The 284,294-nt window shown below is 45.0% G+C and overlaps 9 protein-coding genes across 14 annotated transcripts; 5 read left to right on the forward strand and 4 right to left on the reverse strand.

Annotated features, from left to right (window-relative positions):
• Nucleotides 1–6,796: 6,796 nt before the first annotated feature.
• LSM3 (LSM3 homolog, U6 small nuclear RNA and mRNA degradation associated) lies at nucleotides 6,797–10,271 on the reverse strand. Its single transcript, XM_057417553.1, has 4 exons — nucleotides 10,187–10,271; nucleotides 9,236–9,346; nucleotides 7,520–7,615; nucleotides 6,797–7,208 (listed from the first exon to the last, which is right to left on the reverse strand). The coding sequence occupies exons 1-4, from the start codon at nucleotides 10,205–10,207 to the stop codon at nucleotides 7,128–7,130; spliced, it is 309 nt and encodes a 102-aa protein (XP_057273536.1). The 5' UTR covers nucleotides 10,208–10,271; the 3' UTR covers nucleotides 6,797–7,127.
• A 1,514-nt stretch (nucleotides 10,272–11,785) lies between these two features.
• On the forward strand, nucleotides 11,786–20,188 carry XPC (XPC complex subunit, DNA damage recognition and repair factor). The gene is made up of 14 exons (XM_057417535.1): nucleotides 11,786–11,936; nucleotides 12,326–12,440; nucleotides 13,102–13,186; nucleotides 13,628–13,785; nucleotides 13,967–14,087; nucleotides 14,600–14,689; nucleotides 15,103–16,023; nucleotides 16,546–16,706; nucleotides 16,884–16,965; nucleotides 17,390–17,524; nucleotides 17,992–18,161; nucleotides 18,337–18,430; nucleotides 19,087–19,176; nucleotides 19,678–20,188. The coding sequence occupies exons 3-14, from the start codon at nucleotides 13,142–13,144 to the stop codon at nucleotides 19,888–19,890; spliced, it is 2,280 nt and encodes a 759-aa protein (XP_057273518.1). The 5' UTR covers nucleotides 11,786–11,936; nucleotides 12,326–12,440; nucleotides 13,102–13,141; the 3' UTR covers nucleotides 19,891–20,188.
• Nucleotides 20,189–22,164: 1,976 nt separating this feature from the next.
• On the reverse strand, nucleotides 22,165–30,320 carry TMEM43 (transmembrane protein 43). Its single transcript, XM_057417551.1, has 12 exons — nucleotides 30,195–30,320; nucleotides 29,325–29,474; nucleotides 28,932–29,066; nucleotides 28,137–28,231; nucleotides 27,435–27,484; nucleotides 26,185–26,254; nucleotides 24,830–24,900; nucleotides 24,543–24,664; nucleotides 23,878–23,952; nucleotides 23,697–23,798; nucleotides 23,426–23,543; nucleotides 22,165–22,524 (listed from the first exon to the last, which is right to left on the reverse strand). The coding sequence occupies exons 1-12, from the start codon at nucleotides 30,204–30,206 to the stop codon at nucleotides 22,322–22,324; spliced, it is 1,203 nt and encodes a 400-aa protein (XP_057273534.1). The 5' UTR covers nucleotides 30,207–30,320; the 3' UTR covers nucleotides 22,165–22,321.
• Nucleotides 30,321–30,418: 98 nt separating this feature from the next.
• On the forward strand, nucleotides 30,419–38,554 carry CHCHD4 (coiled-coil-helix-coiled-coil-helix domain containing 4). The gene is made up of 3 exons (XM_057417552.1): nucleotides 30,419–30,651; nucleotides 32,542–32,640; nucleotides 38,068–38,554. The coding sequence occupies exons 1-3, from the start codon at nucleotides 30,630–30,632 to the stop codon at nucleotides 38,361–38,363; spliced, it is 417 nt and encodes a 138-aa protein (XP_057273535.1). The 5' UTR covers nucleotides 30,419–30,629; the 3' UTR covers nucleotides 38,364–38,554.
• Nucleotides 38,555–46,429: 7,875 nt separating this feature from the next.
• LOC130603654 (netrin-4-like) lies at nucleotides 46,430–89,521 on the reverse strand. The gene is made up of 10 exons (XM_057417537.1): nucleotides 88,308–89,521; nucleotides 81,289–81,830; nucleotides 69,858–70,121; nucleotides 58,842–58,968; nucleotides 58,139–58,327; nucleotides 50,919–51,132; nucleotides 50,207–50,343; nucleotides 48,894–48,962; nucleotides 47,649–47,819; nucleotides 46,430–47,009 (listed from the first exon to the last, which is right to left on the reverse strand). The coding sequence occupies exons 1-10, from the start codon at nucleotides 88,372–88,374 to the stop codon at nucleotides 46,873–46,875; spliced, it is 1,917 nt and encodes a 638-aa protein (XP_057273520.1). The 5' UTR covers nucleotides 88,375–89,521; the 3' UTR covers nucleotides 46,430–46,872.
• A 2,048-nt stretch (nucleotides 89,522–91,569) lies between these two features.
• Nucleotides 91,570–127,344, forward strand: UROC1 (urocanate hydratase 1). The gene is made up of 20 exons (XM_057417536.1): nucleotides 91,570–91,831; nucleotides 98,148–98,278; nucleotides 100,702–100,795; nucleotides 101,854–101,913; nucleotides 104,163–104,291; nucleotides 104,951–105,012; nucleotides 106,026–106,092; nucleotides 106,680–106,823; nucleotides 110,059–110,147; nucleotides 110,682–110,744; nucleotides 111,372–111,551; nucleotides 111,864–111,961; nucleotides 112,745–112,817; nucleotides 113,650–113,771; nucleotides 115,984–116,054; nucleotides 117,007–117,105; nucleotides 118,251–118,350; nucleotides 120,907–120,988; nucleotides 125,771–125,870; nucleotides 127,125–127,344. Exons 1-20 carry the CDS (start codon nucleotides 91,706–91,708, stop codon nucleotides 127,263–127,265), a joined length of 2,031 nt encoding a protein of 676 aa, XP_057273519.1. The 5' UTR covers nucleotides 91,570–91,705; the 3' UTR covers nucleotides 127,266–127,344.
• A 2,104-nt stretch (nucleotides 127,345–129,448) lies between these two features.
• Nucleotides 129,449–138,844, forward strand: ZXDC (ZXD family zinc finger C). 3 transcript variants are annotated; one of them, XM_057417533.1, is made up of 10 exons: nucleotides 129,450–130,615; nucleotides 131,350–131,502; nucleotides 131,998–132,076; nucleotides 132,190–132,320; nucleotides 132,956–133,126; nucleotides 133,975–134,660; nucleotides 135,160–135,244; nucleotides 136,841–137,010; nucleotides 137,612–137,713; nucleotides 138,728–138,844. In XM_057417533.1, exons 1-10 carry the CDS (start codon nucleotides 129,538–129,540, stop codon nucleotides 138,812–138,814), a joined length of 2,742 nt encoding a protein of 913 aa, XP_057273516.1. In that variant the 5' UTR covers nucleotides 129,450–129,537; the 3' UTR covers nucleotides 138,815–138,844. The 3 variants fall into 3 exon arrangements, with proteins under 3 accessions (XP_057273517.1, XP_057273516.1, XP_057273515.1); XM_057417532.1 differs by having other exon boundaries at nucleotides 129,451–130,615; nucleotides 136,838–137,010; XM_057417534.1 differs by lacking the exon at nucleotides 137,612–137,713 and having other exon boundaries at nucleotides 129,449–130,615; nucleotides 136,838–137,010.
• A 2,648-nt stretch (nucleotides 138,845–141,492) lies between these two features.
• On the reverse strand, nucleotides 141,493–152,505 carry CFAP100 (cilia and flagella associated protein 100). The gene is made up of 15 exons (XM_057417750.1): nucleotides 152,344–152,505; nucleotides 151,866–151,957; nucleotides 151,564–151,670; nucleotides 150,065–150,257; nucleotides 149,395–149,462; nucleotides 148,531–148,694; nucleotides 147,858–147,941; nucleotides 147,164–147,339; nucleotides 146,935–147,085; nucleotides 146,038–146,086; nucleotides 145,549–145,700; nucleotides 144,602–144,737; nucleotides 143,961–144,163; nucleotides 142,436–142,529; nucleotides 141,493–141,606 (listed from the first exon to the last, which is right to left on the reverse strand). The coding sequence occupies exons 1-15, from the start codon at nucleotides 152,403–152,405 to the stop codon at nucleotides 141,493–141,495; spliced, it is 1,845 nt and encodes a 614-aa protein (XP_057273733.1). The 5' UTR covers nucleotides 152,406–152,505.
• Nucleotides 152,506–161,253: 8,748 nt separating this feature from the next.
• KLF15 (KLF transcription factor 15) lies at nucleotides 161,254–185,813 on the forward strand. Of its 4 annotated transcripts, XM_057417548.1 has the most exons (4): nucleotides 161,254–161,370; nucleotides 161,587–161,703; nucleotides 176,613–177,723; nucleotides 183,753–185,813. In XM_057417548.1, exons 3-4 carry the CDS (start codon nucleotides 176,678–176,680, stop codon nucleotides 183,919–183,921), a joined length of 1,215 nt encoding a protein of 404 aa, XP_057273531.1. In that variant the 5' UTR covers nucleotides 161,254–161,370; nucleotides 161,587–161,703; nucleotides 176,613–176,677; the 3' UTR covers nucleotides 183,922–185,813. The 4 variants fall into 4 exon arrangements, with proteins under 4 accessions (XP_057273531.1, XP_057273530.1, XP_057273533.1 ...); XM_057417547.1 differs by lacking the exons at nucleotides 161,254–161,370; nucleotides 161,587–161,703 and adding an exon at nucleotides 172,526–172,625; XM_057417550.1 differs by lacking the exons at nucleotides 161,254–161,370; nucleotides 161,587–161,703 and adding an exon at nucleotides 175,158–175,553.
• Nucleotides 185,814–284,294: the final 98,481 nt, after the last annotated feature.

The raw sequence follows: 284,294 nt of genomic DNA on the forward strand, positions 1-284,294 counted from the left end.
TTGATGATCTTAAGGTCCTTTCCAACCCTAACTATTCTAGGATTCCAACGTTACTTTAAGCAGCAGCTTAATGAACATTTTTCCCCAGTTGCAGTGCTGACTTAAGCAGCTCCTGTTCCCTGAGTTGACCAGGGAACTGATGTGGGTTAAAGCTACACATCTCCTACCTGTGTCAGCTCCCCAGGCTTCTCACACACTGCAAACAATTCCTGCTTAGGCCCTCAAGCACTTTATCACCAAGCACTGAAAAATTCCCTCTCATCCATCACACACACTTGCACCCATCAACTCTCACACAGGACTAGAGAACTCAAGCAGTGCTGTAATGGCAGGTTCCAAGAATGTGAAAGCTGCATTCATACAGCACTGCTGGGTTAGGGAATGAATGCAGGACAGGTAACTTCTAAAAACTTAAGACTGAATTGTGAGAAAGCCTCCATTAGCTAGCACTGAGATTAGAGCCTTTGCCTTATGGACAGGACCATGTTCATACAGAAACAACTCTGAGTATTTGAATTACACCAACAGGCAGCAATAACAACTGGAAGGTTTGGTATAAAACATTATGAGCTGTGTCAGTTTAACTACAGTGCGTTCTCCTGGGTTGCAGCAGAGCTTTGGATCTCACCCCTTTTATAAGCAGCACCTCAGTCAACAAGAATTTAGCTTGGAGGAATGCATTACAAATGTAAAACAAATCAAATTAGCTCTCAGATGTTATCTGGCGATATCTCATTTCTGCCTCAGACTTCAGCTAACCACTGGAATGCAACATCTGGGCAGTTGGGGGAGGCAACTGTTTTACTAAGAAGTACTAAATATAGGTGCTACAGGACAAATTACAGCACAGTGCTTCACCACAGCACCTACAGCACAGGGTGAACTAGTAACGGCTTTCACACTGCAGCAAATTAAGTCTCTGTAGCCTGTGTCACCTTTACAGCGTGAAAAGGCAACTTCATCAGAGCAATTATATGCTAAGGAGGAGTGATGAAGTTACAGTCATCTGGTACAGGGGTTATTTAAAGAAATCAAGATTTGAAGCACCATTGACTTGTTTCTAATTTATTCCCTGCCACTGAAATGTGAAGGCTCTGGAAGAATTCAGTAACGCATTCGATTATGACAACCATAGGTTTTATACTCAATATTCTACATAAATTTAGAGCAGGATCCTTTCTTCTTTTTGAAAGGAGAAAGGTTGCTCTCATCAAAGTTCTTTGTGGTTTGCACAGAATAGGTTGGGGAATGGACTATGTGACTTCCTCAGTCAAAACTGTACACAGTGTTTCATCCTGTTCAGTGTGAAGTGGCAGGTTCCAGTGACATACACACTGGATGCAATGTTTTCCATAGAACTGGAGGCTTTACTGCCCAACAGTTCAGTGGATTCAAGAACAGCAAATGAAGATTGGCTATAGCAGAAGTGCCACAACTGAGTTCTATGAGGTGGTGATCAGACTAAAGCATCTCCTAGGTGAGATGATGGGCTTTGAGTGACATGAACCAACAGCCTATGATCAAAGAGCATCATCGTGTGTAGCCAGCACAGACACATAAAGCACAGGTCTTTATCACACAATTAGTAAACAGTTCTAAAAACCTTGAGCAATTTTTAGCATCAAAACCAAAGAGAAACTTTGGATTACAAATGGATTACAAATCCATCAATTGCCTCAGGTATTATTTTATGATTTAAATAGGTAAGAGATTAGGCTGAAATATCTGGGACTACACCAATTTTATGTTGCCACCTGAATACCTTATCTTTGCAAGTAAGAAAATTTCTCTTTGCCATTTCAGGCTTATGCTATCCCTTACTTCCAGAATACAGAAACATGTAAGACTAAGGAACATTCTACATAATCTAGATAAAACAACATCCTTCTAATTCACAAAACATAAAGTCATAGAACAGTTAGGGTGGGAACGACCTTAAGATCATGAAGTTCCAACCCCCCTGCCATGGGCAGGGACACCTCACACTAAACCATGGCACCCAAGGCTCTGTCCAACCTGGCCTTCAACACTGCCAGGGATGGAGAATTCACAACCTCCCTGGGCAACCCATTCCAGTGCCTCACCACCCTTACAGTACAGAACTTCTTCCTTATATCCAGTCTAAACTTCCCCTGTTTAAGTTTGAACCCGTTACCCCTTGTCCTATCACTCCAGTCCCTAATGAAGAGTCCCTCCCCAGCATCCCTATAGGCCCCCTTCAGATACTGGAAGGCTGCTATGAGGTCTCCACGTAGCCTTCTCTTCTCCAGGCTGAACAGCCCCAACTTCCTCAGCCTGTCTTCATACAGGAGGTGCTCCAGTCCCTGATCATCCTCGTGGCCTCCTCTGGACTTGTTCCAACAGTTCCATGTCCTTTTTATGTTGAGGACACCAGAACTGCACACAATACTCCAGGTAAGGTCTCACAAGAGCAGAGTAAAGGGGCAGGATCACCTCCTTCGCCCTGCTGGTCACACTCCTTTTGATGCAGCCCAGGATACGGTTGGCTTTCTGGGCTGCACGTGCACACTGAAGCTGGCTCATGTTCATTTTCTCATCGACCAGCACCCCCAAGTCCTTCTCCGCAGGGCTGCTCTGAATCTCTTCTCTGCCCAACCTGTAGCTGTGCCTGGGATTGCTCTGACAAATGAAACAACATCCTTCTAATTCACAAAACACGCTTACATTGGAATGTTCTGATCTCTTCTGGAGATTTTCATAGGCATCTTGAGTGAGCAAATCTCCATGTTTATCATGCACCACACAGAGGAAACCACTGCTAACCCCCCCCACACCCCATCATAACCCAAAGGGCTCTGCAGTGGTTTCTGCAATGCTTTGTCCCCTATGCAGGCAGTCAGCACGCCTCGTCCCTTATTCTTGCAGGCAGTCACATCATAAACCAATCAAACACCATTGTAAAACTAAATAGGCTTTTTGGCCTAAGTTTCCAAAATTTGGGAGTAGGCCTCTCTTCCATTCAAACTAATTTGGGTAACAATGAAAAAATTCACTCATAAACAGGGGTTCTGACTACATCTTTTTCCGTCAGTGGTTCTTGCTTTCCGCTCCAACCCACATCATCTGCTCTCTTCCTTCCACCCATTCTTCCCCCCCACCCCCCCCAAAAAAAAAGGCTGGCTTGGACACTGTGCTTCAATTTGCTGTAGAACTTTCTATTTTGCTTTCCCATTCTTTTTGTTTAGTATATGAAAGCAGCTTCCTGTTTAGAAACATGGGAGTCCTACACCCTCAGTAATGATGTATTCAGCCCATCAATAATCTTGGCATCAGTGTCTTAAACCTTAATAAAGCCTGATGGGATTTTCCGTACATGTCATCATCAGCCCCCAAAACAATGCACTGTGTTTGTCATCTTGCACTGAGTCAGCTCCCTTCCATGTGCTACAGCTCTAGTAAGAATCCTAAGGGCTTGCAAACTTCCTTCTCTTCAATATTTTGTATTATAGATTTCCAATGCCTACAGAACAAGAACAGAAGCACCAAGAGGAGACAGTGTTGTTGCAGCACACCCAACATGATCTGCCTTTCTAACCGTAAGCCACTGCAGCAGTCTGCATTGCTCCCATTGCTCAGGTATTATAACCTATTGCCCAAATCCTGGCCTTATTGTGTGCTGGGGAATAGGAATGGAACACACAACATAACCTCCACTCGACTTCAATAAACCATTTCCCCAAATCCTACCCTGCACTGGGCACTGGTGAAGCTGCACCTCAAAGCCTGTGTTCAGTTCTGTGCCCCTCATGACAGAGACATTGAGGTGCTGGGAGTGGGGCCAGAGAAGGCAATGGAGCTGGTGCAGGGCCTGGAGCACAAGTGTGATGCGGAACAGCTGAGGGACCTGGGGGGGGGGGGTTTAGTCTGGAGAAGAGAAGGCTTGGGGGTGACCTTATCACTCCCTACAACTGCCTGACAGGAGGATGGAGCCAGGAGGGGCTGGGCTCTGCTCCCAAGGAACAAGGGATGGGGCAAGAGGAAACGGCCTCAAGCTGCACCAGGGGAGGTTTAGATGGAGCTGAGGAACAATTCCTTCCCCAAAGGGTGCTCAGGCATTGGAACAGGATGCCCAGGGCAGGGCTGCAGTCACTGTCCCTGCAAGTGTTCACACACCGTGGAGACAAGGCCCTCAGTGCCATGGGTTAGGGATGGCCTTGGCAGCGCTCGGGAATGGTTGGACTTGATGATATTGAAGGGCTTTTCCAATCAAGTTGATTCTATGACTGTCTTGTTCAAATACACAGACTGGATCAAAATCTGCTTCTGTGGATTCAAGAACAGGCAGCAGCTTTGGGGACATCAAATAAAGTGAATTATCTGCCACTTCAGGAGTTTAACGCACGTAAGTGCAGGCTTTCCCCCTACTGAAATTTAACTGCAGTTAACATCAGCAAAGTTATTGGACAGCCATCTAACTACCACTTGAATGAGTAGATGCAGGAGCAGCCTCATACACCACACACAACGATGTGCTGCTCTTCCCCAAGCTGTGCTGAGCAGCAGAGTGGTTAACCACAGTTTATTCTATACACTGTGATTCCTCAGCTGATGCTACCAGCCAAGCTCTAGCCTGGAGTTGACGCATCTTAAAACCTGCCAATGCAAGGCACACATACTGCTTTACTTTAACTCTTCTGGGGGCTTGGTCTGTGCCTCCATAAGCATCAAAACATATTTGGATCTTTTTTTCCTGGGTGAGCAGCAGAGTTAATTTAGAACTGTCAGCAAGTGCCACCCTAATTAAAACCAAATGAGTAATTGTGCAACTACAGGGCCGGTTGACACAGGCTGCATCCATCAGGCAGGCAAAGCCAACCGAGCTTGAACTGGAGGAAATGCAGCACCATCTAGTGTCCTATGTGAGTTAGAGATTCAAATCAATTCTGCAGTGAGTCCACAAAGTAATTCCATAGGTAGGTGGACACTCAAAAGCAGCAGGACACCAGCGGTCCAACTGTAACAGCACTTCTGAAATAGGGAACTGCACGATAATCTTGTTAAAGAGCTGCTGCGAGTAGAGGAGCTGCTTAAAGACAAGAAATTAAGACACAACTCTACCACCTATCAAAAAGATGCAGTCCAAAAGCTAAGAACTACCAGAAGGCTGCTATCTGCAATAAGGTACTAGAAATAAAAGGGCAAGCTTCAAGAAGCTGAGTAATACTAAAACCACACCAGGAACAGGAGTCTTCACCAATGGCTAGAACAGCCAACAGATGATCAGAGAATAGAAAGAACAGAAAGAAAGACAAGACTGCAGAAAAGCTTTTTAAGTTATTATTGGGTTTTTAATCCACATTCAGCAGAGAGGAGCTCAATGTGGCTCCCACTCTGGAGAGCTTGTTTCAAACTGTACAGTCAAAGATGCTACTGGACATTTCAGCAACATAGTAATAGATCTTTATAATCAGCCAGTAAATACCCAAGAAATCAATGAGACAAGAACTGAACAACCACCATGCGTAACCTCTCACTTAAAACTTCAAAAGAAGGTGGTGATGAATGAGACAACTGAACAATTGTACAAGGATTCAGGTGAACTGACCTCTTTCAACTACGCTGATACACTGTAATACAGAAATACCAGACACAGATCAATGTGTTATGCTGGCAAATATGGCTCAAGTGAAAGTAATATTGACCTCGCATCTCTCTCAGAGAACCCAACAAGTGTTACTAACGTTTGTTCTAGAATTCATCAAGGCAGAAGTTCCTGATGTGCCAATACTTCGTGTATCATGTCAGGCCTCCACTACAAAAATTATATTGTACAAAAAGGAACAGAGCAGCTTTCATCAAAAATGAAAGCATGAAGTATATGCTCATCACCTGAGTGTATATATTTTACTGCCAAAAAAGTTAGTATTCCTTTCAGAATGATTTAGCTTGGAGCTTACCAGGGCAGATCTTGCATTCCTTACCTCTGTCATAAGCTGTGGACTAAGTTATGGATGCTTTAACTGTAAAAGAAAGTGCCAGAACAAACTGCTTCTGCTAACCCTGCAGAGCGTGCCTAATAAACTTTAGGTACTTAGGTTCTCAAGTCACAAGTTAAGCTCCACAGGAAGTGATACAGCATAGACCTACATCTTATACACCTTTCACATATAGTTACTAAAACATTTCATAGCTCAAGTGCCTCCCTCTGCCCACCCCCCATCCCTCCCCCCATACAAGAAGAATAAATTGCAAACAGGTCCTAAGGAAGTGTATCAGTATATTCAGGGTTGTAGCACACCTTCACTTACAGGTAACTAATAAGCATCTTAAGCAATGATGCAGAGTTTAATGTAGTCAAGAACTGAAAGAGGCTATAGGCACTGGGAAATGAATGTATGCAGCAGGCAGCTCAACAGCACATTAGGCAGCAACTTCAGTCTCAACTTACGGCCTTGTGAACCATAGTTCTTTTAACAAAGCCACGATAGAAACATCTGAAAACACTGTAAAGAAGCCCATCTTCTTTACATACATAAAGTGGAAGATGCATATATACATATATATACACACACATACACTATTTCCCTTCTACAAGAGTAAGCATGAAGAACTCAAACACAGAAAAGCCATCAATTATACTGTTGATCTAGGTACTATCACCCCCACCCCCCAAATATCAATCTGCCAGACTCAGGTATTAATAAGGACAGAAATTACACCACACATAAAGTTACTATTTTCTCAGGAGGTGAGCCTACATACTACAATTTAACATAGCACTAGCTCTACAGAACCACCTAACAACGTGTTCGACAAAAACGTGACAAGTCAAATGTGAAAGAGACATCAAATTTATTTAAAACAAAAAATTCAGACAGTGCTATTAAAGAGTAAAAGAAAATGAAGGCTTCTTTTACTGAAATGACATAGCAGGCAATTTACAGCACTTACATCAGTTCTGAGAGAATCAGGTTGGGTTTACACTGCTTCAATCAACTACATCTACTTCCCACAGGACAAACCGGGTCCCCTTCCCTCCCCTTCCCAAAAGAACAGCCCAAACCAGCCTATGAAAAACACATACAGAATTTTGAGACACATGATCGAAACACGAACCATTGTCCAAAAGCCTGAAACTTCCCAACAAGGTTAAATCCTCTGTTGCTTCAACCAACCCTCAACGGGGGAGCTACAAGCACAACGCCGTCACCTCTGACAAAGAGCATCGGAATATTCCTTTTGGTAGACTATGAAGAAGGAAAGAAAAATTTACATTTACAAAACTGTAGTTTACACAACATCTCCTAAGCATCTGACCAAACACAATCCTAACAGAACACCAGAAACAACTCCAATACATACAAGCTCAAATGTACAACGTCCTGGCATGCTGAAGCAATCAATACAACACCAAGCCATTGATTACCCTTTGTACTTTCATGACAATTTGCCCCAAACTCCTGTGGGTTCATCAAATAGTCAGCAATAAACTATAACAACATAACTGATTGTGTTTATCCCCATAGAAAGCTTTTTAAAAAGTACACCAAGTCCTTACCTTATAGATCTCTTCATAGGTTTCTTCATCAATCTCTATTGTAGTTACAGTTTCTTCCACATCGCCCAAGATCATATTTAAGTGCTGATCATATGCCTGTAGGAATGAAGGTAGTTTATCACTTCTTTCAGGATTCAAACAGAAGCTTATTAAAATAAGGATTCCAGCAAGACTTTCAGACATAATTAGTTTAGTCTGATTTTGACCAAAATATGCCACTATATATATATTAAAACAAAGTAATATCAATTATAGTTGTATTTCAAAACAAATAACAAATACAGTACTCTGGAGCTTACAAAAAAAGGAAGACGCATTTCATAGAATCATAGACTCATAGAATAGTTAAGGTTGGAAAGGACCTTAAGATCATCCTGTTCCAACCCCCCTGTCATGGGCAGGGACACCTCACACTAAACCAGGTCACCCAAGGCTTCGTCCAACCTGGCCTTGAACACTGCCAGGGATGAAGCATTCACAACTTCCCTGGGCAACCCATTCCAGTGCCTCACCACCCTTACAGTACAGAACTTCTTCCTTATATCCAATCTAAACTTCCCCTGTTTAAGTTTTAACCCATTACCCCTTGTCCCGTCACTACAGTCCCTAATGAAGAGTCCCTCCCCAGCATCCCTATAGGCCCGCTTCAGGTACTGGAAGGCTGCTCTGAGGTCTCCACACAGCCTTCTCTTCTCCAGGCTGAAGAGCCCCAACCTTCTCAGCCTGTCTTCATACGGGAGGTGCTCCAGTCCCCTGTTACTGAAACACTCCTCAAGGAAATAGCTCTGAAGCATTCACATACAGAACACACACAAGAACAGAGACAGACATACTTCATTACTATTAAACCAGCTACACATTCTCTGCTACCAGTCCAGCCTCCTGGAATTGAATGCCTGGGGTCAACTTAAAGGCCATGAAAGCTGTAATTCATACAGCTCTCCAAAGATTTAAAACAAGCACGTGTTTCAAAAACCTTACAAAAGCATGTTGCAAACTACACATTTGCCTCATGGATGTCTCCTCATCTTTGCAGTCCCAAAGGAGCTGAAGGCCAGTTAACATAGGGGCAACTCTTCCCCAACACGGTAGAGCACTTGGGAAGGATGACTGACAATAGAAATAAAGATTCTGTCTCATCAAGAAACATATAACTCTCAGAAGAAAGCACTTACACAAATGAGACCTGCAGAGAATCCAGCTGAGCACATATCCCATCATAGCCTCATAGGGTGTGCCACGAGGTACTCGTTTGATAATGATAATCTCACCCTTAATTCAGTCTTAAAGAGACCTCAGGGTACTTCACAAGAGGCCTGCAGCATTATTGCTTATTTCAAGCACAGAAATGGAACCCAAAAGCAGTGGAATTAATTGTTTGGTATCATTCAGGAGACAAGAAAACCCAAAATACTCTAAAGCAGCATTTAACAGCAGTCAGAGCACTGAACAGATTAGATTTTTCCACCAATCACATTTTACCTTTGATAAAAGAAAGGGCTCAACCCTTGTTGCTAAAGTGATCTCTAACTTACCTTCTGCAACCACGTCCACGCTTTTAACCACGAGATACAATTACTTACTTTCTTAAATGGACTTTTTAAGCCATCAACCAAGTATTACAGGCAAGCCTGTGTAATAGTCTATTGTGCATGAAAAAAGGCTGCCCAGTGTTTCACTGAATAAGCACGGCAGTGTTCTGAAAGTTCTACTTACATGTAGCCTGCCTCTAAGCTCTCTGTCATTCCTCATTTTGACATAGATTCGCTCATCGAGACTGAGCCTGATGAGATCAAGCGGCTCCTCTACAGTATTGGTTGTTTGTTGCTAAAAAAAAGCAAATATAAAAGGTTATTGGCACAGAAGAAGCCGCTGGTTGCAAGACACAGAAAACAAACAGGGAAGAACATGGATATATTCCAAATCATTCCTTCGCACTCCATTGGAAGCGAGTGCAGCTGATAGTAGCACTCTATGGGTGTTCACCAGCCTGAGCAAAGGACTTCAGTTTAGTTTTAGGATCACATCTAAGATGTGTGAACACCTCTGTGCATACCCCATGGCACACTGCTTATTCCCTTCTCAGTGAGGCGGAGCCAAGGGTGTTTTAGAATCATGAATGGTTTGGGTTGGAAGGGACCTTAAAGCTCCTCCAGCTCTGCCAAGGGCAGAGACACCTTCCACTAGAGCACCTTGCTCCAAGCCCCTGTGTCCAACCTGGCCTTGAGCACTGCCAGGAATGGGGCAGCCACAGCTTCTCTGGGCATCCTGTGCCAGTGCCTCAGCACCCTCACAGGGAAGAGCTTCTGCCTAAGAGCTCATCTCAGTCTCCCCTCTGGCAGGTTAAAGCCATTCCCCTTGGCCTGTCCCTACAGGCCCTGATGAAGAAGCATCCCTGCAGTATCCCAATACCGGTCCTCCATTTCCCTCCTCCGGGGGTGCCCCCTCTCCTGACCACCCGGGCGGCGGCGCAAGGACCGAGACCAGGAAACACGCTCATTTCACACCGAAAGCGCTCCCGCAAAGGGCTGCGCCTCACAAAGGCGGCCCAAGCTGGGGCCTCCGGCGGGAGGTACCCCCAACCCCGGCTAACCCAACCCCGGCTACCCCCACCCCTAGCCGCGGAGGCCTCCCCATGCCGGCGGAGGGAAGCCGAGCCCCCCTCACCTGATCCACCTCATCCGCCATCTTTCAAACCGCCTCCCGCGCTCTCCCGCGAGACTTTATGGCCCTTCCCCTCCGCCGGGGCCGGAGCCGGAGCCGTTGGGGCGGACCGAGGGGCGGTGGGAGCCCGGCGGGGCCGCTGCGGAGGGGACGGGTATGGCCAGGAAGCGCAAAGCTTCGCCTCGACCGGCGGCTGCCGGCGGCAAGAGGCGGTCCGGGGGGCTGCGGGCACCGCGGGGGGATCCGGAGGAGGAGGAGGAAGAGGAGGAGGAAGAGGAAGGTGAGTGCGGGAGGAGGGCCGGGCCGGGAGCTGCGCCATAGCCGGGGCATGGTGCCCTCCGGGCCTCTGGTGCTGCGGGAGGTCAGGGAGTAACTGGTGTCAGTGCAGGGGAAGGGCCGTTACCTGAGGCTGCAGGCGTGGGGTCCTGCGGTCACCGGGTTGGCACCCAGAAATGGGGGGGTAAATCCGTGTGTGAAGGGCAGGATTGTTGGAATCTCTATGGACTTTGGACAGGTTCCCCATCCCTGGCGGTGTTCAAGGCCAGGTTGGACACAGGGGCTTGGAGCAAGCTGCTCTAGTGGAAGGGGTCCCTGCCCGTGGCAGGGGTTGGAACTGGATGGGTTTTAAGGTCCCTTCCAACCCAAACCAGTCTGGGGTTCTGTGATTCTTGTGCATTACCTTATTATGAGTATATGCGTTAAACAGATCTTGTTCAATTCTTACTTCTTTATACAGGGTCAGTGACAGGCTCATCATTGAGAGTGCTCACTTTCTTCCCTAATGAAGTCCGTGGAGGTTTTGTTTCCGATTGCCATGCAGATGAGACTTCATCCTTTAATACAGCCTTCCTTCCTTCCTTCTGTCCCATGTAGATGATTTTGAAGAGAAAAAGCCCAGAGTAAAGAAGAACAACTCCAAAGCTCCAGCTAAGAAGAAGAAAGAAGAGTGTGATACTGGAGTTTCTAACTCAACAAGTAACTCTGCAAAACAAAAAGGGGCAAAATCACCGAAAAAAGAAGATAAGAAGACCCCCAGAAATAAAGAGAATCATAACACAGAGGAAACATTCAGGCAAGTGCAAGTTTGCTTCTCATTCAAGTCTACAGGAGCTTTCTCTTCATGTTACTTGCTTAGAGCCTGGTGCTGCATATGTGCTTGTGAGCAGTTTGTTTTAGCCCGCCAGTCCCATTTGTTTCACACAGCTGAACAGAAGTACTCTCTTATTCAAATATGGGAGCCTTTTCAAATGTACGGGTTTAAATGCAAAGTTTTACTGCATTCAGTATAGTCTTAACGTGGAACTAGGAAGACATTGTGGAATCCGGCATGACTAGAAATGCTGGCATGAGATTTGGGGTTAAAATGATAAGCAGAAATCTTTAAACATATCATTCTCTAGTGATTTTTTTGAAGCCAAATATAATATCATCATGGTCTTACAGAGAATGTACCTGTATTTAATTGTCAGATAACGTGTTGATTATCTGACACTGAGTTGAGTATCTGTTGAGTATCTGAGCTACTGAGGCAGAGGTCATGCTTCATTTATTTCCCTATTTCTCTGTTTTTCTCAAGTAAAAAAGCACCACCGTTTCCTGATCTTAAGTCTTTATGATAACTTTAACAGTGACTCCCTGAAGCCCCCTCCAGAGGAGATAAAGCTGAAGAGAGAATCTCCTGTTAAAAAAGAGGCGGATGAAGACAATACTGATGATGATGATGAAAGTGAAGATGAATGGGAAGACGTGGAAGGTAACGATTACATGTTTATTCATTTTAAGGAGTTAATGTTGTTATACACTTCTTTTCCTGTAAGTTGATTTTGGAACCGTTTCTCATTTGGATTCAGGTAAATTTATCTACTCTGTATACCTAAAGTATGTTCCATGTGCATATCTGTATCTTTAAAAGCTCATATCTTACAATGCTTTTAGAATGGTTCCGGAGCAGAAAAAAGCCAGACAGCTACTGACCTGATGGTAGTGCCTTGAATTTGTTGGCTTCTGTTAAGCTTATGCTACCATTCACAAGGCATTTTCTCAGCTGTTTGTGTGTCTTGTGAGCAGCTAAGAAGGAGTTTGAAGATTCAAAACTGTGACATCCTAGTAGGACATGAACCCAACTGAGCTTTATGTTTGCAGAACTCCAGGAACCTGCCACGGATAACTTAGAAGCTGCTGTTCTTCCACTGCTGCCAAGCAACCCTGTTGAGATAGAGATTGAAACCCCAGAGCTGCTGAAGAAAAGAGAGAGGAGGTAAGAACAGGGAAGACGGTGGAGGGCCATTAAAGGATGTAGTTAACAATATGCTAAGTCTTGACTGTCACTGACTTTCTGTGTTCTGGGTGGACATCCCCACTTTGTGCAGATAGTGTTGAGTTGGAATGGTGCAAGGTCATGGATGGAGAGTGGTTTTCACACTGGCAATGCCAGAAATCTTCAGTGGCAGTTGGTGGGAATGGAGGCATTTCAGCTTCCTTGAAAATCAAGTGTGTAACTTCATTGTGCTTTAATATCTACATTCCCAAAGCAGGGACAGCTGTAGCTCTCTTCAAGGAGAGCTGTGGGTGAATGGCACTGTTTTACTGAGGTGTGAATAGGTGGTCAAATGAAAGCCCTCAGCACCTGGAGCATTACACCAAGGAATTAAAAGTTTAGTATTGACCCCTCAAAAACTAACTGGTAGAGTTTAGGCCATCTGCATATGCTAAATCTCTTCATAGTCAGGTACGTAGAGTTCACAGTTTATTAGTCACATGCATCCTGCATTCACATATCCAGTAACTGAACTTCTGTTAAGTGTGCACAGAAGATTCTCTGGGATGGGTTCCCTTTGTGAACTGATTCAGTTTAGGAATCTAGGAAGGCAGGTCCATAGAAAAACCACAACCTCCATTTCTTTTGCGATCTGATGCAGAGAAAAGAGGAAAGCTGAGTTTGAGATCTATCTTCGGAGAATGATGAAGCGTTTCAGCAAGGAGGTTCGTGAGGACACACATAAGGTATTGGTCACAGAGAACAATGGCTGAGAAAAATATGAGCATAAAGATGTCTGAACTGATTTGTAATGAAGAAGAAACTAATTTTGATGAAGTAATGTGGGGCCTGTAGTCCTCTCTGCTCATTAGACTTCTCCTAAACTGTAAGTTAGAAACATCAGTGACTACATTATAAAACTAACTCAAAGCAGGTATGTATATCTCCACTGAGCATGTATCTGCTCATTCTGTTGGTGTTAAACTGTCAGTCCTGTAGAGCTGGAAACAGAAATAGGGACTCCAAAGCTTTACTGTCTTGTGATGGTGATCTGAAGACAGCCTATGTCCACCCTGGGAGGCTTCATTGTTGCCTGTGTCTGTTAAAAGGAGCAGTAAAGCCTTCTTTATTTTTACCATGCAAAGAAAACCTCTTGTGAACTCACTTTAGAAACTTTTTTCTCTCAGGTTCACCTCCTGTGTTTATTAGCAAATGGTTTCTACAGAAACAGGATCTGCAGCCAGCCAGAGCTTCATGCCATTGGCCTGTCCATCATCCCCACCCGCTTCACTAAAGTGCCTGCAGGCCAAGTGGACCTTCAGTACCTTTCCAACTTGGTGATATGGTAAACCTCTCTCTTGTGCTCTCACATAAAATGTAGAACCAGGCTTCAGGGAGAAGGGTACTTGTAGCTACTAATGTTCAGTGATTTTTCTGCTGTTAAGGACAAGGGAAGGAAAGGATAAACTATGAAGTTTAAGAAGAGTCACAAATGCTGGACAATAATGAGGTGTCCCTTATTTCAGGTTTGTTGGAACCTTCACTATCAACGACGAGCTTTCCAATGAAAAAGGAGAGTCCCTTCAGTCGACCTTGGAGAGGCGCTTTGCCATCTATGCTGCACGGGATGAAGAAGAGTTGGTGCATGTAAGTGACTGGGCACTGGTTGCTGAGTTTGGATGCTTGATGAGCACTGTCAGGGAAGACACAAAGTGGTGGTTGAGGAATGGATTTGGAGAAAACAAATTGGTGACTTAGGTGATTGTTGGCTTTTTCTTGTTGTTGTATTTTTATCTGGAGTTAAAGTACTTAACCTGTGATTAAAGTATTCAATTTGAACTGTGCCCGACTGGATTTGGGAGACTTACTGCTGCTGCTCCAGCAGGATGGGTGATTTACCCTCTTTAGGAGTTTGTTCCTCATCAGTGAGTTAACAGCAATATCCCTGTCACAGCAGTGACATAAATAAGATTGTGCAATGCTTAAAGACTGTAGCAGCTGAGCTACCTACACATCATGTCGGTGTACACAGCACCGGGTAAAAGGTAGGAATGGAAAAGATTTGTGACAGAACTCAGATTGTAAAGGAGTTTCAAGAGGGTTTTTTATTAATACACCTTGAAAAGGGGTTAAAACATGCTTTGTTTTCTCTTTTGCAGATATTTTTAATCATTCTGCGAGCCCTGCAGCTGCTGTGTCGCCTTGTGCTGTCTCTTCAGCCTGTTCCTCTCAAGGAGGCAAAAGCAAAGGTAGTTTTTATTGGGTGTGCGGAAGAGGGAATAGGCCATGGCTTTAGAGAGTAGACTGGAAAAACTTTCTGGCTGTTGCAGCCTCAATTGAATCACTGCATGAACTAGAGGTGACCATGGTCTGTCTCTAGTGCAGAACACACAGACCCTAAATTTTTAGGTTTCTCCTTAAAAACCCACCCATTTTGTGTGTTTCAGCAAAGACTTTAGTCTTCAGTGGCTTTAAATGTCTTTAAAACTTAGACAGCAAACACTTGCTGCTCTCTTCAGCCATTTGCCTGAAGTTTTCAAGTCCCTGAGACATGCAGACTGACCACCCTTTGGTCTGCATGCACCTTGTGCTGATTTCAGTCTATATTTTAACATCTTAACCATAAGAAAGTGGTAAAAGTAACCTTGACTGTTCCTTGCAGGGGAAAAGCTCATTCACGAAGCAGCCTCTCAGCAGTACCTCTCAGGGGCAGAAGAGCTCTGCCATAACACCCAAAGCTGCAGCAAAAAAATGCCTCTGCAAGAAGGCCAAGCAAGAAGAGAAATCCTCAGAGGGTGAAGAAGACAACAAGGAACCAGACAAACCCAAAACTGCTCAGCCCAAAAGGCCACACAAGTCGCAGCTGACTGCAGGCAGGGAATCTGGTAATGGGCAGAGCAGTTTAGTGGAAAAAGATGTTCCAGTCAGGCCCAAGAACAGTCGGCGGAGACGAGTGGCTTCCAAAGTGTGTTACAAAGAGGAGAGTGGCAGTGATGAGGGCAGTGAGTCGGACTTCGAGGTTTCAGAGGAGGAGAGTGATCTCTCTGATGAGGATTTTGAAGCTGTCTCTAAAAGGCAGAAGAGCTCAATGGGCTCCCAGAAGTCAAAGGTAACAGCTACAAAAAGCCCCAAAGTTGAGACTTCCCAATGGAGGATATCTCAGAATTCATCTGGAGCTGAGCCTAGGCCAGCAAAAAGTCCAGCTCCAGCCTTGGCTTCTGCACCAAAAAAGAGGAACAAAATCATTTCTAGTGATGAGGATGATGGGCAGGAGGCAAGGAAGGCAACGGGCACAGACCAGTGGCTGGAGGTGTTCCTTGAGCCTGAGGACAAGTGGGTGTGCGTAGACTGTGTTCGTGGCAACGTTGGCCAGCCCCAGTTGTGCTTCATGCATGCCACAAAGCCACTTTCCTACGTCCTGGGATTTGACAATGATGGGAGCGTGAGGGATGTGACACAAAGGTATGATCCGGTGTGGATGACGGCAACAAGGAAGAGCCGTGTGGACCCTGCGTGGTGGGAAGACACGCTGCAACCATATAGAAGCCCCTATGTGCAAAGAGATGAGAAGGAGGAAAATGAGGTAAATGGCAAGAGGTTACTCAGGACATTTAGTGCCAGGAGTCCAGTCCTTGGATTCTCATTTAGGCCAAAAGCATTAGGAACCTTTCCATGAGGAAGAAAGTTTGTGTTTGGGCTTGAAAGGTTCCAATTGAGCATGTTTTAAAGGGACTATAGATCAGATTAAAGATAGTAAAGATAAATTAGAAAGTAAAAAGAGTAAAGATGGATTAAAGTAATATCAATTGGTGGCTCTTTAGATAAATTTGCATAACAAAAATACTGGACAGTCCATGCTGGAAACTTACTCGTGGTTTCTGTACAGTTCAGCATTACCCTTCTCACAGAGAGTCCTTAAAATACATAGATCTGGGTACATATCTAAGTACCTATTTGCAACAAGAATGCTTTGGTGTGTGGCTGCATCTGATTAAGTTTCTGGTGGTTTTTCTTTCCTTACTATACTATAATCATTCTTCTTTTCTTACAAAGGGTGGTGCAGGACAGGTGTGAAATCACTCTTTCTTTTGTACCATTCCTACAGTTTCAAGTTAAGCTTCAGGATCAACCTCTACCAACAGCAATTGGAGAGTATAAAAACCATCCTCTCTATGCGCTGAAGAGGCACCTCCTGAAATACCAGGCGATCTATCCTGAGTCAGCTGCTATCCTGGGGTACTGCAGGGGAGAGGCTGTCTACTCCAGGTGAGTAGTGCAGTATCAGCAGTAGTCTAAGGCCACCTGCATAGACAAGGAGAGGCATTTAGCTGCTCAGACAGCATTTGTGTATCGCTTAGATACACCTTTTCCACTATACCTAACGTGATAACAGTTTAGAGAGACTTCAAAACTCTTATGGTCCCTTCCTTCTGGCCTTTATAGGGACTGTGTACACACGCTGCACTCCAAGGACACTTGGTTGAAGCAAGCTCGTGTGGTGAGGATCGGAGAAGTGCCTTACAAGGTAAGAGGGTTTGACTTCCTCTGCCCTCTAAAGTTCAGGCTGTGGTTTGGGTTTTGCCTTCTCTCTGTCAGCAGATGTATTATTTCTCACTTGCATGGCTTGTGGTGTCTGTACTGGGAATCTGTGCCTCTAGTCCCTATATACCAGAAGCACAGGTGTCTCTTCTTCCCCCCCCAAGGGTATTGAGCAGAGTTGTGTACTTTCCATCTTCAAAGGCATCTTAGAGTTCTGTCTGAACTGCACAATCTGGCTCCCTTTGGCATACAGGCGCCATGGGTTACCACTTACAAGCAATGGACACTGACGCTAGGAAACGGGCATTTCTTCCCTCGCAGAGCCTTCTCCTTTGATGTCCTAGGGAAGTCTGAAGTCACCGGCAGCTTGTTGTTGCAGTATTACAGGCTTGGTCATTGTACTTGTGCAGATGGTGAAGGGATTTTCCAACCAGGCCCGGAAGGCACGTCTCGCAGAGCCTGCAAACCAGGACAAGGAGGACCTGGCGCTGTTTGGCCGCTGGCAGACAGAGGAGTTTCAGCCGCCTGTAGCAGTGGATGGAAAGGTAGCTGGGAAGGCAGCTGGTAAAGGCAGTGTTTTTATGGAGCTAGGGGCTTTATTTTTCCCGAAGTTGCATGTTTCAGAGGTGAAATCACCGTCAATAACCTCTGGATTCAGGATTAAGAGTTCAGAGGTTACTGCACCCACGAGGAAATGGTTACAACTTCACTGAGGACCTTCCCCAGTCCAAGTAATGAGTGCTTGCAGTGCAGGCTGCCAACTTCCTCATTTCATTGATCTAAGTGTCCTATCCCATGTTTGTTGTGCTGATTCTCTGCATTGCAGCCTGAGTAGCAAGGCCTAGGCAGAGAACATAGCTGGGAGATAACCATGCAGGTGAAATCAAGGCTTGTGCCTTGTCATGTGAATACTAATTGAGTGCTGGAGTGAAACATAGCAGGTCAGCAGGAAGGAAGAGTCCCTGTGCTGCAGCAGGGACTCTCACCATTTCTCTTTGATTTTCAATGACAGGTTCCTCGGAATGAATACGGAAATGTTTATCTCTTCCTGCCATCCATGTTACCCATTGGCTGTGTGCAGCTGAAGCTCCCAAATCTGAACAGAGTGGCCCGGAAGCTGGACATTGACTGTGCTCAGGCCATCACTGGATTTGATTTTCACGGTGGCTACTCGCACCCAGTGTATGTAAAGCTGCTTTGTTGCACTTGACAGATCTTGCTGTCCTGCACAAGTTGTATACACTGTGTTAAGGAGTACATCTGATGGGTTACACTGATGAGACAGTTCTGGTCAGCAAGCATTTGGTCCCTTTCTGTTTCCTTCTAGTAACTGACGCAGTTGTGTTTTCCTTCCTAGCACTGATGGCTACGTTGTCTGTGAGGAGTTTAAAGAGGTGCTCATTGCTGCCTGGGAGAACGAACAAGCAGAAATAGAAAGGAAGGAGCAAGAGGTGAGAATTACTTCTGCAGTTTCCCTATTTATTAAGTAAATTTAATTGAAACTGTGGACCATTAAGGGTGGGCTCACAGCAGGAAGCATGGAGCTCTGCGACCATGAGGGTCCTATCTACATCTCCCCTCTGGCAGGTTAAAGCCATTCCCCTTGTCCTGTCCCTACAGGCCCTTGTCCAAAGCCCCTTTCCAGCTTTCCTGTAGCCCCTTTTGGCGCTGGAGCTGCTCTGAGGTTTCCCCTTCAGGAGCCTTCTCTTCTCCAGGCTGAACCATCCCAGCTCTCTCAGCCTGGCTCCAGAGCAGAGCTGCTCCAGCCCTCACAGCATTTCCATGGCCTCCTTTGGTCTTGCTCCAACAATTTTGTTCCAAACTGAGGGATACACACAAGAGTTTACAGTTTTGGAGGTGGCTCTGTTGTATTTTACAGTCAGGGAGCATGTTAGAAAGTGGCAGCATGTGTTCAGCAGATAACTGGACACCAACACATTTTACTGTTAAGAATCCTGCCAGCCTGTAATCTTGTAATGTGAGACATGTAAGTTGATGTGGGTTTTTTTTTAATGGCAGTTTCACATCTTCAAAGTTCCATTTTCTGTGGGTGTAAATACATTGAAACTTACAGTACTAAATTTCTCTCCATAACAAACCCATATAGAAGCGTGAGAAGAGAGCTCTTGGGAACTGGAAGCTGCTGATAAAAGGACTTCTTATCAGAGAGAGACTGAAGAAACGCTACTCCTTCAAGGTACCTGCAGTTCTAGTAGTGATTTCTTTTTCAGGGTGGTATTTCAGAGAGTCATGGAATCACAGAGTGGTTTGGATTGGAAGGGAACTTTAAGCTCATCTAGTTCCAACCCCAGGGGATGGTGGAAGCCACGCTATAGCGGTGGAGGTGACACATGCTCCATAGGTAAATGCATGAGATGGAGACGGCCCAGCCCCACAGAGGGCTGATGATGTAGTGTCTACAAGAGCTCACCAGAGTCAGCTAGAACTAACTCCTCTGAGTTTTGCTTTAGGCTGTCACCCAGCTGAGCAGCACCACTACAAAAACACCAGCTGTTCCCTACCTTTTTTACAGGCTGTCTCCCATAAAAGACTCTCCTGAAGAGTTTTCAGTCTCTCTTCATTTGTTGCCTGTTTTCTCGCAGCTGTGTGGGCAGTTTGATTATGTGCTTGCTTTGCTGTGGGCAGTTACAAGTGGTTTCTAGAGCAATTTCTTGATTTTCATGCCTGTCTCTTCCAGACTGAACCCTCCGCACCAGCGACAGAGAAAGGAGCAGGATTCTCTTCTGAGGAAGGAGGAGGGCCGAGCTCAGAGCCTGCAGCAGGGAATGTGGATCTCTTCTGGCCCCAGAATCGCCAGTTGGAGTTGAAAAAGGAAGGGAAGACAACCAGAAAGAGCAAGCGAGAAAGGAAAGGGGAGGAAGCCCATTTGTTCCCTTTTGAGAAACTGTGAGCAGAACAGGGTTTACTTTGCTGTCTCCAGATTGCAGGAACAAGTCACAACAGGTATCCTTTACCAGTCACTCTCCCTAGGAGAGCTAAGCCCTTTCACTTATGTTTCTGAGCTGCCAGGGACCAGCCTCACTCAGTATCCAGAGCTGCTTTTGCTGTCACAGGTAATGAGATCCATCCTTTTATCCTTGGACGTGGATGTGCAGTGGTACCTTCTGAGATCAGTTTATGCTGTCAGGGTTTTCTGCTCTCTTCTACATCACTTGGCACTAATAACTCACTTTTCCGAGGCATTCTTCCATTAGCACTGACTTTTCCCACTTTTTTCCTTCCCATTCTTTCCTGCTTGCTCAGGACAACAGCATGTGGCTGCTGTTTCAGTCTGCAGCAAGCTGGCCACAGAACTACTGAAACCTCATTTGATTTGTACCTCACCTAAGCTCTGGTCAAGCTGCCTCATCACACAAGGAGCAGTACCTCCCCTGAGGTGTAACATGCAGTCAGGAGTTGGAGGAATGTGGGAGTTTATTTCCAAAGGAATCCCTTTTGTTTGTGAAACACAGGTTTGGCTTCTCAGCCTGCATCTTCCTTTGCTTTCAGATATAGTCTGCATTAGAAGGGAGAAGCCCTCTCCTCAGTTCAAACTTAAGTTTCAGTATGTCTTAATACATGCATGTATGCAAATATATATATACATGTATACAGATGTATACATATATATACACATATATTCAAATTACTTCAGCTATCAAGACCACGTGGGTACATTCTGAGGCAAAACCTGTAAAAGTGGCCAAGTGTCATTAGCAGAAACAAAACTCTACAACCAGAGAGGTTGTGTAACTGTTACCCAGTCCCTCACCATTTAAAAGCTGTTGGGAGGTATGTTACATCTGCACCTGCAGTAGAAATGCTCATCTATCTGTTGTAGTTATACATAAGTTACACTGACACTGTCTCTTCGGAAATAGAGGGGAATAGTCTAGTCATTGCTGGGCACTGGCACAGAGTAAAGGTGGACATGCAAGAAGATGGCTTATGTTCAGAAAAAAAAAAGCTTTATTTTTGTACTGTTGTTGTAGAATGAAATAAAACGTGGAAAAAGAGTGTGTGGTCCATGACACCTCCCCTGCAGGCAGCTCATCCTGCAGGGAACAGCTCTTGCCCTGCAAGCCATAGGCAGGGACCCCTTCCAACTAGAGCAGCTTGCTCCAAGCCCCTGTGTCCAACCTGGCCTTGAACACTGCCAGGGATGGGGCAGCCACAGCTTCTCTGGGCACCCTGTGCCAGTGCCTCAGCACCCTCACAGGGAAGAGCTTCTGCCTAAGAGCTCATCTCAGTCTCCCCTCTGGCAGGTTAAAGCCATTCCCCTCATCCTGTCCCTACAGGCCCTTGGCAAAAGTAAATGAAGATATTATTTTTGCATCGGACACAAGGCGACATCCCTTTAACGTGATACAAACACAGAAGTTCAAAATAAGGTTAATTATATGAAATCTAATCAGGCACAACTGTTTTCATGGTTTAATTTCATGGAGTATGTTCATTGCCATTACTGAGTGAAATTCAAGAAAGAAACAATACACACAGCAAAAACCCCCAAATATAAAGAATATACATTCAATTATAAAAGTTACTTTTGTTTCAAGGCAGCAGGCTTGATTTCTGGAGGTTGGTGACCTCTGAGTACCCCTTAAGTAAGTGCAACTGGAAGGTCCATTTTTGATGTAATTACGCAATGGTGTAAGTCCATTCTTCCATTTTGGATGCTTAACCAAGACCAACTTGGAGATACATAAAAACCTGAGGGAAATCAATGCTTTGGGCCAAATCTGCGCTGCCTCAGGGCACATGCACCTGACTGCTTGTTGTTGCAAGTCACTCTGAAAACCCCCAGTCCAAAAGTGTACGTTTTACATGAGCATCATGTGAAACTTAAGTTGTGGTTCCCCTTTGAACACACACACACACCTCCTAATGCATCAGCCAAAGCAGCGTATGTGACTGTGCAGAGAATAGGCTGCAGAGGTTAGTCACAGGCACATATGTATTTCCTAAGGAGATCTGATCACCTCCATAGGATGAAGCTGGTGCTTGCTCCATGACACACAAGGTGCCTCACCTGTCACTGAGGACTTGCCAGTGCTCAAATCAGGAGCTAGTGAGCCATAAGAGGTACAATCTGCTGGGTTTGCTGATCAACACAGACACTCCAAAATGCCTTTTTTCCCCTAAAAAGTCAATGTCACTGACTTCTGCAAACACCAGCAGAGTCCCATTTTCATGAGTAACGTGTAGCAAGCCCCTGCCCAGAGCTGCCCAAACGCTTCTGGCCTGGGATGTGCTGTGAGTGTGCTGCAGTAACCAGGACAGGAACGCACTGGAGGAGTTTCTTAACAGGGACCCAGCGCCCAACCCCGAGCAGCTCCTCCTCACTGCTGCTTCTTTGGTGGGACACGAGATCTTGCCACCACAATGGGCACTACAGAGAGCAGCCCGATGAGCAGAGCCCAGAGGGGCCGGTAGAAGAGCCAACCCACAGAGATGGTCAGGAGCGACAGCGAACTGGCCACGCAGAAGGCAAACGCCTTTAATCCAATGTTAACCAGATCTCTCACAACAGGAAACCAGTCCACTGCAGAAAGAATTAAACCAGGGATTAAGGAGTTGATAAATCATGGTTTAACAGGAAATCACGTTTAGGATTTGCTCACTATTGCAATCGGAAGGCGGACTCCAATTACTTATCAAGAGCACTGGGTAAGGCATTGCAGTAGAGCATCTTCAAGGCATTTGATAACTAAAGCAAGAGCTAAATATAAAAGGCAATGGAATTCTCATCTCCTCAGACAGGAAGCAATCCCAAATTAAGTCAGAAGACATGTCCAAGGTTTGAGAGGCAGAGCAGCCTGACAGCCTTGCAGCTGTGGAACAAGTCTAGAGCAACTGATACATAACACGAAACAAACTGGTTTCTGGCAACAATAATCTTGCAGTAGCATGTCTATGGATAATAGGGGAAAAAAACAGCTCACAGATACAAAGCAAATGTTAGCTTTGATGTCTGGAGTTTATACAAGTTTGAGGCACCATCTGCTTTTCTGTGTTTTTATTCCAAGATCTTCCTATGTTAGAAAGATAAAAGCTTTCCTTGCTGTTTGTTCACAGTAGTGTAAAATAACCAGACACACAGACATGGTGCTGTACAACCACCAAGACCTCTTGGGGGACCACCTGTGTGTGGGTTTAGAGAGTAACTGGATTGCAGCACCTTGGACTTGGAAGAACCAGCCCAACACATGCTTCACCCTGGTTTTGGTGAGCACCGGGCTGGGGGCTCCCAAGACTGGCAATGTTTTAATGTTCACAAAGCAGCCATCCAGTTCTGGGATCCTGTCTCCCTGCAATTGCCTACTGCAGCTTTCAGATCCAATCCAGTCTGAGTCCAGACCAGATTCCTTCTGCCCTCCAAAGTAATTAACTGCACATCTGAGCAATTAATCAAAATCATTTTACCTTTCTGTAAAGCAGCTTACCCAAAGTGTAGAAGATTCGGGTCATGAGGCTAATGCCCACAAACATCGCCAGCCAGCCTGCTCCACGCAGCACCCAGGTTTTCATGGTGTTCCCCTGGTGCTCCCTCTGAAACACTTCCTGAAAGGAAACACCATCACATGCAGCCTCTTCCTCCATTCCTCTCCACATCCTCCTGATTCCAGTGCATTAGGCGCAAATCAGAGCTGGCAGCGCTGCTTCTGTACTACCATCTCCAATCTCAGCCCCTCACTACTCCAGTGTGTGTCTCACCTCCACAGTGAGGTCCCCAGGGTACAGGATCTGCAGGACATCTCCAGACTTGGTATGATATGGCACCAGCTGATCTCCTCGCTGGCGAGCGACCACAGTCACCTGTGAGAAAGGGAGAACATTTACTGGTTACTGAGCTGGGAACAGAGTCTGTGAAATACAGGAACAGCTCAGGACTCACCTTCTCAGCAGAGCCCAAATGGGGGTCATCTCCACTCAGACCTGCATAGAAGAACGAGACACGAAGATCTCCCACCTACAGACAGAACAGTGGAAGTCAAGAGGGATTTCTTTACAAAGGAGAATCACAGGAAAGATACCCCTGCATGGGAACACCCTTTCTGCATCAGTTCCTATTTCAAGCCAGAGGATACCCAGCATGATTTCCAAGCTGCACTTTTTTTCAGGCCTAGGCCATAGCCAAAACAGGGCAGCTCAAATGGTGCTTTGCAACACCCCCTTTGATTTAGCTGCAGAAGCACATTAACATCAGCAAGACCCTTTGTTCATCCCTTGTCATGTTACTTCTTGGCAGAGGAGGGAAGGCAGCACTCATGTCATTGTACTCCATTCAGTACAGCAAGGCAGAGTTAAAACTCACCTCCCAGCACCATCCTGTGTGTTTCCATTTAAAAGCATGGCAGACTCAAGAAAACAGAAGACAAAAGCAGCCTCAGAAGCTTTCTGCAAGCAAAGCACTTGTGCTGAAAGGGACAGTACTAAGGGTGTTATCTCTATGATGGTCTGCACTCTGTTTTCTACGAATTTAAACAGGAATGGGACATGCCCCAGCTTTCTTTTTCACTTAAGAGCAATCACTGCTTTGGTTTATCTTTCCCATCTTACTTCTGGTCGCCTGGGGTTGTCACTGTGGTAAAAGTAATCTCCTCCGCGGGTAACATCAGCATGAGGATCCTCGAGGTGTGACAAGCTCAGCTGCTTGAAGTCATCGATTTTATCCACAAGACCTAAGCAGAATAAGGAACCAAGCTCAGGTCCAGTGTCTAACTTGGAACAGGCAATTTTCTGGCTGGCTTCTTCACTGTCACTTGAAATCATCATCACTGTTGAAAGAACCAAAGTCCACTGCTGATGCAACAGCAGACCCAGAGCCAACACAAAGCAATCCTTACCCTTGGAAAGAACAAAGCTGCCAACTTGGACGTTAGGAGAAACAGCAGTGAAAGACTCCACAGCCATGGCACTGAGGAATAGAGAGAAACCCTGATTAGTCCTGGAGTTATGATCAAGCTCTTCATCTGCAGTATGTAATACACAGCAGATAAAAGGTACTACATCAAACATCAGGAGAAACTCAGAGCTGAATGGCTGTAATGATGTGAAAACAAAATCATCAAGAAACTGTGTCCAGATTTCACAGTGTTGGAGCCATTAAAATAACTTAAGACAAGACATGACTGTCTCACCCCCCAGCCCAACCTTCCAGTCACACTGCGGGATTGCACTAGGAAGCTTCTCTATGGTGCTATAGAGGTTTTGAGCAATGAGGATTTAATCACGTTCCTAGACGAGTTCCTGCAACATTTAACTACGCCCATAAATGCATTTTATTTCTAGCCTGAATTTATTTAGCTTCTCCTGTCAACTGCTAGATCTTACCTGCTAAATCAAGAAACCTACATCACAAACCTTCTCCATATACAGGTACTTTTACATCACAGCCAAGTTAATAACATTCCAGACTCAAGATTCCTTTACTTACAGTCTTCATTCTCACCAGCAGTACTATCGGAATCTCCTTGGCAGGAGACCAGAGACTTTATTTTTACAAATGTCTAAGTTGCATGGAGGGAAGAAAGACACACAGCACACACTTAAAATAGAGTCTCATCCATGCAAGGCATGAACTCTTAAAGTTCAGCAGGTCTGCACACACCGCACGGTCTCATGAGGGGATCCACCACAGTTACACTGAGTCTCCTTGGTCCGTACCAAGCTAAAACTTGGCATTAAAATGGCACATTGTAGTGTAATTACAATGTTAGTTGTAGTGTAACTACAGTGTTTCAGATGAGAGCTATATGAAACAAGTTATATACGGGAGATTGCCACAAATAAGCTGATGAGTTCATGCATGCCAGCTTAGAGAAAGCAGGATGAAGTGGCGTGACAAGCTCCTGGGATGCCTCCTGTTCTAACCCTCCACTTGTAATAGAATTAGTGACAGACTGCACTAACAGACAATAAAAGTCAGAAGGAACCCATTCAAGTTTTCCCACATGAAGACTACATAGTCCAGAGGTATTGTAATAGTAGCCTGATGTCCAGCCATTGCATAGCTTAATTCTGGTTCCACCAGGCAGCTTTGAACTGCTCCCCAATTTCTCTATCCTTTAGGTCTCCCAACTAGCAAAAGACTAACAGCTTCCATCTACTTCACTCTGTCATGAAGATGGGTCATTTAGCTTTCAACTTTGACCAGATACAAGGACAGAACCCAGAAGGACTGTGCCAGGCAGTAACTTACCTGGGGTTTTTGTGCCCAATTTCTCGATCAAAGTTCCTGCTGTTCACAACTTCCGACTTCCACTCAGTGTCTAAAGAAAATAACATGACAGCTGAGGAACAGGCAGGAAGAATTTACACACAGGTCCTAGTTACTGAAGACACCTCTCAATCAACTTAATCAGTTCCAAGTTATACTTCTAGTATTCACATCAAGGTCTGTATATGATAGTCTGTACTGATACTTAAATCCATCCTCCCAGCATATTAACAAGGCATTGCAGGACTTGGGGGAAAAAAACGAAAAAGGATTTGAGGGATAAATTTGTAACTCAATTTTCCAAAGCCTGAGAAAGGGTGAGAGTAAATGTGTTTTGCCAACACCCAAATCAGTAATTAAATATTTACTTGACAATAAATTAATATTCCCCAAGGTGAGTCTGTTCTGCCCATGATGCCCACTGCTAAGCAACCTCCTTGTCATTATTTCAACCCACAAGCTCCCTCATTCCTCTTCTTCCCAATCTCCTGTTTTTCACAGCTCCTTATGTATGTCCATGCTTCACTGGAGCTGGGGTATTTTTATGATCACACCCAGAAACTGCTGCACACCCACGTTACACGTCCATCTGTTTTCAGCAGAGATAAATGAAGCACAGAGACCAAACTCCAGATACTTGATGACTCAGAGGGTTTTTCTGCCACTGGGTAGATCAGAATAATCCCCTCAGTTCTGCTCCTGCCAAAAAAGCTTTTGGCAAAGGCCACAGTACACATCAGAAAGTGCTGGTGGTTTTCATTAGCTGGTATCAACACCTGAACACATTCTCAACAGGCTGTCTTACAGACTGGAGCTGCACTGCTCTTCCCTTCTCCTCTGCTCACACCACATACATGCCCAATTACTCCACTTCTGATGAGTGCTCTCAGGAGTAGCTTTGAACACATTACCACCTCTGCCCATCTCCTGACACTGAGAACCTTACAGGCCCTATCTCTGGAGCATCCTGCTCCTGGATGCTGCTCTGAACCTCAAAGAGTTCCAAGACTTGGATTTTCTGTAGTAGCTGTTTATTAACAGCACACCTCCTTTCACATACAGTTACCTCCAGAAGGGTCATTTGTTTAGGAAACAGAACTTTTGCTTATTTCTTCACATTCCTTTCTTTCCCAACAAGAAAATAGAGGGTTTACAACAGAAGTCAAAATCCACACACATAAAAGTTCAAAGTTACATATAAAAGAAAAGGGACCTTCCGTTGCTAGACTTACTGTATGAATACTTTGTCTCTTTCTTAATCTCACCGTTCTCTTCATATTCCCTGGAGAGAAACGGGATGGAATGATTACCAGAACACACACCCCTGCTCAGGGCAGAACACATTACCAGAACACACACCCCTGCTCAGGGCAGAACACACTTTACAAATGGAACACAGACATCTCACTGACAATGCAAACTTGTCTTTGCAAGTAAACTAAGTCTCTAAACTATTCTGAAGACACAGATTCTCAATACAAGGACAATACTACACACAAATGCTGAACAGCCACAACCCTTTTACTCCCATGTTGCCAAGTAGGTGCTGACTAGATAGATGGGAACAACCAGTATTAAAGACAGTGAGATAAGCTGACCTAAATTAACAAGTCTTTTACAGAAGCTGCACCAGAAGCATGTTAAAACAGAGAAGTGATTTTTCACACTTTTACACGTCTAACAGGCTTTTTTGTATGATATAAAAGACAAGTGGAACATGAATTCTGTGGACTCAGACCTACTTAATAGCTAATTGTCAGAGGAATTATTATTAACAACAGAAATGTTTTCCCTCCTCTGCTTGAAACTATGAACAGAATTCTCCTGCCATAAGGAGCTGGGGTTAATTGAGTGGGGGGAGAGAAAAAAAATGTGATGGGATCCTGTTAACACAACAGCTTCATAAATAACTTTTAAAGGTTACTGTCACTTACTTGGACTCTTCATATTCTACCCACTGGTACATTTCTACGTTACGCTTAAGTTTGACAGCCTGGATGGAGAGCCCATAGCTGGGATCAAACAAAGGCTGTGCAAAAAGAAGAGAAAGCACAGGTCAGTATAAATGCTGTGCCTCACAAACTGTACTGTACTATCAAACCCATTTCCATACCTCAGTGTACATAGGACTATGTTACACACAGCTGAATGCAGTGGAACTGTTATGAAAGACAAACAGGACCATCTCTTTTTAGCACCGATAAATCTGAGCTAAAGAACCATCATCAAATATTATTGCCACAGTGAAAAATAAAGTCTGAAATGCTGACGGGATGCAGACTTAAGTGTTTAAATCAGGGAGAGGTTTTATTTTGCTGGAAGCTACTGTGCTGTGTCACCTTTTGCAACATAGGCTGCCCACAGAGAATGTCCTCACTACTGAAAAGACAGAACTTGCAGAGTCTCTGTACTGGAAGAGCCTGAAGACTTCACAGTACCATGAATACACAACAGGTTCCCTATACAAAAGGGAATTCAAATGATCCCCCAAAGGCAGTGGGAAGGTAAACACAGCTTTAGAGGTGGCACACAGCTTTAGAGGGAGACCAAGGCTGTAGAGCATCTCCCTGATTCCAGGCCAAGAAGCAACACCAACAACACTTAAAGAGAGAAGCTACGTGTCTTCTCCTGGCTATTAAACATCATTTTAATTGGTAATTAATTGGAAAAATAATTTCCTTCCCTCCAAGCTTGAAATACTCACATATTCAGGATATTATCTTATTTACCTTAGATGTACTCAGATCACCCACTAAGTGCACCAGTCTCCCTTCATTCTGCTGAGACACACTGTGGATGCTGTCAAGAGGGATCACAAGCGAAAGCCCCTCATCAAGAGATTTGGCTGTCCTCAAAGCTCGGCCCTGCAACCCAGGAAAGCAAAATCAAGCTGTGGAGAACCAACGGCACAGCAGTACTTTGTGACAAAGGCTGGCAGACAAGTGATCTGAAGGCCACAGCAGATGTTTCTATATCCTTCTTCAAGGCATGCCCTTAAAACACACTTGAATGAAGCTGTAACATGACCATTTTAGTAAGCTTGTAAATACAATACTAGTTGAATGGCACCTCAGCTGTGACGTTTTGAAGCTGTGTACAAGCACTGACCATATGTCACTTACTTCATTGGTAAAAAGAAGGTAGAAAGCCAGAAGAAACGTCACAAGTCCCATCAACATGCCTCCAGAAGTCTCGCTCAGTCTCTCCAGGAACCCTGGTTTGGACTCACTTGTGATTTTAACATGTTCTTTTCTGCTGCCTGTGTCAGAGAACTGGTGGAGACAAACCAAAAATGCAATATTGGTGTGAAAGGGAAGGCATCCGGTTGCAAAATAACTCTTTTAGCTTGGGTAATGGTGCTGCTCTACAGAGTAGCACCTCCTGTCTTGGACCAAAACCTTCTTAAATTCCTCATCACACTTTTAACGCCAGAAAAGCAGTCACTATCTAAAATTGAAGCCTGATGGAAAAACAACAACTTCTGTTATAGCGGTTCAACATGTTCCTTCAAGCTCCCATCAGTCCTGTCTCCGGGTTCCCTATTTGGTGCCCACACCCTGCATTCGGGCCATGACAACGTGAGTAATAGTCCTAAATTCCAGGGCAGCTAAAACACAGCTATAAATAACAAGTTACATTTTACCTCACCAGTGGAAAAACGCCTTCATGCTTTAAAATATTTGCTTCCTGGGTAACAAAAAGAGAGAGCTGAAAACACCACTGTTAATGCTGTCCTAGCCAGTGCCACGTTAAAGCATGCAAGCCCGAGGGGGGCTACCTGTATCTACGTTGGCTGTGGGGAGCACCTAAGATGCAACTTCAGGTTAGCGCACGTAGACAAGAGAGGAGGCGAGGCTTTTGCTCATCCCAAGGTGCCAAGCGGGATGTGGCAGCGGCCCCTCCGCTGCACAGGGCCCCCGGCCCCCACAGACCACCTCAACGGGCCAGTGCGGGGAACCACCACACACCGGACCGCTCCGAGCAGCACTTACATTCCTCGACATGTTGGACCTCTTGGTCTCGCCGGGTATCACCTCAGAGAAGCCGCAAGAGCCGCGCACCGAGAGCCGCCCGCAACCGCGCCCTCCTTATTCTCACCGCCGAGCCGAGCCGAGCCGCAATGCATGCCGGGGCATGTAGTCCCGCCGAGCAGCCGCGGGGCATGCTGGGAGATGTAGTCCAGCGCCACAGCCCGGCCTCCCGAGTAGCTGCGCTCACTCCGCGCCGGCTCTGGGGCCGCGGTCGGCAGGAGGTGCGTCAGCGGCCGCCGGCGGGCAGGGAGGGTGCTTCCGGAGGCGGGAGGTCATAGCGTGGAGCAGCGCGCCGCTGCCCCTTGCTGTGGCTTTCAGTGGTAGCGGAGGGAGCGGTGGAGGCCGGCGGGACGAGTCTGCGTGCGCGCTGCGGGGAAGGTACCGCCCGGCTCCGCCATGTCCTACTGCAGGCAAGAAGGTGCGCCCGGGTGTCCTCCCAATGTCACACTGCAGGGACGGGACAGGCCGGGCGGGCTCACCCTCAGGCGGCCCGGGGGAAGGTGGGCGCGACGCGGTTTCACCTCAGCCCTCGAAGGGAAGGCACAGCCTGAGGGAGGAGAAGGCGCGAAAGCGCCAGTGTGTGGCGGAGGGGGAGCCGCTTCGCCTCGCCTTGCCTCGCCTCGCCTGCCCCGTCCGACCTTTCTCCTCAGGGCAGGCGGGAAGCCGCGGCGGTTGCCCGTGAGGCGGGAGCGCTGAGGGTCACCGCTGCCCCGCGGGCCGGCCCGTGTCCCGGTTGCGGTTCCTCACACCGGCCCTGCGGAGAAGGTGCGGCCCAGCAGCGGGTGTTGAAACATCCCCGGCGAGTGGCCGGAGCTGGGTGCGGTGCGCCTCTGGGCTTCGGTTTTAGCTCGGCAGCTTTGCGGTGCGGTGACTCCGTGTCCCGGAGCACCCTCCCCTAGGGCTGGGTTTCCGTCAGCTGGAGTGGCCAAAGGTGGTTTTTTACCTCTTCAGGGAGAACGCGGTAGATGGACAGGATGGGCAGAATGCGAACGTTGTGTTTCTGTATTGTACAAGGTATTGTACTGCATAGGTGGTGGTAGTTAAGAGGCTTGACCACTTCATAACCTGTGGGATGCTCACCCCCGTTAAGCAATGTAAAGTGACTGAATGTGAAGTTTCAATCTGTAAAAAAGCCGTTCTATACTTCTAAAGGCCGTTTTTTCGTTTATGAACTTTGATACGTCGAATGCCATTATAGACTGTGGTGAGGAAGTCGTAACCTATGGGCCCGTTTGCTTTGTTGTTAACTTGCTTATTTTAACATCTTGGATCTTTACAAGGTCTGTAAGTTGTCTACAAAGCTCAGTGAAAGGGTTTAGAGTTTGTATATTTCTAGTTCCTTCTACATAAGAAATGCGTGAACGTTTTACATTAACTGTACAATGCAGAACTGACAGGAAACTGCTCTGTTAAAAGAGGTTTAGATTTGTCTGCTTCTCTGACATATTTAAACGGGAAGTTACTGAACATCAGCTGGTTGAGGTTGCATTGAGGGGCAAAAAAGACTCTAGTTTCTAACATGCCAAGTCATTGTTGTGGCTTTATGAACTTGGAGAACAGAATGAAGTTCTTGGGGAACTTGCCATTTACTTTCCACTCCATGAATACTGGATTATGCGTTCAGAAGAGTTTCATCTGGCTGTTGTTTTCTGCTTGTATCTGCCTCAGAGTGCTTATAGTTATTAGAGAACTCTACTCAGGTTTCCAGCCAAGCCTCCCCCGCTGCACACTACAGAGCTTTGTTAAATCAAGAGTGGCACAGAAGCAGGAAGATGCTGTCTTGGGTTTCTGTCCTTTGTAATGTTCACAACACCTTTCACTATAGTTGATTCCACACCGTTATGATGCTTTTCAGTATTTTAAGTTAGATATTTCCTGTAAAATATTACACCAGTATTTAATGTAGAGCACTATTATCAATAAGTATCCTATGGAACACTTTAGTGTAGTTTTTCTTTCCCTTTTCTTTTTCCTTTCCCCTTCATCTGGGTTAGTGCTGGTAATGGAGTAGTTTGAGTTTGTTTTGAAATAGCTTTTTAGCTTCACAGTTCAATGAACTGCACTGTGATCTGCAGCCATTACAGTGTGTTGCTGTGAAAGCTGAAGCTTTAGAAGAGTAGAATGTCAGCTGTGTATGAACCAACAGCTGTTCTAATTGAAGGTGAAAAATACAACAGGATTAATTCACTGTTAACGTTAATGCATCACGCTGAGTATCTCATTACCTTTTGGTGTTCAGCAGCTTTGTAAATGACTCCTCCCGCATCATCTTTCCCTGAACTCTTACCTGTTGTCTCCCATATGGCAGGAAAAGACAGAATCATATTTGCTACCAAGGAGGACCATGAGACACCGAGCAGTGCTGAGCTGGTTGCAGATGACCCAGATGACCCTTATGAAGAACAAGGTCAGTAGTAAGCAGAAGCATGGAAGTAAGAAGTGATACATCACATATATACTACCAGTCTTAACGAAAGAAAGCCAACCTTGTAGGAAGCAGGAACAAATCATTCATTTTTAAAAACAGAGGGCAGCTGGTTATTCAATAGATAAATACCCAAACTGTTAGCAGTTTTAACTTCCAAATTAACATCACAAATGACATGTTTTACTTATGGTGGTGTGTTTTTCCCTAGCTTTTAATAATCTTTCAAAGTAGTCTGTTCAAATGTGTCAATGAATGCCTGATAGTTTTGGTTACTAGCCAGAGGTACCCAGAAAAACACTTTTCCTTCCCTTCTTTTATTAGTGAAGTTACAGCTTAACCAGTGAAAATGATGGTTGTGTTTTTCACTTTCTAAGTAAGGAAATACAGCTTTTAGAGGTGCTGAAGTAAGTTGCATACCACTGTCATTGATGTGAGTTGCATACCACTGTCATTGATGTGAGTTGCATACCACTGTCATTGATGTGAGTTGCCTGTGTGCAGCTGGAATTGCCTGATTTGGTGATCTGTCAATATCCAATTTAATATAAGTTATAGCTGAAATTAGAGCTGACTAATCCTGTACTATACTAGTAGCAATGTAATCAATAATTCATAGTAATATCTTTCAATGGCATATGACAGGTAAGTTCAAATTACTCTGTTTTTAACTGTAGCCATCTTGAAAAGATGTAAGTTAAAGTTTTCAGTGAAGATTGCAGTTCTGTGAAGTAAATCTAACTGGCTGTTGGAGATTTAGGAGAGAGGAATGTTTCTGAGGTCAAGACTTGTAATGTTCTGATTGCACAGAACATTTTTGGTTGCTTCTAATGGATAAACGAAATAATCTTCCTATCATGATGATTAAATAAACTTTGCCCCAAGTTAATGAATTGTCATGAACATCTGTGAATTGGGTTATTTTCTAGATGCTGTTATTGCTTACAGGTCTTTAGCCTCTTTACTTTGTGTGAAGACCTTTAGAGGGCAGTGTTCAAGCACAATTCAGCAGCTGGCGCACACAAGATCATTTTGTTAGTAGTTTAATTTGAACCATATCCTCCTATGTCATTAAAATAACTTTTTTTCATACATAGGTTTGTGTTGAAATGATTTAGCATTTAGCTGCCTCTCTTGGCTACATTGCAACTGTATGTAGTCAGTAAGTGACTTCTTTTTATGATGATATATAAAAGTTTTGCTTGTCAGCAGTGATGAGTCCATTCAGTTTTATAGTGATCCAGATGAGAACAATGAGAGAATTTCAGAAAGGTCTTTCAAAACTGCAGTTTAGTATCTATCAGGAATTTTTCTACTGTGTATTGTCAGGTAGATTGTTTAACTGGCAAAGACCCAACACCCAAACTGCCTCTTTGGTGGAAACAGTTTATACTTTGGGATTTGTCCTTATTTTCCCCATGGGAATGGGTCTTCATCGCCTAAGGATTTCAAATGGAGACTTCTACAGGCAATAAAATCTGTGTGGCACTTATATCTGTTACTGCCTTGACCAGGGTGGAAGGTGAAACAGACAAGTCATTTGTACAAAGTAGTTCACCCTTAGGTAGAAAGCAGTGTCTAAGGAGAGCTCACTTTTAAGAGCATTTTTCCTAGCAGTTTGCTACATGGAAGAGTTAGCTGCTGATGCAGGCAAATGTAAAATCCATTAGTGGACTGTTGAGTGAAGAGTTAACAGCCTCTAATGATCAGATGGTGGAATTAAATTCCCCCTGTTCCTTTTCTGCGGCCTGTGGCTTTCTGTTTCCTTTGGAAAAACTGGAGACTGTTTGCAAATAAAGCAAAGGAAGATGCTTTTTCTGAATATCACATCTGGAGAGCAAACGCTTGGATACTTTACCATTCAGTGAGCTGTTAAGTCACCTTTTGTGGTGTACAGCTAAACAAAGTAGCTTCCTGTTTAGTGAAGTAAATTCATGTATGCAGTCTGTATTGTGGTTGTTTAAAGTTCACTTGTCTTCTCCCTTATAATCATTCATGGTCTTTGGCAGTAATTATTCTGTTAGTAGAAGGTGTCTCTCTAGCAACAGCATGTGAATGGATATTAGTCCTATAACTAAGCATCTATTTTTGACACTGCCTTCTAAGAGGAAAGGGAAGGGTGCCCATCTCAGGTTCACCTACTATAAAGGCTTGGAATGTGAACATAGAAAACTGTTCTCTTGCTACCTCTAAAGGGGGGATTGTCTTCCTTCTGTCTCACACCCCACCCGTTTGCTCCAAATTATTTTCTTTGTACATATACCTTAAGTATATAGTCTTGTGCCATGTATTTTGTTAAGAAACTAGTCTTAAGTTAAAAGAGCCACTTCCTCCTCTTTTAAATGTCATATTAATTGATTCCTCTTACGTGTATTTTGCTGGATGTGTAAAAGCCATGGTGAAGAGGGGAGGTGGTGGGGGTTTTCCTAGCAATCTTGTATTTACTGCATGTTAGATCACTTGCTTCCTAAATTATGAAGCAGGGAAGAAAACAGAAAGCCAGAAGCTAGTTATGTCAGGGACACCTTGCAGTGACAATGTGTGTCTGTATGATTTAAAATGAGAAGCTCTGTAGAAGCTGGCAGGTTTTTGGTTTTGTTTTTTCTCCTTAGCATTTGGTGAGTTACTGCCATGTTTTAAGGATTATCTGCAAACTTCTTATTCGAATGGTCTCAGGCTACAGTGCATCAGATCAAATCAGAAATAATTGACATATCACAGAGTGTTGCATTTAGTGGGTGTGAAATTTGTGGGCAGGAAGGACATATGGGCAAAACGCTTTGGAATACATTGAGGTGCAGAAGTTCATGTGATTTTTATCCAAAAGCAAATGGGAAGGGCTCTGCTTCCCATATTAAAAAATAAATATTGCTTTATTTGCACATAAAGCAATGTGCAGGCTTTTCTGATTTAACTTCTGCTTTGATTAGAAGAGTTGGTTTACAGTCTTCAACTTCTGTGGCCTAATTAACTCTGACTCTTTTCATCTTTTCTGCTGTGCTATACACAGACCAGTAATATCTGAGGAAGAACAGTTTTATTGTATAGATGTTTTATATCTACATTAATAGATACCTATAGATGTTTTTTATATTTATTCTATAGTATTGTTTTATAATACAACTAAAACTTTTATGTGAGGTTTTGAGTTTTTTATAGGGACCTTCTTCATACTTAAGATAAATGCATAGTTTGGGTTTTTTGGCTAGTTTTCATTTTGCTTCAGGCATTAATAGATAAGTCTTTGAGCAGTCTGCTTTAGTTAGCAGATGACTTGTGAAAACTTCTGCTCTGTTTCCTTTGGAAGAAAATAAACTTGTGTAGTATTTTTATTTTTTTTTTTTTTTATTTCTATCAGCTAGGACATTGATAGAACAAAACAAGTTTTGAGATTTTGGTAGGCAAAAACATCAAAAGAAGTGAAGCCACATGGAATGGGAATGCCGACAAAGTTAGCATTCCATATTGCAGTGTGTCTCGGAGTTCATTGTATGTGCCTCTTAACAGCTGTGGCTGATGGAAACAAGAATTCATTTGCAGTAATTTGAAATAGAATTTTCACTGTAAAGCTTGTTTCTGGTCTCTTGTGCTGCACATGGAAAACTTTAAATGTTAAAGGGCTCTAGTTTTCATTGAGATCTTTGCTCCCATCAGTTAAATAACTTATTTTATTAGTCTTCCATGAAGAAGGAAGTCGTGAGCCTTTTGCATGGGAAGTAATTTTTATTATTAGACACATGATAGGAGAGTTGGCTAAAAGTGCTTGTGGAATTGCATTATAAACACAGGTTGTTGCTGTCCTCTCCCTTCTCTGTGTTTCCACACTTGTTCCTGGCATCTTATTTTGCAGACAGTTTTGAAACCGTTTCCCCAAAGGACTGATGAAGCAAAGCCTTAATTCTTTTAAGAAAGAACCTGATGAATGGTCAGATGTACAGGATTCTTTATGACTGATGATGTCTCTTTCAGTCCTGCTTCCTGTGTGTCATCTTAGATTGTGCATCCTTGGCAGATGAACTTGTTATTGGGATGTTTGTCACAAAACAGGGAAGAAACTTCCTCAGAACAACAGTGGGATTTCATTACAGCAAGTACAAAGACAAGTGTTGACATAAATGCAGCTGTTTCTGCCTTCATCTGTGGTATTAACAGATCCCAGGAGCTAAGAGAGATGAAGTGTGATGTCCGCAATTGATGCTAATGCAAGTCTTCATCTGCTGTGATGTGAACAGGGGTTTTGCCATTGAAGTGTGCTTGCTGCTGTATTTACCAATGAGGAAATGCTTGTCTTACTCATCTGTGGTTTTGTTTTGCTTTTTTTTTAAAGCATGGTTTCTAAAACTGATGCTATTTCTGTGATCAAATAGGTGCAAATCAATGTCATGTGATATACAGGAATGTATTGTTTATGGCATAACTCTTACATTGTTGTTAATTCACAAGCTTAGAAGGCAGTTCTGGTTCCAAAAGTAACAATATATTTGAAGAAAATTATTTTACATGTAACTCCATTGCTGTGGTGTCTTCAGGAGCATCTCACAACTCCTCATGTATTTTTTTTCTTTCTGAAGTATTAGAAAAATGGCTGTTTAAAATGACAAAAGTTAAAATGCATGAGGAGGAATATAGGAATCAAGTTTACCAAGCAAGCTGTATTTCTTAAACATTGGATGACCAACATCTTTCTGCTTTATGTCATCCTTTATGTCAGGATGGCATAAAGGAATCTGGCACCAGCCATCCATCTCCCTCTCCTCAGTAGTCCTGCTTTTCCTCCAGGCCACTGAAGATGCCGTATACACTGTACTAGGGACATCTCTGTACAGTGTTTTTTACAGATCTATCTTGCCAAATAAAGCATGATCTATCAAAAAATGGCAGTGTTACTGTAGTTGACTAAATCATGCTATGGAGGCTGTTACTTTCAGTATTGAAAAGGAGACTGATCAACACTGAAGCTGTGGGTTAGTATTCTAAAGTTCATTTAAAACAAGAAAACCACATCCTTGATTTAAAAGAATTCTACTCTTAATACTGGAATTAATTTCATATAACTTGTATGACATGATTTTAAGGCTTGCTTGTTCCCCTGGCAGAGTCTGGCAAGTGGATGGTCTTGACTTCAATCTGTTTTGAAGTTTACTTAGAATATTCTCAGTGATTGTAGTCCAGGGAGAAAGACTGAACTCAGGCATGGATATAGAACTGACCTCACTGGTGCCCAGTAAAGGATCATGCAGATGAGAGGTAGAAAGCCTGGCCAGGAAGTGGAAGGTGTTTAGCACCTTTGAAGCTACAGAACTAATAGGGCATTGTGAGTACTTCCACTTACACCTGTATTTTAGCAGCTTTCACTGAATGAAGTCCATTTTTGGAAGGAGCTTTAACTTCTCTCTCTTGTTTGTTCAGGATTGATACTGCCCAATGGAGATATCAATTGGAATTGCCCGTGTCTGGGTGGAATGGCTAGTGGTCCCTGTGGGGAACAGTTCAAGTCAGCCTTCTCTTGTTTCCACTACAGCACAGAAGAAATAAAGGGATCAGACTGTGTGGACCAATTCCGTGCCATGCAGGAATGCATGCAAAAATACCCAGATCTTTACCCTCAAGAGGATGAAACCGAGGAGAAGGAGAAGTCAAGCAAAGATTTGGAAGCTGCTTCTATGGAGGCTGCTGCTGCCAAAGAGGAGAAGGGATCTAGCTAATGAAGATGCAAGGAGGCTGTTGTCTCCATTTCTCATTTTCAGAGACATGGACTTTTGCAGTATGTCTGTCTTCTGAGTCGCCAAGAAATGTCTCACCATTGTCTTAGACACTGTATCATAGTAAATAATTTATTGCTGAAGGAGAAATCTCAGTGGTACAGTCTTGCAAATAAATACTGCAAAAACAAGTATGTGTGTGTACTGTGTAACTTACTATCACACAGTTAATACCTATCACACAGTTAATACCTTAACACCTTCTTTAACCCTCAAGTTTTCCTTGAGTTTTGACTTGAATAATGTCTAAATATATCGCTTTCAACTGAAATTCCACTAGCACACCAGGTCTGTTTTCATTTCAGTATGTCTTGATCCATAGCTGCTCTTTTTAATGTTTTCTATTAATACGAGTGGCATTAAAGGATTGATTTTTTTTTTTTTTTTTTCTTAAAGAGTTTTGGGTTTTGCCAGAATGATACAGAAAATTGAAAACTGCCTAAATCCAGTTTGTAAAATAACTGCAAATGGTTTTAGTAGACTTTGATTGCATTTTCCTACTGGCATCAGGTAAGGATGCCAGAACAAGGATGTTGAAATGCATCTCTCCTTTAATTTCATTTCCTAATTGTGATGGGTTTTACATATTTAACAATGGTGTGTTGAGCAACCATTGCTAAAGACGGATGGAAAGATGTTGATCACTGGCTTTATTTTCGCTCTGAAAGCACCGGTTGTTGGGTTCCTGTAGTTAGCATCTGCTCCTTTGGTGTATAGATAAGCTCTTGTAAAATATGATGAGAATACAATGGAAAGGTTACCTGGTGTAATGATCTCAAAACAGATACTGTGACTGAAGTGCATATTAAAAAGCAAATACTTTTTACCTTCACTGAAAGCTCCTGTGTCTTTGTGGTGTGTTTCTTTAACACTGCTTGGGTTTGAAATAACTCTTCTGCATTGTAAGCAGGCTTTGAATCAGTTTGTGGGTTGTGAAACACGGTTGCTTCAGCTTGTCAGGTTTTCATTCTTGTTCCATTCTTTTCTCCCCAGCCTGGGTCAGGAAGGTATGAAAAATAGAATTTTCAGGACCTGTAGACTGGATCATGAACTAGCACTACAGAGGGCCTGAAAAGCAATTAAAATACTTGAAAATTACTTTAAAGGTGTAAATAACCGAATGATAATTCGCTATAGTTTAATACTTGTGGGTAAGGGAATGCTACCTTGTTCTTTCCTAATAAAATGTAGGCTGTGAGAATTGTATTACGGAACAAATCAGCTTCACTAACTTCACTGCATGCTGGCTGGTTGGTTTGGTTGTTTTTTTTCTCTTTCATGTGCTGCTTAACTTAACCAAAGCATAGAGTTGTAATGACAATAATGCAGGCCAATAAGTCTAGTAATGTTTGAACACTTGCCTGTCTCTGGGCAGCAGTCTTGGGTGCTCAGCAACATTGCTTCCATATAATATTTTGGTATCTTGCTTGCACAAGTTATTTCAGTGTTAGTGATGATGTTTCTGAATATTTGAGGGGAATTCCTGTTACAGTGTGTTTGAGCTGTTCATATCTCAGTGCAGCTGCTGGAGCCTCAAAAAAACCTGTAGGAAATTAAGTGGCTGACAGCTACTCAGATCCAAGTACATGGAGAACAGGTACTCTCAGCACCTCTATGCTTTTAAGAGAGAAAAGTGTGACACAGCTTCTCAGTGTGACTCTTTCAGGTGTTGGAAGGCAAATGCCAAGTTAACCTGAGTAAATGAGCACAAAAGTAGCAGAGATAAGAGATAAACCTTGGCACTCAGGCAATTGGACCATGAAAACAGAATCTTAAGCAATCAGATAAACACTGGGCACCAAATAAAAACACATCACTTGCACCCAAGCTTTTGGCTGTTCAAATGGAAATGGTGTTTGTGAAGGGATGCTCTGTTCTAAGAACTGTTTGCCTCCTACTTTTTCCTGCTGTGCTTTTCTTTCCCACGTTGCCTCCTATGCTCTGCAGCTTTGGGATTTAGCCTCTATTTCTAGCATCTGTAGGAAACAAAATGCAAGAATCCTGGTCCCCAGTAGCTCAGAACCTGACCCTAATACTGCCAGAGAGAACCTGGTGCATATAATGTAACATATTTGAAGGTGTGTTTAGGATGGAGTTGCTTCTTTCTGATTCTGCTGAAGGTCACCTGTTGGGTAAATAGGGAATATGTGTAAGGGCTTTACCTCAGAAATTGCAAACCAGTAAGTACCGTGTTTGAGGTGTTAGAAAGGAAGTCCCCACCATTAAAATCTTTAAATAGTAATGTAGATGTGCTTGACATGGAATTAGGGCTGTATGTTGAGAGACGAGTCCAGTCCCTTATGTTTTCTGATTTAGTGCTTACAGTGCACTTCCTGCCATGGAATTTGTATTTTGCTGCATTAAAGTCAAATGCAGTCAGACTTCCTTCTGGAGTTGAAGTTCATGACAACCATGTAGTATAGCTTGCGCTTCAGTAGAAGCATAGGAATTAGAATGTAGCTCAACAGTAAAAAGAGGTGGGTTTAGTTGAATTTGTCCTACAGACTTTCATCATTGCTCCTAAAACACTGCCTTGTTCAGTATTACTTGGAAAACCGAAGTATTGCAAGTTTTAATCAAGTCTTCAGTTGTTGGACTTGCTGCAACTCTGGAGTTGATGCAGCGGTGAAAGAAGCTCTGGTTTTGACAGCTGGGTAGGACTGTCCTCACCTGGCTAGAATCCCTGTGTGATGCAGGCCACAAATTCATCTGTGCTTCTAATAACTTCTTTGTTAGGATGGAGTTGCTCCTGCAGTCAACTCAAACTTGACTCTGCGGAGCATGTGTTGCGTCTTCTGATGCAGGTAAACATTGCCTATAAAACTTGTTTCTTTTAACGTAAAATATATGTGAAAATATAGTTAACTACTGAAAGTGGTTAAAATTAGATGAAGTTACATTTCAGAATGTGTTTAAAAGTTACTGATTTCTGCTTTTCTCTGCAGTACAGCCTACCTGCATTTCAAAGACCTAACCTGTGCTTAGTAACTTTCCTAGAGATAGGACCTTGCTTCAGGTGTGAGAATGACCTTTTATTTTTCCTTCTTCCCTGCAGCAGGAATGATGTACACAACAGTGTCTGGAGGGTGATGCTTATCTTGCAGTTCATTCTCAGGATCATTAGATCTGGGGATCTGGCAGGGCTATGTTGGAAACAAGATCTATATCCTCTGCAGTCCTCACTGAGCACGTCCTTGTTAAACCTCAGTGATGTTGCCAGTTCATCTGAGGCACTTATCTGATCACACGTCAATGAATCTCTTTGAGGAGAGTTGTTACCTCAATAGGTAGAGCCTATTTTCTTATTCCTAGGCAAGAGAAAAAAGGATATTATTTGCTTCTTGGACTCTTGTTTTACTTCTCATTAAAATTCTAGTTGGTGTGGGACAGTGTAGAGAAGCTACCAGCACTTTGTCATTTATTCTCAGCCAGCTCTAGTCACTGGACATGACTTCATTTGATTGCACAGCACCAGCCTGCAGTTGTTTTTCAACTCCTTTTAACCCCTCTAGAACTGATGTTCTGGTAGTGACGCTGAGAACTTGAGAGAGTGGTGACTGCATAGGGTAGGATGATGAGAACTCTAGTTCAGGACATAGGGGATCATTAGATGAGCATGGGAGAAGCAGCAGGATGCATCTCTCAAATACAGTGAATTCCATGTTCTTGGCATAAGCTATAGCCAGCAGCCAGGGCCTGACTGGAGGGGTGATCTCTAAACCAAGAGGAAATATTGTTGTTCTTGAGGGGCTTTTTCCAAATAGCTTATTACTCGTGGGTGTTGCTGTATGTGTGAGCAGAGAGCTCGTGAGCTGTCACAGCCAGAACAAAGAGCACAGGAAGCTCTGAGGTGATTGCACATTGCAGATTAACCCAGATGTGGCACAGTGCTGTGCAGGGTTCGTGGACACAGGGTTTGTTGTATGGGGTGTGATTTATTTGTTGATTGTTTCTGGATGTGGCAAGTTCCTCATCCCTCCTAAGGAGGTGAAAGCATCTCCTCCTAATGTGCTCGTTCCCTTTGTAGGGTGCTCTATGGGAGAGGAGCTGTATGATTTCTACATCTGTGGTTTCTAACCTTTTCCTTACTGTTACGAGAGTGTTGCTTCTTCCACACTGTTCTTTTGTTTTCTCTTTTGTTCCCTTCTCAGTTCTAGCCTTGCTGCCTTTTCCCCTAGAGCCAGTCACATCAGAGTACGGAGACTGACATGAGCACACTTCTATCTACCTAAGTCCTGAGCATTTATACGTAGGGCATCTTCTGCCTGCTTGTCACATGTTCCTATTTTCATGACACAATTCTTGCATCACCTCTGTGTAAAGGAGTAGTTTTAGGACCTGTTAAGTGCTTTTTAGACCTCATTAGGTCTCAAATCAGTAAAACTTCATGTGTATATTTCTTATGGGACTTAAGCACCTACATGTAAGACTGCAGGACTGGGTTTTGATCAGTTACTGAATTAACATGCCAGCTACATCAATTAAACATGTATCCTGGTTGCCTTATTAGCTAAATGCTTTTCTCCGTTTGCCTGACGGTGCTAACACCGTTGAAGGAAAAACCTGCTGTTTGGAATGTTGGTAGTTTAGTAACTTAAAAAGAATTAATGTGTATGTGATTTGAGTGGTTTAAAAGCTTAAAGATAGATCCCAAACCTCACATCAGGATAAGTGTCTGAGTATTTTTAATGGAAGTTTCAAGTACAGAAAAAGTGCTACAACACATAACAACAGGGGCCTGGGGATGAGCATCTTGTGAGTTACCTCGATTAGAGAAAGCTTACATCAAGCAGCATGGAGAAACTGAGCCACATGGTAAATGCTGCAGAGAAAACTTCCTCTTCATATCAGGGAGCCACGCTCAGAAGAGCAGTGCACAAAGGTTGTGTGTAAGTATGTTTTCCTCCTTAGCTGCTTGCCAAGAGCAGAGCTGGAGAAGCATTCATGGATGCACGTGCTCCAGAGAGCTGCTTTGACCTCCAGCACTCCTGGATTTGCTGCTATCTGTGGAAAGTTACACATGCTTCTGCTTCAATCACCAGTGCTATTACAAATTATCCACAGCTTTTCAAACTCCTTTTTATTTGTGGATAAAGGCTTTTATTTCATCCTTATGCAGAATTGGCTACTGTTTGGTATGTGATTGCTACCGCCTGTGAGGCACCTTGTCTATTTGGATGCTATAGGCATGTTCATGTGTCCAATTTAAAGACAGGTCTCACTTTAGATGTACTCAAAGAAGATGTTCAGCCACTTCTGTATTGGGCAAATACATCCTTCTCTCCATGTTAGTATTCTCTGCATTATTGTACCACCCAAGACACACAGTCACAATGGGGATCACAAGGTGTATGATGTTGTACTCAGGCCTACAAAACAATTTGGGGTTTGGTACAGGAATACTGTATTGTCTATGGCAGTTCTTTTAATTAGCTATGCATAGACTTGTTTGCTTGTCCTGAGGAATACATAACAGCTTCTACTAGGAAGACAGTTCTCACCTTGCACTGTCTCATGCTCATCTTTATTTCAGGTACCAGTACTCAAGATAATAACTTCTTTCCTTCCCAAAGTCTCATGGTGATGAATTTCAACTTTCCCATCTCTTCTTTAATCAATAGCTCTTGTAGCTTGATCTAGGCAGTTAATTTCTGTTCAGATACTTACTTTCAGCCAGGCTACCTGGATTATAGCACTGCAGAACAAACAGATTGCACATGGTGGCTGGAACTTTTATTCTTTCATTTGCCTTCTCTGTGAACTCAGAGAAGATGATGTGAACCTGATCAGCAGAAACAATGATATTGATAAACCAACTTGCTCTGTTGGCTTATCCAAATGTGCTTTCATTTCTCACTTTTGAATTAAATTCCATGTTTATAGAATACCCACGACTCTGTAGAGCAAAACCATTCAACACCAGCTAAGTAGCTGGAACAAGATGTGCTGTGTTTCTGACTAATGGAGTGAAGGTGACTGAGCTATACAGGTACCAGCAAGTAAACTAGAGATTCAAAATAATGGGAAATTAGGAGAAAAAATTAGCTGAATTTCTTATCTCTAAAGCATGTGTATGCATCACCTACTGCCATGATACCTGAAATGTGTGATATATTGGCAACTATCTTCTTTGCATCCAGCAGTGCTTGCAGTTGGTAGTCACTGATCACTGTGTTACAGAAGGCCCCAAAAGAACACACCAGGGTATCAATATCTTGTTCCCAACAGCATTTCCCCTAGCAGGAGCTAGAAATGCTTGTAAATTACCATGTAAAAAATAACTTTTCACCCACATTAAGGATCTGTGCAGATGTTTGCCCTCCCCACAAAATCACCAAGCTGGCACAAAGAGTGGAATATGGGAGTTTGCTTTAATGTGGTACTGACTATAAACCAAAATGGAGTATGAGCATCATTAAATAAGATCCCCTGCAGGTAGAATGGCCTCTGTTGAAAAGCGTGTTCCTTAGCTTCATTCTAAACCTACACTTAGTTTTTATTTATTCTTGGAGGCCCTTTAGAACAGACTGTAAATTCACGTACACATCTTTATTGAGATTTGAAAGAGAACTGCTCAGTCTTTGTGGCGAGATGATTTCTGGAGACATTAAAGGAAGCAGTTGCTACGCTCTTACCTTCTGTAAGCTGACACTGCAAATTAAACCAAATTCCTTGGTTAAAAAGTGGTTTATTGCATTAATTTAATGGCTTCTGGAGATGCCACAGTGTTGGATACCACTTGAGGTAACAACAAATAAATAATGAAGTGAAAGAGGGAAAGTCATGGCAATGGAGGAGGGGAGAAGTTGGAGGAAAGGGGGAGGCAGAAACACTGTTTATGCACTGCTGGGGAAAAAGTAGGGTGTTTATTCTGTAAGTATCTGCCTGTCATCCATTCCCAAATGATCTGACTGGTTTCTGCTGTTCAACCAGTCTGAAAACAGCAACAAATGGCAGGAAAGCAGCTGGTGATAAAGAGAACAAACCAATGGCCTATGCTGTCAACTGGGACCGCAATCATTCTGCATTAGTATTAGCTTTCTTTAGGTACTCCATGTGCCAGTCAGACAGTGCTGGATGAAGATAGCAGATACCTCCTGAGAGTGTTATAGACATGGAGTAGGAATAGCAGAAGTAGCTGGTGTACATGCTGCTTCTCTGGAACCCCCTTCAAAGAATAGACTGACTCACAGTTTCTGCTTTATTTGAAGAGGGAATGTGCTCCAATCAGCTTCATTTATCGTGAGTCCTTCAACAGGGAATGCAGGTCTTAAACTACACTTACCTCAAAACACTGTGTTAGGGAATGATTCAAGATGCTACCTCTTCGTGACTATAGGGTAAAATCGAGTTAGAAAGGATGCTCTTGCAGAACAGAACTATTTTTACCTAGAGTGCAGATGTTATCACTCCTGTGCTTCTGCAGAGGGAAAAATAATCCTCAGGTACAATGGGAAGCCAAGCTTCGGTATCTTAATCCGATATAAAGCAGAATGAAAGCACTAAGTGCAATCAAATGCCAGTGGTCTCGAGCACAGTTTGAACAGGCAGGATGCTCTCACAGAGCTCCCTCCTTTGATGCACAGTCCAGTTACCTCCTCCTGCTTCAGCCTTGCAGCTTTTGTAGTGTCACAATCCCAACATTAGAGCAGCTGCTATTTCCTCACGTGTTTTGGCTCTTTCCTAGTATTAAGGCTTTTCACTGTGAAACCTTAATGGTGTTACAAACTAAAGCACTACAGCAAAGAGCAAAATGACTTCGGAGAGTAAGGGTTGGATTTGGAATCAAGTTTGAGCCAAGTTTAGTTTCTGCAGCAGCCCTAAGCATTGATGATAGCAGTATACATCTATGCAGGCCCTTGTCCCAAGAGAAATCATGTGTTAGTGTGTTCCTGTTCAGCAATGGGATAATATTGCCTCCTGGGAAACAACCTGTTCTATTGGCATAATTGCAGTCTGGTGTTACAGCAATCTGAGCTCTCTATTATTTGATGTGCTGTTTAATATCATTCCACTGGTAAAGCTGAAAGAAACTGCTGCCTTGTAAGTGGTTACTTACAAGGAAAACTACACCCAAGAGCTGAACGCATTGTGTAAGCAGCTTATACACATTAACACCAGACTCTGACCTGAAGTATGGTAATACTAATCCATATCTTTAGTTTTGCCTTGTGAAATGATTCTCCAGATATGTGGAACCAGGCTTAAATTAGGAACTGACTTCTAGCCTATGTACGATGCTGTAGTTAATGTTGTATGATTAGGCTGTGCCTTTGTGGGAAAAGGAGTCACATCCCAAGTTTCCTATGTGTGTGAAAGGAGAAAAGATGGCAAGTCTGCTTCCATCACCTCAGCTAGGAGCATCCTGAATGGAAACGCATGAGCTAACTACACCTTTCACTGCAGTGTTACTAAGAGGCAAAGTTCAGCTCCGCAACTCCTGAAGCAGAAATTATTTGCATCCAGTTCGGAGAATATCTGATACTTGTTTTCCCAAATGTGCTTTCCAGGGTTTCACCAGGCTGTTCATGTTCACAAGGAGTTTGCTGGTCCTAGAGTCCTCCTGGCCTGCTATGAGATAGTCAGTACCTAGTTGAAAAAGATGAAAAGGGAGAAAAAACTTCAGTCAATACTAAATAGAAGAAAACAGAACTAAATACAGAATTACTCCATTTCATAAGGATCTGGCCTCTTTTTTGAGGCCCTACTACCTACATCTTACAGTTATAACCTAAGAAGTCTGGCTCACTGTTTTCACATATAATACAGAATATATAATACATCTGTTCAAATGGAATTTTGCTACTCATCATACCTGTACAAGCCAAGAGTAATACTACTGAAGCACATGGAGTTACAGTGGCTTAAAACAAAGGCCAGACAGATCAGACTCAAACCTGGGCATCTGTACATGGAGGTGTTGAATCTGTAAATGATACAGGCCACTGGAACTATGTCAATGTGTAGTTGTAACTCCTGAGCATAAATCATCTGACAACACTGAGCCTGTGTGGACAGGAGTCAGTACTGACAATATGCACATCAAAGTGTGCATGCACATGAGATGGCACATACATAACCTGGATGAAGCGGGCTAAGCTGTTATTGCAAGAAGGGCAGCAATAGGGAAGGTTGAATTGAGGAATGTAGCCATAGCTCATGCTCGCAATGAATTACCACCACAGTTTAGAAGGGATGGAAATTAGCTGGTAAGCATTTTGTCCTTACCAGGGTTGAGAATGGGACATGTACATCCCCTGTTGGTCCAGGATTCTGGGTAAATGCTTCTGTTGCTCCGAGCGATTTTCACTTTGCCTGATTTCAGGACCTTCTTCACCTTCACAACAACTTCTGCGTGGGTCCCTTTGTCATGAGCCGAAAGGATTCTTGCTTTTATCACTGCCAGAAAACATACCAAGATAGAGACCAACAATAAATTCTGGTTTATGCTGCTAAAAGGTGGAACATTAACACCTTGAAAGAAGACATGAAAAAATCACTGCAGCTGCATTGCAGTGCTTGTCCACTTCAGTCATGGTTCTTCTAAATAGAGTTGGAGCAGAAAAGCTAGATTTTTCTGTTGAAGTAGTTAACTGATCCTTTCAGTATGTTATTCAGCAACTACTTTTTAATGGGCTGATGTCAAACACTTGGAAATCATAGAAAAACCCTTGTATGTGCACATAGGAAGAGTGCAAAAAGCAGATCAGCAGGTAACAGCCTGCTTTTAAGTGCACTGATTCCAGGCTTTATATTTTGCAGTTAGGAACCTTCTGCTGGGCTTTAACACTGGCCTCTCAAAAACTTCATCCTGTGGGAAGGGACTGTCTGCTCTGCAGGAAGGAAGTCAGGAAGCTTCCCATCAGGCTGCTTGCATGTCACATGGCTGCAATTCCATACAACAAACCCGGAAAAGCATTCTTGTTTTGTGGCCCAGCATCTGGTTGCTGTGATAAATTTCTGTGCCTTTAATTTAAGAGGATCCCATAGCTTTTGGCAGGGTAATCTCATCTAGATTAACCCCACAGGTGGGCTGCACTGTGTCATGGCACAAACACATCAAACCTTTGGATGCTAGAGCTTTCCTTTCTTGCTTCATGTGATGGCATGAACTAGGTGATCATAAAACACACTCTTAAATACATTCTTGGTATACAAGCATGGCCATTTGAACCTGCATAACCAGTGCAAAACCAATGGTGGTTTAGATAGAAGGTTTTTATCATTCATTCTTGATGTAGAGTTCCAATTCTAGCACTGCTGCTGCTGTGGAGAGGGAAAGTGACTGGGTGGAAAGGAGCCTGGTTCAGTTCTGATCAGAAGTCGGACATGTCAAAAAAGGTAGAAGAAATCCTACCTCTTATTTCCTGCCTTAGCCCCTTCTCTCATTTTTCATAGCTATCAGCTAATAACATGCATAGGGAGAACACAGTGAAATTATCATGCCTTGAGGACATGTTACTACTCACTTACCATAAGCGTATTTCATTTGGCAGAAGTCAGAGACGCTTCCAAGCACCTTTTCTTTACAAACACACTTTTCTAGCAGTGGGACCATGGAATGCAGAGGGTTGAGGAAGAGCCAGGACATGAGAGAGAAAAGCAAATGGTACTCGGTTAGAAAGTTATATGGATATAGCTCCTATAGTCTGGATGGACATTAAAAGTACTCTCGAGAGTGAGCTCAGTTGTTCGCAAGTTGGTTTCCTGTTAGATGATGCAATGATTGTTCTGGAATCTGATAGGTACTGTTGAGCAAAATGCGGCCCTCATGGGGTCTACTGTACAGTTAATAAACTGATACTAATAAAGAGATCTGTAAGAATCAGATCCAGTTGTAAAACAGAGGTATACCCCAAGGGTGGTGCATTTCAATGGTGGCTAGCATCATCTTTTTACAAATAGCATTTGAAGTTCAGCAGCAAAAAGAGAGTATTTTTCCACACAACCTTACTCGTGACTTACCAGTTTCCAAACCCAAAGCTGAATAGTAAAGTTGGGTTGGAAAATAGCAGTGTTGCAGCCCAGAAAGCCAACTGTATCCCGAGCTGCATCAAAAGGAGCGTGACCAGCAGGGCGAAGGAGGTGATCCTGCCCCTCTGCTCTGCTCTTGTGAGACCTCACCTGGAGCATTGTGTGCAGTTCTGGTGTCCTCAACATAAAAAGGACATGGAACTGTTGGAACAAGTCCAGAGAAGGGCCACGAGGATGATCAGGGGACTGGAGCACCTCCTGTATGAAGACAGGCTGAGAAAGTTGGGGCTGTTCAGCCTGGAGAGGAGAAGGCTGCGTGGAGACCTCAGAGCAGCCTTCCAGTATCTGAAGGGGGCCTATAGGGATGCTGGGGAGGGACTCTTCATTAGGGACTGTAGTGGTAGGACAAGGGGTAACGGGTTCAAACTTAAACAGGGGAAGTTTAGATTGGATATAAGGAAGAAGTTCTTTACTGTAAGGGTGGTGAGGCACTAGAATGGGTTGCTCAGGGAAGCTGTGAATGCTCCATCCCTGGCAGTGTTGAAGGCCAGGTTGGACAGAGCCTTGGGTGACATGGTTTAGTGTGAGGTGTCCCTGCCCATGGCAAGGGGGGTGGAACTGGACGATCTTAAGGTCCTTTCCAACCCTAACTATTCTATGATTCTGTGATAACCTCCATAGTTCAGATTATCAAATGTTGTCAGATGGGGACAGACAAGCTAGAGGCGAGTGGAGGAATTTAAGTCAGGATGGAAAGGAGAAAGAACTAGCACTGAGTGAAGTTACTAAAGGTTCTGGACTCTGGGCTGTACCTGGATGCCTCAGCGCAGAAAACCCCTGCTCATGGTCATTCCATCTCCACTCCTCTTCGCTCTCATTGGCCGGTGTTTGCACCAGGTCAGGGATTCGGCCCCCGATGGGGATGTTAAAGAATGGCTCATTGTCATAGCTGGGGGGACACATAAACCAGAAGACATGATTAGGTCACAGGATGGATAAGAAGCCCCTGTTTGCTGCACGTGGCTGTATTCAAACAGATGAGCTTGCTTTCTTCATGTTGAGAGTGCAAATGAGAGCAAGACTTCATGCCATACAGAGATATCACAGATCTAGCAGGTTATTTAGGCCTTACCACTACTGGCTGAGCATTTTTAAAAGTATGTATTATGCCTGTTTAGCTTCTGTTTTGCTTCTTTTTACTGAATAAAGTAACTCAATGTTAGTCATTAGGAACTGAGGATACTTGCAGGGCCCATAAAACTGCAGTCAGTCTAAAACCATTATAGCTTAAAGCCATGTATTTCCATGGAGTTGCCTGTTATTACTGCAAGAAGTCATCATTTCAAGATTGCTTTGGATAATATGAAGGACTTAAAAGTGCCAAATGGAATCTAAGAAACCTTTTGTGATTTACAGCCCTTTTCAAATGATTGTACCCCCTCCATTGCTGCGGTGTTTCAGCTAATCTTTGTTTCACTTCACAGAACCCCATCTCAACATGAACCCAAAGAAGGGCTTCTTTACCCATCGAAGCAGTTCCCGGTGTGCTGGTCGCAGTCTCTGGCGCAGTCACAAGGGCGGCAGCCGTGTTCTCCAAAGCCCCAGTAGCCCATGAGGCACCTATCGCACTTGGGACCCGCCACTCCTGGTTTGCAGTAGCAGAATCCTGTTTTGGGGTGGCATCGCCAGCTCCTGTTGAAGGTTGCGTTGGCTGAACCCATCGGCTGGCAAGCACAGGCTGTGGAGACAGGGTGAGAGCTGACTGAGATTGCATGCCATGGGGACATCTTTGCAAGGCTGATAAACTCATGCCTTCTTCCTTATCATAGATAGAGTTGGAAAGGACCTTAAAGTTCATCCAGTCCCAAACTCTTGCCACGGGCAGGGACACCTTCCACTAGAGCAGCTTGCTCCAAGCCCCTGTGTCCAATCTGGCCTTGAACACTGCCAGGGATGGGGCAGCCACAGCTTCTCTGGGCACCCTGTGCCAGCGCCTCAGCACCCTCACAGGGAAGAGCTTCTGCCTCAGAGCTCATCTCAGTCTCCCCTCTGGCAGGTTAAAGCAATTCCCCTCATCCTGTCCCTACAGGCCTTTAGCAAAAGCCCTCCTCCAGCTTTGTTGTTGGCCCCCATTAGATATTGAAGACTGTTATAAGGTCTCCCCTGAGCCTTCTCCTCAGTCAGAACTGTAAACATTGCATTGTCAGCCTACATTTGCATTGTATTTTTCTTTCTAACTCATTAAGCACAGCAAAACAAGTACCACAGGGACCCATTTATGTGCAAAGATCACTTCTTCCCTACTGCACAAACCTTGACCATCCAGGGTTTTAAAGGAGGAGCAAGAAGCCTCCCCTGTGTGTTTGTTCTTAAAGGGGTTTGCAAGTGATTCACTTTCAGTGTTTTACAGAAAGATTCAGAAGCATGGATGAGGTAAAGAATGACAGCTGTTGCCTTTTCTGTGAACAGAGAGGTCACAAAACTGCTGTTTAGAGTATAACATTATCTATCCATACATACAGCCATCACCACTGGCTCCTAATTTAGGATTCATTTTTAATGAGGGAACCATAAATCCAAATACATGCATTTAAAATATATTTTCTAATACAGAAAAAAAGTTAATTTGATTAAAATAAGAACTGAGCTGAACTCCAGCCATTAGATTTCAGGTCCTTTCTGTATTAACAGAGCATCATGCCCTAGCTTTTGCTTGTAGCAGAGGCTGGAAAGGAAACACAGCACTGCTTCATCCATCTGGATGAGGGCAGAAAGAAAAATCTTGTGGCTAAGACCTGCTTTGACAGAGCTTTTCAGTTAAATGTTGGGCACCCAAAGTGTTTGAATAGCTTGAAACAGAGGCCAGCCTTTTGGATGCTTATCTGAACCAAACATGAGCTCCAAAGCTTTTCAAGTTTGACCATCATTGCTTCTAATCAAACTACTTTTCTTCATGAGCTCACAGATAAGAGACCAAATGAACACTGATTCCACACACATCATTTTCCAAAGGGAAGGGGCAAGTGTATGACTAATAAAAGCATTAAGTGTAGCAGGGACAGATTCATCTGCAAACTCACAGTTGATGCTCAGGAAAACACCCTTTGAAAATAGCACAAGAAAAAGGGTGAGCAGTTTTGTTTCAAGGGCATTTCTCTGATGATCTGCTTCCTACACAGGCATTTTTTCATCATGCCCTGTGCTCTTTATGCCAATATGTTTAATACTATTAGTACACTCTGCTGTAGACAGCTCTCAGCCCCTTGTTTTCAAGGGACACTGCCGCAATAGCCTAAGGGCAGAAAACAAGCGTGCTGTCATGGGCAATGTACTCTCCACAATGAGCTGCTTGGCGGATGGCAGTAGCTCGCCTGTTTGCCACAGAGCAGCCTTCACTTTGGGAGCAAACCCAGGCACTTTGCTCTCCCTTCTGGAGGGCAGGTGAGGGTAAAGTGCTCGCTAACACTGACAGTTTCAAAGGCAAGTTGCTGCTTAACTTGAACTCTTTTTTGCCCACGTTTTTGCAGGGCTGACTGTGTCACCCTAAAAGGCAAGACAGCAAGGCATCCAAAACCATGGATGTCATATATTTGGGAGTAAGGAGGGACAATGTTTCCTATACTGCGTATCAGTCTGAGCCACAAGAAGAGGTTGCCAACATCTGGGTTGGCTTGAATCCAGGTTTGTTTTCACTGTAATATCTCTATATGTAGGATTTGTCTGTGGAGTTTTCACCTTAAATGTCTTCTATTTCTGCATCTTCTGGGTCTGCCTTTATTCCCATCTTATTTCTGGTTTTCAGGTTTCATCAGTTAAGGGCACAGAACAGATAGGCAAATCAGCAGCATCATTGGGCTACCTATCACCAACGGAGACTACACCCTGATTCAGGAAGATGAGAACTTCTCCCATTCTATTCCTAAGGGAATAAAAAACACCTTGCAGGACAGTGACTGACAGCATTGGCAGAAGCTGAGGAGGAGGTAGGAATAAAAAAGCCTTTCTATTAATTATGGAGCTACAGTTCAAGAAAACTAATGCTCCTGAATGAACAATGGGGCATATTCCCCAGTTAGAAACTGGGACAGCCCCTGGTAGATCAGAGAGCAAGCTGAATCAATAAACGCACACCACTTCCAGATGAGTTATACAAGTGGCTTGCAAACGCTTTGCCCAGTCTGTGTTTGTTTAGCATTTCAGCTCGGGTGTGTACATTGTCTGGCTTCCAGAGCATTAGAGCCAAAATCCCAGTTGCGCAGCTAAGGTAACTCCCAAAATAAGAGCCCACATGTCACATGCTGAAGGGGCAGCTGCTGCTGACTGGGTTTTATCTGTTTAACAGTATCAGATTTGCAGATAAACCTCACAAAGAAGCACAAAAGGAAGTCTCCAAAACCTCACTCCTTTACATTTCCCAATATTTGACAATGCAGCATCTTTCCTTGCTGATTTTTGCTGCTTTACTCTTGGCAAACCCTAGGTTTTCTTTCCATCTGCCTCCCTAGCTAACAAAACACCAGCCAACACGACAATGGCCTTGTTTGTCAAAGGCATCATCAATTATGTTAGGGACGGTGTGCAGACAGTTCTGGCTCAGAGCTGGCTGGTTTATTTGGGTTCTTCCCTTGACAGCAGCACAATGAACAATTTCATCATTGTACTTTAACGCTGGCCATCAGGCACGAAGCATCACAAAGCATCCTCTTGCCTTTTAGTCTCACTCCTACACTAATTTTGTTTGGTCAGAAACTACTGTAGAAAAGGAGACAAGGAATAACAAAAAATGAATAATTCATACAGCAGCTTCCACTCAAGTCCCCAGTAAAACTGCCTGCCCTCAGCACAGCTGTCTTCCCCCTGTCAGTAGACACAGATGTTAAATATAATATGGGTTAACACAGTATGGTTCAAACCTATAGGAAAATAGCAAGTGCTCCAAGTAATTCAATGGACTTCAAGGTTTCTGTCTGATAATACTGTAGAAGATATAGCTAGAAGTAGACTATTTTATGAGGAACAGGCAAAATGATAAACCAAGCCTTTTGAATGTGAAATATATACACATGCATCTTTGGAGCATATGACCAAACCCAGGCAGTCTGTAAAGCATGTCAGATGTGGGGATTGACTCAGCCAATGTTGTTTCTTAACTGAAGGAAATAAGATAGACAGCTGTGTGTGTGGTCAGGGCTGATTAAGGACGACTTTGAACCAAGACGTGATCAGGCCTTTGTGATACTACAATTAGAAGTTCAACCTCGCCTGCTCAGGAGTAAAAGGATGAGAAGCAGAGCTTTCCACAGGGGGTGTGTGCATCTGGGGGCATTTTAATTTGCAACCCTTGTGCTTAGAGTAAAGCTTGTTTTCCTGGAGACCCTTTTTAACGGCTCTACATGCCTGCATTGCTTTTTTAAGCTAAGCAAAGGGTGAGTACAAAAGATGGTGCCATTTCAGAAGGATCCTTTAAGCCTCCAAATAAGCCACAGGAAAGAGCCAAGGAAAGGCAGCTTTTCTAGCCATTGGTTAGGAAATGATTAGGCTTCAGAGTCAAAGCTCTCATACAAGTCTGTATCCAAACTACTTAATCCTGTGTTGTCACCCCCAATAACAGGCAGGTGTGTGCCTTGCTCTGGGGCTCTGATGCTTTCCTTTTAATACAGATCTAACCAGTGTCAAACCAAGGCTCTGCACACAACCGGGCTCATTCAGTCCCCTAGGACCAGGGGAAGCAAAGGACCAGAGGCAAGCTACCTCTGCAGACAAAAGTGAATAGCAGATTCACTCTTATGTCAAATTTCAACACGTGTATTTTCTTTCCCCCTCTCCCAAGGGAATGTCTTTGGAGAGTGAGCAAAGGGTGGTTTGGATAGAGCCAGGACATCCAATTGTTATACAACCCTCTTTTCCTAGCAGTGATTAAGAGAGAATGCTGTTCATTATGATGACTAATGCTTAAAGACTCTATCTGGGCCTGGGCAGTGCCCTGTTAACTTTCTGTGAGCCCGAGGGGGATGTCACAGCTGAACCTGGACTTCGCTCTGGATGGCAGAGCACTCTTCAAGCGTGCTTTCTCAAAGGGATTAGCACAGCATTTCATTCAGCTTTTCCATCACATTGCCTTTCTCAGCTCAGCATCTACTGTACACAAGGGTCAAGTTTTGATCTCCCATTGAGGGCTTTATTTCCCCCTCTGAGTTCAGAATAGGAAGCTGAGGACCAGGTTGCTCTCAACATAATCAGCCATTCAGTCTGCTGTTTGCAGTTTATTACTGCTTTTCACCACTTACCCAGTGGGTGGTTTTCATTTGGTGTTGTTAGCCTGGCACTGTTAGCGTGGTTTTCTCAAAGAGAGAGGATGCCTTGGAATTACTACATGTAAACCCCCACAAACACGCTAATCCACAAGTGGCAGCTCTTCTATGTGTGATCAGTTGGCTGAGGTATGAGAAAAATGAACCTGCAACCAAAAGGACGGAGAAGAGGGTCTCTATCTTGCATCCTGTGAGAGGCTTAATATCAGCTCTAAGCATAAGAAGCTGATGATGGACCTGGAGGCGAAATCTTCCCTCTATCAAGCCAAGTCTTCTAACCAAATCAATTCTGCCTGTCTCTGTTGGTGTTTCTGGTTTTGCTGACACTGATAACCAAAGCGGTGAAACAATCCCTCTAAACTCCCTGCAGCAGTGCATGATAATGTGAGGTGAATACTGCCTGCAAACCACATAGGGAAGTCTTTGGGGATCAGTTCTTTTATCATACAGAGCATTACCCTGTTAATTAGTCAAACATTGTGGGAATCCTCCTTCTCACCTGAAATAAAACAGGAAAGGTACAGCCTAACCACCCACCTGTCCCAGGTTTCTCTGTACATATATCTGCAGTGTGCCTTCTATTTCCACACAGGTACAAGCATCTTTCACACATCAGTCTGCTGCAATAGCTGAGGCTTTCTAGAGTGAACTGCCAATACCCTTGTATTACAATACGGCAAGCATCCTCACATGCCATTACATGCTGAATCAAGCCCATTAGATTCATCTCAATCAACAGAAACTCTAGTGCAGGCTCATGGTCCAGAATGCTCTTAAATCGAGGAGGAGAAACAGGTATCCTCTAAAGGGCAATGCAGCTCATCTAAGGCATCTACCATAGACTGCTAAAGGTCCCACTGTTTCTCCACTGATTGTACAGCTAGAAAAGACCACCACTTTCAGGTGGCTAAAGCAGGATGGCAGCTATCTGGACCAGAGCATGCAAGTCAGAGTGGGAACAATTGCATTTGGGGAACTTCTTCTGGCAGCAGCATATTCCCAGGTGACAAGAACATTATTGTGCTGGACTGGCGCAGCAGGAATAAAGCTCTTTCAACAAGGTACATCTCTGAACAGTTTCTTTTGCAGAGTATTGGCAGGGGGTACCGAGAAGCCTGTAACCAGAGCAGACAAAAGAGGCAGAGGTAGAGTCAAGGTCTGATTTCACCCAGGCAGGCTGTTCTAGGGTTTCCACACAGATAGCCTGGCTTCCAGACAGTGTTTTTCCTCTTTGATGCTCTCCAGCACTCCTTGACTTCAGTGTTAATCTAATATTACACAACATGTTGGTTACTACACCATCACCTGCTGTTAAATACAAGACTGCAAACACAGATTCTTCCAGGTGCTGTGAGACTGAAAACTAGTCTTCTGGCACAATAATTTACACCCATTACAACATTTCCCTGTAGTGAATCTGCTCAGAGTAGAAACAGGATTAGAAATGGGCCACAGAACACAGTTGTAGGGAGAGGAGTGTTTGTATCCTGAGTGTTTAAGAGGTATCTTGATGAAGAGCAGAGGGTCAGGAAAGCTTCAAAAGCACATGATACCAGTGGGTATGAGAATAGGTGATGGAGGATGAAGTTCTCTGTGCTGACAAATGATGTTTGAGCTGTAGGGAAGGAAAGCTACCCAAAGGGAGAAATTAAATGATTTGTATTGGAAATAGCAACCTCCCAAATAGATACCATATGGAATCAGATGTGTGAAGCCTGACAGGATACTCAGGAAATGTTTACAGTAAGTAAGGGATATTTGGGTGGTGTTCCAGACTGCCTGGGTGCAAACTACCTTGATCCAGAGGTTGTACACCCTCTGTGTACAACCATTAGTGCCTCTGTACTTCAGTTACTTCCACAGACATCCTGCTGAGGTGTTAATGAGTTAATTCATTTGGGCAGAGCACCCCATAATACCCCAAATTACCTCTGTAGAATCCAGAGGTAAGTCTGGGTGAGCCCTCATCTGTTTGTTCCCAGGTGGATATGCATGGCCCCATGTTTCTAACCCCTCCTGCAGCCAGTCTTATAGGTATTTGTGCACACAGATGTTGCACAATCAAATGGAATTTACCAGCAGCTTATACATAAGCACACAGTCTCAGGAGATGCAGAAAGAGCTAAACAACATGTGCATGTACCTTTCCCCAGGATGCAATGCGTCTGGATGTAGTTCTAATGTAATTGCATTGCAGTGTAGTTGCAATACAACTGCAGCAGTTATCACAAAAGAAATACGTGATACCAGGGCGAGAAATAGACACAGAAACCCAAGAAGTTATCTTTTGATCAGAAAACTGGAATTTAGGTAAGGATTACAAAGCAAAGGCAGCAATACTCATAAGCTACTTCTATAGGAGTTACTGATTTCTTTCTTTTAATGGTTTTTCCACCATTCATGTGTCTTCACCACACATAACAAGTCACTTACGTTTGCAGACCTCTGCAGAGGACATGGGCTTCCCTCTGTCGCGGTAATAGCCCGGTTTGCACCTTTGGCACCGATGTCCCTCTGTGTTGTGCTTGCAGTTGTCACAGACCCCACCACTGCGCTTCCCCGAGGCCAGCCACACGCTCAGGTCAAAGTGGCAGCTGTCAGCATGGTTGTGACAGCGACACTCTGGGGGGAAACAGGAGGATGTACTTCAGGCTGATGTGATAGACACAGCAATACCATTCAAACAGGAGCATTTTCCTATTGTGAATCATGGAGGAAATACTGGAATGTAACGTACTTCACCTGCCTGCAATCCTTGCTTTTCCTAAACACTAGGAAGTGGGATACAGAGCAACAGTCCCAGCAGGGTCTGAGAAGCTGGGTTGTTGTGAGCTGTGTGGTGTTCTTACAGTGAGACTAATCTGTGGTATTATAAGCCCTGCAAAAAACCCTGGAATGCTAAAACACGAACAGATGTAGCTGCATGAAGAACAGACTTCTGCCTTGTAAATTCCACTTCCCAATAGCCCCAGTGGGTCAGGTGCAGTAAAACAACATTCAGGCTGAAGTTTTCCATCAATGACCAGCACTTATACCATTTCTATAATAGCAACTTTAGTGTAAAAGGCAGAACTCTGTTAGGCAGCTTTGCCTGCTCATCCTGAAAACCTGGATCAGTAAACTCCTTCCCACTTACTTCTGCATTCATTCGGTGCCCCTGTTTTGCCATCTCCTGGCTTCCAAGGCTGATCGTTGTATAGTGGTGCACATTTCTCACAGTGGTCTCCTGCAGTGTTGTGTCTACACACACACTTCCCATGGACCTGGCAGGGGAAAGAGAGCAGAGTCACAAAAACACCCGAGCAGAACAAACCCAGTAAAATTCTGGGCCGTGTAACCAAGAGCACAGTGATTCATAGAATAGTTAGGGTTAGAAAGGACCTTAAGATCATCCAGTTCCAACCCCCCTGCCATGGGCAGGGACACCTCACACTAAACCATGGCACCCAAGGCTCTGTCCAACCTGGCCTTGAACACCACCAGGGATAGAGCATTCACAACCCATTCCAGTGCCTCACCACCCTTACAGTAAAGAACTTCTTCCTTATATCCAATCTAAACTTCCCCTGTTTAAGTTTGAACCCGTTACCCCTTGTCCTACCACTACAGTCCCTAATGAAGAGTCCTTCCCCAACACCCCTATAGCTCCCCTTCAGATACTGGAAGGCTGCTATGAGGTCTTCACGCAGCCTTCTCTTCTCCAGGCTGAACAGCCCCAACTTTCTCAGCCTGTCTTCATACAGGAGGTGCTCCAGTCCCCTGGTCGTCCTCGTGGCCTCCTCTGGACTTGTTCCAACAGTTCCATGTCCTTTTTATGTTGAGGACACCAGAACTGCACACAATACTCCAAGTGAGGTCTCACAAGAGCAGAGTAGAGGGGCAGGATCACCGCCTTCACCCTGCTGGTCACGCTCCTTTTGATGCGGCCCAGGATACAGTTGGCTTTCTGGACTGCAAGCACACACTGCTGGCTCATGTTAAGTTTCTCATTGACCAATACCCCCAATACTGTAATACCAAGCCACATCCAATAAGTGCTTTACAGGAGGGTATTTATGTTGGGGGGTTGTATTTTATTTCTTTGATTAAGAGATAGGAGCTCAGTATCTGTTTGCAATGCCTCAGAGAAAGGGTTTCCTGGAGAAATTGAGGAAATATGCAGCATAAGGAGAGGAAAAAAGGGAAGGGTGGTACCATAGGCCATGTTCTGCGCTCATCACAAGAGAAGTTGCCAATCACTGGTATTTCACCTGCAAGGAGGTACTTGTTCTACAGCAGGAACTTCATGGATCCCTCTGCCTCATGTGCTGCAGAGGATTCCAAGCTCAGCACCCTCTGCCCTAGCTCTGGCCTGCTGCACATTACACAGAAAGCAGAGGCTGAAATTTCATTTTGACTGAATGGAATCCTCTAATCTCACCATCAATGTGCATTGCATTTCTCCATAGCCTTTCCTGAAAAACAGACTCCCCATTTACAGTTTCCCCTCTCCCACTGTGGCAGGTAGCTTGGGATCAAGACACAGTCAAAAGAGCAGTTGCATGGATGCTCTCCCCTGCCCCCAGGCTCATCTCCCTGCAGCAGTTCCCTCTCCGCTCCCCTGGTTCCTAATCCTCCCAGACCAGATATGTCACACAGCTCGCACAGGGGCCAGCCTGCAGCTGAGGCCACCATCCCTCCACAGCCAGCTGGCAGCTCTCAGCTCTGCTGCAGCACAGAGCCGTTGGTTGCCTCCTCACGGAACACTGAGCACAGGCTTCAGGGTAGGCATTTGTCAGAGCTCAGCACTGCTGAGCCTCAGGAGGATACAGCATGTAGCACATTGTGTGGTGCCTCTCCAGGCCTTGGTACAAGAGGGTCATCCACATCCAAAGTGCTAAATAGGATGGCAAATTAGAGATAAACCCAAAAACACTAACAAGGAGAAGAATAAGTACTTCTCCCTGCTTGGTTTTCGCTCTTCAGGCTTTTAAGTTCCCTCCTGTAGACCCAGTGACTGCTTTTCAGAAGCCATAGAACAGAGAGAAGGGCCAGGAGTCGGAAGAGATAAAGTGAGCCTCACCCAGGTCCATAGCTTTCATGTCCCCAAACTTCAGACTCTACTTGAACTTTACAGCTCATTCCAAAATGGATCACAACCAAAGTCTCAGATCCTGTTGATTCTTAGGACTAAAGTGTATTTCAGTGGAAGATTTGCAAGTTGGTTCACTGGTCTTTTAGAGATAGACACCCAAACTGTGCATTCACCGTGTTAAGAACACATGAAAGAAATGGAATTGTACAGTTGGGAAACGGCAGCATTAAACCATGCAGTCTCAATTTAGCTTTCATGCCATGATCAAATATTCATTATTCCACAGGAGCCCGTGCTTACAGTGCAGGGCACAGATGGTGTGAATGCTCAGGATCAGTTATTCAGAAAGCAAACAGGAAAAGTCAGTGAGAAAGGAAGAGTCCAGCCAGTAAATGCCTTAGTTTGTTACCACTGGTTTCTTGCAAACTGTAGTTTGTGGAGGCTATCTAGTAATGGCATGTTGTGAGGCATAAAGGAGGCTTCCTGCCTGTGATCCCTGCTATTGAACAGTATCCCAGATACATGTGGAAGGATGACTGGCTTAGACAAAAGGATTGAAAAGCCAAGCAGCCAGCAGATAGGAGAGCTCTGAGCAGGCAGACATCAGTAGTGGAGCAGGAACTTTAGAAAGTGTTTGGTCTGAGGACTTACCTTTGCCTTATTCTTAAACCTGTGCAAAAGAAGGGAATTGGGTATTGGGGCAAAGGGAAAGGATAATGGAAGAGAAAGCACATCTGTAGATTGGTATCTCGGACAGCATTCATAGGTGAAGACAGCTAAGGAGAAGAGTGCAACATGATATGATAATAAAATACAGAACAGAGATGGGGATGAGAAGAGAGCAAGCAGTTCAAGTAGAACACACACAAGAAAGTGATTCATGGAGGTAAGCAGCCATTGCAGAAAGACTGGTTAATGCAACAGAAAGTGAGCTTTGGAAGAGACCTGTTACACTTGAGCATGAGGTGAAATACGGATAGGTGAGGTGGCTGCAAGTTGTAAGACAAACTGTTCTGTTAGAGAGGAAGAGATAGGAGAGGCAGCCAGAGACTGAAGTCCAGGGAGGAACAAGAATGAAATATAGGAAGCTGTCAGATAAAGTAGGAAATGGGATATCTGCTTAGGGAAGGGAGAATGTGAGAGTCGCCCTGGACACCAACACAAAGACAGCAGGCATGTCCCTGACTTGCTATTAACTGCTGGAGTCCACATCTCTCACAAAAATGGGGCCAAATCCCAAGAGGATTATGCTCTCTACCAAATGTAAGACCTCAAGATGAGCTGGAGCTCATTGGAACACAAAGCCGATCTTTGATAGAGAAATAAAATACAGAAGTACAGATTCAGGGGAGTAACACTGATAGCTTTCTATGCCTTGGAAAGCAGAGGCAGCCCCAGAACAGCAAGGGATGTACCAGGGTAATTCAGGAGCAGCAAGAGACAGGCCCAGAAACAGACTCACAGCATGGTTTAAAAGTTCACCCAGGAAGCAGAACAAGAAACAAGCTACAACACATGCAAAGGGGTCCACCAGGAGCAAAGCGGTCCACCAGGAGCAAAGCTACCTACAGCATAGGCCCAAGGTCCATCCAGGAGGCAGAGGCAGGAATGCAGACCATCACATCTACAGCAGAGCTCAAACAGGGAGTGATAGCCCAGGGCTGAGCTTAAATAGAGCCCCTGGCCAATGGACAGAGAGGATGGGTAAGAGACCCAGGTGGGGCTGGTCAGGGCTGTTACAGTCCTTTTAGTGCCTTCAGGACCCTGATAATAGTACTTTGATTGCCACTGGATTAATGTCATTGGAAGCGTTAGGATGTCTGATTCCTAGGAGGCATCTGAGGGATAAACACTTCAGCTTTCTAGATTTGCAGCTAGCAATCCAGGTGAAGGAGCTTGAAAGCAAAGGGTGAGGAATAGAGGCTTGCATGAGATCCATGCCATCAGCTACAAAACCCAGTGTTCTGCTAAAGGCTAATTGGTTTATGACACTGATTTATATAAATACATGTATTGGTACCGCAGGAGATTGAGATGTGGGAGACTTCTGGTTTACATCTCCCATATTTCACTTTATCCTCAGTGTTCAATATGTGATGGTACATCACTCAACAGACACTGATCCTTAGCTACAAAGGTATTTAGGCCTATAGCAATATTTAGGTACAGCAACTATGTTCTCAGGCTGTAGTTTCGTCATGTAAAGTCTTTGGGGCGATCTTGATTTGAGACATTTCTGCTTTTCTTAATATTTTCTATGCTATCACCTGCATCATGCCCTGAGTCATATGTGAGCTGGGCTGTGAAGCTAAACCATGTTAAAACAAAAGCTAAAACTGCTTTTTTTTATCCTTGGCAAGAGTATCTTTAATCTGGATTAGCTCCCTCATCTGCCTCACAGTACAGTCATGCTGTTACAAGTCGGGTATTGCTGCCAAAGGCTTTGATTTGTACATCTACCACCTGAGCAGCTTTGAATCGGGACATAAAAGAGGTTATAGGGATATTAATGCCAGGAGGATCAGTTCCAATGACATAGCTTGACCTGCTGTACTAAGCCATGAATTTCATCCAGTGGTTCCTTCATAGAGCTCAGTAACTTGTGGTTTATTTATGGCAAATAGCATAGAACCATATTCATGCTTTCATGCAGTGGGTCCAAGAAGTGACATGATACTTGTTCACCTTTGACTGCACAGAGTTGCTTCACCTGAATCCTGGTTTGAAGCTAAGAGAGGCAGTGGAAGCTTTTCCATCTGCTTGCCCTGCAATGTGGTTAGTGTTTTAAGCTTTATTCAGCTCTGTACGATACCTGACACCTCGTGCTTTCCCTCTGCCCAGGTAGTTTCTTTCACCTTTGGTCCTTTCAGTACATGTTGTGGTTGTTGCTCTTTCTCCTGGCTTATTCTCAGTCTGGTTTAGGGCTTTTTTTCCTAATGAATGAAGGGCACATTTGGAAGCCTTCCAGAGCAGAGCAACTGTTGCTGATTCAGAGAAAATGTTTGTCTTTGGGCTCTGGATTCACTTTGTGATATTGCCAGAGAAATTTGGGATACGGCAGTTGGCAGTGACATCAGAGGCTGGTCCCATACCTGCTTTTAGTAAAACCACTCTTTCTGGGTCATTTTGAGTGCTTAAATACAAAGCAGTGCCTGCTGGTTCTCTTAGGGTTCACATGGTCTCTCTGAATGCAGAGCTGTACCCATGCACATTTATAATCAATCCTTCCACATCAGGTTCTGAAGAGACCACATTTGACTTTGAAGAGGCCAAGTTCAATTTTTCCGTTAACTTTTCCATATTCACAAGGACCTAAAAGGATGGGAGGCTTGGGAGCAAGTCCCAGGTTACAGTGCCTGCTATGGGTAGATTAACAGTTGGAATTCCTAATCAGGAGTAGAAAAGAAGCCATTCTTTTCCTATATAAGTTACTGGTTTCTGGGGTAAGGTCTAAGAAGTGAATGTGTCTAAAACCACGTACACATATGGGTGTTTTCTGAGGGACCTGAATTTCTGGCTCCTACTTGGTCACTTTGGTAAATGAAGTTTGAGGGAACTTGGCAAGGATGAGTGGAGCTGGGACACTTGTGGCAAGGCCACCTGAGCCCATACAGGTTTTGGTCTCCATAGCAGTGAGTGAATGGGCTGCTGCTGGTTCCAAAATCACTAAATAGGTGACAGTGAAGGAAAAGCAGTGATAGTGTTTAGCTGAACATTAACATTGGCACCACTAAAACCTTTTTGAACAGTAACAAAAGAACAGGATAAATAGACTGGAAGAGGTATAAAATCCGTGCTTCATGTGAGCGGCTGTAACTCAGCCTGTAACCGTGTCAAGGCACAGCGCCATCCTCGGTCTGAATTCACCTCCATCAGCCTTTACACACATACCTGCCTATGCCTTAGCTCACATTTTTTCTGCTTCCTTGTTTTCTATCTGAACGCTAGCTTGATTTTTATCCACTTTTGGGCTAAGCTCTTATTTTTACCTACAGTGCCAATAACTCCATTATCAAACTGCATACAAGTAACTGCTGTCCCCCTTAAATACAGCCCCCGAGTTACAGCAGGAGCTGACTCTTAGTGTCTTAAGAATGAAGGAAGCACAAAGGGGAGCGAGGGTCAATATTTAACAGGTAAATGCCTGAATCACAGCATAATGAGCAAATCTCACTTAAAATCTCCTTGGCACAAGTGAGTTTGGTCTTGTTCAAGGTTTTGTTCCTGATGCCACTGAACTACCTTTGCTGTAGAAAGACCCAGATTTAGTTTTCAGGGCAGAAACTCTAGGTTCTGATATAGAAACAAGGATCTGGGGGGTTACAGGGCAGGCATTATGGGTTACCACACTGTGGACATGACCTGTTCATTCAACAGGCAAATAATACTGTCGTTTACTTTGTAGTAAGTCTGGCTAACCCCAGCAACTGCCTCAGGTTCTACTGGTTAATCCACAGTGGCTCGCGGGGGGGGGGATTGAAAATCCACTCCCAAAGTGGGCCTGTGGGCTCTTCTCTGTTTTTTTGCCTCCATATGGATTGAGCTTGGCAGCGCTCATCGCTCCCATTCAAGTGAAATTATGTTGAGTAATGGAATAGATGAAGCCAAGGGAAAAATGGGGTTTTGCAACTTCTCTGCAGATGGCTGCAGCCTGGGGAGCGTGGAGGGGCAGAGCTGGAAAAGGGTCAGGACCAGCCAAATTTATAAGGAATTTATAAGGAATAAGGAAGGAAAAGGCAAGAAAGTCCATGATTTAGCAGAAAACTTGTGCACGGCAAGGGAAGGATTCTAAATGCCCGAAGGCTCCAAAGCCAATATGGAATTTCTTTATAATCCTGTGCAAAATTGCTTCGTATTTTGTATGTACCAAAGCATTAAAGTGCAAACTCCAGGTGCCCACAAGGTACAACCCTGGAAAGACTTGCTTAAATTCCTGGAAGATTTATTGAGGATGCTTGAATTGGCTGAAAAGCCTTGAAAAGCCTTGGTAACAGACTGAAAGCTTTTGTTCTAGTAGCACATAGGTGAGCTGAGGACAGAAGCAACATAGCAATCTGTTCAGTCCCAAGGGAGCTTAAAGCAGAAGGACTTGATGTATGAGGCCAAACCCAGCATCCCCTATGACTATCACATCACAGCAACTTCCTAGTGTTGGTGGCTGTGTCAAATTCAACTCAGACACAGAACAGTATTCACTGCATGGAGCTTAAATGAAAGAACCTCAGAAACAGGCTGTGCTATGGGACATCAGAGAGGTATTGGTAGCAAGGGGTGCCTGATAGCTATGAGGTGAATCAATTACTTCTCTTAGACACACAGAGACTCTTGTAGCTTTCGTATGAAACACAGTCCTTAAAAGAACTAGAAGGCTTAATTTACCAACCCTAAAATATATTTACAAGTGTTTCCAATCAAATGTGTCTACTGGAAAGGTTATTATTGTTCTTTCACAGAGATGAAAGTAGCAAAGAACATCGCTTAAGTGATTAAACCAACAAAAACTGGTATTAAGGAGAGCAGTTAAGCAATAAAATCCAGATACATTGAAATAGCTCCCCCAGAGCCATTGCTTTTAAGAAAAGCTGTTTAAAGGTTAATAATGTCAGATAGGAAATTGTTTGCTACCACATCCCACGGAATAAGAGGCAGTTTCCTACAAGTAAGATGAGTCTCTGCATGGGTGGATCTACACCAAGCCCTGGTTCAGGAAAGCTTTTAGGCATGTGTTTAAATACCACTCCTCAATAGGCATGTTTTTCTGATTTGGACTTCAGTCGTAAAGCCAATTCCACAACAATACTAAAATGTAGAGAGAACTTGTTGCCTTTATAATTGCTGAATTCCTGCTGAGTGAACCACGACGTGGATCGTACCATCAAAACTGTGGTTATGCGCTAAACCATAGAGACTCAAAGCATCACGTTGGTGGCATGAATGCCAGATGCTCTGGCTGCAAACCACAGGCTCCTGGTGGAGATTATGGAGAACCTGCATAGATATCGAACACACTGATGGATTTCAGAAGAGGGTAGGAGTGCAATGGAAAAGCAGGGGATGGGCACTACTAAATCACCCTGGAATGGTCCCTGGGACCACTTTAGACCTAACATTACCTGAACCTTACCTGAATGTCAATTCAGAGGTGGAGGAACTACTGCTTACAAGTGTCCTGCTGTTCCAGCTGGAATGGCTGGAATGCAAAGTGCTGATTCTGCAGGGAGGGGAGGACAATCCAGCTGACTTCACTGTCATTTTGAGTCACAGTTCTGAAGCACATCTCACCCTAGGAAACTAGGAACTCACTGCAACTGTCCATAAAAGTTAAAGAGAGCCATTTCATGATGTTCCCCATCAGCTTCTTTGTCATCTCTGAACACAAAGATCTGAAGCTTCCTCACTGACCTGCATGTTCCTGCAAGGATTCCTGTGACATACTTTGATCCACTATGGGTAGAAAAAGTGTCAGCAACACCACTGTCTTCATGTAGTTCATATAATTCTTGACTATTTTTGCTTCATAATTTGTATCATTTTATAGAATCATAGAACAATTAGGGTTGGAAAGGACCTTAAGATCATCAAGTTCCACCCCCCCTGCCATGGGCAGGGACACCTCACACTAAACCATGGCACCCAAGGCTCTGTCCAACCTGGCCTTGAACACTGCCAGGGATGGAGCATTCATAGCTTCCCTGGGCAACCCATTCCAGTGCCTCACCACCCTTACATAAAGAACTTCTTCCTTATATCCAATCTAAACTTCCCCTGTTTAAGTTTGAACCCATTACCCCTTGTCCTATCACTCCAGTCCCTAATGAAGGGTCCCTCCTCAGCATCCTTATAGCCCCCCTTCAGATACTGGAAGGCTGCTATGAGGTCTCCATGCAGCCTTCTCTTCTCCAGGCTGAACAGCCCCAACTTTCTCAGCCTCTCCCCATACAGGAGGTGCTCCAGTCCCCTGATCATCCTCGTGGCCTCCTCTTGTATGTTTTCAGATCATTATAGGAAGAGCTTGAAATCCTTATTGAGTTTTAATTCTGGGGGAAGTATCAGCACAGGGATCTGTTTCTAGAATTTACTCTGACATGATCTTTACGTATTTAACATTCATGGCACTACTGACATAGTTGATGCGCACAGAGTAATGCTTTCTTAAACAAAACCTCCTCTTTGAGTTGCCAGCTGCAAGAGAGCAGCTCCTGCATCTCTGAGTGCCGGACATCACACAAACTGGCACAGCCTGGATCAGATAATGTGGAAACTGAGCTGGGGATTATCAGCAGAACTGCACAAGGTATCTGAAGAGGAGGTAACATTTGCGAGGGATACGACAGCCAAGTCACCTACAAAACTCCTGTGGAAAACCAAGCTTTACCTTATGTAATCTCCATTTTGCCAAACAAGGAATTGACTTAGGGCCAGATCCTGCGCCCTTTGAAGTAAGTGGAAAACTTTCCATTTGCTTCAGTGGGGAGGATCAGACCCACAGGGAGTCAAGTTTGTGCCTGTAAACAGGATAAAGAAGCAAAAGAAACATCCGAGGCCACTTGTAAGAGTTTCCTGGCAGGGTAGGTACCAATAACTACCAAGTAAAAAGCCCCTAATGCTTTACACAAACCCATTTTAATCCACATTTGCTTTCTTCTGTCATTACTTGCTTCTCATGGACCAGAAAGAGGATTGTGAAATGTCTGGCAAACAGCAAGGACTTTGGTCTGAATTTTGGGTTGTGTCCATGGGGTGCTTTCTGCTTTGTAACCTCTGCTCTGGAAGCACCCCTTGATGCACCTAAAAAGTGTCATCAAAGCAGATGGCAGACCTGAGAGCTCTTACTTCATTGGAGCTTAATAAAGAAATAACTCACTATAGAATAACACATAACAGGAAGGCTTTTCTCACTTTTCTCATTGCTGCACTGAATCTCTGCTTAGGCAAAGACTTGCTGATAGATGGGCCTTGCATACGATGTGATGCATCCACCCTCTTGCCTCCTGGGACATGAGTCACTCATGAAGTGCAATTCATCACAACTATTTCACCCTCTGCCCCATGAAGTCATTTGTGGCACAGAAGGATTCTATTCCCTTGTGACTGGTGGGGGGAAAAAACCAGTCATAGTTTACAATGGTTATGCCAGTAATATACACAATATTGTGTTTTCCTCCTCTGAGGGACAGTGTTTGTTCTTCTCCCAGCTGCATTCATTTAACATGTTATTCAGCTATTTGGTTTCACTATGTGTATATTTTACAGTTTGCAGCAGGGAGAATGAACTCTTTAAACAGCTTTTCTCCCCACAGTTATGTAATAAATGAGTCTGTATTTGTATGTATAGTTAACTGAATCTGATCATATCATCTAGTGCTAGAATGCTGTAGCTGAATCAGATTTATACCGCAGATGGAACTGATGCAGAAATGACCTTGCAAGCATTGTGAGACTCATACAGTCCTAATTATCTTCCAGTATCTACCTCTGAACCTAGAAAAGTTGAAAGGAAGACAACGAATACACATTCCAAAGGAGAATAAACCAAAATGTCAGGGGTACCATATATACAGAAATCAGCTGAGGTTGCATTTCTGGAGTCTATTGCATCACAGTGCACCAGCAACTAAAGTTCTAAGGGTTATTTTGGTTTTCAAAACCCATCACAGAGACAGATAGATTTATGGAACCAGTGGAGCTATTGACTAGTTTAAAGTGGCTGTCATGTATGTATGAAGATAGGCTGAGAAAGCTGGGGCTGTTCAGCCTGGGGAAGAAAAGGCTGCATGGAGACCTCGGAGCAGCCTTCCAGGATCTGAAGGGGGGCTATAGGGATACTGGGGAGGGACTCTTCATTAGGGACTGTAGTGATAGGACAAGGGGTAACGGGTTCAAACTTAAACAGGGGAAGTTTAGATTGGATATAAGGAAGAAGTTCTTTACTGTGAGGGTGGTGAGGCACCAGGGGGGTGTCCCAGGGAGGATTTAGACAGGCTTAGGAAGGCTTGGACAGCATCACACACAAATGTAGGCTGAGAGAGCACAAGCAGTGTTTGTGCTAACACTAGTAAGTGAATGTCTAGAACTCACCATGTTCTCCATGACCCCCGTCCTGTTGGCAAGCTCGCATTCCTCTGCATGCCCATTGCAGAAGCAGCTTCCCCGGATGATCAGGTCATAAATAGCATAGTGGGCAAATCTCTGGGGTTTCTCCACCAATCCCAAGCTGTGGCAGGGACATTCCTGTCTTTTCAACAGAAGGAGGCGGAGGTTGGTGAGTTTCAGGAGATCTTGAGCCTCAGGACTGTAGGGGTCTTCAATCTTGTTAGCCGGACTTAAGGCACGATAGATCACCTGGAAGACAGAAGATACACATCCAAGAATAGATGTAGGACGCTGCATACGCAGCAAACATCCTAAGGTGATGCTCAGTAATAGTCCCTATTTAGAAGACTCTGCATAAGCCATTGGGGACTGTGACTGATCCCAGAACATCACAGCAAGTGATTGTCTACCTGCTTTCACTCCTGTGAGATAGGAAGTGCCTGTCTCACAGGAGTGAGATAACTAAGGAGTTTTATCTAAGTGAGATAAGGAGTTTAAGCATCTCTCCGTGGGTTACTGAGCCCAGTCACTTCTTGCTGTTCAGCGACTAGAGAGCTGGTTGCATTCATACACAGGATTAGATGTCCCCTATCGTGTCCATTCTGACTCCAAATTGAGAGCTATTTTCTCCTTTGGTTGAGTTTAAACACCACAGCAGAGGGGCTTGGCCTCAGGGTTCTTTGGCCTTGCTTTAGAAGTGGTGACAGTGCCTGTCTGACTGACTCCAGAAGTGGAGTGAAAGCTTTTTTGTTTCCATAGGGATTCCCTCTTTCTCTCCCTGTGTTTTCCTTTTCCTTTCTTTCTAGTGAACTGACCAGGATTCTTGCAGCATATAAAATACTTGTGCTCCTTTTTGCTTGCAGGAGCCAGAAAAGAGCTTGTGGGACATGTCTGGAAGAGTGTTCTGTTGTGTGTTGATGGCACATAGGGAGATAAACCCCCTTAAACGAACAGAATCAGCTGCCAGGCTTCACTCAGAACTATACCAGGCGTACACCAGGCAGTACCACAGCAAAGCAGTGGTACATTTCCCACCTGCCCACTGCATTTTCTGCTTGGTTTCTTCTTTTTCCTTGTAACCCCCTTCTCTTACACTGTCAGCTACTTACAAAGCTGCAAACAGGCCTGTTGGTGAGACCAGAGGTGCCTGTGTTTCCCTGTTTGGCAGAGCTGTGGGCAGATTGCCCTGGCTGTGCAATGCAGGTGCCTACATTCCCCTGAGCAATGAAGCCGTGACAAAACAGCCCTGGCCTTTCCACCTCAATGTCTACATTCCCCCAGTCAATGGAACCATGAGCAAATGGCCCATTCTGCTTTGCCCAGGTGCCCAGCATTCCTTTTACTGATGGATTCACGGGACAAAGCCCCAGTCTCCCCTTCCCAGTTCTCCAGGTCTCATCTTTCTAGTGGAAACCAGTTTTATGAACCCTGTTTCCTTCTTCCCAGTCCTCTGTGGACCACACAGAGGTGGAGGGACTTCCCAGAGTCCTGAGGACCTGGTGTGTACAGACACACACATCTTCCTAATTGTGGTCCATTAATCAAAGACCAAGGCAGTGAACTGGATAGAATTGTTCTGCAGAGCTCAGACATCTCAAAGCAGGATTAAAAACTAACTACTGGGATTATAATGGTTAAAAAATCCTTGTGAAACTGTTTTAAATTAGTATAAAACAGAGAAACCAAGGGTAAAGCAGTCTGTTAGGTCACTGGGCTGTAGAAGTTTTATTGTCATACTTAGCTTTCTTGTCCATGGCTTCTCAATACATGTGCTTAGTAAAAATGGTATCTCCTTTCAGGATAGCTCCCTGGAGGATACCTACAGCCCACTGGCTCGAGAGCATAAATGCAAGAGGTACTTTGCTGCAGGACAAGACATCTGACCAAAGGCAATCAATATGTCCTTAGCTTCTGCAAGATCTGCACTGCTCCTGCAGTGACCTCCTCAAACAAGGCTGGGCAAGAGGCTTAATGTCTCTATGGATCTCCTCACAGGAGACAGGAAGGGTGAATGAGGTGAAGAGGCTGGGCCTGTCAGAAAGAAAGGACTAGATAATAGCCAAAGAGTTTCTTTTTACTCTTTCTGGCATTATACTTCTTGATTACAATAGTCTTCCATTGTGCTCTGTTAGCTGAGGAGGACATCTTGTGTATTGTATTGTACTACAAGAAACCTATTTAGTGCACAGTATGGTGAGTTAAAAGAGATAGATTCATGTTCTGGGATCTCCAGTCAATTATCCATCCTCCCCATGCTTTAATGGCATCTATATCGCACCAAGTTCTTTAGGCAGAAGAGCAGCTGTTGGGTGCTCTTCTCTCAGCAGAGAGCCATTTGCTACATGAAGCTGGATCGGGTTTTGTTTCTTTGCTTGAAGGCTTGGAAGAAGGTCAGGTTCCCTGTGGGTTCATTGTCTTGCAAATATTTTCATTGCTGGCCTTGCATCTCTTGAGGAGAGTTGCTTTGGCATTTTCTATATCCCCTTAGAGCTCCAGATGTTATTTGTGAGTAGAGATGTTAATAACTCGGATGTCCCATAGGGAATGTGGCATCCTTTTAAGAATAAAACCAGTATTCTGTTCCAGTTGAGGTACAGGAGTTTGTATGATTAATTCATGACACATTTCCATCTGGAATAAGCTCAGTGGTGAGATTGGATTTGCTTGTCCTTCTCTCTCCCAAGGCAAGACTTGTTAAGTGTTACAGATCTGATTTGGGTGACATAACACCAGTGGAGTCTTTTGGGAGTGGCGTTTCTATGTTCTTGGATTCAACAGCCGCTAAGGAATTAACCTTCCTTAACTTTGTAATGATCAAAGATATTGAGGATTTACTTAAACAAAGACATTTTATATCAGCAGAGACAAAGCAGGTATGTTGTGCCAATACCAGTGGGTTTAGGTGAGCTGCATTTTGACCACAGGTATCACAGCTTTATTTCCTATCTAAATCAGTTTAGCATTATTTCGTATGGGCATAAAACTGGGAAATGGAATTTCCCTCTCTCTTTGTTTCTGGAGGACATGTTCTCCTTGAAATATTGGTGGTTAAAACCCTTGAGCACAAGGAAGAGTATAATGTAATCACCATCTCTTCGCTCAGTTTTAATACTGGTTTCTTCTCACATTAAAGTGCCAACCATCAGATCTTCCTTAATATATGTGTTCCCTACTGGCAGGAACAATATGTCACAATCCATAAGTTGTATTTATTAGTCTACTGTGTGAACTGATCCAAGTAATTGTAGAGTGGGAGGAATGTTTAAACCAAACCTGATATCTCATCTTACATGCCTTGAATTATTTTTCCATAAATGCATAATTTACCTAAAAAACCAACCCAAACCAAACCATGAAACTTCATTTCTGTACTAAAAAGCCATGATTCTATTTTAAATGAATGTATTTGGGGTTATGGTTCCCTAAGAATATGTGAATCCTAAATTAGGAGACAGATTGGTGGTGGTTGTATGGATGGGTTGATGATTTTGTATGGTACAGGGGAGAATTTCATTTCTGTAAAAGAGGAAGAGATGTCACTGGGAGCAAAACACTGAGTTGGGAATGCAACTATGTGGTCAAATCCAAATTGTTCCTTGTTGTTTATGTTTCTGAAGCCTATGGAGCAGATTCCTTCTGTACAGACTGATGTTTGACTTTTGCAGAAAGGCAGAAATAGGATTCATTTTTCATTTCCCAGACATAACCATCCAAATGTACAGTTTTCCATTATATTCATGTAAAAGACATGAAGAGACTGCAATGAATAAAAAAGTGCTTTCTCAATGAAGGTACAAGCTCTCAAAAGAGCTTCCCATGATGTTGACTGTAAAGCTATTTCTCATCTGATGAAATCTCCATCTGCTGTCAAGCTCTGTTCTTTCTTTTCTGTAACAGACTGCTCTGAATGTCCCAGTCCTTTCTCTAAACATCAGAGTGCAGCTTTCATACAAGTAGCACGTGCACAGAGCAGAGAAATGATGCTGACCAGGTCTTCTAAAGGACACCTTAGAAACCTTTCTGCTTCACTTGAATTGGGTGGAAGTGGAAAGTGTTCAGCACCTCTATAGTCTCACCCCTTTGTGGAAATACACCCTAGATCCTGAGTTCCCCTTATAATCAGGAGCTGCCACCGGAGCTAAACGCTGAGTAGGACATTCACGCTTATCTGCATATCTGCTATCAAGCGCATATTTGTCATTCTCAAAGTCAATCAGCTCGCCTCAAAAAGATGGGCACTGCCCTGTCCTCTCCTGACCTTTCTGAGAGCAAGGAAGTCTGGAGAACGCTGCCAGCGTGCAGAGCTGAAAAGGTTGCCAGTGTTAGAGGCCTGGTTTTGCTGTACACAACTTGGCACAGCTTCACATGGGGTGATGTTTTATCGCCAATCAAGAGAGCATCTTCATTCCGGAGACAAGGTCTCAGACTTTTGGTTTCTTGCCATCTGCTTTGCTTCACCGTTCCTGATGCAGATAATTCTGTTTTCTTAACCTGATCTTCCAGCCAGTATGAGTCAGAAAAGATGTGGACACAGCAAAGGTTCCCCCTTGCAAGCTCATAGCCTAAGGTCAAAGAATCTGAGTCATAACTGGCGGGCAGTGCCAATGTATGGCCTACTACAAAAGAAGATCCTGTGCAGAACAAGCATTTGATATTACAAACCATCCTTAAGCTATGCTGATCGTGTTGCACACAATCAGGTTAACGAGGTCAGAAATGTCTGTGTGCTTATTCTAGGCCCAACAGAAGGAAGCTGCAATAAAAACTCTCATCAGCCCTAAATCCGCTTCATTAAGAGATTTTCATGTGAGTTGATTTTGTTCTTCAAAGAATAGTCAACAATTGTCTCAGATTTTTTTCCTGCCCAGTGGCAAATATCCTCTGGTTTATTTGATGGAGCCCCTTGGCTAAAACTAATTCTTCTATCTTGTGGTACAGTAGTCTTCACTAAGTAGTCTTCTTCCTGTTTGGAAATACTGTTGGAGCACAAAGAAAGTCTAACTATTCCCTTAGCTATTAGAAGGCCCATTCTGATGGCTCATGGAATAGTGGTTTTTAGTCAGGATCCTCTGCTTTTCTGTCCTCCCAGAGAATAAAACTTAGAACCCAGTATAGAGTATGATCGCTTCTTAATGAAATATTTGTGCATTTGATTATTTAAATTGACCTGGGTAGACTCAGCTACTACCAAGACAGTGGCATCTTGAATTCATTCTTTTTCCCAAAACAGAGAGGGTCAATATCCCTTCAATTTGCATTTGCTTTGAGGTTATTCCAGTAATCCAGTCCGTGTGGCATTAATATTAGTATTTAGGCATTGCTACCGATATGATGATGGGGAAAGACAGGCAGACAAATCTGAAGAGCCATGCAGTCTTTTTCTCTTCCTCAAAGTGTATTCTCTAGGTTCAGCCTATCCATAGATGTAAATGTCTAGATCTATGTAAAAAGGCAAGGTTGCATGGAGAAGCAGTATCTTCTATCAAGTCAGGGAGTGTAATTGGAGTACTGACTATTGGGTACAAAACCCTTCAGCTTGTAGTCTGTGTATAGAGAATGGACAAAATTCCTTTCATTCTACATAGCTCCCACTCACAAAGTGCAGTGTCCTTTGTCACTATGAGGAATTATACTTGCTCTGTAATGGCAAAGGGTGGCACGAGGAGTTCTGTGATGCAGACAGCCCGGCTGGGAGCTGGACTGAGCACGAGGAGACTCATTTCACTCCATCTGCTGAATTGTCAGGGAAAGGTAAAACAACCCATCACTGTCAGTGTCAACCAATGTCAGCCAAGCTGTGTTCTCATGGGAAACCATCCGTTTCTTGTAAGTGGAGCCACTTGTCTCTCTAGGTCTTGTCTGAAATCTCACACATGAGCAGACTTCACTATGTGTATAGGCTCACCATGACAGTGATGTGTGGACAAGTGTGGAGCAAACAGTTCTGTATTCTTTTGCCCGGAGTTTGACAATTACAGCAATGAATCTCTAAGATTTATGGCATTTTAGACAAGAACTTTTTCACAGCTGGGACTTTGAATAAGTAATGGCTGCAGCTCCACTGAGGTTTGATATAACAGGGTGAGAAGAAACACTTGATATCTGCTGCCTTTTATGTTCAGGAAATACAGAAGCAATGCTCAAAATCCAAATGGCTCTGAAACGGCCCATCACAAACCAGGTCAAAGTAGGACACTTGGTGCCCCCTTGAAGTTCTTTTGCCAGGGATGGGAATGCTGCACTAGTGTCAGTTCACATTCCCTTCAGAGACAAATCCTTGAGCCTCTTAATTCTTCCTCCAGGGAAGCAGGGCCTGGCAGTGCTGTCTGCTTGTTTACACTGCTGGTGTTAACTGCTTCCTCTCAACTTGCCTCTGCATTCTGTCTCCTCTACAGTTCAAGTTAGAGCAAACGCTGAACAGACGGCCCTAGTCATAACATTCGGGCACTTACCTTCACTAGTGACTAATCCCTCCTGGAATCCCTCCCGTCTGGCACTCGGAATAACCCGAGTATCATACAACTTAGAGAAGCCAGTCCTGATGACTGTTGGACAAATCACTGCAGTGCAAGACCCTGCCCTTGCATTTTAGCTACTAGGAATTCACCCTTGTGATGTGCTGAGCATGTTCCTTTTCAGTGACCCCATTGCCGTATGAGATCAGACCTTGAAGAAGCCACTGAAGCCTAATGGTGACCTCTTGAATTATTGATGTTGCCACTTAATGAGGTATGTGTGTGTGTGTGCGGGGGATCCTCCTTTGTTTATCAGAAGGTTTGGCATGGATACAGGAAAAGAGGAGCCTGAGAAAAGAGCAAAAAATGTAGGTCCTTGGAACAGGATCACATACACTCCACAGAGCCCTGGCCCTGGCCTGGTTTGGTGTCTGTGTGCAGTGGCCCCTCGCTGCCAGAACTTGCTCAAGGAGTCCTTGTAGACAGAGAAAGGCAGCAGAGGTCTTCAGGGCCAGTGCAGAGGAAGAAGCCTTCCATAAGGTTGACTGTGGCTTCTGTCTGAGCAACTTGGTGGCTCCTGAAGCAGACAGAAGTGCATCCATCCCATCACAACACTTCTTGATCTGGCATTCACAGAGAGTATTTCAAAGAGTGATTAAAAGTCTTTTAGCTACAAAGCGAGTCCACTCATCTCTGACAAAAGGCACTGCTGGGGACTTCTGTCCCTAAAGAGGTCACCACAGGATACAAAACGGAGGATGAGCAGGTCTTCTGTGCAAGGCACACTTAACATGTTACCATAGAAACCAGTTCCTTAATTCAGGCATACACAATTCTTCCAGCCCCCAGTGAATTCCAGTAATGGGTTTATTATATCACACTTCAATGGTGTCATCTGTCACGCAGACACTCACATAAATGAACCAGCCTTTGATTCAAAACTCCCTTCCAGTAGCCAGACCCAGTAGGGAAAGGGTCTCCTCTTGGGTCTGGTGGTTATAAGCAGGTCAGTGTGCTACCCTACTTTGCATGCTAATGTCTTCCTTCCATGCAAACATCTTCTTCAGTGGAGGAGAACATTTGTTTTCATTTCCTGATACTCCAGTTTATTAAACACATGCTCCTAATCTCTCAGTTCCTTGCCTGCATGTGCTGTCAGGATGCAGGTTGAAACATTTTGCTCCCAGTTTCCCCCATATGATGCTTAAGCTGTAAGTCACACTAATGTCTGATGCAATGTTGTTGTCATTTCTCCTTTTGTTTGGGCCAGAGGCTTGATTTGCATTCGCTGATCTGAAGGCTCATTTTAGGCTCCTTAAGTATATAGCATAGTTGTTTTAGATCAGAAAGCCAGATGGACAAGTAGGTAAGAAAGTTCTGTGTTGATGCCTATAGATGCACTTACAGTAGATTAACAGATCTTAAAAAGGTGGGGTTGGTTTGAGTTCCTGATGTTATGTTGAAGGTTGGTGTACTGAAGATGATGAGCATAGGATCTCTCTCATGAAGACAGGTTGAGAGAGATGGGCTTGTTCAGCCTGGAGAAGAGAAGGCTCCAGGGGGGAATCTAGGATCTCAGAAAGATTTTAGCTGCAGAAGTATTCTGGATCTCAGCAGGAGTAAGGGATTTAGTAAGTGCTGGAGTAAAAGAAGACTGAAATAGAGACATGAGGAAGTTATCTCCTTGCATTTCTACAGGACTTGTTCCCCAATGCATGACACCTTCTGTCTTAACTGTACCTTATCTGGATGGAATGGAGATGTGTGACCCTGTCAGAGGTGAAAGAGAAGGGATAATCTACAAGGGATATATACCTTAACTTAGTGATACATTATGTTCTGTTGTGACGTTTTCACACCACTCACCCAGATGTCTTTTGCTTCCATTCTAGTCTCCTAAAAATTCCTTTTCTGCCAAGTTTTCCATCATGATCCCAGAAAAAGCCTCTTTCAGTGGTCTCGGAGGACCACCAGCATGTGCTGCCTCAGGAAGATGCATCTGAGTTTATAGCTGCATGTAAGCTGCTGCAACGCTACCACCTTCTCCTTTCACACCTACATTCTCACTTCTGGAAGCCAGTTCCCCTGAAATCTTGTTTCATGATGTGTCCAACATGGGTTTTAAACCAAAGTGTTCTTAGTAACCATCTCTTTTTTGATTCCTTTTGTGCCCTGTTAAAAGGAATTTGTGCCACTTCTCTAAATGAATAGGACAATGCTCAAGAAAAACCTGAGTGGCATTGAGTGGAAATTGCTCCAGCCCCCTCAGCAGAGAATACTGGCACTTATCTCAGGGCATTAATGACCATTTAATTTGGAATGGGTTTGGTCATTTCAGAAATGCTGTGAGCTTGTGATGTGACCTCCTCAGCAATCCAGGGCTCAGCCAGGATCAGTAATTGGGTAGGTTGGAGTGGAGATGGGAAAGAATCATAGAATAGTTAGGGTTGGAAAGGACCTTAAGATCATCCAGTTCCAACCCCCCTGCTATGGGCAGGGACACCTCACACTAAACCATGGCACCCAAGGCTCTGTCCAACCTGGCCTTGAACACCACCACGGATGGAGCATTCACAGCTTCCCTGGGCAACCCAGAAGCAGAGAACACTGCAGAAAGTAATGGTGGAGATTCATTCAGCTTCCTTCCAAGTCAGTTGTTAGTCAGTGCTTGAAGGGATGCTCTGGGGCATTTGTGACATCTCCAAAATAAGGTGGAAAGTGACAGTTCTGAGATACATGAGCAAAGCTCCTGTGAGACTTGTAGTGACAGTAGCAGTGTCAGGCAAACCTGATCAGGTACCACTTTAAATAACTATGCTCTGCCTTCATTTATTTTCATTCACAAAAGGATCTGCTGTGTCCCATTGCTGACCTGAAAAGCCCAATGCCTTTGCACCCTTACCATAGTGGCATGTTATGGATTCATTAAGAGGCCTCTGTAAAGTCTATCCAGAACTTCAGAATGCTTTTGGGTTGATGTGCTGTGGAAACAATATTTGTCTTGTTCTCTGTTAAGCTGCTTCCTGTGTGCTCCTCTCTGGAAGAAATGACCTCTATGTATTCAATTCATGTAACATTTGATGAAAGTATTTGGGATCTGCAAGGGTGACCTGTAAATATGTGACTGTTCTTACTAGTGTTTTCTAACATCTACTACCTCGGTGTTGATTGATTTAAGCATACACATATTCATTGCGCAGTAGCTGCTGCCCAAGTTGACAGAATCATTTTGACACTTGTTATCACAAAGGCTTGTGTTGAATGAATGTTTTATTATTTGATTTTCTGCCATGCACTTCTCAGATTTGTTGTAGCAGCAGCACATGGTCTTGATGATATTCCCCAAGGTAAAGTAAGCACAAAAGCCAACATAGCACAGGGCAAAAGGGGATACTGTACTAGAGAAGAGAGAGTTGTTTTGTATGTAAGGCCAAGGCATTTGCCTCAGACTTTGTGTTCTGTTCCTTACTCAAGCAGAATTGTCCTGCTTCACCTTTCTGTGCTCTTCTTCCCTATCTGTGAAACAGCAACAGGACCCTGTGATGGTGCTGGAGATAGTTAAATGGATCTTGCAAAGTACTTCATGTTTTAGATTGGAAGGCATACAAGAGTGGGAATTGTATTAGTTCCCTAGATTCTGTATTGATGTGGCAAACTGTAATCTCTCTGCAGAAGACATTTGGATATATGTGGCTAAATGTATCATAACTGACCAGCAGAATTGCTACTCCAGGAACAAGGCAGTTCAGTAGTCTGATCTGCCCCAGATTTCTAGTACGTAGAGATGGTTCCTGGCCTGTTGCACAAAGAGGAGCTCAGTCCTCAGTGCTGTTTCCCTGTGTCAGGTATAGTACACTAGTTTATTTCTCAAGTGCATTTGGAAGTGCGCTGCTGAAGCCCCTGTGGGTTTTGAAGTCCATCTGGATCATTCATCTCACACCTGAGCTTAGTGTGCAGCAAAGTATTACTGCCAAACCTGCATGATCACTTCCAGACGGGGAGACCAAGAGGGTTGGGACTTCTCTGAGGAAGAGAGAGGGAAGTGAAAGGACTTCAGCTTCTGTTGTGGTTATAGGAATCTCTCATAATTTCCTTTTGTGCCTTTATGTCTGCTCTTTTCCCACTGAAATAGTGAAACCTGGCTGCTCACTTCCACTTCCTGTTCCTGGATCCTTTGGCTTAATACAGAGTGGTCGCCCCCAGCAAGAAATTTGCACTAAATTTAGGGGAAGGATGCATTTAAAAGTCAGTCAATCATCCAGAACTTTTTAGATGGAGAAGAAAAGGAGTGACCATGTAGGTGTTAGTGAGTTTGTCCTATGATCTTCAAATATTTGCTACTGTGCCTTCTTGAAAGTCTGTTTTATTTGTATTAAACATCCAAATGCCATAACTTTGTCTGTGGCCACACTCAGAGAGTTGTGGTCAATGTCTCAGTGTCCCAGTGGAAGCCCATGACAAGCCGTGCTCCTCAGGGGTTGGTATTGGAACCGGTGCTGTTCAGCTTGGTCTAGTTCAGGATGTCCCTGCTCATTGCAGGTGGGTTGGACTAGATGACCTTTGAAGGTCCCTTCCAGCCCGAACTATTCTATGATCCTATGATTCTATGACCATGCAGCTCATGTCATCCTAAAGCAGGAAAACAGTTTGGATAGATCAGACTCTATGTGTATTTCCCTACATCTATTTGGTTGGAATTCTAGCTCAGTTCCTGGCATCTGCAATGTAAAATTCGGCAGTGTGCAACTCCCATAAAAGAAATTCCTTATAGCGTTTCTATTAATTTTCATTGATATATAATTCTTCTTCTTACCCTTCATTTTCTAACACAAAGCTTTTGGGGATGGGTGACCTTTCTTCATTTATATGCATGGCATCTCTTTGAGTACATGCTCTCTGATTTTCAGCCAGTCATTAGCTGTTTGACATTAAACTCAGTCCAAACCTCAGTTACTACTTACCTCTCCTCTGGTGCAGGGCATTGCATCTGAATACCTGGATGTGCACATGGAGCCCTCCTCAATCAGATCATCCTGGAGTCCAAAAGTCGCTGTACAGTTGACAGAGAAATACTTGTATGGCCTCCAAGTCTGCCCATAGTCCTGGGATCTTTCCAACACCATTGCAGCTGGGCGAGGTGACTTGAACACAGCAATGACATGGGTCAGGTAGAATTCTGTTTCAAAGTCCAGTCTGATTTCTTCCCTGTGTACCCCTTGGGCAGACTGCCACCAGGAGATGGGGTTTGCAAAGAAATCATCCGTCATGTCAGCAGGGAGATGGGAGTTATCAGGCTGGTTGGCATTACACTTGGTGCAGCGAGGCTGCCCACAGCCATGGGTGACCTGATGGAGGAGATTCTGGTCTGGGTAGAAGCAGTAGAGCTCTGTGCTGTTCTGGCCACACGTGGTGAGGGTGACCGGTGTCCTCCCTGTTGCCAGGTTTCCCACTGGAGGGTTGCAGGACCGACCATTGCAGCGGAAGGCTCGGGGCCTGGTGGGGTCTGAAACACAAGGCAAAGAAACACAGCAAGGAGAGTTTCTCACACAGTTCTCAGGCTGTAACATAGGTGACCATACAAATGACTGGCATCTTCGTTTGGGGAGTGATGTACTTCTAAGGAGAGCTACTTCATCTTTTCACACAAAGTTGGGAAGGAATTTCTTAGTAAATCTAGTCCTTGGATTTGGTCCTAACTCAGAAACTGAGGTCTTTAGAAAATTCATGCTCGTGGTGCTTCGCTTTGTTACGTCTGTTGAAAATGCAGTTGTGTCCATCTAAATTTGATGGCTAAACATGAATTTAATGTTTAACCACAGAAATCTTGTGTTTTCTTACTTTCACTCCTGTAAAGCTCTATAACAAGTCTATATACAAGTCCAGAGGAGAGCCACAAGGATGATCAGGGGACTGGAGCACCTCCTGTATGAAGACAGGCTGAGAAAGTTGGGGCTGTTCAGCCTGGAGAAGAGAAGGCTGCGTGGAGACCTCATGGCAGCCTTCCAGTATCTGAAGGGGGCCTATAGGGATGCTGGGGAGGGACTCTTCATTAGGGACTGGAGTGACAGGACAAGGGGTAATGGGTTAAAACAAACAGGGAAAGTTTAGATTGAATATAAGGAAGAAGTTCTTTACTGTAAGGGTGGTGAGGCACTGTATTGGGCTGCCCAGGGAAGTTGTGAATGCTCCATCCCTGGTGGTGTTGAAGGCCAGGTTGGACAGAGCCTTGGGTGCCATGGTTTAGTGTGAGGTGTCCCTGCCCATGGCAGGGGGTTGGAACTGGATGATCTTAAGGTCCTTTCCAACCCTAACTATTCTAGGATTCTATGATTCTAACTGAGGCTGAATCTATTCAATGCATTTATTTTCATTGTTACCAGAAAGCAAAGTCAAACTGTTCTACACATTGTAGATACATTAAAGAGACTATTGCTGGCCAGCTCATTATGGACACTAATTACACATACAAACACAGAAAGAATGCATGTATTTCTGCAGTGACTCATTACTGGCATAATTTTGAAAGGAAGTTGAGTTTCTGCTGCTCCTATTGAGATCAGCTGGAGCTGTTAATGCTTAGAAGAGTTTAAAACCAAGTCTCTTGTTCAAATACCTTGACATGGACAGAAAGTGACAATATTGTTTGTCAAATTTCCAAAGAGTGGCAAATTTGGGGGTATCTTCCATGTGTACAACTGCTTCTGAATTAAAAAGGACAGGAATAACTACAAAGTCTTAATACTGTTTGGAAATCAATAGTGTCTTTAACTGGCATTAAAGAGCATTCCAAAACCTTACCATGCTGGTGAAAACTGCGTTTCTAATGACGTACGACGTCCTCTTTGCAACTTAAGAGTCTAGAAGGAGTTAAAGAGTGACCTTGCAAGGTCATAAATCTAATCCAAGGGGTCACAAGTCAGATGGCTGGATGGAAGTCCTACAGGAAATGACCCTTCCAATGAAACCTAGGATGACCGTAAACCCTGGGTAATCCAGGAGCAGTTCAGAGGTCGGCTATTAGTTCAACAGTCTAGGTCAACATTTCAGATCCCTCCTTGGTTTTTATTCAGCCTTTCCCCAAGCAAAATAGGTTTTAAGGTGAAGTTATGTCAAAGAAAAAAAAGACTCTAATTCAGCCCTATAAAAATACTCAAATTGTAAATGTAGTTGGTTGAAACTGATGTCCCTCTTTCCAAAGGGAATGTTTAAGGTGAAAACTAGTGTGTAACATGCAAGGTTTTGCCTCTGAGTTGTTTCTGTCCTTAGTTCCTTCATGGCATTTCTGCCCAGGCCATAAGAGAAAGGTCAGACATGGGTATTGGTTTGGAAAACACCTCGTGCATTTTGCTTCCCAGGATTAGGATGCAAAACAAAGTTGCTGTATGCCTATTGGATCCTATTGATCAAGGGAGTATACTGTCTTAGCTTACCTGGAGCATAAGGTAGTCTTAAGCCTCAGATAGCAAGAAATCAGATCATCCAAAAATGCCCTTGACTACTCTTAGGAGCAGGTGGAAGCCACCTTCAAAGGAACTTGGACTTAGTGTGTGTGCCTTGCAGACACTAAGCAGCAGCCGCAAGGAAAGAGAAGGTGTCTGGAGACACAGTAGTAGTGGTTTCCTGCTGGTGGAGGTTGTCTTCCACCAGTGGTTGGAATGGGCTGGCCAAGATGTTTTCTAGTATCCCAGTGAAGTCCTAGGTGACTGGAAGACTGCAGCAGTGCCTGAATTACATGTGCTCCTATAGTCCTCGCATCAGAGGAATGAAAGCTGCTCCTCCTCAGTCCCACCGCTGCCTGTGCCAGCACAGTGATGGATTTTCATGACACAGGATTTGCCGCAGAAGTCAGCTGGAGAGGAAAGGAGATTGGGATGTTTGGCTCTATCAGTTCTGTTCTTGGCTCCCCAGCTTCAACTCAGCAGGTGGTAATGGAGATCCTCCAGCCAGCCCTCACACCATCCTCACTGCTTAATGACCATTTCAATGTATTATCTTTCTCATTATGAACTTCTTACTCCATCCGAGCCTGGTACAGGTACAGGGGAACACCAGGAGCTGCAGAGATTTTATCTGGGAGGTTCCTTGCAATTTCTCTGAGGCTTTTTGTCCTGAGAAAGGACTCAGGTTTTCAGGTCAGCAAAACCACAATGAGCCTTGAGAATGTCTTTGCAAGTGGCATTTAGGTTCGTGTTCGTGTTCGTGTCCAAGCTGTTTGGTAAAAGTTACTGGAAATAAGGAAATCACAGAAATTTCTGTGTTTAAAGTAGATTGGATTTTAGCTGATATTGCTCAGTGCTGCAGAAAGATGTCATCTTTGCCTCCAGACAATTTAATGGGACTGATCTTATAACTGAACTTGGAACAAGCATTAGCTCAAAGAGTCAGGTTGCTTAGTTTTGATTAAGAATGCATTCATATTGCAAGTGCTATTGGATTATGGATAAATATAACATATAATTAAAAGGAAGTCCATCTCTGCTGATGCATCACACTACTGAAGCTTTTCTGAAGGAAATGGGATGCAGCAGTTCTGAATTCAAGGACTTACGTAGGGGAAGCTTTGCAGACAAGGATGTCAAAGTAAAAAAGGAAACTTATTAAAGGGAATGGCTGCTTTTGATATTTCTCATAAATGGGCTATTATTCTGGTATCGAGTTTTTCAGCTGGTTTGTCTGAACCTGGAAAGGGAGAAAACCATGGTTGTTCTCTTGCATAAGAGTCACAAGAAGGTTGATTTCCTCCGCCAGCTAATGCAGCAATATCAATAAACAGTTCCTGTCTGAACTGCTGTGTCATTAGCAAAATGGGAGAAGAACAAAGTGCAAATGAGCAGGAGGGAGTTGGAAGACAAAATCTGCAGTCGATTAAAAGCTTTGTGTTTAAAGAAATCAATTGGCAGGACATTGCTTGGCCACAGGGATGCTGCAGCCTGTCCATCACTCACCGATTCTGGGGAAACAACATGAAATGTGGAATCTGGACAGTGAGGAAAGACTGCTGCAGGACAGAAACAGCAGCAGGAGAACAAACAACTCACCCCAAGTGCCAGGAGGACTCACTGAATAATTCATAAAGAACTAAACACTTCGATTGTGCATGGGCACTATATGTTATTATGGAGTTGATGAGTTTTTACTCCATAGAGGCTGGGTTTGCTCAATAGAGAATGGTTTTACTCCATAGAGTTTGGCTACGGTATGATTAATTTATTTGCCTGTTTTCTGGTTCCTCAGAGCTGTGCCATAAAGTGACAGGTCAATGGCACATGCCCAGCACGTGTTGTAACAACAGCATTACCCAATGGTTAGGGAATCCTACAGCTGAAGGGAGGTCACACTACTGATATTCCTGAGATGCCATCTCAAACAGACATCTCTTACTCACCTTGGAATGGAATGGAACATTGTAGACATGAATTAAAAACAGGTTCTGGGGTTTTTTAAGGCTTTTTTTCACCCTCCATTGGACACTTGACATTAGAAAGGTCATATGGTCACTCAAAGCCTGCGGAGGTGACTGGAGAGCTGCCTTTTGTGAGTGATTTTAATTGGAATTTCTATTTCTTTTCGTATCAAATTTATGACTGTGTGTGTCCAAGTCTCCTATGGTGAGACAGGAGAGTGAATTTCACAGTTCTGTGCAACATGTGAACACTAAAACCTTTGTGTATCTTCTGCTATGGTTTTGATGGAGCACTTTGTGCATGTTATGTCCAACCTGGATTTCTCTTGTTCTGTATCAGTTTAGCTTTTTCCTTAATAACCAAAAACTTCAGATGTTCTTTTGAAGCCAAGCACCCTGGGGACAGGAGTGGCACAAGTTTTTATTAGTCAAACCTAGAACTTCACCCCTTAATGCTGTTACAACAGAAGTGCCATGCAGCCCTTTGTTATCTGGGGCCAACATGCAATAAGTTTGGCAAGTCTTCATCCATTTATGAGTAGCCTGATGTATTTCTGCACTAAAATAGCCGTAATAACTGGAGCTACAGAGCCAGCCTTCATAAATACCCCAGAGGTGAAGTTCTGAATATGCTACAAACCCAATCTGCTTCCATGGCCCAGGGCATGGACAGAATAAGACCCCAGGTCTGGGCTCTCATCCACTGTGTCCAGTTGCAGTTTGCCTGCCACATCCTTTCTGGAGTAACAATGGGCTTCAACACCTACAACTTCATTTACAGAGGAGCTGAATAACCTGAGCCCAGAGGAAACCTTTCTTAACAACTGTCCCAATATGCAAGAGACCACTGCAGAGGGAGGGGAGCAGCGCTAGGGAAAGATCACCCAAGTGTCACATCTCACAATATAAAACCTAAGTGACTCCTCCAGCCTAACCACTAAGGGGTTTTATTTTCCTTTGGCATTCCAGTTAAAGATGCAAGCAGCCAATCTTAACAATCCAGACTGACTTCTCTGCACAGAGACAGCAGAAGGCAAATATTGTGTTCCCCACAAATATTATACTTCATGTATTCCCCACACAGCTGCCCCATCAATATGTTTTGCTTTTGATCAGGAGGGATCAACTATAGGGCTGAAAAATGAGTTTACTGTATGGGCTAATAATATAGGTACGAAACACACCTCACTGTACATGTCTTTGCTCAGGAAAAGGCTGAGACTTCCAAATCGTTTTACATAGATGGGCACTGTCCAGACTAACCATAGTCTGAGCAGTACTGACCCTGCCTGTAAGAGGACCTACAGAGGTTCAAGGTTAATTCAAGATTTTAATACTGCTTCAATAATAATAATAATAATAGTAATAATAATAATAGAATAGAATGAGCAGGTAACCCTTGTGTTTTCACAGGTTGACGGCTTGTAAAACCTTTTGACCCAGCAGCATATAATCATTTGAAGTGACATTGAATCCTTAACATCATCACCTTCAGTATCCAATTATGTTGCTGTTATTCCCTATGTCCCACACTGTTACACTCAGAGCATGTTTAGCTCCATGCAGAACTCCCACCCTCCCCTCAAATTCACTTCCCAAGCAGTCAGCTGCAGGCTGCATCTCCTTGCAGATTCATTTTCACCTTTGAATTGGCTGCAGAGCAGATTTAGGCTGGTTTGTAAGAGGCTGCCTTCTGCAACAGCATCAGCAGCTTCACCGCCAGCTCCCCAACCTTCCTGTGCTGTGTGTCAACAGATGTATCCTACAGGGAGAGTCCCAGACTGGGAAAACAGGGAATGCCCAAGATGAGACACTGAAAGGACTAAGGTACATGTCCTCCCTCCACTCATTCCCTGGCATGTTGTGATAGACAGGCTTTTTCCCAACTGAGTCATGGGATAATGTGACAGGATTATAAATGTATGAAAATACCTTAAATCCATCCCTTAAACAGCACAGGTAGTGTGGGGAATGGACTCAGTCCTAATCCGTTTTTAATCTAATGCTAATTTAATCTTGTCCACTGCATGTTAACTATGAAATCAGGGAATACACTGAATGAATGGGCTGGCTTGGATAAACAGTAATTCCTAAACAGTGTCTCTGACTTTTAATGATGCACAACGGAGTTAACAGAGAATAATTCCGATTCCTCCAGTGCTGCTGTCCAAGGATGTTGTTGGTTCACCCTTGTCCTGCCTAGGAAGGCAATGTTTCATCCTCAAAACATGTACCCAGCACATCTCAATCCATCTCCCTCTCTCTCTTTTTCTGTTACTTTCATTCACAAAAATAACACTTTTTTCTTGTAAGGATGTATGAAACTGTACATCCTAAGCCTTTGGGAAGAGACTGAGCTATAAAGCTGTGTATTGCAAGGGGTAAGAAGCATATATATATATATATATATATATATATATATATATATACTGACCAACCCAGATTCCTTGTAAAAATCCAACCTAAAGATGTTAACATCATTTCTTTTAGCCAACAGCTCTGATTTCTATTCCCCTTCCCTTCACTCAACTTAGGATAAATTGTTTCAGAATGGCAATATTGATGTATTTCACTTACCTGCTTCCCCATGGCCAGATATAACATATTCCAAGAACACAATCAGCATGATGCCTTGATGCTGCATGGCTGTCAGCAGAATAGCTGTCCTCAGTGAAGCAAAAGAGAGCTGCAATAACCTACAGGTTTGGTGCTTGCATGGCTTTTCTGTGCTTGCTTGCTTTCTCTCTGCTCACCTTCCCCTCAGTGCAGGGGTCAAGGCTGCTGCCTCATTCTTCTTGGTCTTGTTTGGGTCCAGAGCTGTTTGTTGTGTGTGTGTGTAGGGGGGGGGGGGGGTCCTCAGGACTCAGATGCCTTCTGGGTGTCACCCATTCATTGCTTCCAATAAATAAGGATTCTGGGTGTCTTCACCCCTCTCCATGCAGCGGGCTGGGGACGTTCACATCCCTGAGCGCCTCAGCGAGCTCCGTTCTGTCCGGTCCTTGGCGAGTGGATGGATGCTATTTGGAAACTTTCATTTCTGCTCCTTGCTTTCGGAGGAGCTTGGTTTTGGTTCTGGCTCTGGCTCTGCCTCGGCTCCCCTTGGCGACCTTCCCCAGCGGCTGATGGTGGCGCTGGGGTCCGGGCAGCGCGTCCTTAGCAGGGTATCCCCGGACCTTCTCTCCCTTTGCTCCCTGCAGCGGAGGGTCATAGAAGAGAGGAGCTGGCTTTTCTCCCTGAGGGATGATGAGAAGCAAGTGCTTTCTTGGCTCTTCTCTCTCTTGTCTTGTGTTTTGGTTTGGTTTATCTTGTATCACTTCCCTCCTGCCTCCGCTGTCACGGAAGCCACTTCTCCCCCACCTCCAAGGGATTTGCTTCACACAGCGAGCGCCAGGGAGTCGAAAACGCAGCCAAGGGCAGCCCGCCGGGGCCGGGGCCAGTGCCCGGGAGGTCCCGGCTGCCGCTGCCGCCGGAGTGCGGCTCTCCCCAGCCTTGGGGGCTGCGGAGGGCACAAGGGCAGGGGAGGAGATGCGATGCCCAGCGCCAGGAGAGAGGGGAGAAAGGGAAGAGGGGGGACGCTGGGAATCCTTCCTCCCTCCTGCTCCAGCAGCGCTTGGGCTGGGGGTCCTTCCTCCCGACGGTGCCTGGTTATCTTCAAGTTTTGGCCGTGCCTCCCTTCAGCTTTTAGCGCATCTCTCAGTCCTAACTGGGCAGCTCTCCTCTCTGGTCCTGTCTGGCTGCAGAGGGGATTATTCTAACATGTGATCTTCTTCCTGCTCTTTATATGTGCTTGGGGGGGGCGGGGGGGGGTATCGGGAGGAGGAGGAGGATGGGTCGGTTCCGCACCTCCTCGTCGGCTGCTCTGGTCCTTGCCGTGCTCAGATGCAGGCGTCGTGTTCCAGACGCATCTTCCTCTCCAGGAGCCGGTGTCTGTCCCTCTGCCTGTGCCTGTGTGTGCAGGGCGGGGGCACCGCGCTGCCTGCCCGGCCGGTGCCCGCTGTCCCTGCAGCACCCTCTGCCCGCCCGCCCGGAGCACGACACCCGCCCTGCTCCGGGCACTGCCCGGAGCATCCCCCTTCAGGTACCAAAAGGCAGCCCCGGTGCATGGGGAGAGCAGGGGGGATGTCTTTAGGGTTCATAGGTGCACAAAGGAGCACACGAGCAGGGTTTCTTTCCATCATCACAGACCTGAGCTGGGACAAATCTGGCAGTGAGGGGACCTGGGGCTTTCCAGAGAAGCTGGGGTGTCTGCTGGAGCATCATCACTGGCACACCAAACACCGGGCATGTCCCTGGAGTTGGATGTACTCGGGAGGCTCCAGCATGCAGCAAACGGGGTGAAAGTGCTCAGCCCCAGAAATCATTTATTTCAGTGAGCTCCTACACCCCCCTCCAGCTTCATTCTCTCTATCTTCACTTTTCACACCGTTCAATTCTGGGTGTCACAGAAGGAAGCAGGTCTGATGGGAGTGGAGAGGCAAACAAGGTTATTCTTGTGCTCGTGTGTGTGCAGGGATTTGGAGGACGTGGGTCATAAAGAATAATGACATTTATTTCCCTTTGGGGTGGAAATGTTCACATAAGGCAGGGTTATTTAGCTCAGTTTTGGGGCAGATTTTCTGACTTTACCTTCCTTTTGTATGTTTTTAATGCGAAAGCCCACCAGAAATTCTTTAAATATGAAGAATTCTTCTCCCTCTCCTTTTTGTCTTTGCCTTTTGTTTGAAAGCAGCTAAATCAGTGTATAAACACCAACCAAAACTCTCCTGCCATGAATGACAGGTAGCATCCTTCAGAGGTTTGCATCTGCTGCACACTCAGCTCCCCTGGGATGCTCCTAGTTCTTTCAACCCCAGCATCTTCAGTGGGAGCTGGGGATGTGCAGCATGTCCCAGAGCTGAAGGCGATGTGACATTAATGAGATGCTGTCATTTAATAACTGAGCTTTGTTGTCACCGCTTGTTGATCGCTGCCTTTGTGGGGAAATGCAGTGGGGTTTTATTCCCAGGTTTTAGGCTCATTCCTAAGTGAAGTGTCTCTCCCAGTCAATTTCACCAGGCTTAAACTGTGGCACTTGAGAGAGTCGCCTGGCCAAGAGCTGTAGTTCCATGGATGTAATAAAGTTCAAGAAGCTCCTGTGTTATTAAACAGCTCAAGATGGACAGCAGAATTCACGTTGCACTGTAAGTGGGAAATCAAAGTGAAGGATATTCAGTTAGTTGTGATGTCTCAGTGGCAGTACCCTATGGCTTTCTAGTTGTTGTTGACTGTAGGATATAAAAGTAACTTAGACCTGAGAACCTGAATTTGTCCTCCCAATTATTGCCTGCATTGAGAAAACCACTAGTTCCAATGGGTGCATTTCCAGTTTAATAAAGTCCATTTGTGCCTAGAAGCTAAGAGGAGCTAACACCTAAGGGCTGTCAATGATAACTGCTGTTATTTAGAAGATGAGCTGGTGACATCTGAGGAACAGCCCATACCTAGAGGTGTCAAACATGGGATGCCCATCTCAGCTGAACAGTGTGCATGAACAGTGATGTGATCAATAGTTAGTTAGTTCCTAAAGCATGGAAATGTAAATGCCCGATCCTTGAGGTCTCAGGCAAGGTTCCTGCTCCAGACCAGGACTCTCACTAGGACACTGGGGCAATGAGACGATTTGGAAGGTGGCTGAGTTTGCTCTAGTGGCTTAGTGACAAAGCACCCAGGGACTCAGCAGCAAAACTGTGAATCATTCATTTTGGGGGAGGAGGGAAGAGCCAATGGCATGGAGCGGAGGGGAGAGGAGGGTCACCTCTGCCACCTGCCCCTGTGCTTCAAGAGCTGTTTGCAGAAGCCAAAGGACAGGCTGTCCTCTTCTGATCACCTGGAGTGGAGGGATCTGCATCCCTTAACATCCTGCTTGCCTGCACCTTCCTATTCCTTGCACCTCTTCTGTTTGCCTTGCCTTTCCTCCTTGTATTTACTCAGCAGCCATGAGCAGCCTGAAAGAAATCTGTCGTGGCCTTCCTCTATACCCTTTGCCTGAAAACAGAGGTCGGAGGAAAGGAATACCCCATGCGCCTGTGAGAACCCCTAATCTCACTTCTCAGGAGAAAAAGGTAACATGGGCTTTCACTGGGCCTCACTTCAGATAAATGCAGCTCAGAGCAACGGATCTGATTGCCTCAAATGCTATTCTGAGCCTGGGCTTCGTGGGAAATATGTTTCCTTGGTATTATAATTCCAGTGGGTAATGGGATGAAGTACTGGAAGCTCTTCTGCTTGCTTGCTTTCTTCCTCCCCAAGAGATAACCAGGTTGGACGGGGCTTGGAGCAACTTGCTCTAGTGGAAGGTGTCCTTGCCCATGGCAGGGGGTTGGAACTGGATGAGCTTTAAGGTCCCTTCCAACCCAAACCATTCTATGTTTCCATGATTCTATGGTATGAGGGAGATTTGCTGCACAACAGCTTCCATGCCTTTAAATGGCTAAACAAGAGGCACTAGATTTCAACAATGTCAATCCAGCGTTGTTCTAGAAGATGAAATTATGAGTGCTGTTGCAAAACCACTTCATATGTATGGGAGTGAAAGTTATCTGAATAAAAGATCCAAAGATACTTTATTTTATCCAGTAGCCCGAGAATCCTGGAATTTAGGGAAGTTTGTAGGGAGCTGAGTTAATTATTTGTCCTTAGTTGTGTAATTCTTTTCCAGCCTCTTTTTGTTTGAATAGCCTACGCACACACTAAAGTAATCATTGCATTATTCCAGGCTAGAGATTTAGAACATAATCAGCAGCAGAACATAATGGTCAATGGGTGGAGATCCATAGGAATCTGTGGGAGAGAGGATAAGGTGGGATCCTTAGTTTGAAAGTCTGTGCTTCATCACATGTAGCATCACTTGGAGTGTGACATTCTGGTCAGAGCAACAGAAGTTCCTTCCCCCTAACAAGCTGCACACAACTCCTTTGCCTTCGTGGGAGTTCCCCACTGGCATCAGCTGCCAAATTCCTTCAAAGTCCACTTCCACAAGCTGAGGAGAGCCTAGAAAAAGGGTGGAAAGAGGATCAGCTGGTTGATATCTAAAGAGGATTTACGTCAGTATCAGGAGCATTCATGGCTGAAGCATCCTGTCTGTGCCTGAGACAGCTCACACACATGGAACTGTGGCTACCAAGTGTGCAGAAGAAGGCTGTGGTGATGGCTCTGAAGATAAAGCAGCGGGGAGTGAGCTCCATGGCACGTCAGAACATTGCCAAACATCTCCATTTTATTCCTTGCCTTTGCTAAATCATTTTTCCCCTGCTGTAGCATGGAGGAGTCAGTGTTGCAGGACAGGGGATGATATCTCTCCAAAGGATGCCAAGCCTTACTCTTTACCTGGGGAGAGAAACGTAATGACAAAAGTCCTCAATCCTTGTACAGAAACTGGAATAGTTTTCTGCCTCCTTTAAGTGCTGCAGGACAGCAATAGGCTGATTTTCTGGCCCCAATCTACTGTCTAACATCCTATCCTCATCTCTCCCTATTACCTACCACATGTGATAAGAAGTTATGCTAGCTGGGTTTTTATTAGACTGTTAGAGATTTAAAAGCTTCCTTTCTGCTTTGTTTTACTCTGAATCCTCCACCTTAAACTCTTGACAGAGTCAGAGGCTCAGCTGGTATTTATTTGATATCTGAAAGGTCAAATCTCTCTTTTTAAGAGCTGTTCTGCGCTTAGAAAGCATGTAGACAGAAAGGTTGTCTGACTGTGAGCTGGTTTTTAAGTCTTGAGACAGGCTTCCAGATTTTGTTGACAGCGTGTAATGCTGAGCATATTGTGAGGCTTATCTGTATGTGTGACACTGTTTTCTGACTGAAGTACTCAGAACTCTGACAGAAATGAAGTTAATGATAATGAATCTACTGACTTCCTCAGGATTTGTCCCTCTTTTCACATGCCTTCAATCCAGTTTTACAATAACAACCCTTAGGACTGCCAATGCTTTATTTTCTTGGACCTCCTTTTGTGGTTATAATAGAAACCCTGGGAGATTTATAAAGCTCTGTGTGCTTTGGATCTTGTTGAAGAAGTATATAATTCTTCCTATCATACCAACTTCAATCTTTTTGGATAAATCAAACCATTTCTCAGAACTGATTCTCTTTCTGTGTTTCCTGAGTTCTCTTCTTTGTCTATAGACTGGAACAGCTGCATCCTCCCTCTTTCCCTCCACAGCTCTTCTGTTTCTCAGCATCTGTATCTTACTGTAAATACACTACAAAGAAACTGCCCTTAAAATCGTATGCATGGAGTGTCCTTTGCAGAACAAGGATGCTGCATCCTCAGTAATCAATGATATTCAATTGAACGTGCCCTTCTTAGTGTTGCTCAGCATCAGAAAACAGTGGCACACCTTCATCCACACAGTGATTCCCTTATGTATCTTAGAGCTACATTATGCTGCAGTCTTCCTGCTGCCCCAGCATCATCATCGTCACCTGTGTATCTGTCACAGGGCCCTAAGGTCAGTCATGGGCCTTGATGGCCTTGATGAGCCTCACCTGAAATCTCCACCCATGCCCTCTGTGAACAGGTTTAAGGGCTCTATTTAAGCTCAGGCCTGGGCTCTCACTCCTACTCGTGGTGGAAATGTGTCTGTCTGTAGTTCTGTCACTGGAGTATCTCTGTACCCAGCCATGGACCACATTGATCTGGTCTCTACCTGTGAGCTGTCCTGCCAGGCTTTGAGCACTGTCTCTCTGTGGTGACCATCACCAGACCTAGTCCCGACTTGCACTTCTACCTTGGCCGCCTACCTGCACATCACCATGATCTTGCCTGATGACTTGGACTCTTGGTGGCTGCCATCCCTGGGTTGCCCAGCTCATCTCTGCAGGTACTGTGAGGCTGGACCCTGGCTGGTGAGGTGTCTGTGCTGCTGGCTCTGTTATTCTGCTTGCTCCCTTTTTCCTTCAGGAACAACTGGACTTTGCTTCATGACATCCTAGTGCGAAGAGCTGCAACCAGAGCCTATGAAGTCACATAGCACCTGAAGTGCTTCAATGTTCTGGAAAAGCAGCTGGACACTTGACCTTAATGGTTGCTTTACACATCCCAAAATAAGGCTGCTTTTAAGTTTCTATGTGGATTGGGAAGGCCAATTTGTTGGCTCCTGTTTTGGAACATCTGGATGATAAAGAACTCGGGAAGCTTTTTCACAGCCTGCAAAGTATTTATAGTAATGGTCAGTCAGACATCGCTATGTTTACTTCCTGAGCTGACCTAAACTGGGACCTATCAGGAAGAATAATACATGAAACAACAATCTTGCTTTTACAGTTGCTGCTTACAGAATAGTGCCACCAAATACTCTGGGCCTGGATATCATCAGGCAGAAGATGATGGGTGGGAGACAAGCAACCTCCCTGGGATAAGAGGGGCAGAACTAAGAATGAGGCTGTTGTAGAGTTCAGCTATTTGCTTTGTCTCCTCATGCTTACCTTTTCCCTTTGAGCCTGCAAATCTCAGTATTTGAGTCTCTTGGGATTCTTCAGTTGGAAGTCCTGATGATGCTGTTATAAAATGGAAATGAATGGTATTCCTTCTGAAGAGGCCCTGGCTCCTCAGCGAACACCAATTAGGGAGGAGGCTGGTATGCTTGATTCCTCGAGAGACTCACCCAACAAAGATATTTACAGCTGATTGATTGGAGCAGGATTTCATGGGTTCTGTTGACATTGACAGGTCTGAATCTTGATTGAATAGCAGCAGGATCATGTTTTACTCTGTCAATGCTAGTGAGTACACAAAAAGACACCCTAATAGTGACTAGAGCTTAAGCATGAGTCAAAGAGTAGATCCAGCTGGCACATCTAAGAAGAAGACTTTGCATGTAATGCTTGCACTGCACTGGATAGGTTAGAATACTGTTTTATATGGAGCTGTAATGAAATGTAAGAAATGATGACCTTGTATTGCCTGTCCACAAAAGCAGTGATCAGCCTGTTTGAATTTGCTCCTTGAGTGCCTTTCTTAGGTTATTCAGTTTGACTCCATAATGAATATGCAAGATTCTTCCTGATGCACATGGCAATTGCCCTTTCATAAAGCAGCCAGGCTCTATCTAAGCAATTTTCAGTGCCCAGCTCTCCTATTGAGAGGTTGTTTCAGAGCCTCTTATATTTAAATTAGTCTAATTTCAGGACTACATTTATAGGTAATTCACAGCTATTTATTCCTCTTCAGCATTTTCCTGATGCTCCTTCCTGCTTTGACACTTATCCTGCAGTGAGACAACAATCAAATGTCACCTTTGTTCAGTTCAGCTAAACAAGCTGCAGTCTTGGTCCTCTTTTACAGGATCCCTATTGTCTGCCCAACCAAGGTGCCCTTCGCACCCTTCATGTCACATCCAAGTTCATGTTTCATTAATGTTTGCATCATCAAAATTCAAGCTTCTGCTGGTGCGTAGCACTAATAGCATAGAGGCTCAGGCTGAGAAAATTCATTTGGAAACCCAAACAGATTTTACTTGCTTGTATTTTTAGGGCAAAGAAGAATATTTGCCCATTAGTTTCATTATAACTACAAATGTATCGATCAAAGCCTGCGTGATCTTTGCTGGGCTGGAAGCAAAACACTTATCCTGGTAGCTCTCATATGCAGCCAAAATGCCAAATTCAGCAATGTTTTCCCTCTTGGCTGTGTTGTTGTAAGGGGTGTGGGTGGTTTTATTCGTGCTTTAGGAACTCCTTAGATTGAGAACTCACTGTGGTTGTTTGCCTCTGAGATTGACTTTGAAAATCCCCACGTATTTTGTCATGATGTGGATATAGCTGGGAGTTTTGTGTTCATTAATAACATGCCCTTGAAAAGTGACTGCTTATCTAACTGGAGAAGAGTAAGGTGGTGGTTGAAATGGTGTTTGTATTTGATTAGCTGGTAAATAGGGTTTTCCCCCTTGTCATTCCCTGCATGGAAGGGCAAATGTAATTTGGAGGGGTTTTACAGGTCAGGTCTCAGCTGGTGCACATCAGTATAGCTTCACTGATGTGAAAGGGTCTGACCCAGACCTGTTCAGCAGCAAGTGTGCCAACAAAACCCTCTTTTAGTATGAGGCATTTTGAGACTTAAATATTGTTCTTTCAGTTGCTCTAAGGTGTGTGAGACCAGCATGCTCAAATGAAGGAGCTGGAGAGCTCTAACTGTATGAACCGGCCCATAGTCATGTTGAATTAGGAGTTGTATTACTGAGCTGAGGGCTTTAGAGAGCTTTTCAGGACTTCTTACCAAGATAAATGTTGATGATACCTGGACTGGATGGTTCTTGATGCCTTTGTTTAGATACCTGTGCTACAGCCAACCCCTTCACTTCATCCCGAAAGCACTTGTTCCATAACTCTTTGAAATGCCACCAAAATGTATCACAAACATGGGGTATCCTTGCTATAACAGCCCTCTCCAAAACTATGTTTTCCTGATGGTTTTATAGACTGTTATTGGATTTGAAAGCAAGTGTGATCCCTTTCTACCCTTTCTACAGCTATTAAATCAGCCTAATAAAGATGTGGAATTCCATATGACTTGTAGATCTCAACTAAAAGTCATTTGGATAGTATCACCACTTGTCAGGGAACTTATGAAGTCTTTTAGCATCTTTGCATGAAATTGGCTTTTCAAAGATTACAGGATCTTTATTCTCATTATGGTTTTAATCAAATGGGACATGGAATACAGATACATGACTGTTACTAAAGATAGTGATTTATTTATGGCTCCTTTCATCCAAAAGGACATACTGTACTTTGCAAACCATGGGTAATGTCTTTGAAGACAACAGAGTGTAAGCCACGTAGCATCATCTGCAGAATTTAATTCAGTGCCTATTAATCATGTAAGCTAATTTGGAAGTGATACATGTAGCATCAGTAACATAATGTATTGCAGAGGGTGGGGGTTTATGTAGTGAATCTTTAATAAGACTTAGCCCAAGAACATCTTCATCTGGGAGTATGTCACATAACTCAGGGCTGAGTTCCCTCTTTTGAAGGTCTTCAGTGTCTGTAGGAGTTCAGAGTCCCAGTCTAAGGAATTCTGAATGCTTTCCTTGGTAGTTCAGTGCCCCCTAGCACTGTGAGAGGGAAGACATCCATGTCTGACACTGGGATTGAGCACTATTGAGCAGATCAAGGTCTCTCCATGCAGATTTGGGATGGGGAGGGTTACATGTGTTCAGGAATTGAATCTACAAGGGAAGATGCAGGTAGAAAAACTTCAATAGGAAAGCAGGAATGGAGCTCCTCTGGTGTAAGCTTGGCCTTTAAAATCGTCTCATCCTTGTGATAGCTTAGGCAAGCTTCCAGTTGAGTCTGGCTAAGGTTCAGGGCCACCTTCTTACCTCCATTTCTCTTTTCCCTCGTTTTTTTGTCTCTGGGTGTTTTTGGCAGCTGGCTTTGCGCAATGCCTTGCGTTATTTCCCACCTGAAATACAAAAGAAGCTGGCCCTGGAATTTGCTGAGGAGCTCCGGCTGTATGGCCACATCTATATGTACAGGTTCTTCCCAGAGATCGAGATGAGGTAAGGACTGGATAACTCGCACTGTATTTGGCTGATAACCACCTTTCACCTGTGGAACTGCCCTTTAGATAGTGGCATTGCTGTGTCCTAACTTACCTCTTGTAGAACTCATGTCATAACATACCAATGAAGTGCTTCATCTGAATAAATCGGATGCTCCGTGTATCATTAGATACAGTGGTTTCATTTCCAGTGAGGGATACTGCATGTTTTGGGGTGCTCTTCTGTAAAGCTGTGTAACACTTATCCTTCATCCTCCCACTTTCATCCTCATGAATCCCATGGCACTAGTAGGTAGACAGTGTGCACCTTTCTGGATAGGCTGGGCCAGGACTAGGACAGTCTCACTGCTAGAAAGCTCAGCACCACTCAATGGAAAGGTTTGTGCAAGGTTGTGTGCTTGATAATGCTGGCTTTATCATACACAGAGATCCCAGATGCTCTGCCCCATGGCAGGTCTTAGTTTCTAAAGGCCAGTCATTATGCAGAGACCTCTGATTGCAACCTGGACAGAAAACTTGAGGTGCTGCAAGTCAAGTCTCAGCTGAACCAAGAGGTAAGACCAGATGAGTGAATGGGGTTGGGCCTGCTGTGAGTGGCTGGTTGTTTCCCAGTCTGACAAAGAAGGTTTTCTGGGCTTAATAGGAAGACAGTACATCTTTCCATCATTGGAACCTGTATCTGACCCTGGTTTGTAATGTGCTGTGCCTGTTGATCTTGGAGCATCACTTCATTCTGGGGCTGATGGGGCTAATGTTTGTGAAGCAGAACAGTTTCAGAGAGGGCTGCCAGGGGCTAGCTGCGTTTTTCAGACTGATGGATTCCTTTTTGCATCCAGCAGGCGCCTGGTTAATGTCTACACAGGAATCTGAATAAAGCAAGGGACCAGAAAGCACTCTGATTTCCACAGACATCTGTGCTGCCCATACTAGCCTGGGGTCAGCTGCTGTAGAATTCAGCTAAGGGGAAGACAACTGGAAGACTGTTTGAAAGATATTGCAGAGCTGGACTTCAGAGGACCCTAGTCCTGACCAGGGCACCTTCCAAGTAGGCTTCATGAGGCAGTCCACCAGCTGGTTTCCATCACTGGCATCAGTGACTATTTAATAGCTTCATTTCACTGATCACTCTATTAGATTCTTACAGTCTCAGATTAAGACAAAGCGTTTTGTTCTCTGTAGCCTAGTAGTTTTTGTTGTGTCCCAGGGAGCAGAGTCCAACTTGGTTCTGTTCCATTTAACAGCCATGTTCCCATACCAGCACACTCAACTGATATCTAAACTTTGGGCATCTTACGCTCTGCACAACATTATGTGGAAATCCCTTCTCTTGATGCATTGGTATCATTCCATAGAAATCCTGTTGTTTTATCACATCAAGCTAAGAAAAGCAGCAAATGCTAATAAAGTACTATGGAAAAACTCCAATGCATTCCCTGCTGATTTGGCAAAGACTACAAGGTATTTGGTTTAGTATCCTGATGTACAAAGCAAGGATAAAGTGCATCCGATCATGGGGGGAGCCTGTTTACTAAATGTGTAGAATATATATTTCAGAACCTTTCTAGCATAGCTGTCTTCCCTGTACAAACCAAGTGTCCAGCTGCTGAAGATTGATGGCCCAATAAAAGGGAGATCATTTAGAAACCATGTTAAGTGATCCTGTCTGCCTTTAGGAATTCCAGCATCTCTAATGGTGGTGCTGCTTACAGAAAGGAAAGAGCAAAACTCTTCAATGGTTATACTGCCTTTTAGTATTGTGCCTTAGGGGCTGCAGCATAGTTGTACTGGGACCTAGGCAAACACAGCAAAGGAATTGTCCCTGCCCTTAAGGGTGACAGTATAAATCTAGGATAGAGGTTTTAGAGCAGTTTGTTATGGCAGATGGTGCAGGAGAAGATAGCAGTGAGATGATTGCGGCAGTTGGCATTGAACCACGCTAGTGGTAGGAAACCTGACTCAGGATACCTTTGTGAGGGTTTCCTCTATCTCACCTCTCCACTGCCTGCATGAAATACATCTTATTCAATAAAAAGGCCTGTTTTTCTCCAAACTGTTTCAGGTTTTGAGAGCTGCTTTGGGACTGAAATTCAAGCTGAGTGTCTTAGATAGGATCTTAAATAACAAGAGCTGCTGAGCCTGAAGGCAGCTTCCACTGATGCTGTTTTCCTTGGTGTGGCAGGATATAGCTGCTTGGCCTGGTAACGGCATTAGAGAGGCCAGTTCCAGCCTCCCCAGAATAATCCAGTTTAAAGCAATGAGAGCTCTTGGCCACCATATGTGCCAGTTGTGATTAACTGATTCAGTAAATAAGCTGAATGCAGGTATTTTCTTTGCTTGTTTAACCTGACTCACTGTGGGGTCTGTGGTTGTGGTCGCCCTCATGAATCAGTGTCTCTCCTTAATTTTTGCCTCCTGTTTCAGAGCGTACCCCATAGGAGAATACCCTTGCAAGACCAAATCAGCTGCTGCCATTATGTTGATGATCATGAATAATCTGGATCCCTCAGTGGCTCAGGTAAGGTACAGTGAAAATAAACTGGATTCATAGGGCAGCAGATCTGCAAGTGACTGTTCTGTGCTCTCATATAAAACCTGAACAATTTAGGCATATAGGATGCCATTAATCCTTGCGCAGGTGATTCTTCTTCCATGGACTGAATAGGATTTTAGTTGTTCCTGGGTGTTTTGTTAGTTCTGTGCCCCAAGGTCCATGCCAGCCCCTGTACATGGAGAGCTGGCTGCTGTGTGTTGACTAGGCACGTAAAGTGTGGTACCTAATGGGTGATGTGCTAGAACGTCCATTTCTGTGAGTCTGCAAGGGGCTAAAGCTGCTTCTATACTTGTGGTTGTGTGTTGATTCCTGGGCTTTGGAATCTTTTGTATTAAGTTCTTTAGTTTCCTGTTGTGTGCAGTTCTGAATCCTACACAGGGGGTCCTGGTCCTAACACAGACCTCTTGGGCATCCTACACCACCAGTAAGGCTCACTCCAGCTTCCACTATAGATGGGAGCTTCGTTGCTACCTGTAGCAAGTAGAGCTCAGCTCTTAGTACATTGCTGCTACTCCAAATTACATTGAAAAATCGGTGCTGATGCTCTCTGCTTTGAAAGCTCATCCCTCAAGCACAGATTGACTGGAGGATTACAGGACCAGAGGACATCTTTCCCAGCACTACCCAATGTAATGCACAGAGGCATGCAACTACGCCCCTCTGCCCTGCTGCTCATAGACTCTTCCAGCTGTAAATGCCAGTGGCAACCAATCTATAAGCTCACTCTGTCCCTCTAAAGGAGCTTACTGGGATGTCTGATATGGAAATGGCAACCAAGGAACCACGTTGTGGCATTCCGCAGCCAAAATACCACCGTAACAATAACAAACGCCTCATTTTGAAAAGGAATTTTCTTTCTTTTCCTTAGATAATCACTTTAATAATAATATTTTCTGATTTCAGGAATTTAGAGTTGCTACAATAAGCCCTAGAAAAGATTTATTACTGAGATTAGAAAACCAGCTTGGAGACACAGCAAAATGCTCCAGAAAAGTGCTTGCCTTATAAATTGTCTTTTCCAGTTTCCTCAGGAGCTTGTCACTTACGGAGGGAACGGGCAGGTCTTCAGCAACTGGGCCCAGGTAGGACGTTGCTGCTTGTGCAGCTCATTTCATGAAGCCAGTTTCACCCTCCCCCATGCACATTCTGCTTAGGCAGTTCGTGATAATTCTTGGCAGTCGTTGTCTCAAAACACTCCAAAACATCCTGTCTGGATAGAGGAATGCTCCCTTATGAACTGCATAGACAGGGAGAGCTTTATTTAGTAAGGAGAGCACAGACAGCCCAACAGAAATACTAACCATACTACCATAAACAGACCAAGCTGTGTACAATGATGTAAAGACCAGCTCTTTCTCTGATGTATTTGTATGTGCCTGTGTATTTAACACAGATAAATTTGGAGTCAAAATGAATTCTGTGTAATAAAAAAGTGTATCTTTTGCTTATTTCTGGTGCTTTTGGGGTACTTCTCACAGCAAGTAATGGAATTAAAAGGCTTTGATTTAGGAAAATGCAACCCTGAGTCATGCTTCAGTTTCCTGACCTGATAAATGGGAGTTAAATGGAAGTCTTGGGCAGTTTTTGAGGCAAAACCATTCTGAGTTGTTAAAAGAATGGTACCATGGCAATACACATCATTTCTTCATCCTGTGTATTGATTAGTAAATGCCAGTTAACTGATGCCTGTTAACTACTTGAGTTTTACAGCATTTCTCGCCTGAGCAGTGCCAGCAGTTTATATAGCAGCCTTTATTGGACTGACATCCCCTATGCAGATGCTGGGCTACAAGGTGAAGTAGCAACACTGCCCAAGTCTGAAATACTCTTTTCCCTTGCTCTCATCCAAGCCAGAGCCATGACCTGCAGTTGTTTTGCAGCAGAACAAACAAAACCTTTTTGTTTTTGCTTACTTAGAGTAGCAATCACATGAATGATTCAGTTATGACAGAACATTTTGTTCTGTTTGTGGCTTGAAAACATCCTTTTTTTTGCAAATCATTGCAAAATTCCTAATGAAAAGGTTGAGATTGGTTTCTATCGCCTGTTTATATCCTCCAGGCCTCCCTTCTGAATAACTCTGAAGGAATGAACCAAGCCCAGAGTTAACTTTACAAGCCTGCAACAAGAACTGTTCTTTAAGCTAGGAAAGGCTTTTGCTTCCTCCTTACTTGTTGCGCCTTTCAATGCGAAATGATTGCTCTTATAGCTTCTGGTTGTATTACAGTGTGTTCCCAGCCTGCCAAAGAATGGGCAGTTCAGCTGGTTACCTGTCCTGCCATAGGACCAGACTTTGAGTATTCAATGTATTTCATGAAACAAAACCATCTATAAAGCAAGAGAGTAAATCTGGTAACTCCTTCCTGTTCACCTGAACTTGCTCTTTGGGGTTAGAAGGGACTGGCTTCAAATCTGTACTGATTTAAATTGGAGCAAAGGCACAACCACAGAGGTTAAGTGCCCATGACAAGTGGTTCTGTTTGTTTGTCACTGATACTGCTGTCTCTTTCATCAGCGGTTCCTTCATTAACTCAAAACTTTGTGTCCCCTCATAAAACTCTGGTTTCAAGCTGCCATTCCAGTATTACATGGGAAAGCTCCTCTCAGGCCAACCTGTCCCATCCTAAAAGTCCTGTGGAATATAATGGGCTCTGTGACCACAATGGATGTGAATTAATTCTATAGGCAGCTTAGATGATCAAACCCTACTTTTTGGCATACATCAAGAGTAACTATTGAATTATGCAGAGCTGAGATGCATTTATGTGTACACTCATGAGTGCCCCAAGGACTTTCTTTGCTCTCCATCATGAAAGCTGATTTGTTTTTTTTTAGAAGAAAAAATGATTTCTTGTTTTAGTACACATTGTAGTATCTATTTGTTGAAAACACGAGAAGCACTAGAAGGTGCTGAATTACCCATTTCAGGTTAGGCTTAACAATATGCATGGGTATTTTAATCACCTATAAGGAAAACGTTGCAGCTTGGCTTTGGAAAGATAGCCAGTAAAGTGCCAGATCCAAATGGTTAACCTCAGGATAAAATTAGAATAGCTTTAAAAATGAAGGATTTCTGGGGTTTATACAGGAGAAATGATTCTGGAGCTCATTCAGACTTCTGCTTGCTGGTGATTTATGTTTCCTGCTGAGTGATATCTCTTAATGCAGTTCATTAAAAAGCAAGAATGTGTTGAGAGCTCTGGCTGTTATTCCATATGTGAATGCACCTCATTATCTCTATATCTGTCTTCATAATCAAAGTTTAGCAGCTTCACAAAGAAACATGAATGTAAGATGCAGATTCCCTCACTTTCCTCACCTTCCCTTCCAGTTCTGGTTGGTAATGCACTATTTGTCAGAGATGACTGAAGAGCAAACACTAGTGATGTACAGCGGGCATCCTTTGGGACTCTTTCCCAGCCATCGCTATGGTCCTCGATTAATCATTACTAATGGCATGGTAGGTATTAGCATCTTGTTTTCTCTTTGTCCTCCTCTTCTGTTGAGTTTAAGTGTTGGAATTAAAATGTTATTTATGCTACCTGAGCTTACACACAGGAGAATCTGGGGTCCAAATTCTGCAGCATTTATTCCAGTAGTTGTTCTCACCTCATGTGTGCTGATCTGCAGTGATGGAGGGAACAATTCTCTCCTTATTAGACAACTCCTGTTCTGACTGAGCCCAAACTATACATGTTCTTGACCAAAACACTTCATCTAGGCTCAGTTTGGAAGATTTAAAAGCCTTCAGTAGGCAAACAGACGATTCTTAATCAGGTGCTCAGGTATCTGGACTGCTTTGCTTGAAAGCCAAGCTGGACAAGTGAATATGATGTTCTTTGCCAGTCTTCTGGGCTATTCAATATCTATCTCCCTGCAGGCTAGTTTTGTGGCTACAGAACGGCTTTGCTTGAATTTGCATGACAGTCACAGTGCCAGAAAGACCAGACATCTTGTTTTCTAGTAGTAGAATACATAGAATAACCCACCTGAATTACTTCTCCTGTTTTCAGTGTCTTTCTATGTGCGTGACCATAGCCAAAGAAATGTAAGCTGTTAAAAATACCTGCTTAAATCTCTAATTTGCTAATGTGGGTTTTCTTTTGACTGTTTTCTTAGGTCATTCCCAACTATTCCTCCAGAGATGAATATGAGAAGTTGTTTGCTTTGGGGGTAACAATGTAAGAAGATATCTCACTATTCAAATAGATCAAATCCTTAACTAAAATGTAATTCAGGCATCAAGCAGTGGCTGCTTAAAATTTCTAATGCAGTTGGATTTCAACAGGGCATAAAGCCCTGATGCTGCAAAGCATTAATGCTCTCTTAAGTGAAATTACATAGGAGTTCGAGTTATCTTCAGCCATGTTTATAAGGCTGTAATTGAGGTCTGCTGGAAATTAGCCTTAGCTTTATGTGTGAGACTTGGCTGAATTACAGCCTGAAGCCTTCATCATACCCTTCTTGTAGCACTGGCTAGTTCCACTTTGCAGTGGTTGTCTTGCAGTCTACAGAAGAGACAAGTTCTGAAACATTCCTTCACACTGAGAGAAAGCTTTGAAGTAGAAAGTTAGGTCTTATATATATACATATATATATGCATATAATTATTATTACCCCCTTTTTTACTGCTGATCTAGCTGATGAGCACATGATTATTATTCTGTTGTGTACCATAGGGAGAATAAATTAAAACCACTAGAGAGCTGCATGTGTACAGATAAGGAAGCTGGAAGAAAACAAAGGATGCAAATAGAGAATATTCATTGCCACTTTCCTGAGAATTTCATAGCAATGTGGGCAATTGTTTTGGGCTAACGACCTCAAAAGTGGCTATGTGACTCGCTGAATGCCACTGAAAACCAGTGGCATAAAGATGCCAACAAGGTGAAAAGGAGTATCCTTGTCTTCTAGCCACTATGCTAAATGCCAAGTCAAGTTTACACACAGTTTTTTGATCCAGGAGTTTTGAACTCAATTTAAGGAGTTAAATGCTCCTCCAAAACCACATTAATGCTAATCAAGAAACTCAATTACATTGCAATTTGATACTGGCAGTTATTTAACAACAAATCAAGGCAGAGATGGGTTGTTTTGTTTTTTTTTTTGTTACAATGGAAAGATATGTAGGCATGTACAGAATTCATTCCAGCCTTAGTACATGTGGTGTGACTGTGTTCATTACTATTGCCAGGTACGGTCAGATGACTGCAGGGAGCTACTGCTACATTGGGCCTCAGGGAATAGTCCATGGCACTGTGGTAAGAAGCTGGGGAAAGGTCTATTTGTGAATCCTTTTTGGAGGAGGGTGCCTCCAGCAGTGGCTGGTGACTGGCGTGGGTTGGATTGGATTGCTGTAAGGCAATGTTCTGTCTGCCAAAGAAACTCTCATTGCCTGTTCCTTGAAAACTGAGTGTCCTATCACTCAGTCCATGGCATGTTATCCAGCATGCAGACGTGAAGGAATCAAGGTCTCAATCTGTGCTCATATCTAGCGACAGCAAGTGATGTATGAATTGACCAAACATGTTAGAGGAAAAACATTTCTTAGCTTATTTTCTTAGCTATTTTCCTTAGCTGTTTTCTGCAGTGGTCCTAAATATGTCTCTATTCCCCAGGAGCAGCATATTGGGAATCACTGGTTATCCTATTCTATTTCATCGTGAGGGAAATAAACATAATCAGGATAGACCATACCATCACTTTAACATGCTCCCTTCCAAAAAGATTAATAGTCCAAATGACCCCTAATTTTCAAACTGTATTTCCAAAAGGGACAGAAGATCCTTACATTTCAGGGACTGCAGGAAAATAGCTCCTGGTAATGGCTGTGTTGTGTTGTGTGCAGCTCACAGTGCTCAACGCCGGCCGTCGCTACTTGAAGGCAGAAGACCTGTCTGGAAAAGTGTTTGTTACTTCGGGTCTCGGAGGGATGAGTGGGGCACAAGCAAAGGCTGCCGTCATTGCTGGGTGTGTGGGGATCATTGCAGAGGTGAGAGTGATGCTTCCTTCATTCTGTCTTCTCTACATGTGCTGAATCAGAACCCTCATACTCCTGATCTGTCACATTCCTGAAGTAACCCTGACAGCCAAACTCGATGAAATTTACTCTTTTCATAGATCTGTCTCTCCTTTGCAGAGCATTTTTTGCTCTATATTTGTTCACAGACTGCAGGGATATGGACTATAACTTCTTGTGATTGCTTCACGAATAATGCAGGATGAGGTTGTCATTCTCAGTGCTTGAGCTACCTTCATTTCATGTCATTTCCACAGGCAGTTCCCAGTCTCTGTTAAAAGGTGTTAGTTACATTGCAATTAACCTTTAATGCCTCCTGCACCATTATCAGGTGCAATGGGGAGTACCTGTTAAAAGTGTTGGTATGATTCACTCATCAAGGCTGGGACAATGAAGTTCTTGGTGTTGCGATTCTTTGAAGGCAATGGGATTTTGTAAAACTGAGAATTTTAAGGCTGGCTTCAGTATGAAGATGGTGAGGTTTAATTACAAGCACTTATGAGAATCACAGTTTGTAGACAGTGAAGGTAAGTGCTGCTAAAGGGAAGTGGTGATGGGAAGTTCTGCAAGTACCATGTTCCCTAAAGCTCACCTACAATATATGTTCTTTTTAGAGTCTTTTGTCCTAATGTAATGTTTCTCTGTTCCAAATATATTAAATATGAGTTATTTCCTCATATAAATAAAGGGAATCTAGTCATGATCTGTAATTCAGACTGCTCGTGTCCAAGCAATTGGAATAGTGTATGATAGGATCCACTGGATTCACAGATATCTTTAAGTATCATATATAATGCAGAACATGAGCCTATAAGCTTTGAGTGAAATACATTTTTGTATTAAAAAGTAACATTAGGTTCTAATAACCGGCATTTTTCAGCTATTCTGCTGATCACAGGGCTCTGTTCTCACATATCAGATGGAGGGATGGACTACAGAAACACTGCAACAATCTGTAACAGGCTATAAGTAACCTGGAGAGGGGCTTTGGACAAAGGCCTGTAGGGACAAGGGGAACGGCTTTAACCTGTCAGAAGGTAGACTGAGATTAGGTTTCATCTGTTTTGCAATGATGGTGTAAGTGTTGTTAGCACAGGAGCTTGGTGGGTATTTGAGATCTCATCAGGTGCTCTCTGCAGATTAAATCCAATGAATTTATTATTGGGCAAATGATTATTGAATAAATTATCTTTATTCAGATTTCCACTCTGTCATCATGAGCTTTCAAATGCTGGAATACAAAGGGAAGATTCCAGTGAATGCTATTCTCAGCAGCCCTTTGTCCTTTTCATCTCTGTGGCTGCAGATGATTTTGTTCAGGAGGCTGAATATTGCCTGGTTTTTATCTCCTGTGAGATGATCCTTGTCGGAAATGAGCCTCAGGAGCACATCTGGATAGCTACATACATGTACATATTATTTATTTAAGGAACTATTTATGCAAATGGCATTGCTGAATTGTGCAAGAGATGTCATTTTTGTCAGCCAGGGCTTCCGAAGCTCAGACAGAAGGGATTAATGGGGCAAGTCTTTTACCTCTCCTGTTTGACATGAAGCAGATTGTTATTTATGAAATAATTGTGTAGAGGGCTAGCCATCTCCTCTGAGCTGCACGGAGCTCTTTAGTCTCACACTGGAGGTGGCATCAGCTCATCATCTTTGTGCAGTCTTTAAACATGCTGAGGTTTAAAGACTGATCAAAAATGAGCAGGTTTTGCAAGTGTGTTTTAATGCAAGCTAGTTTTCTCGAGTCTGTGAAAGGCTTAGGCTGTCAGGACTGGAGTAAAGCATGTAGGATGTGCTAACAGATTTAAATAGATCTGCTCTGTTATACTGAGATTTAAATGAACCCCATTCCTGTAATTCATACAGACCATTTAATATCTTTCCTCTTGTGCTGATTTAAATAACTCCCAAAGGAGCTGTCCCCCACAGCACCTGACTTCAGTGAGTAATTCCATTGGCAGTGACACTGATATTATCATAATTGGGCTTTTGGAAGGAGTCTTTATTGCTGATGTGGGAAATGCTGGAAGGTTTCTCATGCTAAGAATAATTAGGAAAGAAAAGGTTTCCTGGTGTTCAGGCGCCTCCTGAATACAGAACTTAATTAATTTACATCTAAATACTTTGTTAATGAGAAATAATAGAATGAAAACGACTGGGGTGGATTATAGAGAAGTAAAAATGCTTTAGTGAAATACTAGAAGATACTCAGGTTATATGCCTTATGCACACAGACTTCTGGGGTGTTCAAATCCATTGCTACCATAGGAAATCGGCTTCAATTCATTTTTCTACTTGGTTTATGCCGCTGAGACCTCGTGATATATGTATTAATGATGTGCAAGCTTGTACACTGAACCATTAATATGGAATCTGTGCCAAAGCCTCCCCAGCTTGTCTATCCATTTATATTTTTATCCAGCTGTCTCTTATGCATATACACACTGACACACAGAAGCTGAGCTCAGAAGAGAGCACAGGTTTGGGACTGAGCTTGTTTGGAGCTTCCAAGTTCAAGGGAATTAAAGATGTAGTTTTGTTTCAATCCATTCCATGTTTTCAGAGGCATTAGCCAGCTGGGCCAAGAAAACACTTTCCTCTTTCCCATATTTGGTGGAGATTTTCAACCAGCAGTCAAAGAACAAAAGTGAGGGTCGATTTTATTCAGCAAAGCATCGCTTCATGCCAAGCAGTCAGGCAGAAACGTCTGTCTCTGAGCTGATCAAAGGAAATATTTCCTCATTTAAACAGAAATTTTACTTTCATAGAAAATAGCCAGATTTGAAAAATTGGAAACATTTTGGCTTTTGGTTTATTTGATTGTTTGGTTTTTGTTTGTTTGTTTTTCCAGTATAATAATGAAAAGACAGAATAAGAAGAATTAAAATTAGTGGGAAAATGCTACTTCTTATACAATTTTAATGATAATTTTTGGTTTGTGGAATACTTAAGGAAGTGATGTATTGAAGTTTGTTGGGGTTTTTTCTCGCTTCAAGCCTGGAGTAAAACATAAGGAGTAAAAAAGGAAAACCCTGAGGTAAAAAATAAGTGTTTGACCAATGACTCCGTATTCTTAAGGCCAAGGCAGGGCAATTCCGTTTACCCATTTGCTGCTCTTTGTTGCAGACTGGTTGAAAAACTAAAGGTAAAAGTGTCTGGATGGTGCAAGCAGGAGCTTTAAGATCTCTGCTGTTTCCCTTAGGTTGATGAAGCTGCGCTTTTGAAGCGTCACAAGCAGGGATGGCTGATGGAAATCTCTAACAACCTGGACCACTGCATCGCTCGCCTTAGGTATGACTTGTACCTTAAGTCAGTGAGTTCATCTCTGTTTCCTAATCCTCACTTGACATCCTTCTGCATTGTGCTATTTTAGTGTGTATATAAAGGGGATGAGGGACACCAGGTCTGTTTGTGAATGTGAATCCTTCCTTCCAGATAGCAGCAATCATTAGTGACTACTGATGCTTACTGCAAGCTACTACTGATGCTTCATATCATTTTTATATGTTAAATGTGTCATTTGGTTTCATGTCACTTATATATGTTTAATGTGTCTTTGTTCAGCTTCATAAAACTTATTTATGTTAAATAACATCAGTTTCATGAATATGCATAGAGCAATTACAAATCATGCTACACTTGAAGCATCACTTCAGCTTTCTGAAATCAGTGATTAACAATTACATAAGGGTAGAAAGATCTCTTGCTTAGATGGGTATTGAAAACTACGTGCAGACTTCTTTGCTAGGTTTGACTGTGATTTGTACATTGCAAGATGGAATTATGAAGTCATTTTCTTCAATCAATCTTTTAAATCTATTCTAGAGATGCAAGAAAGAATAAAACTGCCCTTAGTTTGGGTTACCATGGGAACGTGGTAGATCTATGGTAAGTAGTATATATGGCTAATAGATATATTAATGCTCTGGTTTGTTAGTCAACCTGGAATTAATTCCCAAATTTGGATGAGGCATTAAGCTTGGTGCTGAGTTCATTACTCTAGATGCTCATGAAGAACTATATTGCCAAAAGAGGGGTCTTAACACTTGTGTTTCAATTCCCAGTTGCTTCCCATGCTCCTTTCCTTATGGAACAATGAATTTCTTAAGGGAAGAAATCCCTAAGATATTTCCTTGGATGAAGAAAGAATTTATCCCTTTCCTTCTAACATTTTGCTGGCTGGATAACAAGAAAATGGCTTTAACTTCAGTGAAGAATAGAAATGCTGAGGTATTGAGTGACTAAAAATAATCAGATGATGGGTGGAAATTCCTTGTCCAATGGTAAATCTTGCTCTCATACCGTATACCAAGGATTGAGACCGGTTTGTCATACTGGTATCTGACTCATCTGCCAGCATTCCTGATGTGCATCATCATTTCCCAGCTCCTTACTGCTAAAACAAAGACTTAACCTGCCAAGGGCATACCTTTATAAACAACCTCTTGGGATGGAAGAAGTTCACCTGAATGAGGAGCTAGAATGTGAACACTGTTTGAACACTCTCTTCCCCAGGGAGAGGCTGGTGCATGAGTTGGACACAACAGGAGAGCTGCTGGTTGATCTGGGATCCGACCAGACTTCATGTCATAACCCATTCAATGGGGGGTACTATCCAGTACAGCTTGGCTTTGAGGAAGCAAAGCAGCTCCTGTCCACCAACCCAGGGAAGTTCCGGACCCTGGTACAAGAGAGGTAAATCCTTTGGTCATACCTGGTTTTAACTTTTAAGTTCAGCTGCTCTACAAGTGAGCACATCTTTCTCTTAACAAGGAGTTTCTGTTCTTTGATATTTCAGTAGAAATCTGGGGTAGAGCTACAGTACTGATACAGCCCAACTGTGTTCATACACAGCTGTCACTCAGTCTGGCAGGCATCCCTTACCCACCATTTTAGAAGTAGTTTTAATGTATAAGAGCTACCCCCGATTTAGAAGTTTGCAGGTGAAATAAATATTCTTTTTTGATATATTAACAATATCAAGAATAAATGTCTTCTTTATTTCAGTCTGAAGAGACAAGTGGCTGCTATTAACAGACTAGCTGATAAGGGCATGTTTTTTTGGGATTATGGCAATGCTTTTCTCTTGGAAGCTCAAAGAGCTGGTGAGTAGATCTGGAGTTGGTAGGTAGAAATAAGGACAATCCTGCATGCATCTTCCCAGCTATAGATAGGGTTGGCCACTGCGTTATGCAAACTCTTTAGAATCCTAAAATAGTTAGGGTTGGAAAGGACCTTAAGATCATCCAGTTCCAACCCCCCTGCCATGGGCAGGGACACCTCACACTAAACCATGGCACCCAAGTCTATGTCCAGCCTGGCCTTCAACACTGCCAGGGATGGAGCATTCACAACTTCCCTGGGCAACCCATTCCAGTGCCTCACCACCCTTACAGTAAAGAACTTCCTCCTTATATCCAATCTAAACTTCCACTGTTTAAGTTTGAGCCCAGTACCCCTTGTCCTGCCACTACAGTCCCTAATGAAGAGTCCCTCCCCAGCATCCTCATAGCAGCCTTCCAGTATCTGAAGGGGGCCTGTGAGGTCTCCACGCAGCTTTCTCTTCTCCAAGCTGAACAGCCCCAACTTCCTCAGCCTATCTTTATACGGGAGGTGCTCCAGTCCCCTGATCATCCTCGTGGCCTCCTCTGGACTTGTTCCAACAGTTCCATGTCCTTTTTATGTTGAGAACACCAGAACTGCACACAATACTCCAAGTAAGGTCTCACAAGAGCAGAGTAGTATCTCTTTAGTATCTTTCTCTCATTCTGAGATGTCTGACCACCTCTGTGGATGAGATAAAGCCTTCACAGGAACCCAGGTGCAGTCTGCTTTTACATCTTGTAGTTTTTCTTCCCCAAATCACTGACTATTAAATTCTTTCATAGGTGCTGATGTTGAGAAAAGAGGAGCCAATAAAACAGAATTCCGCTACCCTTCCTACGTCCAGCACATCATGGGGTATGTTGGGGAGAACTTGGAATGAAGCACTCGAGTCCTTTGTGACCTCCCCTGTGTAGGGGAGAGTATTAGAGATAGCACTTAGTGCAGGTCTTACAATGTACTATAAATGATGAGAAGGAGTCAGTAGGAGGAAATTCATCTCACAGGTATTATGTCGGGGTTAGTCCTATTTTTCTCCACTCTGGAGTAATGCCCAGCATGGTTTAGGAAGCTGTCCTCTTGGCTGTAAGCATCATACTTGCATCATACTTACATCATGCTCATGTTTTCTATCGCCTTCCTTAGAGTTACACTTTGGCCTCCGACTCACGCTTAACTTGCCTGTACCATGTGAATCAGAGCTTGAACACAGAGTAAAGCAGCAATCAGATCTCTCCTGGAACTGAACTGAAGCGTGTCTTACTGTTGTGTGTAAACAATGTGGACAGCAAATGAGTCTGGACTCAGGCACTTGTTCAGAACCTGCCCTTGTCTGAGAGTGAAGATGCACTCAGCCTGGGTTTAGCACAAAAAGACCAGGCAGCAGGGAGAGTATGTCTGATGAAACAGAAGAAAACTTGCACTTCATCTGATGATGCACTAGTTTGACTGAACTGCCCAATATTCCTATCAAAAACCTGGTGTATTTGATACCCCAGTCGATGGCTGTGTGGAACAGCACTGCTTAATTTCTCAATTAATGGTCCTTGATGCTTCTGTTTAGATTAGTTCATTGAAAATGTTTCAAATTCTTCTGTCTCTAGCTAATGAAAGAAAAGCACTGCTAGCAGCCAGCATAAATAAGGAAAGAATTTCAGCTATCTCTTAATGAAGCGTGTTCTCTTCCCAGGGACATTTTTTCCCTGGGATTTGGGCCATTCCGCTGGGTTTGTACCTCAGGTGACCCACAGGATCTTGCTACCACTGACTCCATCGCCATGTCTGTGCTGGAGGAGTCTATACGTCAGGGAGGTAAGATTCCATCCCATGCCTCAACACTGGGGGCTCTTCTGAAGGGAAAAGGAAACTGAGAGTTGTGAAATGTGTGTGTGCTTTTGGCTAAAACCATAAAGAGGGGTCTCTTGCCTGTTCCACATGGGCAGCAAATCTTGCTGTTCTCTTAACTCCCGTAAGGAGTGTAACCTTACACTCCTCAACACTAAGTAGAGAGGTTATTGATCCCAAAGCTATAGTTGCAATTTGGGCTAAGAGCCTGTCTTCTCCTTTCTTAAGGGTCTTCCTGCACTTTGTCACCTTGAAACTTCAAGGCAAACAGCATCTTTCATCAACAGGTCTCCAAGGGGTTTTTCTAAAGGAGTCAAATTTCTTTGCCCTGTCTCACAGGTGAATGAGGTGTGGGAATCCAGGGAGGGATTTAAGATGCTGGTGAACAGATGAGTGGCAGGAGACCAGGTTTTCTGGGTGTGGTGCTCCATCCAGTGTCACTTATCTGTGATTACAATTTTGAGGGCTTTCTTTTGTCAGTTGCTAATAACATGACAGCCATTTCTACGCACTGGTGGAACCAATCTGGAGTATCTGCATGGCTCTGTGTGTTACTGTAGTATCTAGGGATAACATTTTCTCACTCTTCCATATGCCTGAAAGTGGGCTGTTACTGCTATCCCCTGCTTTTGAACGGAAACTGAGACAAAGCTCATTTTGTGTCAGCAAACATGAATCCTGCTGTGTTGAGACATGTCCTTGTAGCCAGTGGCTTCTTCCTGGATGCGTTCTCTAGAAGTAACAGACAGAAAGATCTGTTCTCTAAGTCTGTGCACTGTGAAGTATAAAACATGATATAGCTCTCTGAGATAGCTTATAAAAGTGAAAAAGGAACTCGTTATTTGTTCCTCTAGAGTAACTCCTGTAAACTCTCATTAAATAGCTATAATAACCCAAGTGAATCTTACCCATTGCCTTCTAGAAGATGCTTCCTTAAAGCTCATGAATGGCAGCACAATCCCACTAAAACAGCACTAACAGATGTTTCATCTCACTTCCTCCAAAGCTATGAGCTGACATGTTGATTCTTATTGCAGAGTTTAGCAGCTATCGCTTGGAAACAAGCCCTAAAGCACTGACAGGGCTTTTTAGGGTCATTAAAACTCTCTGTATGGAGGCCTGCCTCTGCAGGAATGAGCATATTTTACATCTCCCTTTTAACAGTGTGTTTAGCTCAAATTAAATATGAGCATCTTGCCTTTCCTCTTCCGTGTTTCTAGTTTTACTACATACCTAGTGACATATTGCCTAGTGGGAAGATAGTCTAAACATCCTTCTCAGTTACCAGGGACAACTTCAAGATGGGATGGCACAGATGTAAATGAGGAGAAGGTGGAGTATATAAAATCATTATATATAATTCTCTTTGAAAATGTATATCATAGAAACCCAGACTGGTTTGGGTTGGAAGGGACCTTAAAGCTCATCCAGTTCCAGCCCCTTGTCATGGGCAGGGACGCCTTCTACTAGACCAGGTTCCTCTGAGCCCCATCCAACCTGGCCTATATATATCTAAACAAGTTATAGGGTGGATTTACATGTAAAGTAGCTACTCCATAATAAGTCTTTCTGTGCAGTTTGTGTTCCATAATAATGAGAGTCAACATACCTCAGTTTGTAGCATAAAAGACCTTGGCTTTATCTTGGGATAAAAGCATTCACGTGGGTCACTTAGTACAGAGCAAGTTCTGTGCTATAAATCTCTATCCCAGCACTGGTGTAAATTATCCTCAAGCATGTATTGCCAGCTGCTGCTGGGAATTTCTGCTGGCTGACTCAAAGGAGTTATTTACTACCTGATGCCTGTAGTACCCAATGTCATGGAGTTTGCTAAAGCTTCTAATTTAGCAAAGGCTCAGAAACGGATTGGCATTTAGTAGGCAGCAGGCCAGGTGAACAGGAATGAACATGTAACCCATATTCCAAGGTTTAGTTTGCTAAAGATCTGAATGGGGTTTATTGTTCCAGCTGTCTCCTGGCTGACATCTCGTACCTATCTCCAAATGTGTGGTACCAGTTACTGCATCAAGTGCACAGAAGATTTTATGCAGCACTTCCTATATGCGTGCTTGTATATGAGAGTAGAATGTGACTTCCTAGTGCTGTCAGATGAGTTAAATTAAACTTACAGCATATTACATTTGTTTTTAAAACTTCTTTTCTTGCTTTCCCTGGCAAGTGAGCACATCTGTGAAGCAGCAGTACCATGACAACATCCGCTGGATTCGGGAAGCTGGCAGGCACAATTTGGTAAGTGCACAACTTCCTTCACTGCATGTGTCCTGGTCCAGAATGCTGGAGTGAAAAGCAGGAATGGGCATGAATGAAATCCCTGCCTGTAACTCCCAGAGCTGATAACTGAAACCTCTTTCCAAAGTAGGGGTTTTAGGGTGAGCTGAAGCAGTTCTTTCCCTTCACTTCCTCATCTGGAAATGTTCCAAAAGCTCAGCAATATCTAGTCTTATGTCTGGAGTGAAACACATCAATGATTCACTCTCCATCTCATTTGTAACTAATTGTAACTAACTTTCTTTCAGAGGGCTATTCACAGTGTCCCTCTTGGCATTGCTTTGGCTTTTCTTCTTCATGCCTGTAATTCTAGGTACGCTTTACAAAACAGGTGATGAGGCCAAAGATCTGCCATGCTTTTGTATAGTGGGAAGCAGGATGCCAGTGAAGCATCCTGTGTTTTTCTTTTAGGACAGGTTCTCACTGTGAAGCTAACAGATAACACTGTAGGGCTCATGTGCTCTCCTTATCTGGAAGCCAGATTGGTCCATGGGGTAAAAGCTGGAGAGAGGAGCATAGTTGTGCAGGGCAGATGTTCTTTGCTATTCTTTGTTTCCAGATTTCTCTTCCCTTCAGCCCACCACTGCCAATTCACCTCTGCTTCTCAGCTGTTGATAAGGGATGTGCTGATAGGGGGATTATAGCTGAGCAATCAGGTTAATTTAAAAGGTGGGATTGATTGGACAGTAGCAGCTGAATACAGAAATACATCTCATTGTGTGAGTGGAGATAAAACTGAGTGCAAAGAGGGATTTTAGTTTCTTTTCTATGGAAGCTGGATGTTGATGAAGAATTAATCTGCACTTTCTCCTGCAGAAGGGAAGGGGTCATTCCTGTGACTCTATTCATCTGGGGCCTAAAGATAAGCCACTTGCACAGAGAACCTTATCACTTTGGCCTTTTTGTTTTACAGGTTGTTGGCTCTCAAGCTAGAATCTTATATTCTGATCAGAGGGGTCGTGTGTCTATAGCTGTGGCTATTAATCGAGCCATTTCTGAAGGGAGGATTAAGGTTTGTCATTTTCTTTGTTATTTGGTAAATGTGTTTGATATCTAAGACTGAGCTAGCAGGTGGAAAAGAAACCAGTGAGAGCAGAAGTGCCTGCTGGTTACATGGAACCAGTACCCCATATCCTGAAGGCACCACTCCATAGTTATTCCCATTATGTACATCAGCATCACACTAAGGCATTGTCACTCATTCATCTCCATCTTTGTACAGCTGACTTACCCTTTCTAAAGGGGTGAACTCAAATAGGACTTAGACCTTTCCAAGCTGGAATGCATTCTGCTTTTCGTACTCAGAGAATGTTTGTTCAAGTATTCCAAGTGCTGTTGACCTTCTCAGGACTCAAAATGAACGTCATTTCAAGCTAGGCTCAAAAAATAAACCTGACCAGACCGAGCACCCCTTGGGGCTTTGACTGACCAGGTCAGACTCCCAGGCCCTTTGGATTTAATTGTGTCCATTCTGTGTTTCTGCAAATCTCCATTCCTCCTCTTGCAAGCTGGGTGCTCTTGTCTGTTTTCAATGATGTCCTAATTCACTGCCAGCATAAACCAGAGCCAGCTAATTCCAGACCACACTGTGCCAAGAGTGAATTATTCCTGTATAAACCCTGTGCATGGCAAATGATGACCTGGAAGCTGACCTAGATTCATACTGTCAGTTAGGTTCCAGATCGAGAATGGACTTGTTTGAGCTGTATGAAATCACTGATTTTCATTCTTAACTTCTTTAGTCTTGAAGTTTCCCAAAAGCATAAATAAGTGTAAAACTTTGCTGTTTGCTGATGAAAATGGAAACTAAGAACTATTTTTTAATGAAGACTTTTGCATACTGAAATGCCTTTCATATTTTGGCCGAGACAAAATAACCTTATGGCTGTCCCTCTTCTCCCATCCCTCCTTTTGAGGATGCCACTGGCATAACACCAGGCTCTTAGTTATGAAATGAAAGTGGCTTTCATGAACAGCATGTGAACATCTGTTTTATAGCAAATAACAGGCAGAGAAAGTGTTTCAGGCTCTTAGGAGAGGGGGCAAAGCTGAGGTTTGAGATGCCTGAAGACAGAAGTAAATTCAGCAAACGATCATCCCTTGGTAGCATTTGCAGTCCATGAAGGATTCCATTCTCTTGTCCTTGGCTTTTTGCAGGCTCCAGTGGTCCTCAGCCGAGATCACCACGATGTGAGTGGGACTGACAGTCCTTACAGAGAAACCTCAAACATCTATGATGGATCAGCCTTTTGTGCAGGTCAGCAGAGCAGCTGAGGCTTGTCTGGGTGAACAAGGGAGTTGCTTTACAAGAGAAACTGGGATTTTATGCAACACTTTTAAAATGCTTTTATTTAACCCTTTAATTCTGATTAATCAGATTTCCTAAGAAGGCTTGTGGGATTTAACAGTGGTAAGGATGTATGTAGAGCTACTTAAATAGGAAAGGTCCAGAAGAGTGCTGAACATTCAATGATGATGCACTAGATTTACCCGGATGTTAATGGAGAGCAGTGTCTGAGCACTCTATCTTCTGTCTGATTTTCACTTTGCACCTCACTGTTTCAAAGAGGGGATCTGAGCAGAATTACAGCTCTGTTTCCTTGGGATCCACAAGATCAGAAATCAGGTCTACAATGTATTATGCTTAAAGCAAAAAGATTCACAGATATGTTCATTTCATTGCCTGAGGACTTTGAAAACAGGCTGGAGTTTCTGAAAGGAACTTTCCTTATCATAAGAGAACATACGTTGATAGCGAAAGCATAAGAAAGGAAGCCAGGCATTCTGAATTCAACTCCAAGCCTTGCTGCTCACTTACAGTGTGACTATGGGCAAATCATGTACATTTGCTATACAAAAGGAGCCTTTATTTCTGCACTCCTGCCCTGAGCTAACCAGGCCCTGCTTTTAAATTGATGAAATGATGCTTTAGAGAAATTAACCCAAGAAATATCTTGATTGAAAAAAAACAAGTGAAGTACTAAGCAATTTCTAACCTAAATCTCCCTCAATTTTCCATCCATAAAGTGGAAATGATGATAATGGCTTTAGCCCAGTAGCGTTCCTGCATGTCGTGAACTAACAATCACAAAGTGGTGCGAGACAGGAGGCTACAAGCTGCTGTTGAAGGAGAAATTATGATAGAGGTAGATGAGTATATTGAATGACTTCCATTATGGCAATTCATAATAGAACCAAATTATGGCTCAATTTGAAGAAGAAAAGTTCCCTGCTATCGTAACTGGATTTCCTGATGAAATGAGGCTTTTAGCTCTGTCTGTCAGTCCTACTTCAACCCTTCTTGAGCATGTTGGCTAATTCTAATAGGCCAGATAGATGCCTTGAATAATGCTGTGAGAAAATGGTGCAGCTGCACAGAGAGCAGCAAACCAAAGTCAGGCCTCCACCTTAGGGCAATAGAAATGAGGCTTGCTTAAAGCCCATTGCTCAGGTGTTTTTCTTTGCATTTTGTGATTTACGTGAACCATTTGCCTTATCCAAAGGCTTATCTAAAGCCTCTTGACCACTGATTTCACTGGTCTTTAAAGCCAGGCCTATTTAACCAGGTGAACCTCTGGAGGTAATAACATCAAATCATTTAGGTTAAGGGAGAAAGCCCTTAAGATCATCAAGTCCAACCATCTTAGGTGTTCCTGTCTCCCTTCTTTCCTGTTTTAATACTGTATTTGAGCTGGTTCAGGTGAAATTGGCTCTTCTGTAGCACGCAGGAATTTTCCAGGGTGCTTGCTTGTCTCATTGTATTTTACAGTAAGTTCCTTAGCCTGATCTTTGGCAAACATGAGTCATTGCTGCTCTGTGAAGTGTATATCAGCACAGACATTTGCAGTGAGTGACCTTTACCAAAGCCCAGGAGCAGCACGTTACTGCATCGTTAGTTCACTTGCCATCTCCTTGTCGAACCTGGGCTCCTGCCACACTAGTGGCTGAGGAAGAAATCTGTACATTCTAGTATATGGGGATTTTGATTTCTCCCACTCCCTCTTGACAGCACTGTAATTATGATAATGGGGTTATTAAAGTGACATAATGCCAGATAAAAGATGCCATAATGGGGCTTTTGACAGGGTTTAACATAGATTAGTGCTCAAGTAAACTCATTTTTCCATCAGAGACATAACTGTGGGTCTGTGAATGTGGCTGCTGCAGCTATTGCTGTTTGTAGCTTATTTTTTGCTGTTAAAAGCACAGCAAATTATCTATTAAGCCCATCCTGAATTAAATCTAGACAAACGTTTTCAGTTTTACTGTTATCTTCTGTGTTGTATCTCCTTCCACCCATCTGGGTTTATGCTTTAGCACAAATTGCAGTCAATATACAAAATCCTAGTGAATTTCAGTGGAAATCATGCATTTGTCATTAGCCAAATTACATTTGTCTGTTAAATTCTTTTCCTTCATTTCGTTAAACAAATGACTCCTCCTGTGCTATTGTAGCAGTTCATGTTCAGATGAAAAATCCCCCAGGTCCAGAGAATTGAGGCCAGTATGTCTTTCATCCCAGCTTTGTCCCCAAAACACAGCTCCTGAGCTTTAAACTAGCTTTCTGTACAGGGCTGAATTAACTCTGCAGCATGGTCTGAAAATACTTCAGGCTTCTGAGAGCTGCATGGGGTTTGGAACAACCTGCTCTAGTGGAAGGTGCTCCTGCCTGTGGCAGGGGTTGGAACTGGATGAGCTTTAAGGTCCCAAACCATTCTGTGATAATCAAGGTGTCAGTGGAAGGAGTGAGCAGCACAACAACAACCCGAATGCAGTACATCAGATCTGTAACACCTTTCCTCTCCTCTCCTAGACATGGCAGTACAGAACTTTGTAGGAGATGCATTCAGAGGAGCAACCTGGGTCGCGTTGCACAATGGTGGTGGAGTTGGCTGGTAAGAACTTATCCATGTTTCTAAAGCTGGACTCTGAATCCTGTTACCACTGGTCTGGGGAGGAGAAGCAGGAGGGGAATTGCAGAGAAGATGTATTACTGGAGCGATTGTGATCATGGGAAGGATGGGTTTGGAAACAAGGGCTGAAAAGATGTGTCATAAGGCAAAGTGTGGTGGTGTATCAGGCTTTTTAAATCAATGCCCATATGTCTCCAGAAAGTGTTTTGGACATTGGCCACAGCTCAGTTTGAAGAACTTCATTTGCCAAACAAGGACAGTCTGCCGTGGTCTTTTTGAACAGATCCTGCTTCCAAAGTTGTCTTCACACATGCACAGCCAGAGTGCTGGTGAATGGATTGTGGTTAGGTTTTCTCTTAAGCTGTATTTAAATCTGTGACCTTAAGACCCCAATACAAACGCTCATGTGCTAAAGTATAATGAGGGGTTATTGATACAAACCAGCTCAGGTGCCAGCAAACCCCTAGTCTTTCTCCTTTCTTGTGCCCGGGAGGATAAAAGACAAGACTGGATTAAATACCTCCTTCACATCAGACGCAGAACTAAGAGAAATGCCTAGGCTGAGAAGCAAATGAAAGAAATAGTATTATATTATTATTTTATTATTATTATTATAGAATTGTATTATTATATGGAGAGGGAAGCTCATCTCCTTCATATGCCACTAAAAGGCAGAGACTTTAGTTCTGGTTTGTTCTCTTCTGCATAGCTCAGCAAAGCCTTTCCCATTTAGAATCACAGAATGGTTAGTTAGGGTTGGAAACTCAAGTCTTCATTTGGCAGTGTCACCAGTCAAAAGGGGCACAACCCTCTGTTAAATACTATAGTGAACCCTCCCACTTCCCTGTTCCATCCAGCTCTGGAATATGCCAACAGCAAGCCAAAGAACTTGTAGCAGGTATTATTCAAGGAGACATTTGATGATACTTAATTGTTACCCACCTGGATGAGCTGAATCTAGGAAATACCCCTTCAAGTCAGATGAAGAATTCCCTCAGCTGTACTCTGATTCCTTTGATTTCAGTGAAGTAGCTGTTGAATAGCAGGTACATGAGAGCAGACTTGAATGATGGAATAAGAAAACTGAGAGCTTAGATGCACGGATTTGCCTTTACTGATTTCAGTGCTAACACTCACCATGGCCAGGATTTTATGCACAACTTCCATAACTCTGAATGGAAAACACATATTGACTAGTTCTGTCCGAATTGCCTTAGCTGAGTTTAACCTTTTAAAATATCAGCTTATGAAATATAAGCAAAGAAAATACCTTTCTGCTACATGTTGTGCGAAATGTTGGGAATATTTTAATGGTAATTATAATGATTAGAATTGCTTATGCCATGAATGTTTTGTGCATTGATGATGCTTAGTTCAAAGATATGAATGATCGTATTCCCTATCTCTGTGGTCTCTGTAAGGCAAATTCTTCCTGCATGTTTCTAGCCCTCTAAGCAATTCAAAGAGGGACTGGCTGAATGCGAGACTGCCCTTTCCACCTGGAAAACAGGCACTGACCATGCTGCAATCCCAGTTCCATTGTTTTAGTTGTTTCTTAACAGCGGAGTTACATCATTAGAAGGAAGTTCTTCCCAAAGCATAACAGAGGTGCTGTCATTTATGTGGTAACATCAGAAAATTAGCATGTGGCTATTCTCTGCAACAGAAATATCAAATGGAAAAGCAGGATTTGGTTATCCTTTCTGACATTTCCTATGGCTGCTTAGCAGCTTGTCACTGCTGAATGGTATCTGCTCACCTTGTTCTTGGGAACAATCATAGCCCCCAATTAAATCACTGTGCTTCAGTGAAGAAATCGGAGCCTGAAAATTGAGCCTGTCTCTGCATGAGCCTCACTAAGCCAGCATGCTGTGACTCAGAGGTGGTGACCATGTCATGTCATTAGATGCTGGGGTCTGGAGAGCTGTGGCACAATAGGGGCCTCTGCTTGGCTTAACTCATCATGGTACCACTCTGGCTAGTTAAAGGCTGCATCCCTTTGCCTTCTACAGAGTAAAAGAGGAATAATTTCAAGGTGGTGAAAGCAGCAAAACAAACCTCCAAGCATAATGAATTGCTCTCTTCTGCCGTGTTTTTCCTGTGAGAATAGAGATGTGCCTTTTACCTCCTTTGCTTTTTCTGTGTTATAGCCTTATGGGACAAACAGAAAGAGCAGGATTAATATTTATTTAGCTGGAATCTGCATCACATGTGCTGTTTGAGAGATTTAAGATTAACAATCTTGGCTCTAATTACAGCAAATGAATGCTATTCATTTCTTGCTGCCTGTGTATTTGCAGAGGGTTTTACGTTAGCATGGAGCCTGAGTAACCTGTAGTAAGAAGGCAGAAGCAATCTCAGAATCAAACTGCACTGCTGCCAGTGTGACATCTTGATTGTGAGAGAGGCCTTGTTTTCTTTGATCACCTTAGAAGGAGACATCTGGAAATTATAGGAGGTAGCTTAGGTCAAAATGCCACATGTTTCTTTAATTACCTGAAAATGTGACCCAGTGGTAATGAAGACCTAGAGCTTGCCTTTAAAAGTGAGAGGTTTTGCTGGAAAATCCATCCTAACAAACATTGGCACTTGAGTGATTTTTAGATAGGAGGACAGATTCTGATGAGTGATTTTGATTTACACTGGAGTAACTCCACAGAAATCAATGGAGAGGCTCTAAATTTATGGAGTGAGATCCAATGCTCACTGTTTCTGCTTTAGCTTCAAAGGATGCTCTTTGGGATGCTGTGCGCAGAGGGTATCTTTGCCACCAAAAGAGCATCATCTTCCTGTATGGAATAGCTTTACAAAGCACTGTTCGAAAGGTCTGATTTTCTTATTGTCTGATATTGCCAACAGGCTGTCTTGAGGTGTGATCACCCTATGATCCCAATTACATTGCAGTGGCATCAGTGATGTTCATAAGTGTACCCCAGCTTGGTACTTTGACAGCAAAGGATTGTGCTATTTTAATCTCTGCACTGAAGCAACAGAGTATGGTGAGGTAACTGGCCCTGCTCCTCATATAATTACATTTGTAATGGTGTCATCCAGTCTGGTCCCCTCTTTTGGAGGAGATAACATCAACATGAGCTATTCATAAAGCAGCATTTGCAAGAAACGCCGATGTTTAGATGGTTTTCATCCCAAAATGAGACTCGGAGCAGAACTAATAAAAGATTTCACACACTAACAAGATCCTGGGAATTAAATTGGAGGTTGAAAAGCGTTGACAGTATTTTAAAGAGTCAGAGCTTAAAATATTTAAACATCTCAATTGAAAACATGACTTTGTTTCAAATATTTCTGTTAAAGATAAGAAACTGCTTCAGTCGGTGACATTCTGCTGTGAGAACTGTCAGCTTCAAGAAAACTGGGCCTTTCAAGAGAAATATGTTTGTAATATCTCTAATAATGGTAAAGTGGGGGGAATTCACGGAATGGCACCACGATGGGGAGAACTAGAGCAGTAAGTTCCTTGCTAAGCTATGTGATAGGGTTGTACTTAGCACACAGGTAGTGTATGTAACTAGTAAAAGGCAGTTAACATCACATAAATTACTTTACATTGAAAATGAGCAAATGTGAGTTCTGGATTGAGGGAGCAGATCCCAGGTCTGTGATGCTCCAATGTAGCCTCATTTCCAGAGGAGCTACTGCTGGAAAATACACAGTAAGAAACGATTCCTTCCTGGACCGGAAGGCACCTAACCCCTGTCTGATCCATGGATCTGTCTGATGTTGTTCTCTGTACATTTTGGAAGCTTATTCATTATATTAACTATAAAACACAGAAGACAACATCCTGCCTCCGGGGATCTCCATTGGTAGATTCTCATACCATGTGGCGTTGTTTGATGTGCCCCATCCCTCAAGTATTGCTGATGCTCAGTTCTAACACCAGAACCCTCATAGATTTACGGTAATGGATAACTATCCTACTGCATTCTCCACTATTCCCCATATGCAGTGAAACAGGAACTTGAGCAGGCTCTGAAGTCAGACAAGATGTTCTGCTCTACGTGTTTTCCCCATCCTTTTCAAACCAGACTGGTATTTCTCCCAAGTATAGTCTGTTAGTTTTAACATATTCCTGTTCTTCTTCTGCCAATAAGTCTGCTTCCTGTAAAGTTGGCACTGATGTCTTTAAACATCTATGTATCTCATTCAAAGTGAAGGCTGTTTTGGAAGGGATCAAGGCAGATGTGCATTAAGTGGTGGTTAACACTCTTTTAATAAGATACTTCTGCTCTTTCATTTGTCTCAGGAGAATATAAATAGATCCATCTGTCTGCTTCAGTAAGTACAGGTCCTCCTCCTGATCCTATCTATATGGCAGGCTCTAGTGTAGCAAATGAACAGCTAATGTTGATAATACCCTGAGGCAGGTAAGTGTCCCATCAGCAGGGTTAACCTTTCCTTACTTGTTTCTACACCCAGTCCAGTGCTCAGGAGGTGCAGCACAAGCCTGGCTTGGCCCCCCTGCTTGGAGCAGATGCTGGCTGATAGCTGGGCATTACAAGACAGGTGGAATAGGTTTGATTGTGGAATAGGTCATGAAATGAGGCCTTTGCTCTGCTAAATCCCGCTTTTTTTGCATGTGTGTGTGTAAGTAAAACAAGTCACTGACAGCGTCTCTTATTCAGCACCATTTCTGTTTTCTCATCCTTGCACTGCAACTGAACAAGTCACCTCCTGTGAGTTTTGTGGGATTGGTTTGAATGATTTTGATTTAATTGTATTAAATCCATATTTTTTTTTTAGGGGTGAAGTGATCAATGGGGGGTTTGGCCTGGTTTTGGATGGGTCTAAGGAGGCTGAAGAACGGGCGAAGATGATGCTCAGCTGGGATGTTTCCAATGGAGTAAGCAAAACTCATTACATATGTCCGCTTTAAGATCTTCCTGTCTTCAGGACTATGCTTGTTTAGGTACTTGGGTCCCAGTGCTCCTATCTTTTCTATCTGAATGGGGAGTATGAGCACTCAAGCAGCAGTTTTTAGCATCTGGCTTTCTGTACCCCAGGAATAGTCCTAATAGGCCAAGAGACTCATTCTCTTCCTGCTTCTAATATGGGAGGTTATGAGCCTCATTCTAGTGGAATCAATGAGTTGTTTTGTTTGGTTGGGTTTCTTTTTCTCCAACCAACTTCAAAGGACTTTAAGTGCTAAAAGAGGCTGAATAATTCCTGGGTAAGGAACTCATTGTAAGGCGTTGGGACCACCCCTTCTGACTTTACAATGTACTGGAGCCCAATAATTCCCACATATCAGTGTGTGTTTTGTTCTTTAAGCAGAAAGGGAAGCATGCTTACTATAACTTTGTTATAGTGTAGTTATAGACACGTTGGCATTGTTGTTTGCCTACATAATACAATTGACAACTGTATGAACTTCAGTCTTGTCTATTCCCAGCTTTACAGATCTAGGGATCTCGGAAGGCCTGTCATTTAAATGCCAGCTCATCGCTGCTACCATTAGAGTTTTTGCATTCCATTAGTGTCCAGATAGATCCTGCCTGGGTTTAAGACTAGGATCCCATCTCTGAAATGGCAGAGAGGTTTTGATTCAATATTTGCAGAGAACTAAATCAACCTGGCAGTGTAAGTAAAGGATAAGACCTGTTGTATTTCAGTTATGTAACCTCTCAAGGACCTGATGTATTGAGAATTCCTTGCCAATACTGATATGATCTGTTCTGTTTCACTTCTCAAGAGAATTGCAGGATTCCTTCTTGCCTTATCCCACTACAAAAGCATCAATTGCTTAAAAGACGCTGTTGTCTAAAGCAAGGGCTAGTTTTACAGAGCTGGGATTGAGTGCACAATGACTTTTAAAGGGAGACTTTTGTGAAGTTTTTAAGGTGCCTGGCTCTACCAGTGTTATCTGTCCAATGGTATGTTTCTGCAGGAAGATGTACCAAGTGTACCCAAATACCACTCCCGAAAATGAAGTAGATATCACAAAAATCACTTCCCAAATCAGTAAGGAAACTAGAAACTGGCTGAAGGATTTATTGTTACGAAATTGGGCACCGGTGTTTGCACAGATGCTGTGCAATGATGGATGTGGCAGGAGAAATGCAGGATTTTTACACCCATTGATTTTCCGGTCTGACAGGTTGCCAGGCGCTGCTGGTCGGGTAATGACTATGCTTATGAAACGATCTGCCAAGCAATGAAGGAGAATGCCACGCTGAAGGTGACTCTCCCTCACAAGGTGGTGGATGAGAGCATCCTGGAGCAAGCTGTGAAACACTAGCGGTATTCAAAGTGCAATTTTGTCCATGCAGATACATTTGAAGTTGCTTCCTCAATACCTGTTTTGTCTGGCCAAATGATAAAAGCTTTACAAATGTCTATGTGAGCTCCTCTTCTTTCCCTTTAACTTGTTACCGGGGTAAACCTCTGTCTGTGACAGCTCCACTGATGTTGGGAATAATCTTTTCACTAATGTATTTGGAACAGTGTTTGCAATTCATTGCAAGGAAAGGAACTAGAATTGGAAGGGAAAGGGCTTACACAGGTAAAACTGCATTGCCTGCTGCAGATGAGGTGTGATGAGCTTCTGTCCACAGGACTGTGGGCTCTCCAAGCTATATAACTGTTGGTACATGCCAGGTGAGCACACTCTGCAGCTCTGTATTGCCTCTGGTGCCAGGTAAAGGGGAAAGCATTTGTTTGGACTCACAAATCATTTCTTTACTCTGTTCACATACTGTGTATGTCTCCAGATGAACAGCGAGAGTGGCATCTGCTTGTAACTGAGCCTTCTGTGAGGTGCAATCTGCAGTTGATGGGAATTGCTTTATATTATGGAAAAAACACCCACATTGCCAAGTTATACGCTTGAGATGTGAGTAGTTGCCAGCCAGATTTGACAGCCCTTGCTTTGACATATGTTATACATTACCTATTAGTAACAACCACACTGGACTGGGTCCAAAATTAGTATCTTGGTGGTGTATAAAACCACTTCAGTCTTCATAGTCCAAAAGCACTAGGGTACTGTTGTGTCAAGAGGAACAACCAGAAAATACCTGGCTTGTCTGGACTAAGGATTCTAGAGTTGTTCCATCGATCTGTCTTAATTCTGAGTTAAAAATCCACCAAAGAGAAGTTGTTGATGAAATATTTATGATGATTTCTTTACCTTCTGTATTGTTTAGTACTGGGGTACTTACCAGCAAACTCACCTTCACATCCCAGACCAAAAAGGAACCTTATTTTCATCCTTGTAGCTTTATTGACCAGAGGACATAAATTTGCAAGTATGCTTGGGTTACAGAAAGGCATCAGAAATGATGAGCAGTTGCTCCCATTTATGACCATTCAGTTGTTTAACTATGTAGTATATAATAGTAATGTGTATATGTTTAAATCTGCTTTGGTCTTTAAACTGCACATTTCAACTCGTAACAAATGTGAACGGACTGACTTCTACAGGACCTTTGGGAGGGCCTAGGGAAGCAGTAGCCTGTTCCTGCCTGGGATGAAATGGGTGACATCCACCATCCATCAGCTCCATGTGAAGATTCCCTTTCTGAGCTCTGCTGAGCCTTCTTTTATCTGTTCTCGACTTGTTTGCAGAGCAGCTGGGACTGTGAATGGGCTGTTGTCCTGTGGGGATGCTGATGTTGGTTTTGGGTAGCTGAGCTCACTGCTGGACAAACCCAACTCGGGGAGAGCAGCCTTCAAGCTGTCCATCTCTGTAGGTACTGCGTTAGATCCCATCCACTGGATGTAGAGGCAGTGGATTTCTGTAGTGAGCTAACGCATACATAGAGCCTACAGCTCTATGGCAAGAAGCGCCAGCCGTGGCCTTGGCCAGCAGCCTCGCAGCCTTGCTCCTGAAGATTTGATGCTGAATCGCTCAGCGGAAGGAAGGATCACAGCACCATCTGCTGGGACTGCTCCTCGCTGCCACAGCAGGAGGGGCCTGGTGTGATTTCCACTGCAAATACGGGATGTTTTTACCTTTTCCTTCAATATTGGAGAGCCAGGTGGCAGCTGGACATGAGAGAAAAATAGGTTTTATGGGTTAGGCGAATCCTTAGGATTTTTTTTTTTTTTCATAGGTTCAACTGATTTGAGTAACAATATGTTATTATAGAGCCTCTTGCCTACCCCCAGGCTATTTTGCTGATATATTTACCTATTCTAACTCTCCAACTGTGGTTTGCAAGCTTGGAAGTGCTCCTCTTTAGCACAACCTCTTCCTCGCCATTAATAGGAATGGACAAATCCCGGAACAATCCCCAGATCCTGAAATAATTCCAATTGTGCCACTGTTAGAGGTGCAAATCGCTGTGCAGCGCCTCGCTGGGGTCCGGTAGCCCGCGGACATCCTCCCTTGGGGCAAGGGGACCCCGACCGTGGCGAGCAGCCCAGGCTCCGCTCCGTGTCTCCGCGCTCCGGGTTTCCCCGGCGCCTCCCGCTCCGCTCCGTAACTCCGCGCTCCGGGATTCCCCGCTGCCCCGCGCCGGCCCCGCCCCGCGGCTCCGGTTTCAGGCGCTGCTACAGGGACCCCCAAGATGGAAACGCAGGGGCTGCCCGCCGCGGAGGCGGCCCGGGCCCGGCCCGGCGCGCAACATGGCGGCCCCGCTGCGCCGCCCGCCGCCCCGCGCCGCCCGCAGCCCGACTGGGACCCCTCGCCCGCCGCCGCCGCCTCCTCCTCCTCCGCCGCGGCGTCGGGCCTCTACGTGAGCTTCCCGGTGCTGCTGGTGGAGGAGAAGCCGGAGGCCAGCCCGGCGCCCAGCCCCTGCGCGCCGCCGGCGGGGCCCGCGCCCGACAACGACGGGCTCCTGCTCGTCCTCAACGTGGTGCGCGGCGCGGCCGAGGCCGGCCCGGGAAGCGGCGAAGCGGGACGCGCCCAGCCCGGCCCGCCGCCAGCGGAGCCGCCGCCGCCGGAGGAGGAGGCCTCTGGAGCGGTGCCTCCTCCGCCGCCGCCTCCCCCGCCGCTGCCCCCCGCCGGCGGCGATGGCGGCGGGGCGGAGGACGGCTCGTTCTCGGGGACCATCACCATCAACAACCAGAGCCTGGTGGTGCGAATCGAGAACGGCGTCCTCACGCTGGGCCCCGGCGCCGAGCAGGCCGCGGGCACCGCGGCGCCGCCGCCTCCCCGCGCCACCGCCGCCGCCAGCCCTGCCGAGCCGCCGGGCGGGCCGCGGCCGCGCTCTCCGCCGGCCTTCCCGTGCCCGGAGCCGCGCTGCGGTGAGGCCTTTCCCCGCAAGCAGCAGCTACGGCTGCACCGCCTCTCGGCGCACGGCGGTGGCGGTGGTGGTGGCGGCGGGGAGGAGGACCGCGGTGCGGCGGCACGGCCCTTCTGCTGCCCGGTGCCGGGCTGCGCCTGGTCGTTCGCCACGGCCTACAAGCTGCGGCGGCACCTGCACTCGCACGACAAGCTGCGGCCCTTCGCCTGCGCGGCGCCCGGCTGCTCTAAGCGCTTCACCACCGTCTACAACCTGCGGGCCCACAGCCGCGCCCACGAGCAGGAGGCGGCGCACAAGTGCGAGCTGTGCGGGCAGCGCTTCCCCAGCGCCGCCCGCCTCGCCGCGCACCGCCGCCGCAGCCACCTGGAGCCCGAGCGGCCCTACCGCTGCGACTTCCCCGGTAAGCCAGAGCCGCCGGGCCCGCGGCCCCTCCCGTCCCCAAAGCTCGCTTCTCCTCCTTGCTGGCCCTCATTCCCCTCCTGAGTCGTGAGGAAGAGCCAGCTCCAGGTCACTTGGGTTATTGAGGGTGCTTTGAGCGACCTGGTCTCATGGAAGGTGGCCCGGCCCTTGGCAGGAGGCTTACATTGGCAAAGGGGAGATTGAAATGAGCTCTTAGGCACAAGTTCTTCTCTGTGAGGCTGCCCAGAGAAGCTGTGGCTGCCCCATCCCTGGCCGTGTTCAAGGCCGGGTTGATCACAGGGGCTTGGAGCAGGCTGCTCTAGAGGAAGGTGTCCCTGCCCGTGGCAGGGGGCTGGAACTGAATGAGCTTTAAGGTCTTTTGCACCACAAACCATTCCATGATTCTATGACAGTCTGGGAGCTGGAGAGTGCTGCGCTTTCACTGGTCAGTTTACCACGTGGCTTTGTGCTGTTGTGAAGCGCAGTATGAGTATTTAGTGATGTGCCTTACACCAGGCTGTATGTGTTCTGATTGCCCACCTGGGCTAAATGATCATAGTCCTTGGGAGTAGCGTAGTTTAGGATTGCACTGTTTGGTTTTTCTATGTACTAGGATGGACTGTCCTAGAAGAAGGATCATGAAGGTCCCTCACTAAAAGTTTGGAGGGAGATACTGCAGTTTCCTGATTCAGTTTTGCATCAAGCCCATGCGCTGTTTTCCTTCTCTCTCCCCAGGGTGTGAAAGGACGTTTATCACAGTGAGTGCATTATTCTCCCACAATCGAGCCCACTTCCGAGAGCAGGAGCAGTTCTGCTGCTCGTTCCCTGGCTGTAACAAGCAGTATGACAAAGCCTGCCGACTGAAAATCCACATGAGGAGCCACACAGGTATCTGTGAGGGTGACTTGGACCTGGGAAAGCATGGGAGATAATACATTGGCTTCAGTGTGCTGGGAAAACTGTTTTCTAAGTGTTGTTTTGTTGAGTGAAGATTCTTAGATGGGTTAGAAACCAACTTCAGACTGTTGTAGTCAACATACAGTCACAGGTCATGAAAACAGAACCCATTTCAGTTGTGTTTCTAGTTTGAATAACACTATTCTTGGCTATTGAAGCATCTTCATGGTGGCTCAGATTAAAAAGACATGGATCAGTCATTAATTATTTGTGCTTCCTGATGTATATGGAAAGATGCAGTAGCCTGGAGTTAAAGAAGGCTCAGACTGTCTAAGAGGGAAGGGGCATCACAGTACTCTGCAGTGACTGGCAGGAGAGGGTGGTTGAGTTGTCTTAAATGGATTCAGTTGAAACAGCTTCTGAGATCTTCTAGTAGCAATGTGCTTGTCCCTATTAGATTCTTAACATAACCTTTCTTTGCTTAAGGTGAAAGGCCTTTTATCTGTGACTTCGAAGGTTGTGGCTGGTCTTTCACCAGCATGTCCAAGCTGCTGAGACATAAAAGGTAACCTTTTCTGGTTATACTGCCCTAAATCACTTGCTGCTTGTTTGGTTTTCTTCCATTACTTAAGCAGCAGTGGATTTAATCATGCCAATGGTAATTGCCTTCCCTTGCAGGAAGCATGAAGATGACAGGAGATTTATGTGCCCAATAGAAGGCTGTGGGAAGTCCTTCACAAGAGCAGAACACTTGAAAGGCCACAGTATAACTCACCTTGGTACAAAACCATTTGAATGTCCAGTAGAAGGTATTGGTCCATTCTAATGTGTTAACTGGTAGTTGTGCATATGTTGCCTAAAGATTGTGTGTGTTTTCCCAAAGCACAAGTTTTGTTGTGGGGTTGGGACAGTTTAGAGTGGAGTCGTCTAACAGAGTTTGAAGAGGTAAAACTAAGTAGGTTGGGTGGAGCTTGGGCAAGCTGCTCTAGTGGAAGGTGTCCCTGCGTGTGGCGGGAGGTTGGGACTGGATGAGCTTTAAGGTCTCTTCCAACCCAAACCAGTCTGGGATTCTATAATATCTTGCTTCATAAAGAAAAGCAGCTCTGCTTGGTGATCGTTTCTCTTTTTAATGGTTTTGCCAGCAGTCATCATGAAGAGGTAACATTTAATATGCTGTAGCAGGGAGAGGTTTTGCATTGTACTGCCTGACTTAAAGAGTTTCTTGTTGTCAGAAACAGGTTGTTGCACTGCCCTACCCACTGAGATGTCCTTGATGTAAACCAATGCAATATGTGTTTGATTTTCTTCTGATTCCTCTGAATGCATACATGGGCACTGCAAATAGAGTTCGCAAAGCTACTCTCATTTATTCTGTTGAGACACTAAACAGCAACATCAGATTGAAATCAGATGACACTTTAAAGCCTTGTATATCTCCCTACAGGCTGTTGTGCAAAGTTTTCAGCACGAAGTAGCCTGTATATTCACTCCAAAAAACATCTTCAGGATGTGGACTCCTTAAAGACTCGTTGCCCTGTACCCAGCTGTAATAAGTTTTTCACTTCCAAACACAGTATGAAGACGCACATGGTCAAACAGCATAACTTCAGCCCAGGTAAAGTAGTCGTTTCAAACTATGGGATGGTGCAGTGGAAAACCTGGATGTCTTCTTAAGGAAAATGTGTATTTACTGTTGTTGAAATCTGAGCCAAATGGCAGAATCTTCACCCAGACTGGAATTGGTTTTCCCTCACTAAAATTTTTAGTGGCACCTGTAACTGAGTATCAGGAAGTGAGATTTGAGCTTGACCTGTGTTATAGGGGCCTATAAGGATGCTGGGGAGGGACTCTTCATTAGGGACTGTAGTGGTAGGACAAGGGGTAATGGGTTAAAACCTAAATGGGGGAAGTTTAGATTGGATATAAGAAGTTCTTTACTGTGAGGGTGGTGAGGCACTGGAATGGGTTGCCCAGGGAAGCTGTGAATGCTCCATCCCTGATGGTGTTGAAGGCCAGGTTGGACAGAGCCTTGGGTGAGATGGTTTAGTGTGAGGTGTCCCTGCCCATGGCAGGGGGGTTGGAACTGGATGATCTTAAGGTCCTTTCCAACCCTAGCTGTTCTGTGATTCTATGAAATTGCAGCTTTTTGAATGAAGTAGAGCTTCTCCTTCTCCATGCCATCTGTAAAACATGAGCGAGGACCAAAAGCTCTTTGTTTTGCACTCCCACTCCTCTGCAACCTAACTTGGTCTGGTCTGCCTTGGTGGTACTTTTGGCAAGTGCTCTTGTAACTGAAATTTCTCGTTAAAGGAGTGAATTTCAGTAAGCTTCGTGTCCTTAGATCTGCTTTCAGGGCAGTTGGGAAGTGTTTCAGTTTGAAGCTTCCTCCTTTGATCATTCATGTTTTTCCTCCTCATTTTCTGATGAAAGGTTTATCTTAAAGCCATACCTCTTCTCTTCCAGACCTCCTCACTCAGCTCGAAGCAACCAGCTCCCTCACACCCAGTAGTGAGCTCACTAGTCCAGGACAGAGCGATCTCAGCAACATAGACCTCATATCCCTCTTCTCCAACGTGTCTAGTAACAATTCTGGAACTGCAACAGACATGGCACTGGTGAACTCTGGAATTGTCACCATTGATGTTGCATCGGTGGGCTCAACACTGGGAGGAAACCTCCCTGTCAGCACCAGTTCTTTGAGCCAGGCAGTCGACCCCTTGATACTGGTGACGAGCAGCGATATGCCACAGAGCCTGGACAGTTCTCTCTTGCTGGGAACCAGTGCAACAGTTCTACAGCAAAGCACTTTAAATTTGGATGATGTACAGACTGTCAATGCAGAAGCCTTGGGTTCCCTAGCATCCCTATCGGTGAGGAATTCCAGCCAAGATGTGCACGGTTTGACATCCAGCAATAATCTAACCATCGACACAGCCGCTTTGACTCCTTCTAGTAGCCTCGGTGGTACCAATGTGCCTGAGTTACTAACACCAACTAAAGCTGAACGCAATCTGCTTCCGAGCTCGGATGTTGTTGGTCAACAAGAGGGCAGCAAAGTAGTGACACAGTTTGTCTTCTCCAACCCTCCAGGGAGCTACAGTGCGCAGAAAGAAATGGACCTTGGCACCGTAACTGGCAGCTCATTTTTGGTATGCAGTGACTGCTTTACCCGTGGATAACTGAGATACCTCTTAGGGAGACCTCTCAGGTTTTGGCTTTTTTTGTTGAAGGGCGTGGAATGTTATGTTGAATAGGTTTTGTCGTGGGTTAATCAGAAGTAGATTGGGTGTGGTAATAAATCCTCTTGAGAAATACTGGAATTCTGGTGGGGAAAGTTAAGGGATTAGAAAATGAACATCCGTCTATCTGAGAAAGAAATGGGATTTACAAGAACACCCAAGAGTATGTGGTATGTCTTGTGCATTTCATCCCAGGGAAAGATTTGAGCTGGGAGAGTAACCGAAACATCTTCATCTCGGTCCTCATTCCCATTTTGAGTACTCTTCTCTTTCTGTTTTACTGTGTTACTGCAGACTTAACTTTTAGTTTATGTTACAAAGTGAATGTGGAGCTAACTTCTTTTTGTGTTCAACTCCAGATAGGAAGTAAGAAAACTTTGCATCTCTTGGCTTTATTTTCTTTCACCAGGAGAGCAGTGGATCTGCAAGAACAGACTACAGAGCCATTCAGCTGGCCAAGAAAAGGAAACAAAAAGGGAATGGGAGCAGCACAGGTGAGAAGCCATTCGTTTTGTTCAGTTTCCTATATACAATTCAGGGATTTGGCACTGAAATGAGAACAGGAATCTGAGAACATCCTAAAGCACCCCATCCTGTTCATTGCTAGTTAAAGTACTTATGCATGTGGTGTGCCATCTGTTGCTCAGTGTAATTGCATTCTGTGCAATATCAAATTCACAGTAAGCTTATAAGGAGATCTGCACCACATGTTTGGTGAGTGTTAACAAGACACTATCTCTCCATCTCTTAATCTGCTTTTTGATTTCTTCTTAAAATACATAATTGAGATCACTTTGCTTTCTGTTGTCTGTGCTTTTGGTCTTACCTTATTGGGTTTTCTTTTACTCAGTACAGACATTGAAAAGATCAGCTGAGTTTGTTTCACTTCTCTGTTTCACTTTGTCACTGTATATGCAGCGTTAAGGAATTCATTTCTTGGTTATCTAGAACTACTCGAACCCCGTTCTTTGATTTTAGCCTAGTAGGGAGCTCTTGTGCAGGGTGAGGTTTAGGTCTTGATTTCGAATGCATCCTCTTTTGAACTCATTTGACTCAGAGCTGTCTGATGTGGATTATAAACTGTTACTTTGTCAGATCAGATGTGGTCTATGTGAGCTCAGGTGTTTTGAGTTGTGTCTATCCTTGGGGCTGGGGTGGAATATCACATATATATAGCTTAGTTCTTCCTTGCTGTCTCTCAGACCTTCCACCTCTGACAATCAAGGTGATAATTTCTAAGGTGAGTTAAGAGACTAGGTTTGAATTAAGCACTGTCATGTTTCTGTATCTGTGAAAGTCTTAATTGTATAAGTTCTGGTTCAGTGCATCATCACACAGAGGGATAACTAGGTTTAACTAGGTTGAATGTACACTATAGAGGGAAATTCAGTGTTTAAAAGGAAGTTTTCCAAGCCTTTTATTTACTATAGGTTTAAAACCCAAAACATGGAGCAGCTGGCAGGATTGTATCCTGACATTTATTTTGACTAGGTTTTTGGTTTTCAGCATGTGATACAAGCAAGTGGTTCATCAGATTTTAAACTGGAAAATGCTTAAGGTTGTGGTAGTTGTGCTTCTGCAGCCTGTTCTACCTAACAGTCCTTGGAATCTTACTGTCAATAGATGAGCTTCACTGTGCTTCTGTTACAGTTTGGGAGTATGATGAACATGACTTTTCAGGAGATGAGTTGCTAATTAAAAATAGAAAAAGCAGTTCTACTTCCTAATTCCTTTGTAGAACTCCACAGGCATGCTGAGGCTTCTGGGCTACCGCAGGGGTGAGCAATAAATCACAGCACTTTGTGATGTGGTTTTAATGGCATCCCTAGATTTAATAGGTGGACTCAATGATCTTAAAGGTCTTTTCCAACCTAAAAGATTCTGTGTCAAAAGGTGCTCGGTCAGCAGTTGGAGTTCATCAGCTGGTTCTTGTCTGGCCTTGTGGCAATTATCAGATGGTGCTTAATAATACAGTACTGTTGGCAGACATCTGTGTAGCGTAAATAACTGCATCAAATTGAAAACTGCTAGCAGGAAACTGGCAAATTGCTTCTGACCATCTCAATCCTAAACCTTCTCTCTTTTAGCAGCATCTGGCTCTGGTCAGAGGAAAAGCAAGGGTGGTAAAGTGAGTCCTACCAACTTCTCATCATCCGCTCCTGGCAGTCGACTGGGTGGCAACATAGTTCTGCCAAATGGAGGGCTGACAATAAGGGACCCTGCCACTGGAGCCCAGTATGTGCAAATTCAGCTTCTTCAGGTAAGAGCTGAGGAGGAAAAGCTTGTTCATCTTCTGTTAGCCAAACTGGCACATTTATGGAAGGACCTGACTACCTGCCAACTTGGGTACTACTGCCCCAAGATGGGGTTTTGAGATCTCTGGTATGTACCATGTCCCTTAGGGCGTTTGCCTGCAAGAAACACTTGCCTTGGAAGTTTGTATGAAAGTGGCTTTAGAGAGATCTAGAAATGCCAGGAGACAGAGCTGGTTCAATAGTACAACTGCTGGAGGCTCAAACAGTTATGTTGTGGAAACGGGTAAGATGTTTTTATTTGGTTCAGTAGTAGTACTCAGTCCAGCCTGGAATATATGGACACTGTAGCTGTAGGGAGCATCCTTTTCAGCTTCTGAGACTGGATACACTTGATGGAGGGAACACTGTGATGAGTTTTAGCCAACTTCCATTTTGCATGGTGATCTTTCAAGGGCTGATTTAAGTGGCAGTTACCTTTCCAGATACCTGTGTGGCTCTAGGCCTTATGAGTAGAGTGGCTTTATCAGGTGAGGCTGAGTGAAATTTGCCACATTGTGCTGAGATGCTTGGAGGTCATGTAAGTGCGTCATGTTTCTGTATTCACAGGAGGATTCCCCAGGAGAGGGGGATTTGCCCTTTCAACTGAGTTCTCAGTCTTCCTCGTCGCATTCTCAGCTTACAGTGGATTTACCTGTTCACATACTTCAGGTACAACATGTCAGAGCCCTCGTGCTTTATTACCTAGTGTGAAAGTGAAGGCAATTTAGTGTGAACACTCTGGTGTTCAGCCTAATGCAAATACTGTGTTTTTCATTGGGAGTTTAATTTCACTTACAAGAAGCAGTAAGCAGAGAGCTGGCACTGCAAGATTGATCTTGTGTATGTTACCAACCTTTGACATATCACAGGTGGTTGTTTTTCTTCCTCTGTTTCTGAATAATGAATAACTGAATCTATTCATTTACTACTGAAGTACTCCATCCTTGTTTTCTTGATCCCATCTTGCAGATATGAAGTGGGTCAAGAAAGAGGATCAGGCTGCAGCAGAGGTGGGAAGTGGGAAATGAGATCTTGAGCCTAGATTTCAGACTGGTGTCTAAATGGGAGTGCAGTTAGGTTAAAAAGCCTGCTCACTTCTCCAGTCTTTGGTTTCACTGCTTGCCCGTGGTCACTGCTGAGTATCAGTGGTGTTTGAATGCAGAAAGCTTCATGGAGCATCTTGTGTAAATGCTTTGGTAGCTGCTGTTCTGGTAAACTGGAGCAGCTGAGAACTGAGCAGTGAAGGATTGGCAGGTACATAAATCACATTTTCTACTTGACCCTGTGGGGCTTTGGTTTTGATAGACTGTGAGTGTAGTTATTCTTAACTAAGCTTCTCCTGGATGGAAAATAAAAGCTTTACTATTTGAGAGGAGCACTTTACTGTGATAAACCTAGAAATACAAGAAGAGTTCTAGGATTGTTGGCCATGGTAGAGAGTTAATACGGGAAAAACAAATAGTGATTTTAAATTTATCCCCATTAGTAATGCTTATCTGAAGTGTTCCAAAGAAAAACCTTTTGAGGGGGTTCTCCAAAGTAGGAGAGTTTTAGGTTTCCTCTAAACCATTCAAAGCATTTTTCTGGTGTTGGCTAAATGTCAAGGTGATCTTACTGATAAGCATTCAAAGCATCGAGAGATGAAGGCACTGACCCCTTTGTGCTGTCTCTTTGCTTTAACAGGAGCCACACAATTCCACTGAAGATGATGCAGGTTCTGATAACTCTCAGTTCACTGGAAGCACAATAAACTTACAGGATCTGGAATGACCGTTATTAAGAAGAGTTACTTGAAAACAAGTTGGGCAATCACGTCTTGACAGAGTGAGATGACCGTGGTGGGTCTTTTTCCAAGGAAAATAGGAAAACCAGGAACGCTGGATGATGGTTGCACTCTTTGCAATGTGCTAGGGACAGTTGCAGCTGAAAGATGTTCTTACAAGATGTAAATCCCACTTGATGTGCCTGTGTAAGATACCCTGTCTGCCTGGAGGCTGGCGAGGCTGAGGCAGACTGCTGTACAGTGTTGTTTCAGGGAGAAGTGCTGTATTAAACTTCAAACTGAGGTAATATTTACTGTTTTCACAGGAAAGCAAGTATTCTACAGCTAACACGAACAAATTCATCCTGCCTACAACAGTTCAAACCTTCCTTCTGCTGGTCTCTGGAGCCAGTGGCCTTGAGGAATTAAGAGCTAACCTTTGCAAGTGTTCTTCCATACACACACACACACACACACACACACACACAAGTAGTTGTTTTGGCCCCTGTGTTTTGGCAGAAAAGCGGACTAAAAGTGTCACACGTAACAAAATGAATGTCCCACACCATGAAAACGAGATGCCCTCAACTCTTTGTTTTAGGAAGTTAGATTCTAACCGTTACCTTAGCTGTGAATCAGTTTGTAGCTCATGTTGAGTTTCTCCCTTTCCTCGCTCCTGCATCCCAAATACTTTGCTGAATTCTTCCAGCACAACTTGAAAACTGCAATAGAACTGTACTCACTGCAAGTGAGGAGTGAGGAGTCCAACAGCATCTGAGAGGTTCGTTTCAGCTTTGTGTTCCCTTTCCAGGGAAGAATGTTGACTGTCACGTAAATTGAAGCACCTTGATTTTATCTCATCTATAAACTGCTGCCAAGTTACCTGTGAACTGGCCACTACCTTTTTACTTTGGGTTGGGTTGTTTTGTTGGGGATTTTTGTATGGAACACTGTTTTAACACTTGTTCTTTCTTGCTGTCCCATACACGTCGAGCTTCCAACTGGTTTACAGACTATGCCGTGGTCAAGAGTATTTTATGGGGGGAGACAATTGTTACGTAGGAAGATATGCCCCACTGAAAGCCTGCAGTTTCTCTTGGGGGGGGGGGAGGTTGTATGTACTGTACTTACCTGGATTGCAGACACCTAAATAACTATAGGGTTGTATAGGAAACAAGAAAACCACCTTTGGTTACATTTTAAGGTAGTAATTTAAATGTTTCTCATGGTGATGTACTGAATGCCTATCAAAAGATGTATAGGAGTTTGCTAAGGGGGTGTATGTGCTGGTTTTTATTCTCAATGAGGTGTGTGTATGCACGCATGTGTATTTTTGTACACAATAGGATATGGCACGCAGGAGAAGGTTGTGATCTTTCTAACCTTGCACATACTTATTTATTTTACAGTCAGACTGGTGTTGAACTCACACGAGGTCATTCAGAAACGCTTTTACTTCCTGTGCCTTTTGAGCGATATATGTGTCCAGATCAAGGCTTTTTCCTGGTTGAGCACTAGGGAAGAGAGGAAAAAAAGCATACAGGTTACCTTCACCTTCACATCCTGGTTTGTAGGCAGTGTTATATCCTTTGGTTCAACCAGTTTTATTTTCCTGTCTTTAGTGTTGAGGTCTCTCTGTTCCTCTCAGCCTGAGTTTACAGCTTATGTCCAGAACTCTCTTAACCCTCTCAGGTTGGGTTTCCAAACCAAGCTCATTTGGTAGATGAGATCTTCTACATGGTGGCTGTAGCTGCAGCATGGAGTTCACTCCTGAGAGGTTGAAAGGTTGAGGAGGAATCATCTGGAGGACTGCTGGGTCTTGCTCTAGTGGTCACCGTGCTCTCCCTGGAAGCTGAGATGCCTCTAGCTCCCGGTGCCTGCATTAGCATTGTGCTGTTCTCAAGGACCATACCAGTTCTGAATCTATTACAATGGCCAAGGAACACTCCATCTTTTTATGGGACTTCCAACCAAATCTTTCTACTTCTGAAAATGTACCTCACTCAGCTTTGTAAGTGAATGTAAAGTGCTAACCTCTTGGGGCCGAAAATGGGATCACTTGGCTTGGACTCCATTGCTGGCAATGGATACCTGACGAACTGCTGGTGCAAAAGGGTTAATAAAGCTTTTTTTTTTATGGTCAGTTTGTCACTGGGTGGTGTTCTTTGGATGGATGCAGCTGGCCTAAAGCTAGCTGTTAGCAGCTTGATTTCTGCAGAGCTGTTGGTTTTCCTTTGCTTGTGTCTTGTGCGCAGTAGTGAGGTGGTCTGTAATGAAACCCATCCCTTGGATTAAAGGCTATGCTTAGCCGTGGGTTTTTATAGTCCTCCAGCAGATCTGTGGTTATAATAAATGTCTTGTGGGTGCCTGACTTAGTTGTGCCTTAACAAAGATTGTTGCCAGGACTGTGATAGATCTCACTAGTCAGGTTTGGAGGGATAGTGCTATTTGCATCAAAACCTGCATGAGGAAAGCATCGTTGCTTTGAAGGAACCCGAGAAGCAAAATGTGACAATTTAAATTCATTTATTTAGGCAAAAGATGAGGGAGAAAAGGGGCTGTGGCACAGCATCTTCCCCTGGGATTTTGGGGTAGAAGAAGGAGTGAAGTTGATCAACCAAGCAAGAATGTAGACCTATGAAAAAGAGCAGCATCAGCCCTGCATGCTGTGGGTGAGGCTGTGCTGTCAGGTGAAGTAATAGAGTTGTTCCTCCTTCTCTTTATCTGTTTCTTCTTGTTTGGGCTTTCTTTTCGGCTTCTTGGGAGGTAGGACAGAGCGAAATATCAGCCTCCTGCTGGTCTGCAGAGGAAGAAGAGTTGCCTGTGTCAGTGCTGCGCTGGGGCAGTGTGCCTGAACCACACACCTAAGGCTGATTCACCTTGCCATGCTCCTGCTTGAGCGGCCGTGGCCCCCTGCTCTCTTCTGGGCAGGTTTAAGTGTGTTTTATTCCATTAGAAAATAAGTGTCAAGCACTTCAAGGCCATGCATGTGCTTGTGCATCAGCTTCTACAGCCTGCTATTGCATCAGCTTCTACAGCCTGCTATTGCATCAGCTTCTACAGCCTGCTATTGCATCAGCTTCTGCAGCCTGCTATTGCATCAGCTTCTACAGCTTGCTATTGTATCAGCTTCTACAGCCTGCTATTGTATCAGCTTCTACAGCCTGCTATTGTATCAGCTTCTACAGCCTGCTATTGTGTCAGCTTCTACAGCTTGCTATTGTATCAGCTTCTACAGCCTGCTATTGCACCTGCAACTGGTTTCTGACTAAAGTCTTATTTGTACTGTTGAGGAAGGCAAGTCCAAAGAAATAGCTGATGGACACTGCAGAACCGTATTGCTTTAACTTGAGTAAATGGGCCTGTTCTCAATAGCCCATGTCTTCACTGTCGTGTTGACCCATGAAGTGTGCACCAGGAGCTGTGGCCTAAAGCACTGTGCTGGAATAACCAGTGTTACTCCAGCAGTTGCTTAAGTTACATCAGTCCTGTAAACTGAGGTACACATGAGTGTGGGTGCCACCCCCGAACTGTACCACTCTTCCCTTAAGTCCTTGATATTCAGGTACCCCCAGCTTCCCTGCAGTGGGGCTGTTTGGTGAGGGACTGCCATGGATTCCTGCACTTACCTTCATTTCCCCAGTTGCTTTCGACCTTTCCAGGGCCTTTTTCAGTCTTTCCTCCTTCTGCTTCTCCTGTTGTCTCAGCTTTTCCTCTCTGAGCCTTTTGAATGAAGGATGAATTAAATGCATCAAATACACTTTTGACACATAACATCAACATCTAACATTTCCTCTTGCATCTAATAGCGTAAGGCCACTGGAGCAGAGGGGTTGGGTATAGCTGATGCTGGAGTCCTGTTGCTGGGAAGGTGGTGAGAGGGAAACACTTGCTGTAGCTGATCCTGTCCTTTCTGGAGTGACGGGTGAAAGAAGCACGTCAAGCTTTGCAAATGGAGAGGTTGGATGGTTGCTCTCCATTACAAACATGCTCTGTACCGCTTTCAGCAGGTGACTTACACTCTACAGTTGACAGGGATGCTCACCAGCTTTGGAGGTGAATGATGTTCATTGTGTCTGAAGCTCTCACCAGTGTAACCATGGAGCTACTTTGACTAAATGGGCACAGTGGAGGCTGATGTTGTTAACCAGCTTCAATTCCCTATGGAAATGAAGCACTGGAACAGATCTGGGCTCATAGAACACTTTGGTGGAGGGGAAATGAATTCTAAACCTGATCTTCAGGAGAGGTTTAAATGTTCTTTGAGGGTCTCTTTTTTTTGTTGGTGGTGAGATTTGCTTTTTATCCAGGGGGTCAGACTCCTTCCTGAGTTACCCTCCTTCCTCCCCAGAGTAGCAGTAGTGTGTCCTATTTCTTTTGTAAGTTAAGAATGCAAAACCCTTTACGGAACACCAGGAGGAAGCATCACACCGTTTCCACTACAAAGGTGAAGAAAGATGCAGAGAAAAAGAGTAAGTAGGAGGACAATGTCACTGTTCTGGCTTTAAATCCTCGTACTGTTTGATTTTTCTCTGCTGGATCTGATTCACTTGAGGATGGGCAGACACAATCAACTCTCCAGCAGCATCTTTGCTATTTCATGTGTGTAAGCCGAAAGGAATGTGTCTCATGTCAACCTCCATGGATGGTGTTAATTTGCTCCTATTTAACTTAAGAGTTTTGTGGAAGAGCCATTTGAGGGCTGGCATTGCTGACAAATGCCCTTATGTACCTGCTGAAGCCTGACCAAGTATCAGGACACGTCAGACCTTGAGTGTGCTAAATCACCACAGAGCAGTGGTTTCCCTATTTAATCAGTTTAAATATTGTTACTGCAAACTGACTTCTCTCGGTGATCATTCTCATCCTTGAATCTGGTTTTAATAATTTACTTTTTTTTTAATTATTATTATTACTTGGTTTTAATTATTCCAGATTTGGCCTTTTTCTAATGTAGTTTCCATGTTTTTCCTAATGCAGCTGTAAGCTACTGGTTGGGACATGCAAGGACTATGACTGTGAAGCCCTTACAGAAGTAAAATGGGATGGATTGGTCACACAGGCTTTCAGTTTCCCAGGTTGATCCTTGGCTTTGCTTTTGGCTGTCAGCATTAAAAGGAAAGGCCCCATTCCCAGAAGAGTGTCCTGTCTTACTTTATCTTCCGTTCCTTTTCTTTGAGTTTCAAAGCATGTTCTAGCTTTTCTGGTGGGATTCCCTCCGCACTGTCCAGTAAATCGTTGAGCCTTTTCTCCAACACCATTAGCATCTGCACTGTCTGCAGGTTTCCCTCGCTCTCCCCAGTGCATTGGCAATAGACTTCCTTCACCTTCTCGCTCAGGCTCGCGAGAATTTTGTCCTAGAGATGAGAGGGGATGTGGTAAGAGGCTCTGCCCAGTAGAACCCCAGCATCCCTCCAAAAGCAGAGGAAGTCAGCACGCTTTAATTCCCTCAACGAAGCTCAGTTGCTCATTTCCCTCTTTCCCTAGCACCAGTGTCTGGCATAGATGGATAGATGAGGAGCCATTCTCCTGTTGGTCTCATCTCCCCAGCGTCGCTGTGGCCTGGGGTGGGTTGCAGCCCACTTGCCTCTGTGAGCCCAACTCCCGCCTCATGGCCCTGCATGCAGCAGACACATCACTTTGCTCCTCAGTAATGCCCCAAACCTGCTCCGTTGCTGAGAAACAGCACCCATCCCTCCCCAGTGCAACCACTGCTTTCTTCCCAGGATGGGTATGGCTGGTGGAGAGGAACCATTTATGCACTAACCCCCCCTTGTCTTCATCTCGGCACGTACCTCGTCATCAGCTTTGCCTTCTCCAGAGGAAAAGAGCTGAGCTTTGAGCTTCAGATCTGCTGCTCTCTCTTCTTCCTCGGCGATGGAGGACTTGAGAGTGGCCACCTGCTCTTTCAGCTCTGCTATCTCCGTCTCCCTAGGCCACAAGAGAAAGGAGGGATAGCGAAAGGGCATCTCTGAAACACGCGACTCCTGTGCTGCTGCTGCTGGTGCCTTCCAGCCTGGGACCATCCCTCCTGCTGCCGGCAGATGGAGGTAACACCTCGTGCCATTCCTGGGGAGCTTGCCCCCGCAGCCCTGAGGCAGAGGGAACCAGGGATTTCTTGGAATAACAGCAATAACAACAAATGCTGGGGCTGGGGAGGGACCAGCGGCATGGCTGAATAGTCGGGATTTTATAATAACTAATGAGGGAAGTAGATTACCTTTATAAACTTTTCCAAGGGGATAAACTACACTTTAAATGGGAACATGGGTGCCTACCTGTCACTGAAACACTATACTACAAATACGCTTGGGTTCCTTGCTGGCTTCTTCTACGAAGGGTTTGCACTGAGTTGGAATAGGTGCTTGTCTGGATCGCTCCAGGACATGCCTGGTGTCTTCCTTGGATCTTTCTGGGTGAGAATTACATGGTACTTCTGGCTGTTGTTTGCTCTGGGATGTGAATGAATCAGTTCCCCAGCCTGTGCCTTGAGGACTAAGGAACTACTCTCAAGCTCGAGTCCCATCTCCTGAATTACATGGAGGAGACACTTTGCTATGGGCTCACGAGATGATGAGTTGGATGGGCTGCAGCTTGGGCTCTATGGGGTGAGAAAGAGTCTTTGTTGTGTGCTGCATGAGCAGCATTGCCTGTGGTCTGCAACGTGCAGCCCAACGGTGAAGTGCTAGTGGGGAGAAGAGGGGGTCACTTATGTTTAAAGCTGGGGCAGGATCACACTTACATGCTTTCATGTGTGGTGATAAAAGTCTGTAGGACCTTGTTCAGACTTTCCTCTGCCTCCTGGGATTTCTGGAGGACGGAGAACTTCTCATCCTCCATCTCCATGAAAATAGACAGCAGTTGTTGGGGATCAGTAAAGTACAGCTCGGGCTCCTGGAGTGGAAAACACATGCTGGGAATCTCTGCCTTCCTCATTTTGGTTTTCCATTGAAAACCCAATAACTTCCCTCATTTCCCAATCTCCCATTGTATAACGTGATATAGGATCATAGAATCATTAGGGTCAGAAGGGACCTCTGGAGATCATCTAGTGCCACCCCCCTCACTGGGGGAGGGCAAGCTTTGGGGTAATGGTAGGTTTTTGTCAGGTGATGGCTGCAGGAAGTCCTCAATAGCATAATGAATACTTAGAGGGTGAAAGAAATCAGTAACATCAGTAAATGACACAGGACAAACAGAAACTGTGAATATTCAACATGAAACTCCTGACCTCATCTTCATCCGAGCTCGTTTTGGTTTCTGCATCCTCCAGTAAGGTCCTGAAAAAGCATTTTGTGTGTCAGCCCCTTGGAGAAATGCCAGCTCAAAGGAGACCTTGTTAGTGAATGAGGGGCACTGTTGGTGTTTGCTGCTGCTGTTTACTCCTGTTGGTAGCAGAGCCTGCTCAACACCTTCACTTGGACCTGATCCCCTGTGCCACAGAGAGGTGAAAACTCCACGTGCATAGTGTCAATATCAGCCCACTTGTGTCTGCATCATTCCTGCCATGTGGCAGCAGCCCAGTGAGTGCAATGACTTGGGAGAACCTGGAATCTGCAATGCTCTGAGTGGAGGCAGAGGAAATGGCCCTGCAGCAATGACTTACTTCAAACTCTATTGGTAGCCTGTTTTTTGGGGCTTGGGAAGTTCACCAGCCACTCCTGCTTTGCTTTTCCAAGCAATTGCTCTATTTGCCTCAAGAAGCTGGATCTGGACATACTTATCCCATAGTCCCACCTGCCCTTCCTCTTCTTGGGCTGGCCCTGCCTGTGTTACAGCAGTGATTCTCTGCCTGCAGCCCAGCAGGTACTGCCTGAAGGCTCTTAGTGAGAGCATTCAATGCAATGTGGGTCTACAGTGGCCTCAGGCCTTCATTAATGGCAAAACACTCAAGGCCACCCCAAATCCTTCTGGCAAGGCTCTGAGCAGAGGATTTGAGGATGGAGCAGGTACCTAGGTGCTGACTTGTGCACCTGATAGATTTCTACTGCTGGTTTGACTTGCTCCAATCAGACCCAGATCTCCATATGCCCCCAAAGCTGAGGAGTGGGTTTCCTCTATGCTGACTCCCTCAGCTGAGGGCTCCCTATAGTACTTCAGTCTGTTGTGTGCATTGTCTTGTACTTACGTTTGCCTTGGTGACAGAGGCTTCAGGAGCTCTATGCTGTCCCGCAAAGACTCGACAGTCAAAGGCTTTGAAGAGAGCAGGAAACTTGGCACATCCATATTATTGGTACTGCTGGGACTGGCAGCATCTGTCCCTGCTGCCCCACCTTGGCCTGGAGACAAGGAGGGATGGACCCTTAGAGCATGGGGCTGTCCCAGTGAGGGGTGGGCAGCTCGCCCCTGGCACTCACCCTGCTCTGCAGTGATGGGAGGTGAGGCATCTCCTTCTCTAGCACTGGGTGCTGTTTTCACATCCCTTGTGCTTGTGTTCCTTTTGCTATGTTTCCCCTGCCACTCTGAGAGTTGACGGAGGAATTTCCCGTACATCCTGTACTCCTTCAGATTGACCGTCAATTCGGATACGCCTCTGGGTTGAGAGAAGGGGACAGAGTTTGTTAGCAGGGAGGAAGAGCCCCTGTTTGAACAGGTTCTTTCCAACTCCTGATATTCAGCATCAGCCAGAGAAGCGACAACAGGGCACATATCTCCATGGACATGCAGAGACAAAGGGGAACCTGCCCTGCGTGCTTTCTGTGGTTCCTCATGTGGCTGCTGCCTGGTCACATCCCTATGGCTCTCAGCTTGCTAGTTTGGGAATTCTTCCTGGAAAATGAATCCCTGGCAGTGTTCAAGGCCAGGTTGGACACAGGGGCTTGGAGCAAGCTGCTCTAGTGGAAGGTGTCCCTGCCCATGGCTGGGGGTTGGGACTGGATGAGCTTTAAGGTCCCTTCCAACGCTAAACCGTTCCAGGATTCTCACTCTTAAAACTTAATACTTTTAGAAATCTTCTTCCCCAATTCCCTGTTCCCCAAGGGTGGGAGGGTGAAGCACTGCAGGAGCTGTTAAAGGCTGGGCAGGAAAAGTGGAATAGTGTGCAACCGTTACCGTTGGAGTTTCTTGATTTCGGAATTGACCTCCTGGATCTCCTCCTCTATTTTCTTTGTCTCCTCTTCAACTTCTTTTTCATCACTGGGGAAGAAGGAATGAACATCAGCTGGGAAATGGTTCATCAGGAAGTGAGGAGGGATTTGAGATGCATATGAAACAGAGAAATAGATGTGAGGGGAGTGCTAGAAATCCCTGCTATCCATGCATCCCAAGGGATGCTTGGCTCCTGCCTGTATTGGCAAAGACAGCATGGGGGGGCCAGTGATGCTTCCAGGTTAAAGTCTTTTAATTTGGCTGCTGATGAGCATCAATTGCTGTTCTGCTCTTGTGATACCCACGTGCTCAGCTGGCTCCTCTTAGGGGACTGCTCTTGCTGTGAGCATTCAGTCAGAGGCATCTCCCTCTCGTAAGGATGATGTGAGAAGGAGAAAAGTGGTGGGGTCAGCAGTAGGTTCCTTTACTGTAGCCTCATTAAAGGGTTTTGTAGTGAGGGGATCCCCCAGCTATTGTTCTTCCTCTCTTTCCTTGAATGTGCAGGGAGAAAGGGCTGTAACTCTGGACAAGCTCAGACACAGAGGATTTCCCAGCCAAAACCCTGCAGGAGGTAAAGCAAAAGACCTCCTGTGTCCAGTGTAAAGGGCACAGGGGTGGTTCCCTCAACATCCATTACATTTTCAGGGCTTGAACAAAGTTTTTCTGGCTCTCCTTCAGGAACTCTTCAAAACGGGCAGCTTCCTTCTTCAGGCAGTATGCAGCCTTTTCCACCTTCCTCTCCTCATTCCTTGCTATCTCCTCCAGCCTCTGAATTTCCTCTCTCTGTACTGTTATGCCAAACTGAAATGAACCCAAAAGGCAGCAGAGTCACATTGGTTGGTTGGTGTTAAAGGTATGTTGCTTTAGCTTTGTGCTTGGTTACCTTATAGTTGGTGGTAGAGAGGGTAAGGTTTTCAAACCACGGTATGTGTCTTAACACAAACTAGGTGCATAGGGGCCAGGAGATATTTCAGAAGTAATATAGCAAATAAAAGGTGAAATTAAGGACAGAAACCAGAAATCTCAGCACTGCATTAGCCGCTGGCTGACAAAGTTTAATTCAGTCTGTTACAGAACAACAATAGAGGTGAATAATGGGGATATTCCAGCATGGGTCCCTTATTCTGAGTTCAGAACAGCTCCCAGCTATAACTTACGTATAGGACAGCAGGAGCCAAAAGGTCAGTGTATATATATGATATATATCACATATACTAAATATATATTTTTATATCTACTATATATATTATACAATGAAATAGTTGCTACTGGATGGTGCCAATGACCTATGTTCTTTTCTTGGTTTGGAATTGCTAGGCTATTGACTATGAGTGTCTTTAACACAGGACTTGGACAGCCAGTTCATGAGGTCTGATGTACTCCTCCTTGGTAGAATCTCTAGGAGATGGATCTCAGGGGAGGAAAACCCCAAAACCAAACGAAAGCAATACCAGGAACAGTAATGGAATTAATAGAAAGTAATATTCTTAAAGCCAAGTACCTCAAGTAAAGATATCTCTCTTATGTCATTTATGTAGTCACGGAAGGTCTGCTTGTTTGCTGGGTAATCTGCAATGAGAAGATAAAGCTGATCAGACTAGAGTAGGAAATATAGCCGAGGCAAAACACAGTGGACATGTAGGCTGTCATGAACATGGATGTGGCTGGCACTGGAGCCAGCAATACCAGTTACTTTATTGTAGTTTTGACTTTGTTTAGGATCAGTTTCATGTGGGCTTTTGTGGGGTAAAACCAGGTAGAATGGAGTGGGGAATCTGGTCCTTACAAAGGTTAATGTCCTGTAAACATTAATAGCAAAGCTGCTCCTCATATCAGAGGCCCACATCCACTAAAATCCAACTTTAAGTCAGCTTAGTATTAACATCTCCATGACACAAGGTCCTACATGGCCCCAGCTGATTCTGAATGATCCCAGCTACTGTGAAGGCCACAGGGGATGGTGTAACCCAGGCCATGGAAGTGGAGGTGACACGAGGCATGAGATGGAGATGGGGCAGAGGCTGGCACCATGCAGTGTGTAAGTGCTATGTCTACAAGAGCTCACCAGAGTCAGCTAGAACTAACTGCTGCTCCCATCCCCTCTCTGAGTTTTGCTTTAGGCTGTCACCCAGCTGAGCAGCACCATTACAAAGATACCAACTGTTCCCTACCTCTTTTACAGGCTGTCTCCCGTAAAAGACTCTTCTGATGAGCTTTCAGTCTCTCTTCATTTGTTGCCTGTTTTCTGGCCTCCTCCTTTTCTTCCTGTTGCAGAGCTTGCCTTAACTCTTTTTGCTTTGCTTTTACTTTAGTAGAATAAGTGGTTTTCTCATGGATTTTCATGGTCTTCATCCTTTCACGTTCCTATGAAAAAGCAGTTATGTGGACGATGTGATTATGTGCTGTGTTTGCTGTGGGTTTAAAGGCACGAGGGATTATTCACAGTCTAGAAGGTGGCTGATTCCCTGCTGCAGCACGTTTGCCTGGTTCATCTAACTAATACCCATGGTACTTGCGAAACGCTTCCTTTCTTAGCATTTGTTCCCATTAGGTTGTTGATTTGTATTCTGCATCCAGCCACCAGCTGTGCCGGTTTGTACCTACTCACTGTCCTCATTTTGCCTTCCTGGGTTATTCCTGGGAGAGAATGGAAATTTGCAGAGATTCATCCTTCAAGTCCCCTATTAAAAGGGAACAAGAGGACAGCCCACACTCAATACTGACTATTCCAGCTATCACAAAGGCATGTAAACCTTCAAGTTCATGTTGAGATCGTCTGTTTAAACCCACCCCAGAGCTTTCTGGAAGGTAAAAGGTTGTTCATACTCAGTGCTTTCACATGGGATGAAGTGCAATTCATTGCTGTCTGCACAGTTTGGGCATGGGTAAGGCTGAGGATGTCACTCAGCAGACATCCGAAGCCCTTCCCTGAACTAATGAAGTGACTTTCAACCCAAGAGAACACCAGACTGTATCAGTCATCAGTGTGAAGTGAGGAGGCTCCCTTTGTGATTTAGAAACAAAGGCCTCTTGCTTCCATACCACTGCCTGGCTTCTGCAACTGTGTGCAGCAATCAGAGCTCTCAGAGGTGCAGTAGGCTGTTCCTTTGGATGGCATGCCCTAAGGGAAGTCCACTGTAGAAATAAGAAAGAGACATTCCTGGGACCCAGCTCTCTGGTCTGGTTGCAATTCCCTGTCTTATGGAGAGAAACCTAAGGCATGAAATCCATGTTATGCTTCTTCCCAGCCATTTTGTTTGCTGGCAGTTCAGAAGGTCACATCCAACATTGGAATACAGCTTTCCAAGCAGAAAGCCAAGCCTTTTGAAGTGGAAAGCAAGAGATCTTGCATCAAAGCTTTATACAGAAACATACAAAGTGCTGTTAGCACTGATTTCTTCTCCAGGAACACGAATGAGTGGTAAATCTTGAAGCAGGCAGACAATGTGACAACATCCACCTTTTGCACCAGCAACCAGCAAGACTGTGCTCAGATCTGCTCTTGGTAAACTTAATCTCTCATCATGGACTTAAAGCTGATCTGGGGGAATCTTAGCTAAATCTGGCAGCTATTATTTCTCTCATGCACTAGATTTCGATGTTATATTCCTTGGTTGCCTGCCCCAGTGAACTGCTTGTGTATACATTGACCTAAAGCACATATACGTACCTCCTGAGCCTTTTGTCTTTCCTTTTCCCTTATTGAGAAGATATCGAAATCTGGAGGAACTGCAGATGGGTTTTTCTTTGCTTTTTCTTCATCCTTTCCTGGGATTTCTGAAAAAAAAAAAAAAGGATGTAGAAGACACGAGGCAGAATATCAGGACTGGTGCAAAGAGGCTCTGATCTGCTGCATCCCACCTGAGCAGTGCTCAATCATGAGCAGGAAGTTGGGCACAGCTTATAAGAAGCCAGTGATCGGCCTCTCCTTTTACCTAACAACCAAAAGCTGCTGGAGCATCATGGTCTTACCTGGCAGCACAAGCTGGGATTCCCTTCCGGTTTTGGAAAAGAGACTTTCAGATGTTGACATTGTATGTGCAGATGACAGTCTTGACCCTGGCCCAAGGAAAACCATAAACACATCAGTCAGCTGGGACCTGCCAGTAGCTGATGCAGTAGGTTTTACAGACTGATGGACTCTGGGGTCTTCTGGATCTGAACCACTGAGCCTTTTGTGTCTGTAGGAATTAACAACAAGCTCCAGTCAACTGGAAAATATTTGTGTTCTGACCCCCAAAGGGAGATGTTCATCCCTGGCTAATGTAAAACACAGTCCTCCTTACGCACACACTGATGGGACAGCAAAGACAATCCAATTTGGAGACAACAAGCAACCCTTGCCTGTTCTTCCACCCGCATCTCCAGATCTAATCCACACCCATACTTTTTCATCCTCCTATTGCTGCTTCACAAGCAACATTTGTAGTCCCTAAAGCTCTTATCAGGAGCTGCTTCATTACTGTGGGTTTCTTGCAATAAGGCTGACTGGCTGTTGCACTGCACAGACATGCTGCAGGGAACTCTGTCGTGTTTAATGTTAGGCTGGCAAACTGTTGAAGGTTAGGATTTGCTTTCCCTGAATCCTGTCTCTTTTTGTAGCCTTTGCTGTGGTTCCTAGGGGAAAAGGTGTAATTGTAATGTGCTCACTTACAAAGAACAGATATACCATTGTTAAAGTTACCCTTTCATCAACAGAAGTGGCAATCTGGGTCCAAGGAGGTATTAGTGAATTGATGCAGTTCTGCTGCTGGGACCGTTCCTGATCCTCACTGGCTTAAGACATGGAAGAAAATCTCCTCTTCTACTCGCACTGGTTTTAGGGCTATTTTAGAGCATCATTTCTTGCTCTGAACAGCCTCCAGGTTGTAAGCATTTTGAGCTAAACTCATCTGGCCTAATTTCCATGTACATGTCCTCGGTGCTTTGTGGTTCCTATTGGCTGTGTTTGTGCAGCTGCCCAATTAGTATCTTATTCTTTAGAGGTGCCAAACCTTCCCTGTCGATGAGATGCAGAGGCCGAGGTGGAATTTAGGCTGTTCCAATGCATCCCAAATGTTTTCCCTCTCTTCCTCAGCTCTTGTAGAGCCTTTTCCCAAAGCCCTGTTGGTGTGTTGGTTTGATTTCATGTTTGCATAACTCAGTGGGGTATTTTTCCCTAGGGGTCCCTCATCTGCATCCTGGAACAACATAACCCCTGCTGCTGATGTGAGCTTTGGAGGAAACCGCATCAGGGCAGGGGCAGGAAGGCAAACGCCTGCAGCATTCCATTGAACACACTTTGTGGCCAGCAAACACTGGGATGTTCAGCCCTCTTAGTGCTCTTCTTGGTTCTATCATCTAAACCCCTTCTCATAAACATCCTCATGTGGTTGATTTAAATTCCCGCTGCAGGGAACGGGACTGAAAAGCAGGACTAGGCAGAGGATACTGGTATATGGAAAATAATTATCAGTGCAACCCTTTGAGATTAAAAGTGCTTTATAATAGTGTTTTAGACAAGTATAGGAATCTGTTTCTAAGATTAACTTATAAATACACACTTTATCAAGGTATTTTGGGGGCTTTTTTTATAGGTTGTTTGCACATCACATTGGAAACAATGCCAAAAGCTACAGAAGTGCTGGTTGGGGGAATTATAATTATTAAGCTAAATAATGCAAATACAAAAGTAGCTTTGTTGCCAGAATCCTTTGGCATATATTTCACTGCCTCTGACACTTTAATGTTTCAGTAGCTACATACCAATAGCCAATAGATAAGGCATCCATGGTTTTAATTTACTGAAATACATATTCAGCCCTTTTCCTTAGCATCAAGCTGCAGAAAAGAAGCTGCCAAAGTAAACAGGCAAACAGCTCTCAAACCCAGCACAGATCCATCCACTGGGTTCCCGGGGCACTGGATGAGCCTTTGTTTTGTACACTCAAATGATTTCAATGATCCCATCGCTTGCAGGGAAGGCTCATTGTGCTCGCAGGGAAACCACTCCAAGATGATGCAGAGCAGCTCTTCCAGGGACAGATGTGCCCTGTTTCCCAATACATCCCCTCCCGTTCTCCCATGGGGAAGGAAGGGTTTGTGAATGGTGACACACACCAGCACCTTCACTTGTCTGAGTGAGACTCAATCTGATGTCAAAACAGAAAGGAAACTGCTGTGCTTGCCCTCACCCCTTTATTCTCTGGTTTCTCACCTAAAGGAGAGCTCCTCGCGGCTCCTCTCCGAGGGGTGCCGTGGTCATGGATGTGGATGTGGTCATGGATGCGACGTGGCAGCAGCTCAGCTCAGCTCTGGGCTCCCTCCTGTCTCCTGTTCTCTTGTTTGCAGTGCTATGGAAACCCCTGCTCTTGTTGCCATGCAGCAGCTGACCCGTGCATGGGAGGGATGCATTCCTCCCTCCTGGCACTAGGCCTGGGTTCCCTATGCCCAGGATAAGTGTCCCTGCCCTGATGGAGTGGGGCAGAGCCAGGGTAGGTCCTCCCAGACCTGGCCACCATGGGAGGCTTCACAGTATCACCTGCCTGGCTTCAATGTGGGTTCATGGGTAGGGGTTCTGAGCAGGCAGCTCGCTGAAGGTCAGGCCTTGGCATGGAAAAGGAACAAAACCTCTGTGCTGTAAGAGGTCTTGCAGGATTCTTTATTCATTATTTCACACTGGGAATTGGGTTTTTAACCCCCTCTCTGCAAGCAAAGGGGAGCTGGAGGCCATGATTGTAGAATTAACTGTGATTCATCATTCCATAGCCTCTGCCTCAGCCTTTCTGTTTGTAAATCTGAACAGTCAGAGTCTGGGGCCTGTGTGTGGTACAGGTGAATGAACTGTCATTTACTGGAGGTTAATGGTGCTATAGCCAGTGGTGCTATAGAAGCCTATATATCACCTTCCAAAATACTACATTAAAGACGATTTGGTAAAACATCATTCAAAAAGTAACACATTTTAGTGCAGGAAAAGCTCCTTAAATCCCATATTTACTCCTTCCTGTTTCTGAGCAAACCAAATCAGTTCCAAATGGATTGTGTTCTTCTCTAGGCTCTTTAGACTCTCTATTAATACCATTTCAGCTTTCTGAAATAGCTTCCTTTTTTCATTTACCAGTAGGATTCCAAACAGCTTTCTCCATCTGAATAACTGACGCAATAAATAGCATGGTTCTCTGCAAGTGCAAACTGCCATCTGATTGTTACAGCTCTTCCCTGTAATTGCTGATTATCAAGAGCCTGGATTCAGGCAACAGAAGGAAAATGCTTATGCAGAAAGAAATTGCTCTTTATTCTGCACATGAATGCTTTGATTCTTAGCAGTGATGCAGAACCCCACAGTGCTATGTTCAGTGTGTTTTGGGACATTTCCCAAATGTATTGGGGACTGTGGATATAAAATGGCACTATACAATAATTCCTGTTCCCCCCAGAATAACGCAGTGGTAAATTGCACTTAAGATGCAGTTTTCTAAAGGCATCCCATCAAATGGTCTTTGTTCAGAAATAGCAGATGGTTACAGGATTGTGCATTTGTCACAGTGATAAATAGGCAGAAATAGGTAACAGAAAACAGACATCTGAACAGCTCTGGCTCTGTCTGGTATAATCTCTATACCAATGAAGGATTCATTTATAGGAATCCTTTATAGATCCTTTATAGATCCATTGCTCTGTTCTGTGCTATCCTTGCTAAACACTTATTGCCCCGAACTGGAACAGAGATTATGTAAAAGCAGTGATTTTTGGTGGATTCTTTGATATGTGCAAGCTTTCAATAGCTCTGGCTCATTGTTCATGTCCCACACATGCCACAGACCACTCGGGCTTTGCATTTCCTTGAGGGCAGGAAGATTTTCAGGCCAGGAGGGCATCTGGGCTCTATTCTTAGCCACCATTAACTTGGCTAGTGAATGGAGTACATAGCATGGGAAAATGGGCTGCATGCTGACCATTTGGAGGCTTGTGGGGATGGTTTTGCTAGGACATGGGATGGGGAACTGGGGATATCATCATTTCTTTGCTCCTTCCTTCCTTCTTTGACGGAGTTACTTGTCTCCTCCATCCAGTCACCCTGTTTGGGGTGTGTGGCTGCTGAGCCCTATACCACAGAGGTGTTGCAGGGGTTAAGTACTGCTGGCAAAACATTTTGAAATGACTGATTGAGAAACGCTGCCGGAGATGAAAGCTGAGTCAGTGTCTAGAGAAATAAACCTTCCTTTGTGGTCTTATCACTACGGGAAGCTCCCTGTGTCCCCAGGATGCTGCACAGGTCACTGAGCATCCCTGGAGCCTTCTTAAGGGGACTCATTCATTTCACTTTAGTCTCTGTGACGTGAGCCACGAGCTGCACCACGCACAGAGAAACAGCAAACAGCAACCCCCATGGAAGTCCCAAGTGGACTGGGAGGTTTTTCTTTCTCTGGAACTCCGGTTCCTGGTTCCTGGTCAGTTGGGTGGCTGCAGAACCTGGGGCATCCCAGGGGCAGAAGGGAGCTAGGAAGGATTTTTATCTCAAAATGCGGACTTTTCCAGCTGGGAAAACGTGTCCTGTGACATTTTGCATGGCCAAAGCCAGCCGGGAGATGGCAGCAAGCTTGCATTGCCAGGGCTGGCCGTTTGGCTGCTCTCGCCCTGTTACCTACAGATGAAGTTCCAGGCTTGAGGAGCACCAGGAAACTGCGGCCCGTCCTCTGGGATGAAGAAATGACCCCAGAGCGGGGCTCTGCAAGAAGAGCTGTGAGCTCAACGCTCATCTTTGCAAACGGGCTGATGGCTCAGGACTCGCTCTGAGTCCCCTGCCACTGATTCCCAGCCCCTGGTGTGTCCCTAGGCTGTCTCATCCAAAAGGAATTTGTGGTGTGTTTTCACCTGGTCTGATTTCAATCTAGGGGATGAAAGCTGCTAAAATCCCTGAAGGGCCACATGGAAATGACAAGATAGCCCCTGTCATCCATCCTTTACTGTAGGTACCCATGGGTGCTCTGTAACGACCTGGACAAACAGCAGCAAGTGCTCAGTGATTTGTATTTCACACTCATTCTTGCTGGGAATGCAGACTCCTTCCTGCTGAGGAGAAATGTTCTGCAGTCTTCATCTTGGGATCCTTGCCAGTTCTGGGCCAGTTTCTTTGCAAAGCAAAGCTTATTCTGGTGCATGCTGCGGTGGCAAAGGGCCTTGCTTGTGACTGTCCGCTCCTTGAACAACTGCGCACAGGTACACTCTGTGCTTTGCTCTGCCTCCTGAGCAAAAGCAGCCAGTGCCAGGTAGAGATGATGGACTTGGGCTCCCTGACCTGTGGGTCAGTCAGGGAGGGCTGTGTGTTGGTCAGGCCAGTGGTGATGGTGTAGCAGAGCCTGATGCACATGAAGCGGGAGAAGGCAGAATCAGATAACACCATTGGGATCTCTGGAGGTCTCTACTCCAACCTCCTGCGCATGCTTCAGAGTCAAGGCTGCTTCAGGTCTTGCCTGGCTGTTTTGAAAGCCTCTAAGGATGGGGATCTCAAACTCTCCATACAGTGGAAGGTGAGATCCGGGAGGCTGAGCTTGGGCTTGGTGTGGATATAAATAAATCATAGGAAAATCAAATGGTTTGCATTGGAAGGGACCTTAAAGCTCCTCCAGCTCCAACCCCTGCCACGGGCAGGAACCCCTTCCACTAGAGCAACTTGCTCCAAGCCCCTGTGTCCAACCTGGCCTTGAACACTGCCAGGGATGGGGCAGCCACAGCTTCTCTGGGCACCCTGTGCCAGCGCCTCAGCACCCTCACAGGGAAGAGCTTCTGCCTAAGAGCTCATCTCAGTCTCCCCTCTGGCAGGTTCAAGCCATTCCCCTTGGCCTGTGATGCTATGGTTGCAGTTTCAAGGCCCATTGTGAATAACCACTTAGACCTGATCCCGAACTGACAACTTTAACTACTTCCAGAGTTCCCCGGAGCTCAGTACTTTTGGGACCCAGGAGTGTGCATTTGGCCCATTTTAAAGAGAGCCACAGAGCTGCAGCCAAGGAGACTTTCCTAACCAGGGCTATAAATCCAGGCTCTGTGCAGGGACAAATGACCCAGGAACCTGAGGCTGCAACTTCATCATTCTGCATTAAGCTCTAAAGGCACAATTCCAGCCTTTTCCTGGCCTTTGCTTTGTGGCAAAACTACAGCTCCTGTGACTGCATGGGAACTGATCCAGCTGAAAAATACCCTGCCTGGGGAAGAGATCCTTTCTTTTCTGATCACTGTGATGGCTTGAGGAAGAGGGATGCAGGGGCTGGGAGAAGGTGGAGTTGCCCCTTTCAGTGCTTTGGTTGTCTTAGGGAGATACTGAAACTGCAGCTTTGTGCTGGTAAAACAGGCTGATCCTGAGAGCCCTGCACGCAAATTCCCTTCCACAGGGGTGTACGGAGCAGACCAAGAGGGATTCATGAAGTAAAGCTATAGGTCATGCTGATTTCCGAGAGCTGCAGTGGGAAGCAAACGCTTCATGGTTCCAAAGGGCTTCTGCTCATGTGGAATGGATTAAAGATAAAACCAACCCTGTCACTCACTTTGCTCCTGGGCTGTTTCAGCCCTGTCTGTCTCATTCTCCAGAGATGCTTGTGCAGGAACTGCTATTTGTGATCCAGAACTGTGGCTCATACCCCCAGGGTAGCTCATGGGATCCACGCTCCCTTGCCAGGGAATGAGGTGCCGCTGGGTACCAGCAGCAGTGGTTTGGTGCCAGCCTGGCTGTTTGCTTGCAGGATGCACCTATTTGTATCTCTGATTTAATGTGGAGTTCTGGGGCACAGAGAAGCAGTGATTCCACTGATGCTGTGCTTTTGGTGGGACAAACCCCAAATCCACCTCTTGTATCTCTTTAGCTGGAATGACGGACAGCACAAACATGCTCCTGATGCAATGGCAGCTTCATTACTTGGAAATGCTAGGAAGTTTCCACATCCTGTTCCCGTTCCTTTGTCTGCACCTGAGTGAATGCCCGCTGTTCTCCCCACCAGGATGTCATCAGATCCCCTGGCTTGTTTTCCACTGAAATGTCTCCTCTTAGGTAAATATTACATCTGGGGTTGCTTTGCCAGTGGTTTTCCTACCTGGATTTGTACAACGGGTCAGTGCCCTGCTCAGAGATAAGAGGAATACCTGCTGTGAGTGCGGTTTGCTGCTGTGATTTGCCACCCTGCTCTTCCTCATCAGCTTCTCCTTTAAAGGCTCTTGAATGCTGCTGTTGTGGAGGCTTTAGCAAAGTGAGGGATATCTAAGAGAAGCCATGGAGTGCTCGGCCGGAGCAGGACTTGTCCATTGCAACAGCCATGACTTGTGAATTATTCATCTCTGTGTAACTGAAACACACAGATCCCCAAAGGTCTTGTTACAAAGAGGGGAGGGATCAGCGAGCATTGAGCAAAGCAGGAAGGGGAACAGGTCCAGGGGCACCCTTCTCCATCCACCTGCATCTGCTCGGCGATGATGCTTTTTAATGCAGAAGAAAGCCGACAAGTGAAGCAATGCGCAGATCTGTAAACCAGCTTCTTGTGTCAGTTTTCCCTCCCGTGGGAACCCAAGGTTTGAAGCAGTGAAACCCATACACAGCCTGTGGGCATGACCCAAGCATCTATGCACAATAGGCTCTGTGAAATGAAGACATTTCCAAAGACCAAGAGAGATCGGAATAGCCGGCTAAGCGGAAAAGAAGCCAGCATGGGTCTGCTCAGTACTGCTGCCTCCAGACAAAACCAGACTTCAGCTGATTAAAGAGAGCAGATGCAAGCTGGAACATCAATTGGAGCTAATTAATCTGTGCTTCAATCTGTATTCTAGCTCTCCCATAGCAGGTTTGGAGAAAGAAAGAGTTAACCCTTCAGCTGGCACAGCATGGCCTTAGAAGAGAGCACAATGAAACATCCATGAATACCTTTGGATCCTTATCTTTTCAGAAGCAAAGAGTTCTCTGTCTAATCATGCATCATCACCACCAGCATTCTCACCCCTTCCTTCTCACTGTGCTGTCAGTAACGTGATCTTGCTCTGCTTGCAGAGCCCTTGTAAGCAGTGCTGGGGACAGGGCCATACATATTGTGCTAAGAAGACACCTCTTCTTTAACTCATTTGCTTCCCTTGGCCTATGTTCCCTCTCATTAGACTAGATGTATGATCTATAGAAAGTGCAAAGAGCTCAGCTGACATCTGATATGCTTATAAATAGCTTGTCTGCCCTGCCACGGTTCTGTAGCCATCCCACCATGAGCAATACTCTTGATGTATTGCACTCTTCCTGGAATTGGGATGCTATCGAAGATTTTCCTCTAAAGCATCCAGATTTTGCCTCTGCTGGAAGCCGGGCGCTTGACTGCAGGCACCACTGGTCTGTTCCGGATGGGCAATTCCTTGGTCTTGTCCTCTACTCCAGTTCCTCCCTAAGAGACCAGGCAAAGGCATTGTTTATTGAGGCTCTACCAGTGTTCCCTGCCCTCCCTGCTCCAGTCCCCTGCAGAGGCTCCGTCAGCACATCTACAAGCCCTGGTCCTTTCCTCTTCACTCACATGCCATCCCCATGCTCCTGTTCCTTCCTTCCTTCCCATACCCCGGGTTTCCTCCTTCTCCATCAAGGGCCAGATCTCATTTCCTGGATGGAATCACCAGGTCCATCACGAATCTGGCAGTCCTTGCTGAGATCTCAGAGAATCCTGGAATCCCACCCTGGTTTGTGTTGGAAGGACCTTAAAGCTCCTCCAGCTCCACCCCCTGCCATGGGCAGGGACACCTTCCACTAGAGCAGCTTGCTCCAAGCCCCTGTGTCCAACCTGGCCTTGAACACTGCCAGGGATGGGGCAGCCACAGCTTCTCTGGGCACCCTGTGCCAGCGCCTCAGCACCCTCACAGGGAAGAGCTTCTGCCTAAGAGCTCATCTCAGTTTCCCCTCTTTCTTTTGTCCAGTGATGCTGTCCTGAGCACCAGTGCTCCCATCTAACCACAACACACTCTGGCTTCCATGGACCAAGCATAGGTAAGGCAGCAGCCCCCAGTGCAAACTCCTCCCTGTTATATACCTTCCTCGGTACATATCCCTTAATGCCTTTTCCTTTTGCCTCCCCCCACCCCGAGTGATAACTATTGCCATTTCCCACCTCTTACTTGCACTGAATGAGCCTCAGATTCATCTCCCAGAGAGATTGCCAGAGAGAGATGAATTTAGGCAAGAGATCTATGGAGGCTTGGGGGGCTGATTGGGATATTTAAGTTTATCCCTGACTCACTGTCTTGCAAGTCTGATGCAAGAAGTGAGTCAGATCCCTCCAACACTGTTTGACCCGACCGCAGCAGTGTGCAGAGCTCATGTTGTTTTGCAAATGGAATAAAGTTCATTTAGCACAGCAGGCAGCTGCCTGTATTTGCTGTTAGCTGAAAGGCCTCTCACCTCAAAACAGCTTGCAGATCACTTGCCCCATCACTGCTCGCAGGTGGAATTAGCTCCTGAGAGCCACCAACGCTGGTGGAGGAGGTGGGTATTTGAGGAGGGACTCTTTTTCCCAAGGCAGGGTAAAGGTCCCTTCCCTGCCATGTTGAGTTCGTTGTGCTTGAGATGCTCTCGGCCCCTTTTAGGTACCCAGGATCCTGCCTGAAAGTGATCTCCTGCCTCTGGGCCTTCTCTCTTAGCAGTGATGCCAATATTGGTGTTAATGTAACTGTGCTTTTTTAGGCTGCTTTCTCTTCCTAGCTGTGACTGCTGTCATCACTGACACCCGCTTCCCATGGGTACCTTCAGCCTGTAGGATAATCCTCCTTTCCCCCCAGCTCAGCTGCAGGCAGGCATCTCCTGAGGCTGGTGGCTTAGGTAAGTCGCTACCCCTGACTCAGTTCTTGTCATGCTGAGCTCTCAATGTGTGTCTTCCTTGTGGATGTGCCTTGTTGACAACTGACAGTCATGGATGAACAGCTCACGCACTGATGGATGTCTGGTTTTTAGACATTTGGAGGTTAGGAGATGAAGTTGATGGAAATGCGTTTCCTAATACATACCTCCCACGTTCTGCCACCATCTCCCCCTGTTGGCACCCTCTCCAGTCTCTGGTGGTCTGCTGTTTGCCCTCTCAGCCAGGTTCTGGTTCAGACTCTGCCCGTTGTCTTCCAACAGGAGACAAACTTCTACTACAGGTTGTATTTGCAGCTGAGCTCTATGGGGAGAGCATCAGCATTGCTGCACCTGGGCTGGGGGAAGGATTTGCCTGATTTACCTTCCCTTCCCCACGCACTGTGCTAAACCCAGGCCTTTGTGCTATGCTCATCCTGGGTCACAGCTCAGTCTCCTTCAGGTGGCAAACCCTGCAGCACCATTAATGTATGGCTGCTCAAGACAGCCCCTTGAAGCAGCCCATGTGGCTCCTCAGCCCTTACGTGGGCTTGGAGGCAGGCAAAGGAAGCTCCTGGCAGGTTTTCCTCCCAAACGTGGGGATGAGGGAGGAGGCGGCTGCAGTGATTGAGCTGACAAAAACTCTCGGCTCCTCTCTGGGTCTCAGCAGGCTCCAGAAGAGGGTTGGGAAGTGCCAAGTCCTTGGGCTGGCCCTGTCCCATGTGGAAGCTGCCTTCCAGTGTGGCTCAGGAGCCACTGCTCGAGGTGATGTCTTTGTCATCGTGCTTATTCCTTCCTGCACCTCTCGCTCTGGGTGGATGGAGCTTTTCTGCTGGCTCATGCTTTTACAAGCATCCATCTCGCCCACTGGGACACCTTCCCATCCCCTGGTTCTAGAACAGCCATGCTGCAGCCAGGCCTCCCCAGGGATGCCTGGACACAGCCCTGGGAGGCTCAGCTCTGCCCTTGCTGGGAAACAGAATGCCTGAGCCCATTGGGACCAGGCAGGGCCTAAACAAGATGAAAACCCTCTCCTTCACCCAATGCAAACGGGTCTTTTGTCCATCATTTTTCTGCTGCACAGTGATGTTCCCTTTGCTTTAAAATGTGTTTGCCTGAAGGCAAATTATTAAACAGCATTTTGTGCAGATTTGCACCAATTTCAGTGCCAAACTCTTGCTGTTTCTATGCACTGAAGGCCTGATCCTGCTGGTGCTGAGCCATGGTTATGCCAAATTCCTCAGTAAAGCCTTTCAGCATTGCACAACACGCCTGTTCTATCGGTGGGGGGGAATGGGACATGCACAATCTCTTCTCGGGACAGACGTCTGAGCTGGATCCCGCTGGAATGACGTCAAAGGATGCAATGTTGAACCTCTTCCTGGCACAGGCAGAGCCCTGCCTGGCCATGTGCTGCTGCAGTGGCTGCTGCTGGTTCGACACGTGCAGCACGATTAATCAGTTACTGAATGGCAGCAGAGATGTGCTTCCATGCCCGGCTCTTCCCTGCAAATCCCTGCTGCTCCAGAAACCTCTGACTGGGAGCGCATGGAAGTTGTTTCGAAAAGGAGCATCCTCTGATGCTGACCTATGAGCACGTACAACTCCAGTGAGTTTGCAGCCTTTCCCATGCGTTTGGGACTCAGGCTGGCACAAGCAAATACGGGTTATCACAGAGATGCAGCAGGCAGCACAAAGGAGGATGCCAGGAAGTTGCTGGCTGTGGTTTAGTGCTCATCCCCATGGCACTGCTTAGGAGAATAGGAATACTTTATCTATAAGAAGCTATATTGACTGCTTGCTGCTGAGGTTTGGATTAGACATCAGGAAGAAGCTCTTCCTTGTCAGGGTGCTGAGGCACTGGCACAGGGTGCCCAGAGAAGCTGTGGCTGCCCCATCCCTGGCAGTGTTCAAGGCCAGGTTGGACACAGGGGCTTGCAGCAACCTGCTCTAGTGGAAGGGGTCCCTGCCCGTGGCAGGGGTTGGAACTGGATGTGCTTTAAAGGTCCGTTCCAACCCAAACCATTCTATGAGGTCTGCTGAAGGCAATGGTGGCAGCTGAAGCAGCACTCAGCTCGCACCCATCAGCCACAGTGAGATAAAGGTGATGTACATTGCTCCACCTGACTGCAATAGGGAAGGTTTCCCAGTGCTGTACAGCACATCCTTGGGGCAGAACAGACTTCCCCATGCCCCAGGGCACCCCAGCCTGTTGTGGTGTTGTGAAACCCCACTGTGCTGCTCAGCAGGACGTGATTCATTGTGACCTCTTGGCATCACTGCAAGCTTTGTCTGTGCCTCTCCGGCCCTTCACTGGACCTACCCACTGGTGAGGCAGCTGCTGACATTTCACATCTGCCAGACCTGGTCTGAAGTGGGCTGATTCAAGCCTTAGATGGGTGAAATGATGTTTGTGATTCAGTTGGCTGCGTGCTGGCCCATCCTAGGGTCCATCTGACAGCTCTGTGCATAGGTCAGGGGGAAAGAAAGAGTGTTTGACAGTGTAAGTTTTTATATGAATGCCCAGGCCGTTCTTGGATTCTTCCTAAAAAGGTGCTGACACATTAGGAACAGCTCCCAAGTTTTGCTTTTGGAAATACTGGCATTTTCCAAGCTGTAAATCCAGCAGGAGGAGTTCCAGCATCCGCTCCTTGAGGCAGCTCAGTGCTGTACTGTGGTCGCTGCTCCCTGGGCACTGCTGCACTTGGTGAATGCCTTAGGGAGAGCAAGAAAAGATGCTCTGCTATGTTAACAGGCATGTTGTTGATGGCTCATTAGGTGAGGACTCTATAATAAGTAGAAAGCTGCATTAAAAAAGCTAGGCTTACACAAATGGGAGAGATTGGGTTTTAGCAGGCAGAGCTAAGGTACCTTTAAAACATGTAATTTTGAGCTGGAAATAGGACTGAGACAGGTCCTGAAAGCAAATATTTAATTACCAGATGATCAATTTTGATAAAGACCCAGGGTTTGGCATTGATTTCTTTCATTTCTGCTGAGCTCACCAGTGAAACTCCTGGTTAGCATTGGTGGTGCTGTGGGTCCCATCAGCAAATAACTTATGCTTGTGATTGCAATTGATTTTTGCATGCTAGAAGTGGAAAAACCTGATATCCCAGCAGCAACATCCTTTCTGTCTTCTCTGATAGTGATAACTCTCTTATTTCTGGGTGTAAAGGCAAAATCAGCTTTCTTGACTGGTGCCATTGAGGTTGTGAGAAGAAGGGCTGTTGAGGCAACGCTGTGCTCTTTGCAGGGCAGGAATTAGCCAGTGGCTACCTTAGGGGCTGCGAGACAAGAATTGCAAGGAGAATTACAATAGTGAACTTTCTCTGATGAGTTTGCATGATCAACACTTAACTGTAAGAGAAGGGTTGATTGACAGGGGCCACAGTGCCATCTAGAGAAGCCCCACTGCCCACACTGCTGCACAGGGTGATCACAATTAAATGCAAGCAGATCTGAACACTACCCAAGTGCTGAGGTTAAATTGGCTTTAGAGCCAAGGGAGCTGGATGTGCTGTGGCTCTGCAGCAGGCAGATCCCAAGCCCGCTTGGCCATGTACTGGATGATGTGCAAAGGTTTAGAGTTACCTTTTTCTCTAGTGCAAAATGAGCTAGGATGTCATTAAGTAGAGGTTATGGAAGAATCAAGTCATTAAACGGGATGTGATGTTTTCTGCCATTCAGTGATTAAAGGTTATTCTCGTAGGAGCTGACATATTCCTGGTGTCACTGGCATAGTTCAAGCATCCTGAAAAAAAGGGCTGTTTGTCATCCTTTTTCCTCTATGTTCTTCACCAGACAATTGAAGTGCATTTTAAGAACATCATTTTTATTATCCTTAGGGAACAGGTGGAGAAACCAAAGAGCGAGGAGATGAGGTGACTTGCTTCTGGCTGTGTAGACAACTAAATAGTAGCAGAACTAAGAAAGGATGTGGTTTCCTCTCAAGCCATGTTTATGGGAGGAAAAAAAAAAGCCAGTAATCTGAATTTAGCTGTCTGCTATTTCTCATGACGCCAATAGGGGTGAATATTTTGCTCCCAAACACCTACAGAATAAAGAAATGTGCATCTCTACCTCATGGGATGTATGACTAAACTGCCCCCAAACTTTCTGACAAGTCCAAGGTTGGTGTGAATGAAAACACTGGCTGGGATCACATCTGTATTGTGAGGATGAATAATCCAGGTCTGATTCAGTGTTTTTTCCTTCGTTGCTTCCATTGCTACCAAGGGCTCATTAGCAGAGGAAACAGCAGATTACATCACAACGGCTGATATTTTAAATGAGCAATCCATTTGCTCCAGCTTTTATTGTTTGTTTGCTTTTAATGATTCTGCTGAGGATAGCTGCCCTGCGACAAGGAAAGCAGGCAGCGCTCAACAGCAGCGCAATAAATCTGAGCCCAGGGTGACACCCATTGGGAAGAAGCTCCAGAGAGTGGTGCTGCTCGAAATAAATTGAGGCATGATTTTGAAAGCTCGCATGGAAGAAGGGAGTTTTGCCAACTATTACAATTGAGAGGAACTGCTGAGTGGGTAATTAGTCCCTGAGGAGCACGGGAGTCTGGACAAATGTAAGACAGAACAAGAAAGGGGGGGTGGAAAAGAGCGCATGAAGAATGAAGTTTAGAAAACAAGCTAGAACATTAGTCACAGGAGGGATATAGCTCAGCTTTCATGTAGCGTTTATTTGCGTGGTGAGCAGAAATGTTGTTCTTAACCCCTGTACTGAAGCAGGAAATAGGAACCTTCTCTCTTTTGGGGGGCAGCTGGAACTGCTTTATTGAAGCTCATCTCTTTGATAAGAGAGTGAAGGGGAGGGCAAAGAAATGTGCTGAACAAAGTGCAAACTCAGCAAAGGGGACTCAGACTCCCCCATCATGAAGGCAGAGAAATTAGCTAGGGTTTAAAAGGTAATGCCCCCTAAAACATATCCTCACGGCCTGTCTACAATGCGTGGTCTCATTTGCCCCTGTGCTGAGCAGCACCCCAGCTGCAAAGAGGTGATTCCTCTACCCAGCATGTTGCAGGATCTTGGCATACCTCTGTGCTGGGTTTAGAAAGACTTGGTGAAACACAAGTGCAAAGACAACTCGAAGTATGTGAGATACTTTTGAGGTGATGTAGTGCACATGAGGTTGGTCCTGCCATCCCAGAGCTCCTGGTGCGTAGTGCTACGCTAACTATTGAACTATAGACTTATCCATAGAGTTTCTACACTTGGTTTTTTTTTGTGGTTCATTGCTCCCATTACCATCTCAAGAGCAGCAATTTGCTAATCAGTCCTCTTTGTAGAACAGGACTAGTATTACTTGGCATGTTTGGTGCTAAGAAAGAAGAAGAATGTAATTCATGTGAGTGGAGAAGAAGGAAGCTTTGCAAAAACATCGGATGCATTCAGGTGTGAATCTGTGGAAATGGATCATATTCACTGAGCTGTGTGCTGGAAGGTTAATAGTAACATCAGAGCTGAAGGTTCAGGATAAGACCCCCCAGTAAGATCTTCCCAATTCTGAGGATTTCACACTTTGGAACTGTCTCTATAACCTCCAAAGAGATTGAGTCAACCTCCCTGCTGGGCTCTTCCCTTGTCATGGGCTAAGGGATGGGGTCCCACCTGCCCATTCTGTGCCAATACCAGTTGGTGCTGTGCTGTTGCATTTCTGACCTGGCAATGCTCTGCTACGACCTGAGCGAAGGTTACTGATGGTTTCATGTAGTTTCATGTATTTTCATCTCGGTGTTTACTATTTAAGGTGAGCAAGAGGATTCCATGTGTTGGGTCACCCTCTCTGTTTCCCAATTCAATGCAAACGGCCAGACAGGCAGGCAGCTCTTCCTTGAGAACATTCCTGTTCTCTGCAGAGGTGTGCCAGCTCCTGCCAGACATGGTGTTGGCAGCGCACCATGGACACAACACGGTCATAGCTGTTCATCCCTGCAAACACTGCCTTCAAAACCACCATCTCCTCTCACCGCCCTGAGCCGCTTCACTGGAGTGCTCAGCACAAACGCCCCCAGCTCTGGCGTATTCCTTCCAGGAGAGGGCAGGGGAATACAGTTTATTGCAGATGCACTCCTGAGCTGGAGCCCGCATTCCGCATGTGGCTCATCTTCCCGTATGTGTTCCAGTCTGTTTCGCTTTCTTAACTTGGATGAGCAAAGGTAGGTGCTGAATCTCCTCGCAGTGAGTCAGTGGGTTACAGACCTGTCTGTCCCTGTGTCATCTTCAAGAGGGATAGTGGGGGTTTGGCTGCTTCCCTTGCTCTTGAGCCTCATGTCACATTGAAGGCACCGGCAGCTTCAGGACCGGTGTTTCAGCAGCGGAGCCCCAGCTCTTCTGTTTCATCTCATCATCAATCCAGGGGAGGCAGCAATGGGACAACTCGCCTGTCACACACTCAGCGCACCCGTATCCCCATAGAAGTGGTCCGATTCCCTCAGACATTCACAACCTTCACAGCTCCAGCTCTGCCAATAGATTAAAATGCAGGAGCTGTGCACGGAAACCCGAGGTTGGAGCTGGACCTGGCTAACGATGGCCTAGAGAAACAGCAGCCAGAAATCAGCTGGCATTTTCCCTCTCAGTATCTTAATGAATAAGAAGTTTGGGAGCGAATCAGGAACTCAGCTCCCCACTGTCTTTAATAGTCCAAAAGGGTATTATCATTAAAAAAAACCCTAAAATGGGTTTTATCCAACTCATCACCCCCTGGACCTATGGCTCTGATTTGAAAAGACAACACAATTCCCAAACTAGTGAAGGAAAGGAAAGAAGCAAATCAATAGCCTGTCAGCCCTGCCGCACAGATGCCCTTTCAAGGCCAAAGAAATTAAGTCCTGAGGTTGTTGTTGCCGTTTCCACCTTGTCCTGCGGAACCACGGCCAGGGATAAGCATATTCTTTGTGTCAATACTTCTGTAGTACCCAGAGAACTCGCATTCCTTATCTATGAGTGTCAAGGACTGCTGAGTTAAAGTGGTCATAACAGCTCTGGAGAGCCTGACGGGCTTTTTTGTTCTCTCTGTGTCCATGTAAATGTTCCGGTGCTGAAAGGCGCAGCCCATCAGAGCTCAGCTGCACGCAACCATCGGCTTTGGGACACATGGAAGGGATCCAAAATAGGATTTGAACTTCCTTTTATTTTTTACTTTGATTTCCTTTTCTTCTTTCGTTGGAAAAGAGCAGCTTTGGTTTGTAAATCCCATGGAAATGTGCAAGTGATCAGTTCAGCCCGACTAACCCCTGTTTGGCCAAGTGGCTGGTTGGCTCATGGGGTTACTAATAGCCTGTTGCAAGAGTCAATAGTGAATTGCAGGGGCTGGGGCAGACATACCACAGGTGACCTCTAATCACAGCAAAGCACTTTACCCTGTGCAGCACAATCCCTCTTTTTGCCCATCCATGATTGTCAAGCAATTTGCCTGCCAGTCCCCTCAAAATCAAGATGTTTGTAATCCAGAGCTGCACAAACAACCTATAGGATATGGCAAAACCTGGGGCAGGAAAAATCGGCTTCCTACAGAAAGGCAAAGTGTGGGCAGAGCCAAACAATTCTTAGGTGTAAATTGTAGAGCCTTTTGCTGCTTTTCCCACCTTTAATGGGTCTGTGCTACGTGGCACAGCTCGGGAACAAGTGCAGCCTACGGTTTCTTTTTAACTTTCTAATGCAGCGCTATTATTATCTCCATGGAAATTTCAAAAGGCTTTAATGCCAAGGTTTATTTGTCTTTCCTGACTGGATCTTTAGCACACAGCCATCAGACAAAAGCCAATGAAAAGGTCCTTCACTTTGCATTAGCCCCGGTGTTTGACTGGGCTGTAGGAATGCTGGAAAGGTCGTCTGAGCCGGGGAACCAGTTTGACCAAAGTTCTCTCCCAAAAGGTGGCAACAGAAAGAGTGGAAAATCCCCAGGCGGGATCACGGGACAGAGGAATAACAGATTGTAAAAGGAGCTGGTGAGGAGATGAACAGAGGGAAGGGAATCTCTTAGTGATGAATGAAATGATGGGGCAGGGGACAAGAAAAATGTAGTTTACAGCAGGGAGCAGGGCTCAGTTTTGTTGCTGTACCAGGTGAAGGGTGCTGATGTGAGACATCGGTCACAGCTGCACAAAACCTCTTCTCCCAAAGCCTGTCCCAGCCCAGCAGTCATTCCTGGTTCTCAAGGAAGCTGGCAGCTAGAAGAGATCAGAAGTCATTATATCTATCTAGATCCGTGCTGTTCCTAAAAGCTCATAGGGCTTTCAGAACCCTGAGCACAATTTCAATGTGTGTTGGTTTATCAGGGGGCTCCAAAGGATGAAGCAGTAAATCAGTCCACAGCTTGAGAAGTGCTGCACTTCCAGGGGTGGATTGAAATGAGCTCTTAGGCAGAAGCTCTTCCCTGTGAGGGTGCTGAGGCGCTGGCACAGGGTGCCCAGAGAAGCTGTGGCTGCCCCATCCCTGGCAGTGTTCAAGGCCAGGTTGGACACAGGGGCTTGGAGCAAGCTGCTCCAGTGGAAGGGGTCCCTGCCCGTGGCAGGGGTTGGAGCTGGAGGAGCTTTAAGGTCCCTTCCAACCCAAACCATTCCATGATTCTATGAAAACTAAGGTTGTAACTGATGGTTGTTTCAGTGGTAATAAACATCATCAGGGAGGTTCCTATTTGTACAGCTGCCAAGTCAAATTCCATTTAAGCCCAGTTTCGAGGGCTTGGGATTTTAGCTCTATCTGTATCTCTTTGCATTGCATCAAGCTAAACTTCACCTACTTGGGGAATAAAGGGTTTTAATTGAGAAAAAGCAGAAAAGGAAGGTTTGCCAAAAATCTATTTTGGGTAAAAATACTTCAGACCAGTGTTGTCACTAATGTAATGCTTTTTACATCAGTGAAGTTACGCTAATGCAAAACTTGGCCCTGATGTACTTGTATAAATATAGTATCTAGGAATTTGATGAGTGTGGATTTGTGCATTATTCATGGAGAGAACGTTAGGAAGAGCGAGGTCTGTGCAGGAGAGCAGAGCCCTGAGCACCCCCAGGTCCTTTGGCCATCCTCACAGCCCTCAAAAGGGTGCACAGACCTGTTGTCACACGGCTGCATCCTGGTATCCCCGAGTGCACATTCCCAATGATGTGAAAAATGGGAAAACGAATGGGAAAAGCCACTGACTGAGCAGAAAACCTCCCTGGTGCTGCAGCTGGCTCCCCTGCAGCTTCCTCTGCTGGCCTTTGCCTCTGCGGAAGTTAAATACGGGTCCTGATCCATGCTGAACATTGCGTAACCACAGTGTGAGTGTGTGTGTATATATCTATACACATAAATATTTGTGTGTATATATGTATTTAAGTGTATGCATCTATATGAAAAGCTACTGAATGACTGCAATACTGGGGGGGGCACCCCAATCCCCCCCTCAGGCAGGAAAGGGGCAGGTATGAGATCTGGGGCTTGCACTCTTCCAAGGACTTGCTCATCTCCAGGAGCCTCTACAGGTCCATGTGCTTGCACCTCTTCAGGGATTCACACAGCTGCAGGAGCGTGCAAAGCTCCAGTTGTGCACACCCATCCAGGCAGGGCCTTGCACACTTCAGGAGCATGCAGAACTCCAAGTGCCTCCCTCCAGGGATTTGCACCCACCCAGGGATTTGCACAGCATCAGGAGCATGCATCCCTGCAGGGATTTGCACACATCCAGCAGTGTGCACACCTCCATGAGCATGCAAAACTGCAGGGGTCTTCATCCCCAAAGGGATTTGGACAATTTAGGAGCATGCATCCCTGCAATGATTCACACACTTTAGGAGCATGCATTCCTGCAGGGATTTGGACATTTTAGGAGCATACATCCCTTTAGTGATTTGCACACTTTAGGGGCATGCATCCCCGCAGTGATATGCACACTTTGGGAGCATGCATCCCTTCAGTGATTTGCACACTTTAGGAGCATTCATCCCTGCAAGGATTCACACACTTTAGGAGCATGCATTCCTGCAAGGATTCACACACTTTAGGAGCATGCATTCCTGCAAGGATTCACACACTTTAGGAGCATGCATTCCTGCAGGGATTCACACACTTTAGGAGCATGCATCCCTGCAGTGATTTGCACACATTAGGAGCATGCATCCCTGCAAGGATTCACACACTTTAGGAGCATGCATCCCTGCAGTGATTTGCACACTTTAGGAGCATGCATCCCTGCAGTGATTTGGACATTCTAGGAGCATGCATCCCTGCCTGCAGTGATTTGCCCTCCCCGCAGCAGATGGCTATGCACGCTTTGGGAGCGCGCTCCCCATGGATTTACACAACCGAGGAGCGCACACCCCTATGGATTCGCACACTCGAGCACACGCACACCCGCTCGCAGGCGCCGCCACCTCCGGCCCCTATCGCCACCGCCTCTCGCCCATGCTCCGCCGCGGGGGCCGGGCCGGGCGGGACCGCGGCTCCCATTGAGGCCGGTGTCGGTCCGGCCCCCGCCGCGGAGGGACCAATGGGGGCAGCGGACGCGGTCGAGCCTCTCCCCGGCCTCCCCCGCCGCCGCCGGGCTCCCGTCCGGAGCGGGGATATAGTACTACGGGAGCGGGGCCGCGCTCCGCAGCCGTGCACCCGCCTCCCGGGGGAGCTGCGCCCGCCGCCCGCCGCTCCGCGGGCCTCTTGTCCCGGCTCCCGCCGCTGGTTCCGCTCCGTTCTGCGCCTTTATTCCTTTAATTAGTTGTGGTTCCTGTAATTATTTTTTGCTTTTTATTTTGTGGGGAGTTTTTTCCTTTTTTTCAATTTTTTTTCTTTTTTTTTTGTCGGTTTGTTTTTTGTTTGTTTTTTTTTTTTTCCCATTATTTTTGCCGCCTTCTGCTCGTTCTTGGTATTATTCTTGGTATTTCTCCCCCCTCCCGGCCCGCAGAGGAGTTCAGGTAAGGGTGTACGAAGGGCGCGGAGCATTACGCAGGTGCGCATCGCGCCAGCGGCCCCCCTGCGCCCCGTTACCGGGGGGGGGGAAGGCTTGGGGGGGATGTGTTTAACCTCCCACCCCCCTCCGTGTCCAGGGAGCAGCGGTACAAACTCCAAAAGCCGTGCCGCGGGGGGGGGGAGTTCGGGGTTGTTTTCATGCTGAGGCTGAGTCGTGACAGGCGCGGGGGGGGGATGATGCCGGGTATCGCGATAAGGGGACAGCGCCGGGTTGGGGGGGGGGGGGATTGGACCCCCCAAAACTCCTGAGAACGGATCTAGGGAGCACGAAACCAACTATAATGAGGTGGGAATTGCCCCCACCCCGGCTTTATCCGGAGGTGCGGGTGTGGGTTCGCCTCGGGGGCTCTGTCGGCTGAGATAGGGCTTCCTCGCAATGAAACCACGACTGGGGATGGAGGGGGCATAGCTCTGGGAAATGAGCCTTTGGGAATGTGCCTGCAGCTTCCCAGAGGGGCTGGTTTGGGGAAAAAAACAACGGGGAGACCCGAAACACAACACCCCCCCCCCTCCGTGTCCAGGGAGCAGCGCAGCCACCTTGCACAACAGATGGGCGCAAACGCGTTTCCTCCTGGCTTTTGCCTTCTGTATTCATTTACCCGTTTATTTATTAAGGGGGTTTTAATCCCCTCCCCATGCATTTCTAGTTTAGCTTCTTAGAAGTGCCAGGCCTGGTTCGGTGCCTGGTTTATGGCTCTGTTTGGCTGCGGAGCAGGGGTCAGCCTGAAGAGATTTAAAGTCTTTGGGGGAACAAGAGAAAACGCTGAGGAGATCAGATCAGTCCTAAACTAGAAAAAGCTGTAGCAGCGCACATAGGAAACCGGTGTCGGTGCTTCAGAGCCCTTGAACTGGTGTGGGATCGGTTGTGCTGCTCTGACCACCCCAACGGGACAGGCTGGGGAGCACATCCCGTGTCTGGGCAAGTTCCCAGGACTTTCCGTTTTAACGTTACTTTGAGTCAGAATGTGCCTTCTCTGCTCTCTTTTTTTTTGCGGGGAGGTTGCTGCTATTTTCTGTAGCTGGCGATGGGTTTTAAACAGAACAAGATGTTTCTGGCAGAAAGGACATCATAACAACGCAGGGAACTTAAACGTTGGAGGCAGCTGTGCTGCTGAGCAGCTGCTGTATTTCACTCCAGAAGCAGCTGGTTTTGGGCGGCTTGGGCACTGCGGTCCCCGTCGAGGTGTTTGCAGGCTCTTAGAGATGAAAGTGCTTCATGTAAACAGCATCGTTACTGTTCATAGCGTGCACAGCCCTGGCTTGTTTGGGTTTGTTTGGTTCTGGTTTGGGCTGTGCCTTCAAGCAAAGTGAGGATGAAAGCTTTCTGGTTGTTGGGCTGGCCTTGGGGATAAAATATAGCCCGGGCCTGATCCTGCATTCCAGGCATTCCCCTGAATCTTCTTGGCTGTTCTGCAAGTTTTGAGAGTGCACAGAAAGCAGATCTGGCCCGTGATGTTCTTGGATCTATTTTCCTCTTGACAGTCCCCTCTCAAAATGACTCTGGTTACACCGAGTGACATTGCTCCTTGTCAAAAGAGATGGGGAACATGCATGCTGGCTATTCGCTGCCAAGGGACCTCAGGCACAGCAGTTGCTGGGGGTTTGTTGTTCCAACCCCCCCCCCCCCCCCCCCTTTAAGCCCTTATTCAAGTTACAGCTTAGCTCTATTCCCAGTGAAATATATGGATATTTTGGTATGTGGCTTCCTAGTTGTCACAGGCATTTAAAGAGAACTTGAGCTGTCTATGTTAAATAACTTTACCAGGTGCAATCGGTGCACGCTGCTTCCCCGCATGCAGCTTTCCTTACCGAAACCCCACATTTCAGTCCAGATTTCAACCGCCATTCCTTAGAAATGGAAGAGAGGGAGGATCAGAAACCATCCAAGGGCAAGGCCTCCTTTCTGCCCCACACCTCATGAGGTAGGAGCAAGCTGCTTGAGTGAATTCTGACTGGAAGGCAATGCAAACTTCTCGGCAGCAGGTTGTGCTTTCTCTTTGAAAGCTGGGAAGAGCCCAGCTCTGGGACTTCAGCTGGGGGAACTTCCCATCCTGCGTGTTCAGCTCTTCTGACTCTTCACTTTTACTATAAGACATGATTATAGGCTAAGGTCACAAAGCAGAGCCGCTAACCTCCGCGTGAACTTCCTCGTGCTCGGCGCATGTGGGTATTTCATTATCGGGTCAGAGGCTCTGCTGACTGACAGGCTGTGCACGCCAGGAAAGTCTGCAATCTCACTTTTAAGTCTTCCTTTCAACCTGCCCCTGCTTCCATTCCCCCATGTGTGAATGGAGGAGGAAGCTGTATCTTTAAGAAACATGTTTTGGTTTAGGTCCCCCCCCACCCCGTTTCCTATGAAACATTATTAAGTGCTGCCAATGGGATGGAGCCCTTTAAGGGTGTTGTGTAAAACACCTCGCTCTGCATTCACTGCAGCACTAAGATGCCTTCTGATTCTTCTCCGGAGAAGGCAAAGACAGGGCAAAACGTGGCGATCGGGCAGCAAGGATGCTCTGCAGCAGCAGTAACAACCATCCCCTTCCCTGCACAGAACTGGGAGCTATTGACTATTCATGGCAAAGCGCGGCCAAAGCGGCAGAGCCTGTGGAAAATGACAGCGTGTAACAAGATTGAGTGGCATTTCCTTCGCGCCGGGTCACATGCCTCCCAATTCACACACACACAAACCCTCATACGCTGATCAAATGACTCCTATCTCTGCAGCCCGCATACCTTCCACAGAAAGAGTTGTTTTATTATGCACATGGACAGCTCTGTTTTCAATCAGTCACCTTGAGCGGATGACTGAGGGCCAGTGTTCGCTCCATCTGGAGGGCGCTGCGTTTGCTCTCCAAGAGGCAGAGTCTCCATCCGTAAGCAATTTATTCATTTTTCCTTTGGGAAAGGGGGGAAAAGAAAGAAAACAAATATGCAGATTCCTTCCTCCCCCCGCCTCCACCTTCCCCTACCCATAAACCTTCCTAGGAAGTTTGCATGGCTTAGCTGGGAAAGCTCAGGACTGTCGGCTGCGCTCGGAAGGATGGATTTTGCCCTCGTGCCTCCATGGCTCGCAGTAGGATTATGGATCGCGTGAATGGGGGGGGAATGGGGAGCACTTGCTGTGGGTCACAGCGCATTGAGGTGCTGGGGGTCAAATGAGCCCTCCCAGTTTAGCACGAGGTTGGGATCACCTTTACCTCCGTACCTGGAGTATGGAGTGGTGAGGTGACACCAGCCACCCGCTGCCCTGCCAGCCCATGGTTAATGAGCTCAGTGCAGCACCAGCCTTATTAAGGGCAGTGCAGGTGATGCTGACGTTGGCACACTGATTCATTACATCTGGAGGGGAAAATCCGCCTCCTGGATGCTGAAGCACAGTAAATATTTTTGGCTCCTGACAGATTGATCCTTGCATTATGCTGATTAGCCTGTATTTGTGGAACTAGGGAAGTTAAAAATAAGGTTGGTGGAAATCTACAAGAGATAAGGGAAGGATTTGTGTTTATGGCCACCAGCAATAACCTCCTTTTTTATATTTTTGGGGTGGTTTTATTTTTGGTGGTACAGATTTCAACACTTTCTTTTTTTCTCCCCATTCTTTCCTTTGGCTTTAAGGCTCCCTCTTAGCTGAAAGCCCATCATTTATCTTCTCTGTCCAGTAATATCCTGTAAATCCAGAGCGCACCCCGTTGGGAAATGAGTTCTGAAAGAATTCTTTTGCAAGCATCTGGTGCAATCCCATGAAATGCTTCGGCCCTGACAGTCCTTAGGGGGTGGTACAGACGTACCAAAGCGTGTAGCAGCATGTGTACTCAGTGAGGCTGGGTGCTTCGGCCTTTCCTGCGGGCTAGAGAGTTTTACGAGTCTCAGTACATGGACATAAATGATTAAACCGACTTCTGACTGTGGCTGTTTTGTTCTCCTACACTCAGGCTCTCACCTGAACTTTCGCCGCCTGGTATATGCTGTTGGGATATCCATAAGAGATCGCCCAGGAATGGTGGATCACTTGCTGCCTACTGATGAATCCTTTTCATCTACAAGATCTCCCCTTGGATACTTTGGGGACATGACAGCAGGGGTGAGGTCCTACCAGATGCTGCCCTCTCCCCTGTCTGAAGATGACAGCGACTCGTCCAGCTTTTGTTCTTGTTCCAGCCCTGACTCCCAGGTTCTCAGCTCCAGCTATGGAAGCACATCCAGTGCAGAAAGTCAGGACAGTATCTTAGACTACTTGTTGTCCCAGGCATCTTTGGGGAATGCCGCAGCATCATGGTGGGACAAAAGGAGACTTCAGCCGATAGTGAAAGAGGAGTACTTTAGGTTGCCTGAATTTGCTGTGGATATGGAAGACTCAGGACCATTTCAGCCCACGCTTGAGGAAATTGAGGAATTTCTGGAGGAGAACATGGAGCTGGAGCTCAAAGAAAGACCTAAAAGCGAGACCAAGGACTTGAGAGCTTGCAGCCAAGTTTCTGTTGCTTCGCTACAGCAAAAAGACCATATGTTACCCAGCGCCAGTTTAAAAGAGAGCAAAAATGAACAGTCGAGCAGCTCAACAACGGAAGGTGGCCAAGCTTCAAACGGAGGAGTGTCCCTGGAGAATGGGATACCGGTTATGCTCCAAATTCAGCCTGTACAGATCAAACAGGAGTCCAGCACGAGCCCCACTTCCCAAGGACCAGCACAAGAGAACATTAAAATTGCCCAGCTCCTAGTCAACATCCAAGGACAAACATTTGCCCTTGTGCCTCAGATAGTTCAGTCGTCCAATTTGAACTTGTCCTCTAAGTTTGTCCGCATTGCTCCTGTCCCCATCGCCGCCAAGCCAATTGGGCCAGGAGGCATGATCCCGGGGCAGACGGGCATCATCATGGGTCAGAAGTTTCAGAAGAACCCTGCAGCAGAACTGATTAAAATGCACAAATGCTCTTTCCCGGGTTGCACCAAGATGTACACGAAGAGCAGCCACTTGAAAGCCCATCTGAGGAGGCACACAGGGGAAAAGCCCTTCGCCTGCACGTGGCCGGGGTGCGGATGGAGGTCAGTATCGGGGTGCAGCACTACCCAATCCCCCTTCCCCTTTTGACTCCATTGACCTGACTTGTTGAGCAAGTGGGTTTGCACTCTGGTTTGTAAAGTGCTTCTGTTCCCAAAATTTACCTGCTTGGTTTGAGAATTAAGACCTTTCTCTTCCTGTTAGGTGATGGAGGGGCTTTGAGAAATGAACTAGCAGAGCATCCCCTGCCTGGCACCTAAGTGTCTTCAAAACTAGCTCATCATAGCTTGTATTTCACTCCAAGAGGGTCAGGTTAAGCTTGTTACCACCAGCAATACCTTATGTTCACATTGCTTTGGTTGCAACACACAGGCTGCAGCAGATCCTTGGGGGGGGTGCGAGCTGAGGGCTGCAGGTGGTTTAGGATGGTTTAGTGCAGAATCACTGCACGTGGCTCAGCTGCATAGGGCTAAATGTGATCACTGAAGGGCTGTGATAAGCAAATGAGCGTGGTTAGGAGCAGTATTCTGTGCAGTTTCATGGTAAACATACCTCATCCCACTCCTGGAAATGCTGGCAGTGACAGCCTGGCATGCTCTGGGGTTTTATTCTCTCTGCCTTGATTCAGGAAGATGAGTGGGTGGCACTCGAAGTTGCAAAAAGCTGTCAGATGCAACAACAGAACCAGAAGGCTGCAGTGGAGTTAAGCACTGCTTGAATGGGAGATTGCGGTTTGGTTGAGCAAAACGTTTCTCAGAGGGCATCTCCCGATTTATTTGATTTATTTACTTCTTATTTTTAATACTAGTTGAAAAATTGAGGCTGTTTTTAAAAGCCAACTTTTGATATCAAGGAAAGTTTGATGGAAGCTTTCCTCCCTCGTTCCAATAAGCTGCGTTACGAGCCTGCCTGCTGGCGACCCTTAATTCACAGCGCCACAAGTGAGGATGGCAGAAACCAAAATCTCAGCTCCCTTGCAGTAAGTTAAACCAGATTTCTCGCAGAAGGCTATCCTGCAGAGCTTTAGCGAGCAATGTCTAACGAGGAAATGGGCTGTGATCACGGGCAACAGACGAGGTAAAAAGTAACAGGCGAGGGTTGTGTAAAAATGCAAGTATGTGAGACACGCAGCAGTTAGAGATGGCTGGCTTGGTTTGAGGGAAAAGGTCAGAGTGGGGCTGAATCTCTGCTCCCCAGTGGGGCCAGCTTGAAATTTGCCTCTGAGATCAATGGCATTGATTTTCTTTCCCTTTTCGGTTTGTGGTGGCTCTACAAACTGGGGGTGATTCTCTTTCCTTTTGTCCTGGTGGCACTTCTCATGAGCTGGGCTGCTCAGGATGCACTGACATTAAGCCATGTTATTTAGCTCACTGGTCCCATACAGGCTGATCTGCTCCTGACCTGCAGTAGAGGTACTCGCTCCTCTTGATTTGCTTTCCAGAGTACATGCAGGCAGCAGATGTGCCTCCTGCCTGCAAACATGCCTGTGAGTGTTGTGTTGGCTTCCCATGTGCTGGGATGTGAGCAAACCCCTTGGTTTTGTGACAGATGCACGTAGCACGTGAGGGTTTGTCTGATCCACGCTGAGGTTTATACAATGCACACAGGGACTTCTATGGCTCAGGATGACCTTCTCCAGGCCTGTCTTATTTCAAAGCTGGCAGTCCCCAGGCTGCAAAACCAAGGGGAACATGTAGGAAAAACATGACGTGGTAAGGGATGGAGATTGAGTTTACACTGGGGTGCCTGCCTTCTGCCAGCATTACAGTGAATGGTGTGGATCAGAAGGAGGGTGCAGGGGTGAGGTGGGACAGGAGAAGTGCAAGTCCTGCATCCAGGAGCACCCTGAGCTTTCACTCTCAGCCAGCCACACGTTTTCAAAGACGGGGATCCCAACAGGGATGAGAAATTCATCACCTCAGCTATGAGAACGTCTGTGCTGTGCACAAACGGTGTCTGGAAGGGCTTTTCAGACTCTCTGTTGCTGTTTGTCCTGTTGCATTTCACTGACCCCCAACACCCCCAAACTTCAGAAGGGCTCTGCTCTGAGGGGGAGGTTTATAGCCAGCAGGAGAGGCAGCGCTTGGGGAGTCGCTTCCTGAGCTCACAGCAATCCTTAGCACCAGCCTGAGGTTGCGGCACGTCCCCTGCGCGGCTGCTCCCACATCAAAGGCCAGACCCGGTCCAGCTCTGCATTACCAGTCCCCTTTCATCAATAAAGCTTGTTTACCTTTTCCAGAAGTTCAGCGAGAGCCGTGATCTCACATGACTTCACTCGAATGCATCTGGACTCGCTGTCTGCCCCCAGTTTATATCAGCACAGATGAATCTAAGCCCTAAACCGCTGCTGGGCTCTGCTTTCCTCCTCCTTTCCCGGCAAGCTTGTGCTTGCGCATTTACCTTTTCACCAAGGGCACTTCAGACCTGACCTCACTGAAGATGGCAATCTCAAAACCAAGACCAAATGTTGCCTAGCACCAAGTGGCTGAGCTGTGGAGTGGGTTAAACCTTTCCCAGCTGGGAAATACACAGCCCTGCTATGGCGAGGTTGCATGCTTTACATGCACCAAGGTAGGGGTGTACACACAGCAAACCGTTTTCTAACCCCTAGGACAGTGGGAGCACCGCGGCCTCTTGAGGAGGCTGAACCCTGTTTGCTTGTGCCCTTCCTTGGCACAGGGCAAGAGCTGTTTTCAGTGCTTGCAGAGCTGTTCATCAGTGGCCGGTGACCCGTTGCGTTCAATCCGCACTGTACCGGTCGGCGCGCTGATCCGTGTCGTGCCAGTTTATACCTTTGGCACACGGCAACCTCTGGTTAGTGCTGGTCCTGAGACCAGAAACCAGAGCTGCAGCATGGGGTGGTCCCCAGCGGCTGTGTCATGGCATGGAGCAGGGCAAGCTCTATCTCTCCCCTGGTGCAGCAGTGTACAAAGCTGCAGTTGTAAGGCTGGAGGGATTAGGCAATCGCCTCTCAACGCCCTGTGCATCTTCTGCCTGGTGGCACTTCCCCGCTCTGCACGTGACAGTGGGCAATACAAGCTCTGCCTGCTTTGGTAGGGAGGGTTTAAAGGCTTATAATGCATGTGGTTGGGAGCGTGTATTGGGACCGAGCAAGCGTGGGGAGGATCGTGTGTGGGGCAGGTCAGGGCAGGCGTCTCGCATTGGTGTTTTTTGGTGGTGCTGTGCAAAAGGGTTTGTGGGTGTGTAGGAGGTGTGCTGGTTTGACACAAGGGAGCTTTGGGGATGGGGAGATGAATATGGAAGTTCAAGCCTGGCTTGGAGCAACCTGCTCTAGTGGAAGGTGTCCCTGCCCATAGCAGGGGGTTGGAACTGGATGAGCTTTAAGGTCCCTTCCAACACAAACGATTCAATCAGTCTAGAGCCTCCTCTCCTCTGTGGAGAAGAGGTACAGCCTGAGTCAGTCTCAATGGCTGGTAGCCATGGTAGGAACCATGGAGCACCAGGCTGAAGCTATTGTCCTTTCCTGCCCTGAGAGCCACGCAGCAATGTCACTGTATGGCTGGGAGACACAGGACACGTCCTACACATCAGGGAGCTGCAGGATTTATCTTCAAGGGAGATGTAGTTACAGCTCCTTTGAGGTCCCACCATGTAGAAGGATGAAGGAGAGTCTTCTGGTTGCTGTGGAATTGCCCAGATCCCTCCACCTTCCATTAGAAGGAGGAATCCCTCTGGAAACACCAGTGAGCCAGGATAGTGAAGTGTTCCTTGCTCTTACATGGGTTTTGTTTGAATTTGCCATACCACTGGGGTTTACTTGCAGTTTTCTGGGGGTGATGTCAGTGCCAGAACGTGCTGCAAATACCCTTTCACTGTAGAGCGAGGCCACCAGGTCCCCCCGGCTTCCTTGCCCTAACCTTTGCGTTGTTTTTGTGTAAACACCCCAACAGCTTGAGGTTTATTTCTGTGGGCTCTGTAAGATGATCTTTCCATGACTGCTGGGGAACAGCGTTGCAACATTCCTGCCTCTTCAGCTAAGGACATCGCTATGAGGCACAGTGTATTTTTATCGGATGAACTCATCCGAGCTCATTCCTGACGTGCGCCTCTTGCTCCCCCACCGTCCATGCAGCTCCCACCGAAATGCACTCGTGGAGCTCTCCTGTGGGATTAGACATGTGCCGCTGCACTTCTGTGGCACATGGTGACCTCGATGGCCATGGGCATGGGACACCCCAGCCACATCTGGTTTTACTCCTTCCGGTGATAAGCCTGTATATAAGAGAACTGCTCTTTGCAGAGGTGCTTTTGCCTCTCTTTTCCCTTGTCTCTGGATGTGGTTGTCACCACTGGCCACCGCACTGAGGCCCACTGAGGCAGTTCATGTAGGAACATCCTGCCCTCTCCAGAAAGATGCTGAGTCCTATGCATCCGTAGCTCTACAACAGCAACCCCCTCCAAGGATGTAGCACTTGGACTAGTGCACTGCTAACAACTTGGCCTTGCTGCTTCCATGTCCAGACTGTGGTTTTGGGAAGCCATGGATGGAAGAAGCATGGGTGCCAGAGAAAGCAAACGTGCAATTACTAGGGGTGAAGAGAAACCTCTGTCATAGCCTTTATGTCCCAGGCAAGGAACAGGTTCATGGCTCCATTAGGGCATCTGCCTGTTGCTGTTAATGGTGAGTTTGATTCTTTCGTCATGGAGATACAAAAGCAAGGAAAGGGAGAATGGGAAGAGAAAGGGTGAAGGAATCTCCTTTACAAATCCTCCTGGGAATGATGTGTCAGCACCATATCTTACCCACAGCGAGTATCTGCATCTGCTTTGTGCTGGCTGAACGCTCTCTGGGTTGCATCACTGGGCTGGAGAGCTGCAGGAAACACTCCCAGCTTTCCCAGTGCCTGTGCCCTGTCTCTCAACTGGGAGATCAGAGCTCATTGCAACTTTTATGTGGACACTTGTTTTTCTTGCATGAAGGACTCATTCACTCTTGCATGAAGGCCCTGTTTTCCCCTTTTCATGAGAAGTGTGTTCGCCTCGTTGGCGATGTGATATTTTGCTCCAGAAAGGCACAGTTTTCTACATGTTCTTCCCCCCATTTATTCAGAGAGTGCCCATGACTTCATTTATTTATTGTAAATAAACAGCTGATCCCGTTTCTTGCAAGCCCTCTTTCTGTGCCCCTCTTTGTCCCTGCTCTGGCAACAAAACACTTCATTGCCCTTTGTCAGGCAGCAAATCTTTTGTACCCATCTGGACGGGGCTGTTGTAGTGTGACATTATCAGTTAACCCTCTGGCTCCCAGTGTCCAAGTGCCCCGCTGTTAAGAGTGAAGGATTAACTGGTTTGAGTTCAGGGTGGCTATTTGGGGTTTTTTCTGTGGAGGTGGAAGGTGCAAACCAGATCAAATTGAAATGACTCTGGGAGACATTGTTGGTAATGAAATGCTCAACGTTGAGTTCAATTTACCCACCAAGTGACTATGCTAATGGCTGTTACAATGTTGAGCATCTCTGGTACTGAGATGTTAACAGCTCTTTATTTAGCCCAAAGGAGTAGGTACAAGAGCCAAAGTTTCTGCTGGATCTGCTAAGCCATGTAGCTTCTGGGGAGCTCTGTCTGGCTGTTACCTGTGGGTCCATCTCAAACTAGGTGCAGTTACTGGGTGTCTGTTGTGCTTGTGTCTGTGGGAGCTCGGAGCAGATCTCATGCAGGATGCTGGGTGTTATCTTTGCTTGAGAAGTGTCCTTGCTTGGATTTGCAGGGGAGAGGTTATGGAACAGGCTTTGAAAGGGACTGGTAGAGGGATCAAGAGCAGTGCTGGTTTTGTTAAGCTGTACCCGTGCTATTGGGTATAGGACAAGGTTGGTACAAACGCATTGCTCGGAGCCCGGATTTGATGTGGGATGAAGTTGATGGCTGTGTGCTTCCTTCCATCACTGCCGCTGGCTTGGGACCAGACCGGCTGTGTTGTGTGTCCCTTTCAGTTTGCATGTTCGGGCTTTGCCACAAATGCAGTGTCCCAATGGCCTCAGGGGTCTCTTTTATGCCGTGAGATGCTGAGCAATGTAAACCCCGTTTCCCTGACCAGGCTTCTCTTCTCCCTCAGGTTCTCCAGGTCAGACGAGCTGTCCCGGCACAGGCGCTCCCACTCAGGGGTGAAGCCCTACCAGTGTCCTGTCTGCGAGAAGAAGTTTGCTCGGAGCGACCACTTGTCCAAACACGTCAAGGTGCATCGCTTCCCACGAAGCAACCGCTCCATCCGCTCCGTGAACTGACCGGGCCCGCTCCCCCCTTCCCGCCCAGCACATCCCGCAGCAGCCGACGACAGCACTTTGCTCACCACGTTTCTAGTGATAATTTATTTGTCTCCACGGAACAGTCAATGCTGTTACTTGATACCACCGTGTCCGAGTGTCCCATGTCCTTTAAAGATGATTTGAGAATGAAGTTCCTTTTGGGTCAGGGGAGGGGGATGCTTCTTCCTCTTTGTCTTCTTGTTTAAGGATGTTATTTTCCTTATTTCCTTCTATCTTTCCCTCCTTCGCTGCTGCTTCTTTTGGAAATTATAGTGTTTTATTTTTAGCTGTTTTCTGCTGCACAGGAAAATGTAAGAGTTGCTTGCTGCTAGTTAATTATAGCCCTGGCATTCCTGAGGGCTTTGCTCATGTACAGGCCATTCATTGTGAGTTTTTATTAAGCTGCTCTATTTGTCCAGTTTGGAAACAGCAAATTCCTTTGGAAATGAAAACAACTCCTTTGTTTTTGGGTCGCCTGAGCCAAGGATTTGTAGGGGGCTGGCTATAGGAGGAGGAACAGTGGGAGTTGGGGACAGGGGGAGGCAAGGCATGGAGAGTGCTGGAATGTGCCTCTGCACCTCTCTGGTTTCTCCAGCTCACATTTACCTTTTCCTTGGCTAGGGCTATATATAAATATTTATGTATATATATTCATACTTACATATATATATATATATATGTATTTAAGCAAAGGAATATCCCAAACAAACCTGGAAGCTCAGGATGGATGAAATGGCTTGGAGTGGAGCCTTTTGGCATGGCTAAGTGCATACTGTGTGCATGCTTCTCCTGTCCTTTTCCTCTGTGGGGTGAAGGATGCCCATGTGTTGAAGGAAACACTGCTTCCTTTGACTCTGGTCTGCAGCATCCACTGTCTTTAGCAGACGAGCTGTTGTCTAGCACAAAAGCAGCAGGAAGATGTTTGTGAGAGTGGCTGAGCTCTACTCCTGTCTCTGCCTCTGTCCACTTGTGTGATCTTGGGGGAGAAACCAGAGCACCAGCTTGGAGGTGCCTGGTGGTCCTGGTGAGCACCAGGCATCCCAAGCATCCACTGCGAGCCATTGCCTCGCTGGTTGGAGCTAAAGTCTCTGTCTGCTGGCCAGCAGGGTCTTGTAGGATGGACCTGTACCCAAGGGAGGGTAGGAGCCATCGTGGCATGGTAGGACAGCACCTTGACATCTGGGTCTAAGGGTGATCTTCTCCTTGCCGACAGCCATGTCAGAGCTCCATGCAGCTGGGGTGGGCGAACGGGTGAGAACAGTAGCCAAAAGAAACAAATTGGTGTGGTAGCTGGCTAAGAAGGGAATTAAAACAGATAATCAGATGGTAGCAGGCAATGATTGTGTTTGTGTTTCCTCTCGTTTGGGTTCTGTTGTTTTTTTTTCCTTTTGAACTCTGGCGATTGTAAGAAGCTTTAGGAGAAAATAGAATTCAGTGATTAGGAACAATTTCATAATGGATGTTGCATTTCCTTTCCATTCGCAGGCGGCATCTGTTTGTCTTTTTGTTGGCAAAATGGGAAATGGGAAGCTGCGATTCTAGCGCTAGGCAGAGCAGGAGCCCGCGCTGTGCCAGAACAGCAGGTCTAGCTAAGGCAAATGCATTCCTTTTGTCCTCTAGAAATTAATATGAATGAACTATCATCTATTGACTGGTTTATATCACATCCTATGAATGTATGTAAATAAAACTGTACATAGATGCTATATCTATATAAAATATCTTTTAATAACGTATCAAATTTGTGTAAATTGGAAACAAAAAAATACCTATAAAACCAGTGTACATAAGTTACAATTCTGTATATTTTCTTTTGTTCTTCATAAGAAATATATTTACTTTGACAATAAAATGAAAATGGAAATTTTAAATCCCTTCTTGAAATTATTATTCGTTAATTTCCTTTGTAATGAGGATAATAGCGCTTGAAATTCTGATTCACCTGGATGTAACCTTTCAGGTGCTGGGTAACAGGGAGAGGATGGAACAGATCTGGAGTTGCCTTCAGTTTCCTCATCTCAGAAGGTTTCTGGGGGGCAAGAGATGCTCCAGCTCTCCCTTCACCGCAGACCTCACGCCTCGCCTGGCAGCAGCACTGGGACCCAAATGCCTCCTGTGGTTTCTGACCGCTATGGAACAGGGCTGCAGCTGCAGCAAAACTGTGGTTAGTAAATGAGAGCGAGCAGGTTTTGAGGCAATTCAAGCTCTAGTGGTTAGCGTGAACGAGGAAGGGCTTCAGAGTCTGCTTCAGACTGCGGCGGTGACTCACTGTGTGACCCGGGACAGAGGACTCGATTGCCACGTGCTGCAGTTCCCTTTCTTGTAAAACAACAATAATAACGCATCATAGGGATGCTGTGGGACTTAATAAACGTTTTTGTGATCCTTGGATGGAAGGAGCAAGCAGTAAGACCAGCAGTCACAGGATTAGATTATGTAAGAAAGGCTTGGCATGGCAGAGGTCTTGGTGCCAAGGCGCTTCAGTTGGCTCTTCCGTAAATCCCACGTCTGAAAGAGTGATGTGAAGGATCTGTGGTCCGAAGCATGCCTCAGGCCTGAGGAGAAGATGCCCTGTTCTGCAACAGCCATTGCTTCCCATTCAAAACAACAGGGGCATGCACACGATGCTCTTGTGATCTGCAAGCCTGGGACATCTCTTGCACTGTGCTTTTGGTTCCACTGGAAGAAGAAACCAGCAGCACTTCCTGTGTTAAAATAACTTCTGAATCTCCATGGGAGCAATGGTGCAGAGGGTCCAGATCTTCTCCCAGCAAGAATCACTCTGAGACTAATGGGCACTTGGGGATTACAGCCTTTCCCTGAAGAACAGCCACCAAACCTGCCAGCTGATGAGCCAGGGCTCTCAGACCCTGACTGTTTTGCCTAGAGAACCCCTGTAAGACTGTCAAGAGGACCATGGGGTGAGGAAGACTGAGTCCTGTTCACTCCAGGTTGTTGATACCTCCTCAGGTGTAGCCTGAAGACCAGAGTCCTAAGGACTACCCTAAGAGTCCTAAGTCATGTACGTGTTTATGCTAGCAAGCCTGCGCCAAGAGGATCTGTGATTCCCTTCTGTTCTCACCCTATCAACATCATGCCTTAAGCCAGCTGCTTTATTCGAACCAGCATCTTGGTCTCCTGCCCTTCTCACCTGGAGTTCTGATATTGCTGTGACAATGGGCGATCCACCCTGTGAGACACAGTTGTTCTTTTTCTGCAGGAGATGATACTTAAAGCTGGAGTGGAGTAATGTAAAAATACCTGCTGTTGGAGCAGAAATCTGACATCTAAGCTAGGTTTTAGCCTGGAATATTTTCCATGGAACACTTACTTAATCTCTCTTTTCTTTTTCCTGTTTTAAGTGTGCTTTCTGAGCGTGGATTGTGTGGGTTTTTCTGGCTAATACCTGTAAGGAAATATAAGTCTATGGAAAAGTTGCAACACTTTTTGCTCATAAGAGTAGGGCTGTGTTTGCTGTGAAAGAAGAGTTAGTTCTGCATGAGAATTAATGATGTTTTCAGAGGTTTGTCACAAAAAGAAAGTAGGAATTTCCCCAAGAGATTCTGATGTTTGTTTTGTGTGGAATTACCCTGCCTGGGCCTTGCTGATTCATGAGAAAATGTGGCCTTCCCTTTAGCCTGATTACTCTTCACCCACCTGAAGATAAATACATATTGAGGAGCTTTGATGCCACAACTGTAAATAAGTTTATTATGACTCTGCTTCAGCAATTCTGCATGGCAAAGCACAGCATGGCATCGTTCTACATATGCCTAAGTCCCATTGACTTAAAACATCTATAATTGGGTTTCTGAGGTGTGAATCACAGCATGGACATGTGTGTAGTGTTAGAGGCTTCAAACAAGGATAATGATCTGGTTCTGAACACTTGCAAGATCTCTGTATGTTTCTACAAGGTTTTACAGGGTATTTCTGTCTGTTTATAGTCTCTTCAGGAGAGCTGGTGGCGAAGGAATGGTGTTGAGGGGTGAGGAGCCATCAGCTGGGAAGGTTGTACTCAAGGCAAAGACTAAGCATAAGGGATAAGAGTAAAGTGACATTTCTGTAGGGGGCCCTGGCTTCTGTGACCCATGGCTAAACAGAGCAGTGGAGCGATGTGTCCAAGACCACAGAGCAACGCAGAGGGAAAATGGGAACAGAACCAAGAAATCCCAAATCTCCTTTGCCCCAGACAGTGGCACAGAGCACACGTCAATAACACGCAGTGGGTTATAGAAGGCAAAGTGTAACAGGACACGTAAGTGAGACATCAGATAAGCAAAGAAAGGTAAAGATAGGGCATAAGATAAAGTTGGGCTGCACTGATAACGTCTACTGTTGGAAAGGATGCCAAGGAGACAGGAAGGAGATCTTGCTTGCTGGTGTGTTCCACCTGGGAGCTGCCAAGGTACAACTCCCTGAGAAGGGTCCTGATCCCCTGGCATCTGTTATGGGGAGGGAAGCTCCTCTGGCATTTGGTGCGGGAGCTCAGGGAGCTGTACCCCTGTGGGGTGCATTGAGCAGGGTCCTGTGATTGGGTTTAGACCCTGCCATGTTTGCAACAGTCCCCTGCTCCCTGAGGGGTTGTTTCCACTTAAACCCTTGTGCCGGGAGCCTTCTCCTTGTCTAAATGGCCACTATACATGTAATCCAACCGACCAGCTGACTCTAGCACAAAGCCAGTGGCAATAAGCCAGTGTTAATGATTACCCAGGCCCCTCGGCTTATGTAAGCCTGGATGTGCTGTACCATGGGCTCTTGGCTGGGACTTGCCCTCCCTGTCTGGGAGAAATACCAAGGAGCTGCCAACACACAGGGAAAGCTGTTTGGAGCCAGCTGGGATTTTCCTTCTCCCCTTTTGACAGCACCTATGAAACCCATTATTCACTGGGTTCAGCGACTGCTGTGCTTTGCTTGCTTGTTATTCAGAGACATTGCTTTTAAAGAATGAGTTGTGCTCAGCTCCCACTGACTTTGGCACAAGTCAAGGACAGTGACCACCATGGTTTATCCAGGGAAAAGATTAAGGCAGGGCTGCAGATCCTGGCAGGTCCTCAGATTCCCTTGCTTGTTTCTTCTGGGACATTCATGTTTTTATGGCTTTTAATCTCTTATCTCACAGGTTTTAGCTTATTGGGTTTGTTTTTTTTTGGGGGGGTGGTGTTAGGATGTAGGATGTGTTGTGTGTGACAAATAGACATTGTAAGAATCTTCTAGCCTTAACATAGTGTGAGGAATCTTCTGGGCTAACACATCGAGTGTGTGTTTGCATACAGCTAGAGGGGTGGGATTTAATAACTTCTGGTTAAATGATCCTGTATCATCATGAGGTCTGTAGCTCCTCAGTGCTCAGTGTTTTGCTGGTCTGAGCTGGAGCACATCACCTCTTGATGAGTTCCCTACCTGAGTACCACTTTTCTAATGGTTCTGTGGTTAGGCTGACACAAAGCCCATGCAAGTACTTGATCTTTAGAGCTAAGGCTGGATGAACCTCATAGTTCTTGAAGAAGTCTGTTGCAGAGAGCTTTCACCAGCGCACCCATCCTGCCCTATGGAGTGTGTGTGCCTTGGCCAGCATCACACTGAGCACCAGCTCGCTATTCAAGTGTCCTGCAGCTTAGAGCAACATCTGACAAGGCTCTGGCCATGAAGAGAAGGGGGCAGTTTGCATCTCTGCTGAGGGCATGAAGTCGAGGAGTTAGGTAAAATGGGAGTGAAACACATGAATGACAAGTAACTGTTGGGGAACCCAGCTCTCCTCTTGCTCGCACTGCTGCACATCTGGTAACTCATCCCCTGTTCATGTTGGATTCATAACCCTCCCGAAAGGGAGAGTAAACTGATGTGAACGTGGCCTATAGTTTTCTGGAGGGGAGCAGAGGAGGGAAACCAGAAACTGAATCAAGTTATGGTGTAACAGGCACTGTTCTGTGTTTTCCAGCACAAATGGAGCGACAGGCTCTTTGTGCAGCAGGGTTGTGGTCTGAGTGAGCAGCCAGCATAGGAGCAGCCAGTGTACGGCATTCTGGGGCAAGAGCAGCTTCATTGCAGGGGGTTAGTGAATGACAGTCAGAGGGCTGAGCCTTGGACAGTTGGCAATCAGAAAGGGGCTGTCAGTCCCTTAGGTCCCTTTCCTTGTGTAAGGATACTGCTTTTCTCCTGACTCTATAGCTGATTCTTGGAGTGGCCTCAAATGACTCTTAACACTTCCCAAAGCAGGAATATTATTTATCCATATGACCCATATACCGGGAACCTCACTAATTACAAGGTTCTCTGAGATCTTTAGTGGAAACATCTCTCCAGGAATTGTTTTGCATGTGATGGAGGGTGGAGTCCAGCAACCCACAAAATGAAAGGTACAAAGAAATACTGTTCTGTATCTAAAAAAGCCTTTGGCATCTGCCTCTCCTGTTGAGTCCAGTGGGCACCAGCTTAAGCCCTGCTAGTTATTCCAACATTATGGTTGCTAATACAGGGATCGGGATATTGGCCTGAAAAGCATCCAGGCATTTAGTAAACTTGCCTTCCATAAGCAAAGGAGTGACGTGAACGTTCGAGTTTGGCTGTTGACTGCTGGCTTTTTCTGAGAAGTCTATAAACAGCAGCCAGGTAGTCTCTCACTTTGTGTCTCTCTGGACTGTGTTGTTTTTCCATGGACAACATGTCCTGGACCTTAGAGGGTTGGCTGGAGCTGGGTTCATTTAGCCCGGCTGTCCCTAGTGGCAGGTAATGCATTGGGGAGGGCAAGGGGCTTTGAAATGTCGTTGTCAGAGAGGCTGGAAGAACACACGGGCTGTGCTGACGGCAGCAGCCGTTGCAAGCGGTCCCATGGACCAGTGCCTGTACTGGACCTTGGCTCCACTGGGTCTGACCAGGACACTGTGGCACCGCAGAGCTGAGATGGGGATGTGGATCTCCTGGGGCAGGGCTGGCCTGGGGAGCCCTTTGCTGTAAATGAGACCTCTTTGTGCAGTGTGGAAATGGTCTCTGGTAGGGGCTTGTCCCTTCTGGAAGGGGCAGATGCTCCTGGGGAAGGTCAGATTTAGCTGGGAGGGGTGCATGGGCGGAAGAGCAATCTGAACACTGAAAACTGAGTTAGTTACGGCTGACAAGTTTGCTGGCAAACCATCCTTCTTGCTCCCCAGGAATTAATGGCACAACTGGAGGGTGTTCATTTACCTGCCACCCTGGACCTTTAGTCTCCTCTCAGGGTATTCCAAACACAAACATCGGTAACACATTTGCCTTCCAGAAAGCATGGATTTTCTTCAGCACTGAAGCTCAGCACGACCCTTCTCAAGCACTGCCTGGTTCCCTGAGTGCTTACCCCTCACTCGGCATCACTGGCTCTGCCTAGTAGATAACCCAGCCTTGTGCATGAGATTAGTGACACTCATCAAAGCTTAATGCAAATCAATCTGTGTCATGCCTAAAGGAATGGTTAGCAAATTAGTATTGGTGTCCTGATCACTTCATGCAAGATACCTGATACCCTGTGACAGGTCTCTGGTGGGGGCAGGACCGTGGATCCAGGGACAGCTGGAGCCATCCTCCTTGCTCTGCTCCTGTGTTTTCATTCCAACCTCGGTGAAACAAATTAGCTGTGCTAAGTTAATAATAATATCTGGCGCTTCTTTAGCATCTTACGGCTGAGGAACAGAACGTGTTCCCCAGAGGAGAATTGGGCATTTCAAGCCCTACGAAGAACAGTTACCACCTTCACTGTGCAAAGTCAGGAAAAGGATTTAAATGATTTAACCAATAGTTCTTGGGGAGCTTGTGGCAGTAGAGCAAACCCAAATGTACTAGCTCCTTCTTAGACCCAGGTGTTAACCACAGCTTAATCATTTGTTGTGATTTTGAGATGCATACACACTGAAGTATGCAATCAATTGGAGCACACTGGGGAGAAGTGGGAATGCTTTTTAGCCCTCTGGACAGGCTTATGACCTGCATGAGGTCAAGCACAAGGCATGCTAAATGTGTTCAATTTGCTGATGTAACATGAGTGATGTTGGTACAGATGTGCTGTGGCTCTTGCAGCTGCTGCAGGACCTGGGCAGTAGCGGGGGAACAACTTGACTATGTCTGTTTGTGACTTTTTCAGTCCTTGCAATGGCCCTCAGTGATCTGTGCATGTGGGTTCATGTTCTTCATCTTCTGTGGGGTCTGTGTCTGTGGGGTCACAGTAAGCAGCAAGAAGTTCAGATATTGATTTATTTCTTTTTCTGACTTTATCACCCCATTAAGCACTTCCACACTGCTCAGGACTTCACCCTACGATGTGATTACAGGAAGGCTGGTTAGCAGAGGTTTCCTTGCACTAAAAGCCAACTTGCACCTTGCAGTACCTCCCAATTGTACATGTACCTACAGTACACCTACCTACAATCTTTCCTCCCTTAACTTTGATACTTTCTGCTTACTCTTCTCAAACGCATTTGGTTTAAAGGAAACGACTGTCTGCTGATGCAGTACCTGTTATCTATTAACACAAACATTTTGGATTGCAAAAGAGTGCCCCTTTGGAAAGTTAGTACAGAAGAACCAGTCCAATGTAATCTCTGCTGTTTATTCTGATCTTTCATTCAACTTCTGCAACTAGACAATTTGTGTGGGATTTAATAAACTATCTTTGGTGTGATAAGTTCTAATTATTACTTTCAAGGCAGTTTATTGGATCAACAAATAACTTAGTCACAAGCTAGAGGAAGGTTTCTACTTGCCTTACAGTGACTAAGTAGGAATATGTAACCCACATATAGTGGGGATGCTGGTTGTGCTGGTTCAGTTCCCAGAGCTGCTGGACTGGTCCCTTACTGTGGCTATGCGATGCCTGGACCTGCCAGCGTTGGGTGTCTTGAAGTGATGCTCCTTCTTCATCATTTTCTTTCCACCTGTCAGATTTTATCTGTAAATCTGAATTTCAGATTGTTTTCAGTTTCTGTAGAAGATTTTTGTGCCTTTTTTTTTTTTTTTTTGTCAAATGCAAATGTCAAGAATTACGTGGGTTTGGTCAAACCTCAACAGTTCTCTCTGAAGTTGACTTTTCAGCAGCCCCAGAAATGGGATTTCTATGACCAAAGCATGAACACCTCACTGGAACAGACTCCTGTCATGTTTGTAGATATTTTCATGGGACAGTCCCCACCATTCCCTGGTTGTTTTTGGAAAACATCCACCTAAGCATCCCATGGCTTCAACCTCTGAATGCAACCATGTGATAAAGCCCATTCGCTGTTCCCCCTGCCTGGCACAGCACAGACTACACCCATGCACACCACCTCAAGGCCTTTTGCATTCAGGGGAAGTGCAATACTGAAGAGAAGACTCTATTAAAGTCTTTAGGGCCTTCAAGTGGAGGCAGCACAACAGAATATTTCTGATTAGTGTTGCAATCATCACAGAACCCCAGCCTGGTTTGGGTTGGAAGGGACCTTAAAGCTCCTCCAGCTCCAACCCCTGCCACGGGCAGGGACCCCTTCCACTAGAGCAGCTTGCTCCAAGCTCCTATGTCCAACCTGGCCTTGAACACTGCCAGGGATGGGGCAGCCACAGCTTCTCTGGGGAGTCTCAGCTGGGTTTGGGGCTAATCAGAGGTCTCAGCTGAGAGCATCTCCAGGCTCCTACAAGGGGAGGAGCTCAGGTGGATGGATGGGATGGTGATTGGGCGCAGACCCTTCCAGGGAGTGATAAAGGAGGGAGACTGCAGCAAGGAGTGGTTGATGTGTGGAGTGAGATGCTTTGAGGAATGAGCCTGCAGGTATTATGCTGGAGAGGTTGTGACTGACATGATTGAACCTTTGGGTTTGGTTGGGATTTTGGGGTGTTTTTATTGAGGAAAGAAGGTTCATTCAGAAGTGAAAGAGTATTGGGACTGGTGGTGTTTAAGCCTGGATGGTGATGAATTGTGCTTGGAGAGAGGAAGTTGAGGTCCCTGAGCTTAGAGTCCTGGTTATGTTTGGTCTTGCTCAGGGGGATGTAGGATAGGCTCCTAGTTCAGTCCAAATGGCTTGGCCTAAGCTGTGCCACAAAGCGTGACCCAGGGAATTGTGCTTCTTTCTGGACCTGCTGTTCCTCTCCTGGTGCAGAAGACGGACTCCTCCTGCTCCAGTGTCCTGATGCAAAAAAGGGCCTCTTGTCCACTCTTTATTTTCCTCTCCTCTGTATAAAAGAAGCTGTGCTTTGAACTATAAAGACTGAGCACACAGGCTGTTTTCTGGGAGGCAAGGAGGAGCAAGCACAGTTTAGCCTCTGAGCTAGAGAGTTTCCTAGTACAGGGCCCAGTCCAGATTTTTCCACATGTGGGCTTGAGCCCAGACATCACCCTGACAACACGTGGGAACATAAATACAAACAAAAATAACTTCCAGATGAGGGATGTATGCAATATGTTCTTTTACTGGCATTTATGTTTGCTTATTTGGCTGAAGTAGACAATGAGCTCTGCTTATTGCAACAGGGTAGCAGGAGGATGCTAGGAACAGCGAAAGTGCCTGCTCAGCTGTGTCTGCATCCCGAGGGGGATACGAAACCCATGGCAGTGACCTCGGAGGGGGCTGAGCAATTTTCAGAGGGAGACAGGGCCCAGGAACCAGACAGAACAGTCTTATCAGAGCAAAACTTTTTAGGGGACCATGACTGGTGTGTAGATGTTCAGGAGCTCATGCTTTGTGGTCCATCTCTTGAGCCGCTTCTTATCTGGCTGTGCTGTGTTAGGTCCCCTTCTTGTGGTGTGTCCTCAGGAAGTGGATGCAGCTCCCCAAGGAAAGGAGGGTTTGCATTGTGAATGATATTCTTGGTTTGGGTTTTCTAACGTGAATTTTGACTGGCAGAATCCTTCAGCAGCCTGACCTCAGTGGGAGCAGGGCTGGTTTGGGCTCCATGCCCAGCATCTTTCAGGTGTCCTGTGAGGTAAGAAAGCAACATACCTGGGGCTGTAACCCCTTGTCTTATATTGGTACCAGCTTCTCATTCCCTTTTGCATTGTGTTCTTTCTTATGGGGCTGTGCAGTTTGCTTCTGGTCTCCCCTGAAGCTGGAGCTACGAAAGCAGTATCACAAGCTCCAATTTTTTTATATCAGGAGATAAAACCATAATCTCTTACATGTGTCTCTATATATTCCCATAGATGGTACAAAAATATGCTATTCTAAGCAATGCTATCAGGATGCTTATGAATGAATCTGTACTGCAGCTGTTAGGGAGGGCCTGGTCTACCTGGATGCTGGGTGTCTTGCCAACTCATCCCCATGGTAACATCATGGAGGACAATATTGACACTGTTTTCAAACTGGTGAGAGGAAAAAGGGGCTGGCTGGTGTGGGATGCCCTTATAACTGCATATCCTCTTTTTATCCCCCTCTGGAAAAATCGGTCTGTGAATACAGCTTCATTGTATCACAATAGCCAGTCCCTGATGTTGCTGCTTTGAGACTGTATGTCTAACAGGTCTAAAAATAACTAACTAAATCACTCAAGGCAGCAAGCGAATAGATTTTTCCCACCTGTCTATTACTAAACACATGGACATGAACATATATTTCTATATTAGAGCATGGCTCTGTGTGCCCTGTGGGTATAAAAGGAAAAACACCTGGCAAAGAGCAAGAGCAGTAAGGCAAGTACAAAGCTGCCACATAAACATATTTGTGTTTGCTGAGCAAGTGCTGCCATAGGCAGGCAAGGAGAGCGGCTCCCGCTTGCTTGCGGAGCCTCACATTACCAAGCATAGGGAGAGATGACTCTGACAGCTGCAGATCACAGTTAGGTCATACAGGGGGGAGTATCTGAGAGAAGGGAGGTGTAGGAATCCTTCCCAGCCTCAATCTGTGCTGGCCGTATGTTTGTAAAGTCCAAGTACATTTCCTCCTTGGAGTCTGGCTTCAGAAGGCAGCCGGGAGACAGCGCAACAGCAAAGCTGAGATTTGGTCTGGTGTTCTTAGAACTATTTTTCTCCTCTTTTCCTCTTTTTGTAATCATAGAATCGTTAGGGTTGGAAAGGACCTTAAGATCATCCAGTTCCAACCCCCCTGCCATGGGCAGGGACACCTCACACTAAACCATGGCACCCAAGGCTCTGTCCAACCTGGCCTTGAGCATCACCAGGGATGGAGCATTCACAACTTCCCTGAGCAACCCATTCCAGTGCCTCACCACCCTTACAGTAAAGAACTTCCTCCTTATATCCAATCTAAACTTCCCCTGTTTAAGTTTGAACCCGTTACCCCTTGTCCTATCACTCCAGTCCCTAATGAAGAGTCCCTCCCCAGCATCCCTATAGGCCCCCTTCAGATACTGGAAGGCTGCTGTGAGGTCTCCACGCAGCCTTCTCTTCTCCAGGCTGAACAGCCCCAACTTTCTCAGCCTCTCTTCATACAGGAGGTGCTCCAGTCCCCTGATCATCCTCATGGCCCTTCTCTGGACTTGTTCCAACAGTTCCATGTCCTTTTTATGTTGAGGACACCAGAACTGCACACAATGCTCCAAGTGAGGTCTCTCGAGAGCAGAGTAGAAGGGCAGGATCACCTCCTTTTCTGGGGTTTATTGCTTGGAGTGTTGTTCCTCGGGATGGCTCAGTACATATTCTAATCCTTGTCCTTGCAGGAATATCTCTGCTGGCATGCAGAGCAGTCCTTTCACAGCATCAGTGTAGAGGTGACTCAAGGCAAACCTTTCCTGTCAGATTCATGGTCACAGAGCTGTAATATGGGGGGTAAAGGGTGAAGGAGGTACAGGAGGAAGCTGTGGGAAGAGTGTGCCCAGGTCATTCCAGGGCCTGGGCAGGGAATATCAGGGTGTCCCAATGACAAGTGTTATTCATGTGTTATGAGGTTAAAAAAACCCCAAGTGGATGCATCCATCACAATGGCTCCTTTTCTTGCCTTCCCATTCCTGTTTGCAGGCTGTGGTGTTCAGCTCTCCCAGCCACACTATTTCTGCTCTCTCACAGGGTCAGCTCAAACATGCTGAACAAGGGGCAAAAGGATAACAAAAAAACCCCAAGCAAGGTAATGTCTAACTGGGACATGTGAAGACATGCGGCCAAATCTGGGGCTACGTGGGTGGGTGTCTTGGGAAGCTCTAAGCTGCCTTTTAGCTCTGTAAAGAGACCTGAAAGTTCAATTAAGGATGATACCTCTTTGTCTTAATCCAATGCAAGGCTGTTTGTTTAGTTATAAAGCCTTCCATCTAACTGCCTCCAGCTGTAGTGGTGCAAAGGAGATGGCAGGTTCATGCTAAAAATGATCTGAGCCTGTGACAGGCACTTGCACCTGGTTGCATCTAATTGCACCTAGGCCTGGCTCCTGTAGCAGTCCATCACCAGTGGCAATGAAGCTGTTGAATAACATAATCATGCTTCACAGCTTTATTTTACATGGTGATTTTGCTGACCATTAATGTGCAAAACCCGAATGTTTGAATTAGTGGTGCGGTCTTCGCTCTGGGTTTGATACCTAGGGGAGGGAGGACCAGAAGTACTGAAGTGCTGTGATTCAGTGATGTATATATCACTGGATCTGGCTGCATGACCTTTGTTTTCCACTTGGTATCTGCTGTTGTTTAATCAGAATCACAAAATGCTGTTTAATTGGGCCACAAATGGCAATAAACTGTTGTGTCTTCCTTGTTAAGAAACATACATGTTTTCTGTGTTAAAAGCCTTGAATAACCTGGAGAAATGCTGTGGAATGGGCTTGCCATCCCCTACACCTCCTAGAGGAACTCTAGAATAGGGTAGATTTGACAAATCACTAATAGGTTCTAGTTGCATCCAAATGTTTTGTGTCAGCAGCTACCTGCAATGAGATCTCCCAAAACGAAACTGCACACAGAGGAATGTTTCCAGTGCAGAGGTAGTAGGAAGTAAAGAGGTATTTTACCTCCTAGTATTCTCATGAAGAGCTATGTTCAGCTGGGATTTATGTTATCAGAGACAACGTCTAGTCTGACCATACCACAGCCACAAGAAATTACTGAAAGCAATAGTCTACTGAGGTCTTTTGGTATCCATGTACTGTAAATGATGTGTTGCTTTATATTACTACAGTAGAAGCTGACCAAGTGAGGTTCTTTCTTCATGTGTCCTTGTTCTACTGGTGGACAAGCATAAACTAGCCCCACTTCACAGGTCCCTCCTGGCTGTCCATAGATGCTATTTCATTGATGAAAACCAGCAGTGCATATTGAAAGCTGTGGAAATAGTGGCCTCCCAGACACTTGAAACAGCAGTGAGGGAGGCTAGACATGTTTAAGCAATAGTAGGGGATGGGTCATGTAATTTTGCTGCAGCAATCTGTTTCCATTTGGTGCTGCCTGCTGGGCCCAAGGCTAAGCAGAGCTCATCCATGGAATGGTTGTCCAAATGACAGAATCTAATGAGGCTAAAAATGGGTCACACACATTCTCTTTAGCTCTTGAAACAAGATAATGTACAATGCTGTCAGAGTGTGGAAATCACCAAATATTATGGTAAAACACATGCATGTAAAGTGATTATCACACAGAAAAGACCAGAGAAAATGGCTCTACTGAAGGGTGTTGTTGCGTGTTGCAGCCCCATTGAGGATCTGGATGTTACGTGGGATATGTATGAACACTTCAGTGGTCTCAAGGTTCTACAGCTACTTCTGTAGTAGGTCCACGAGGCAACAGCAAACACAAAGTGAGCTGCATGTTTTTAAACAAACAAGAGGATTTAGGTTAAATATTAACTTTTGGTCATTTCAACTCTGATAGCTTTGGCCTTCGGGTTGATCATTTAATGGGCTCCTTCCTGTTGCTACAGCAACTGCAGCCCTGGAAGACCTTGATGTTCAAGTCAGCAAAATAAATTAATGAAATAATGGAACTAAAGCTTGTCCTGAAATTTGCTTAGGTTTCTATCGATAAGTGTTTGTGCTCAGAGTCAATTGTTTAGACAAACAAGGCTTGGAAATGTACCACAGGGTTTAATGCACCCCTTGTGCAACCCCATCCCAATCCATCAGCTCTTGGGCACTGTTAATAAGACTTCTAAAAAACCCAATAAGCCTCAAATTCTGTGCCCTCCTCTGACGTGATTCACGTCCAGTGCTGTTGTTTTAAGAAAGCAAACAGGCTCGTTTGTTCTTCTTGCTGAGTTATCATTGTACACACTGTAATTCTGGCCCGGGAGCGTGCATGCTCGCAATGTGCTGTGTACCAGTGGAGCACGCGAGGTGTGACAGGAGCTGACTCGTGGAAGGACAGCCTTCATCTGTGACCCCATCCAGCATGTGCTTGTACACAGTGCCAGGTCTCAGCTGCTTCTTTCCTGTCCCTTTCAAATACAACTTCTGGCTACAAGGTCCTTTCTCCTTGGATCTCTCCCAGGCTTAAAGCATTCAAAACTTCCCTTGAATACTGGTCCTATTTCACAAACTCTTTCTGGGATGACTTCTTGGCAGGCATAAAACAATATCACTTTGTTGGATTCACTGCAGGTGTGCCATGTAGAGTCAGATGAGGTTTTGGGCAGTTGTTTTTGCAGCAGAAGAAACCTCCTCAGTTCTGTTTGCTTCTCTGAATGTTGATCTTAACCCCGTTGTTTGAGTTCTCCCTGTCGAATATTCAAGGGCAAGACTTCTTCCTATGTCTGAGCAATTGTCTTTCCATCTCTGACATGAACAGATGTCCAGAATGAGAGTGTGACCATAACACACTTTTCTATGGGTAAAATGCTCCCTCTTTCTCTTACAGAGATATAAATATTTTAATGAAATGTAGGGCTACAGCTGTATTGCTGAGTGCTCATCAAAGCTGCTGCTGTCTTTAGTGTGCAGCCCTGAGGACATCTTGTTTGAGTTGTGTTTCACCGTTGTTTTTAAATGTAAAGCTTTATGGCCCAATATAAAGTGCAGCTGGCAGGAAATGGTGGTTCTTCTATCCTGAAGAACACTTAAAACCTCTCAAAAATAGTCCTGCTTCATGCTGAGATGGACTGGCAGCTCCCAAACTGGAAAGCAGTAGCACTCATTGAAACTAGTTAAAGGCCCAGTAATATGGATTCTCCTGGAGAAGCTGAGGCATACCTAAATCCACAGCCCGAACCTGACTATAGGTCTCCTGGATGAGGGTGGACGGCCTGGCCAACAGTACTTTGCTACTTCACGTTCTATCTTCCTGCTCTGGTTCTAAAAAGTACATGGTGGACCTGAGATAACAACGTTTTTACAGAGCTGTCACTGCGAAAGCTGTTCCCAGGAACTGCTTCAGTTTCAGTGTCAGAAACTTCCAGCCTGTTTCTCATCCAAAGCCTGCTGAAGTCAATGAAAAACTTTCTTCTTCAACAGAATCTTAATTACTATTAAGAACAGCAGAATAAAAGCACAATGACATCAGGAATTTGCTCTCTTGGTGGAGGTCTGTATTGATCTTTGTTTTCTCTGAGCTAATGAAAAATGGGAATGGGGCTGTTGGAGAAAGACTTCCCCTGGGTGTGAAAAATGGAGCCTGAGACCTGTTCATGCCTGCCAGAATCCATGTGCTCCTTCGATTGCTGGAACAGTCCAGCAAGGGATAGGCTGCCATAAAGGACGGACCACATAGTGATACCCTGGTCAGATGTGTGTTAATACAAATTCATTCCAAAGGTGCTTTTCTTCTTTAAAGCAAAACAAAACCAAATCTTCAACCAGCAACACGGTACTGTCCTCCTTGTAGCTCCTGGCTGATAGAAAATCATTGATTTTAAAGATCACTGGAAGAAATGAAAGAGGCAGCAGCCACAACATCATAGGGATGTGTCTTGTTGGCGTTTAACAGTATAAAGGTAAGAACGAACGACAATAAAAGACAAATGAAATCACCTCTCCACCTAACTTCTTCCATAGGAATGCGTGTGTGTGTGTACACGCACAAAAATATCCCGGTGAGCTATTAGCCTGAAAGTCACTCAAGTCTTGGAGCGATCCAATTCTCTCGGGAAGAAGAAGAAAGTAAAGCTGCCAACTTCATGCATCAAGTGGAACAACAATCCTGAGCTGAAAGAAAAGCTTCCAAGTCTTCAGATGGTGAATTATTTATCTGCTGACATAGAACAATACCCACTTTGTAGTTGATGTGCGAGATCCCCTATGCGCATGGCATTAGAAAGCAATTGGGAGTGGAGTTATACCATTATACTGGTTGGGTTTGTTAATGGGGGAAACACCCACTCCCTCCACAGCATTAAAAAGCTATAATTAGCCACAAGGGAATCCTAATGTCTCTGGCAGCTTCTTTTGAGGTGTTTGACTATGATGTTACTGGGACCAAAGGATGCTGCTGGCAAAAGGTATTGGAGAAGTCTCTCATTTCTCTGGCTTTTTATTTTGCCTGCAAGCCCTTGTCACAGGGCTCTTGTCTCCAAGACCTGCCTGTAAAGCACCTTTTGCACTGTGCTGCTGGGAGGATAACAGAAACATGGTTTGCTTCTCAATAGGGAAGAACCCTCTTTCAAAGTGAGTCTTTGTCCCAGGATTGCCGAGACTTGGCTCTCAAGCTGAGCTCACAAGCCAGAGGCCTGGCTGAAGATAACTGCTTTGAGTCTTTCATTGCCTGAAGCCCTGTCTGAGAACTGGGCTCATTCATGCGGGAACTACCTGAGCTCTAATAACTTCACAACATCATCATGAATCTATATAATTAGCACCAGTTATCTAGAAGCAGAAAGACTTTGTATCTCATCACCAGACCTTTGAGTCAGCTTTTAATTGCTTTAACCCTTACTGAAGGTAAGGTCTGTGGGCTGGTTGCATCATTGATCAGAAAATGGGTATTGCTCTCTCCAGCATCCCCGGAGCAGAGAAGGTGCTGCTGTATGAATGGCAGAGGCAAGCCCTAATACCCCCGCTACAAAAAGCACCCACCCTGCAGATTTCCTCTGTATGCTGTGATGCCAGGGTACGAGCTGTAAAAAATAGAATCATAGGATGGCTTGGGTTGGAAGGCACCTTAAAGCTCATCCAGTTCCAACCTGTGCCAGCACCTCATCACCCTCGCAGGGAAGAACTTCTCCCTAAGATCCCATCTCGATCTCCCCTCTGGCAGGTTAAAGCCTTTCCCATGTCCTGTCCCTACAGGCTATTGCCCAAAGCCCCTCTCCAGGTTTCTTGTTGGCCCCTTTAGGCACTGGAAGCTGCTCTAAGGCTTCCCCTTAAGGAGCCTTCTCTTCTCCAGGCTGAGATGTTCAGTAGTCAGAGATGTTCAGCAGTGTTAAACATCGGTATCTCCTGATGGGAATAAGTGCACCTAATAGGCAAATGTCCTCTGCCTCATCATCACACTGGTGACATTACCTGCCCTCTGTGCTGGCTTTCTCAATGGGGAGGTTGGGTGCTCAGGAGAGGCTACCCCTGCAGCCAGCCATGCGGGTCAGGGCCAGGGCACATTGCATTGCTGTTGCCTGTTGGGGAGATCAATACAGGACTTCAGTCTCCGCCACTTCAGCACCTTTCATTGGAGCAATGCTGACATCCATTTAACATGTGAAAAACATCCACGTGCATTCCAAGTTCCCATTGATGCAGCATGCATACCTTGCTCAGATTGCTTGCATGTAGTGATTGCTGTCTGGATGCATCACCTCTGCTCCTGGAAACTATGCCTTTTGGTGTATATCACTCAAAGAAGAACAGTATGGAAAAAAACCCAATCATGCATGGGGCAAAGAAAGGAAGATCAAGGATATGAAGGCCCCATCTCATGTTCTAGTGCAAACTAACTTCATGTATCACTTTCCAGAGAGCTCAGTGAGAAGCACAAGGCATTATTTAACTGAAATACCATGGGCAGGAGGAAGGCACCGTCAGCTCTTGCAGTGTCATTCAGAACAGGAGAAGGCATTGTGGAAGCGTAAGATAAATGTGGTTTGGTGGTGTTTCCCTCCTACACCTCTAGCTGATGAGAAGACCAGTTCTCATGATCAGTCTGGGGTTTACTGGTGGTGAGTTGGCAAGACTTTCTTGTGCTAAGCAAGATAGGAGACAAGTTCCAGTCATATTAATCAGGCCAAACGTCAATGGAACTGATTTAATCCATTCTCTCAGGCTCAGCTCCTTCCTTGGCTGTTGTTTTGCAAAGAAGCATTGATTATGATTAGTGCTGATTACCGTGTTTTTGATAAAGGTGTTATAAACCACAGTTTAATCCTGTGGTATCAGCTCCAGCTAAAAGGAGAAACCACACACACGAAACCTTACAGTGTTTGCTGCATTCAGTCAACCAGCCTGATGCAATAAAAGAGCTCACATCTATCTCCTGTCAGAGCCTTTGCTTCCCTGTTTCAGCACTGCAAACACCTGCAAGACCTTCTGCAACTATCTAATCACCACCTGTAATGTGACTGAACGGCCGGACCATTCTCAGCCTTCATCACCTTCACTGTCCTGGGCACGATTGCCAAAGTTGCTCTTTGCCTTCACTTTCTTTGAGCTTACACAACTTTGCAGTTAAGCACATTGCAAACAGCTTGGTGACTGATGAAATATCTTGCAGAGATGACAGCACGCAGTGTGGAACTTCACACTGCACTCTCACACGAGGGAGCCACGTGTTGCAATGGGATCTGTCAGAAAGCTTCAGGCTTTCTGTCTGACATACTCGTGCTACGAACTAGACAGTGATCTGGTGTGTTGAACAAGGAGAACTCCTCTGAACTTGCACTGAATTCAAGTTTGCAGCTAGAGTGATTGTTCATTCGAGCCCTACAGTTTTTATCTTAAGACTTTTACATCCTGTAACTTTGGGATCCCACCATTGCAGAGGCATTTTATAGTATACGTTCAGAATAGCTATCAGTGTGCCAAGTATACATTAGGAGTGGAAATAACCATTGGACTCGATGATCCTGAAGGTCTTTTCCAACTTAGTTAATTTTATGATTCTAATGTGAGGGCATTTGGCTTGCTGGCACCATGGAAGACCTCCTGCCGCTATAGCAAGACCAGGCCTCCTTTCTTTGAAATGGGGGTGTTAGCACATGCCCATGCTTGTGTTGGGCTGGTAGGACTGGCTCTGCACCCTAAGTTGCCTTTTATATTCAAGTGGTATAAGCATGTAGGTACTCAACTCCTCAGAGGTCAGAGACACTGAAAAGAAAAGCTTTTTCTCCACCTTGGATTCTTTCCTTCATCACTTCCATTTCCTCCCTGATGTCCTTGCTGCCAGCCTCCTCGGTGCCAAAACCCAGTGATGCAGAGGGAGCAAGTCAGCCTGGTGTCGCAGCAGTGCATCATCCCCCTGCAAAGAACCTTACCACCTAAGCAGTGACTGCACTGCCAGCATGCAGCAGTGTGTGGCTCTCAGCAGACCTTGCACCTCTTCCAGGAGCCATGCGGGTTGTGGTGTTGAGAGGGTTTGTTGTGGGTGCTGTGGCAATGCCAGGCACTGTCAAATCTAGACAACCTTCTCTTGGAGGAGAGGCTGAGTCCGGAAGGAATCTGATTCCCAGTCAGCATAAAAGCAAATGGATTTTGGGCCTCCAAGGTGCCCAGCTTTGGAAATCTCAGCCTTTAATTCTCATTGATGTGTGTGATGGCCAAGCCTGTTCTCCCGAGCGAGGCAGTGCCCTGGGATAACCGACCGGGTTCACTGAGCTGGAAACTTGACCCTCTAGAACTCGGTTTTGGACCCTGTAACTGCTTAGCAAGTCTCCCATTTTAACCAGTGCACGCATGTGGCATGGTTTTAATCCTTCACTGCTTTTGGGGAACGGTCGTTTAAAGTGAAATCCTGGCCTGGATAAGTTGGTGGGAATTGTGAACCGACTTCAGGCAGAGCCGCTGCTCTGCCTTTTGTGTCCTCACAAGGGCACTGAGCGAGCAGAGTGTGGAATAAAGCAGGGGGGTCAGGAGGAGGAAGTCAGGGTGCAGAACTGCGCGTTGTGCTGCTGCTGCCACCAAGGGACTCCTGCCAAGGAGGGGAATATGTACTTTATATGCCTCGTACACACGGTCTCTCCTTGCTCGGTGTCAAGGCCACAACGTACCGAGTGCTTTTGTGAGAGAACAAAATACGCAAGTAAATAGCAGCAGCCTTCAGCTCCAAAGGGGTCTCGGTTGGTTGCTCCTGTTGTTCAGCTGAGGGAAGGGTGATTGAACCATTACCAGAGGGGAAAAAACACCTATTAAAAGTGAAATAATTCGGAATACTGGAAGTGGCTCCCTAGTGTGAGAGCAACTGTTTGCCTTGGCCACTGACCTGTCCTGAGTCCTTTCTCTTCTCTGCTGGCAAAGCCATGCTCAAGAGCTTTAGGATGATTCCTGACCCTGGAGGCAAACAAAGCTGTTGGAGTGTCCTTGTCCGTACCAATACATGGGTTAGCTGGGAGAAATGGTGAACAACAACAGGACGTTTGAACTAGCTGCAAGTATCTGGTGGCTGTGAACACTGAAGCAAGGCAAAGGAATGGGATTCTAGCTCCAGTGTGAACATTAGGAGTAAAAAGCTTAAACTGAGCAATGGAAACTGTAGATTTAAACGTCAGGATATATTTCCTAACAGTGATTGCTGTCAAGTTGTTGAATAATCCCAAAGGGAAGTGGTGGAAATCTCGTACATAGAGATATTTCTCAAATTAGGTTTGGATGAAGGCAGCAGGGAATACATATTTGCAGAAAACCAGTTGAACTAGATAATCTAGGAGTATTTTCCCATCTCTAAAGTGTGATTTATGCTATAAACACTGCCAGACCTTGCAAACTAATCTGTTGTACTCAAAGTGACTCAAACACGATTGCTTATATTTTTATACCCCTCATGATGTTAAACATTTGGTTTGCCAGGAAGAGTTGGAGTATTCACTTTACTGTGAATGGATGTCATGAACGGTAATTACTAGGCAATAAATCCATACTAGTGGGAAATGTTTCAGGCCTCCTGCTGGATAATAGGAAAGGAGAGGGACTGACTGTTTTGGGGGGTTACGTTTTTGTGTGAACTCGGAAGGAATTGAAACACTAATGTTGCTTTTGAAGGGCCAGTTTGGGCAGAGGCCACAGAATTGTTCTTTACATTAACAGTAAAGAATGTATTTGCACAGCTCTTTCTGGGATGGAAGCTAGCACAGGGACAGCTGGTTTGGATTATGCAAACAGATGCAATAGCTGAGCAATTACAACTTGATCATGAGCCCATGTAAGGCCAGGGGAGCTTTATAGTCCATGCTTAAACTGCTTGTGATGGGCAGGATCAGACCTGCAGATGGGAAACCTTGGGCATGCCACAGTGGTCCTAGGAAGTTGTTGGGAGTAAGATTTTGTCCTGTGGCAGGCTCCGTTTGTGCACTGGCACACCTTGGTCTCATTTACTGGTGGGTACAGGCACTGGGGAGCAACCAACTTGACTGGTTCATTGGCTTTGTTGGTGTTTCTTCCTGCTATTGGGGTAAGCAATAGGAGAATATGAATAGGTAGGTGTACCTCTGGGCAATTCCCCGCCACCATTTACAAGGGAATGGCTTTAACCTGCCAGAGGGGAGACTGAGATGAGCTCTTAGGCAGAAGCTCTTCCCTGTGAGGGTGCTGAGGCTCTGGCACAGGGTGCCCAGAGAAGCTGTGGCTGCCCCATCCCTGGCAGTGTTCAAGGCCAGGTCGGACACAGGGGCTTGGAGCAAGCTGCTCCAGTGGAAGGGGTCCCTGCCCCTGGCAGGGGTTGGAGCTGGAGGAGCTTTAAGGTCCCTTCCAACCTAAATCACTCCGATTTGGGGGGAGAGGTTATTTCTTGTGTGTTGCCAGAGGAGTTTGCTACTGATCATTACAGTAACTACTCTCAGTGGTAACCAGGTTTCATATTTCTACGGACACACTGAAAAGAGAGCTTTTTGTCCCAAAGAGTTCAAAATCCAAATGTGCATACGGATCTATTGATCCATGACTGTTTTAGGCACAGGTCACCACAGTACCAAAGCATAACCAGGCTTACCACCACCCTGAAGGCAACAGGGCTTTGATTGGTGGTGGCAACAAGAGTAGGGTTAAGGCCCTACAATCTGTGTCTCTCCATTCAGTGTTTTTGAGTATTGTTTTCCTCTTCCTGTTCATTAAAAAGGATGTACAGGATATCAATAAGCTGCCTGCAGCTTCATCTGCATGTATATATGTGCACATAAATATACTGTAAAAAGGTTAAGAAGAAGTAATTACAACCCATCATTATCTTATAATCCTCAGTCATGGGGCTGCATTGGAACTGTGGTCCAGCACTGCTGAGGACAAATACAAACTCATCAGGGGAAAGATGTGCACTTGTACATTCGGGAGCTGTGCAAAATTCAGCCTTTAACTGTTTGTCATAAGAAGCCATGGTTCGTGCAGGGGATTCCTGTCCCCCCTTCACCTCCTGTGCCCCAGGGCACAGCCTGTTCACTGTGTCCAACTGAACTGAGAGGAAAGTCAGAGTCCAACCCTCGGGCTCTCGATGTGACCCTGAAAATAGCATCTGTGACCCATGTGAGGCTGGGCCTTCTCACTCTGTTTAATATCACTGACAACTCTGTGTAGGAGGATTGTTTCTGGCATGTCCAAGAGCACTCATAAAGCATTGCTCTGCTGATTAAAACATGTGCAAAACAAACCATGTCAGGTCCTGCCCTCTCCCTCTCCTGAGGCAGTCTGCCCCGCGAGACCCTCTGTGAGCCTTTGTTAGAGGGAAACAAGAGTGGGAGACTCCAGAAAGCAGCCACTGTCCTGTGGTTTCTAAAGCTCTTAATAAAAGACAAGCTCAGACTGCTCCCCATCAACATGAGCTGTCTGTGCAGTCACCCCGATGCTCTCTGGTCTGGGTTGGTTTCTCTACGCCTCCATGACAGCAAACCGTGCTGAAGTGGAGCTGCTTGGTGCAGGGTGAGAAAGGAAAAGGTGACCTAGGTGTTGGAGGAGAGCATCCAGGCTCCTGCCCTCCTGCTGGGCATCAAACCTGCCTTCTGGCTGTTAAATCATAGCTGGGGCGCAGGTTGGCCAGGTTTCCTCCTGCCTTCAGCTGGACCTGGCTCTGGGGGACATGCTGCCTGCATCTGCCTTGCAAATGTCTCTCTTTCCCTGTCCCCTGTAGCTCAGATCCTTCTGTCTGGTAAAGAAGGGGATGAGGGGATCTCCAAGGCCTCCCCTTCAGTGATGGGTGATACTGTTTTAACCGCCCTGCTCATTCTAGTCTTGCCTTATTCTGCAAAACACACCAGGTATTGAGTCTCCTTTTCCATCTCATGCTCCTGTTTAAGATCTTTCCCTTATCACAAGTTTTTCCTGTGCTGGTGTCCTCACAAACTGTGTTTGAACTACAGCTCTAAGCAAGGAGCAAGTATCCTTATCTGTTTAGTAATGACTTCTGGTCATCTCAGATAAGCTTTCTCGAAGCACTTGAAGATGCTCAGAAGTGTATGAGCAGGAGGTACTGAACACTGCTCTAGGTTTAGATCTGATAGAAAATGGTATTGAAGGAATGACAAGGCTTCACGTTTGCTTAGCGCTCTGCCATATGGCATTGGGCAGACCCTAAACCTTCACTCCTGCCTTTGTGATGGGAATAATAAGCAGCTCACTTCAAATCAGAGTGTGGACCTCTTAATTCCTTCTCGGATTACACCCTTGCTGTGCAAAGATTGAGTTTTATTACAGATCCCAGACCAACCTTTATCTGTGGTGTTTGATCACTGAATATTTTCTTTGGCCAGCTGCTTTTCCACTGCAATTCCTCCTGTGACTTTCCTAACACTGCCCTTTTTGTCAGTCTATGTATTTTTTGGGTTGGAACTGTAGATCTCTGGATAAGCAGTATCAAGTATTGCTTTGAATATTGAGCAATTAGATGATAGAAAGCTCTTCCACAAGGCCAATATAATGGTCTCTGGTTCACATACAGCTATCAACAGTGCTTTGGTGCTCTGTTCCCTTCTGCTTTATTAACCCTGGCCCTGTGGGCATTGAGCAATGACCCAAAAGATATCTGTGCTGCACGTACAGTGCATTCTGCTGGCCACTTCTACACAGCAAGAGAACAGAACAGATTTCCAAAGCTGAGGATTTGTACTTCCAAACACATTTGAAACGTCAGCATTATGCCTGCAACCATCCATGGCGCATGCATGGCTATTTGGGCAAGAAATGGGCATTTGCTTGCACTAACCTAAATGGGGACAATTTGCCTCTTTACAATGGCTGTAGCTCCAGCAGCTATAGGAATATCCAGCAGGAATATTCTGCACCCTCCCTGACAACTTTTATCTGCAATGAGGTCTTAACTCATTCATAAAGTGACTCTCAGTGAGACATGATCCTTCCTTCAGGTGAAATCTAGGTGACCTGTGTTTTCTCTTTGTGCAAGTGAGCAGGATGTTCCCTAAAGCAGGGATTGAGGGAATGGTGTGGAAAAGAGCTGTCTGATGGGATAGGGCACACACTCTTGTGCAGAAAAGCTGATTCAGTATCATGCAATGGGCTTTATTTTTACTTCTGAAGGCTTCTCTGGGGCTTTGTTGGCTATAGGACAGCAACATAAGAGCAATATGTTACTCATCCAAAGCTACCTGGCACGATTACCTCAAGAAAGAATAGAGCAGTGCATAAATACAGCACAGAGGGAAGTGATGACAGCAGCCACATTTCAAATAGGTTAATCTCTGTTTAAATGGTGTTTTGATGAAGAAAGATTAAATGATGTGCTGGAAGTGGTTCAGAATGACTAATAAGAGAATTCACAGTTAGAAGTGATAGGAGAGGAAATATCAGAAGGGATATAAACCATCAGGCATCCTCACACTGGTGGATTGTGAGGATAAAAATTTGCTGATTGGCAAAAGTTATCACTTTTGGCTGTATTTTTAATCATCCTCAGAGATGTTTCAGCCCATTGGAGCTGTCTCCAGGGGATCCAGAGAGGAAAACTGGGGCCCAGAAGTGTCTTGCAGCAGCTCCAGGCGATGGCTGTGTGAATCAGTTGGCCTGAGATAAACTGGGGCTGGTTTCTGGCTTGTCTGCTCCTGCCCAGTGACAGCCCAACTGCCCACTATGGGACTGCAGAGGGTGGAAGCAGCTTCCCTTGTTTTCATGGCCAAGGAAGCGCACTGATGTTTGTCCAAGGGTGCATCCAACTGCAGACAGGCAGCTCCTTGCAGGATGGCAGTCACCATGTGTTGTTTGTGTAGCTGTAAAACAGGAGGGAACAGCAAGCACGTCAGAGCCCCATTGATTTGGCAGGGGAGCTGAGATTTTCAATTACATGATGAGTACTAACTTTGTGTTGCAACTCTATGTGTACTTCTTCATGGATTTTCCAGTATTTATTAGGCCCCTTAGGCTGGGTACAAGTCATATTAGTGACATGTAATAATAATTAGTTCTGGTTTACAGAAAATAACACCAGAGCAGAAAAATGATCTGGCAGGTGCTTAGCTTAGGGCTAGAACAAAATCCATTCCCAGCAGCTCTCTAATGAAGCTATATTGCCATAGCCCTTGAGATGATGACACTTCAGCTGTTGTTCAGCTGAATACCCTGGGGTCACTGTCCACTTCAACCGGTAAAGCTCAGCCCATTTTAGTGGGATATGGAAGAATTTGCCCTAAGGCTTCTTCTTTACTCTTTGAGATTGTGCTACACCCATGTCACTGTGCAGTACCATGGTGGTACTGCAAGACCTTGGAGATACCGCAGCGCTAGGAAGACAGGACCCATCAGCTTGAACCAAGCCATGCGCCAACGCTGCAGGGACCACACAAAACATCTTCTGGCAGAGATTTTGATCCTTCATCCCTATGGCATTGGACACGCAAACGAAAATACCAATAGCAGGAAAACATCCAGCAAGAGAGACAAGAGGTTTCCATGAACTTTTCAGTTCAATTACTGTACTTTAAGCCCTATCCAAAATCTAATGGATCAATGGGAATCCTTCCAGTAACCTCAGCTGGGGTCTTATAAGGTTTTAATTAATGTCCTATTTGCTGTGATTATGCATGTTCCTCTCTCAGTACCACTTGGGGTTGTGCCTCCAGAAAAGAATTAAGCAAACAAGGCTCCTTGGTCAACGCTCTGCAAATGGCAACAAGTTAAGTCATTTGGGAAGGATTTGATAGCAAAGGTTTGTCTCCAACTGTTAAAAAGATTTCTATTATAAATGGAGGGAGAAAAAGCCATTTTGAGCCTGTTTATGGCTGAGTTCCAGCTGTATTAGGTTTAAGGCTAATTTTCTGATGAGAGGTAGACGTTTATTGTGAAGACTGGAAATGTCTTACGATGAAGTAGCTGTTGGAGTTAATGTGAGTGTTTGGCATCAGACTGCAAACTCAGCTGGCTCAGAGCGTGCTCTAGTGTAAAGGCTCAGGCTTCTCCTGTGCTTACCTTTTTCCCTTTGGGCAAGTGTCAGTGCGGTGGTGTACCAATCCCTTATTCTCCAAGTTTCCTGTGCCTCTCAAGGAATCTGTCCCATGCTGCTTATTAGCTCAAAGAATCCTCCCTTTGCTCTCCAGCATCCATCCCATGGCCCATCCTCAGCAGCCACTGTGTTCCCTAAAAAAGCAGACAGGGTTTTAATGACCAGCCAGCCAAGAGAGGCTGGTATTGAGTGGCAGCTTGTGGGTGCTCATGTACCTGTTTGCACCCACAAATCCCTGCCTTGTACTAGAAAATAACTGGGTTTGAAACCACAGAGCAGCAGACACAAGGACAGGGCTGTGGTCAGGGCTGAGCTGAAAAAGCAGTGCCCATCCTGGAGAACATCAACTGGTTTATGACTGACTCCCTTTGGGCTGCTTTTAGTGATGTGGGAATAGAAACAATAGTATGTATTCTGTAGGAGTGTGTATGTGTTTGTGTGTGTGTACACCCAGAGACAGGCACATTCAGAAACAAACCACAGAACACATTGCAATGCTTGAACACACTCCAATGTGTCTATGGACATCTTGTTCTCCTTCTGTCCTTGAGGTATCGGGTTTCCTTGTTTACAGTCTGCCTCATTCAGGATCTGGAATTCCTAAAGAGCAGCAAAACACTATCATGTGACTGAAGACTTATTTCCAGGAAAAGCGGAAGAGGTTCTAGGAAAGGTCAGTTCTCACTTGCTCCCGTCAGGAATACCGAGTGAAAGAGATGGAGCCAATGTGAAGTCTCTGATCATTTGTCTCTCTTGTGCCTGGGATGAGATCTAAAGGAAAATCCGATGCTTGATGCAGAGTTCCTCATGTTTTATTCCCTCTTTAGTGGGTTATTGACACACGTGTCACACAGTAGCAGGATTCCTGCCTCCTGGTATGTCAGCCTTCTTAGATGCTGCGTTCATGGTTCCTGCCACTCTCAAGGTATTCCTGGTCCTGGATGAGATGGAGTCTGAAGGATGAGCAAGGCTGAAGCCTGCTGCTGACAAGCTTTGTTTAGCAATGGATGGAAGATGATGGGTGTGATGGAATGAAGTGCTAGACAATGTGATGGAAATCCCTAGCTACCTATCCAATGGAAGACTGGGAGAAGCTCATAGGGTTATCTTGTTAAGAGCATGGTAGATGTCTGATGGCTGCCCTGTCCTGCAAGGCCTATTGCTGCTACGAGGGAGGGACATGGTGTGAGGGACACTGGGAATTCATGGAGACCTGCTGCTGAATCTCTCCTGAAGGCTGCAGCTACTGCTTCCATCCTTCTCACCTTGCTGGCGGCAGTAGGAGAACCCTTAGGTGATGATAGATCTTGAATCTTGTTCTGATAACATCATGGTCAACAGCAGAAAACCCCATTGTCTGAATTGTTGCCCTGCAGCGCTGTGTCTTTGTGCTTTGAGGTGCTGGCTTTCCTGCTCTAGCTCCAACAAGAGCATGTGAAAACATGCTGAAGTGTTCGCAAGAATCCTGCAAAATACTCACGTGCTTAAGCCCTTCCTTAGATCCAGGCTCAAACTCTCAGCCCCAGGCAGGACCAAGCCCATGATGATTCTCTATTTCTGCACCAATCTGCTGGAAAATCTGCATTTAGAGCTTTCCTCAGGCATCCTCCAATGAGGAACCTACTCAGACATCCAAACAGGTCACCCACACAAAGTCCTGTTGTGCTGTATCAGCATCGCAAGAGTCAAGGGTGAAGTTGCAGGGGTTTAACTATCAACAAAAACGCAGTAAACACCCTGCAGCTCTATTGCCATGTGAGAGGTACTTTAGACTCCATTGACTACTCCAATGCAAATCAATGTTGGCTTATGGAGCAAATACAGAATTTGGAGAAGGAAAGAGGGGTCTTAAAGGTTACCACCAGAGATCAGCCATGGGCTGATCCTTGTTTTGAGCAGTTATGCCTTTGGACTCATAACATCCTGCAGCAACCAGACTCATGGGTCCACGAGGCTCAGTGTGAGATATACTGTGTGCTTGTTTGAAAGCTATGTACTAGTGTAATGAAGTATTTAGCACTTCTGCATGTTCTCCCTTGCTTAAGTGACATCAGGCAGTTGTTCCCCAGGTTCAAGTCCCTTGTATCAGTCAGGCAGTGCAGAGGCACACTCTGGTTCCTGTCAACGTGCAGTCATCTGGCCACTGGACTCTACTCTGTGTAGAGGAGTGACTTTGAAGAGAAAGCCCTGGACCAGAAAAGCCCTACCCCAGAAGGTGCCTGCCTTACCCTATTGTGTTGGAGTTTGTACTGAGGGAAGTCTTGGACCATGCAGTCTATTTGCTAATAACCAGAAGGCTTATGTGCTGCCAGGCTGCAATGCCGTGTCAGTTTGAATCAACAAGGCTGACTTTTACTTTCCTGCGATCTCACCTGAGCTGCTATCAGCTTGGATCCAGCCTGGTGGATCAATGAAAGCCCTGACGCTCTACAGACTTGTTTTCCAGTGGCATTGATAAACCAGTGTTGCAAGATCCTCAGCTCAGACTGGGCCTGGCTAACTGAAGGTTGTGAAACTTCCAAAGGCGACAAGGGGGGGGGGGAAGGCAAAAAAAGAGCAAAAAAAAACCCATTCTCCCTGTGTTGCAATTGTGAGTGCAATCAGTTGCAAACAATACTTCTTTCACTGGATGCTCGGGTTTGTTTTAGTTGGGTTCATGGAAAGTATTTTCTCTATATTCAGCCTGATGTGTCTGACCTGAGGGTGAAACCAAAGAAATGTGCTTGCAGGAAAGTTGTGAATGCAGGATTCTGCCATGGCAGCCCAAGTTCTGCCTTCAGCTAATACCGTTTGTCTCAGGATTGTGACCGCATTGAGCAGCTGGACAGGGGAATGGAAGAACACCTGTAAGCTAAAAACCAAGCAGTGAGAATCACCAGGATTGGAAGTACTTGATTAATGAGCAATGCTTTAATGAAGATATTTGCTGTGAAACAGCTCCAGGGGCCGCACTGGTGCTTCAAAGCATTCTTCCTCATCTGCTTGGGCAGCGATGGTTTTGGCTGTTCTGTGCCATAGATAAATGAGAGGATGAAGATGACCCGATTCCCCTTGCTGAGCATTTCAGCAGCCTGCTTTGGCTCAAAGTGTACATTAGTACCTGAAACATGAAGATCCTGTGTTTAATTTGATCTGATTCCCACAGCAACCTACTGAAGTATCCCTGTGTCATGTTCAGGTGTTAAACTGCCCACCGATACCCAAGTCAGAGCCTAGTGAGTATTCAGGGATGGTGGCTGGATTATGGCAGAGCAGCGAAGCTCAAGTCTTGGGCTGTGAAGGTGATGTATAGGCAGGCAGTTCCTACTTCAGTCAGCCTGGCCAGAGCTCAGCAGGACTTTCCCAGGACAATCCCTTAAGTAAATTCAGAGGAAGGGGAAAAAGGGGGAGAATCCACACGATTTGCACCTTGGAGTTAAGGAAATCAGCATAGGTCTAGGGAATTCTGCTCCAGCTCTCTGCACTTCGAAGAATGGATTTGCAATGAGATTTCAAGCCTCCAGAAATGCCCCACGAATACAGACCAGAACAAAAATAATCTAATCCAATCTAATTTCACTTTTTTACTGTGAAATGGCCATAAAACAACTAAGACATTTTTTATTTCTTTTAGATGTTGCAGTATCAGGTCATGCATGCTGTCCCCTATAGGGACACTGTTCCTTAGTGGAATTACCATTTAACTGAACCACAGTATGTTGCAAGAGGAAATCCTTGTTAATGACAGCTCCAACCAGGAGAAGCCTTGTGAATATTTTTACTAGGATCAGGGTAACAACAATAGGAATATCCCATGCTATGAGGATCATTAAACCTCATCCACTGCAGAATTGCTATTGCGGATGACCTTTCTTTCAGTGAGGGCAAAGTGTAGCACAGAACAGGCTCCTGAGTCAGCTTACCTGTGCCTCAGTGGGCCTGTCTTCAGTGATCTTTCATATGAATGCAAGGAGGAACTAAGATGATGCCCCATCTGAATCTGAAAGGACAAGGACAAAGCCCTTCATACCTTTAGATGCAGTAAATAGTGTTGCATGTGCAGTATAACAACTACTGAGAGCAGAGCTTAACACCTCAGTTTTCCATTTTGCCTTGACTAGTATCTTGATCATCAGACTCCTGTATTTGTAACTGATGTGACATTGGACTCTGAATAGAAAGACTAATGCCAAGAGAAAGTACAGTCATTTCTGACCCAGCATTTTAATCAATAAAAAACAATCCTAAAATGACTGACACTGCACCAGCTGGGTCAAGAGTCTGATCCCTCTGTACTTAAGATACTGCTTTGAACCATAAAAATCAAATGAGGTCACGTATGTAGCAAGGGGCATGAGTAAAGGCATCACAATCTGACACGTGTCTCTGGTGAAGCGCATTGAAGTCCTCCAAAGGGAGGTGCAACAGAAGGGGGAAGTGTTAATAGTTCCTTTGACTTTTTATGACTCCTGTTTTGCACAGAGTTATCATGTGCTGTTGTTTTGAACTTCACTCGTGTTTGTTCTGTTTCCTAGATCTGCCTCTGTGATGGCCACTCCCAGAGTATTCAGCCCTGAGGATATTCATGTCTGGACTGATGAAGCTGAGCTTTATTCCCAGCTTCTCACTGAGAATATGGACGATTTTCTTCTCCCTGCGTTTTCCCCAAAGCCTTCCTAGTTTAAAGCTCAGTGGGTTCACTCTGGCTGCTTTGGTGTCAGCTCTTTGATGTAATCTGCACGTATTCTATTACTTCCAGAATCCCCAAAACCCCACATGGTATGTGCCAGACTTCCTGTTGCCTGGCGTTTTGTATACAGGGATACACAAGGTCTGTGTTTAAATTCTAAGCCAGATGTGCCATGTCTGGATTCCAGTGAACCAAGAAGTTGTGATGACACTCTAGATATAGACTATGGCAAAAAGCATTTACACCAGCAAGAGCTGAATCTGCAGCACGTGGTGGTGTTGAGACCAAGGTACTAATCCCTGACACCGGGTTTGCTTTTTTCAGTGGGTACAATACCAGGTCTGTGTTAGGCTACTGCAGATGGTTTGTGGCTACCCAGTGCGAGTACCTCTGTATTATTCCTCCCCACATTGCCCATTTTGGGTGCAGAAATGTCTTGGGATGCTCTTCTTGTTAAGGGGTACCCAAGGCATTGTTCCGAGTTCAGCTTTGTTTCTCTTCTCCTTTAATGAATGGTCACAGAATGATATTTTAGTTCTGAAAAGAGAATCATTTAAACTCCACAAGTCAGCTGTAGACTGTGCTCTGCACAAAGCAGTGTCAGGCAGTGAGGAGGTCTAGGGTTATGAAAATAACCATTCAACACCATTGACTTCTTGAGTTCCTACAGAGTCAGGGCTAACCTACCTCCCCACCAAAGCACTGATGGCTGGCAAGGGCAGGAGCAGCCCATGTTTGGATGCATGAAGCCTCCACGTTACGAAAACATCCCCAAAACAATACAGAGGGGAAAATAAAGTGTTTCAAAACTGGAGCCCAAAGGAAAAGCACATTGACATTAAACAAAAGACTGATTTTCTTCTCCCGTAGAGAGGTGCCTGCCACTTACTCGAGCTGGCAAGGCAGCGTCTCAAAGGGCGATTTAACCAAGTTGCATAAGGCCTTGGCTGGGTGGCTGCAGCAATACAGGGCCTCTTATCTGAGTGCTGGCCACAGCTGCTGCAGATCTTGAAGGAATTATCTCTGTGCCTGTCAAACATCTGCTTCGTAAGCAAACAGCAAGGCTGAAACGTTAGCGGTGCGCGTGATGCACTGCAGCTCATGGGGCAGAGCCAGAGGCAGCACATGGGAGTTTTTCTTCTCACTGGCATCAGAAACCTGATGTCCCAGGAGACTTTGATGGATGGATAGGCCCTAATCCCTCTGTGTTATATAGACCTGAGCCTTGTCATAGAAAAATAGCCAATGTGGTCCAAGCACTGATCTCAGTGCCTTCGGTAAGCTATAAATCATCTACATTTCTCATGAATATTCTGGCACGTAGCCTACAGAACTACATTTATTGTCTCTCTCACCACCCAGGAATTGTTCCATATAAACGTGGGTAGACCCTAAAGGGCTGATGCTAAAATCAGGATGTGCATTGGATCCCTTTGAATTTAAATATCTTCTTGCTTTTCTGTCTTCCCTCCCTTAGTCATCACTATATTTTTCCTCTCCAATACAGTCACAGTGCTTCCTCTGTGACCAAGCTAGCTGCTTTTCTGTATCTCTGGTTGTCTCTCCCTTGCCAACACCCCACACACACATAATAAATACCTGGCCACAGGGAGTACAGGATGACTGTGTATTGGGTAACCAGAATACTTTGTCTTCTCTTATTGTGTGGTTCTTATACTCCCACCAGTCCCACGAAACCCCTTGATAACTGCCCATTGCTGTGACTCTGCACGTTGATCTGCATGTGCTCTGTGTGCAACATTAACCTTCACATTCCCAGGAAATAGAAGGATCTAGTCTAAATATGAGGACTGCTGCCATACGAGGATACTGATTTTGTCCATTCAAGGCTTTCCTTCTTCGTGCTTTATCAAAAGCTGCTAAAGAGAAGTGTGAATGGATGAGCAACCAGATGAATGAGTATAAAAGGTTGCCCTGAGGTCTCTCTCACCTGTTTTTCCCCTGGCAAAGAGCTCTAGGTGTTCCTGCACTGTGTTCCTGAGCTGTTTATCCACGTCTTTTTGACAATGTCTTAGTACAAAGTGACATAGCTTCACATTTTCTTTATGTGTCTAATCAAACGCAAACAATTCGGATTGCCCAACTGAACTCCGAGCCAGAAGGTAACTACAGTTCAAAGGCCCTTTTACTCAGTCAACAGGTTGGACAGCATTTCCTCCACACCCCTCAAACAAAGGGATGGTGTAACACCTAACAGAACTCTCCTGGCAAAATCTCTGCTTCTAGAGTGAGCTCTTAGGCCAAGTGCCTGAGGCCCCAGGTCTTGAAGGACGCCTCTAGGCTGGGTGGAGAATCAGTGCATGACATTCATGTTCAGCTGGAAAAGGTGGGAATTCATCCACTTCAGGCTATTCCCATCTGGAAACTCACAAAGCAGTATCACCTTGCAGTGAAGACAATCTCATTGAGGATTACTAATTAATTTTCATCTCAGTTATGTTGCTGCAATTTTTATCTCATTATTGTCAATGACACTGGGCAGAGGAGGTGTTAAAATAAAGGAAGATTGTGTTTCTAGGTACAGCTTAACACTATAAAGCAAGGAGAGTGGGTTTTGTTCCAAGCTTTGCCATAGATCTGGGTTGCTCAACATACCTTTGCCTCAGGGCTTTTAATCTACAAAGTGGTGTGAGCAGTTACACTTAGCTGTGAATCTAAAATCATTGCTATATTTAAACTGCTTTTTCTGGAAGATAGTGCTGGTGCAGAAATAACACTGCAGTGCAGGTGGGTTGGCTCTACTTGTCATAGGAGAGATCACCTCCAAGTGTCTGCTCAGATGCTGTATTCTGAGATTCACATAGGTAATTTGGGGCTCATCATTCATGTGGATGTCTTGATGGAGGTGGCATTTGGCTGGACACGTGTCCTATTGTCTGAATGAAATCTGAGTCTTCAAAGGAAGGGGAGCAGCAGGGAAGGGACTGAGCCACGGCTGCCTGTGAGATATGGGGCTCATTAGCTCTGGGGTTCAAATCCAATACACTTAATAGAACTCACCAGGCTTTCTTGCTGTCTGGCAGCCAGTTGGGAACTTGCGTGTATTAAATTGGTGGATTTTGCTATCAAGTTAGAGGACAAACGACTCGATCAGCTCTAAGGACAAACTGGGAACAGTGAAGAAAACTGTGGATAAACTACATCAACCCAGCGCAGCGGTTTGATGCTTTAAAGGAGTGATGCATGTGAGAGGAATTGTCAGTCTTATAACTGCCTTTTGACACAGGAAAGATAGACTTTACAGCAGATGAACACCAAGACTTCTCTTTGGGAAATCTTCTCCCAGCATCGTGGTCCTTTCCATGAAACAGGATCATCGGGAAAACTCACGGTTCTAACCTCACATTTTCTTTGGTTGGTGTGAGATGTCAACCTTCCTGTGTGAAAAAGGTTCCTTTCACATTCATCCTCACAGAAAAGATGGATGCAAGTACAAGGGAGAGGTAAAGGGATGGTTTGCCAGCATGGCCGGTGACTACTGGATGTGCAGTGGTATTGTAAAACCTGCGCTAATCATGTGCAAGCTTCAGAAGAACCTGGAGTCCTAACACTGTTCTCTGGCCTTGTATCACCCCATGGATTTCAACCTGATGTTACGGCTCAGCTGTGGCAGTTTTACAGCAGCCATGGTTTCTTGCGTACTCTAAAAGCACAAGCTCTGGCATATCTGAAATACCCTGCTCATGTGAAAACAGACCTGAAGGCACATTGTGATCAACCAGGAGGTCTGAGTTCCTCTCCCTGAGGTGAGCTCTCATTTCCCCTAGGTCAGGAGCAGCTGTGTCAGATTGTGTTTACTGTAGAAACAAGCAGCCTGGCTGCTCTGGAGGTGGGAGAAGTGAGGTGCTGATTCTGCCCCTTGTCCCAAAAGGCACTGGAGGAGAGCATGATCCAGGTGGAAACTGCAGGTCCCAGTGAGAAAGCACCCAGGGCGGTAGGTAAGGCTCTGCATGCCTCTTGGCTTTATTTATTTGCATAGTGTTGGCTTGCTGGTGCAAAAACTGGTCACAGCATGTGTGTAGGAGCATATCCTTGCTGTGCCTCCTAGGTGTATGTGAAGAACCAGATGGGCTATCTGTGGTTGGAGCTCCTTGCTTTGATGTTTGGTTGCTTCCTTTTGGCTACACTTGTTTTGTCCACCTCAGTTTCCTGTTTGTACTTACCTGGAAACTTGTAGTGCCTCTTTTTGTTGCTGTAACAACTCATTTTAGCTATGGGGGTGTATATGTGGCGTTGTCTGGGTGGAAGAGAGGTATTGAGAGGTCAGGTAATACAATTGATGTCGAAAGAAAGGTCCAGCTACTATGTGCATGTGTTTCCTAATGCCTAGCGACAGCCCCAGAGCTGCTTTTGTTTCTCTGTGTTGGGTTTATGCACCTATTCCCATTTCACTTGGACTTTGTGGTCACTGGAGTAGCACTGGGCAGATGCAGCTCGCATGGTTCTTCCATATGAAATCTCAAGTTAGGGAGAGAATTCCTGGGCATTTTCAGGTGGAACTGGATATGCCAGGCCAAGGTTGGAGCTCCTGGAGTTGTAAAATGTCAGAGCTTTTCATGAAAGCAAGCAGTAAGTTATGGGTGCTGTGTCAGGTTAAAACAAGACAAGCCCCGCAGACCACTGCTATCCACATTCTGACAATGGCAGCAAGTAAGAATTGAGCTCATGATTGTGAAACTGAGGCAGTGAGTGACCAAGATCACACATGAAATCACCGAAAGAGCTTGGAGTGTTGTCTAAGGATTTTGGGTGCGACCTCTGGCTAGAACTGATGATTTGGGGTGTCTCAGTGTGAGAGCTTTAACAGAGCCTGGTGTGTGTGGTTTGGGTCTTAGTGTTGTCCCTATCTCTGTACCCCCCTATCCTGCTCCCTGTCCTGCCCTAGGTGTTCACTCCTATTGCTAACATACAAGGTGCCTTTCTGGTATGCAATTCTGGGTGCTGTACAAGTGAATTGCCTGGGATAATAAGTGGTATTGAAAGATTCTTACCATGCATCCACCTTCCTCCGTGAGTAAGAAACACTATCTATGGGAAATATCCCACCTATGCATACCCTGAAGCTACATCCTAATGCAGAGAAACCTATTTAGCTTTCTTCCATTGTATTGCATAGGTAAGAATGGGCTCCCCAGTACATGACCTACCATTTCTATAATGAAAGGCTTATGCAAGGAACAGCAGATGTAGCTACAAACCTGCCAGGATACCTCTTCCTCTGTGTCACTGGTTCCTGTTGATGAAACTGGGGTCTCACTTTAAGGGAATAGCAGATGGGACTGTGAGAGGAGCAAAGAGAAGCTGAACAAACATGGTTTGTGTGTTAATCTGGGCCCTGAGAGCTCTAAAAAGGGACTCTCCCAGAGGTGTGTGTGTTGGTTTGCAGTTTTGCCTCCCCATAGGTAATAGGAGGCTGCCCTCATAAAGAACTAAATGTACAAGTTTATTAAAGCACCAGTAGCCTGTTGTCTTTCTCTGGGATAAATTTCTTATCGTCTTTCATCACACTTCATAGAGCATGTTGAGACACAGCTGAGAACACTCTGCTGCTCTTGTTCGGAAGCAGGGAGTGTTCCCGTGAATGGGAAAACTCCATTTGGATTAATCATGGGTGATTAGGCATCTAATGGCCTCTGCAGCTCTTCAGATCTGGGGGCCACAGCAATAGCTGATGCAAAAATAGTGTGTGTGTGTGTGTGTGATAGTGAGTAAGAACCAGCATGCAAGGACATGTGCACAGCCCTGTCTGCAGGCATGTGCACGAGTTCTCTTCTTGCCTTGCAATTCCTTACCTTGGCCAGGTTATGTCTCACTGCTGTCTGCATGATCACCTCAAAAACAGGGTTGACAAGCAGTTCCTGAGCTTTTTTTGGGAATTGCAAGGAACTGCAGAGTTGTCAGGAGTGTGTTTACATAGAAATAATACCAATAAAATCATCACCCAAAAGGGAAGGTTGGGACTCGCAGACTCTTTTTTTGTGCTTGGGTTTACAAGCAAAAAATTGCTGTATTAAAGGTATTAACCAGACAGTGGTGGGAATATAAATGAAATCTGTGTTTGATCTGTGTGGGGGTAATTTTAAGTGACGGAAGGAGAAAACACACTGAACCATCCCTCTTTAGAAGTGTCCTGAAGCCTGTTTCACATCTAGGCCTACTGATCTATTCAATCCTTCCTCTGGGGAGTTTCATGGAAGGTCTTGATTTCTGCAGGCTGTGTCCCTTTATTGTGCTCCATTTGCTTATTGTGAGGGAGAAAGGTCTTGTTGTCAAACGCCTAAAAATCCATTTCAAAGTGGGGTAAAAAGCAAGAGATGTCTTTTTGTTCTCCGTTTGTAGAGCCTGCTCAGCAGGGCTGCTCCTAACTGAGATCCTTGATTATCAATATGGAAAACTGGCAAAAGAAGCTGCTACCTGGCAAATTCCTAGATCTGACCAACGTGAAAAGCAAAGCTCCTTAAGTGCCAAATAGACCATCTGTCATCATGTTTTGCCAGGTTTCTGGAAGACCAGCAATACAGTTCTAATTGTGAAACTGTCTAAAGCGTTGCATAGATAATGGTTGGTGATAGGGAACTTTTAAGCTGTGATGAAGCCATGAAAAATCCTGCTGTGTAAGTCATGCTGTCTGGGAAGGGAGCAATCAGATGATAGCAGTTCAGCTGAGTCCCCAAACCAGCCTGTTAATGATGCTTGACATATCACAGGGCCAGGTATTTGAGGTGAGGCTGATGCATTTCAAAAGCCTATGTAGGCTGGTACATTGCAGTCAAGTGTGTTATTCATGTTCTTGGAAGGTACTTCTCATGAAAGTATCTTTCTGAGGCTCACTTCAACATGGTGAGTCCCTGTTGCAGTGATTCATGTGAAGGAAGGTGCAGAACCTTGATCCCCTCTGAATACTTGTTTGCATCCTGATGACTTTTAAGACTGAATAGACTATGGAGTGATCAAAGCTTAGCTAGGGCTGAGTGGGTTGATGGAGACACTGCTAAATGAATGCTGTGCTAATAATTGATGAGCAGATGCCTCCCAGATTGTCAAATCAGCCTTTTTGCAAGGCTGCCTCTGGGAGGCACGATGCAGCTGAATAGATTCCAGGCTGACAACAGTGAGGTGGCCACAGCTTCAATTTGCTGCTCCAATACCTGAGCTGAGGTTGGGAATGCTTTAGGCTTTATGTTCTCCACCCCAATGCTTGTCCTCCCCTAGTTCCTATTTAGAGGCTTAACCCTTTGGCATTTTGCTATAATATGTGCTATTTTATACCAGCGATTGCTGAAGTGCCCCAGATGGACGTAGGTAGACATGGAAAGCTCTTCAGACTGCTGACTTTCCCCTGAAGAAGAGAGCCAAATTAAGCTGGTCTTGCAGATCCATCCATTGTGGCATTGCTGATTACCAACAGGGTTTTTCCCTGCAGTTTCTATTCCAATTGTATGATGTTACTCTGACTCCTATCCTGTGGAAGGAGATGCTTCCCAGCCTACGTTCCAGTGACGGGCCATGGCCTTGGGCCCTGATTCTGCAGATGGGAGTGTTCTTACCCTAGTTTCCATGAGCGTGCTACAGAAACCTTCTGGTTTCTGTGCTGAAATGAAGCACAGGCGTGTGTGTTTGAGGAATTGGGGCCTGAGAGAACAGAAGCAGAATGTCCCAGAGAGCGTGTGCTTTTCACTTCTAACCTCTGACATGTATCTGCTTTGAATATGTTCTTGAGAGCATTCAGTTTGCTGTATCTGCTTGGGGGTCCTTTTGCAATGAAGAAAGGGAAGGATAACAGGCATGTTTTACTCTTAGGTTGTGATAGTTGCTTTTGACAGGGGATGCGTTTGGCTTCTACTTTGACAAGGTAATAATCTCTGTCATACAAGGTCTTGTCCAAGCATCTCTTGATGTGTAGGGGATTTATGGGCATAGATCTCCAATGTCAGCAAAATAGTGGGACACCTTAGATGGCTATTAAAGAGTCTCCCAAATCGCACCTGAAGGCATGGAGCCAGTGTCACTGTGCTATGTGAGAGGGTTTGAAAAGTGTGCTTCTGTCTTTTGTGGGTGATTTCCCAGTGCCCGAAGTCTGCATTACTGCTGTTGCAAGGATGGCAATTGTCACCACCAGCTGTGGGAATCAGGTATCTGTTACTCATCAGGTCTTCCTTGGCTTGCTGGTGAAGGCTGTGCACCTTCAGGGTGATTCAGCCCAAGACCTTTGGTGAACCAACATCTGGAAGTGTCTGGCTATCTCTGTAGGCAACGAGGAACGGTTATTACATTCTGAGTTAGGAGCATGTGATAAGAGATCAGATCTTGCTCCACAAAGGTCCGTCTCCTCATCAATACTTGTTTATTGCCTTTATCTCCAGTTCTGTTCCTGCTCTGATCCTCAGCCTTGCCGTGTGTCAAGCAAGTTTTCTTGAGACTACCTGTACCCTCTGCTGACTGATGTTGGAGAGGTCATTATAGACTTAAACTGACGGTATCCTCAAGCTGTGGAAAATCCCTTTTAATACAGTGACATGCTGAAGCGTGACACTTGTGAGATAGAATATGACACATCTCTTTGGTGTCTGACTGCATTTGTTTGCTGCTTCCTTCCAGTAATAATGGACAAATTGTGTTGTCTAGGACTTTAGAGGAAGTAGGTGCCATTGGTGCTGTGGAGGCTTGAAGAAAGACTCTCATTGCAAAGCTCATCCCTCTCTCTGGCAGTCAGAAAGGTTTCAAAAATAGCCTAGACCACCCTGGGAAAGAGGGGTGAGCATGATGCTGAGATCTGGTGTTAGTATAGAGGACAAAGAGATAAATAACAAGAAGGGAGGAAGCTTTGAGTTGCTTTGATGTTAAATTCTTTCCTGTGGGGTTTTTGACATATGATGTTTATAGCAGAAATCTGTGACCTAGAAATAGGAGCCCACGTTGTGTCAGTGCTGTTCAGGATGCACCAGGGTCACCTGGCTGGGCAAGACCTTGTGCTGAGCTCTTCTCCCATCGCCTGCAGTTACGTGCCTGTGCAGTCGTGCTGCAGAAACCCTTCCCACTGCAGAGCATCTGTCATCATGTGTTGAAAATAATCCGAAGCTAAAACAGGAACATTCCCTTTCCTTTCCTCTCCAGCCAGAGCCCAGAACAGGCAGCAGGGTCTGCCTTACAGACTTGCAAGCAAATTGTGCAAGAGCTTGGCAACGAAAGCACGTGGCGCGTGTCTCCACAGCTGGGGAGCTGTTGCAGGAAAGGGTCAAGGGACCCTATGCAGGGCTGTGAGAGATGCCAACATAAAATCTCAGCCTGCATTGCCACATTTCGACTCCTGGGTGATGGAAGGGAGTACTGGTAGGAGCACTGACCTTTGGATCTGTTTTGCTTATAATATGTTGTGTCCAACCACAAGTCTTCAAGTTATGGAGAGGAGTAATTTTCCCAAATAGTACTCTTCTGTTTTCCAGTGACGCATAAAGGCGAGGTAAATAGAGAGAAATAAAACATGTTTAATGGGGATGACAGCAAGACAGATGGTTGGTGGTGGATCACTTACTACAGGCCTGAGGATGCCAGCTTCTGGGTGGAGATGAGCACTGAGAAAGTGCTCAATTAATCTCACTGGAGCCCAGTGAGCTGCTTGTGTTCACACTCGCTCATGAGCTGCTGTGGGAGCTCGAATGCCTTTGTATGTGTGTTGCCTCTGAGGATGCCTGTCCGGGAGTGGCTGTTCCTCATACAAACACCTTCCCTCTCAGGCAAACAAAGTAATTTGTGCTCAGACAAGTATTTGCAATTCTCCCATTTGTAATTCATCCTCGAAAAGCATTATCATTCAGCTGTGGCAAAGAAATAATGCCATCCACCCCCAAACCCAGGGCAGCAAACAGCTCTTCAGGCTAAAAACTGTTCAACAGCTTTGACAGCTCCTTTCGGATAACAAAGACCTTCACAAAACCATGGTCTGGGTGATGATTGGTGTGGGGTGTTTGTTATTTTTTGTCAGCCTGCTTTCCTTGTACCCCTTAAGCTGCCTGCGTGCCGTACCCTATCCTTTCTGTGCGTGTCTCTGAAACAGTGCTCGTGCACATCAATAGCGTGTGTTTAAATACCTGGGATTCGTAAGAGTAATGTTTTCTTTCAAGGCAAGAAGAGAGAGGTAGGAGTTGCCTTTGATCTCTCCTCCTTGTACCACTGGAGATGAAATTCTCTGATTCCTTCTAGATATGGCACTGGGAGAAGGACTCCTCAGATTCCTGTATTAATTTACTTGGGCTATGAATAGCTCAGGACAGCAACACCAGCATGTAAAGATAGCCCAAGAAAGCTGGTCATAGATCAGTAAAGGCATAGCACAGACTATCTCTGTGCTGCAGTCTGCATCACTGCAGCTAGCACATGTCTGAATTCCTATGTACAGATCTGCAGGACCCCCCAGCATGGTCTGCCTCCAGTGCACACGTTCTTTCCAGTGGCCTTATGCAAATAATCAAATAGCTTTTCTTGCTAAATAAAAGAAGGAAAATTCCTGTTAATCCTAGCAAAGTCCAGCAAGACCTTCCCCAAATTGTCTCTCTACTTGTGTTTTATCTATGATATTTCTGATGTGTCTACAGAGAATTGTCAACTGAGTTAGATCCTGATTCATTAGGTGCAGCTACTTGCTACTGGTCTTTGCACTCCTTGGAAATCCAGGCCTGTTTTGAATGATGGAAGATGATGAGCTGGGGAATATATTGTATGATTTTTGTACTTTGGAAGCAAAATGACCACATAGAACTTGAAGGTAATGGCAGGGGTGGGATTCCTCATAGTTCTGGCAGTCTGCTCGAACCAAAGGATTTCTCTTGGAGCTAGGGCAAGCAGACAAGTTGATGCAGAGATTCAGCATGCATCAGAAGGTATTTGTCTTACAGGTGATCTGCTCTCATAGTGAATCCTTCTAGGCTCTTCCTTAAACTGTTGCACTCGCTGGCTTTGGGAAAAGGAAGATGTTCCAGACTCTAATACCCACAAAATAGCCACAACAGTAAAGCTTTGGTGTGCCTGAAGCGCAGGAATGCTGATTTATTCCTTCTACCTCAGCACAAGTCATCAGCCAAGGGGGGATGAGATATGAGACACTTTCAAAGACCAGAAAAAGGCAGCTGAAACAGGAAGAACTATGGCTCATGCATCTTTTGCCTGCCTCCTCACCCTCTCACTTCTCAAGGTTGCAGTTGTGACCTCCTTGAAGACAAGGTGGCTTTAACACCAGAACTGAGTTCTTAATCTGGGGAGAGTTATGTTCCGAGTAATACTTTATGTGCATAATTACAAGACGAAATCTCTGCTGGTGTGAGTTAGCATGACTCCACTAACACACCATGACCCAGTTCAGACCCAGCATTTCCCCTTTCCTCCTCTTACACATTGCCCTGTCTCAGCTTTATCACCTCTGTCACTGCCCAGTGACAAAGAAGTCAAGTGATAGAGGGATGGCTCTGGAGTGGCCATTTGAGTGCTGGACATCAGAAGCTTCTCTGACCATTTCAAAATCAAAGTGACTTACTTTGTAGCATCTGTCATTGATTATTGCAATGTATTCTTTGCTGCCTTTAAAATGTACTGTAGAGGACAGTAATTTATTGTCTGTACCAGGAATTACATAGCCAACTGCTGCTGGAATTAGAGTGGAGTTCTATGTTCTGTGTAGTACTGTAGAGTACTGTGTACTATACAATAGATTACTTAACGCTCCTGTTTAGCAATACCTGATTGAGCAATAAGATGCAAAGCAGCACATGATGAGATCATTTTACATATGGTTTAAAAACCTCTAAAGCTATAAGGCAAAGTGGGTATCTTATATTTAGAGTGTCCTGAGTCATCCTAAATAATGCTGACTACCCACATACCAGAAATTCAGTCATGTTATAGAAGTTACTGAATCAGGATTTGCCTGTGGATACCCTTGTCTGTGTGAGTAATTGTGCTGAAGTTAATAACACTTGTTAATAAAGTACAGCTTCTGGGAACTGGGTCAGATCAGGCTTTGGTATCTTCTTGTAGGATGTTTTGTACCATAACACATTGTTCCATTAAACACATTCAGTGCTGTGAGAGCTGTGATTAGCGACAGCTCTTCTCCCATACAAACATCTGTCTTTCCCATGTGGATTTTCTGGATAATTCTCTTGTTGGCTGTTCCCAGAGTGTCTCATGTGAGAGGTGTTCTGTCACTTCTGAGCCAGGCAGATGTGGGAAACATGCTGAAAAAGCACCTTTCTGTTAACACAGCATAAAACTGTCTTCACGTGATGTAAAGATTAAAACTTCAAGTCTTTAGAGTTAACAAATCAAGATTTTTATAAATAACAAAGCATGATAGGAGAAAGTATAGTATGGATGGGGTTAGAAGCAATTTAAGGGCTTTTCATGTGTATAAAGCTCTGCTCTTAAGTTTTTTAATGCTGCAAGCACCAGCAGCAGAATGAAGTTGCACAACTAGTCCTGTCCTGCTCAGGTATGCATGCCTTGGACGAGGTACCAACCACCCTAATGTCCCCCTGACATCGGGACGTCCTGGCTTAACTCTCCATCCCTCATTGTGTTTGGTGAGGGCCCAGCCCTGCAGAAAGAGGTGCCAAAGTGCCTCTTCAGCGCAGAGCTTTGGGGTTCTTGTCAAGCTCCGATGTTTGTGCTGGGGGGGGGGGTGAAACAGGGAGGCTTTTGTTCTGTTACTTTGCTGTGTGTTAGTTAGCTTGTGACAACAGTTACACAACTATAACCCTGCTGAAGCGTGTGGCTGGATCCCAGTTTGCCTCGTGTCTCTGCATGTTCCATCTTCCCGTGATGAAAGTGGGCTCCAGCAGTGCTCCTTGCATTCAGCCAGCTGCAGGTGTATTTTAAAAGCCTGAGGCCAGATTCTGCTCCTGTGTGAAGCTCTCAGCCTCAGCTCAATTGACTATCAAAGTGGCTGAGACCAAAGCATAGCACAGTGATCAAAGGGCTTTGAGGAGCAACCAGCCCCTCTGAGAGGGCCAGATGTCATTGTGACCTAGCTCCATCGCTATTGTATGTAAGTGGCTCTTGTCAGGCAAATGAATTCAAACACTGACATACAACCAACAGCTGAGAAATCACACCCGGTGTTTGCTTAACCTGTTGCTTTGGGGTCAGCCTTAGGGTTGTCTCACTCTTCAGAAATGAACATCGTCGGGGTCAAATTGTTTAGCTCCTGGTTCCAGCTCGGTAGTTCTCATCTGTTTGCAGTTGTCATGAGGTTTGCTCCAGTACTCCTTTGAATTCCATGATAACCAGGGTGAGATCTGTGCATCACGGAGAGAAGAGGCAGGGGGAACTGTAAGGATTATAGGGATTGATGTGAGAGCGTATTAAAGAGGAAGCAGATGATTTTTTGTGGCACACGCAACCTCCTGAGGTTACCCTGCCTAGTGCAGTGCGAGGGAGCCTGAAGTCTCTCTTCAGATGAAGGGAGACTTCTTTTTAACACTGGGGAGACAAGATCTTAAGGGAGGAATTGCAGCAGTGAGATCAGCAGATACAGAGCGGGAGATCTGGAGCTACCTCCGTGTTTCTACTCCCAGACCCCTGGCTAGGTTGTAATTCATGTAATCCTATTTTTACTTCCCCTCTGTGTTTCCTGCTGGTTGGAGTACTCTTGGTGTTGTGATAACAATCACCCTTTATTGCCTTAAAGGTAGGAGAGGAATTTCTGCATGGGGGAGGCGTGCAAAAGCACTCTAGGGAGAATGTCAGGGCATAGATGCATGTAGATGATTGTTGTAAACATAAAGCTTTTGGGCTGCTCTGTGCAGTATAAACCTGACAGTTTTAGGCAACATTGGACTGAGTCATCCCTGAACTAATTTGGAGACCAGATTACGTGTTGCCAATGTTTAATATTTAATTTGCTTCATGTCTTTTTATGAGGCCTGGGCTTCTTGCTTTATCTGGACTTGTTCAGAACTTATTCTTTTCCCCAGTCTAGTACAATGCAGATAAATAAGCTCATTGTTCTTAGGGTTTTATACACCGTTAGTGTTCCCAAGCATCGCTTTTGGTACTAAACTGAATCTGAATCACTGAACTTTACAAGATGGACTTTAGCCTGGAAGCGGCTGAATGGAGTTCTCTTAATTCTGTCAGTCTGGGGTTTTAAATGGAAAGAATTAATTTCATCCTTTTTGCCACTTAAGCTTCAAACAGTGACAATTTGGGACATATGGTTCTAAGTGTAAGGCTCCAGGCTGTGCTGTAGAGAGAATTGTATTAAGGTAAATACAAGGGTGAATCACACAAAGCAAGCTAGATCTTGGGGTTCAATGATTGCCTAGGAGAATATTGGATCTTCAAAATCATGACTATAAAGGAAAAGATAATTTGAAGTCTGTGATCTCAAAGCAGAGGAAGCCCAATCATGGTGCCATTCAAAGCATTCATTGTCATTCCTGGTCAGTAAAATCCACAGTGAGAGATTTGCTCTATTAGCAGTAAGTCCATTCCAGTATCTGTAAGTATAGTTTGAAGCATCAGAAAAGGGAAGGAAATAAATGCCACCAATGCCACTCACCACATCAGTCTGCTGGCTGCTCTTTTCATAAAGCAATTTATCTTCTAAAAGGTGCAGTTTTAGGACTAGGAGATCTTAATGTTTAAGACTTCTTTGTAACTCAGTGATACAAACCTCAGCATTTATATAGTGACTGTTAACATATTTGCTAGTTTGCCATCTTTGATTCTCCTGTAAATGGGAGAGCAGCAGTTAAATTTGGGGTTGTCTTAAATACTGCTGCTGTGGCTGTCAGAACACTGAGCAATGAAAAACCAGGGAGGAACTGTAAGAAAAAGAATTGAAATTACCTTTTGAAATCCTGTTTTCGATGTTTCAAAATGGGGTTTCTAACATCATTCTGGGGGGGGGGGGAGAAGGTCTGTTTTCCACAAAGCAAGAATAGCCATCATTAAGAATTTTAACTCCAAAATGCAGCGAAAAGAAGTCTTTTTTTCCCCCACAGAGTTAAGTGCTGCATTCTGTGGCTTTGGGATTTAAGGGTACCATAGGATCATGCTGCTCTTTATGGACAGTGAAACTAGACACTGACTTTTTAAAGTGGAAGCTGGAACTTTTTGATGATCACAAGACTGGTGGCTGATCCCAAGCTCCAAAATGGAATCATGAGATGTGCAATGCTCTCAAGGCAGACCTCTTTTTTGCTTCCTTTGACAGTGAAGAAGTGTTTGTTCTGCACCCATATGAGAACAATGGCTTTCCAGAATGTAACATAGCTATGTATGATTCATAGTCCATGTTAAAGATCCCAGTTTGTTGTAAGGGGAGAAATGATAAATAACTGAATGAGTCTTCCTTATGGTGACAGTGCTCTAAATTCAAAAGGCAGTATGTGAAACACTCGTGTTGTGCCAACGTTATTCTACATGTATCAGTCTTCTCTCACAGTTGTGTGCAGTGTTTTATCTTGACATAATGCCAAGGATGATGCCAAAAACCTTGTGTTAATATGCTGATGTCTAAGAAATGTAAGACTTACAGTATTCGTAAGTCAGTCCCTGAGCTTTATGATTTATGGCAACCCAAGAAGAGGTTTAGGTATTACTGGTAATGATTTCCCTGAGCGAAGTGGATATGAATACAAGGTAGTGTTCTTCTGATGGGAGCAGTTTAGAGGAGAGGAAGGAGATACTACTCCTAGTATAGAGAGGTGTGTGTCACTGCAGTCTCTTAATGCCATTTACTTCCCTGATAATGATGCTGCCTGACAAATCAACAGTTATGGGAAGAAACTGGACATAAAGAAGCTCTGAGCAGGGACAATTGTGTCTGCCATCAAGCGGGTCATATTCCAGCCTCTCTTGTGTTGTCTGTATTGAAAATGGTAAATGTATGTCCTTTTGTTTCCTTAAGCAGTTTTTCTCCGTAGCAAAAGCCTCTATACAAAAGAAACTCGCCCGCTTTGTTTTAAATGGAGCTCAGAAGCTGTGTGTTGTAGGATTTCACTGTTTTCTTTCTCAATGCAATTCTTCATTTTGTTCTAACCATCCTCTGAGAAAAGGAGAAATGAGATCTCTCCATCCAGAGTTAAGATGTTATTGTTGCAGTGAGTTTTGAAATGTTTTCCACTGGGGGGGGAGGAAATCCTGGTTTCTGTCAAAAAAGGAAAAGTTATTACTTATTTGCCTTGGATCCAGAAGCTTCCTTCAAAAAAGAGTAAGTTTTAATGAGCAACTCTTTAACACAAAAGTTGATTTAGAGACCTTGTTTCTCAGCAAAAGCAGCTGGGAGAAGGATGAGGCAGCTTGCCTCAATTACGTGATGAGCAAGGTCATAATGAAATATCGAATTCCATTGTTAAAAATAAAGCAGCAGAACAGAAACGGAACCAACTGCAATAGTTTAAGAAGGAAACTTTTGACATATAGAAGAATTTTCACCATTCTTAGAGATGCAAAAATGTGCACACTCTTCCTAGCACAGTTTTGGACAGATGCCTTGTGGTATTAAGAGCAAACAGAGATAGAAATCCATTCCTAGGGGACACCCGAGTCTGCTCAGCAGACACTAGTGCCAGTGTTCATACATGGCTTACAAAATGTTCTGTAAGGCACAGTTGTAGTGATTGTTTTGATTTGTAGTTTCCTCATTCCCAGAGTTATCGAGTTATGAATAACTTTTCTAAATCTGACTTTTATGTTTAAACTCACTGATATGATTGACTGTAACAGCTTATCCTATCGATCACTGTGGAGGAAGATTGATAGTATAGAAACTGCACTTTGCAAGGGAAACGTGGCCTTCTGAGGTGCAAAATAAATGCTGAGAAACAATGAGGTGGTTTACTCTTTCAAAACTGGGGGATTCTGGGGGCTTTTCAAATATATCTATATTCATATGTTATTATATGTATTCATTATATTCATTTATTAATATATATATTAATATGTCTGCCTAAGTTTGAGTTGCTTGTAGATCTATTTCCAGAGGAGTCCTGCATGTTTTGTGATCCTCTACACAATGAATAATCTCCAAATAGAAGTAACCCTTCATACTTTCATCTCATTTTGAGTATTGGTATATGATACTTAAACTGACAGTGACTTCTAAGTCTCAAAGACCTCCCAAAGTAAATGAGTGATTAGTTAAAAATCCCCCAAATAGACAACAGCCACTTCCCCACTCCCTCACATCAAATTATTAAGAGCTATTATCTTGGAATCACTGGGGTAGATGGAGCCTGACTTTGAGTCTCTTCTTGGACTGATTTCAGTGGCTTTAAGTGAAAATTTCAAGGTATATTGAGAGGGGAACATAGAAGAATACAGGGAGTGGAGGAGAAGATACAATTCAGCCTGAATACCTATAAATGCCAGTTCAAGTCCAACCACTGTGTTTGAGAACACACAGTTCAACATGCCAGCCTACAAGTAGTTTGTCATTTTGGCTTGTGCCTTGGCTATTCTGTAGCCAGAAGGGGAATATAGAAAACTAGCTACAAAGCAGGAACAACTAGAAAATTAGTTCCATAAGAAATAAGAGAAATCAGAGGCTAAAAAGCTTTCAAACAACTTGAAAACAGAAAGTCAATAGCGGTTGTTGAGTAAATGCTGTAATCACTGTTGGCAGAAACAAGGAGCATTAATGATAAAGAAATACCTTGTTCTTGATACTTGCAGGCAGTTTCTTTGACTCCACTGATTTTTGCCTTTTCAGCCTAGTTGCTAATCTGACAGACAGTTATTTAGTTGTTGTTTGGTTTTATGATTTCCAGTTATTCTGTCATTGAGTTCATTTGGTCCCGCTTGTGTAGGTGCGTATATGTATACGTATATGTGTATGTGTATGTATAAATTTCACCTGCAAAGAAAAATCACTTGCTGATAGTTCTACACCCGGATTTAATCTGGAAGATGCTTGCATACAAAAACTCTCTGGTTCAGTCTTCAGTGAAGCTGACTCTTAGTAGCAAGAGTCAAAATGATGACCATGTGCTGTTGTACTTTTGATTATTACAGTACAAGCTTAATGCTTTGTTTCACTATCTAGCCAAGTCTATCTTGCTCCTTGAGCGTAGGAGTCACTGCCTTGGGTAGATATTCAAAATGAAGACTTTAGCCACATTACATTGAAATAAAAGTTGGATCCTTTCCAGTTTTTTGGGGGTAAAAAAAAGCTTATGAATCAAATCTGTTTGTGTTCACTCTCCCATTTTCAATGGGCAGCAGTTTGAACCAGTTCTTTGTTTATTGGAAAATATTTGTGTGCTTTCAGAGGCCCCTGAGTCAGAAAGCCGTAAGGAGCAATTGAAACTACAAGCAAATATTTTCCTCTTTCATGCATTTAAGTGCCTAATACATCCCTATAAACATGAGCTTTGCTAAATGAGACAGCATAAACAGGCTTTATTAAGCCCAGACTTAATTTTGCTACACAGCCACATTGAGAACATCTGGCAGTGAGGAGCAGCCTTAAAGAGACTGTGAAAGTTGCTAGTGCTGACTTTGAGGTCACATATGTATAAATGCACCTCACTATGAACATGAGCTGGGCTGATGGTCTCATGTCCGGCAATAGGGCTGACTGCTGGTTTCAGTGATAGGTGGTTCAGGAGCTGCATGGAGCACACATCACTTCTTTGCCTAAACCAAAGGAAAAACTACAACACGTTGCTGCAAATAGTCCACCTCCTCCTGTCTCCACAGTTGGGGGGCTGAAGAATGGTAGATAGGTTAGTGCCTCTGCCACCCAATTCCTCCACACCTTGAAGGTATCAGTCTGTACCTACGCTCCATGATACTCTGTTATCTACTTCTTGATGCCTCTTCTTTCCCATTCCAGCAACTTAGCAGGTCCAGACTGGGAGCTGATGATGGGAAGTATGTGGAGATGCATGGGAGAATGTGTAGAGGCAAATAGAATTAATCTATCTCTCTTGAGAAAGCTGTATGCTGGCAGTGGGAGCTGGATTCTGATTTTAGTTGCTGTTCTCTGAATGCCAAATAGCTGTCTGGTATATCTCTTGGTGCTTCAAAGCATAGTTGAACCATGCTGTGGTGTACAGGGACGGGTGATACTAAGGCATGAAGACATCCTTCCCCTTCCACCACTGCTTTTTGTACTCCATCTGGTGCACTCATAGCTGTGTGAGTGTGGATTTTCCCCTTGCTTCATTCAGATTGAGAGCTGTGCCTAGGGTCTTTACAGCCCACGTTCATAAATATGGACCAAGACTGACAAGCAACAAACCTGTTTATGTGGGAGCAGGACCTCGTGAGGTTTTAATTTCTCTTGAAAGAAGACCAAAGAGGCAGACAGAGAACTGCTTTATTTCTTTCAGTGCTGGGATACTCAGTGGGCTGGGACCTAGAATGTATTGAAGCGATAACAGTAAAAGATGGCAGGAAGAAGGACTTTGATGCTGGACAGATACAGTGTGCCCTGAATCTTCTGCTGTGTTTTCTATCTGCTTTTCATTAGTTTATTTTAATTAAATTGTCTTTATCTCGCCATAAAGAAAATGTCCAAGTTGATTAAAACTAGCTGTCACTGCTGAAGCTTTCTGTGTGGAAGGAAAGTTTCCTTTTCTTGCTTCTCAGAAAGGTGTTTCCTACAGCTGAGAGCCAAGGCGTGCTGGATTCAAAAATGCATGCATTTCTACACCCATTTCCAAGCAAAATATTATTAAATCTGTGGAGGTTCTTTACGTCAGTTGGCATTTTTGTCACAATTACAGAATGTACTTTTAGACTGCCTGAAATGTGCACTTCAGAAACAAAACGCAAAAGAAAACCCAAGAAGAACCCAAACCCAAACCCGTGCTCCTTAATATGCAGACATGTAGGGAAAGAGCGTGGTAATGGATCTGGCTTTGCTTGTTGAGTCAGGTCCAAATTCTGATCTCAGTTGTGCTGGCCTCAGCTGAGCTGCTCCAGATTGTCACCAGTCTGACAGAAGCCAAACTGTGTTCTTTTGTCCTTCAGCATTTGACTGTTGGTATTAATAGTTTCGGGCAGGAAGGAGGGGGGATAAGTTAAGTGCAAGGATTTCCTGGAGTCCTGTTCTAATACATAGTTTGAGAATACTTTATATGATGCATACTTTTCAGTCACTGGTTACCTGATGTCACAGGTGAGGGCTTCCAAGGCTTTCTACATAGCCTACATTTGTATAGGTATCACCTTTTCCATGGAAGTGCAAAAGCTGGCTCCAGCATCAGTGTATCTGTATCAGCTGAATCCTATGTAAGCTGTGAAAGCTCTTCCTGAACACCGTCAGTAGCTGCCTTATTATAGACGGTGGATTAACACATCACTGGGCAATGTATGCTTCTGTATATTCAACAGCTCTAATCTTCCTGCCATGTACCACTCTGACTTTGGTTTTGAACAGCTTTGTCTTTAAAATACAGCATTTGTAATAAACCTATCAAATGCAACATATGAGTCTGCAGCACTTAAGACTTTATAAGGCAGAGAATCTATAATGTTCCTTGTGTATGTTGTATACCCCCACCCATACTGTTCATGAAAGCAGTGACTAAGCTGTTAGTCCAGAGGGGATATTATCTCTCTGTTATTTTGCATGGGTACTTACACAGTGGTAGCAGGATAAAATCACTTAAGTCCTTAAGCCTGTGTCTATGCTAAAGCATGTTACAAATGTACTCAGAGAGGGGAACTCGGTCATCTCTACTTTTATATTATTAGCATTGTCCCTGGCATCCTGTTGGACATCTAGCACTGTCCCGAACAATTCCTCAGCGTGACTCAGGGGTTAGCACTATTTGGCAGCAGTCTGCATAGGTGCAACCAGTCTGTTCCAAAAGTGAGTGAGTTAATAGTATGACTACGGATGGCTCCCATGCCAGTGGTCTTCATTGTTAAAGAACTATGCCATATGAGAAGCAATTCAGGCCTTATTTTTATTTCTTTGGTTTTATACTAGTAAATCAAGAGCAGCTCTTGTGAAGTCAGTGGTAATTATGTATTAAACCAGTGCAGGGTTAAAAAACAAGTGAAACAAACCCAAAAACTGCAACAACTAAAAGAAAATCTAAATCCATGCTCTTTCAGTTTGCCTTTCTCCATAATACTTTGCCAGAACTTTGGCATATTTAAGTCCCTCTTGCAGCATCCTGTGTTGGAGAGTCCTGACACAGCCTTTTAGAGGCAGGTGAGGCTGCAGTGAGGGTGCCCACTACAGATGCGGATACTGCAGATGAGAGCAAAATTGCAAGCCTTTCTAGGCATCAGTGTAGATTCCTAGCTCTATCTAGAATACACTGGAATTCAGCCCATTCTACGTTGACTTTAAGGTATCAGGACAAAGATAAAGCTCGTGTTTCTTTTATATTAGTCATGACTCCATGCCCCTCTTGTGGACATCCTCATTCAGATGTGCTCAAGCTCCATCTGTGGTGCCAGAGGACAGCTACATAGCTTGCGTATTTGCTGCAGACCTGTTATTTACTCTGGCTATTGACATAACCTACGGGGCTGGTCACAAACTGTGATTGCAGTTACACTGGAATAAACCCGGAATGATACTGGTGGAGCAGTTGCTTTTCCTCAGCCGTCCAAGTCAGAAAGGGCCCCTTCATCTGCAGACTAGTACAAAAGTGAAGACAGAAGACAAGGAATTGCTTTCTTCAGTTGAATTCCTGAGGACACTACAGAGCCTCTTAGAGGGAGGTCAGCCAATGGAGAGGGAAATTCATATGCACATTATAACAAAGCAGAAGGATGGTGTTTTGTGTAAAAAGGTCTCCAAATGAACCTCAGACCTGAGTAGTGTCTCCTTGTCCAGACTGATCTAACTTGTACGGTTCCACAAAGGAATAATCTTGCAGCCCACATTCTGATCCCACACTTGTATTGCTTTGGACACAAAGCTCGATTGCTGCAGATTCCACTGGTACAAATGAAACCAGCATCAGGCCAGGTGCTTGAGAAGAACACCTGCAGAAGGAATAGACTCTCTCAGCATCCTTTTCTGCCTTTTCTTTCTCCCACATTAACAGCTGCGATAGTATTTACATTCCAGGCTCTTAGAGGAAGATACTCTTCACTCATGGATACACATACAAGTGCATGAAAATCATGCTGATCTTGCCTATCTGAAGAAAACAGGGGCTTATTTTTCTCTTGATGCTGACCTTTCTTTCTTCTTGAGTCTACCATATGAGAGGTTCTCAGAAATAAGCCAAAACCAAAGGAGAATACATATAAATAGTGTAGCACAAACCTCGGACTGCTGGCTGTGTGTTTGTATGGAAAACTCCCTGGTTAAAGTTATTGCTGACTAGGCATGGGATAGTTAAAGGATGTTAATTACGAAACAGTGGAGGCCTCCAGCAAAACTAATGCCTCACAAGGCTTGAGGCTGAACTTAATTAAAGCTGAACTAACAAACAAGATGTAACCCTGTTGTCTAATTGGTTTGAATTTGTTCTCTGTGTCTGCATGTGATTATTTCTGTGTGTTTTAGCACCAGTAGCTGAGACTGTGCAAGTATTTCATTGACCTCAGCTTAAAATATTTCTGCAGCGTCCAGGGTCTCTTCTCACCAGTTCATGATGAAGCAGGTGCATCTATAAGGAGAGAGCATCTCCCCATCACAAAACTGTTATCATCTTACCAGTATTTTCGCTTATGAGGTTACCAGAGGCACCCAGGTGAAATGCCCTGATTTATTTCACAGGCAATGGTGTTTTCCTCATGAGGTAGCATTGCAGGCAGCTCGGATGGTCGTGGAGAACTAATTCCCACAACCTGGAGAGGTGGGGTGTGTTGGATGGGTGAGAACTAAAGCCATCTCCCACATCAGACCTAATTCCCAGCTTGGGGTGGAGAAAGTTCATAGCTTTCATTGCAGCTGGTTTTCATTGCATGCCCGCTGCTGAGGACACGGTTTAGTTGTGTAATAACACGAGGAAGAAACTTCCATCTGAATGACAGGCGTCTGGATGTGAAAGACCCAATCTCTATACTTCTATGGAGTACCCAAGAGCTACCAGTTCTGAATACCCCCTGCGACCTTTTGCCACCAGCTGTGTGTCCAAATGCTGCCTACTCGTAACAGCTTCGTGCTGATGAGAAGGAAAATCATCTAGGAACAGGCTGTGTTAGATTTTATATTAAGGACTGTGCTCTGGTCTCTGGTCTCTTTCTCTGGATATCTCCTGTTATTGAGCTTGCTTGCACTTACAGTAGAGGAGCTAAAGTCCAGAGTAGTTCAGGAAATGCATGCTGGAGCTGGAACTGACCCCAGGGTTTATGGATTTGTTGCTTTGTTTGCCATACTAACTGAATGTTATCCACTGTGATTTCCATGCAACATTTTCGGTAGTCAGTGGACTTTGTGCATATAGAGAAGTCAAGACAAATGTTACCATTGAGGCTTATCTGACCTTTACAGGTAGATCTTCAATGGCAAAGTTTAAGGACCCTGGTAAGATTTGTCTTGTAGCTACTCCCTGTATTCCCACAGGACATCAGACTCCACTCAAGAGCTGCAAAGTTCCCCCATTGCTAGTTGCTTCTATCCTTTGGCACCACCTTCACCAGCTTTGATGGATTGAGGTGCTTTTATTCTGGGTTTAGTACTTTGGATATTCAGTGTCAACTTAACAGCAGGCAGGGTTTTCCCCCTCTGTTATCTGTAGCTGGTAGCATGTAACTTAGCAGAATTTCCCTCTGTATCATGATGGACTGCAGTGCATGAAGTGACATTTGTAGTTCTGGCTCTCTTATCTCTTGCTGCCTATCTGCTCTGTGAATTTTGAACTTCATCTCTTTTCCTCCTTCTCTGTTTTATCCTTTGCTGGCCTTGTTAATTTAGATTGAAATACCTTAGGGCATGGATGATCTGGGAAAAATCCTGCCTCTGCTGATATGAGTAACAAAACTGTAATTCACCTGATTCTGGAGTCCAGATCTCACCCTGCATGTCCATATAGTGCTTAACAAAATGAAACCTTGGTCTTCGTTGGAGCCTTATGGTACTACCGAATTAATAATAAGAGAAGACAAAAGAAATGTATGGAAAAGCAATTTCCTTTTTGATTTATGTTGTGCTAGATGCCTGTCTGTTTCTGTTGTATTATGGATCTGCCTCACCCTTCTGCTCAGTATTTCCTCTTGAGCCCTTTCCAAAGGCACTGATTTGAGCTTTTGACTGTGCCAGCATAAATGCAGGGATGAGTGAAGTAATTCCCAGGTTATGCCTATCTCGCTGAGTCTGCATCTGTGAGCTGAGCCTTATCTGTGGGGTACCAGTTCAGGCTGATGGCAATCATGCTGTTATCCTGTGACATCCATTGCCTGGAGGAATCAGAGCTGCTTCTACAGCATAACACAACTGTACCCATCAGATACTAAGTACTGGACCAAGGGCATACTGTCAAGGCCCTAACTTTGATGGGAACATGACTAGGATAGCTTTACCTTTCTGCTGCTCCCCTTGCCATGCATGCTCAAAATCTTACTGTTCTCATAGTAAGAGAGCTATCATGGGTCTAATTCTCAAGTGTACTTCAGTGTATCCTCAGTCTTTGCTGAGCCTTGGGTTTGATAATCATCACTCCTGTGAGAACCAGAGTTATCCTGATCAACCTCATAGACTAACTGGTGTCAGAAAGAATGTTGGCAGTCTTGGGCAGTGCTACATACACGGTAGATCACAATGACATTAATGGTGATACATTTTTGCAATCGCTAGTGTTGAATTACAGATGTTTTCCTGTTGGGCTCTTTCTGGAAGCCCTGCCTTAGTTGAATTTGCAGCAATACACATACTGGAAAAGACAAGTTCTCTGGGTGCTGGCCCCAGGGTATCGCTGCCTGGCTAGTCTTATAAATAAACAGCACTGTCTCTGGGATTCCTTGGAATGGAAAGTTTGGTGCCCAGGGTATTTCTGCTCTGGCTGAGCTACATTCCTCTAAATGCCCTCTCACTGCACCAGCTGATGTACGATGCTTCTGCCAAACGCGTTTATTCTCCAGAACATCTCCCAGATTCTTTTCTATTGGCTTTCATCTGGAGTTGTTCTTGAGCTACCACCACAGTGACTCGCACAGACAAACACTCGTGGCATTTGTTTCCATAAAGAAAATACATAAAAGGCACTTAGAAGAGACCAAAAGGGCAGAGCTGGCCTAGAGGGTGGAATCCCGTCTATGCCGTTCCTGTTGTTTACTCATCAGTGCCCAGATTAGTAACAGGAGCTCTCAGGCTGTGACTTCAATCTCTGACATGGCTTTTATGAAGCGGTTCTTCTGACTGCTTCACCTGGCATTTCCCTTTCATTCACTGGGGCTTTCGCTACAAATACCTGTTTGCCACATCTGGGTATCTTTCAAATCCCATTTTTAGCATATCACCGTCTTACAAGTAAATATTCCAAGCTGATGTACACGATGTTTCACCCGTAACCCCACCTAAATTTCTCATGTCTGTTCATTAGTCCAGTAATTTCGGTGATGACACTGAAAACATTGTTGCTGGGTGGCTGGGTTTGACATCAGTGAGGTTTCCATGGAGCCATTCCAAACTTTCCCAACGTTAAAACGCTCATGTTTGATAGAATACTGACAGCAGGTGCCCTGTTTTTGCCAGCAGTGGCCTCAGACTGGCTGCCAGCATGCAGTGTTTGCCAGCATGCCACGAATGCTCTGCTGGGCTATTTTAAGCCTATATTCTGTAAAAGAGCTGAGATGCTTTTAAAATACCTATGCGCATCTAATGGAAGCTGCATGTGACTGGAATATGTGAAGCTGTGAGGCATGGTTGGTGTAGTCTTTGGTATAAGTTGCATCCTACTCCTTTTTAGGGCAAAATACAAGTATTTCCACCCTTTTGAGCATGATTTGATGAGCCAGGTGCTCCACCCAGAGCTTTCCCAGATGCTTCAGAGCAAGGTGTAAAGTCCTATTAAATAATTGGATGGTATCATTACTTAGAGATAATTTCCTCTGAATTCCTGGTGGTTAATGCTTGGCTGGCATCCCAGAGCCTGAAGGTAGATAGCTCATATCCTATTCAGTGTCACTGCGAATGTTTTCTGGATGACCATTGAATCTTCCCATCCTCCAGTGTGCTTTATTCTATCTCCTAGTGCTTGTTTTATCTTGTACTGTGTGTTGGGGGGAGTACCTCACCAGTTGGAAGGAGGGGATGTGTTTTGGATAGGCAAAAATAATCTCTGCCAGTGTAGATCTCCTGACTCGTGGTCTTGCTTTGCATCTTACCCATCTGTAACAATGGAATGAAGCTAAAAGTGACCAGATGGGAACTGGCTAATTCACATATTTGGGGAAAAAGCCACCACTGGGAATATTCATAATATAGAGCTGACTGTAAAAGGCTTCTTTAGATCTTTAATGGGTTTCAGAAAATCACGTTGTCTAAGGGGAAACTATCCCTTTGTATGGGTTGCTGTAGGAAAAACTGGGAAGCAGATACATCTGCTTTCTAGTAAAGATGGGAAGAGTCCTGTAACCTTTTTAGCAATAGCTCATTTCCATAGAAAGGAAAGAACTTAAAATTATGGCAGATTTTTTTCCCTACCAAGATATTTCAGCACAGTGTTGGTCACAATCAGGGTATGAAAGGGATCCTCAACGAGAACAGGTGTATAATATGTAATTGTTTTAATACATGTTTCTGAAGCAGGTTTTATCACCTTTTGAACTGATATTTTCCCCATGACACATGGTGCAACTCTTCTCAAACTGTCACCTTTCCTGTCCTCCCTATCTTCTATAATTCACCCACAGCAAGTACGGCTGAAGAGATGTGCCTTTGGTGGTGGAGGAGGGAAAAGAACTCTGAAAGCTGTGTTTAGAATCACAGTTTCCTGGTGAGGTTGGAAGCTCTGAAGTACTTCTAGATGTGAACTTGCATCCGTGAAGCAAACTGGAGAATCCGTTCATTTTGGCCCTGAGAGCCTGGAAAAAAGCAGCGTTTCTGTGTTTTGAGAAGGTTTTATAGGTCAGGCTTTCACTAATGCCATTAAGATTTCTAATCTCATTTCAGCTGAGTGTTTATGTTGCAAAGTGGAGTAATGCCAGAGGGTTGGCCAAGCTGGGGTTAGCGCTGCAGCCTACGGGCATTAACTTCTTCAGTGCCAATGAGGCTTTGAGCACCCTGCTCTAGTGGAAGGTGTCCCTGCCCATGGCAGGGGCTGGAACTGGATGAGCTTTAAGGTCCCTTCCAACCCAAACCAGTCTGGGGTTCTATGAATAGGAGAAATACCACTGTGTGCCTGGCTTAAGCTCACACAGAGCAATGGATGTGCAGAGCTCTGTGGTGCTTCAGAAATGCCAGTGTGCTGCTCCACAGAGAACATTAAATCTAAATCTGGAAAGAAGCATCTTTGTGCTTATTTGTAACTCCTAGCTGGTTGATTTATTTGTTATAGATCATTTTTGTACTATTCTCAGACTGGCTTCTCAGCATTTGAATAAATCTTGTCATATCACTTGTAATATAAGAATATAACTCAGCTTCAGAAGATGGAAAAGTAAACTGCTTATTCCTCTCAACCCAGCCCCATTGGTTGTCCGCAGAGGAGTCTTCTAAAGAAACCGGGCACATGTTTGTTTTCAAGTAGCTCAAATAGTAACAGCACCGTGGGTTATTGTTAGAATTACAATGACAGAGGCTAATTAAAAAGAATGCTATTGCCTTTTAGGAAGAAAAACAAGTTTAATTGGTAACATCCCAGCCGTGTTCTGCCAGCGTCTTCCTCTCATCTTTTCCTAACTGGTTTAGATTAATTGGAACCATAATTCCTCTGTGTAACTTGGCTTTGAAGGTTCTTTTCTGCCAAAGCGCATTATTGTTCTCCGCTTGATGGAACTGTTTACAAGCATCATTTTCAGGATGCTGTTGTGGGAAGGCACCGTACTATTGCTGCTACTTAGTGCTCGTCCCTAGCAAGCAGATAAACCAGGAATGAAGGGGACTGAGGTAAGGCGAAGAAACCCCATTTTGTGTGCATCCTGCAGCCGTTTAGGCTGTTGGGAACAAGCAGTTACATAGTAACTGTGTGCTCTTTGTGCTTGCTTTGGTTAAACCCACTAATCCTCAGTTCAAAGCCAGACGTTGTAACTATGTAGCAAGGTGGATGCAGGCATGTGGTGAGAGTTTGCCTTCGCTTTTTGTCTCCCTGCCATTAGCTGCATGGTTCTGATGCTGCAGAAAGCCAAGTTCCTCAGGTCCATCCTTCCCTCTGTCCTTTATTTCATGAGGATTATTGGAGATGTGGCTCTTTAGCACCTGGACAAACAGAATGGGTTTCTGTAGTGCATGAAAACGTGCTGGTACCTTGTACTATTTATAGGAAATAAAGAGTAGTGGTATTTTGGCATCCCGTATTTGATTTCTAGGGTTAAAAGGGTCTTACCTCTGCTCCAGAAACTGCTGTTTTCTCTCTGTAACCTTTGTTTTATCACTGTGACCTTGTCTTCAGCTTCAGGAGCATATAATCACTTGACTGTGGTTAAAACATGATTCGTACTTAGTCTTAATCTACCACAACAGCATCTTCAGTGCACTTTAAGTAACTTGCTTTCCAGATGTCCAATGCATAGAGGGTATGATTCCTTGACACATTAACAGGGCAGTACTCAAGTGAATCAAGCCTTCCCCTGTGTTGTGGCTGTGATAGTGACCTTCACCTATGCAATTCCCACCACATGACATCCTGAAAATGATGGGATTTAATGTATAACAAGTTTCTGGTAGGTCTGCACTCTGATGGTGGTAATGAGAGAAGCTGCATCAGGTGATGGAGGTGTTGTGCTTACTAAAAGCACTGAGAGCTTTGGCAGTGAGCAACAGTGCTTTGGAGATGTCTGTCAGATGAAACAGTGCCCAGATGAACTTGGCTGCTGTGGGTTGAGGGAGCTCAAAGAGGTCTTTAGGTGATATGGTGCCTCCTGGAGCTACCACAAAGGCCAGAGGATTGCAGCTCTGCATTAGCCTTCACTGAGACTCTGCTGCGTGTTCTCTCCACAGCTGGTTATATTGTGAGGAGGGTCCAGATAGGGCCAAAGGTTGTCATTGTCCCTGTCCTTTTAGCTATGTCATTAACTCTGAAGGGGTTCCTGGTGCTTTTCCTTGCTTTTGAGTGTCCAGTGGGAGCTGGGCTCCAAGCCTCAGATGTTGGTTCTGAAACCTCCTGGATGAAGCGCGTATGTGTGTGTTCTGAGGCATCCAACTTCTTGTTTTGAAGCCTTCCTCGGCAGAGGGAAGGTCTGTGTTTCCAGTAATGAAACCTGTCATAGCTCCAAATGAGTCCCTTGTGTAGCTGACAGATGGGTGCAGAGCAGAGCTTGATTCAGCCTCTGAAAAGTAATAATAAGCCTAATAAATAAATAAAGCCCTCATATTCCCAACCATTGCAAGCTCAAAATGAAGTACTGATTAACCACAAGCCTGCTCGTGTATCTGAAACTCTGTCTGACAGCTGCAGCAGAATTGCTTTTCCTAGTAGAATCATTCCTTTGCCTCAGCTTAATTCCCTTACCAATGGAGATTAACTTTCTGTGGACAGTGTATGCATTTCTGTTGGCAGCCTGGGAGATAATGTTAGACCTTTCCTAACCTGAGTTCCCAACTGAACCAAGTCCGTACATCCAAACTCTTCTGAACTTGAGGGGTAGGGGGAAAGCAATCACGTGCAAACACAGACTTTTCTGGCTCATGTATACCACTAAAGATTACTGGGAACAAAACCTTGCCTTCATGTATGGAAATAGTATTTATATTCCATTTTGGGCCTGTTGTGCTGTAGCATAAGTGCCCAGTTTCAGTGGGGCTCCACCAGCTAGGAATTTGGCATGTTTTACCTTAGAGAGTGTTGGGTTTAATTATCTTCTCTATGGCTCCAAGCAGTTGGAGCAGGGCATTAGAAGATCTGGGGCATGTGGGTTCTATTCCCAGCAGCACGGTGGGGAGTGTGCATGTCCAGGCACTACTCAGCACTCACATCTTCTCTGTTGGTAAGCTTTCTCTGTATTACTTCAGTGAGGACCAAGGTGGAGGAGCAGGAAGAGTTATTACCATGTTGACACAGTTGCCTTGCTCTCTTGAGAACACTGTATGGGTGCACAGCTGGAAGGGGTCGTGTGCATGGATGGCACCAAATATGCAGGATAATGGTGTAGCCCATTGCTTGATAATGGAGGAAGTGGCACTGCCACATGGTTTTGTGTCCACGCCTCCAACTTATATCATTCTTGTTCACCTACAGTCATCTAGGACCTTCTCTAAGAGACCTTCTCCCATGTGTTTCAGCACTACTCGGGGCAGCAGAGATTGGGCTGAGAAAGACCTTCTGAGCTCACTGGGGATGTTTTTAGCTTCTCCTCCCCATGCCTCTAAAAGCAGAGAGCCAAAACCAACACTGACTCACTCCAAGCTTGCTCTTCCCCAAAGCACAAGCATGTTCCCCACCCACATCCAGAGATGTATTGCTGCAAAGAGCTGTGAGAAGGGCTGTGGGCTGGATGCTGGGCCCGTTTCTAGTGATTCTTGTGTATGGTTTTGGTAGCTGCCTTTTGCAGGGTTCTTTTCAGCTGCGGCACAATGTTTGTGCCGGTGCTCCATCAGGCATTGCCAAAAGAAGGCATGGAAAGGGAAGGGGTTGTAAAGATTTGGTGTTTAAGCTGATTTGGCTCATTTTTGCCTGGATTGAGGAGAGCTCGGGTGTTATGAGCAAACGTGGTACATTCAAGGCTACGTTACAGCTCCAGAAGGATGTTGCTGTGCCTTGTTGAGTAGAACTGGGCTGTTTGCTGACTCTTTGCCTTCCCATAACTACGGGCTTAGGGGAAAACTGAAAGAAACCTTCATGTCACTGAAAGGAAAAGTTGCAGCCCCAGAACTCTGAATGCTTTACAAACCGGATTATAGGGATACGGTGGAAAAGTTGCATTGTCTCGTTCAGATACATGGCATGGGAATAGATATGGGCTTGAGAAGGGCCAAGGAGAAGGAGCAGCAGCTTGGCTGAGGCTCCTTATCAAGGGATATTTACTGCTGAGCACAACTGTGCTTGTGCCTCTCGTGATGTCTCCAGGGGATGCCCTGAGTTCCCCTAAGGTCCTGCAGCTCCTACCAAGTGGAGTCACTGGGTGTTTTAGTTTGAGTCTGTGTTCAGTGGCACATGATTTATGAGCTGTGCTTTCTGATTTATGATCTGCATGGTTGGCAAAGAAAGCAGGATCAGGCACTTGCCTATTGTGCAAACAGGGATGACACATAATACCCAAAGAAGAACACAGGAAAGATAAAATTACACGGATTGTTGAAATACTCTCCTCAGCTGCGTTGCTCATGCGGATGAGTAAAATCAGAATAAGGGTTGCTGGGGTTTGTGTGCAAGTTATGTTTTTAACTCGGTTTTCCCCCTCCATTTGTGCCTAGTTCAGCCCAGCCAGCAACGCTGGACTCCTCAGTGTAATTTGCAACTCTGAATGTGGGTATTAACATAAAACTGTTCTTTGGGCTTCTCCCAGCTGATGGAATCGGTTTAGATTTTCCTTTCCCAAGCTCCAAATACAATTTGCTTTTCTGTCACACCACAAAACTTGTGCTCCTGACTTACTGGATATTTTATTACCCTCTTAACGTTTTCCTCAATGTGTATTTGAAGAATTGCCTTCCTCATTCAGTACTTGTTAAAACTCAGCACTGGAGAATCAGCCCTGAAGTACATGAGAGGAACTAAAGCAGGGAGGGGAAGAATTAAAGACTGGGGCTGTGCTGTCCTGTGACAGCAGCATTGATTCAAAGTGTTGTCACTAAAATCTGTGGTGTCATTGAGAGTAGAATCCAACCTTTCTAATTCCATCCAAGTGATGATGATCAATATCCTCCTGGGCAGAGTTCAATCACGTTAGCTCAGTGTCTTTGCTGTGCAGTGTGGCAATCACTGCTTTTTGTCTAATATTTGGTTTGAATAATAAGTTCCTTTCATTTAATTTCATTTCTAAGTAGGGATTTCTGCTGAAGCAAAGCACTTTTCTTTATAATGCAGCTACCCCGTTGCTGAAGTGCTTTCCTTTAAATACCAGAGTGTGCGTTTATGGGCAAGTGAGGATTAACTTGGAGGTCTTTATTCTGAGGTGAGAGATGCAGAGAGCAGTTAGTGCTCTGGTGTAGTGACACAGCTCAAACTGAAAGTCTTCTTTTCTGTGCACTTTCATATTGTAGCTGGAGGAAGGACAGCAGTTTAGAGTGCCTTATAGGACTGAAGGAAGGGAGACCCGAGGGCATAATACTGGTCTAGAAAGACGTTGAGCCTGGGGGAGTCCCAGAAGAGCTACTACATCCAAAGGTCCAAGGTGCAAACAAGGATCTGAGATATTCAAGCCCAGATTTCCCACCTTACCAGCTCACCTCAAGTTTTAAGGAAGGTTAAATATACCCGAGTATCCCTGAGGCTGTGGGCAGATGTGGCACAACACTTCCTAGGCCATGGATGAGGTTGGAAATCAGTGCCGAAACAGGGTCAGACTGCTCTTGCAATGAGGAAGATATGAGGAACATGTGGAGTTGAGACAGCAGACCTGAGGCTGAGGGCATTCACTGCTGTTCTGCAAGAAGATCACAAAACAACCCTTGTGGGACTCCCCTCAACTCCCCCTGAGTGCCAGGGACCTTTGCTGAGGCCCCCACCTCCACACATGCAAAGTAGAAAGAGTGCAAGCGAAAGCAGTAGAATAGAGCCTGCGCTTAACAGTAAAGGTAAACCCCCCTATGTACTACTTGTTCTCTGTGCTAACATCTGGTGTCACCATGATGCACAGTGTGGCCTGAACCAAACCACAGAAACACACACAAACTGGAAGAAAAAGTCTTTTTAACATGAAAAACTCTGCTGTGTGAAGGATGCTCTGCAATTGCCTACAAAGAAACGGTAGAGAATGTAATTCAGTGACTGCTTACAACGTAGACTGTGTTATATGGCAGTGGACAGAGTAGCAGCAGAAGGGCTGGAGCAGGGCTGGGAAATCAGATGAGTCCTAGACCCTGTTGAGATCTAAAAGCAGCAGGAACTGGCAGTTGCCACCTTGAAAGAGGCGAGTTGCTGAAGGTAATGCATTGCCTCCATGACAGGCTGAAACATCCAGGTCTGGGATGCTGCCTGCCAGCGTGCCTGTGTTGTCTATCGGCATCCTCACCCTTCCAGTCTGGAAAGAAGACTGGATTTGTTCTTGGCGCCCATGGAGGGTCACTGACCTGAGGTTTGAGTCTCTGCTGTGTCATCCCCTGCCATTTGGCTGGTAAAATTCCTTCTGTTAGTGTATTAAGGACATAGTTAAGAAAAGTGTAGTGTAAGTGGATCAAATACTTTAAGACGGCCGCTTCACATTTTCCATTTGCCCTTCTCCTCAGCACAAGAAAGCATTGAACTAAAAAAAACCCCAAAGATGTGAAAATACCCACTTTGCTTAAAGCCCTATATTTTTACCCTAGTTCACTATTTCTTGCTCGGTAGAAGGGAACTGAAGTTTTTTCCCCCCATGTTTAAAAAATCTTAAATCCTAATTTTGGAGCGACTGCTCTAAACCATGTGATTTATGGAACATGAAAGAGAATTAACTCTTTTAGAACCTTTTTCTCTCCCATAGGCTTCCAGCCCTGTGGGGATACCGAGAGCAGTGTGTGCACTGTAGCTAAGGTCTGTGGCGACAGTGCTTTAGACTTGTGCAATTATCTTGCCAGAGGCAAAGGATATTCTGGGAAATCAGCCAGGGGAAACTTACAATAAGCAGGGCAAGTGGTGCAAGCCTAAGAATAGGGTGGGATGCTTGGATGTGGAAACAGTTGGCCTGGGGTTGTGTTCGAACTGCATGGCAGCCTCCGAAAAGGCAACTTGAGTGAAGGCATTTATAAATGGTAGGGCTTTGTATAGACCCATCCTATCAGTATAAAGAAGCTTGAGGGGACAAGGAAAGATAAACGTGTTGCTCCTGGGCCATAGAGACAGCTGGATCAACAGTCAGGTACACACACCATCTCTTTCCAAGTGAAAAGGATCTGGCTTTCTTTGGTACTGCTCACGTGATGGTGAATAGAAAGCCAAAGCACTATAAAGCAAATGAGGACGGAACACACATAGCAAAGCAGCCAGGATGTTCAATTCCCTTATTAGTGTCCCTTTATTTCTGCGCTAGAATAGAATGGAAGGGCAGAAGCTTGGTCCCAGTGTCTTCTCTTCACTGAACTTAAGCTTTATTATGTTCTAATGCATGCACAGGAGATCCAGTTCCAGCATGGATGAGCTGATCTCTGATTCAAGCATGTAAGTGCATCAAGCAGTATGTGAGTGCAACAAGAAAAGGTTAGAAGAGAAATAGGTTTAACTGTTTTAACATATGGGTGTCAGAAGGAGCATGAATCTCTGCTAAGCAGGATGCCAGAAGATATGTTGATTCACATAGAAAACAAGGCACAGACAAAGGAAGTTGTGCAAAGTCCTCTGGTGGAGAAAGCAGCTGAGGGAATAAAATCCAAAGGAATAGAAAAGAGAAGAAAACAGAATCATGGAATCTGTACATTCCAGTCATAACATCCCCAAAAGGAAGTTTGCTATGATAGAAAAAGAAAGGTATTTGGTGAAAGAAGGCCTTATGTGTTTCTCCAAAACCACCAAACGCCTTCAACTCCGGTTCCTACTCATGCCAAGTATGTTGGGGTAACCACATTGTGCTGTTTGAAAGCAAGCTTTCTCATGTACACTGCTGAGGCTGCATGTCTGCTCAAGCCCAGTGCTTGCTGGTTGAGTAGACGCCCTTCTACACAGAGCTCCAGATGGAGCTGGGAATGTTCTGCAGCCCAGAGAATAGTCCCCAGCTCAGGCAAGGCGTTAGTCTACAGGTTGAGTTTGTATACTTAGCACTCCACCCAGTGTGACCTCTAGGCTCTGCATCCGGCTAGTTAAATCCACACAAGTGTACACGTCAAGCCCACCTTCCCGTGCAATGCGTAAGGACTCCTTGTCACACCTTCACCACTTTGCATTCCAGCTTCTCCCTTCCATCATGGCCTGCACTGGAGAAGTACCCATCCGATGGTCACAACTTTACCCTCACCAAAGGCAAATGCCACCAAGAAATGTCAGTGCTAACTCCTGCTTAAGCAGCTCTCTAGGGTGTTGTTGGCAGTATGTTGGGTCTGGCCATGCCTGTATCTGATCAGCTACAGAGTGATCTCTCTGCTGTTGTTCAGCTCCTTTTTACTTGCTGATACTGGTGCCAGCCTCTAGATGCGAAGCTAATGCTCAGAGCTGGGTTTTCAGGGGTTGCAGCCCCCTCTGTGGTTGCTGGTGCTCAGATGCAGTACTGGTGAAAGGGGTCCCTTTCCTTACCTCTGTTCTCTTATCCTTCTTGAGAGCTGTGTTTCTCCCACTCTTCGGTTTGGGGTATGAAATGTATTAGATCTGTGAACCTTAAGGGTTGTGCTATGGTAGGAGTATTTGCCATCCTTTAAAAGTGTTCCTTTTTATTGCTTTACCCTAAATGCTTCTCCAATAGAGGGAGGGCTGTGTCTGCTCACCCATGCTGTGACGTATACAAGTCTTCGGCTATACTGTAGCCTGGAACATAGGTTTCAGCTGGTGAGTAGATTCTTTCCCAATCCACGTCCTTCCAGCCTTGAGTGCAGCTGACATCTAGTGTAGGTTAATGTAGGAAAGGTTTCCTCCTTTTGGTAGCACAGACAGATGCGAGTTAAATGTCTAAGTTAAATAACATTTCTGCTATTTCCTTTGCTTCTGACTCCAGTTCTATGTTTTCATTCTTCAGAGAACAGATCACTCCCTTCAACAGTTGCCTATTATATACAGCACATAGCAGTGTAAGAAGGATGTTTAAGCAGTCAAGATGTTGTGTAGCTGCCCATGCTAATGTTGTGTGTATGCCTTGGACAGGCTGGATTAATTTCTCCCCATTTGTTTTTCATTCTTTTGCATATAGTGGCTGATTGTGCATGTGGAAATGCTTGTGGATGGGTGCAGGGAACTGTTACCTCCTTTTTGTTGCATGTGAAGGTGAAATAGCCTTGAGAATCTGGATGAGGAAGTGAAAACACTAGAACTACATCCTCTACTCATGACAGACAATGTGTTCCTCTTCGTTTTGACCCACATTATGTCTTTGCTAATATGAAGTAGGTCATCAAAATAATAGCAGATGCAACTGGAACACTTCTGAATTCCTCAAATCCTCCTTAGCTGGGCATAGCAGTTATGTTGCTGGTGATAACCACATCATCTGATTTCTCCTGGGAAATAGAAAAGATAATGCTTCTGCTCTTTTTATTTCATCTGTTAGTCAGCTTTGATATGTTGACTACAAAGGGCTCTGCAGGACCTCATGGTAGAAATGAAGTTGTGTTTGGGAGCTCATTGTTCTTAGTGAGCTCTTCAATGTCAGTTCTCTGCTGAGCTCCCCAACCCCCTGAAGGCATTGCTGGGAGATGTTGTCTTAGCACAGGAAAGTGCATAAAAGCTTTGAACCTTATTATGCAAAGACAACAAGTGCAGTGGAAGGACAACTGGTATCTTTCCACCACGTGGTTAATGGTTCCAGGCTTATGCTTCATCTAGGTAGAGTCAACGCAGTCTGGTGGACTTGGAAGAGGCAAGTAGAACATCAAGGAGGATGATCTCTCTGCTCCAGACAAAGGGAGTGCATTGGATTTCAGTTGCTTTCAGGAGGTCTCAACAGCTGGCTCTTGGCATCTGGCCCAGATTTTTCTCTCTGCTGGGGATCTCCTCCTCTTACCCACGTCTCTCTTTTCATTAATGATTTGAATGGGAAGGGATGCAAAGCACTTGGAAAACAACAAAACCTCAAAAGCTGCTCTCACTTTGGAGCTTTCCAGGAGTATTTCCAGTCTTAACTTAAAAATGCTTTAGATTCTTTCTCTCCTTGTTGCACATTTTAATAAGTGTTATCATCCATGCCGAGGAACCTTGCATACAACCTCCCATTTAGGGCTTTTAACCAAGGTTTCTGAAGCAATATGGCTTGGGCATTTCATATCAGGCTTCATCCTCCTTCTAGGACCTCTTGGTTGATTTCAGCTATGCTGGGCAGAGAGGTAGTCATCATTCATTGTCTTTCTACCTGCTTCAGAGAAAAGCAAGTGAGCTATATAAGAAAGACAAAACTTGAGGCACCTCTGAAAAGATGTCAAAGAGGTTACATGAGAAGCTCTTATGAGACATACCAGAGAAACCGTGTGTCATAAAAGATTTTTCAGTGACACCAAGTGAACCACCATCAGGACTGAATGATATGGAAAGCTGTGCATGACTTGTTCTAGAGGTTATGGCAGTGCTTGCCAGACTCCTAAAAACATTTGCTTTCTTGGATAGCCTGATCTTAGATTTGGTTGCATTCTGCACGTGCTACCTTTCTTCACAGATGCTGAATTTTGGGCAATGCAATGGAAGACAGATGGACAACTTAGGCTGACAAGTTAGAGAGTTTTTGTGTTCCGTAAGTGTTGTTCTATTGTGACTTGGATAGATTTCTGTATAAGATGAATAATACTTAGGACATTTTTGTTTTGTCGTTTTATTCAACCTCTAGCTCCTAGTTAATAGATCCTCGGAGAGGTACTTAATAAGCTGGAAAAACCATCAGAATGAAAGAAATGAAGAAGTGGAAAGGTTGCATGCATCCTTGATGTATAATGGAATAATATTTCAATTGCAATACAAATGATTTATTTGCCATGGAGTCATTCTGTACTGATAATAAAAGCACATTTCCTCTTGGAACAGCCCGTTGCTGTTTGCAGATCAAACCCGTTCATTCATGGAGTTGTTCTTCTTGCCCTTCTCTCATGTGTAAGCATCACCAGGTGCCAAATGCAATCAACACAAATCCTGCTCTTGATCACGCTGGTATCAGCCTCGCCCAGAGGAGAACTTGGCTTTTAGACCTTGTGTCCCATTTGAAGGCAAATAATATTGGCTCGTGTTATTTCAAAATCATTGTTTAAAGCCAGCAAATGTTAAATCAGCCAGGCACGTTTTCCTTTTACACTCATTGCTAAATCAGCTGTGGAAAAGGTTTCTGTTTGCAGAACTGCCCTTTTATCCCCCCAATATTATTACGTTTCATGTGTTCTAGTTCATCCCAAGATCATACTATTGTTCTCTTCAAAGTTTCCTACGCCATTAATCTCTCTCTATTGTTTCCATTTGGCCTCAGGATAGGTCAGCTGGAAATTGCATTGCGGGAGAATATCTTGGTCTTGAGAACACAGAAAAAGAGCAAAGAGAGACCCCAAATACCGTCACTTCATTCAGAGTGTACAATCAAGTAAACCCATAAGGGCTGTGTTACTAAATCCTTTATCTCCTCAAGGCTAGCAGAGTACACTGGGCATCAGGCACCACGTTCAATAACAGCTCCTATTCTCTTGTTTAAAACGTGGCTCTTTTCACATCGTATTTCCATGCTGCTCTATTTTTCTCCTTTGTCTTTAACTATCCACCAGGGTCCACTATATTGGATATGACAGTTCAAAATGTGTATTTAAGGCTCGGTGACACACAGCTAACGCAGAGGCCACAAAGGAACAGTTATGGCAATTGAACCGTGTGAGCGGCTGTAGTGTTGCAGATCCATCAGTCTTTCCATCGTGACTCCTCCTTGTTCCCGGAGGATTTACAGGCGCGTTTTTGAGAGGACTCCAGTAACTAAAATAAAGATGTATTTGTCTCTGCAGTAATGTTGCAGCCGCATGTGTGGCTATTTGGAGAAACAAAAAAAAAACCCTGAAGCTCCATCAGACTCTTGCTGTAGTGGCTTTACTGATGGATCCTCAAAGCCTTGTCTTACAGCAGATGACTCTACCTATTTTTATCTGTGTTTACTGTTTCTGACTGACATAGGGGAGAAATTAGTGTTTCAAAGCAAGGCCATGTACTCCTTAGGACAGTAAAGGTTAATTTGGCTACTTTCTGAACAAGTAGGTAATGCAGGTTTTCATAGTTCAGTTTTCTTTCTTTACATCTCCTAAGACCTCTGCTTCATCTAAGGCACAAGGTGGCTATACTCTGGGGCAGAATTTGTATTGGGCAGAGAGGCAGGAGCATGTTGTGAGCTGGAGCAAGGCTAAGGGGTACATGCGATACAGGAGACTGCCTTTATGAAGGCGGCTGAAAAGCACCATGCTGTGCTGGAGTCCATGCCAGCCTCTACCCCCAGAAATCTCGCTTGTCATTAGGGAAGCTATTTGAGCCAAACTTCTTTTGAATGGCCATTAATGGTGTGTTCCTTTCTTCATGGGTTGGTCAGTTCAAGGCGCTGGCCTGGCAGCTGCAGCCCCAGAGACCAGAGGAGCTGTAATTTTTACATAGCTATTTGGATGCTCCATCCAGAAGATGTTTGGCTGAAAGCTGAGTGAGCTGTGCCCACATCCTGAGCTGGCTTCATGATGCATTGCCATGTTACAACAGGACTGAGCCTGTGCTCATAAACCCTGTCTCTCCGCAGGGGCTGTGGCTTGTTAGCAGATAGATTTTGGTTGTCAGGGAATGAAGGGGCCCTATGGAAAGGACATTGGCTGAAGGCAAACGCTTCCACTTTCCTGTTTACTAGGGAGAAGGGACATGGGCTGCTCATGGGGTGCATGAGAGGCTCCCTGTGTAAGGAAGCTGTTAGTGGGGGAAATTCCCTAGATATTGAGTGCCCAAGAAGTGCTGGGTTCCAGCCATCCCCCTGCATACAGGCCTTCAGAGAAAAGGTTCATAGACCACATGATGACAAACTTATTTCTTTTATATCCATGCGAGTTTGATTTGCACATGCATTTTTGCTGTGTCAGCATCATACAGTTTGGTATTATTGAGGGGAAAACCCCTCCAACCTATTTATTGGTGAATTATCCCCCATCTTCCTGTTCACAGCCTTTCATAAAGCTGGCACAATCTGAAGGTTAACTCCAAATGTTACTCCAGGCCTTAAATCAGAAACCCCTTATCTTAGAAGAGGCATAACGGAATACTTAGGCAGACGTTCCACATCTGCTCTGCTCTTCTGCAAACCCTTTCCACTGCCAAGTTTGATTTATGATCAATGCAGAAATCCTCATTTGAATCCTAATCTAGCATTTACCCATGCAGTACTTGCTTGTTTGTAGCTCTTTCTAGGAAGAAAGTCTCATTGAGCCTCCAACAATCTGTCTTTGTTAGCAGAATCATCTGGATTTCAGCTGTTGCTCTGGGGCTTTGTGTTTGGGTTTTTTCCCCTCAAATTATTGGAGACATGGCTATCTCCAGAAAAACAGAACACATTGGCTCTACAGAGAGCCCATTGTACTGCCCATCAAAGAGAAGCTGCCTCCATGTGAAATGATACATGGCCTGGGGAAAGCACCGGTCTGGTGTACACTGGTGTTTGCAGACTTGATCTTCTGGAAGAGATGCAGTCTGTAAATCAGCTAATGATGAGTTCGGGTCAGCTCATTAACACATTCTGAAGTGAGATAAAGGTATTCTGGAAGGAAAGTGTGATTTGATTTGTCACAAACAGCGCAGGTATGCCTTTACTGATGTTTTTGTAGGGGGGTTTTGTTGTTTTATTGTTTTTCTACTGGAATTTTCGCTTTAAGTAGCACACATCTGTGGGTTTATAACAGGTCACTGTGTACTTAGAGCTCAAAGGAAGTCAGGAAAACATAAAACAATAGATAAGATAAGCGGCATTCGGCATTGCTTGTGTACAGTAACTGAGTTAAATAGCTGGGAAGAAGAAACTTCTGATCTTTACTCCTGGTAAAGTTAGTTTGCCTAAATTGAAAAGCAAGAAATGAAACACTAAACTGTTTTATAACCTTGTCGAGGATAGGAAGGGGGTAGTGCAGTGGGTCCAGCTCTTGGTGAGGCCGACCCAGTGATACATCCTCTCAAACCCACCAGAAAAGCCTGTGCTCACACACCCTCTGAGTGCAAACAGGGCAGGCTGGAGGCGGTGTTCATGGTGCAAGGGGGAGATTGTAGCAGAAGAAAGAGTAAAACCTGAGTGATGGCGGGGGGGGGGGTGTCTGTGTCCATGTATTGATCTAAGCACTCTGTACCATTGGGGGAAAGGATTAATGCTTCGGTTGAGGTAGAAGTCTGATTTTGAGACAAATTATTCTTCCCATGTGCCAAAGGGTGAGAGACCGTATGGCTACCACACTTATGGGTCCATAGTGCTCATGTGCTCAAGGATGGTGGACACAGCAGTGCACAGGGCCCTTTCTAACAGCAAGGCACAGAAAGTATGGTGTGTTGTCTAGGAGGGTCACTTGAAGGGTCTGTAATAGGTCTGATGCACCATTTGGTTTCTCTTGAATACAACCTCTGAGAAGCAAATGTTAAGTGTAGAAGAAAGCTCCTATGATGGGCATGGCTGCTGAAGGTTACAGTGAGGTGGCTGACTCAGTGCGGTTGAGTAGGAAAAAAGCAAGAAGCAAGATTTGACTTCATTTAGCAAAAATCTCTTGTCCTGTGAAATATGGTGGACATGGATGGTTCAAAATGGAACAGGAGAGGAACCACTTGAGTGTTTGGAGTTTCCTCATGGAGCTCTGAGCTGCGTGTCTTCTAGTGTGCCACTGCTTTCCCGTGGAATAGGCTTTCTTTTGGGGCCCCTTCAGTTAATTAATGGCATTCAGAACCAAATCTGCAAATAAGCTACAGCCAACAGACTACATCTGTTCAGCCTCTTTTCCTGGAATGTCCCTAAACAAAAGCTAATTCCCTGGAGGGAAATGCCTTAGTGTCCTTTTGCTCGGAAATCATCAGATTTCAGTGCGTTCTGAAAACCCATAATTGTAATAAAGTGATTCTTTCCAAAAGATACTTGGGTTGTTTTCCACCCTGCTCAATGAGATCCATATTCCATGGCGCTGACTGTAAGTGAATGGTTTGAAGATAAATGCATGTCATGTCATGAATGTGCTTTTACTTTGTCATGGGGAGACATGAGACAATTAAATTCTGAGAGCAAGGAGTTGTTAGTTGATTTTCTTAGGCAAAATAAATGAATTAAATCTGTTAATCCTATGGAAAAAAAATGTAGGTTTAGCCCTCCTTTGGTTATTACTATAGAAGTCTGAGGTAGGAAAGGAAGTTAGGGGCAGAACTTCAGTTTTATTTCCAATTGCAACTTTCTAGAGTCTAAGTTTTGGTTTAACTCATAATTTAGCAGCAATTTGGATTCATTTAATAAGACGTTTAATTTCCTTGCAGAGATGTGTGGCTATTTCTTTAAACAGGATGGTATAGTGTGAGCAGGGGTGCATGCATGAATATCTCATTTCTCATCTGTGCATCCCACCCCAGCCTCTGGAACTGGGATGGAGGTTCAGGGCTGTTGCTCGCAATGCTCCTTGTCAGTGTACTGAAAGGCCACTTCACAAGATGCTGTCCCTGTTGTCTGAAAGAGAGAAAATAGAGAGCAGAGGTAGAACCCGTTCAGAGCCAACTAAATATCACTATAAAATATGCTTTGAGTCCCACGCTTCCTGTGGGCACTGGATGGAGAGTGTTGAAAGAGCTGGCTTTGTTCAAGAGTGCTGATATGTGGGAAACATTAGATTAAAGGGGAACAAGAGAACAAAACCACTTGAGAAATGTGTTTGCTGCACAAGGACGAAAAAGTCCCCAAGGCAGGTTATGGGCTTGTTCTCAGTGCTCGTCTAGATGCGATGGGCATCCATATAACTTGCTGAGACAAGTCAACTGACTGGTGGTAGCAGCAGCTGCACTGGGAGCTGGAGGGAGACTGAAAAGCCACATAGCTGCTAGCACATCACATGGCAGAGACTGATGTGCTTATCAGTGGGTAAGGGCTTGGGAGTGAGCTGTGTTCCCCCGCAGGATTCCCTCCCCTATACCTGGCCCGACCCAGTTTCCTTTCTGCTCTGAGCTGTGGCACAGAGGGGAAGAGCAGAGAGGAAGAGGAGACCTTGCCCCTCCTCTCTGAACTCCAGGATATGTAGAACCACGGCTTTGTAGAATCCAAACAGTATTTAAGCCGAACTGCAAGAGACCTTTCTCCTTTACCCACAACGGTTTGCTGTGGGACGTGAGTAATGCAAACCCCTGCATAGACGTGATCAGCAGTGATTCCGAGATGTTAATCCAGAGGTGCAAGGATATAAACTGGAGGCAACTTTAAACAATAACATTAAATCCCCTGTTCCTCTCTGAAAAGTGGAACTTTTATGGTTTTGGCTTTCCTATCCCCCTCTGCCCTCACAGATCCCTCAGGATGAGGACAATTCCCTAGTCTCAGTTCAGTTCGGCTCAAAGTACAAGTCCCAAATGAGGTGGCTTTTTGTTCTGTTTCTTCTAACCTGAACCAGTCATGAATACTCGGAGTGACCACATAATCAGAGGCTCCTTTGTGGTTTCAAAGGATCATCTTCCAGACTTAGCGTGTTTCCAAATCGTCTCCTACTCTTTTGTTCTTGGTGCCGGGCTCCTCTGCCAGCTTTGTCAGCCAGGATGAGATGTGGACAGTGGACTCCAGGCGTTCTTCATCCAGAACTTTCAGATAATTACAAAGTAATAAGTAGATAATTTCCACCATCCTTGGAGATTCAAGTTTTTACAGTTGCTGGCCAGGCTTTTTGACGCAACCAATACAGAGAAGAAAGACAAGTTTCCTCATGCTGAGGAAGGAAAATCTCTCTCAAAACCAGCCTTGAATAAGAACCGTGTCTGACAAGCACTCGGATATAGAACAGTCATGTACAAGCTACATGTTGTTCAGTTTGTAACTCTACAAATCAGGACTCGGAAGAAACTGCTAACAGCTGCCCGGATTTTATTCGGCAGCAAAATTGGAAGATGAGGAGGTAATTTAATGGTAAACTCTTTTCTTAGCAGCTTGAGGGCTCCCTTTTGAATTGGATCCTGGAAATTGTTATTCTGGCCCCAGTAATGCTTAAAGATAGATGAAAATATAAGGAAATAAAAAAGGATGGATTGAATTGAACTCAAAGCTTAGATCCAAGCTCCCTGAATTTGGGGATTGTGTGGGTCTGGATCTAAACTGTGTGTCTTGAATCCATTGGTGATGGAAAAAAAAAAGGAAAAAGCTCCTGACAGCCACTAGTTACAAGTAACAGAGAAATCCCTGTTTGTTAAATGTCTGAGATCTCAGTACACCGAGAAACCATCACTTTACATGAATTTATCCAAGTTATTCAAGCATAGTTTGGGGTATTCTGCACTGACCTTTGAAGCAACACACTTCAATTTACCTGTTAATATGGTGATTCAAGACCTACTTTAATAGTTGGGGGTTTTATTACTTATGCTTTATTCTTGAGTTATGATCTGAAAGTGTTAAATCCATGAAGCAAGTGGAGAGAGCTCCACAGTGGTCCACCAGCATGAGTCCTAGGATAACTGTGATCTTTCCAAGGTCTACAGGTGTGGTAGCAATGGGAATGTGGAAAATAAAAGGAAGCCCATTTTCTTGTGCCCCATCCTCCTTCACATGCTGGGATGGCCTGTGTATATGTATTGCATTCAAAGCGTGCTCTGGCAGAGAATCACACAGGTCAGTTACCTGCTGTGTGAGGAGCCACATTCCCCACTGTGCTGAGTGGGTCTGTCTTCCTCAGACATAACGGATCTCTGTTGTGTCAGGGCAGTTGTATTGTGGGAGATACCATTAGGAAAGCAGTCCGAAAGGAAAGGATACCATTAGGACAGGAGTCACTTCCTCACTGACTCCATTTTTACTTGTGAAGGAAAGATGTGATACAGCTCCACACTCAAAAGCACTCTCAGTTCAGGGGGCTTACCCCAGTGGGCTCACTTGCAGCTTGTATGAGAAGTGACTCTTTTGGACATAATGGATGTTCTGGAGAGTGAAATGAATTGAAGGGGGTGGGTTCTGGCAAGACAGAACGTTTGCATCAGGTTTTTAATTGCTTTCCTTGTGGTTTCCAATCCTTTCTCCATTTCTATTCAGAAGCCTCCTTCAAAATGAAATCATGAATGTTCCACTTGCCACAGCCAGTCTCAGACGTGTGCCATGGCACTGGAGACTGGACCCAGATCTACTGGTAGATAATTAGATGCCAATAAGAAAGTGATATTTACCAACCTTGGCAGCTTCATTTGTATAATTGCTGTTTGGAGCTGCTGACACAGCACAGTTTGGAAAACAATAACCCATGTGTCCTCTTAGCAGGAAGGAGTGCTCCTATTTTTATAGTGCCTCTGAAATGGCCAATTTTAATTTCCTACAAGGCTTAGGAGGGAGACCAGGATAGGAATAACTGAGACTGGGGAAAACTAAAGCCAAGAGGAGATGTCTGAGAGAGCCATAGGTGATGCGTGCAAGGACTTAGCTTGTGAAATTAAGCACAGGTAGATTTACATGAGATGTTTTGAAAAGCATTTTAACCCTGTGATCAATTAGGCAACAACTGAACAATTGCCAAGGAGGTCACGGGGGGCATGTCAGAGAAGCATTTAGGTAGAAAAGAGTAAGAAACACCTAAAAGTTTCATGCTACCTCAAGCAGATGAATGGCATTGTGTAAAACCACTTCTCATGTGCATCCTCTGGTCTGTCTTGTTATGGCTAAGGAGATACTTGCTGCAAGTAAGCAAGTGGAGACCTCATAGCAGCCTTCCAGTATCTGAAGGGGGCCTATAAGGATCCTGGGGAGGGACTCTTCATTAGGGACTGGAGTGACAGGACAAGGGGTAACGGGTTCAAATTTAAACAGGGGAAGTTTAGATTGGATGTAAGGAAGAAGTTCTTTACTGTTAGGTGGTGAGGCATTAGAATGGGTTGCCCAAGGAAGTTGTGAATGCTCCATCCCTGGTGGTGTTGAAGGCCAGGTTGGACAGAGCCTTGGGTGACATGGTATAGTGTGAGGTGTCCCTGCCCATGGCAAGGGGGTTGGAAGTGGATGATCTTAAGGTCCTTTCCAAACCTAACTATTCTGTGATTCTATGATTCTAAGTAAAAGACAATATAAGGAATACAAAAAACAGGACATTATAAGAAGCACCTATAAGCTAGCTGGGGAATACCCTGCCACCTTATCCCATTTAGGGCTCATTCAAAGAAAGGACTAGGATCTGTTTGTCATCACTGACAACGCTGGTAGAAAAGGATGCACAAACTACTTGGCAAGAGTGTGTGCTCTCAATGTTGGGTACCGATGTCCATACAGAAGCTGGCGTGTTGTTATTCTTGATGTTCATGATCTTAGCTGTAGAAGGTGTCTATCATCCCCAGGGACTCACAGGTTCACGCTTCCCTAAGTGCTCTAAGTGCACAAATAAGCACATTTAGGTCCATCCTGGACATTTTTCAAGCTTTGGGCTGGAATCACTTCTGATGTAAATTGTCAGTGTTCAACAAAGCCAGGAGGATTTACAGCAGCTGCAGATTTGACACTTGTCCCCTGCGACTGCCTTGAGGTTCAGTTCTGAGCTTGATGGATTAAGTGGTTACTCTTGTGCTCTTGGGCCCTTCAGCGAAGAGGTATTTTAATATTCTCCAATTCATCATTTCCCCTGGAGCTAGACGAGAACTCAAAGGCTGACTTCCAGCCAGGAGGCTGACTGAAGATATGGCACTTGGAAGCCAGGAATAAAAAGGAATAACAAGAACAATCAAAACAGACTCCTGGTTAATGTAGAGGATGAATAATTATTAACACTGAAAACTTGTGCATTAAAACATGTTTGCACATGGAACTGTTTTCACCTGCGTGTTTAAGAGCGCACAGCTGTTCACATCCATGAGAAGATGTGGAAACCAGAAGGGCTCCAGTCGACAGTTGCCATATGTAGATGTAAATAACAATGCACAGTGGAAAGCAGAGAAGAATCGGGCCTTTTCAGTTCAAATATCTCCCTGGCTGAGATCATAGGAGTTGCCAGCAAAGGACTCGGTGCCAAATTCAGTAAGCCTCTCTAAGAATGTGATGACTGTACTCTTCAACCACTTGCACTCCTGTAAATCAGCAACATCTGATTTAAAGACAACGAAGTTGCTGCAGTATCAGCTTAGCTGAAATAAGAACATCAGAACGTTTTCAGTTTTCACCAGTATCATTTCTGCAAAGAAAACTCTGAAATAGATGGTGCAGAGGAGGAGGAAACTGTTGCAAACAAGAGAAGAGCTGATTGCAATTTCTTTATTATTATTATTATTATTAATAGCATCTTATCCAGCCTGAATGCAGTTTTAATTCATTGGCCTCAGTCAATCTTCAAGCACATTTTTATTATTAGAATGCAGCTCTGAACTGTCCTGTATGTGATTTTGTGCGTTGGGTTTGAGTCAGCAGTTTACAGTTTGTACAGAAGTAACATTTGCAATACCAAGTCCTAGAGGAATTCGTCAAGACAACAAGGTTATTTCATACGAGCAAAAAAATTACAAACATCTGTCTTTTCCCAAGGGAGACATAGATTATTGCTTACAATGGTGTGGGCTGGAATGTGCCTCTTTCAGCTGCTTGAATCCATGTGCCCTTGCCAAGAAAGTTTTACATTTCCCATTTTTCCTCAGCTGCTGTATCCAGCCTTGGCACTGTGTCCGCTTATTATATTTATTTCTTGGATGTGCTGGTTCCAGCTTTGGCATTTAGTGCATTTCTCTGTTTGTTTCCCTACTCCCCCTGTCTGACATCATTCAAGTGAGATCAGGGTGGGAAAAAACCCCACAGCTTGGAGAGTCTAGTCAGGTATAATAGTAAAAATAAGAGCTGACGTAGTGAGAAAAGTGATAGGCAGTTGGCTAGCCAGGAGCAGATTGTTCTCCAGTTTTGCTGTTGTTTTCAATGAGATCAGGACTGGGCACTTGGCTGCAAGAAGTGGACCTGGGCCATGTGCTTTTGTGTCCAGACTTTCCCAAAACTCAGGAGTGTTTAAATCTGGCCTCCCCTTCGTGAGAATGTGAAGTGTTTGGATGTACATGCGCATGAGTTGATTCGGAATGGGCCATGTAGGCAGAACCCTGGCCTTGACGTTCCCAAGCAGAAGTTTGCAGAGGGATTGCAATCATCTTTGGACTTTGAACAAGGTGCAAAATGGTGCCATCTCCTTGAGTCTTCCTTTTTCCTAGCCATACTTGTCCCATGCAAGGGCTAGAGACAGTGGGGCTCATTGTAGTGTCTTTCCAAAGCTGTAACTATCCAGCTGTTTTAACAAAATTGGTGCTTAATATGTTCTCAGAAAGACAATTCTGCATTTGTGCTCACTTCTTGAACCCTGCTCCTGTATAGCTTGCCTTCAAATTAAAAAGTCAAGACACAAGGCTATTCTGTTAGTTGCTCCAGATTCAGAACAATGTTCTTGAATGCAATAGTAGGTCTTGGCCCTTTATATTCTTGATTTGATTTATTTAAACCACTGTGGAAAACCTGTGGGGTTGGCAAATTTGATTTCCTAATTCCATGATTCATTTTCTTTAGTTTTTTAATAGTGAAAATGAAAAGAAAACAAAGCTGAGAATTGATATATGGTGTATACCACAGCCTCTTTGGACGGGTAACATGAATCCTGTCACACACGTCTCCGATATAAATCACTCTGCACCATGGGGACATTGAGACTCCTAGCATGAATGTACGTGTTGGGAAATTGTTCTGCAAATGTTACATGTACGTGTGCAGTAGCTAATTTGCAAATCTGAAAAACTTGGCTGGTTTATACCCTCTCTGAAGGAACCCAGGGTGCCTGGTCCATGCTGGGAAAGGGGCTGCTTTGCTAAGTGAAGCTTTAATGGGATTGTAGCACAAAATGTCCCAACCTGGTAAACTTCTGATTTAATTTTCAGTTTATTTTTAGCACTCATGAATTAATGAGACATCGTTTTCTCTCTGAGGATGGAGCAGGAGATTCTCTATGGGCAAGAGGGGGCGAGCACTGGCACCGCTTCAGTCCACAGCACAGGGCATAGGGGAGCATGTGTCATCTGCTGAGCATGCAGTATAGAGATCTCACTTCAGTCTCCAGGGACTATTACTGGCCCAGCTCAAAGAAACTGGACTTCCAGCCTGAGTTATAGTGATGAATGACTTAAACTCTAAAGATCTTGCTTTGATCCCTCATACGTTGGTCAAACTGAACGTTTTACCAGTTGTTTCACCTAAGATCTATGTTGAAGTGCCTGCTTCTGTGCAGCTCGAATCTGCCTCTAGCCTGAAGCCTTGAATGTTAAGCTTCATTTTGATGTGACTAATTTTTTTTCCACATAGAATGAGGATTGAATCAGGTAGTTAAGGAAAAAATAGGAGGAGAGTGATTTTTGTGAGGGTCTCCTTGCCCTGAGGTGCCAGTAACTGGTAACCTGTAAATTATGGTGCCTGTGGACCTGCTGAAACTCTGGTTTCTTCTATCTGAGGGAACCACTAAAGCCAAAGGCTGTCTCTCTGATAGACTTTCTGGGATATGAATTTATCCTTATTTGACGTGTAGACAACATGCTATTTGCAAAGAAGGATAGCCTATGTAATAACATGTCTAAAAACAGGGTCCAAATTCAAGGATGCGATGAGTGAATCAGTGGTTAATTAAAGTGCTGCTGAAGTATTTAGATGATATAATGACAGAATAGTTTTGAAATGCTTTTGTTTAGTCATTGTTATCTACTTATTTACCTGGAAAGCAAATACATACCAAACAGCAGAAGCAACATGATTGCCTATACAGTACCTTCATGTTCAGCTAAGACATCTATAGGTTGAATTGTTCAGCACACCCCAGATCTGAGGGAAGTCAGAGAGTTTAAATGAATGTTTTCAGTTTAACCTCTTGTGTGATTGCAGGCAAGGACAAGGAAGCCAAATTGCAATGTGAGTACCAAAGGTGTTATGTGGGTTTCAAATGCAGTCCAAAGCCATATTTTCTGGTTTATGGCTAAGGGAGGGCTACGTTTGTGACCCAGAGGTTTTGAATATTGATAAAATCATCCAGCTAACAAAGCTTTACATGTGGAAAGCCCTCTTGTGTGGTCATAGATGTTCATAAATAGATCAGGGTTTTACTTGGCGTGGCGTAAAGTTCAGACCTAACATGTCTGTAAGCTAAACCAGTATGTAATGTGATATTAGGAGGGGGAAAAAAGGGTTTCGAAAGAGATTAGGTTTCCATGAAATTTAAAATACTTCTTCCCATGATTTTAAGTGATTTAGGCACCAGAGGCTTTCAAATACTCTTCAGCACGCTTTAACCATGAGTGATGTGTAGAGACCATAGTGTTTGCATAAGAAACTATTGTGTGGGATTGAAATAGTTCCCATTTCAGATGTGTAGTCAAAGATTTACTCTGTTTGATAATGGACGCTTAATGATATCCAAGCATGAATAACATGCAATTATGCTTCTGCTGGATTATTTGCATCAAGGGGCTATCATAAAATCACAATTGAGTACCTGTCGTCACAAAGAGTAGGGATGAACTGATGTTGTAGTAATGAAAACGCAATAAAGATCTTGGTTTCAGCAGAAATGTGACACATTCTGGCAGGCAGTGTGGTCTGTAGAAGATGGACATGTCATGAGAGGCTGGTGTCCTTTGTCTGAGTAAGAGCTGCCTATCTCTATCAATCTACCCAAATGCCTATGTGTTAAACAAAAGCATATCCATTCCTGCCTGTGACTGTAAGTATGCAGATGGCATTGAGATCATGGTGTTTAAAGCCACCTAAAATGCCCCAGTGGGTACCTGTGCAGGGAACTGGACTTTAAACCAACAGGAAAGGTTGAAGATGAGGGAGAACCATGCTGCTTTTGAGTAAAGTAGGAAGAGGAAAGGAACCCGCACAAGGTTCAAGGTTTCCCGATGTCCTTGCCCGCAGAGGTGATCCCTGGCTCTCTCTGTATAATCGCTGTTTCTGCATAACCCAGCCCTTGTCTGCACACAGCCACAGTGACTCCAAGCTGCTAATGATGTTTTTCACACCCAGTAAAACGCGGCTGAGCTCCCCTCCGTCCCCCCTCGTGCCGCAGAGCCGGTCTCTCATCCTCCGTGCTCCCCACACCACCTCACCCTGGTTACACAAGTCAGCCAGTGAGCCAAGAGAAACCTCTGAGCTCCCTGGCTGTAACAGCAGCTGGCGGGAGCCAGGTTTTTGCTGTATCATCCCTCCGAGGGATTGGGCAGGCAGGAGAAAGGGCCAGGGTTGGGGCTCACAGGGGCTGCTCAGTTCCCGGAGCTGAGAGGGACGCCCTCTCCCCAAACCCTCCTGTTGGAGAAGGCTGCGTTGGCCGGCACTGCAAGCACAAGGCCATGGGAATGTGGTCCGAGGAGGAGCCTTCATCTGGGACCTCGGTGTGGGCGATCATGGTATGGGAAAGGGGAGTACTGAGGTTTTTGGACGCGTTTGTGATACCTGTTCATCCGTTCGGGACTGGTCTGTTTGGTTTTAGCTGGTTTCTAAGCCCAGGTTTTCCGTCATGCTCCAAGTCTCCCTTAGCAAGTGTTTGTTTGTGTAGTACTTGCTCTAGGCCACTGTCCACCTAGCAAAGCATAATACACAACAGCTAAACAAAGAGAGTAATGTGGGCTAATTAATTCCTGATCCAGGGAAACAGAAGAGAAGTTCCTAAGTAAACTAAGCTTTCCTGAAGCTAAATAACTCTTCCCACCTGCTTTCTTCCCTCTGGCACTCCTCCTTGTGTACAATAAATTGGTCACCCATGAAACATGCAGCTCAATTGAGAACATGATGGGCTCAGGGTTTGGAGGAGCACCAAGAGGTGACCTTCAGGCTGTGCTGAGGATGACTGGATACTATATGAGCATCATCTCTACATGGGAACACTCTATTGACACAGGCCAACTTGGGCACTGTCCACTGGGAGATGGTGCTTTCCTTGTCCTGCTTGCTGAGCTGGGGCATTTGGGTTGGTTTGTTCTCAGAGGTGAGCTTGAGCCCTAGGACTCAGGTCTCTCTGGTCTCTCTAGCCTTCTGCACTCAGTGGATGGAGAAGCTCCTTCAGTGAATAACTCAGACTGTATCAATCACTGTCCTCTATTGACTTTCCCATCAGAGGGGCATATGGAAAGCAGCTTCCTTAGCTACCTCAGTGAATATCTTCCCTCCTTCAGGATCAGTCTTTGTTAACCCCAGGACAGGGGATGCAATCAGTTCTAGAATGTGTTATGTGTCGGATGTCTCTGGCTACCTGTGTCCACACTGTATAAAGAAATGCCTATAATTCTACCCTCTTCTTTCAGCAGCAGCTAGCCCCATAGGGTTATTTTACTGGTGACTGTAAATGAACTTGGTAGAGCTGGGGCCTCCTGGGCAAATCCTGAAGGCTATTCTTCCAGTTTCAAGTCAGTCCCCATAACTGGGATTTTTCTTTCTTGGATTTGCTAATATCGCTGTTGCTGGAGGATATTCATTAGCTGAACATAAGATACTGGGGCTGGTCGAGGGACGGCTGGGTGAAGTTATATGGGGTGTTTCATACTGGGGCTCAGAGAAGATGGTTTGTGTTTTAAACCTTGAATTCAGTGGGAGTATCACCTGTCAGCATCTGGCAGTGTAAATTGCCGTGTCAGTTTGTTGGCAGAAACTAGGAATGGGACTAAAAGTGCCCCTGATTCACACCACTCAAAGCTGGTCCTGTGTTTTTTGCATCACAGCATACACAGGCACAGCTCAAAAGTCATTCTGGGAAAGCCAAAAAAAAGGGTTGAAGTTAGGTATTTTCATCCTACTCATGGGAGCTGAAAACTCCAGCTTACTGTAAACAGCCTTGGAAAACATTCTGTGTTTCCAGAGCCCTGAATCCAAACATTTCCATGAAGCAGTTTGAGAGTAACGCACTCCTTTTCATTCGGACACTCTTTGGTAATGTTTGTCCCTAAGAGCGAGGTACAACTATCTCTTTCTCAGAGCAGATTTCGGTCAGAGGTGGGGAAAGGGAAATATGTACTTCCTTAACTACCTGTATGTGAGCTTAGTAGTTTGGGGTATTTTATTTTTCAAGCAGAAACTTGCCTCTTGTTTTTAGAACCATCTTTTATTCCTATGGCAAATGTGCGGTGCTGGTTTGGCAGGAGGGAGCAAAGCAGCGGGTTAAATTTTAGCACATTTAGTAGCACAGAGATCTCTCTTCTGTGAAAGACAGGGCTGTATTATGTAACAGTCCGGCTGCCAAATTCTTCTGCTGGCAGCAGTCAGCCTTCTATGCACCATTGACATCAAAACCCAATGAGGTTTGATCCAGGGAAGGGATTTGAAAGGACGTCTTGTTTTTCTTCAATCTTTACAAACTGAACTTGTTTAGAAAGGGGGAGGAAAGAAAAAAAAAAGATACAGAGTCTTGTTTGATAAATCAGGGAAAATAGTGGTTGGTTTTTTTTTTTTTTTGCTCCAAAGTTTTGGATGTTTATTGGTTTAACAGCTATTGCTCGGAACAAGCCGTTTCTATTTACGGTGTTTATCATATCAGCTAACCTTGTGTGATGGATCATGGGGGCTGGAGGTCAGGCCTAACTGTGCTCTCTCCACAGGAGCTTTCTGACAGCTTACTTTAGTATTCCTGTGTTTAATGTTTATATGTAGTCATGTCAGAGGGCTGGAGCACCTCTCCTATGAACACAGGCTGAGAGAGCTGGGCTGGGTCAGCCTGGAGAAGAGAAGGCTCCTTAAGAGGAGACCTTAGAGCAGCTCCAGTGCCTAAAGGGGGTACAGGAAACCTGGAGAGGGGCTTTGGACATGGGCCTGTAGGGACAGGCCAAGGGGAATGGCTTTAACCTGCCAGAGGGGAGACTGAGATGAGCTCTTAGGCAGAAGCTCTTCCCTGTGAGGGTGCTGAGGCGCTGGCACAGGGTGCCCAGAGAAGCTGTGGCTGCCCCATCCCTGGCAGTGTTCAAGGCCAGGTTGGACACAGGGGCTTGGAGCAAGCTGCCCTAGTGGAAGGTGTCCCTGCCCATGGCAGGGGTTGGAGCTGGAGGAGCTTTAAGGTCCCTTCAATCCAAACCATTCTATGATCTATGATATTGACTAGTCAATAAACATAGGACCAAACAAGTGCCCCACTCCCTATAACGTACATGCTAAATAAATGTGTTAGCAAGTAAGTGGGGACAAGACACACGGGAACATAACACGACAGTACCGAACTCCATGAAGATGGTCACAGTGCTAGAAGCAATATAGTGTGATATTGAGCCAGAGCTAATAAGCTCTTGTTGAAGACCAGGTCTTACTAGTTTGACTGTAAACGTAATGGATATGCTATTGGATGAGAGCAAAGGTTTATCTAGACTGACATCCTCTCTGATAATGACTGGTATGAAAGCTGTAAGGAAGAGACGAGGGAGCAGGGCATGTGTTGAGTGGTCTGTCCCCTGATGCAGCACCAACCGGCAGATTAGCCGTAGCCTGAGTTGCAGATTTAATAGATTATGACTCTGAATGTGTTTAATCCCATTTTGAACTCCTGTGGTCTCCATAGTTTGTGTTGTGTGGAAAACTTTTCCCTCTGTTTTGCTCACTTGGACACAGGCTACTTTCTCCAGGTTGCCGTGTACAGGAACTTGGGATCACACAAGCTCGTGTGGATGTGGAGCAGCGTTAGACATCCCTCTTTCATGTTTGTGTCACAGTGCAAACATAGACAGTATTGGCATACTATGAGAAGGTTTCATTTTATAAGCTTACCTCATGAAGCTTCTTATTGAAATAAATAGCAGAGCTGCTGGCACTAGCAAAATGGAAGCAGGAGTGAACATAAGGGCAGCATATTGAATATTGTATGCAAGTACAGTGCTTGCTTTGGAAACGCATGGCAGAACACATCCATTTACCTCTGCCTCACCCAGGAAGTTCAACATCCTTTTGTCCCTTTGCCAGTGGGGAAGGTGGTATAACTACAGTTTAAATACCCCAAATGACATCATAGAACAAGGCAGTGGCAGAGCTGGGGTTGCAGTCCAAGAGCTACATCTTTCAATTACGTATTTAGTCTCCTGCCTGTGTGTCTATGGAAGAGTGTTTCTGGTTGCAAAGCTGTCAGAAACTCAAATGAAGTTTGACACTTATGCTTGTATTTCTGCTTCCATCTCGACAGCTTTCTTGCATGTTCAACAAGTCTTGTCAAAGCTCTTTAAGAAAAAACTATGGTACCCAGGGTTATCATTAGTTTTTCCTTGTTCAGCTATTGCCAGAGCTCTCTGATGATGGCCACGTGTAGGAACAGAAACGTGCTGATGAAGTCCAACTTTAGTGTCTCTGTGTGTTACCAGTGGTACAGGAGTGGAATGTGAATGATAAACAGCACTACCATGTGACAGGCAGCATTTTGCATGCAGGTCTCAGCATCTACTTCTCTCCCTGTCTGCCAGGATCCTGGGCAGCTACAGGAAGCTGGCTGTTCACAAGGTAACCTGTTAGAGGAATGAGGTTGTTTTCCCTTCTCTTTTCCTCTGCCCCTAGATTTACTTCCAAAGTCCCAGAATGCTTCAGATCAGTATTGTGCCAACAAACCCATACATTAGAATGCATTAGAAGTGGCATAGGGGAAAGGTAGTCTGGTATTGCAACATTGGAGATCTCGACTTTTAGGAGGGAGTGATTGAGCTCTAATGTACGGAGATGTTGAGACATACACTCAAAACAAAGACCCTCAAACCTTGGTGTGGTTTGGATGCTTTGAAGTGCACAGGTTCATGTGGCTTTCAGGGAGCTGTAAGTCTCAGCCTCCATGAAGACAATGTACAGTAATGAAATGGTCTTCAGACAGCCCCTCAGAGGAGGGATTCTAATGGTGGGCCCAGCAGTGACTGATGGGACAAGAAACTACTGAGTCCTTGGAAAAGGCAGGATGTGCAATTGGATCCATTTTACTATTACATTATCTACTTTGTGATCCTGATTAAGATAGGGATACACGGAGGAATTAGCAGGTTGCACTTGTATATCCTGAAAATTTTGGGCTTAGCCAGTGCACGCTTATACCAGCTCCTGCATTTGTAGGATGGGGTTGTTTTAACAACACATAGGACTGAAGACCCAACCCAATCAGGAGATCAGATCTTAACGTTTTCTCGTCTCTTGAGAAACTTCACTGGGGACACAGTTCTTAACTCCTCGTTTTCAGGTTGCATTCACAGCAGCAGATCTCAGGGTAGAAATGTATGCTAACGCCCATGCCCTGATGGTGGTTTGCTTGGGTTTTGTGTCTGGGTTTAGTACAGTCTCAAGCAATACACAGTTGGATTGGGAGTTTTACAGATAAACATCATGGCATGGAATAATTTTGTTGTTCAGTCTTGTATTACTGAAAGATTGCTTAGAGGATGGACTAGTAAATAGTGTTGCCTAAAGCCTGTTTAGCACCCATTTTGGTGTGACTCTTGATAGTGTAGGAGTTGTATGTAGTGACAACAGAATGAATCACATTCGGTATTTTTTAATGCAGAAAACAAACCCATGCCATTAAAGCTGGAGTGATTTATAATATGATCCTATTCCATCAAGGGCACATTGGGAGAAATAAGGATGTCCTCTTGTTTACAATGCATAGGCCAAAACCAGAAAGCATAGTGTCCAAATTGTTTCTCTCAAACCTGGCATGACACCCTATTTTTGATGCTGCTTGACAGCTCGTCCCTGCTAATTGGTTGTATGAACATATTTATAGTAAAGCAAGAACATTGCTGGCTTTTGCTTGGTAATTAACCCCAAAATGTTGATGTCTGTAAAATCTTTACAAGAGGTTATTTCAATACATGTATTGTGGCTGAACAGAAGGGAGGATATTTGCATAACACCTTGGATGTGCTCAGGCTTTTCTCAAATGCATGTGTTGATGTGGCAACCACGGGCTTGGGAAAGTGAAGGAAAAGCACCAGTCTTGGCAAAGGCCTGAAGACAGCTTTGGCTTCCAATATCTGCAAACTAGCTTTAGACAGTGCCCAACTTTCAAGCCAGCCAGACCTGCTACATAGGCCCCAGTATTTTGTTCTGTCCTTGTCTGGGGAATATGGTCCCAGAAGCCAAGGCAAATATGGGATTTGCTTTTGCTGGGTTATGTTTGGCTGACATTTCCTGAAGGAAAGAACTCAGGAAAATAAAAGAATTTTATTGGGCATCATAATAAGAATAATGGCAGCTCATGAAACAGAGCAGTTGTATTTCACCCCTTCAGTTCTGAGAGGCTAAGGGGAGAAAAAGGCAATGTGCTTTGTAGTGGAGAGCAGAGATTTAAGTATCCATCTATCATATAGAGCCATAGAATCCCAGACCGGTTTGGACTGAAGGGACCTTAAAGCTCATCCAATCCCAACCCCTGCCGTGGGCAGGGACCCCTTCCACTGGAGCAGCTTGCTCCAAGCCCCTGTGTCCAACCTGGCCTTGAACACTGCCAGGGATGGGGCAGCCACAGCTTCTCTGGGCACCCTGTGCCAGCGCCTCAGCACCCTCACAGGGAAGAGCTTCTGCCTAAGAGCTCATCTCAGTCTCCCCTCTGGCAGGTTAAAGCCATTCCCCTTGGCCTGTCACTTCATGCCCTTCAACCAGCCACTTTGTAGCAGCTGGCTTCCTCAGGGAACCAAATCCAAGCAGGGTTTCCAGTACCCATGGAATTCAATGGTAGGGCACCATTTGTTTTTTATTCGGGCCTCAGACAAAGCATCTGAAGGGGGTAAATTGTGTGGCACCAAGATTTCATGGCGATTTGCTTATTGTAAATCCTACAGAATGAAAAGAACATAACTGCAGATGGATTCTGTGACATCTGTAAATTCACTTCTTTCAACAGCATGGATACAGTAGAGCAGCTGGAAAGGACCATATGTTCCACCAGCACGACCTGTCTACCTAAATCTAGGATGCAGTACATCTGTCAGCCTACATCTCACCAGTTCAATCCTCAAGATCACTTTAGCAGCTATAATTATCTGTCTGTTCTCCCGGATGTGCTCTGTGTTTGCTTGTGCAGTGCTATCCTTGTACTTAGGTACCACCAGGTTTTACACAAAAGGCTTACCTGAGCTCTTTGTGCTGACTATGTGAGGAGCCCTGGGTGAAAAACAAAAGCATCCCAATTATCCAAGCCAAAACTAACACACAGACAAGGAATAAAAAAAAGGGGTCTTGGATAATCAGTGGCTATTTTGAGATATTTATTGCTATAGTGTCTCTGGAAGTGTTTGCACAGAAAAGGGACCAGAAGCTTAAATCCAGTATTAAATGCAGTAAAAGATGGAAACACCTTTGTATGGTGTAGTTGTCCTTGTAGCTATTTAAATTCATTGTTAACAGCTCCCTAAGGGGCAGAAATTAAGTAGTTATGATTTCCTATGAGCTAACTCTGCCCTGGGCACAGTGGCTTTCATGAATCTTACTTTTGTTCTTGCACCCATCTAACATTTATCTACAAGGTCCTCAAAGGTAGGCACTAAAGGGGAAACAAAAGGTAAAATCCCTATGTTTAGCAGATCTAGAAGCAGGCAGGATACTGGAACAGCATTCTGGCAGCGTGTGTCCTGAAAGGAATCACAAATTGATTAGGGAAGCTGGTTTTATATTAGTATTCTGGGGCTCTGCCTTTAGCAATACTACACATTTCTTCTTGGAAGGGTTGCCCTGTTATGATGTTTCAGGTTGGATGCACTGAAATTAAGTCATGCTTTCCTCAGCCATATCTTCTGATTTCAAATGAAATTTTGATGTATTTACAGATGGGAGGGGAAAACCCAAACCCAGCAGCGACAAATTGTTCACTTCATGATACAACAAAGGATCAACTTTTATTGGTTTAGGGGTTTGCTTCCCCCTTGTCACTTGGCTGTGTCTCAGAGTCATAATCAGTACCTTTTAACACCGGAGTGAAGCAGATTTGCTCCATATGTTTCATACTGTATATTGCTACACTATCTGCTCTAGCTGTGCCCATAGCCCAGTGACTCCCATGTCAATGCTGCAAGAGCCAGTAAATTGCAAGCTCTTGGCAATAGAGGCAACTATTCCTCTTGAAAATATTGCATTAATATTCCCTGGCAAAAGAGAACACGTAATGGAGTACAGATGTTGTGAATTAATCTTTGAATAAGCATTCATTTGTTGGCCAAGATCTGGTTGCCCTTTTTTTAATGTAGTATTCTCATAATGAACATAAAAAGATTACAAGATTTGTGAATGTAGTCAGGCCTCTGGAAGCTCTGGCAGCTGGCTCAGCTTTGCCTGCATTTTTTAACCTTAGTAATTAAAAACACTTCTACAAACTCGGAACCCCACCATCACTAAAGGCACTTCCAGAGCAAGATGTGAGATTCAGAACTCCATCACCTCACTTGGCCCCTTCCAGCCAGAGATGCTGAAGAAAAGTATCCTGCTGAGAATTCATTTCAAATATGTGTTTCTTGCACAGGTCATTAGAACTGAACAGGTTGGCTTGTCTACAAACACACGGATTAAAAGTATTGCTACACAGGACACTTAGATTAATCCCTCCTCTTGGGTAAACCCTGCTTCCCATTAAGCTCAACAAAGAGCACACTGCAATGACCTGTGATAAATCTCATCCCCAAACCATTTCCAGACTGATGTACAGGATGGCAGAGAACAGATGCTGGTAATTATATAAAGCTTGGGTTAAAAATACGTGGAATATATTTGAATATTTACAAACTCATCAGCAGAAGATGAGAGGAAGACCCTGTGGCTTTCCGGACAATGGAAGGGTCTTGCACCAGCAGTGCGTTTGCGTCATGACAGAGAATAACTGGGAATAGAGAAATGACAGAGGAGTAGAAAATCCAAAGGGATGATTTTGAACTGGATCCCAGAAACAATGGGGTATAGATAAGATGTTGCAGGCAAGGCTTGTCTTGGATCAAAGACTTACTGGTGAAACTGGGGCTCTGTGGGACCTGGCCTGGATCCCACTGGCACTGCTCTGTGACTCCATCCCATGACACATGGGATCTCACATTCCTGATGCAGTTGAATCCGCAAGGCCACATGTCTGTTCTGATTGGGATGGGGCTACTCCTCACCTTGCCCTTCTGCATGGGCAAGAAGGTGGGAAATTACACACTGCAGCTCAGGGGGTTGGTGTTATGAACAGTTGGGGAGGGTCTATGAGAGAAGGAGAGTTTGCTGTTATCCGTGGCCAGCAGCAATCATGGCCTGAAGGAACAGGGATGCAATCCAGGCCTTGGCATTTAAAACAGGAGGTGGTGACAGGAAGATTTGCAGGCAACAGATGAGGAAGGAGAAGGAGAGTTCAGGGACAAGGAAGATGGTGCAGTTGGTTCAGGTGCAAAAAGGAGGTGTCTGGAGACAGGGTGGCAGGCACTGGGCCACACTTGTAAGGGTGCTTCTCAAATGGCTGTGGGGTTTATTGTTTTAATGTTAGCACACGTGGCATGTTGGCATAGTCCAGAGATGCATTTCTAGCTGGAGGCTCTTGGTTACAGAGTAAGATTGCTTTAGGAGGTGGAAAAATATGGGCTATAATATTGGCTAAAGACAAGGAGTGGAGCAAAGATAGCGGGGTTTAGTTTCTGATTCTAAGGCAGGTGTAGAGTTTGTAGCAGTCCTTTAACCTTACATTTCCCTTAATGTAAAATGGAATAATTGCTACCCCTCATCTAAAATATTTTAAGGCTCAATTTGTTAATAAAGTACTTCTGAAGTAAAAGCTGCTGGTCAGAGATAGAACACGCTGACAGAGTGTCCTTGCATCCGAGAGTTCTGACTTTGACTTTTAACTCTACCCCAAAGGACGTCCACGTTCTGGCATCTGAACTCCCATTTTACAGTGTTTGTGCAAGTGCTGTTTGCTGTTTTCCTGGCCAAACTCACATGACAAGGTCAGATGGCTTCTTGTCTCATCCAGAAATGTCAGACTGACAGCACGGACCAGCCGCGGACATCGGGTGCCTTGGTATACAGATTTCCCTGCTTTGTAGCCCAGAGTGCTCATGTATGACACATCTTGGTCTGGATTCAGGGCTGTTCAGCTGACAGGTAGCTGAAAGCATTGAGGAAAAGGGAAACAAAGCAACTCCTTTCAGTGGTGAGGGTAATGATTTACCCGTTCCCTCTGCGAATCTCTTAGGTCTTACGCTTATGCTGCGTGATTGTCAAGGATGCTGTGCTCTCATGTTTCCTTTTGTTTCCAGAGCAGAACCAAGCCATTACTTTGTTTACTAACTCATAGCAAGAAATGACAAGGAGGAGAAATGCAGATGGACACGATGAGGGAAATCTTCAACCTGTTGAAGAGCACTTTTTCTGTTAAAATTAGCATTTTCCGTGTTCACTGGGGTTGTTTTTGTTCTGCAGCATTAGGGGGAGGGAAAAGTAAGGTCAATCCAGTTTAGGTTATGTACTTCGTGTACCTTGCAGTGTTATGCTCACCATGTCAAGGACTCTCCCAGATGATTACCCTCTCCTAGATATGAAAACGGCTTCAAGTACCACCAAGCACTGTCCTCCTGAGCTGGTAACCTCAGTAGATAAAAGCAAACCAAACCAGAAGCAAGCACTTCTGTTCCTGTTATATAAATGGGGGAGAGAGGCCCCAGACTGATGTGACTTGCTTGGGCTTGTGCTGGATGTGTGTGGGTGTGTGGCAGAGCTGTACTATAACCCAGACCACTGAGACCGAGGGCTTTAACTCAGCCCCTGAGGCCTCAGCAGTGGCTGACAGTTTTAAACCATTACTCAAAGGAGTTGATGAAATTCCAGCTATCAGCATCTATTTCGCTATTAGCAGAGGTGCTGAATGTTTCTCTGGGATTCCTCTCCTCTGTCCACCCCTCTGGGTTTGCTGTGCGCAGTTATGTATCCCTTAAGTTTTCCTTGGAAACTCGGATTCTTTCAGTTCCATGAATGCACGGTTCACAGCGGAGCTGACACATTTCATTAAGCTCAGCACATTGCGTAGAGGCTTGGCAAAGGGTGCCTGGGCTTTATTCAACCCAGACACACCGTGCGAGCAGCTGTCACAGACTGTGTTGTAAAATTAGACTAAAACCATAAAACACAGTTGAGGCAAGGGGAAAAAATTGCCCCTCCCCGGGGACAGCACTTTGAGCTGCGACAAAAGATGCACTGAGCACATCAGACACACACAAAAACTCTGTGCCAAGCTCGGCTGGTTTCGTTCTTCATGCTTGAACATCACACCATGGGTAGGTGCCATTGTACGAAGGGTTCACCTGGTTCTAGTTTTAGCACAAAGTTCTGCTCTTACCTTTGCTGCCCAGAGCACCCACTGCTTTAGTGGAACGGTGTATCTATCCATTTAAATGGGCTACAGCATTAAAAACAACCTGTAAAAACACTGTTAGAGAACAGGGTAAGAATGGAGAGTTGTACTGCCCTCTTCCATGAAGGAACTACAGCCTGTTTGCATCCATTAGATATGCCAGAGCCTATGCAAGGTAGACACACACACACTGGTTGTCCCTGTTTTGCAGGGCTCTTTATTCCCCCCTTGGCACAAGGCAGCATGTTGTGGGATTCTTCATCACACAGAAGCGTCTGGGTATGGGTTTTGGGGCTGCCCCTGGCCTCAGAGCTGTTAAGTGGCCCAACAAAGCAGTGCAAAGCTCTGACCTCTCCTCTTGACTCTGCATAAGAAACACAGCTGGGCGGCTATCACAGTGCATTTAGTGCATGGGGTGTTGCATCAGTAGGGAGGGGTCTGCACTGCAGCTGTTCCAGGCACCCCTTTAGGGTACATCAGGCAGGAATCAGATGGTGCATGAGTCTTCTTTTGTGATTAAAAAGCTAAAAAATCATCACAGAGTTGAACTCTAGGATTCTCTACTGCATCTGAGGCACTGAGGGATTGATTTGTGGAGTATCTGTATTTTCTCTTGGTGTCAGATGGAGATCTTGATAGTCTGCAACAGGGCTCCCCATGTTAGTGGGCATGAGGAAACGTGGCCTCAGTGAATTGGCCACAAACAGCAAGTGAGTAACAGAGCTGGGACAAAACTCCTATTTCCTCACTTTCACCATTGCAGTGTAACCACCAGGTGTCATTTTTATTGTCACTGTTAGGTGATGTTTAAACAGACCATAACTTTGGTAAGGAAATAATTGGAGATGTCAAGGTTCTGATCGATGCCTCCTGTTGATGCTAGCAAAACTAGTTAATCAACAGTGATGAAATGATATCATCATCCAGTAAGTGAAGCATGCAACACAACGACTGGAATCTGTTCAATGCCTGCTGTTTACCTTGATTCATGCCAATTTATAATATGGGTTAAGCTATTTCCATTTCAGCATTATGTTCTCTGTGTGGGAGAAGGCTTGCCTAATGAAACGCTTCCAAGTGAAAAATCCTGTTCTGAGGCTCATTAATCTCTTTCCTCTGTGATAAGGAGGTGCAGTTCTACACTCATGTTGAATCCTGACCCCTCTGGAGAGGCGATGGTAGCAAAAATGTGTGCAATGTGGAAACTAAATACATGTTAGGTTCTTATTTGCTTATGTTTAAGAGCCACTCATAACCTTGGATACAAGAACAGCTCCCTGAGGGTGTTAACAGGCATCTGCAATGACTTTTCCATTCAGTGCTATCAGTTGCATTCATCTCTTAAAATCAGGTCAGTATGTTGAAATGGCAGTAAGAGGAGGCTGCTGAGGGGTGGCAGCACAGCAAGTGAAGTGAATTCATGATAGCAGTGCTTCTGCTCCGGGATGGATGCATGGATGGATGGATGCAAGGATGGATTTGGGCCTGGAAAAGGCCAGGCAGCTTGGTTTCTGTATGTATCCTGCATTTTGTCCTTCCTAAGCATGGCACAGATGTTCTGAGTCTGATTTACAGCAGAGCTTATTAGGCTGATCCTGCATGATGCCCTGTGTGGGAACAGATGTGGCTTTTTGCAATATATAGAGATCCCACTTGCAGCATTATTTGGTTGCTTTTTCTTTTCATTAATGTGCAAAAAAAAAACCAAACCCAATCTACCTCTTATATTGGGAAGCTGTAGGCTGGTACCTGGATCCAAAGGTGAGGAAAACTAAATTATGATCTTGGTGTTTTAACTGCCTTATCCGTAGGGAGGTGGCAATGTTCAGTATCTCACAGGGTTTAACGCAGGGTGGGTTATCTGGCATTTCCCCTTATTTCTACTGTGCTTCTATAAATCCTCAACATATTATTTTTATCTATCTAATAAAGGCAATTTTAATGGCTTTTATAAGAATAGATAGCAGGTACAGCCCTTCTGCAAGTCACAAGGCAAACGGACCCATACACAGAGCCACTGTTCCATGAGAAGCTATGGGATTTCACAGCCTTTTTTCTTTTTCCCCTTCTTTTTCTTCTTTTCCCTCCTTATTCCAGCCGGGATCCGAGGAACAAGGCTGTTTGTCAGCCAGTGGTTTTGTCTCAAGTGGAATGTGACCAGCCTTCCCAATGAAAGGCTTTCAAAAGGGCTGCCTGGGGAATCTTACAGCAAACTCGCCCTCATGCCATAGTAAATGAGCAGCTCTGATATAGGCAGATACTCCAGAGTGAAGGTCTCTCGAGGGAGCAGAGCCAGCTGGAGTGTCCTCTTGACTGAGCAAATCGTAAAGGGAGTCCTTCTTCTGCTGGGAAGAAGTTGTGGGATTGGGATTGCTGCCAGCCTCTGGCAACAGGGATGCGGCCATGGCAGAGGGAAGGTTTTGTCCCCAAACACTATGATATAGCTATGGACTGTCCTCAGGGTAGGGTTATCTTGCCCTGTAAAGGGACTCAGGGAGACATACTTGAAGTGGGAGCAGTCCTAAAATGCTTCAGTGCAATGTGAGCTCAACCAGGCCCTAAATCTGAGGAGGATGCATTTACCTTTATGCTCCTTTTCCTTCTCTCCTTTGCTTGTTCTTTGCTTTCCCAGCATTTTGCAGAAAAGCCCTTTCTTTGCATCTTGCTGTCCATTTGCAGCTCTTGTACTTTCCCAGGCAGGTGTTTCTATTGATTCAGATATGATCAAGTGGTTGTTGTCATCCTCAGACCTGCTATTAGGTGGTTTTAAGTGCACAGAACTGCCTGCCAGATGTGTGCAGTATCACATTGCATGTAGATTCAGGCATTTGGTTTGCAGCTTCTGAAGCATATTCCCCAAATAGGTAATAGATGCACTTTTCCTTACAGAAAAAAAGGGAAAAGGCCAGTGCTGCTCTTCCCTTGGGTTTTGATATGCTGAAGTGCCCCTCACCAAGTATACTAGTACCAGGCTGGGCAGGAAGGTTGGTTCTTCAGCAGTGCCATGGTTTAGGCCTTTTTAATGCAAATCCGTGTTTCCGGAATCTCATTTAACAGAAAGAGCTCGTATGAAAGCAGCATCTTCAAGTGCAGGCAGTCTTGAAAACCTGATAACTTGAAGGGTAGTTTAGCTTTGGCAATTGGCCGTTGATTTGTGCTGATTTCTAATGGGGTTTAGAAACGGACTGCTTTCTGAAGTGAGAATTACCATCAGCATTAAAAGGTGCTTAAGATGAGATGCTGCTCTTAGTAAATTCAAAGTTTGAATATAAAGCATGACAGGTAGCATTTGACTTACCAATTGCTGTCTAGGCAATAATCCCACTGGGGAAAAAACATAGATACAAAAGCATTTGCACAGCTCTGCTGTGGGAATAAGGTATTCCTAGGTATGCAAACACCTCTGTAGCCCCTTAAGGCAAGGACACAAACTAAGGCAGGGCAAAAGCCTCATGGGAAACCATGAGCTACATCCATCATTTCACTTACTCTTCCTGTAACTCATCCACAACCTGGGAACTCTGTGCTTCTCAAAACTGGTGTGAAACTTGATGGATGAGAGTTTATAGACTGATTTGAGTTCTGCTGGTAGTGGGGTGGCACATTCTTAGAGTCAGAACTGAGCCAGACACTGAGTTCATGCATGGACCCTGGGGACCATAGCTTGATTCGGATGCTGTAGGTAAATTTAAATCCATGCCACAGTTGCTACATCTGCAGAGAATGGCTGTTTTCCTTTTAATCTGCTGTTCTTCAATGGGTTTCCAGCCTTTGCTAGCCTGGCTTTGTGAAATGAATTTTCCCCATTTAAAAGCAGCAGTGTTTTATTTTTGTTTTAGCTGTGCTTGGGAATGCAGAGCAATTCAATCGAGAGGAAAATACACCATGAAAAGCTCTGAAAGCCCTGAGGTCAAGGATCTGAAGTTACCCACAATATTAATGACAAACCAGTGGCTGCACCATGGCAACGGGCAGGAGAATATGTGGCGTGGAAACCATAAGTAGTGTGGGGCTTTGAAAGAGCACAACCGGGAGAAAAATGGAAATTACATGATGTTCCCTCTGTTCTGTGCTAGGACAGCCATGTACAGTCTAATCCCTAATGCTGGCAAGCCCAGGACTTCCAAGGGGGCCCCGTAAGAGATGGAGAAAGGAGTTGGAGCTGGAATTAGGCTATTTATTAGAATAAAAGTCCCATTTCAAGGGGGAAAGGTTTGGGTGGGAGCACATTAGATGAAATTACTCAAAAGAAAAATAAGCATGCTGATGTTATGGGATCTCCATGCCTGGATCCTCCTCTGGGATTCCCTGCTGGGTCTAAGTGAGTCACTGAAAAACCAAATATTGGTGGTGGAATTGATTAGAATTATGAACCTGAGCTCCTTTGCCAGAGCTGGGAATTAGTGGCAATAGCTTGGGCTGTTGACTTCAGAGGGTGTTGAGTTTCCTGATTAAGAAGTGAAGGGCTTGCCTCCAAACCCGCCTCTAGATAGAAATAGCTTATTATTATCTACTTTTACTGAAAGGGTTTGTTTCTGTGACCATTTCTGCTGGCTTGTGGAGCATGAGACAAGAAACAGCTGAAGATATGGAGGGCTGAACTGTCCAGCTCTTGCACCACATGGCAGCGTTAGGGAATGAAGCGAGGAGAGACAAAGCTTTCTTCTGTAGGGCCTGGAGGAAACTGCAGTTCCTGTGCTTGGAAATGTGGGAATTACATCGGGAAAAATAAGCCAAATAATCTCTCTAACTGCAATAGTCCAACTGTCACCTTCATTCCTCCTAGCAGATGAAGCACTGATAGAAGGGCTGCATCTCAAACATGGGATGATGTTTTACTTCGCAGAAACCTGCTTGTGCTGACTGAGCCCTACTCGTACTTATCAGAACATCAGTGATACAGATAGTGACGGGTCATGGTAAACTGGATCACCAATTCTATAGCATTTTCTGTGTATACTTGCAATCAGATGACCTAATTCTCTTTGTGTGAACAGGGAGTGCACTTGAGTAGGGAGAGAGCTGACATCCCCAGCGTAGGAATCTGTTCACTGAATCTAGTTGGCCAGAGGAACTCGATTGCAGCAACTGAATGGGAAGAGAGAAAAGAAGCTTAGAAGGCTTGGAGGGGGGGAAAGAAGGGTAACTTCACTTGGAAAAGGAAATTAGCAACAGAGGATGGCAGCATGACTGTGGAAGAACAGCAATGAGGAAGTGGATAAGGGAAGGAAAACCAGCTGAAATAATGGAAGGCAGCGAACTTGTTGCCCCGAATGCTGCAAAGGATTACTTAGCCCCTAAACTATGCCCATAAGGCCCTTTAAATGGTATGAAAGGCTCAGGAGGCATTGAACTTGGAACAGGAGTGCTGTGCAGCTCCTGGGTGCTCTGGTGAGCAGTTTCCTTTGAAGCACTCTGATCACTTGGGAAAAACTGGGATTAGATAACAGGAGGGAACAGAAAGTTCAGCTGGGACACGAGGCTGGGAAACGCGACTGTGTTTTCCTCATCTGGGTGGCATTTCTTGGGTACCTTTTAATTTCTGGTTCAGTGGCTATGCAGCTGACCTTGAGTGTTTTACCTCTGAACATATGTGAGTTGCATCTTTCCACACCTTCAAATGCTTGTGTGCTGTACCTCCAACCATACAGCAAACAGAAATGAGATGGAACTGGCTAGCTGTTAACACTGTTATTTCCTAAGGGCATTCTGCTTTCCAAACTAATGTTAACTGTACTGATTTCATTTTAAGTGCCTCCTTTGTGTGGATCCTTTTCTCCTCATAATGAGTTAAAACATCTAACATGGTGGTCAATAGATAGAAATGATGATAAAGAAGTTTTGGGCCTTTGCTGCTTCCAAAAGATTTTAACAAATGGGATCTTCTAGAGCTTGTCCCCATGCATAAGAGCTGGTGGCAGAGGTAGGTGGAGAGGAGCAGCTGGGTCTGTTCGTGTAAGACTTGGTCTTTGTGCCTTTGAATGTGACCAGTGTGATGGATGTCCTTATCCTTTGGACACCCTTAAGATAGTCTGAAGCTCTTTG

The sequence above is a fragment of the Pezoporus wallicus genome, unplaced genomic scaffold (genome assembly GCF_028554395.1).
Source record: "Pezoporus wallicus isolate ANWC-B61680 ecotype Strahan unplaced genomic scaffold, APGP_CSIRO_Pwel_v1 contig_8542, whole genome shotgun sequence".
Classification (NCBI taxonomy): Eukaryota; Metazoa; Chordata; class Aves; order Psittaciformes; family Psittacidae; genus Pezoporus; species Pezoporus wallicus.

What these genes read in the sequence shown, in the direction of transcription:
- LSM3 (XM_057417553.1), bottom strand. Translation starts at nt 10,207, where the DNA reads ATGGCGGATGAGGTGGATCAG. An exon ending in AGCTTAGAGGCAGGCTACAT is followed by an intron (nt 7,616 to 9,235) that starts GTAAGTAGAACT and finishes TCATTCCTACAG; the next exon opens with GCATATGATCAGCACTTAAA. An exon ending in CCTATGAAGAGATCTATAAG is followed by an intron (nt 7,209 to 7,519) that starts GTAAGGACTTGG and finishes CCTTCTTCATAG; the next exon opens with TCTACCAAAAGGAATATTCC.
- XPC (XM_057417535.1), top strand. Translation starts at nt 13,142, where the DNA reads ATGATGAAGCGTTTCAGCAAGGAGGTTCGTGAGGACACACATAAG. An exon ending in ATGAGAAGGAGGAAAATGAG is followed by an intron (nt 16,024 to 16,545) that starts GTAAATGGCAAG and finishes CCATTCCTACAG; the next exon opens with TTTCAAGTTAAGCTTCAGGA. An exon ending in GGAGAGGCTGTCTACTCCAG is followed by an intron (nt 16,707 to 16,883) that starts GTGAGTAGTGCA and finishes TGGCCTTTATAG; the next exon opens with GGACTGTGTACACACGCTGC.
- TMEM43 (XM_057417551.1), bottom strand. An exon ending in ATTGGGCACAAAAACCCCAG is followed by an intron (nt 24,901 to 26,184) that starts GTAAGTTACTGC and finishes TCTATTCCTCAG; the next exon opens with TGCCATGGCTGTGGAGTCTT. An exon ending in CAGCTTTGTTCTTTCCAAGG is followed by an intron (nt 24,665 to 24,829) that starts GTAAGGATTGCT and finishes TATTCTGCTTAG; the next exon opens with GTCTTGTGGATAAAATCGAT.
- CHCHD4 (XM_057417552.1), top strand. Translation starts at nt 30,630, where the DNA reads ATGTCCTACTGCAGGCAAGAAG. An exon ending in GTCCTACTGCAGGCAAGAAG is followed by an intron (nt 30,652 to 32,541) that starts GTGCGCCCGGGT and finishes CCCATATGGCAG; the next exon opens with GAAAAGACAGAATCATATTT. An exon ending in TGACCCTTATGAAGAACAAG is followed by an intron (nt 32,641 to 38,067) that starts GTCAGTAGTAAG and finishes TTGTTTGTTCAG; the next exon opens with GATTGATACTGCCCAATGGA.
- LOC130603654 (XM_057417537.1), bottom strand. Translation starts at nt 88,374, where the DNA reads ATGCAGCATCAAGGCATCATGCTGATTGTGTTCTTGGAATATGTTATA. An exon ending in GGCACCGAATGAATGCAGAA is followed by an intron (nt 58,328 to 58,841) that starts GTAAGTGGGAAG and finishes GTTTCCCCCCAG; the next exon opens with AGTGTCGCTGTCACAACCAT. An exon ending in ATGTCCCATTCTCAACCCTG is followed by an intron (nt 47,010 to 47,648) that starts GTAAGGACAAAA and finishes TTTTTCAACTAG; the next exon opens with GTACTGACTATCTCATAGCA.
- UROC1 (XM_057417536.1), top strand. Translation starts at nt 91,706, where the DNA reads ATGAGCAGCCTGAAAGAAATCTGTCGTGGCCTTCCTCTATACCCTTTG. An exon ending in TTTGCTTTGGGGGTAACAAT is followed by an intron (nt 105,013 to 106,025) that starts GTAAGAAGATAT and finishes TACTATTGCCAG; the next exon opens with GTACGGTCAGATGACTGCAG. An exon ending in GAATAGTCCATGGCACTGTG is followed by an intron (nt 106,093 to 106,679) that starts GTAAGAAGCTGG and finishes TGTTGTGTGCAG; the next exon opens with CTCACAGTGCTCAACGCCGG.
- ZXDC (XM_057417532.1), top strand. Translation starts at nt 129,538, where the DNA reads ATGGAAACGCAGGGGCTGCCCGCCGCGGAGGCGGCCCGGGCCCGGCCC. An exon ending in CTACCGCTGCGACTTCCCCG is followed by an intron (nt 130,616 to 131,349) that starts GTAAGCCAGAGC and finishes CTCTCTCCCCAG; the next exon opens with GGTGTGAAAGGACGTTTATC. An exon ending in TGCAAATTCAGCTTCTTCAG is followed by an intron (nt 137,011 to 137,611) that starts GTAAGAGCTGAG and finishes CTGTATTCACAG; the next exon opens with GAGGATTCCCCAGGAGAGGG.
- CFAP100 (XM_057417750.1), bottom strand. Translation starts at nt 152,405, where the DNA reads ATGTCTGTGCAGTGCAACAGCCAGTCAGCCTTATTGCAAGAAACCCAC. An exon ending in GGAGACAGCCTGTAAAAGAG is followed by an intron (nt 149,463 to 150,064) that starts GTAGGGAACAGT and finishes TTCTCATTGCAG; the next exon opens with ATTACCCAGCAAACAAGCAG. An exon ending in ATCACCACACATGAAAGCAT is followed by an intron (nt 144,738 to 145,548) that starts GTAAGTGTGATC and finishes CTTGTGGCCTAG; the next exon opens with GGAGACGGAGATAGCAGAGC.
- KLF15 (XM_057417546.1), top strand. Translation starts at nt 176,564, where the DNA reads ATGATTAAACCGACTTCTGACTGTGGCTGTTTTGTTCTCCTACACTCA. An exon ending in TGGCCGGGGTGCGGATGGAG is followed by an intron (nt 177,724 to 183,752) that starts GTCAGTATCGGG and finishes CTTCTCCCTCAG; the next exon opens with GTTCTCCAGGTCAGACGAGC.